The sequence below is a fragment of the Motacilla alba genome, chromosome 4 (genome assembly GCF_015832195.1).
Source record: "Motacilla alba alba isolate MOTALB_02 chromosome 4, Motacilla_alba_V1.0_pri, whole genome shotgun sequence".
Lineage (NCBI taxonomy): Eukaryota > Metazoa > Chordata > Aves > Passeriformes > Motacillidae > Motacilla > Motacilla alba.
This window is the reverse complement of record NC_052019.1, coordinates 64902886-65191243: the sequence shown is the minus strand read 5'-3', so window position 1 is coordinate 65191243 and position 288358 is coordinate 64902886. Positions and strand designations below refer to the sequence as shown.

General features: G+C 39.5%; 6 protein-coding genes across 19 annotated transcripts in view; 5 read left to right on the top strand and 1 right to left on the bottom strand.

Annotated features, from left to right (window-relative positions):
• Positions 1–157310: 157310 nt before the first annotated feature.
• Positions 157311–198456, top strand: INTU (inturned planar cell polarity protein). Of its 4 annotated transcripts, none has more exons than XM_038135880.1 (16): positions 157311–157559; positions 165707–166293; positions 175024–175109; positions 180333–180536; positions 184126–184244; positions 184543–184632; positions 185021–185098; positions 185919–186108; positions 187892–187945; positions 189084–189146; positions 190129–190350; positions 191565–191987; positions 192479–192576; positions 193176–193365; positions 195011–195165; positions 196031–198453. In XM_038135880.1, exons 1-16 carry the CDS (start codon positions 157471–157473, stop codon positions 196140–196142), a joined length of 2760 nt encoding a protein of 919 aa, XP_037991808.1. In that variant the 5' UTR covers positions 157311–157470; the 3' UTR covers positions 196143–198453. The 4 variants fall into 4 exon arrangements, 3 of the variants coding, with proteins under 3 accessions (XP_037991808.1, XP_037991809.1, XP_037991807.1); XR_005256814.1 differs by lacking the exon at positions 157311–157559 and adding an exon at positions 161740–161882 and having other exon boundaries at positions 195000–195165; positions 196031–198456; XM_038135881.1 differs by lacking the exon at positions 157311–157559 and adding an exon at positions 161740–161882 and having other exon boundaries at positions 185967–186108.
• Positions 198457–204944: 6488 nt separating this feature from the next.
• On the top strand, positions 204945–229071 carry HSPA4L (heat shock protein family A (Hsp70) member 4 like). 2 transcript variants are annotated; one of them, XM_038135062.1, is made up of 20 exons: positions 204945–205255; positions 208619–208676; positions 209290–209430; positions 210379–210501; positions 211843–211942; positions 212801–212934; positions 213550–213794; positions 213880–213956; positions 215109–215260; positions 215752–215858; positions 216221–216354; positions 217568–217770; positions 218647–218694; positions 219839–219940; positions 220735–220872; positions 221214–221339; positions 221957–222064; positions 222861–222980; positions 223332–223493; positions 223930–229071. In XM_038135062.1, the coding sequence occupies exons 1-20, from the start codon at positions 205149–205151 to the stop codon at positions 224122–224124; spliced, it is 2580 nt and encodes an 859-aa protein (XP_037990990.1). In that variant the 5' UTR covers positions 204945–205148; the 3' UTR covers positions 224125–229071. The 2 variants fall into 2 exon arrangements, with proteins under 2 accessions (XP_037990990.1, XP_037990991.1); XM_038135063.1 differs by lacking the exon at positions 218647–218694 and having other exon boundaries at positions 204946–205255.
• Positions 229072–236761: 7690 nt separating this feature from the next.
• PLK4 (polo like kinase 4) lies at positions 236762–250589 on the top strand. Of its 4 annotated transcripts, none has more exons than XM_038135058.1 (16): positions 236762–236826; positions 238298–238393; positions 238851–238946; positions 239043–239157; positions 239985–241017; positions 242546–242646; positions 243858–244249; positions 244689–244793; positions 245170–245272; positions 245724–245873; positions 246253–246383; positions 246765–246856; positions 247083–247221; positions 248025–248165; positions 249001–249107; positions 249498–250589. In XM_038135058.1, exons 2-16 carry the CDS (start codon positions 238391–238393, stop codon positions 249595–249597), a joined length of 2808 nt encoding a protein of 935 aa, XP_037990986.1. In that variant the 5' UTR covers positions 236762–236826; positions 238298–238390; the 3' UTR covers positions 249598–250589. The 4 variants fall into 4 exon arrangements, with proteins under 4 accessions (XP_037990986.1, XP_037990985.1, XP_037990983.1 ...); XM_038135057.1 differs by lacking the exon at positions 236762–236826 and adding an exon at positions 237551–237811; XM_038135055.1 differs by lacking the exon at positions 236762–236826 and adding an exon at positions 238036–238150.
• A 149-nt stretch (positions 250590–250738) lies between these two features.
• MFSD8 (major facilitator superfamily domain containing 8) lies at positions 250739–260900 on the bottom strand. 2 transcript variants are annotated; one of them, XM_038135060.1, is made up of 12 exons: positions 260717–260900; positions 259568–259653; positions 258570–258613; positions 257302–257542; positions 256870–256983; positions 256100–256244; positions 255504–255562; positions 254808–254916; positions 253663–253797; positions 253185–253288; positions 252837–253096; positions 250739–252109 (listed from the first exon to the last, which is right to left on the bottom strand). In XM_038135060.1, the coding sequence occupies exons 1-12, from the start codon at positions 260818–260820 to the stop codon at positions 251894–251896; spliced, it is 1617 nt and encodes a 538-aa protein (XP_037990988.1). In that variant the 5' UTR covers positions 260821–260900; the 3' UTR covers positions 250739–251893. The 2 variants fall into 2 exon arrangements, with proteins under 2 accessions (XP_037990988.1, XP_037990989.1); XM_038135061.1 differs by lacking the exon at positions 260717–260900 and having other exon boundaries at positions 257302–257565; positions 259568–259656.
• Positions 260901–261030: 130 nt separating this feature from the next.
• On the top strand, positions 261031–280959 carry ABHD18 (abhydrolase domain containing 18). Of its 4 annotated transcripts, none has more exons than XM_038136140.1 (15): positions 261120–261168; positions 261739–262076; positions 263210–263358; positions 264185–264293; positions 266845–266929; positions 267438–267538; positions 269161–269239; positions 269330–269414; positions 269899–269926; positions 271753–271891; positions 273656–273745; positions 274027–274128; positions 275025–275403; positions 277413–277575; positions 278233–280959. In XM_038136140.1, the coding sequence occupies exons 4-15, from the start codon at positions 264202–264204 to the stop codon at positions 278282–278284; spliced, it is 1395 nt and encodes a 464-aa protein (XP_037992068.1). In that variant the 5' UTR covers positions 261120–261168; positions 261739–262076; positions 263210–263358; positions 264185–264201; the 3' UTR covers positions 278285–280959. The 4 variants fall into 4 exon arrangements, with proteins under 4 accessions (XP_037992066.1, XP_037992068.1, XP_037992067.1 ...); XM_038136139.1 differs by lacking the exon at positions 261120–261168 and adding an exon at positions 261232–261645; XM_038136138.1 differs by lacking the exon at positions 261739–262076 and having other exon boundaries at positions 261031–261168.
• Positions 280960–283219: 2260 nt separating this feature from the next.
• Positions 283220–288358, top strand: part of LARP1B (La ribonucleoprotein 1B) — a 26199-nt gene continuing 21060 nt past the window's right edge. For all 3 annotated transcript variants that reach the window (XM_038135030.1, XM_038135031.1, XM_038135029.1), the window contains exon 1: positions 283220–283758. In XM_038135030.1, the coding sequence (XP_037990958.1) occupies positions 283536–283758 (223 nt within the window). In that variant the 5' untranslated portion in view covers positions 283220–283535. The remainder of the gene's footprint in view (positions 283759–288358) is intronic.

The window sequence follows — 288358 nt, the reverse complement described above, 5'->3', positions numbered from 1 at the left end:
GAACATTAGTCTTCAATAAAAATTTCAATTTTTAAGCTGAACCATTTTCAAAACTGAAGAACTCACTGAAGAATTTTAGATTAATTCCAGCAGGCTGCTTGGGATATGAGGTGCTTTAATTTCAGAGTATCAGTGCTAATTCAGGTATTATGCATCCACCTTCAGCTGACTTTGCCTTTTTACCTTCCCTTTTTCACTACAATGAAAAACATTCAACTTTTTGCAAATCTGCTCCTCACTGAAAGCTTTCTTAGGAAAAAGAATCCGGGAGTAAGCTGAAATTCTGAACAACACAGGCATGACACTCTTCAGAGGGGTGGGGAGGGAGTTACCTTCAGATGCTCCAACAAGAGCATCTCCAAGGTGAATGGTGGAATCAGTAAGGGACCACTAGGTGCCAAACTAACCTGTAACTTTGAAAATCAGCCCTGAAGGGATCAGCTTGAAGGGAAGAACAAGCACATATTGTGTGCATCACTACCTCTTGTTTATACTCCACTCATATTTTCCAGTCGTTTTAGACTCCCACAGAGGTTTCATCTTACTGACATATCCAGAGGTAGATCATGTGGACAAACCCTACTATTACTGAGCTCTGACATGAAATGAAGAGCATTCTCATCATTAAACCCACAATATGTATCCTTTAATATAGAATATTTTACCCTCAGCTGTTTACACATAGCTCTAACACAGGGGAAAGAAGAAAGAATGTGAAGGTTAATATAGCACGAAGTCAATTTCCAATGAAATGCACTTTCTTCACTGGAAGTGCAGAAATTTGAGAGAAGATAAAATCATCATGACCTGAAAGGTCCATTCTAAGTAGCAACAAAATTTTCCTCTCCGTGTTGTTTTACATAAGAATCCCACACCATCTTGTTGGGGACAGGTAGGAATCAATCCCAATGAAGAAATAACAGTATTTGCTAGCCTCCAAGAAGGTTTTAGCCCTGCTGTGACATCCTCAGGGTGGTTTACTCTGCCCTCCTTGCCAGGCAAAGGAGCTCAGGTTCTTCAAAAGGCACACAACATGCTTGGTTCAGAGACTCAAGAACCACAAGAGTTCCTGGAATAAGTTCCCTGTACAGAGCAGAACACCATGGTCTGCATAAAGGAGAGTTTAAAATGCAATTAGACTTAGCAAAATGAGAAACAATAAAGATAATAAACTACCAGCATAATTCATCACACTGTATTACCTAAGGTTGCTGAGAGAAAATGTAACCCAACTGCACAGAAGAGAAAAATTGTCATCCAAAGCCTGTGCTGATCTACATCTTCAACTGGCCTGTCAGCCACAGGGGATTGTGTGGGGTGGGGATCATCATAAAACCTGGCTGTCTCTGCCCACATGTTTCTTCACGAGTTGGCTTCGTCTCATCTGGAACACTTGGGATGCTGTCTGGAAAGCAAAGGCAGCAACATTTCACTTGTCAAGGCAAGAGCCATAAAGAGGAATGAATAGCAGTCAAGCACGCAAAGGCCCTAGGTACAAAGCCCCTCATCACCTTTATTTTAGCCCAATCCAGTGCACAGCTCTATCATCTGGAGAAAAACTGTGAGAATTCAGCAGTACAAACTACGTCTTTTTTTTTCATGCCTTTATGATCGCAAATTATTTCCACAAAAGTTAACTCTCTCTTCAGAGAGGGCCTTGGAGACTGGAAAGGATACGTCATTTTCCTGCCTGTGAATCTCACAATTTTATAAAGACATTATATGGACTGACTGATATATTCAGCTCCACATAAGCACCTGGGATTTAACAAATCACATTTAAACAGACAGGCTCCTAGTCTTTTTCTTCTACTCAGTCACAGTACCCAAAATCTGCAAAATTATCTCCACATACCGGTCAAATTTTTCAAATATTATCATCATCAAGTCAAATGATTCAGGAAAGTAATAATAAATAGGTATTACAAAATAAATTTCAGTTGCTTAAGAGATTTTGTGGTTACAGTTTGCTTTGCTTCTCCCAAAGTACAGCAAAATAAATCCCCTTGTTTCCAATCCACTGGATTATTTAGCAATAATCATGTGACTCAAATACCATTTCAGCAATGACCACCACACTTGATAAGAAAGTAATTTATAAATATGGACTTCAAGTTTTTTTTTGAGATTCAAGGAGTTACCTGTTTTTACTGCAAAAATTATGCTGAACAGGTCATCTGTTGAGCAGATAAGAAAAGGAAACCCAGCACAAATCCAGATACAAAAGCTACTCTCTTAATTTATCCTTTTTTCCTTGCCCCAAGTATGGTATCATTGTATAAATACCTCGGGATCAATAGATAATAATATTTTTAATTACATGTTTCAATTTTTTTTAATTAAGATAATGCTTGCAGAAACATAGGCTTCCCAGCAAGGTCTGCTACAAGTTAAATCACATCTGGTGTTTTGGTCACTCATTTCCAGCTGGCATTTACTACAACACAGCTTAGACAAACAGGTAAGAATGAAAAAATTAATCTTTTAAAACAAAGTGAAAGAAAAGACAGTAAAGGTGTCTATCTTGGCTTAATTTCCCCATGATGATTCACATTCCATCCGCTGCCCTACTCTAATATTGACTTATAAGTGGCATGATGTCTTTTATTGCACAGTGTAGATTTCATATTTTTTGCTAGCTGCAACAACTGCCTTTGCCAGTTCTTGTGGAACCACACATCCGATAGCATCAAACTGCCTTCCTAGGTTCTTGGTGCTTTTAACAACAATTGTAACGCCACTTTCTGGTCTAAAGCCCATTTACTCAAGCTAGTAACTAGCATCATCATGCAGATGGTTTCACGCCTTTAGTTCATCCCAAATCTGTGGAGCAACACAAAGAAAGGGTAGGTGAGCAATTCTCAAAATCAACGAAAGAAATACAGAGCTTGAACATGACTTGTTTAAAACCTATCCAAGTGACATCAAATCTTTAGTGGCCATTTTTTTCATACACTTGAAAAACTCTCAAAGATGCTCCTGAAGTCCAGGAGGAGAAAGGAAGCATTCTGGAAAACCAGGCTGTTAGTGCATGGAGATGTATCAAGACAAGCTGAGATTTGCCAAAATAGAAACATTTTTAAAAATGCTGTCACTGTATTTGGGTCATTAAAGACAAATAGCAAGGTGAGATCATTACTTGGAGACACATACCAGATGCCCTATGTGCTCACAGTACTGAAGGTCTAGAAAAAAAGAAATAATTTTTGCAACAATGGAAAAAAATTAATGTTTTGGTAATGCAATTTTGCATTATCTTTTTTTGATATGCATTTCTTCCAGTTATTTAGGGTGTTTTTAAAAAAAGGAGAATGGCAATGTGGCTTAGGTAGATCTGCATATTGTGATGATATAGAATCTGCACATACAGTGAGTGTTATTCCAGAATGATTTTCCATTTAGCCCTCAAATGCTGCATTCCTCCTACTGTTCATTATCTTTCTGTGAGGAGTTATACAATTTCTGACTCCAGATTTCTGCAAAATAGATTTGTGTGCCTCTCTAGAATATGGTACAAAGCCCAAAGCACCTTTGTTTTTCAACAGAAGGGGAAAAAAATGACAATTGCTTGCAAGTAGTTTAACACTTCATTTTCTCTTGCACATCTGAAACAGATCACACTTTTATTTCAGAGGCATAAACACACTTGTGCTGGTGCTCTTCCATTAGACAAGGCTGTACCTGGAATAGGTTTGATGACCCCCTGTGCTTGGAATACTGTCTTGTTCATTTACAGAGGAACCAAAAAGGTCGGTATTAAATTATAATCTGCATATGCACATGCTCCCATGCACAACCTACACAACCTATGAGATCTAGTTTAAATAATAATTTCTGTAATAAATTCAATATGCATTTGTAATAATGAAGATACTTAGCATGAAATCAAACTTTTGGGGGGGTGAAGGAAAGAGTTTATGGCTACTGGAACTTTCTTTTCAGGTTATAAGTTGCAAACTTTAACGCTTTCTTTTACCTGATTATTCCAAAGACAGAAAGCTGGAGTAACCCATACAGCAAATCAAACAGGCCTCCTGAGTCACTATTTTATGGATGATATGTAAAGAGTTTCATATTTACTGTTTGTGGGTCTTGAATCTTTTTCTCCTTCCTTGCTTCCTGAAGCTGATCTCTTTCCAAAATAATTTGCACATAAAAAAATCATTGCGGATGTCAGGTTACAAAAAACCAGCAGTAAAAAAAGACATTTGTTTGCATATATCATTCAAAACCAGACCCTTTAAGAAGGTTTAATTCTATCAAGCCTGTCCAAAACAGACTCTGAAGAAAGCAGCTCAGAATAACTCCCTACTACACAGTGCTTACTCTCCTGTGAATGAAGAGTCATTATATCTATTCTGCTCAGGGTTGCAGCAATTGCCCATGTTAGGATACCCTAATGAAGCCTGTCATTAGCATGCTGAGCCACTTCAGTAGCTTAGCACTTCTTTTTGTTTTAATTTTGTAATTTGGCATGTAATTTGCATTTCTATGAACTTCCAGGAGCTGAGCTGGGCTAGCAAACCTCAGCTCCTGGGGAAACTCCAGGGCATGCTTCAGCTCCCACTGTCACATTTCATACACTTAAAATGCTTCAGTCATTCACACTTAGGAGAAGGGATGCAAGCAAAAAGTTTATCTTTGAATTTTAGTAATTAACTGCTTTCCAAGACCAGTTTAGCAGTCTCTGATAAAACACAGTACTGGCTGACCAAAGTCCTTCATTCTGAATTCCTACAGAACATTTACCTATCTCTCAATTCGGCCCACAGACTTGATGTTCTCATTCAGGCCAAACAGATGCCAACACTGAGATCACTTCTGGAACTCACCTAAAGGAGTTGTACCTCCAGCCTATGGTCTGTGCATGGCCAAATTTATCCTCTCCCAGCTAAACAGAGCATTGTGTTCCAATGTTTGTATTTTATACCTCGGCATTACTGTGTGTGCCCTAAACTTTAGTACCTCTCCCTCCAAAAAGATAAAAATAAAGTCAAGCTATTTTATTTTTAAAATACTGTTTTCCTACAGAGGAATACAAAATCACAACTTGGAGCTTTTTGCTGACTTGAAAGAAAGCGTCTCCTTCAAATAGAATTAAACAACCAATCAGATCAGAACAGATCTAAAAATTAAAAATTCATTGCATGGCTTACTACAGAATACTGCTTAATATTTAATCTGTCATCCAGCCAGCATGGCTGTGGAAGAGGAGAAAATTTTAAGGATCAAGACCAGGCAATGTCACTGACACATTGAGATGCAATCATTTTTCTTCTGAAACCATTTGAAGGACAGCTTCAAGTTTATGTGGATTTGCACAATTACAACTGCATCTAAGAGTCAAGTCCATTTAGTCTAAGTAGAAAGAATGTCCAAACACATCCTGGGAACTGCCATCTGGGCTTGTTTAACTTGTATTTTTTTAAAAGATGCTGAACACACTGAAATGGCACTCAAAGGACACTGTGCCTTTGATGGTGGATTTAAAACCCAATAAGTGTGATCTAAGACTATGCTAAAGCAAACATGTTTATGAACTAGTTGAAAATACAAGCTAAAGATGTGCCTATGAGACAATGTATGAAATCCTGCACATGTTGACTAAAGATTAGCAGAGATGATGGAGAGAAGATGTCATATGGGGAAATTAAAGCAATTTAATTTAAAACAGATGTCTGGAAGGTCTCTCCCTACGTCTTTATTTTAAAAAAAAAAGTATCATGAGAGCAACCAGCACAACACTCAGGTAAAAACAATGGGGCCATTCAAAACAAACTAATAAAAGATGTAAAAAAAGTAAGAAAAGTAATGGGTTTTATAGGGGGCACGTCTTTTTTTAGGTGAGGGCACATATATAAGTACAAACATCACAACTATATCTACATCTTCAGACACAGAAACCTTGTGTATTATTCTGAAAGCAGTTCAAAACAACTACAAAAAGAACAACAACGTTGCCAATACCAAAGGGCTGGCATGCCATAAAAAAAAACAACTCAGAAAGCTCCATCTTCAGCTCTTCCCATATATTCTAAAATTGATTGAAATTTTCATCTTGTTTGGAACATCATTTTCTCTGTGCTAGGACAAATGACCAGGACAGACACTGAAAGTGCTCAGTCATGACATTCAAATCAGTTCTTGGGCAAAATATTTTGCTTTTCATAGATCCTGTAAAAGTAATTAATAAATCTTACACTCAGATGGTTTACACACCGTATCCCTGAAAACACCACTTATCAAAACTGCTTTTGCTGCTCTGTTGGAAAGGTACCATATTGAAAAGCTAAAGGACATGCACATGCATGCACAAAAACAAATCACATCCACAAAATTCTTGCAAGTTCCCATGGAAAACTGTGTAACTCTGTAACAACATTCATTTTTATTATGCACCTTTGACCAGCATTTTGTTTGCCCATTAATTCAGCTTTTGGGATTACTTTTAACTTTCCAACTCTTGAAGTAACACTGAACTGCAGCCATTTGGTTCTTACATCAGATTCTGAAATGATTCTTCAGTCTCCCCTCAGTTTTGGAGTTTCCATTAGGATAGCACCTGTCTGTGATCCAGAGAGGAAAAGTTGTCCTAGCCAGCATTTATTCCTTGTCAAGGTTATGTTTTATAGTTCATTATTACTTGTATGACTGTCTTTCCAGAAGCCAGCTTAGTGTCTCATTCTGCTGGATACTACATCAGTATCTTTTTTTAAAAGTTTATGAAGGAGAAGTAATTGCAGGTGAAGGAAAAATTCCAGAGGCATTGCAGGGAGGGCAGCTACTTCCAGCACTTACCCATCCATAGCCATGCTAATCACATGAGCCTCATGTTCTGCTGTGAACTGGAAGTTATTTGAAGGCTGCTTCTCAGGTGGGAAATGTAAACACTGCAACACTACCTGAGATCTTTCATAACACAGTGTGTACTCATCCAAATAGAGAAAGAATATTGCCCCAGAATCACAGCTGAAAGGGATAAGCAGTCTTGTTTTTCTGGAGTAGCTGGGAGAGGAGCCGTCTAGTTCAACTACCTCCAACAAACTTCTTGAGCACTGATTACCAGATATGAAATGATCACATGAGCAGTGAAGAGCCTTGGTGTCCACAAGAACAAGGTGTTGCTGGGCTCTGAAGGTCAGAAGAAACACAGGAACAAGTTTTATCCCACCTTGCGACATTAGGTACAAATGAGACTATCACCCTCATTATGAGGAAAACCAGAGTCACACCATCTAGTATGAATAAAATAATTCTACTTGATGCACAGGACAAAATCCATGCTATTAAAGCTTTCTGTGAACACAGATCTTTAAGTTCAATTAGAAACCCAACCACAGTACAGGGAGCTCTGGATCTTCCCAGATGATGGTCTTTCAACTGCAAGAGCACATTTCTGAATGCCTAGAGCAGTGAGAGCATGCCATGCTGGCCAAACACCATTTTCTTTAAGTGCAACTAAATTTTCAGCAAATATCTGTTCAGGAATCTTAAAATCCTGAAGAGTATCCTCACAATTGCAAGTAACCGCCTTGCCAAATGTTAAGCAGAACTTATTTTAGACCACAGAATAAAGTACAGGAAGCAAAGCCCCACTACTAATAAACTCCTTTAGGAGCAGAATGCAGACCAGAAGGGCAGCTGAATTGCAATTTTGCCACTTTCAGACAAAAAGTGATTAACAAGAAGAAAAACAGTAACATAGAAAAGCGACTCAGAAGTTCAAGACTGCATGACTTTATCCTACTCAAAACTTCCTAGAACTAAGTAGTCTGGGGAGTACTCAAGTTCAAATCTGTACTAAAATTTCAGAATCCAGTTTGATTCTATTTAATGCATATCACCTTTACTTCACCCAAAATGCTGGTCAAAAACATAGGCAACTATACAAGCAACTTGACCATCTAAATTAAATACAAGCAGAGATACATTGAAATAAAGTGAGGGCAAGAAAAGGACAGGAAAAGCTGACAATTAAAGCAGTGTAAGGAAAGTTTCCCGTTCCGGAAGAATACAGACAACACAGGCTCACAGCTCTTTTGATCTTTAAACCACTATTTCAAAGGAAATGCTGAATTACAAATGTATTAAATGTCTGCATCTCTAATTTCACATGGAAATAAGTAGTCTGTAAGGAAAGGCAAGATATTAATCAAAGTAGCTTAGAAGTTTTTGAGGGAAGAACTACAGACTGAACTGGAACTATGGATTGCTATCATCTACTGAACATTAACATTAAAAAACTATTTGTTCTAACTGGGAATTGATTTGTACCAGAGCTGTCATAAATGCCAAATTGTTCTCTACATACACAATAGGCATAAATTGGGGGTTACCAGTAAGGACAACACACCAGTTCCATGCTTAGCTTGTAAGCCTGGTTTGGTAAAACCATTTTCCTCACAAACAAACCAGGTGTTATTTAAACATTATTAAAAGCAACTCTATCCTGAAAATTATCCAGCATCACATCCTGAAAATTATCCAGCATCACTGCTAGCAGTGGAACAAGAAATTAATTTTGGGGCAGTGCAAAGCACTGCATGTATTTTGTTGACTTATGTCAGAACTGACAGAAGCAGGCATTTTGACTATTCCCATGTTTAATGCGGGCAAAAGGAGAGATCATAGCTTTTCGTAAGTCTGGCCCAAAAAAGCATAAAGCATTGTACATGAGGACTCCCACCTCCTCCCCATCCCTTGAGACAAATCATTATATATGTTGCAGGGGGAAAAAAAGGGAAGGGAAAAAAGCAAAGAAGCATCACAGGGTTACTTGCCTTCTTAGGTAGCCAAAGGCTTGGATGGATCCTGAATTTCACCCATCCCAAACACAACCAACAATATGCCATGGCATATTAAACCATGGGAGCTTATTCCTCGGCCTGAGGAAGAGAACCTGAGGTATTTCTGTGGCATCTGAAATTGTAGTCTCCCTCCTGGGGGGCTTGGGGACAATTCCAACCCCATCTAACAGGGCTATAAATGGACAATGCCACAATAGAGCTTCTAAAAATATCTGTGAATTACTGGATAAACTCTTCCACAATTTCACTGCAACTTGAAGCACACGGGCAAACTTATGGTCAGTACTGCAGGCTAGAGATTTCCATTCATGTTTAAACAGGCTTTAACATTCAAGTCAAGCAGGAGTCCAAGCAACTCCAGTGAATAGCTCCGGAGCAGAGCCAAGGTGGCCCAGAAGGTTGCATGGCAGGACAGCCCTGCTATGGAGTGCCATCAGCCAGGGCACCATCTGCCTCTTCAAATACAATGAGGGCTCTGTGAGTGCCAAGGGCTTCCACAGCACATCTCACACCTTGTTTACCTGACAGCCATAAGATGGAACTGAATAGCTACAAAACCTATGGTAAGCAGTCACTACAGCTGGACAGGCACACAATTTCCACTTGGCAGGGATCTCCAAGACTGGCAGGAAGAGAGGAAACACCAGTGCAAGCTTCAAACCAAACCTGATTGTCATTCAGTAGTTGGAGGGAGCAGAAAACCTGCACACAAAGACCTTTTGCTCTATTTCTGTAATGGAGACATAAACAAAACGTCAAACAGTAAGAGAGGAAACTGGATATTTGTGGCTCGGCTGCCAGAACAAAGCGTGAAATCTTAACTTTCAGCTTCATCTTCTCAGAGGAAGTTCCCCAAAGGATAAAAGGATAAAAGTGAGATGCTGAAGCCAGCAGCCCCCTTTCTCACTCGGGTCCTTGCAGTCACAGAAAAGCAGAGACACCCGCGCCAGCCCTTGGCATGGAGACCAAGAACGGAGTGCAAGGCAGTCGGGCTGGCTGAGAGGAGAAGTGGGAGCCTCCAAAGGCAGCAGCAGCTCCAGAGAAACAAAGCTGCTGCCAGGAGCCAGTGCCATGGAGGAAGTTGGTGTCTGTCTGCTGAGTCAAATGACAACAGCCTCATCATAAACCCCAAAAGGTAAGGATAGGGATAGCTGGGCACAAGGGCAGAGAAAACACCCCTATTAGTGCTTTCAGCAGCCCTATTAATTCTCAGAGGCACTCCTGACAAGGCATCTATTCAATTTTCACTCCATGTGTTCCATCTAATGGAAGCTGTATTACGTTTCATTCTGAAGGTAATTACCTCTTGAAATTTGTGTACAGGGGAGTAAATGCTTTAATTTTCTGCAGGTGCCTTGGACACATTCCTCACAAATGCTTTGACCTAAAATGAGGTGTGCATTCCTTTTTTACAGGGCTGCTCTCAAGTAAAGATGGTTTATATTTGCAGGCCAAGCTGAAGTCATTTATCCCGTCCTTTAAACAGAGATATATACAATACATTCTAACATCAACACAACATAAACAAGAACTGCTCCAGTGAAACGGATTTAATACCAAAACCCTTCTATTTCTAGTTACCAGAATGTTGAGAATATTAGTGGCTCAGGATTTTACAGCACAAGACCAGGAGGCTGCTTCCTCATCACTTCATACGAGGCATCCTTGTACAATTTCCTGGAAAGGCCAGCAGAAAACACTACAAGCTCCACCAGCTCCTTAACTTAGCAACTTTTACATGAATTGGAACAGCAAAACCTTAATTATTTTATCTTGTTTTTAAAAACAATAGTTTTTAAAACAACAGTTTTTTTTAAATCATATAAAAATTATCAGAATGCTGGCCTAATGAAAATACTTTTTTTCCAGCTGCATCATTTTGCTGACCAAGTCCTATTATCAGGCCACAAGTTACTAATCAAACTCTAAAAGTTTCAGTATTTCATCTAGCTGAGTTTTACTGGGCAGAAGAATCCAACATACTTTGTATGACAACTAATGTTTTCATTATTTTTTAAACGAGGACTGTTGCTAAGCTATTAAAAAAACTGTTACATTCATAGTTCTTGAATTATATCAGCCAAAGAATGACAATAAAACACAAATAAAAGCACAGTCTGGAAAAAACAAAATCAGCTCCCCATCATCAACACTTTTTCTAGATATAAAGTGAAGAAAGAGCTGTACCACAGCCTAAGCAGTGCTTCTGAACCACCCAGAAAATCAGCTTCAAAAAATGTGCATTTCCTTATGATGGAATGAACAGACCTTTCCAGTCCTACTGGAGGCTGTTACTGAGGCTGCTCCCTGAAAAAGCTTCTGATGCAGGCCACCTCTGCTCTTCCACAAGCATGCTCATCATCTCCAAGGAATTCACTATGCTGACACCAAACTTGGTTTGCTTCTGTTGGAGCTTCTCTACTTGTTATAACAATGACATATTCTTTAAAAAGAGGACTGGAATTGGAGCTTTTGTACAGTATAAATCCATGCCCAGAATGAGGCAGGAAGGAGAGGGATCTCATCTGTTTTCTTCCATATGCAATTCTTCCTTTGATTGAAACATTTCCAGTTGGACTCTGTTTTGACTCAGAAACATTTGAAAAGCTTTGGCTTTGACAATCCTTCATGTTTTGACCAAGAAAAAAAGCTACCCTATGTTTATTGCTCCCTGCACCTTTCTTAAGTAATGGATTAGTTTGCTGAAGGAGGTAACATGAGGAGCACCTCCTTCACCAAGTCATAGCTTTATTAAAGATTAGGAAAATATCCAGAAAGAATTGGAGCTTTTCTGTTCACTCTCAGTCCACAGGTGCATTTTCCAGGTTTGCCTGGATTTGGCTTATAATTTAACCAGAAATAACCCCCCTAAAACATATTCAGGCACTTTATTTTAGAGTATAAAATACTTCCTTGTAAAAGTTATTTTCCAACCTTACTGGACTTGGGTTTTCCTCCCTGCTTTCATACAAGCGATTGAACCAATCTTGCTCAAGTCTTCCAAAAATGCATGTGTGGCCACAGTCCAAGACATAGAACAATTCATCTGCAAAGCTGAATGTTTCACAAGCCATCTGCAAATAGTGCTTTATAAGAGGAACCATTTTGTTACCTTAGCCATACAGCAAGAGCAGCAGCCATAACATAACATTCAGAAGGAAGGATTACAGCTGTAAAAAATGTTCACAATGAAGTCATAAACTACACAATGTGCCCCTTTTGAATTTCTTTACAAACACAAAACTTTTCATAAAAGGTTAACTAAGATTCACACATCTTTAGGGCGAATATGGGCCAGTTTATGGGACCCACATAAACCCCTGTGAAACAGTGCTTTTTCTATTTTTTTCTTTCCCCATGAACCTGAAATTCAAAATAAAAATCATGGGGTGCAGACCCACATGGACTGAAAGCAAATTGGTGCACATGAAGCCCCCAGAACAAAACACCCCATGTTTTGCACAGCTCGTTAGGATGACATTAGTATAAGAACTGGGACCACTTAAGAGAGCTCATGGAGAAGCCAAGAACATTCTTGAGGGGGGATGGGAATATATGCTCCAGTTTGCCTGCAAGCCTAAAACAAGCTTAATTAAAAGTTTCAGAAATGTTAAATAATGGTAATTTGCTGCCCTGGCAAACTGCCTGCTACAGCTCTGCAGACTCCATAAATGAAAGTCTGTGGCACCATTACTGAAACCCCTTCCTGAGCTAGTTAGGCTATTCAAGCCCTTTGTGGTTGTGGATTTCTGACTTTCAAAAAGCCACTGAAGTAAAGCTGTAGACAGACTCCGAGCTATCTCAAGTTTGAAAGGAAGAAAGGCCCATGGATTCCTTCCTGACAGTGTTTCTGATAGAAAACTTTGTCAAGAAACAAAGCATCCTGCCTCTCTACAGCAGGATCAAATCCAGATGGCGTTTATGAAAAGTACACAAAATCCTACATGATATGGATGTCTATTCAAGAATTATTTTCAGTTTAGTACACATGACAGAACAAGGGGGCATATATGAATATTATAAGAAAAAATTTTATTTGAAGCAGATGTCAGGAAGCCCTGTTGCATGCATAATAATAAAAAAAAAAAAAATCAGGAATAGCGGTAAAAACCAAAGAAGCAGATTTCTCCAGGTACAAACACTGGACCCATTCACAAGCAATTGGATATCACATTGGGTGGACTATGGCCAAAGGGTCAAAAACTGACTGACAAGTACTTTAAATGCTTTCAGTGTAGCAGTGTAGAGTGTATTTAAGGCTATGCTGCACTCAATGTCACACCTAGGACCAGCTAGGGATAACAGCATTTCCAAAGATTTCCTTTCTTAGCGACTGTGGATACATTTTTGAGTAGAGGACAATATTACAGTTTAGAGCACCTCAGACCACTCACTAACTGAAATTTATATATAACCCTCTTCTGTCTTTTCCAGTTTCTCTTCTTAACTGCACACATGCTGCAAAAGTGCATGGAAAGAAGCCTAAGCAGCATAAAAAAATTATGTTCTACGAGAAAAGAAAAAGGAGGAAAAAATAAAAGAGAGAGGAGGGCAGGGAGGAAAAGTTATAGCAAACTGAAAATACGGACCATCCGAAACCCCAAAAGCTTTCACACTTAAAGCCTCAGCCCTCTCTACAGAAAAATTATATTTTTATTATTATTCTATAGAGAAATAGCCTTCATTCAGATCAGATTTATTCTGTTTCAGATCAAAGGGATAAGAAAGGATTTAGAAAGTTGAAAAGAACTTAGAAACAACAGGGAATACATTGAATTCTTTTCAAACTAAGAGACTCATACACATCAACATTCACAATCACAGTTTGCAAATGTAAGGATTTTTATTTCCCCTGCTCTGGCTCAGATGCCTTTTAAATCATATTGGTAGCACACTGCCCGGTATGGCAACGTTCCTTAGCAAACCTGCACAAGAACTCAGGGCCATATTCCTCATTTAATGGCCTCAGTAACTTTTCCAGGGGGATGAATGTGGCCCAAATCATCACTTCAAAGCAATGCTGCAAATGGCTGAACTGAGTGGCAGCAGTTTTTCACAGAGCTGCCATGTGTAAGGTTAGCTTCAAAGTTTCTGAGAAAGTTTATTTTTGCACACAATGCACAAAACTAACAAGGAATTCTCAAGCCCTCTATAAAAGTTAATCTTTGTTATGTATATAACTGAAATAATTTCCAGCAATTAAGATACAACTGAAAGTCAACCATGATGACACGCTTCTCATCTTGTATTAACAAATAATCTGCCATTTACACCACAAGCTACTTTCTGAATTTTTGGAATCCAAAAGATTTTATGATTTAGATATTATGAGTAATGAATTACAATTTTAGGCCCTGCAGAGATTAGCAATTGAATGCTTAAAGCCTCTTACAATTAGTACAGCAGATCACTGACATTTAACCAGATTCACCTGCTGTAGTTCATTTATAGTTTGGAAGGAAACCAGGATGTTCCCTAAATGTTCTTTGCTCATGCCAGGAAAGTGTAAATAATAGGCAGGTCAGAGGCAGACAGGCCAGAAATGCCTTTTAAGAAGAAAGTCTTTGACAGCAAGTTCAATTTTTTCTGGGAGAGAGAAGTTTTCAAATTACTGATTAGCAAGGAAAGCCTTGATGTTTACTAGACTCAGACCTCTACATTTAGTGTGCCCATATATCTTCCAAATTGAGACAAAATACAGCACATTTAATCTGCCAATAACTTGCCTCAACTTCAAGTGGCGCACCCTCTTTTCTCAGACCTGTCCTATTCCACTCATCCTAAAGCAGCTCAGAATGACAGGTATTTGGGGAGACCAAGCCATCTCACTGTCATCCATCTTCCATACAGGTCCAAGCTCTTCCCACTGCCTTGGGCAGTGATCTTTCAAGGAATTCCATCTTAGGAAAGGCTGCAAGGCAAGTCTGGCACTACACAACTGCTTAGCATCAAAGCCCAGCACAGGTGTAGCCCACACTAGAGCAACGTACATCCAAAAGCTGAATCATGGCTGTAAACAGATAAAAGTAAAGCAGCACAAAGAGAACAAATGTTTTCCTGAGAATGGTATCAGGCACCAAATCATGTTTGACACTTGGTACATGGGAAAAGAAAGCCACTGCTCTCATAGTGAATCTTCACCACTGCAGTGAACAGGACAGTCCAGTCAACGTGCCTGCCCAGCTGAAGCATTTCCCAGGTGGGGCGTGGGGGTCCTGCACCCCGGCACTTTGGGGAGGGCATCTTTTACCAAGCACTAAACTTCCATATCAATTTCTTGTCCATGGTGTTCACCCTCATATCAGTGTGGTTGCGTGTCAGCAAGAAGGGACTTGGCCAAGAAACCTAAATGGATCTACAAACTTGAAAACCACTTCCATTCTCTCTAATGCAGACATGAGTTTTGGCCACCCAGCTCTAAGAATGTTGGGGGGTGGATCTGTTTGTTTGGGATGTTATCTTTTTCCTTCATCAATAACAACACAACTTCTTTGCACCACTTCAACTAAACTAGCCCAGCCCCTGCTTTAGGGATCAAGAACTTCTTCTATTGGAACAGTCAAAAAAAAAGAAAGAAAAAATTAAAAACTTTCTTATGTCATCAGTTAAACACTGACAGGGGGGTTCACAGATGTGGGAATTTAAAAATATAGTATTTGATACCTTACTAATTATTCATGTCACTAATCTCAATTTATCTAATTATCTTTAATTTTTTTTATTCTGACATCAGCCAGCATCCCATAGGACTAAAAAAAATAAACAAAACAAAACCCATGAAATCTCTCAGAAGGAGATTGAATACTTTCCTGGGTGACTGTGAGACTAGAGAAGAAACAGTTAAGGGCCTGGAAAGCTTGAGTTTCACTCTTTCCTAACTTTTATCACATAAATGTGGAAGGACCCCTAAAGACAGTACCTGTAGATCTATCATTCACATTTTGATACACTCTCCAAAACAATGAGTTCTGACTCAAAAGAGCTAATGTACAGTATTTTTAAAGAATGCCCATGAACCTATAGGATTTTACAATGCAAACATTTGGTTTATTATCTGTTTCACTAATGAACAGCAACTAAAACAAATCTGAAGGTCAGCAAGCACATTTGAGGTGGCAAAAAGGAGACTTCAGAGAGCACTGTTCACAAAAGACCCTGATGTCTCTCCTAGTTAGCCATTTTCTATTGTTAATAAAGCATTGGAATCCCTGAGTCACATTCTTAATCAACTGTTCGCAAATATTTTGCCTAAGTAGCCTATCACTACGTAAGCAGAACACACTGTATTATTCATTCATTTATTATTCAGTCACATGAGCTTCTTTTACCTAGTATCTGATTTTACTTCAAGCACACCCATACAGAGGTGAAATAGAAATACCACTACCTGAGATTTTCTCATTTGTTACTCTGCTTTTCCACTACCTGTACTTTCCACTGTGTCTGCAGTTTAAAGCATAACTTTAGTATAACTTTGGTCAAGCAAAAAAAATTAGGTTTTATGCTATTTTAGGCCATATTCTTTATGTTCCAGTTACAAGCTAAATCCTGTGGGTAAACCAAAGAACAGTGATCCTGAGTTATGAGTTATGTGGTAAGAATCCTGTAACACCATGTTGGACTTATCGGAAATATTCCTGGTCTATTAGCCTAATAAAACTGTGCTTAAAACCATCCTTTTGTCTGTCTTCAATTACCTGTATGTCCAGACCAGTACTCTCTTGTCAAAGGCCTGCTGCTGTAATTCTCACTCTCTAACACCATGTGGTTTTAGTTTCATCCTGGATTTGTCTCCATATGCTTTTTTTCCTTTTTTTATACACATCTCTGCCTCTCCCTTAAGCTGTGCCTTCAGAAGCAAAACTGTTTCTCAAGAACACTGTGGTGCTGCTGCATGAGGCTTTAGATGTCAGTGTGATGACAGGAATTGTAGTTCTCTCTGTGCCAGAGTTTTCCCAGATAGAAAAATGTAAGCAAAGTAAACACAACAGTGCATTTTATATGATAACTAGGAAGCTCAGCCAAAATTTGAAGGCAGTGACCAGTGGACTTTCAAGTAAGGAAGAGGCTGAGTTACTGTAATGTGCAGAATCACTGAATATACTAGAACAGAAAATAGCTTTGATCAGAACTAAGTGCCATTTTCATGATTCAACAGCAATCAACTGGCTCACAGGTCCGACCCCTAATTAACAATTTGCTCTCTGTAGGAATGTTTTAAAGTTTCCATGAACTGTATATGCTGAATTCTGTTCATCTCTAATAACAGGTTCAAGTCCAGTAAAGTCCAACTTCAGATACCAGAGTATCACCCCCACATCATACTTAAAACCATCTTGACTTTTTGTTTTGTGGAAAAGAACGTTTATAAGATGACTTTAGGAGCCCCTGAGACAATATATGTCCCTGGTCTCCTGTACTTTCATGCCTTGTAAACCACTCTCACCATGAAGATTGTAGCCAGCTAATTTACACTCTTTATAGAAAGTCAGGCTATTTGCAAATTAGATTCTGTTATATAGCACATATGAAAGGTTATTGCACCAGAAAGGTCACACCTTTCTGGAGAGGGAATTCTGACAAGCCAGTTTGCCACATCTAGCACAGGTAACAAAGCCATCAGCACAAAGTGGCATTTAGGTTAGAACAATAAGCCTAAGACCTGGTTTTAACTTCTGAAGTGCAAATAAAATACAGTTTAAATTTGTTGGGTGTTTTGTGGGTTGGTTTGGGGTTTTTTTTTTAAAGATTTCTCCCAAGGTCCTACTGTGTTCTTGAACACTTAAAAAGAACTGCAAATTAATGAAAGATCTCTAAGTTCCCACACACATAAAAATAAGGTAAATGTCACAGCAAGATGCAAGCACTCAAAAAAAATTCTAGATACACAAACAAGTCCTTCTTTATAAACACAGTAACAGACATGCAGGCTCTCCCATCCACTTAGCAAAGAAACTGCTGCTGCACTAATTTCATTAGGACTTGGAAAATAACTGGATACGTCCAAATGCCAGTCAGAGCTTTAGACTGCAGCCAGTGGCACACTCTTCGCCAATTAACGCAACAGACAATGCGTCTGCGGCTCCTGGTGAACCGGCAGGGCATCCTGGCATCCCAGGGAGACTCCTACGGAAGGAGAGGAGTTGAAGGAATACAGCTGCTGTCACAGGGGAAAATGTCACTGATTAAGGCTTCAGTGCTCTTTTGTTTTCTGCTGCACTTGGGAATGGAAATGACAGAGCAAAGCATTCACTCAAAACCCACTATCAGTGCCACTTCCAAAAGCCACATGTCCTCGGAAATCCAGAGAGGTAAAATAATACTGGGTTGCACCTTTGTTCTTATCAAAAGCATCAAATCTTTCAGAGCCACAGCAGCTTATGAATGGGGGAAATCTGAATTCTATGCCAAGAGCATTTTTTAAAGATAAAAAAAACTCCCTGTTTATTTGAATTTGAAAATACAGTGTGATTAATTTTTTTTCTCTCTGTATAATGTACTAGAGCTCTGTATTCCTGTATAATGTTCAAGCCTGTTGATGAATGGAAAGAATAAGTAAACTGGAAAATAGATCAAAATTTTATTCAGATAATACTTATTTGGAATCCTGACCATCTAAAATATTCAAGGAACAGAGGGAAAACACAAAAAAAATTTAGGTCAGAAAAAATAATGGTTACTATTACTGTTCATTAGAACAAGAAAACCCATGTGCATTTCCATGGCTCAGTTTTTCCCACAAAATGGAAAAATAATTCCCTTTTAATCAAAATGAGACTTACTTTTGTATTCTATTTGCATTTCTTGTGGAGTAGTCAGACTTTCAAGAGAAATAGTTGCAAGAGATAAGCTAGCAAGAAGAAATGTGTGTGTCACCCTAACAAAAGAAACAGGGAGCACTTAGTCTCATTTCCAAGTAAACTTCCCAGTACATAACACAGCCTTTTCACAGGCAAAATTCCCCCCCTACCTATTCCTTCTGTCAAGTAGAACCTATATATTTCCATCTCAAGTAGAAGTTGCAGCCAGTGATCTTGTGGACAGCAAACCTGCAAATCTGTTCTCTGCCCTCAGCTTCTGCTCTGAAGTGCAGAACTCAACTTTCCAGACACAAAAGTCTTCATAACCTCTAAAAGTAAGGCAACAGAAAGAAAAATAGGTTTAGAAGGTCATAGCTTAAAGACAGTTAAGCAGCTTTCCAGCAGATAGACATGTTTTATGGAATCATATTCTCCCCTCTTCCGCAAAGAGTTGACAACAAGAATTTGCTTTCTTTGTATTTACAAGCTTTTGTTTTGTTGTGGTCATGAAGGATTTGTCTCCCTGAAAAGCTTCAAGTCACTGCCTTCATCTCTAACAAAACCTGGGAAAGCCTAAAGCTTTGACAGAATTTAAAATAGAGGAATTGTTATGAACCCAAACCATGACAAAGATCTCAACAGATCATCTAGAGGGAGGCTTCTCACTTCTGAGCAAAAGAAAAAGATCATGCAATGTCACATTGGATGTGCCACAAGCAAGAAACAAAATCAAGCATAGCGTGTACTGGCTTCACAAGACTCCGAAGGTGCTCCAACAAAACTTCAGGACATTTTCTGGGCTTTGTAAGTCTGAAACCTAAGGAGAAACATTCAGTGATAATTTTGCAGTGAATTACCAAAACCATTCCACTTTTTTTGGAATTTAACCACTGTGACCAAGGGAAAGTTATTTGTAGCAACTTTCTGGAGTAAAAAGTCTTTCCAAGTTATGTACATGGACTTCTCACAAGAATGCCAGAGTTTTTTCAATTTAAATATGTTCTTGGGTTTTAGGGGGGAAAGGTTGTTAGTTTAATTTGTTTCTTAGATCAATGACTGTAAAAAAAAAGGAATCATAAAAATAAATGTAATAATAATAATAATAGAAATTGTCAGAACATCCCTTCCTAGCACAACAAACAAGGAATGAGAAAGCAAAGATCCGGGCAGGTTTTCCATTACCTTCTTGAATGGAATAGCACCATTTTGTACAACGTAAGTAAAACAATGTATGAGGTACATACATTCCATTCCTAACAGTACCTACAAAGTAGAAAAAAGATAATTTCCATTAAGTAAGGCTTTTCTTGCCAAGAATGCCTCAAGAACCATCCCAGGCTCCACTGAACAAGTAACCTTTACCAAGCTTTTGGGACAGAGGCTGTGGCACAAAATTGGAGAAAACTCAGAGCTGATGGAAGATGAGGGATGCTAGGAGTGGGCCCCTGGAGACCCTGCTCTCTGGAATACATCTTTGCAGCCACTGTCATCTATTCAGCACTGCTTTGAGGAAAGATGAACCTAAGCCATAAAAGTTCTAACTTGATGCCTTAAAAAAAGAACCAAACCAAAATTTTACTCTTCAGAAAATGCCTTTCTGCCAAACTTTGGTGTCAGTTCTCAGAGTTCAAAGGTTTGAATGACTGATTTCAAAATCCTGTGTAAACCTACACTGAACTGAGAGAGTTTTCCATAAGTAGTTCCAAGATTTGAAAAGTCATTGGAAGTTTCCATAGCAACAATCAAAAAAAAAAAAAAAAAGAAACAGTCTTGACTGGACTGAAGAAATCCATTGTCTTCTTCACCACCTATTCTCATTAGTAAAACGACCTCACAGTGAATTCACAGGTGGCAGGCTGCCTTCTCTTGAGAGCAAAAGGAGTAAAATAAATACTCCCTGCCACAGAACAGACAGTGAGGCTGCCTGACTACAGCAGATGTCTCACTTGGACTAAACCACAAGGTGATCAGGTCTGGGTCTGCTGAAGTTCCCATACTTCTCTTCACAAGGCAAAGACACAAACAATAAAATCTCATCTCGTTCCAGAAGTAAAAGAAGTACACCAATGGGTGTTAATTTTCTGTTTTCTTCCTGTATCCAAGAACAAAAAAAATTTTGAAAAATACACATTTTGAAAATGGTAGAAAGAAAGTGAGCTACCCCTTAGCCCATGCCAAGGGCTGGGGAAGGACTAGGGGCTCCTTGGACCCCCATTTTTTGTCCTTATCATGAGAAGGCTGAGCTCCAGGTCCTGCGCACTAATCCCAGCTCCTTTTATCACAGAAGAGTTCTGAAGCACAGGGCTGTGGCTCTGACTGTGGTTTGAGGCTTCCCAGCTGCTCACAAAGAACACAGCCAGGGCAGCTTTGATGGCAGAGACACAACTGAGAGTATTCCCAAAGTGCCAGACATCAAGATCCCAGTACCCTCTGAGGGTGACCACTTTGTCACTTAGTTTTAGAGCCTGTCCTTCCAAGTTCATTCATTACTAACAGAAGTAAAGGGAAAGCTCAATCACAAGCACAAGTTGTTGCAGGAAAGTGTTAACCAATGTTAATTAAATCTTGGTTTTGGCATACTGTTCATCTTGAGGAAATGTGGTCATAACACATGAAAAGTCATAAAAAGAAAGAACAGAACAAAGTTCTCCAGTTGCATTGCCCACAGTGATCACACTGAATTGCTCACCTGAAATAAAAATCTGGGATGTGACTTCACATTTGAGACTTTGGCTGCTGACAAAGTCAGCAAGATTTGAAAAGTCATTGGAAGTTTCCATAGTACACCAGGTGCTTGTAAACTCAGTACCAAAATATGAGACAGGCAAAAATTATTTCTGGAAAGGTTCTTTAATGAAAACAGCAAACATTTGCTGTAGGGGCATCACTGCAAAGGCATGACAAGCATGTCCAAGGCAGGTCCCTGAAGGAGACTGGCAAGCCAGCTCCTCCAGGAAGGTAGAAGTCTCCGAGTAAAGCCTCTTCCAGAACTCCCAAGAAGCCCCTCTTTCAGCCTAAATAGCACTGAACAGGAAGTTTTGCTGGAATCAAACAAATACTCAACTGAAATTTAGTTGCAATTAGATTTGAAATAGAAGCCATACCTTGACTTCAGATCCATACCTCTCAGGAGTGGCTCACTCAGAACAACTGCTCACACTTGGGAGGTGGTACAAAGCGTGAATCTTGTACATCCTGTGGGTAAAATTATGACCAAGGCTTGACCATTAGAGTAACTGAAACAACATTCCACAAAGACAACAAACACCCATTTAAAAAATAAGCTTGCTTGTTTTCCAGAGGGGAAAAAATAAAAATGCGAAAACAATTTATGAGGAACAGTAAGGTTAATTGCAACTGCCATAAAGGTAGCGGTAACAGCCAAAGGCTTGAGTGTAGTCCACAAAGTCCTTAGTGGCTGCCAGATGTATGGCAGCAAGAAAATGGAAGAGATCATAAAAGCAATTCCACCACAACTTCTGGAAGCAAAGCCCTGAAAGCTATTTTCTTTGTAAGAAATTAGGGGCAAAAATGCAAGCTGGCTGCTGCAGAAGCAAGAAAACATAACACAGTATTATCTGTACTCATTTTTATAGCTCATCCGGTTGTGGCAGCAAGTTAATATTGTTTTCCAAGAGTCATTCACAGCTATAATATCTCTTGGGAGGAGAACAGCTTTGAATATGCCTATAACATACTAGCTACTACTTCAGCCGAGAACACAATGATCTGGTTGAAATTAGCATATTTTTCTTTGTGGCCACAGAGGCCTCTAAACATAGAAATGTTTGAATATTTCCAAACTCTGTAGCTGAGTGTTGAAAAGTCTGCTTGATTTTTCTCAAAATACTAATGAACTACATTAGCAGTATTTTTAAAATATATTAGAATCAAGGGGTTTGAGATTTGATAATTTTTAAGTTGATTTTATTGCATCTACAGACATTCCCAAAGCACACTACAGAGATGTTATCACTTGATACTGAACAGTATTTAACACGTGTTCCAGCCTGTCCTCCTTATCTGCCAAAACACTTTCTTCATCACAAGATACTTCTTGGTGTCATCTTTGAGTGCACGGATCCTGCACTGCACAGGATTGCTATCACTGTACCTAGATTGACTCAAAATTCTGCTTCAATTACTAAGAGTTACTCCAGTACATTAGGGGAGGATTGGAAAGTGTAAGCTTGGAAAAAAAAATTAAATTGGTGTACTGGAGAGGAACTCTGTGTGTAAAGTACCTTTAATACAGTTATAAATATTTCTGTCTTTCTAGTAAAATGTCTTCACCAAAGAGGAAGCCACAAAAAAAAAAATCAAAATAGAACAACTAACTTCCAAACAATATGACAAAGCAGAAAACAGGCAGCTTCCTTTCAAGATAAGTGTTAGTCCTGAAGAAGCTCAATATATTTTTATCCAAACTACACACTAACCTGTCTGATTCAATCTTCTCCCTGACTTATATTTTTCACAAGACAGCAGAAGTCTTTCTGTGAGAAGTTTTTGTTTCTTTTAAAAGTGAACAAAGAGCATTTGCTCTTTGAAATACAACCTATAAGTTTTTAGTTAGAAAATATTAGACAGATCACTCCTCCAATGCAAATTTTTTTCAATATTCCACCTTTTTTTTTACTTTTCTTTAAGATCCATCTATTTATTTCTCTAACATGCAGCTGTGGAAACATTCCTTCTACAAACATATTCTGGATGGATTTCAGAATGTGGAAAATGTCTGGCCAAGCTTCAAATTACAGGTAGTTTCAGGAGCATAGACTTGGGGATGTAAACCACTGCACTGAAAAGTTACAGTTGATTGATGAGCTTTAAATAAGGGCTGAGACCTGACTTAAGTTCTCTAAACTTCCAACCCCTTTCCATAGAAACCAGGATATGGTCAAGTAGAAACCAGAAAAGAGGAGACTGGTACATGCAACCTTCCCTTTTTCCCCTGGGAAGCTGAGGCATGACCAGCATTAACTCCAGGTCTCCCACTGACTGCCAGGACAGTAGATACAGCCTAATGCACACTCAAGAGAAAGAAAATTTTGGTAATTTTCTTTTTGGTCTAAAGCAATATTCTTGCATGCCTTTTGGTTTGTACTCTTGGTGTCAGAATCCTCCCTTTTACACCAGAGCTGCCTTCTCAAGGCACACCAGGAAGCGATTGTTACCAGCAACATCTCCGCCAGCACTGTCACAACAAGGACTGAAACCAGTGTCAGAAGTCCCTCTTCTTTATAGAACACACTGAAACTAATTTAATCTATCTGAGAGAGGTCCCTGTACAATAGACAGGCTTCATGAGGTTGTAATTGCACAAATGGTCTACAGATGATGAGAATCATCATGCTACCAATTCACTTGTGAAATGTATTTTTCTATACCATTAATTAATTTGATGTTCTACATTTCTTTGACTGGCACTTTTTTATAATTCATTTTATATTTCAATATAATATGTACATATAAAACTCATCTTCTGTTTCAAAGATGACCTAGAGGTAGTTCCAGATTTTTAGCTGTTATGATTTGGCCATCAGGTTTATGTTGTCAACTGAGGAGTTACAGCGACCATGTGTACACTTCACTTACTATAACCCCACACAAGTCATATCCTCATGCAGGTTGAGCTTTGCCTGCTTGCATTTGCATTAAAAAACAGCATAGTGAAAGCCTGGGGAAAGCAGCTATAAAATACCGGTGAAGAAGATCTCAAAAGATTCGGGCTGGGTCATCTTGGAGGTTGCCCTTTGCTCCTTCTACATGTGATGTCCTCACTTTTCCTCCACCCTATTTCTTGTAAGGACACCTTGCTCTCTCTTGATTTTAACAAGCATTCTGGGGCAGATGATTGCTGCTCTAGTACCTCTTTGTAACCTCAGAGGCCTTTGCAGATTGATCTTATACCTTAATTCATTAAGCATTTTCAAATGTAAAAGGTATTCCTAAAACGCAATATGTTACTGACAGGATTGAAAGGCATGAATGTTTGCAGTGCTCACTGATGTTTTCATTGTCTACTTACAGAGATGCAAAACTACACAGAAATGCCCCACAGAGCCCAGAAGACAAGAAAAAAAAATGCAAATTGTGAGATCCCCTTGTACAGGAAAAATGAAGACAGACAAGAGAAAAGAAGAAACTTCTGGAAAGATGGGTGCTAACCTGGCCCAGAGCCTTTTGTTCTTAACTCCTAGGGACAGAGGGTTGCAGGTGAAGAAGTCAGATGAGAAATTCAGACACAGCAATTATCTCAAACAGATAATATTCAATATTCTGCCAGAAGTTTGTTCTACTGAAAACGTCTATTAAATTCCCTACGAAAATCCCCTGTTAAAACTGGAATGCAAAGATTTGTTCATTCCAAAGTATCATTTAAAAAGAAAAAAGTTAATCTACACTTGGGAATGAACCTACCTTAAAAGGCATACTACTTCAATGACTTAAATAACTGCCTTCTGCAATTTTTATGACTTTGATCTCCAAAAAGTCTGGTTTATGTTCAATGGGGTGGAGTAGGAGACAAGTCTGTGGTACATTGCATCATGTGTATATGGGGGTAAACAATCTGAAACGGAAAAATGAACTGGTAGGAACTAAATCATAGTTTTAAAAGTCTTGTTCTATCTCCTAAGCAGCCTGTTTATTTAGAATAATTTTTCATCCAAAGACAAAACATGGTTTTCTAAGGATGTTTACTGCTGAGAGCAACTGAGAAAACACAGTGGATCTCTTTGCCATGTGTCAGTATTTCTGGACAGTGAGAGGAGACAGCTCTATTGTCGTGGGAAACATGTAAAAGTACACAGAAGGGGGAATGCAATACCACATGATAAACCCTCCTCAGCCTCATCTTCTCTAGTCTGCCCACATGGCTGCTAGGCAAGCCGCAATTACAATAACAAAGCTAGGGAGCCTCCCAAAGGGTGCTCCCCATCTATGGCTCAGCTCTCTACAGCAGGAAGACTGCAAAGTCACTGACTTTTAGATAATTAGCCACATTAGATGTGTAACCATGTGAAATTCAACGGTAACACCCTCCCTCGCTGGAGACTACCCACTCAAATTTCTTCTGTTCTTCCTGAAATGCCAACATTTTGGGCTTGATGACCAAACTTCTGATCATCAGCTCTCAAAAAAAAATCTAACCTATCTTGAGATGACTTTTCCTGCTATTGGCTTCATGTTTTGTCCAGAATACACTCAGCAATAATACTTTGATCAAGTGAACCAACTTCATACTATGGGATATATAACATTCCTCTAGAGACTCTAAGATTCTCTGAAAAGTTACCATAACTTGATAAATGTGCATTTAAATGAACATTAAATATATTGAATGTCTTTACAAAGGCACACATGGCCTGTAAATGTCTTTGAGGTCAGACCAGATTCAGACCCTAAAAATACACTTCCCACGACATGTTGAAGTGCTGTGGACATACTATTCAACTCAAAAAGAGGGCAGGAGAAGTGTTGTGGAAGTACTTATTTACAGGGTAGTCACAGCAAGAAAAACACACTCTAGTGTAGTTACTGGTGATCAAAGCCCTTTATTACATCAGTGAAGCCATGAAGAGTCACCGTACCTTACCCTACCCAAGATGTTCTTCCTCATTACCTCTCAAAAAGGAATTATTTTGATCTAATGAAGATTAGGTTTGAATTAAACTAAATTAAGAGATCTAGTAAAGGTTAAGCATGTTATAATAGGATCATGCATTAATTCTACATTAATTGTCTGTGGCTGAGCCCTCTGCTCATTTTGTTTCAGTAAAAGAGAGTGGATTGAGCAGAACCTCATGAGGACAGATGCAGCAGCATCAGCTCTCTCCCAAGCTGTTTAGGCTGAGACCATGGATCCTCCAAGGCTGTCTCAGGAGTTAGTGGTGCAGCTATGCTGTATTACCTCTTCCAGGGCAATAATGAAATGTCTGGGTTAGGCTTTGGGGTTTTGAGATGGTATTTGCTGTGGGGTTTGGGGTTTTCTTTCTTAAATCTTCATAAATCACCAAAAATCTTTAAATAGGGGTTTAAGTGAGAAATCAAGCAGTTAGTGGAGATAAGATTTATCTTACTTGTATAATCCTGGTTTAGGTTAGCAAAAAAAAAAAAACCCAAAAGCTGCCGGTGAATTTCTTTTCCCTGAGCATCTGTCACAACAGACTTAGAGATTCTTATGCCTTGCTACCTAAACTTATTCCAGGCAGAGCTATATTTATTAAAGTTTCTGCCTTGCTCTTTTTTTTTAATTTTTAGTTAGTTCTGAGGTTGGATGAATTTTTTTTTTAAACTATATACTTACATACTAAGTACCAGAAGGAGGAGCGCTCATATGTATTAGGTCATGAGGTCTGAGCAAGAGCAGCCAGTCAAAAAAATCATTTCCCCCCCAAAAGCCTGAGGTGCAGCAGTGCAGTCACACCACGTGTACCTTTTGGGCTACATTTTGTGACACTCTGGGTAAATACTGCTACATCTGATAAACAAAAACTCTTAATCAGAAATGCAGTTTTACTAAAATTCCTTTCTCCTCAGCCTACAACTACATACTTGAATCACATGTTGACCAATGCCTTCAGATATTTGTTTTGTGCTATTTTAAGGCCTGATCCTTTATGAAAACTGCTGTTAATTATATAGAAAGCCAACACAATTAAAACAGTTTAAATGGAATTTCACCAGAACTTCACAGAAGGGGATCAGGTTGTTTACTGTTAATGAGGTAATATACACAAAAATAACAAAACCCAAGAGATAACTCATTTTTAAAATGTTTTTTAAAGTGTAGCCTTTTAAAAATTTATTTATTCCTTACATACCAGATAGTGTTATGTGCTTGAATATAATGGACACAAGCTTGACTAAACTGGCTCAAGCTGAGTACTGTACCGGGGTCCTTTCCTCTACTCACCTCCTTCAGCAATTCTGTCAGTCTCAAGAGTTATTGTGGACCAAGCCAAGAAAAAAATCCTAAACAAAAGCAACTGAACAAACACGCCCCAAAATACAAACAAAGAGGAAAAAAAAGCTCCAAGGTATAACCTCTGCACCATCTAGTGCTAGCTGCAGCAAGCAATATTAATACCATGACAAGAATTCCTCCCAATCACAGTAATTCTATTCAATACAGAACATATGAATGGGCAGCACAGCCTTTCAAAATGTCTCTTTGAGAAAAGAAGATAAAAACTTACCATTTTCTAAGGTGATAATGAATAGCATCTTCCACTACTTCATTAAAGGTTATATTCAACAGAAACAAAACTATAACTTACATAACTGAATAAAACAAATGAGGTTCTGTTTGTTTAAACTAATTTCCCTAAATCTCTTGATGGAAAGCAAGAAATATTTGTGAAAGCAGCTGAAACACAGGTTACATTTGATAGGCTTGTGCTGCAATATCAAATTGCAACATTAACTCAAAGAATGGCTTTTATAATTCAATAATTCGATGAATTGTTGATTCCCTCGGAAACAAATGAATGTGCAGCTTCTCTCTGAGAGAAAAACTGTGGGCTTAGATCTTCATTGCAGTGTAAGAATAATGTTTCTACATTTCCATCTCAGGAGAGACCCAGAATCTTGAGATTAGAGGTTAGGGTTTTGTTTTTTTTTTTTTCCTGAGGTAATATATTTAAAATCTTAAAAATATTACAAGCCATAAACTTTAACCATAACCCATATCCTTTGGAACTTATTCATTGGTGGGGGTTTTTCCAGGAAAACCACAGTTTAAAATACAAAGATACTTCCAGCTTTGAGTCATTGTAGTCACTCACTTTCTAGCACATCTTTGGTATTTTGTATGACTTTGGATTTTCTAATTCTCTTTTATTGAGATTATTACTCATGAAGGATGTGAGAGTAAAAGCAGCAACTCTGATTCCTGTTTCTCCACACTACAGGCACTGGGTGATCAACAGCAATGCTCTACTCAGGTATGTGAAGCCTAGACTTGGAAGGACCTCCCTTCATTTCACAGGAACTTTCAATCCTTGAAAGTATCTCTGTTGAAAACACACATGTCAACTGGCAAGATTAACACAAGGAAAAGGCAGGCAACCAGTATCTATAAATTACTGGAATTTATCAAAGGAAGCAATGGATGAGTCCATGGACCAGCTTCACACAGTCTGGATTGCATTTAATCATGTACCAGTCCTCAGATACAAAATATAAATGTCAAGTGAAGGCTGATTGTCTGTGAATATTAATTAGTTGGATTTCATGTATCACAGTAGCCAGGGTTCAGGTGAAAACAACACTCTGCCTCTGTTCTGGGTGGTTTCCAAAGTTCCTACATGAAGGCTCATACATTCCAATATCTCTCAATTTCTTTCAGCCATTAATGTAGGGGACATGAACTACAGTAATGGAGTTCATCTGCAAAGCAGAACAGCAGGTAAAATGAGTATGGCTGTAGTGTTAAAGTGAATGTGGTGTTAAACTAGAAAAACTGACCTCAGCTGTAGTTTTGTCCTAAATGAGAATATAAACTCCAGGATCCAGAACTCCTGCTCCATTTCCTGAACTTGAGCCGAGCACCCTGTTAATTCCTCATACTTTTTCCTCAAATAAAAAAAGCATGAACAAATTTGAAGGTTGTTTCAACTTTTAAGTCTAAGTTCTGCAAAACTTATCCAAAATGTTAACAGATATCACATTGTAGATGTCAATAAAAATGGAAGGAGAGGACAAAAGGTAAATCTGTAATGAATACAGGATTAGTTACACTCTTTCAAACTGTAAGGAATGACAATTTGCAATGTTGACCAAATACAGGGTTTGTTTTCCTCATATTATAGTCTCCTGCCTTCTGAAATAGTTGTTTAAGGAAAAAACTGTATGTTCCCTTGGGCTCCAAGGAGTCAGCAATGAAATATCAGGCTTAAGACCCAATAAAGAAACACAACCTAGCCCATAAAAATCTAGTGAGAATGTTTAATTGATTTAAAACTATTAAAAACCCTCTGAATTTAGTTTACAGCTCAAAACAGAAGCATTCCTGTAGCACATAAGGAAAACACATCAGCAATAGGACTTGATACCACTAGAGGACAAGTGGCTTCAGTGCTTATTTTATGCAAATACCTTCAGCCGCAATGTGGAGGAAAAAACAAGACTATTTTTTAAAATTAGTCAGCTTTTAAGAATAAAGAACACTTAAAAAGTTTAAAGGAGGACATTTTTAAAGATTTACTTAAATGACTTGTAAACACAAGCCACAATTTCATGATGCCAGTATGTTCTTCACAACTCTTTCATTCCTCTTCATTCATTTTTAGATAATGGTAACAACAAACAAAATGAGCTGGCAGTGCTTCCAGCTGAAAGTCTGGAAAGGCAGAGGAATTTTCTCAAATTGCTTTAGAGAGGGGTCATAGCAAAACCAGGCACAAGATCCTCACAAATGCATGCCATGTCTTTTTCCACTGTATTTAGGGACAGCACCAACCAGCACAGACCCACAAAAAGCGCTTGAATTTGAGGCAAGCTCAGGGAAGTTTTGCACATCCACAGTGTTAGGGAAAGATCTCTCTGTTCTTAGATGATAGAACTAACACATCAGAGCAAACCTAGCCACATTTGTCTGATGATGGACCTTCATAATTAGGATCACATTAAGCCACCAGTTGGCCAACACATCAGCTACAACTCTGCTCTGTTTATTAACACCACATTTCAATCCTAAATCAAGTGAACTTTCAGTGAGAGCCAAACATCTGTGTGCACACATCCCTTCTGAGGAACACTCTCCCTCTGTGCTGGCAGCAATTCTCCTCTCTAAGCTTTTAGACAGATACTTCCAGCAGCATTATGAGAGCTGCAGCCCTCATCAGATCTGTCCCATCCCAAAAAAGTACCTGGGGTCACATAGGGTATCAACAACCTCATCCAACAGGACTGCAAACACCCACCTTCCCATTTTAAAGAGGGCCTGAGGACCAGGAGCTGCTGTCCGGGTGGTTGCAAACCTTATGCCAAGGCTTTCAGAAAGCAGCAAAGCAATTTCTCCAAATTACTAATTTCATAACAAAACTCCATAAACACAATCCAATATGAGATTTTCTAAATACCAACTCACTGCTTCCTCTCTACCACAATCAAAAGCCTGCAAAACATTTTCATAGTGGAACAGGCAAAACCAAAACAATGGATGAAACCAGAGTATGCAATTGCATTGTAGCGCTGACTAAACTCCCCTCTGATACATTTGCATAGATGAGTATGGTATGAGAAACACACGCAACTAAGAAGTCTTTAATCATACTGAAAGGGCTGCAGAAGAGACGGGAATAAAGAAAATGAGAGCTGAGCAGTGCCACCCCCCTGCCAGAGCAAATCCTGCCTGCCAGGAGGATCACTCACAGAACCAGAAGTGAGTTTTCTGCTGATTACCAGACATAGAAAACCCAAACATTGTTTTCTAGAGGTGAGGCCATTGCTAGTGACAGCCCCTGTGATACATACAAAAGAACTTCCTATAGATTCTATATGTGGCCAAGAAGTATTTTGTCTGTTGGCAATTTGAAGACAAAATTGTAGTCCATTTGTCTCCAGATATCCCACTAAAATTGTAAGCTGCGGAACAGCAGAATCAAAACTCCTCTAAAATTCAAGAGGTAAACTCAAAAGCTATTAAGGCATTTAAACACATTATTCATGTTGAGTTTGGGGTCAAAGGAGGAGCCACCAAGTGTGCCACTGAGCACCTGAATCACACCTAACACCCAAGTTTGTAGAATGCCTGTACAACACGTAGACTAGAGGGGAATACTGTCAGTGTTTGGGTATATTTCATCCTGATTTGACAAAAGGCAGCAGCCTAAGTTTTGGGGTTTTTTCAGGGTTTTTTTCTTAAAGGAATACAAGAAAACACCCATCGTTGTGATTCAGAGTGGCCCAACACATTGCAGCCAACTGTTGCTCAGTTTTCATAACTGGATAATCTTTACTCCTTATTGTGATAGGAAAGTTTTAATGAAGAAGTCTTCATTGTGTGTCAGGTCAGTGACTGAACTAATCTATATTATTGCCACAGCCTCAAAAACAGGGCATATGGAAACAGAACTTACCACAGCACATCTGATGCCTTTGTTATCCAAAACCACAAAATCTACACAAGTAAATTCAGTTTATTGGATTCAATCCAGAAATCCACAGGCAGACTAACTGCCCATTGATTCCACTTCTGAGGAGCTGCAGCTTTAGGTAGGACTCCTCTTGATTAGTCAGACAGATTTAAGAGTTTAATTACTTTAGATTAATCAAGCACTGCAGTCTGGCTGAGGCTAATAATCCTAATCAACAAAGATTATCTTTAAATATCTATTAAAGACTAACCTATCTTTTGGCCACAGAAGCTAATTTGTCAGTAAAAGCAGTTTTAAATAATAAGATCAGGAATTATTTGTAGGCAACATTTTTAAGAAAATCTTCTTAAAAAGTTAACTCTTTCACCTTCAATATCCACATGGTTTAACACTGTCTAAAAAAATACTTGAAGATTCTAAACAAATTACTCAATTCAGAAATGTTAAATTGTCAAACCTGCCACCAGTTTCATGAGGCTAGGTTTAACAAACCTCTGTGTATCTGTTTAAAGCTGCAATCAAAATATTTAAGAACCCACAGCAGGTGAAAAGCATCAAGGTATGTAGTTTTAATATATCATATATCCTATAAATGCATATATAACATAAATACATAGTACTGGAATATGAATTTTATATATGCATCTCTATACATGTATTCCAGTCATCAGTTATCGGCGTGAGATACTTAGCTTAGCACAAAAAACTCCAGTGTGTTTATCCCCTTATATTTTCCATGCTAACAATTAAACTGCAGAGCTTTCTTCCAGCTAGAAAAGAATGAACCTTCCTCTCTTGAAAACAGAAACATCTGTTTGCTCAAGACATCTGCTAAAGAAGTGAGAGCAGGATGTAAACTGCTTAGTCAAATAGTTTAAAGATAATGAAGAAATAATTAATTACAAGGAAAAAAAATCCAAGATTAAGATCTGCTTGTAATTAGCTGTACTCAAAATGCCAAAACACTATGCTCAGAGAAATATAATTAATGAGTTCTTGAGAGCTCCTGATGCTTCTCACTAACGCAGCGAGAAAAGGGTGCTGCAATCTGCTCCAAATGTTTACTGGGCAGGACCTGTGGAGCTGGGTTCCCTTCTAGCAGCCAGGCATATGCTGGAACAGTATGTTTTCATGCTGTGCCCAAGTCCCATTAGACTTGGCAGAGCCATAACCTATGGATTATGAGCCTTGCACGCAGCCAAAGGCAGCTTTACCAGCACAGCTTGACTTGGTCCAAGCGCAACAGCATGAAAATATATTATGCTTTGGGGCACTTGTGGAGATTTCGTTGATGAAGGATAGATTGGATCTGATCCTTCTCAAGTCAGTAATTTATTATAAGGCTATGGAAGTCAAAGAAACATGCAATTTACATTTATTTAACAAAAAAGGGGAGAGTTAATGTCCAGTTACTGTTCTTCCAGTGCTGGGTGTTCTTAAACACAAATGGACCAAACTCGGAAAAATAAGATAAAATACAAATATGTTTTTTTCTGAAAGATTTAATGGTAATCAAACTACTTCTATTCTTTCCCTTTGTATTCCCATCTGTGATGGATCCAAAAGTTTCTTTTAACCTCTTGGTTTTAAAAATTGTCTCTTCTTCCCACCTTCATTTCTTCTAACCATAGAAATAAAAGCTTTTTGCTGTCGTATTAACTTTTATCTTCGATCAGGAGAACAAAAGAGAGATTCATGCAGCACTGTTAGTAGGATTGCAAAGCTACAGGATAGCTCAGTCTTTTTGATGGTGGGGCCAGTTCCAAGGTATCTCCATGAGCTGACAGCAGAAAAGGGCATTTCCTGGCCCAGTCACACAACGGGAACAGCACAAGGCAGGACTGAACTGCCACCTGCCCAGTGTTAAACTGCCTGACTGGACACCAGGGAACACACCTCCACCCTAGGGCCAAACAACTCCTCTGAGAGGCAGAGGTTTCCCTCCCCAGCAGCACTGGCTTTTCGCATGAGTGCCACAAAGTTGTAGGGAACAGAAAATGGCACCAGGAACCATTTCCCCATCTCACACAGGAAACAGTGCCAAGACCAATGCTAGGCAGCAGCTGGTGATCTGGGTGAGCAAAAGGGAACTCAGCCTCCTTTTTCCACTCTTCCTTTTTTATTTCTTTACCTACTGCAACATACCCTTATACACCAGATGAAGTCAAGGAAGGCATTCTCTCCAGTTATCAACCCTGGCTGCTTATTCAAAAGAAATCAGCCTGCAGGCAGCACTAGGCTTGCAGCCTGCCAATTGGACCATTCAGATACAGGCTATTTTATTCCATATTTACAGGGCATTGTCAGGTGAGGTCATAAAATTCCTCAGTTTCCCTTCAATGTTTCTTTTCCATTAACTATAGTCAGAAATTCTAGAAAAATTATTTTTATTCCAATAGAAAAATGCTGATGTGTAGAAACAAATTTCTACAGGAACTGATACTGTCAAATATCTTTCAATGAAAGCCAGATCCAAGAGACTAGCCAGCCCACCCACAGGCAAGCTCCCGAGGGGGCAGTCTTCTTGGCAGACATCCTGAGCTCAGTTTTGCAAAGAAAAATTAGTTGGAAACATTAAAATTTCCACAGTATGGATGTTCCAGTTCCCACACAGCTTCCATGTTAGTTGGCTGGGTGAAAAAAAAAACCAAACAAAAAACCAGAAAGAACTAAGTACCTAAACTGTAGGCTCATCCTCTCAGGAAATCAAAACCAACAGTCAACAGCAATCTTCACCATTTATCAGGACACATTGTGCCATCAGCTAAATTAAATGCAGGAGGAAAGACTCTACCACCACAATCACAAAGAAAGGAGCAGTCCAGAAGTGCTGATTCTCCAAGAGAAGGGAGGGAAAAGGCTCATATCCACCCCTAACAGACAGGAGAGAAGCTGCATGTGGCTTATGTGGTTCTCCTTCCTTTGAGCTCAGGAGTTAAGGGGAGAAAGGTTTACACCACCAGCTTACCCACCTGAACACACAAAACCAAAACTGTTAGAATTGTCACTTAACATTGGCATAAACCCTCTAGGCATGAATTATTCTTCCTGCAATTTTCATACAGGCATTCTGAACACAACTGTTAAAATAATCTCCCTTCAGCTAGCAGTGAAAACAAATACAACCTAGATGAAAAGATCAAAGTTTACTACTATATACAAACAACAGCTGGCATAATGCAGGTATGAGCCACCCTTCTCTTTAAATTAAAAGCTGAAATGTTAATCTAATTAAACTTTGTGAGAAAATTTAGCATTTTTTTCACACTGAATAACACAGGATAGGTATTCTTCCAAACTCACAACAATTAAGCAAGTCCGCTCCTGCTAACTCACCAAACTAGGTAAGAAAATGGAATTATTTTGTAACCTTTGCCCAAAAATCTGTTTAATGAAAGACCAAGACTGAGAATGCTGCTCTCCACATTTCACTTTCTGCACTGGCAGCTACCACACATATCACATCCATATGTACATACAAGGTCTTGATGTACACATGTGCTTATCTCTCCCGGCAGCTGCAGAAGTGTTCATCTTGGCTAGGCAAGCCCCCTCCCGAGATCTGAGCACTGCTCTCCTGCCCAAAGAGATGAGATCCAAAACTAAGGCCATGCTGCTTTCAGGCAGAATAGTCATTAGGTGCTCTGACTAGCCGTGTTGAGTATATTAATGTCAACCACCCCAGGATTTCCAGCTGAAAGCCTTCGACAGGGATTCAGCCAAGAGGAAGGAGAGAAGGTTGTTCCTCCATAGGAAGCTGGCTAGACTAAAAAGAGAAGCAGGGCAGGATAAGTCAGGAAGGCAGTTCTTGGAGAGGTAACACAATAATGGGACCTGCTCATTTTTGATTCAAAGGTTAGTGACAGTTTTTGTTCTTATTGGAATGTTTTGTTTTCTGTTTATTCAAACTACCCCCCTACAATGACTTTTCTTCACCCAATCTTGAAAGCCAAGACCTCACTGCAGGCAGATTGTAGGATTTCCATCACTCCTCAGTTTAGCCACAGACAAAAATGTCTGTGCCTTCAAGATCCAGGTGAAAGCTTAAGACCTACTTAGATATACATGAAACAAGAAAAAAAGATTTCTTAAACAGCAACAACAGGAGACAAAACAGTACAATTCTTTCATTTCTATACACTTTCATATGACTAGGACCAAGTATTCTCATAGTACAGATGTCACAATATTCTGTTACTTGAAAACAAGTTTGGGCTTGACAGATTCTAAGCATACACTGCTTCTTAGGAGTTACCAAATTAAGAAATTCCAGCACTGAGGAAGAGACAGAAACCTAAGAAGTTTTCTTCTGAGATATTTAGTTATTGTAATGGTTTGATTTCTCTCTAATAATGTGGTGATCCAAAAAAGACGCATTCCACAATACATTAGATGGTTCAGGACTGCCTCATGTATCTCCAATGCATATACATTTTCAAATAGAAAATATCAGTGGAAGACAAAGTGAATATCATCTTTTGTACTGCTTACTGAGCAAAGGCCAAAAACACTTTTGTCATCATAATAGCAGGTTAAGGGTTTTCTTTTTCATTTTGTTTTTAGTTTTGAGGGTTTTGTTTTTGCTTTTGGGTTTTTTTGTTGTTGGTTGAGTGGGGTTTTTCAAGGAAAAAAACCAACTGTTTCCTCTTAGTCAAGCCTCTGCACTTCCACGCCCCTTATTAAATATTTTTAATTGAGCAACTTATGTGCTGACAGGTATAAGGCTCCAGAACAGGAACTTAATACTTTCTGATAATAACTAAATACTTTCTGAAATAAGGCTTTCTGATTATATGTGAATACAAGAGCAGAGAGAATGAGTGAGGATGGCCAAGACAAAGACCTGTCCAGAATCTGACTGGAGCGTCTTGGCTACAGCCAGCGTAATAAACAGCCACACTGCAAAACACACGTTACAGAACTTCTTGATCCCCTATGCCTCATGACACTAACCCTTGCCAGAATAATTTTACTCCTTTAGGTTCCAAAACCACTCTAAACCAATGTACTCTGCGTATTTGTAGCACCTCTGGATAATACCCCTAAACTGCTGCCTCTGATTTGGCATCCGAAGAGCTGAATTTGTCTATATATACAAACCCAGAACTATTTGTTTCAAATGCTGCTCATGCTAAAGAAAGTAAGTTACACAAAGAAAAACCCATTTTGTCAGCACTGTCACTTTCCAAAGCCATGTGACAGCGTGTTGCTATCTTCTTCAAAGTAGGGAAATATTTTTTCCGCCATCAAGTGAGTGTTATTTGATGAAAGAAAAGCTTTACTAGCTCACAGATAATGAAGCAGTTTTAGTAATGTCTCTCATCTACAGCCAAATGGAGGACAAGCAAAAGCAAATTGCTTCTTCAACTTACAAAAGAAGAAAAAGGAATCATTTATTTTCATATGTTCCACTTCTATTATCAGCCCTGGTATTTTCCATTCTCACGACAGTGTGAGCAGATATAATATTCTAACTTTCTAGCTTACCTGCCCTTACTTTCTTTCTGGAATGATTTTTGAGTATCATTTTCACTTAATATTAGTCCAAGAACCATCTGAATTTTTGGGCCCTGACAAAAGAACACATCAGTCCCTCTACACCACAACACTTCTCAAGTACTAACATCAGCGGCTTTGGTGAAATAGCTTGACAGTTCTAATACTGCTGCTTTTGATGAAAGTTGGGATGAAGTTTGCTACTAAACCCAAGACAGCAAGACTGAGCAAACATCACCTTTGAAACCGTAGCAAACTTTCCACCACTTCAAACATGAATTATATTGATCCGGCAGAGTGTGAGCTTCCTGTTCCAAACTTGTACCATACAAGCTCAGTCAAGAATTCAAGGACATTGATCTTCAGTAACAGATCAGAGAAACATTATGACCTACAGGCTTCTAAGTCTGACTTCTATATTATATTAATGGAAACTGTAATGAAGAAAAATTGGTGAAGGAACATGACATATTCTGGGATATTAAAAATGAGACCTAGACTTTTTTTTCAAGGACACTTGACTACATGTGCAAGGATTACACAGTGAATATATTTTTTCATTTCCAGAGTGGGTTTTTTTTTAAGCAAACATTACACTAAAGGCAATCAAACAAGACAGAATGTAATCTTGCAACATGATTCTTGATAAAACACTAAGGATAAACAATAGGTATTAATAGTCAGGTTTCAAAACAAGTCAATTGTGGAACTTCCTTGTGGGAACAATTGGGATTTTAATTGGTCAATATGGTAAGAATGAGGGGGAAAACGGTAAGGTTTGCACATTACAGACAAGCATATTAATAATGTAAAGTACTTTCTAGAACTAAAGCTAACTGAGAAGACAAGGAAAAAACCACAATCCTGAGCTGCATGGTAGACAAGTACAAATTAATGCACATACCCCTAATAATAGGCCCTAATTAAGCCATTCCTAACCACCAAGTAGAACCTGGAGTCACTTCGGTTACTTCCCCTAGTCCAGAAAGCACGGAAAATTGAGGCCTTGGGAATCAGAGATATGAAACGTCTTTTCCTGTCAGAGGAGAGGCTATAAAAGGTAAGGACTCAATAAGGAATACAGACATCTTTTTACTGGATCATGTCACTAGTCTGTAAAAATGGTGTAGAGAAATTCATAGGATGCAAATAACCCAATTCCTCCTTGTTAAATGAGAACTGGGGTGCATTTATGCAATTATCACATACCTGGTTCAAAGCAGAAAAAAGAAAATGCTTTTCAGACAACATAAACTGTGGAACTCACTGCTACAGGATGGGGGGAAAGCCAAATACATAAATAGACTCAAAGGGGAGACAAGAAATTCACAGAAAATTGGTCTGTTTGTAGTTATGAAATACAAAGAACCAGACAGGGTCTCTAAGTCATTAAACAGTCACTAAGCAAAAACCACTTGAAGCCAGGTGGGTGGGGACAGAAATGATTTTGTCATTTGTTAATTGCATAGAAAAGCCAGTCAGGAACAGCACAGTAGATGGGTGAAGCCCTGGTCTGACCCTGCACCATCAGTCCCAAGCTGAGAACCACCATCTGTAAATTAGCAAAGCCAAGAGAGCTGTGCTCTGTTCCCACCAATGCCACAGCTAACAGGCACTGTCTTAATTTGTGTCACTGTCTACAAGTCAGATGAAGTCCCCTATAAATTTCAACTTGCTTTTAAGTTTGCTAACAGGCTACAGGGACAAAATAGAAACTGCCGAAATACAGGTCTCACTTACTATTCCGCTTTGGAGTGGCTGGGTTGAGTCAATCTGAATGTCCCAGAATCCAGACTCTGACCCTGGGCTATTAATGGCTATATGGGGGCATTACATAAATGAGAATAGATGTAGCACGCAGGGAAGCAGAGGAACAATTTCTAGGTATATGAAAGCAGGGCTGGCTCCTAAGACTCTCTCTTTTAATAGATTTACTTCAGGATAACACTACCAGATCAGCATTAAAGCTACTAGACACAGGAGAAAAATCTATTTATAATAGACTATAGACATCCAAGAAGAGGCTACAGTCACAGCACTTTGACTAGAAGTGTTTAACATGATGTGTCTTTAACTTGGGTATACTTGGGACTGTTTGAAGTCATTGAACTTGGCCAATTACCTCCCCCTGGTCTTGCTTAAATAACATATAAGGAAAACTAAAGAACTGATACCATCAGTCAATCTCATTCAGGAGTTCAATTCTGTGTATTTTTCTTACTAGTTCATCATGACCAAAATAAAAATCTGAGGCTTACACTCATTCAGCTTCTTTTTTCCTGACCAGTGTTCAAAAAAAATAAAATCAGAAAAGGGACCTGGAATAAAATCACAGAATCACTGGATTGGAAGAAACCTTCACGATCATTGAGTCCAATCCATGCCTTAACCCCTCAGCTAAACCATGGCACCAAGTGTCACATCCAATCTTTTCCTAAATATAAAGGCATCAGCTGAGTGTACAAAGCTCATTTTGAAAAGCCTTTTATCAAAATATCCTTGGTCACTTGAGGCTATAAGCAAATTGTGTAGAAATCAGCGTCACAGCATACCAATTGTTACTACTATTTTGACATAATCAAAACACCTATCATGTTCCTCATTGACTGTTTTTCAAACCAAATATGGCCAAGGCTCCCAGTCCAAAAGCATGAGCCATATAGAAGCAGGACAACATACAAGGAGCAAGGAAACCACCCTGGCTCATCCAGCACAGGGTGGGTGACTGCTTCTGCCACCAGACAGATTCTCTCAGACAGGACAATACTTCCCATCTGCCACTAAAAGGAACTCCACCCTTGTTTCATCCGTATTGCTATTTGAAAGGGCATTCGAAGAACAATCCACAATACTGGAATTGCTATATAGCCTTTAATCAGTTTCTGCTGCAACAACCGATTTGCTCTTACACAACACCTCAGGACATTCTTCCCCATTGCTGTTTACATTTTTTTTTAATACTGGTGGTGCCCTACACCATTGCTAATTGTTTCTTTTCCCCCTCCTTCACCACAGAGTTTTCTTTGGCCAAGATAATCTTATTTTTCATGGAAGTGGGAGGCAGGAATGGCAGAGCCACAGCAATTAATGATAAACAGATTCTATTTACAGATTAGTCTGAGTATTCCACTGACAGAAGAAAACAGAGCTCAATCTCAACCTCTGTAAAATCCAGCAATATCTTTCCATCTCTTGCATGATTCCTCTGCTAGCATCTAGTGGGGAGAAGGTGTTTTGGTTTTGTTGGTTTGGGGTTGAGGTTTTTTTAAGTTTCCTTTTGCGCACAAGAAAATTGAAAATCTGTGCCTTGTTTCTCTATTCCCTGACATTAATAAAACTCTCTTTTTGCTGTAAATATCTGAGACATTTAAGGCCCTTTCTGCCTATTATAACATAGAAGAAAATAACCATTTAACCTCAAAAAGCACAGGGGAGATGAGAAAATTTCCTGCATTCTCAAGGGTTTATCTTGTGATTTGAGAAACAAAAGAAGTCAAGTCTTTTGTTTTAATTTACTTGGGCTGTACCAACAGCAGCAAGTAATCATACCCACAAGATATAAATGAGAGAAAGCAAATAGGACACTTCTTTACACCTGTGAAATACAGTGCGCAGATGAAAAGGGTATCAATTGAGAACAGCAGCATTTTACACAATTTTGAATGACAAAATTTTGAGTGCCCAGTGAACGGCAAGACGGGGCAAGGCCCACAGAGGAATCGTGGTTTGCCTGAGGTCACACATCAAGTCAGTAGCAGAAAGGAGATGAGTTCCCTGCTCCTGACCCCACACAAACTGACAGACCATGCTCCCTTGTGGATTCCCCCTTCCAGGACCTTCCTGCAGCTTTTTCCCTGCACAAATGAAAAGACAACAACAACAATAACAACAACAAAAAAAAAAAGGAATCTGCTGTAAGAAACAGATGGAAGTATTTTTGTGATCATTAGCCCAGTATCTGGAGCCTTGTTTACACTGTGACTTTTCACTCCTCAATCAAAGGAAATAAAACAAGCATTTGTGTCCTTAGAAATACCTATTCACTTCCTAGGACATAAGTTACACAGCACAGGAACTGAGAAACGCTTTTGATCATAACCTTGGGAGCTGCAAAGCGGAGAGTAGCGTAAGGTTTATGCTCCTGAGATTTGTTTCCTGACACAACAGCTACAAGAATTCAGCATGTACTCATTGGGAAGGCCATGAAGGATGCCAAGTGCCTAAGCATATGATCCCTGTAACTTTTATTCCATGCATATACAGTGTCTAGTTTTCACTTAGCAGACGGTGCAAAGTAAAGAGAAAACTCATTTTCTAAATATCTCACCGTGGCAAGGTATTATACTTACAATTCAAAGACTTCAGTTAATCTAGGATAAAAGATCAAGTTAACAAGCATAACAGCCACTCCACAGCCTAGATACAAACCTTCCTAATTTGGTTATTTGTATTCCTAAACTGCTTAAAGACACAGGCAGAAACTTGTAAGAAGGGGCTGTTCTCAGTTTATTTGTACCTCTCCTGTGCCATCTACTGCTCACAAGTTGTTACTGACACTGTAACACTTGAAAAATGCTTATTACCTGGTTTCCCTGCTCATGGCAAGATGGACAAGAGAAGATACACTCTCAAATTCGAACTTCAGTGAAGTTAGGACTAAAACCAAAGAAATAAAGAGAAATATATGAAAAATAAAATTTTAGAAAAAGTATACATCCCAGTGTGGAAATTCAGCACACGGTTGTGGAAACACAATGTTAAAAAAAAAACCCCCAACACTGTGTCCTAGCAGTCAGTGCAATTGTAATACAAGCAGCACACAAATTCCCGTCAAACGATCTCGGTAGGGAGAGAACAGGGGAGTCAATTCAAATAATTTTCTCATACATAACTCTTCACATCTACCCACTTTCTGGTCTGGCCCCTGTATGGTATCTTGTCAGAAGAGCCACTAATAACACAGCCTGCAACAGCTACTTCCCCCTTTTCCCCGCAGTTAGACTCCACATCTTCTGAGCTGAAAGCACGGACTCTACACCTGGACAAGTGCTGCCCTTTGTCAGGGCAGATGTGGCTTTAGGCTTGATGCTGCAGAAATTGATGCTGCCTGTTTTGTGGTTGAAAGGGCTGAACCCAAAAAACGGACCTACAAACCGTGTCCTACATACCAGACTTCCTGGCAAATCGAGCTCCTCTTTCTGGCAGCTCTGGCATTGTGCAAGTACACCATAAAACCAATTGTCTGCAGGGTGATGAAAGGGGTTCTTCCAAAAACTATAAAAGTGGGGAGGAAATACTTGGGAAGCTAACTGCCTCCTGAATAAAATCTAACACCTTGTTAATGTTCAAAAGCTATTGGTGAATTGTGGAAGAGAAAAGGAAGAATTCACCAGCTGGGAACAGAAACACAGGTAACATGCTGTCAAATCCTCAGTGTCTCTGTAAAAAGGGCACAGTTTGAATTCTCACTTGGGGGGGAACACTGTTTTGCCCTGGACAGGAAAACTGCAGTTGAAGGACTCCATGCCTGTATTTACTGTGGGCCCTAAACTTGAAGACAGAAATGGTGGATGCAGATTCCAAACTACAGTCCCACAAAGGCACTGAATTTATATACAAAATCAGGCAAACCAAGAAATTTTTATTGGTTCAAACTCAAGAGTTCCCTCTAATTCAAGTCTTAGTCCAAGACAAAAATATTTATTTTCCAACTATAAGTCCAGGGGGAAAATAAACCAACTACTTAATAAAAAACTTTTAACTTTAAGGAATTTTATTTTTTAACAAAGTAAACCCATCTTGTCCTTATAAATGGATTTTTGTGCAAAAGTGTGCAATTTGAAAAGTTTTAAGGACAAATATGAAAGATAAATCAGGAAAATAATTGGCTTACAGGATTGGATAAAAAATTCTGTTGTACAGAACAACACAACAGAACAGAGTGTTTGCAAGAGAAGTAACAAAAAAGGAGTGACATGTCAAGATCACCCATGCCTGATGGTGAGCGTGTCAACAACCAGCAATCATCATTGCTCCAAATTGCCCAGCTCTGTCAGACTGGGCTCAGAAACACAAAGGAGGTCAAGAAAATGGAAGGTAACAGCAGAACTACAAAAAACATTTACTAGATGATCCATTTTAGCCTATATAGGGGAGAAGGTATTTCTTTCTATATCCTACTGTCTTATTATAAGGGACTTGACACCACTATTACATAGCCAACCCAGCTTTGCCCTTCTTGGTTGTGCAGATCTTAGGAGCAACATTATCTCAATAATATGAGAAATTTTATGAACCAATCATAGTGGCAGCAGCCCATTTCCCAAAGGTGTCTCTGAGATGAGCTCCTGCTGAGCGACAAGCAAATCACAAAATGATCCAAGTCTGGAACTCTTCCACTCGGACCAAAGTTCTTCAACTCCAATTTAAACCATGGTTGTCATCTTAGCTAGAGAACACATTTTTTCACAATGGAAATGTTAGACTTCCATGGCAGAAGTAGTATTTCTAACAAAATCTGATAGGACAGTACTTCTCCAGTTTCCCAAAATGTAGAGGGTATTGGTGGAGGTCTTCCTTCAGGATACCCAAACCCAGCTCCAGACTCTTTCCCTCTGCCAACACCCTACAGAAACATGACAATCTTCCCAAGAGAAATGAGCTGGCTCACTTGGGTGAGACACTAAAATTTCCACTGTCTGAGAACTGACAGAGAGCTCTGTTTTGGGAAGTGGCATCACATTCCCCCAGCAGCTTCCAACCTATCAGGGAGGCCTAAAAAAAATACAGGGGACCAAATTCAGAAGAAACATGGCAGGATCTCTTCTGAATATACGGGGTACTGAACATATCCAGACCTAAACAACATTCAAATTGTGGAGTATTTTTCTATGCATTAGGCATGGAGAAATAGCATTGCAGACATCTTTACTGGGAGCAAGGGTTCCATGAAGAGTCTTGATCACACTACGGTTTTTCATAAAACATTGCTTAACAAACCTCGCAGCAAAAACAAGAAAACCACAATCAAAAACTAACCAGACTAAAAACTAACCAGCCTAGAATAACTTAATTTAAAACAAATACCAACTCAAACCAAGATATATATTAAAAAATATTTCTTCCTTAAAAAAAAAAAAGGAAAGAAAAATAAAAAGAAAAAGGAAGAAAACCATCAGAGTTCAGTGTTAGGAACAAATAGAATGGGCTGATACGAAATCGGCAATGCCAATGAGGTCACCACATTATTTTTTAAGTGAAGCCTGGCAAATTAAGTAAAGATGAAGTTCAAATGTTTTAGCAGCTCTCTGAAACTCTACCAAAGGGATTAAAATGAGCATTCTGGAGAGCTTAAAAAAATCAAAAAAGAAAACAAATGTAAAACTGCAAATCTTTCTTGGCAATAGCAGGAAAGCTTGGCTTTACCACAAGCAAAACACCAAGCACCTCAGATGCACCTCACTGTAATTCCCAAAACATTCAAGTAGCCCAACTAGCCTGTGTTGTCTGTTTAGCTTCAATCTATGGAGTTTTCTACATCAAGGTCAAAGTGGAATACAATGTAAAGAGATAATCTCCAGGGAGACAAGTGCAAAGCAATTTGACAAATTATATGGATTAAATTAAATAAAAATGTCACTTGCTGAGATTTGTCAATTTATCTCTCAAAGGTCTAAGGCTGTCTCTCCTTTGTTTTCCTGAAATTACAACTCTCAAGCCAAAACCAACCAGTAATATGATCCTGGTTTAAGTTTACCTTGATTCTACTTCTGAGATCATATTGTTTTCCCCAAGTGAATAGTATTTCTCCTATAACCTAAGATAGGATTAACCAAGTTGTTTTGGAAAAGACTCTGTAATTTATTTACAATACAAAATTCCCACACAAAGCGTTCTCCTTGATGCAAATGCTTCGTGAAAGCAGCCATTAACATGATTGCTATCCACACAAGTATGTCAGCAGGATTGGACTTCTTACATTACAATTAGGCCTTAAAATGGGGTTTGGCTCTTCAGCTATAGACAACAAACCTTGGAATTTGTTAAAAAAAAAAAAGTTAACTTTCATCTGAGATCATTAACTTGTATCTTTAGTGCTGAACAAAAGGCCCAATTCATTTTAATTCACTAGTTGTGCTGTTCAGAATTTCAGGCAGAAACAGAAAAAAATTGCCTCAGATTCTGGGTGAGAAGTTAAAAGCAGAAAAGATTAATCATTGCTCTGAGGATCTTACAGGAAAGGTTTAAGACAAATGACACCATGCTGGAAGGTGCATGAAGGAGTGGAAGACAACTAGATCAGCACAGCCAACATTATCTGGCAAATGTTAAGACAATGAACTGTGAAGTATCCAACGCACTGCAGAGTTACCAGAGTCCTGGGACAGCAAGAAGCTGCCAGGGTTTCAGGTAAAGTGCTGATTTGAGCCTGTTCACCAATTCACTTCCAGTTTTTTCCTTTTGCCTCCTCTTCAGTTCCTCTTTTCTTTCTACCATTCTGTTAGGACCAGCTGCACAAAGGAGCAAAGAGTTTCCAATAATTTCAAGAGAAGTATTACATTTCAATATTTTCACAGCTCTAGGTCTTCAGATCAAAATGTGAGCCGCTCATTTGGGTGATGCCATAGCAGTAACACTTCCTTGCCATTTGTAGCAGTGATACCAAGTTCCCCACCAAAAATGCTCAGTAGAGCAAACTACCACCTTCTAAAAATGTCGTTAGAAATTAAGGTTTTCACTCAAACTAGCTAAATAAACAGCATTAATTTTCAATGTAAATACTCAATCCTCAAGAGTAGGAAAGTCAGTTGGGTAAGAGCAACCCTTAGCATCATGGCTGTAGTTACAATAATAAAAGACAGCAGGGAATCTCTTTTGCAAGAATGAATCACCTAATAATTCTCTGTCCAAATCTTGAAATATATTCTGCGTGCCAGTATTACAATACATACAGCCTTAAATGTCCTATGTTCCACTTATGAGGTTTTGGTTAATTTTCTTCTGTAAGAAAAAAAAAAAAAAATCGATGCATCTTACACACCCATTTTGCAATCTTTCCAATGATCAATCTACATAAATTTGAAATTGCAATGATGATGGAAGTTTACTCTCAATACAAGAATAGGGGGAAATGGTTTACATAACCAATATTGGTAATAATTGGTAATGGCTATATATACACACACAGATCAGTAACTTTTGAACAGACATACATATGTCCTTCCGTTGCCCATAAAAAGGGATTTCCTTCCTTGTTCTGGATTTCTGAATTCACCCCTGCTAATTCAAACCAGAACACTGTAACCAGTGCTTCCTCAGCAAGTTCCTATTTCCTCCTCATTTTAAAATGAAGATTTTTTTTTTTTTTTTATAACTCTAATAGCTAAGCAGACACACAGATACAAAAGTCTGCTGAGGATATGGAGGCTGACATCTAGTTATTTGTACAACATCAGCATAATACCACATATTAGCACTGTTGTTCAAAAACATTTCAGCGACGGAAGCGTGTGACATATTATGACAACATCTGGCATTTTCCTAAAAAAAATAGAGTTCATTTTCTTATTCCCTAAGCAGACTTGATGAAATGTAGCACTTCCTGGAGTATCAGTAACACACACTTTCATAACCATAGTATCTCCAGTTTCTCCAGTACTTACTATTTCCAAACCAACGGCCACACTCTCATGTGGCTCACACCGGAAGCATCCAAAATAAAAAATCAATGGGATTCAATGGGGTGCGAGGCAAAGCAGAATTAAGCCCAAAGGTTCGGACAGGGAAAAATTATGTCAGGCTTCCAAGCCTCACAGAAGCTTATTTTTCATGGCTTGCTCCCCTTGCCCCTGTGGATGCCTATCGTATTCTTTGGCTGAAAGAAATCTGACAATCTCGGGTTCTCTTCTGTTCCATTGAAACCACAAAAGTTTGGAGAATCTCACATAAACAGATACATGAGAGCCTCTGGTAAAACTGCAGACAACATTTCTAAATTTTTGTTACATTGGAAAAATAAACTTCTCTTGTTTTCCTAACTGTTCCTTTTTCTCTTATAAACTCAGCCACCAAAGGTCTTTAAAAATAGGAGGGAGGTTAATACTTTAAAGCATGGGAATATATTTTGCCTATACAGATGCTAGAGGGGACCTCACAAACATTCACCTGATGATAGAATTTTTATCTCTGGGAAGAGAAACTCTGAAGTCACTACCTTCCAATATATTCCTCAGACTTTTTCTAGAGAGTTTAGTCAACTTAAGCTTGATGTCTAGGTAAGCTAATTACAACTTTCCCTAATGAATTCAGAAAGTGGTCTTCTGCATCACAATTACAAAAGCCAGCATCTTTCTTCTACAGGGATGTTTGCTACCAGAAGCAGCACTGTCATTTGAATCGTCATTATAACATGGCTAACATGATGATGTGCCCATGCAACAAGCACACAAAACCACAACTGAATTTATAGGGGAAAAATCACATGTATTTTGGCATAATAAGATTAAAGGATTTAGGCTTTAAGCTCAGCAAGTGTTAATCCATTTATTTTCACTCTGGTACATAGCAGCAGTCTCTGATCCTCAAATTGCAGTAAATGACAAATAGTGCTTTCGCAGACAGCATGCTTCATCCTCACATGCTACTCAGAAAAACCTCTTACTAATTCTAGCAGAAAGAAAATTTGGCTTAGGGGAAGTAAGATCAAGCCATTCATTTTATTTTAATGAACAGAAAACTCTTCAGACAAGTAAACCTGTTCTATTCTGCTCAGTTTCCTGGTGTTCTTACTTCATTTCTCCCTCTGCATATTTATTATATTTTATCTTCATTCAGTGAGATCAAAAAAACAAAACAAGCTGGAGAAAACCAGCATCCCATATGCTAAGAAACAAGCCGGATTATTTTTATTGTTTATAAAACTCTGGACACACCTAACTTACACTGTGCCTATTTCCCAATCAGCACCAGGACTTCATACTGCAACAATCAGCAAAGTATGGATGAAGTTATAAGCACACATTAATTCCTCTCCTCTCATCCCACATTCCCAGTTTTCTTCCCACCTTCAGCCAACTCCATGCCAGTGTCCATCCAGTGAGAATAACAACAATCCTATCCAGCACAATGTACATACAATAACTTTCTGGACTAAAACCTTTTAAAGAAGAGAGCATTTCCTGGTTCCTCCTACATCTCCATCCTCTTCCCACTTTATATCACTCAAAGACTGTGATCCTCAGCTTCTCCTAAGAGTATCCTAAAAACTTCCTAGAACTCTCACACCTTTTTGACGTTTCTCTATTCTTTTAGCCCTATTTTAAGGCACCATTTTTCATCTGCTTGAGCCTCTTCACTTTTCTCTGATGATGTCCTTTCGAACTCAGCCAAACAGCACCATGCACAAGAAGAAGCACAGACATGTGCAGCAGACAGGAGATCTCACTTGCAAGACCACTCAGTTATTTAGGGGGGAGATTCTTGACCTCTGCTGTGCAGCTACATGTTTGCCTTGAAATGAAGTTATTTGAGGTATAAATCTCATCAGATAAAGTGTGGTTTCTAAAAACTTACACTTTAAAGTTGAATAAATCAAAGGCGGGGGGGGAGGGGAGAAGAGTAAGTGATTCTGAGCATTTGACTGTACCTTCTATCAACATATAGCTCGGTTTTTCCATTTTTTCTGCCAACATGCTGACTGCTACTTTCTTAACTCCATTGCACAAAACTGCACTAAAATATTTCTTTATTTATCAAGACTTTTATATTCAAGAAAATACTGTTCACAATCTGACCCTATAACAGGCTTTAAATCATCTAGGTACTCTTTATCTGGCATTCCTTCCTTTCATCATCAAAGTACCTGAACATCTTCCAACAATCCTCTACACAACATGGCAAGCACCTGCTATGTTAAATTCCCTCCCTTTGATCAAAACAATCCTTTTTGTTCCTAACACACTGCCTTGTTTGTCTTAGAGCAAAGACCTAGTCTAGGAGATGGATCAGCTGGAGAACTGCACAGGTCTTGGCCCTGTCCATGGGAAAGCGCTCTCCTCTTCTTAAAAGCCTCTCAAATTGTATTGCACAAGGGCATTCGACTAAAGAAGTGGAGATGAGAACACATGTGGTATTATGGTCATTATTAATTAATTCTGGATTAAGTAACAGAGTAGACCTATCACCATAAAAAATGCATCACCCTACATAGCAAAAAATACTACAAAATTCCATACCACTCGCTGGTCATAACTGTTAATAATGGATTTCACTTATAGAGTGTAGCCTTATTCTCAGTAAACATGACCAAAACACTGCAAACAAAACAAAACTGCAAGTTAGGATTTCATTTTCAAAGTGATGGGTGGAAGACTGGGACATAAATCTATTGCATTTACCCCTGAAATTTCACAGCAGATTTTAAGATACACACCCTCTAGGTAAGTGATAAAGATTAAATAATTTAAAGTCCTTCCAGAAGTTCTGAAATATCAAATCAAACCTGAGTTTACTCAACCCCTACAAACCTTCTTTGTTAAAGTAAGTTTCGGAGACCACACATGGGAAGGAAGGGAATTTATAGAGGACAGAGCTATCTAAGATGAAAGGACACAGCACTGGAAGGAACACTCTGCTCCCTGGGAGGTGCTGCTGGATCACAGGTGGTCTCCAGGCTTGACGCTGAACAGTTTGGGCTTCCCAAACCAAAAGGCCCACAAGGCAGGCCATGAGGACTTTGGCTCCTGACAGCCTTCTGTGGAAGAATTCCAGCCCAGAGAACCTGGGGCTCTTGAGGGACAGCTTGCTGAAGACATTTTTAAAAAAACAAATCTATCCTGCATTTTATTTTATAAAGATGACTTACCAAAATCTAGCCTGGCACCATTTCACATCCTTCCCTGAAACCTTAGCCTGAAAAAACAGCAAAGCATCTTCCCCAAATGCTTCCCTTTCAGGGCAAGGGCTGCTGAAGTACAGTCCATCACTCCACATGACAGATGAATCAAACCTGATTTCTGTAGTGGGGCTTTGAGTACAATAATTATTGCATGATGCACTGTGCATTGCCAATGTCAAGCTGGCTTCAGTGCATATCTTTCTTTTGCACTGAAGGGAAGCAGCATCTCAGTTTACACAGTTCTTAGTGTACCAATCTTGTTAGTGGTGTGTGTGTCTAATGGGGGCTTTGACAGTAAAACAGTCTTGTTAATAGATGGTGATTTATTCCATTATTCACCATTTCCTTTAGGCTTTTTTATTTCAGAAAAAAATAGGTATTTTAGAGTCAAGTTGTATTTTCCTAGGCTCTCCACCAACATTACTAGACTATACCTAGCCATCTTCAGTGACAACTGAAAATGATATAAGCAGCGGAAAAATCTGATGAGCCACACATAGACCAAAATAATATTTCAGTGATGTAAGATAGACAAAATTTAAATGACAGCAAGAACAGGATAGACAAGAACAACCTAAATTTCTCAGTGAGGATGGAAGTATTTATATAGGATGGTTCTTAATACAGCCAGTTCCACTTCCAACACCCCAATTCCTCACCCCATGCCATATATATAAGACTGTTTCTATGCAGTTCGGATGTCTATTTTGTTACTTGTTCCAGAGAAGCTTATGAACCTTTCAGGGTTTTTTGGTTTGGCTTGTTTTTTCCCTTCTCTGCAATCCATTTTTCCTCTACTTCCATCCTCTTCATCCCCAAAGTCTGTTTCTTCCATTGCTCCCAAAATATCTGCCAAATCTCACCTTTCATTTCCTCTTTGTATTTTCCTTTTTTATTCCTTTCTGATTCTTTATTACTTACCCCTCCTCACACACACCCTGAACCATCAATCAAAATCTTCCCAGCTAATGTCTTCTCATCATCTTAAATTTAAAGCAATGAAGTCACTGGACCATCTTTAAAGGCATACTTTTTTACTGTAGCTCAGCTCCCATTTTATTAATGATTTTTTTTTTCTGTCTAAAGAAAATATTTTTAAACCAAAGAGAGCTGCAGAAGTTCTACAGCAAAACCACCACTCTGAACCCAATCCTTCTTCCTAGCCTCAAGTGTGGGCAGCCTGCCTGCCGTGTGGAGAGCACATTCCAGCTCCCTGGCACTGCTGGGAATTTCTAATAGCAAAAGCAGGGCTAGTCTCATATATCACTGTGTCATCCATCCACAAGATACAATGGAAATCTGAGTTTCTTCCTCCTTTTTCTTTTTTCTGCTCCAAAGATATTAACTGATTTCTAGAAAATATTTTGGAGCTTTTAATTGGGACTTGACATTTGGTGAGGCACACTGCCTGCTCCATTGCATGGAACACAATTCGGACCTATGACTTTGAGCTACTCCATTTCAATTTTGAGCTGACCTTTTCCTACGTAATGCTGGTAACAGACCTAGAAATTAAAAGCCCAGAGACTCCCATCTGCCTTTTATCCCCACACTGCAAATATCTGTTTCAGCTCCCCACTAGTGCAGCATTTTTGGGGATTTTTCTTCCTTCAAAAGGCAGTAGATGGAAGAGGCTACTGGAGCTGCTGTTACTTGACAACAGTGGTAATAATTTAATGATATTTAAAGGAACTCCTTAGAAATTATTAGAAAAAGGAAAAAAAAACTAAAATTGTTTTTATAATTAACTAGGAAAATATTCTTATATAAGCATGTCATATATTTCATTATCTCTTGTTTCAAAACATAGTAATTTAAACCTGTAAATCTTTCAATCATCTTCTATAAATCCACACAATTCAGAGCAAAATGTCAAAAACGCATGCAGGAACCACCCATCCTCAGATACAAACAGAAAAAATGGAATATCATGAGATTTACTTCAATTTTTCTTGGTGTAAATGTCTGCTTCTTGCACAGTAGAAATCCACCAAAGCAGTGGATAATTTCTGGAAAAATGCTGGAAGCTGTACAGGCAGGCAGTTGCTACTGCTCCTACACGACCCATTCAAGAAACTCAAAAGAGCCCTTGGTACTAAACCTCCCTTCCAAACCCCTCTCCATTCTCTTTTATCACCAGCTGATTAGTCCTTCTGCTCCACCCAGGTGGATTAAGGGATCTCACTTGTTGTCATCTCTCAGGTGGCTGCAACTGAGCCCAGCCTCCTTCTAATCATTCAACCCCTTCTCCTCAATGCAGGCTGCTGCTTCCACAGAACAACTTCCTCACTAAAGCCTGAAACCAAAGGGACTGAATGTTTGAGTACTCCAAACAACAGGACATTTTACAGGCCTTTTCCTTGACACCTCCGCCCCTCCCCCCCACAAATTTTGGTATTTTGCCCAGCACCAGCACAGTGATGGCAAGAGTGCAACAGTAATTGATGACAGATGCATTGACTGGCTTTGAAACAGTTAACAGAGAAGCTCTAGAAGGGTCTGATCTGAATTGCGTTTTCCTGGACATGATTGCTTCTAAACAGAGGTAATATTAAACAACTGCTCTTCTGCTTGGCAAGCTCTCAGAATGCTGCCCAGGGCTGAAATACTATAATCTCCTCCTATCCTTGTTGCACACAAAGTTAGAGGGGAATGTCATGAGCAAGGCAGGCAAAGCTGCTTTGCTAATGTGAAGAAGACATTTAACTCAATATTTGTGTTCAAATCTACATAAATACACACATATACATATCTGTCTTTCCTTAGTCCCAGAAAAACACTCAAGAACTCTGGCCTCATCTACATCCTGAGTAGAAGCACAGCTCAGAAAGCAGACTATAGTATGAGATGCCCTCTAAGCCTCTCTCTGCATTCCCAGTCTCAAATTCCCAGCTGTTTGGATGCTAGAGGAGCTCAAGCTGCAGCACAAGCATGATGTTATTCCTAGAACAAAGTGTAAACACAACCAGGTCTCTGTGGTGACTTGATTTGGTGGCTTTTTTCAGTTCCAGGGCTGAATAAGACGGGTAGGAACTGAGTAAGAACATTCCTGCCTCAATGAAAACCAAAACTTCATCAGCAATCACAGCCTGTTGCAAATGGCATTTGTGCACTTAAACTAAATGAATCAGAGTACAGAAAGTTGTGGAAAACAATAAAGCACTGGAAGTCATGACATGAAGATTACTCTTTTAAGAGGAATCATCCAAACAACAAATATTTATATGGTGAGGCCACAGCTACTTCTTTTGAAGTCAGCCTCATTAAGTACACTAGGAAATTTTTCCACATAAGGACAAACCACCATGAAGGGGCTTATTTCAGCCTTGTCATCAAGGAAACTAAATAATTGTGAGTGATACTGGTGATTTGTCTCAATGCAAGTCCTAACTCCTGCTCTGCTTTTCACCCTCACTGAATCTTTCCTGTGTACCAAAATCTTTCTTTGAATCACAGAAATTTGCATTTACCTAATTCCTTAAATGTCTGAAAATCATGGAAAATATGTTTTTCCCTCTGCTTTTCCCTCTAAATTTTTTCAGGGTTTTGGGTTTTTTCACTGTTTTCTTAAATGCATGTTAACTTGCAAACATAATTCATACACTTATTTTTTGTTTTCCTATAGTCAGGGAAGTTCCAGTGCTTTCTGGTACATGTTCTTGGAAAACAAGGTTAAAGCCTTTTCTAAGTGTTCTCTTCTGTTGGGAGCACATCCTTGTTCTAAAGTTAAAGCAGAGGAATTATATGAAGAGGGATCTGAGTAAAGAAATCAGGTTGAGTTAATCTGTCCTTTGAGATAACATTTTCTTCAAAATTATACTGTACTGGCTCAGATCTTCTCCCACAAACTAAAAGTTAACAAAGAAAAAAGCTTTCCATCCACTCTCCATAGACACTCTCATAGAGCTTCCAAGTGTGAGGAAGATGAATATTCTTTCCTTTATTTCTGAATGGAGTAAAAACACTCAACACATCACAAGAGGCCCTGGAAGCATGGATAACAGGCAAAATTCTTTGTTTTAGGAAACAGTTACCAGTAAGTTTTATATTGTACACCAAGCTCTTTAGAATTACTTATCCAAGATACAACTTGGTGGTTTTCAGATCCTTTTAATAAGCTGCAAAAGTCAAAATTGGTTGGTGTTAATACTATCACTGACAAAATTCAGACTAGAGAGACAAATGAATTTGCATTGGAATGAATGAAACTAAATTAGGACTCGGGTATCAAAGGGTTTAGGCATTACTGAATTCTTCAAGGAAAACATCTGCTCAACAGCAAAGCAGCTGTCAGAAAAATTAAAATTGACAATTAATACATAAGTTAGCATAAGGCCATGCATGTATTGTTGATTCTAGCTTTGGTCTAATTAAAACTCAAAAGTTAGGGGGTGACTGAGGGATGTGCATGTAAATAAACTTGGGAAGGTGTAAATAGAGTCTGGAGAATGATTACTGAATTTATGCAAAATACTACACAAAGAGTATTTTATAACTGAATTAACAGAAACAGCAGTTAATAAAAATATTGTGCTATCACATAATTTAAAATGGTACTTTAACACAAAAAAAGGGCCAGGTTCACAAGTTCTCAATTTACTTCACATTGCAATCAACACTGAAAGGTGTTTCAGCAAGTTTTGGGGAATATTTTTATAAAACAGTAAGAATTCATCCCTATTTACAAGAAATTCTACAGAATAAGAGCCCTAAAGAAACATCTACAGCAAATATAAAGCTATTCCTTACTGTACCCAAAACCATTTGTGCTTCAAAAAGGTTTTGCTCTCTGCTTCCATATGTGGCTTGCACCAGAACTTTAGTTTTATCTCTTAAATCACACTTCATCACTAAACCTGGGAAGTCCTAACTCTTGTACACATGAACTTGGATATAAACTCCAACAAGAAATAGCATCAAACGGCTCCTGTGGCTAATGGGGGCTACCAATGCTAAGACAGACAAACACTTAGAAAATTTTGCTTCCAAAGAACATTCCAAGATCACTTCCCACCTATTCCCAAATTCTCAGTTACTCTCCCCCACCCACACACTGAGTATTGTGCTTTTCCCCAATAAAACTACTGTTCTTTTCCTTCATAAAACCACTGTGCCATCTAAAAATTTCTTTTATGCCCAGTATTAGGAGTTTGTGACATCTTTTTTCCAGATACCGCACATAAAAACATTTGTTCCTAGGCAGCGACTGTGTACACAAAGTATCAGTGTGAAACATTGTCAGAAGTTACTCAAATAAAAGTCCTCAACAGTGGAAAAGATGAGAAAAACCAAGCTTTGTTTTGAATTTGTTACACTCCTTTGAGAAAGTAGGCTGATTTTCATTAACATGCAAGCAATTCATATGCCTCTGCTTTCCAAGATCAAGCATTTGAGAGGGGGAAAAAAAGGGAAAAAAAATAGGAAATTGCATAAGGACCTGCCCATCTTAGGTCCCAATGATTAATGAAATGGGAATGTTCATGCAGCTCAGAAGTGGCCATATCACATGGAAGTTCAGAAAATAACTATCAAGTTGTTTCCAGAAAACTGTACCCTTTAATAATCTCAAACCTCAGTTGGAACACAAGAGGCATAAGGGAAATATGTTGACTCTGATGGTATTGATTAAACCATGCTATTGAAAGTTTCACACACCAACCACAATCCATCTAGGAAAACCACCAAGAGCTGAATTCCAGTAAGGACAAAATCATTTCTAAATGGACATGTAATTTTTGCAAGGGCTGTAGCCAAGACCAGTGTAGATCAAATGAAATCACAAGCTTCTCAGCTCCTCACGCCGTATAAGATTTCTTCAACATCTGTACAATCTTTTTTGCTTGACATTCTTTGCATCTCAAGATTCCTCAGGTCTTAACAGTACCAATTCTTGTTGCTGGTAATTGTTGGGTTTGTTCTGTATAGCACAGTTCCCTTTATTACAGACTGCTGTATCAAAAGTAGGTATTATATTGATAAAATATTTAATTATGCAAACATATTAAATATATCTCCTGAGGCAATAGAAGGGTAAACTGAGATTAACAGAAATTTAGATAATTACAGTTGCAGTGGAATATAGTACAAAATCTGCTGAAGGGAAAATTGTCTCACAAACAGAAATAATATGGAATATGATAATCAGAGCTCAATTCCCCACTGACCTGCACTGGAGATAAAATGTTATTAATGGAAAAATGTAGTCTTTTATTTTTCAAAGTCATTTGCAAAGCACTGAGCAGCTCTCTGGGTATGTGTGTCAGGGCTGGAGGGAGACTGGGGGAAGAGGGCTTCTAGAGAGGCAAAGTTTGATCCAGATCCAGGATGCTTACTCCATGTGTGTTCCACCAAGAATAATTGCTTTATTCTGAAGCAACTTTAGTAAATTACTGTAAGATTGCCTGCAAGAAAGTAAATCAGAGAAACCATGTTTACATGGTTTTGTTTGCTTTGGCAGTTGTAGAAGGTTAAAGAATTTTATGACTTCATTCTGAATTTGCTATCAGAAGTTATTTTTGTAGGGCTACCTTGGAAGAGACCCTGAGGAGAAATTATTTTCCTCAGAGAGAGATTTCATAAAATCACAAAGCTTGCTACCTATCTAAAGAACATCATGTAATAAACCTAATTAATCAGCCTTCACATGCTTACTGTGGGCTGCTTTCTGAACTAATCAGAGGGTGTGCAAGCTATCCAGCTACAGGTCAATGCAAGAAAATCAAATGGAAGAGAGTGCATTCAGGAAGGATATCTATCCCCTTTGCTCCTGGGCAACACAGAGGGAGGTTCCATGGAAAAATGTATTCAAATCATATCATTAGACAGTAACAGAGCACCCAAAGATGAATATTAGGAGATTGTAGCAGACACACCATAGGATGATGGAATTATTTTCCTTGGGATTGCCTTCTCCTTCATGTTTCTTGGATGCTTTTTCATCTGCCATAATTGTAAATGAGAATCAGAGCTTTGACATTCAAAATGCAAGCCCAGGAGTCAGACACTACCACTGTCATGTACTAGTATCAACTGTGCGACCTGAATATCAGGAAGAATTTTTTTAATTGAAAACTGAGCTTAAGATGGATATTTTTAGTTTGAAATGTATATTTCTCCTCTTTCTGGCATGCCTGAAATGCACTGGTTAATTTCAATCACAATTCTAGCTATGTACAGTTCAAATCCCGAGAAATGAAAATGAAACCTTACACTTGCACAAAGCTGGATGATTAAATATTCAGCAGCAAGGATAAATTAAGGAAAGACGCTCTGTACGGAGATTCAGAAAAGTATCTACAAGATGATGAGAACTTCAGAGTCAAAACTTGAGGTGCAAAAGCAACAGCTCTGTCAAGTGGCAACAAGGCTGTGTGTGACAGTATTTTTATTTAGCTACATTTCCTTTTATTTAGAAAAAAAAAAGCACTGCATTTATCTTTTCCTTGCACAAGATAAGTATATTAATATGCCTCATTTGTGTTCTGATCTCAGCTGAGTTCCTGATTAGCTCATTTTTACTATGAGATTTCAACAAGCACAGGGAGTGCTTGTGTAAAAAAATAAGAAATGCATGACAACACTAAAAGTAACTTTGAAAGTAATGAATCAAACTAAGTTTGTGCATTTGTCATTGCACTGTGTACCCACAGTGGTGGCATTGCCACAAGCCAGAGGAACAACACAGAAGCAGGATTTGTGTGAAGAGATAACATCTTTGGTTAGACAAAACTGCAAGTAATAAGGAAGACTGACAAGTTTTCTTGTTCTGAGATTTTCTACAACTATATTACTTGATTTAACATAAGCTACTACCTTTCCCTTCGCACCCTGCACTATCAACTCCCCACTACTCCAGTCACAAACTCTGGGAGCAGACAATATTACCACTTTACCCAAGGAAAGAAACAGTAGGAATATGAGAGGTTCTGTTGCCTCTGTTTCTGGATGGGCATGTTCATAAAAACTCCACCTTTTTTCCTTACCTTTTAAAGTGTCTTCAAGTGAGAGACAAGTTGAGTGAGCTGGCATCAGTTGAATGAATCACACATTAAGTACAGCAGATGTTAAATAAAGCAAGCACGTTACTGTTTCAGATGTAAACTAGTCTGTAGCATTATCGGAGCATTATATGAACAAGCCAGACCCCTTTGGAGTTGTTCTCTCATCATGCAACACATCAAAAAACACAACACCAGTGTAATTATTCTCATAATTAAAATTCATGGATAATACAGCTAATTACTTATTGATTTGAGATGCAGGAGACTCCAGATACACACACACACAATTCTTCCCTAGGAAGGGCACAGATTTATTCTGTAAACACATGGTTGAGGGCACACCTCAAGTGTCCAGTTTGGGGCCCCTCAATTCAGGAAGAACATAGAGGTGCTGGATTGAGTCCAGAGAAGGGTAACAAGGCTGGGGAAGGGTCTGGAGCACAAGTCCTGTGAGGAGCAGCTGAGGGAGCTGGGGGTGTTCAGCCTGCAGAAGAGGAGGCTCAGGGGGGACCCCATCACTCTCTGCAGCTCCTTGAAATGAGGCTGTAGCCAGGTGGGGGCTGGTGTCTTCGCCAAAGAAAGAAGTAAGAAGAAATGGTCTTGAGGACCAGGAGAGGTTTAAATCAGGTATTGGGAGAGTTTTCTTCACTGAAAGGGTTGTCAAACATTGGAATTACTGACCAGGGAGATGGTGGAGCCACCAACATTAAAGGTACTTGAAAGACCTGCTGATGTGGCACTTAGGGACATGGTTTAGTGATACACTTGTGCTGGGTTAACTGTTGGGCTCAGCCATCTTAAAGAACTTTTCCAAGATAAATGATTCTGTGAGTTCAGAGAGGATACCAGATAGGTGAGAATGTTCTCTCTATCTGGTAATACGAATTCCTTTTCTTCCACTCTACACACTAAACAGTAAGAGAAACTATAAAGGACTAGATGAAGTTACTCTAACTAAAAAAGATCACTTTCTTAAGGTAGTAAGCTTTTTTCCAAGGTTTTGCCTTCAGGAATACTAAAGTTAGAGCTCTAATTCAAACTTGTAAACATAAATCAAAACAAATTGTTCCATGTTTTCCCCTCTTAGACTGCAAATATCCCTTCTCTTCACTAGGATTCTACTATATGGTAATAAAACCAAAAGTAACCTCATGAGGGCAACCACAAGTTAAGAACAGCCTTGTCTGCTAGGTCTGGAGAATGAAGTACCAAATACGTGCATTTAGCACTAGAATTATTTTGCACAAAGTACAAACACTTGAGGAGTCTTTTATTTGGTAGGGGACTATAACGTCCTTGGTAGATCAAATTCTCCAGGACTGAAAATGCACCAAAGTGATGCTAAGGAAATATTTAATGAGTGCAAAGGCCACCAATTTTTCTAATTTCAGAACATAAATTTGTCATTTCAGGTTCTTTCAGAAGATTACTGAGGCATCAAACAATCTCTAAAAGAAGTCAGAATAAATACTGAACCTTTAAGGCTCTGTATTATGCACTTGGTTTCATATACTGAAATTGTGTTTCATATTATTTGGCTACTCTCTTTTCATTTGTCAAATTACAATATGTTTTTCTGGAACAGAATCTGACCTAGGCATATGACAGTATAACACTTCAAGTTTTACACAGATCTTGCAATTGATCCAGACCTGCTGGAACTGAGCAATTCATCAAATGGCACCGTATGATACTGGGACCATTCAACTCAAAAACTGTGCTATTTTATCTCCTTCCTCCACCAAGAAACTGTAATATATCACCAAGAAAGGGTATGCTACCCATAAATAAACACACACTTAAGCTAGTCAGTAAAACAGAATATTCTAGGTCAGCATTAGAAGTGAGAGCTACCAGTGTTCACATGACTCTATATTCTGTTTCTGAATATGAGAATCATGGCTGTGAGATCAAACCTCTTCAGAGGTAACTCAAAAATCTTCAGCAAGTCCTCTTAAGTACCACACTGCCCTGCAGATCTGACACTAAGACCCCTTAATATTTAGCATTTTTCTCAGGGGAACTAAAAAAAAAAAAATAGGGTCTTCTGTGTAATAGTTTCTCATTCTTCAACTGACAGGTTTCCCAGGAATACTGGCTGTTGACTAGGAATTAAAAATTATTTTCCTAAAAAGAAGTATTGTGAGGCAGCATTCTCATGTCATACTGCATTGGTGAGTCTGTCAGGACAGCTGGTTTCAGGAAAATCAGCTCCCCCGTTTTTTGGTTTGTTTTTTTTTTTTTTTTTTTTTTTTTTAACTTAAACACCGTGGCTCTCAAATCACTAACACACCTAATTTGAGTTCTACTTTCCTTTGTTACTTTCCTTCTTAGCCCTGTGCATGCAGGCGGTGGGTTCACATTGTTTTCCAGCTAAGGTAGACCCTCCTCTCTGACCAATCTCTGGCACACTGTCTTGTGTTAATGAGCAGCAGGAGTTCAGATCAAGGCATCAAAGGCAAAATTATCTCAGAATATTATCCTGCAAGGTGCCTCTAAAGCAGCTTTACCTCTGGGTTTCAATGACCTCAACTAAATAACATTTCTACAGTTCAGCTTGGGACAGGAGAAACATTGACATTTTGTACAAGCCTTTCAGATAAAACCTCACACGACTCCAGACAAGGACTTTCCACAGAGCAAGAGCTCCATTCCATCACATCCAATTTCCACAATCCTATCTAGAAAGATTTAGGGGGCATCCATGGCTTGGCTGACTTAACCCTCGAGTCTGACTCAGAAGCCAAGAATTTTTCTTCCCTGTTTCCATTTCCTGCTTAATTTTGGCAGGCCAGTGTAGAGTCCCTATAGAGCAAGGCCATCATATATTATGTGCTTCCATCCTGACCACTTAAAACTTTTCCTTCAGGGGTTCTACTGCTCTCCCTTCATAGCAAACTGTGTTGAAAAACTGCATGGTTCCTGTAGGAAGGGCTGTCTGCTTTTTAAAAAAATAAAAAGCAGTTCTAGGTGAAGAGTAATTTCATACAGCTATGATCAGACACAGCTAGGAAGGCCTACAGAAAATTCTGGGATTCACAAGCTGCATGGGCTGGTTCTTAGTGGTATAACCATTCAACAGCTCACTGCTCAGGGAAAAAAAATATAGTTACTCAATCATCTCAGAACAAAGATGAAAGTTCCTCAACTTTGTGCCTTGGCTGTTATTTTAGCAATGGTGCCTAACTGCCATCCTTCTATCCCAAATTACGCCCAGAAAACAGGCATAGGAGCCTGGGATGTTTGGGATTTTTTCATGTCAGCCAGTTCCTAGCCCTATGTACAGTTTACAAAGAGTCTCAGTTTCAGGCCAGAACTACAAATAGCTCTGTTTCTAATAAAACTTATTTTGTGTTTTAATGCTGAGAACTCGAAGGGCTTTAATAACTGTTTAATACTGGGTGTTTTCTAAGTGTACAGGAAGTTTCCTAAAGTATCTGATTCTGGTTCCCATAGGAGTTATTGAGACCAAATACAATGAGGAGTTTGAGGAGTCTTGGAAGCACAGGACAAGCATCTCCCAATTCAAGAAAATACTGCTAACAGCAAAAAATTACTTCTTCGTAGTTTTGTCACTACTTCATGTGACTTCTCCATTCTTACAGCAAAGCCAGCTGATGGACTCTTGATTCAAATAGCACTGGATGAGGCCATATGCTCAAATGTGGCTCAAATCACTGAAAAAAATCACATCTAACAAAGGTCACACATACTTCAGTTAGCTATGTCTGCATCCTCCTCATTTTGCTGCCCTTCCAATGATTAAATATGCTTAGACCACTACATAACCCTTCCAAACTAGGCCTTCCCATTCTATCTCACAACATTGCCAAACATCTGCATCTTCTGCAGGCTCTTTTTCTGAGTATGAGGACCAGATGAAATTTTCTGTTTTCTGGGGGTCAAGGTGGTCACAGAGTAGTTTTTGCTTGAAGTTTTTTGCTTCAAGCCCACAGCAACACTGGCAGATCAGATCTTTATTACCAAATCTCCCACCCACTGAATGACAAGACAAATAATCAGGAATTAATAGCAAGCTGAAGAATTAAGCATTATTTATTTCATCTGCTGACTTAGGGCATGATTGTTCTCCAACAGAAGTTAATGGTAAACTCCCTTTGAATTCAACAAGAGCAAGATGAAATCCCTGGTCTCTTGTCTCCCTACAGAAGCTGACAAATCACAAAAGTTAAATGACTATTTTTTTACTTAGGAATAATGATGGAAAAAATGCACACAACAGTTATTCCATATTTCTTCTCCCATTCTTTTACCAGAAAAAAATAAACAACCAAGATACAGTAAAAGGCTGACCAATACAAAGTTTGTCTTTAGAAAGCAGACACATTTGCATTTAAGATACTTTTAAAAATCACATTAACTGAATTGCAAACCATTCACCCCTCCACTGCCACTTCCCTCACCCCCCTTTGTCACATGCACATACTGTGGGGACTGCCAAGACAGAACATCCCACTGACCTTGGCAATTGGCAGCTGTGATCAATCACTTCATAAAATCCTATGTGTCAGCTAGAAACCACTTGTGTTTCTTAAGCAAGTCAATCTGCTAAACAGCTTAAGTCAAGAAATCCATTCAAAAGACTAGGAAGACAAACTCATTTGGATGAAATGTTTCTTTACACCTGATTTTCTTTTTTTTCCTAATGGTTAATATTAGAGTAGAAATTCCTCTCTGTCACTGTGAGAAGCTGCTTGCACACTCCAGTGGAGGTGTACTGGTTAATGGAGGGGATGTTATCACTTACTGGTAAAGCTCACTACAGGTATCCCTGGCCAAGACAAAACTTCCCAACAGTTTTCAGACAATTAATCTGACCTAAATATGAAGTGAGTTATCAAACAAAAGGAAAGGAAACATCTCTCCATAGAAACAGAGGATCAGACAGATTTGTTATTACCAAACACAGCGCTAAACAAAAGAGACAGTTTTTAACCCTAGGCTGAACTTTTGTGGAATGAGATCAGCACACAAAGTCACTCTTTCCATAATTATTTTCTCTTTAAAAACAACATTTCAATGGATTTCTTTGGACAATTTGCTCATTATTGAGACTCTATATTCTGCTCTCTGCCCCTAGATAGTCCTACAAACATAAAGTAAGTAATGTGTTGTTAACTGTTTGCATACTTCATCTGTCCCACAAAAATAAGTTTTTCCACTCAACCCTCTGGATAAATCAAAATTAAATAATTTTTAAATATCCAGATCAAACATAAAACTTAAAGGAAAAAAGTAAGGGGAAGGATTAAGAAATGAAGACGGTTCACTGAAGAGACAAAGAAAGTCAACTGTGAAAAAGTGAGGATAACAAAGACATGACTCGTTGGAGTCATGAATGAGTAAAGAGGCCTGTGCAGCTAATCTACAGTTAAACTTGATCACAAAAGGAATGTCACTACCTTGACTGCATTGTGATACCTTTTAGAAGTAGAATAATAAAGTACAAGCTTGCCTCTTCAAACATCATTCACTCCTACGGCCCTCCATAAGAGCTAGCTCACTCTCCAAGAACATAACCATTACAAAGTGCAATAATAAAACATGTTTCCATTCACAACCTGAGGGAAAAGTATATGGTGTTTTGCACATTTTTACTGTAAAATGAGAACACTGTGAAAGGTACCTTCTTCAGGTACAATGACGCATTTCCTTTCTCACCTAGACCAATAAAAGCATGCAATGCAAGCAGGGTGTCACACCTCACAGGTGTCTGTCCACTTGAAAGTTACTCTGAGGCAGCATCAATTATACACATTATAATCAATTACAATTTGTCTTTACTAGACTGTGCATTCTGTTAGGCTTCTAAATTTGTCATCTAATTAGCATCTGCTCAGAGGGGGTTTTTTCTCAGATTGGGCTTTGGCAAGGAAAGGATTTTAAATGTCAGATTCATTTCCAACTTATATCTGACAGAGAAATGTTGAATTCTCCTGATATGAACAGGAGAAAAAGGAATTGGCAGCAGCTAACCATTAGTTTCAGCAGCAAGGATGGGAACATAGCTGTTTTTTCAGTGTATTCCTGAAGCAGAAGGCAACAGGTTCAGAATTGTTGTGGCTTGATGGCATTTCATCACTGTGATAGTCTTTGAGGAAAATTTCCAAGCAAAAGCTTAAAATTCATCACCACTTAAGACAGTTTCTCTTTCCCCTCATTGCACTTTTCGTTGTACTTTAGGATGGCTGCTTATCACTGATACATGAAAACTGCTTCCGGAGGGTGAAAATAACAGCTTTAAAATGCAACTGAGTCATAGATTTTCTTTATTGTTTTCATATATGAAGTAGGATATAGGAGTTGGTCTCTGGCTTGCGCAAGAAATCTGTGAAAAAGCAGAAGGTCACTTCCACAGAGCTTTAGCTTTCTCACCTGCACAAGGAAAGTAACAGCCAATACAGCCTTCTAATAACTGGATGTTGAAATCAGTTTCAAACATCATAAATTTAAAAGCCGGGGGTGGGAGGCAACTGCCTTGCTAAGAACTGCAGCTATTGCCTCCTTAAATGCTGTCACATCAGCTCAGGGCTGAAGCTCAAAGGTGAGCTCAGCTCCAGAAGACATGAACAATGTACCTGAATTCTGTTCGCAACCTGATTCCAGTCTCACATGCATCAGACTCTGAAGTCTGCTTTGGACTTCTAATTGGAACTTGCCATCAGTTAATTGGTGTACTTTGTGCTCAGGCACTGGACTACGGCAGGGGAATGAGAGGGCAAAACAAACAAAACTAAACAAAAAAAAAAGACACTGGTTTTAGCTTGAGTAGATAACAGATGAGCGAGCCATCAGCTCTAACAGGAGAGCTCCTTGGAGATTAGATAATTTACGATAATGAAAAGGTAATTCCTACCTGGGTAAGAAAGCCTGCTTTAGGCACCTAGAATTCAAAAGGTTTGCCTGTGAGGCAAAAGTACAAGACTTTAATGTATGTAAATCTGATCCTTCCAGATCACAGGCATATACAGAATCCTGGAAGTACTGAATGTGCTTAACTGGTCTACTTCAGTTAGCCTTTTACTGGATATTTCACTGCCTACTCCATTTCTGCATCTAATCATGACTCTAAAAACTGCTTCAAAACTTTATGCAACTTAATTCAGCTGAACAAGTGTGAGTCCCACAGACTTGGGGTACAGGCAACACCCATAAGGTACTGTGTAACCTGCTCAGTGAAAACTGACCACAACCATGTTCCTACCCCACGGTAAAAGCAGAGTTATTTAAAGGAGCAAATCTTTCAACTAAAACTTACACAGTTCACAGTCTAAACTTTTGTAGCTAACCAGACAGTAACTTGCTCACAGACCTATTACCTGAATTTAAACAGGATCCATCCAGCAGGTGAGATGCCAGGTAATAGTACCACAAGCACAGGCAGCATTTGTCAAGACAAAGATGCTGAACCTCCACCAGAAAATCCAGCAATCCACATACAAAGATCATACTATCCTTCTCAAACAAAAAGCACATTTTGAAACACATTTCAAAGGGTGTCTATTTTGACATTCTCCTGTGTGCAATTAACTGCTCACTGAAGTCTGTACTCCATAGCTTGAGGCCTTCTGGAAGTGAAGTATTGAGACTTCCACAGCGCACTGAATCAAACACAGCACCAATCTCACATTGTTTAAAAAAAGCTGAGGCAAGAAAGCTTCTCTGGTGCAAGGCCAAGCATAGTGAGCCACTGGCTATGTTTACTACAGAGCAGGGAGAAGCCCTCTCCACTAACAGGACACATGAAGCAACATCCAGGAAATATCTATGCAAAGTTTCACAGAACATCAAAAGGTATAGAAAATAAGTTATTTTTGTAAGTACACACATTGATGGTAGTTATATGTATCTAATAACCCACATAGCACTAGAGTGTATTATCCTAATTATATTCATCAATCAACCACTTGAAATTACTCAGGTCATTATTTATGCTGTCTGTGGGTAGTGAAATATACTTGTTCCAGAAAAGGTTTTCTCAAGATAAAAGTTAGCCCTTAAAAGTAGTTGGAAAGGTAGAATCTTAATACACTGATGCATTGTGTCATGTGGCTTTTAAAAACAAACACAAACAAGAAAACCTACACAAAGAGGATTGCCCTAGACAGAAATTGACCATCTTGTTAAAGTGAAGCCTTCCAAACAGATCCTGGATTCCCAACTCAATTGCACTGAATACACTGACAAACTCAAAACAAGGCTCACTTCAGAGAAATCAAAACAGATTTATTTGACTGGCAATCTCTGATGGTGAGTACAGCTGTGAAGTCAAAAATTCTTAAAAAGCCTATGTCCACACAAGTTTAGCATCTAAATCCAAACTAGGCTCCAGCATGTAGATTGAATTACAAATTCCAGAGAAAACAAACATCTGTGTTCTTTGCTTATCTTAGTGCAACAGAGGTTACAAACACTGTATAAAACCAAGAACACCAGAGGTCAAGTCCAAGACAGACTGAAAATCTGAAAGTATTATTCATGTCATCTTGTGAGGAATGCTTTAAAAATACCACCAACGGGCAGGAAGAATGACAAGACATGCACTCCTGGCTATCTAGACCGAGTTTGAGACTAACCAGCCACATAGACTGTAAGAACAAAATTTCCCAAAAGCATTGGAAAAACACAAATTAAACAAACAGATAAAAGCAAATAGGCTCCTTCCAAACAGACATAAGTGATTCCCAGATTTTGTCTTACTAGAGCCTAGAAGAACAGAACAATATTACAAATCCCCATGGTCGCTGGAGATAACAGTGGGGGCTGACTGTCCTCTCCATTCTCTCCTTCAAGGCTTCTAGGTCTTAATACCACAGAATGAGTAGCTCAGAACCACCTTGAAGTTCCTGTCCAATTTCTTCTCTGAAACTTCATGAAAAATTCTGGGAAACGAAGTGAACTTGCTTCAAACTCGCTTAAACTGACACAGAACAAGGGTTTTCACTTGCAAAAAACCAGAGTACCTTCTGTCTCAGAAGCCCTTCTGTGACAAAATTTACATTAGAGAACTGGCCTCTGCCTGCTTGTTTCCATGATAAAAGGCAGGGGGGGAAGCACAGTTGGGTTGGTTCTTTTCATGGGCATCAGCAACAGAGGCCTAAAGAACAAACAAATCTATAAAGGTGAAAACTCACAGTAGGTCCAAAGCAAGGCATCTAACTTGTCTTCACAATGATCTGAAGATTGCACAGCAGTCAAGGCTGCTCTGATGTCTAATTAAGCTGGTTTTTGGGGCCACAGAAACCCTCTCCTTAAAGAAACCAATCAGCAAGGCACAAGTGGCTTCATACAGCAGAGAGTTGTTTTGTATTTTTGAAGATCAATAACCTAAAATGAGCCTTGGAATGACCTAAATGACCTAAAAGGATCACCTTCCTAAAATGAGCCTTGGAAAGAAGATCTAATGGTAAAATTGTTTAGGGACTGTGTAACGAACATCAAATCTATTTAATATAGGAGAAAAAGAAATACTACAGTTACAGATTTGGAGAGGAGTTATTGCAAGGAAAATCAATTTTTTTTTCCTATTAATAAGATTTGAATGGATGACTTTCTTTTTCCACAGGATTTTCATCTTACTCCCAGAATAAAATCTCCACATTTCTCAGCAACACAAAGGAAATATATCAGTACTTTAAAGGTGTGCTGAAGTGATTGACTTCAGACTCTTGAGTTACTTAACTCTACATTAAAATCAACTGAATTTGAAAATTAGATCCCCAAACTAACTTGACAGGCTCATTTACATTAATCTTTAAAGCTGCCAAGAAGAAAGCTGCCATGAGTCCGGCTCCAGGAATGCTCATATGCCATCATCATCAATAAAACCCAACCATTGATCACATAACTCCATCTAACTTTTCCCAGGCTTCTCTTCATTGGGGAAAATCATATGATAGTGTCTTGGACTGGCAAGTACAGGTATCAGCTTGCAAAAATGCTATCAGGAATCCCTTTTGATGACTAAATCAGGGCTCTGGATCACTGAAATACACTGGCACAATGTTCTGTAAATGCCCTCTCCAGCCAGAGCTTTATTTTCTGCCATATAAAGCAATTCCCTGAACTGCTATCACACTTTTCTGTCCCGCTGCCACCAAGCCCATTGTGGAGTTTTATTCATGAAGCCAAAAGAGCTTCATCAGGAGTCATAGGCTTGAAGCATATATATATATATATATATATACACAAGATAGCAGTAATCTAGATTATTTTGTTGCTGACTAATTTGCCTTATTCCATATAAAATGAATACTACACGTGTGACTTTTTTCAAGTGCTTCTGTATACATATGTACCTCAAGTGACCATTTAAACCTCTTTCTGCTGGCACTGAGGTCCTCCCCTGATTTTCTCCCACATATGAATGAGATTATCTTTATCTCCATTTTCCTTCTGAAGCAGTTCAGAAGGAGCTCTCCCCCCTTTTTCCTGTCCCACTTCAAGTCCTACATGCATGAGACTTTTCCAGCACTCACATGCACTACTACCACTGAGATGGTAGATCATGACCAGGCTTAAAAATGTAAAAAGAGTTAAAAGTCAATAATGTCTATATTTGCCTGTAGAGAACATGGTGAACGGAAAGCAGTAACAGTAGCAATTATTAGTACAGAAAAAAAGTGTTAAGTCGCAATCCAAAAGGCAGATCCCATATCCTGTCCTAAAAAGGTAGCCCAAATGTTGTCAGGTACAAACCTCTCCTTCAAGGGTATTGCTCTCACACCCACAAAATCCTGTCTTGGCTCCAGCAGCATTTTCACCATGACAGAAATCAGCATCAACATGAAAGAAGTCCAATGGAATTCAGCCTGCTTATTTTATATTTGAAATGAGTTCTCTTCAGAAAGGCTAGGAATCACATTCTCTAGAGAGGGGTGTATATTGTACAAAACCACTTGACAAACTCTGTGAATCTGAAAAGCTTTTCAGCTGTAGATGATAAGTCTCCAACCTCACACTTGGCTGCTTTTTCTAGTTTTATCACCCCAGCTATTACCCCCTCCTGCAAACCTAATTTCTAGGTATGTTTTACACAATTGTGCATTGAGAAATAACCAGGATTACATAATTTTTTTCATGCAGCAGTCTACAGGGCACATAAAATCACTAGAGCCACAAAAGCTCACACTCTGACAAGGTTTTCTTTACAGCATTAGGCACCAGTGAGCTCAGGAAGTGGCTAAACCCAGAAGAATCACCATATCTTTTTTTTCCTTTATCAATCTCTTTAATAAAACTTAAATCTTACAGTCAATATTGTCACACATGCTTCAAGTTACATATTTCATAGAAAACAGACTGAACACAGGCAGAAAACTAAGATGCAGAATGAGGCCTAAACGGGTCAGGTGAATATACCTAAAAACAAAAAATGTGCCTTCTAGGTTTTTGGGTTTTTTTGGCAAAACAACAAAAACCTAGAAGGCACATCTTAAAAATTTGGGTGCCATAATATAACATATTGAAAACAAAAATCCCACATTTCTAGCTCACATAGAGCCCAAATCACAGGGAAAACTGGCACAGAATTTATAATGTATTTTGCACAGCTAATTTACTATATCTGCACTGTACCAACAATTTATTTGAACTGTTACAATGATGCTTTTGTTTCAAGTTTCAGCTGTTGCAGTTCAGATTCTCATCCTTGGTTTTTCTTTAAATCATCCCATGTTCTTTACCAGAGATAATTTTATTAGCTAAAAAAATAGAAGTGGAATTTGAAAGCTTTATAGAAAATGCACCATTTCCTGGAATTGAAGACATAGTTATTTTTACTTTATTTTGACATGGTTAAGCTAAATCATGGGGATTTTGCACCATGAAAACAATAGATCTGCTCTTGGCTCCTCTGTTGCTTCCTAAAAACTTGCTTGGCAAATAAGTGGTGATCAATCTGTTGAAATTAGTTGTTCCCAAAAATGCAGTGACACTAAATAGTCTACCTCACTGCTGGTGAGCACTGATGTTTAAACCTCAAATCAAATGCTACAGCAGACCTAGAAAGTTTACTGTCCCTACAAAAGGGACAATACCTTGTCCAAACACCTGCAATTAGATTATATTCACTGTCTAACAGCCAAGGGCTGCATGCAGTCCCACCACACCTTGTTTCCTTCTAATGCGGGCAGTACAGATTTGTTTACGGTTCATATATCCCAGAAACAGCCACTGAAGTAAATATGAAATCAACATTTCTCAAGAGCACTGTGATTGCTTGCAGGATTTGAACAATCCCTACACTGCCTGGAGTTCTGTGCTCAGCAAACTGGGTAAGGACTGAGATGCTGAATGAAAATCAAGGAACACAACCAGTGCCACCCTTGGTGAGCCATGGGTGCTGCTAGAGAGGGAACTTTGGGAACAGTTACAGCAAAGTTGGTAACCCATTGCAAATATTAGTGCATTATGAGCTAGCAGCCTATAAATCCCTTCCCAGTGGCATATCCCTATGGGAAAGGGCATGCAGGCTTCCATATGGTGGTGATATATCATGTGATTTTTTTAAAGGCATACTGTAACTCCGACTTATTTACTGTTCTCTCTCCTCATATCTGTAAACAAGAAAAGCTTAAAAGGTTACATTCCTTCCTACTCCTCTCTATGTTATTTAAACCAAACAGAGTTTAGACATATAAACATCTGTCATCTGAATTTAATTCTTGGTACTTTCTCTTTTTTCTTCTTCAGAAAATAAAATAGATATGTCTGACTACATAAAAGGGGAGACGAACCATCTCAATTTTCTGCATAAGTAGCAGAAATAATTATAGGTAAAAATAAGGGGAAATTAAAAAAAAAAAAAATTACACTTAAGCATGCTGAACATCAACCATATCCTGAATAGCCTCTATCTGCCTCCACACATAAAGCACAAAATAAACTCAGATACCATTTACTTGTGGTTTAATTCATAAAAGAATTCAAACCACAGCGGCCAACTGGTACAAATTGAACCTAGGAAAAGGCATCAGAACACATGGGAAGAAAGAAAATTAAAATTTTCACATTTCCTTTTTATTTTTCCCCCTACCTCTGTACTACACTCATGAAGGTTCCATTAATAAGATAATTAATAGGACATATTCAATCCCTGCTTCTTGCCACTTCCTTTTTTTCAGAGTAAACCATTTGATTTTAATTTATTATTCTCTCCTAATTTGATATGGTGAGGTAAACTTAGCAGTCTCAGATCAACAGGAGACACAAGAACCACAGGAAAATTCAGGTTGGAAGGTACCTCAGGGGTGCTGAGGTCCAACCTCCTGTTCAAAGCAGGGTCAGCTCTGAAGTTACACCAGGAAGATCCAGCCAATTTCTGAACACTCCCAAGGATGAAGGACTGCACAGCCTCTCTGAGTAACCTGTTCTGCTGCCTCCCTGCCCTCAGGATTAAAAAGCTGTTCCGTATACCCACTTCGAACCTTACATCTCTTAAGTGGTATTTTTATACATTTTAATTTGTTGTATTTCAAATTTTATTAACCAAAATGGCTACATACCTCCTTTCCTTTGCAACCAAGTTGTTCCAGAATGAACCTGGCATATATTTATGTATGTATACACAGTGCTGTTTCACTTTAATGCACCCCAAGGGATCTGTTAACCTCAGTTACCCCACCTCAGGTGTGGATTTTAACACCAGCCTGAGGCACAGGGACACGGCCAGATGGGCACAAGGCTCCTTACAGGCACTGGACAGGGAGCAATCGAGTATCCATAGCTCAGCCTAAATAATAAAAAAAAGAGGGTGATAAAATCAATGCAAGTTTGTTATATTTAATGTATCATTACTGCTATGGGGTTAATTTGGCTAAAGAGGGAAACAGGCCAGCTAAGGAGAGCTTTCATTAGGTGTCCATGCAGTGCCACCTTGGGAGAATTGTGGAACTCCAGAATGAATAGGGTTGGAAGGGACCTTAAAGACCATCTAGCTCCATCCATCTCTGACAGCTGGGAGTTGATGATAACAGGGAATATGAGGGGAAGACAGGAATGTAACAATGGTCCTTAATTAGGTGCGGATGAAGAATTTGCTTGGTTTTCATTTCCACCTCTGGAGGTACACAGCAGGAGACTTTAGCCAATGGGTTTATTTTTCCCATGCTCAGGTAGGGTGGTTTGAGGTGAGAATGGACTTTCTTAATTAGTAGTCTTGCACCATGAGATTGTGCAAGGAATGAATTTTGAAGAGGCTGTAAAATCAGTTTTTCAAAGAAAGAAAGGAAAGCCAAGGACCCTGACACTCATGCTCTGGCAGCTTATGGAGGAGAGGGAGGAGAATGCACAGTTACCTATTCTTTGACTCTGCCAGAGGCTGCAATCCCCACCACAGAAGCAGCAGAACAGGTGGTACATCTACTGCTCAGCTGAGGCAGCTCAGGCTGTCACATTAATGGAGTTGCCATCAGCTCCAGTTTACATTACTATGTGAGACTGAACTACAGCAGCAGAGAGTTCTGATTCCCATTCCCTAAGTTAAAGGGCTGAGGAGATGGCCTCCCCCACATCTCCTCAGCCAATGCAGCTTCATCTCACAGGGATCATAAATCAGAGTCTGGCAGCAGGGAATAGATTAGGAAAAAGAAGTAAGACAGGAAATAGGGAAGAAGAAAGAGTAAAGAAGTGAGTGCAAGAAAGGAAAAAGCATTAGCAGAAAGAAAAAGGGTTATTAGTATGTTGGGGGGGGGGGGGGGGGAGAAAGGATAGGAATTTGTTAGGGTGTTTCTCAAAAGCCTAAATTTAGAGGAAGTAAGGAGACAAGGCACCTCACATCTATTAATACTACAGAGTTATTGATTACCTTTGGGCTTGATCTCAAAAAGAGCCAGTAACAAGTTGTTTGAATCAATTACAACTATAGTAGTCTATAAAATATGGTCATCAAATTAAGTGAAAAAGCTTCTGTCTGGGAGTTGAATACTTCAAGCTCTAGGATGCATCAGGGAGCAGAGTTACACCTTAAAGAGTTAATAACATCAGTATGGAAAACATTTTTACCTGGCTGGGCAATTAAGAAGTGTCCTAGTGATGAACAAGAGGAATTGGCACCTAAAAAGCATAAGGCAGTAAGAAATGGCTTGTTAGGAAGAAAGGCAAAACCCTCCTTTCTTGAGTTAATGAATGATAAATTAGCAGGTCAGGTGAAAATCTTTCCACTGAAATGATTCAAAAGGTGTACAGGGACCAAACATGGAAAAGGAATCCGCCTGCTGCAGGCTCCACTCAGTGAGTGTAACCTGAAGACTTAAAGACCTAGTGAGAACAGAGGCCTCAGTTATAAATGCTGCCAGGCATTTGCCAACTTGTCAGCTGAGTCATATGGAGTAAAGGAAACCACCAAATCTGAATTAAATGCTGCTTGGAGAATATGTTGGGGTTTTCTCCATTCCCTTCTGTTCATACAAGTATGTGTGTGTGTGCCATCTGTTTAGGATTTGTAAACAAATACTTACTGACTTGTAGCCTAATTTTTTAGGAGTTATTCCAAGGAGGGTTGAGCCCCAAGGCACTTCTTTCGTTGGGAATGGCCACCCTGAAAATTTGTGCCTTAGATATTTGCAATGTGACCGCCAAGCCCTAGGTGTTCCCATACAGGCACAGCATTCTCTATCTCTGCATGTGGCAGACTCTGCTTGAGTCCTCTGGCAAAAGGAGATTACAGGGAAAATTTCTTTGGGATGAACACTGGAGGCCAGGAGAGCTCTTGGGCATCAGGCAAGGCAACAACTCTGTATTTTAAGGTTCTCATGGGACATAAAACGGCAATAAAGACAGAAACAATGTGGTTAAAAAGGAGGGAGACTCATGACATGTGCTGCAGGATAAAGTAAAAATTCTCCATGTCCTTGGTGATGCCAGAAGTTGGTCTCAAAATTAAATAGTCCAAAGAAATAGAATTAGCCTCTCTCTGTTACCACAGATGAAATTAAAGGCCAGAAACAAGAAAATGAGATGCAGCTAAAAATGAAGACAATAAAGAAGCCAAACTGGCATCACAAGAACTAGAGCACAGGAGGTGAACAAGACTGACAACCACAGTCAGTTGGCTGAGATGAAAGGACATCACTGGTAGAACAGAAGCAACCTTCCAAGTCACACGGCCTGTAATTCACACAGCACAGGCAGATCCTTCTGACAGTTTACAGTGCTGCATCCACAAAGCGGCTAAAGACTGTCAGGTATCTGCATCATGCTTCTAGCTGTCAGGACAAAACTTCATCCTATTTCAACAGTGTACACTAGGCAGTGTATCAAATTACACCCTAGTCAAACATATTTTACTAAGAAATTTTTTAATTATTCCAGCAATAGACAGCCAACAATGACAGCACTTCAAAGAGCAGAACAGTTTAAGTCTTCTATAGAAACATTTGCTACATGCCATACCTGTGCCAAGAAGAGGATTGGGATCTTATGTGGTGGGAAATGAGGCAATTATTGTTCTCATTAAATTACTTTAGGCCAAGGCATTTCAAATCCTCAGGAAACAGTTCATTTAAATGTGGGGATGATGACATGTTCACCACTAATCTCTCAGGAAGAGCAGAGGAGAAACCTCAGCATCAGCAGATGGGCAAGTGAGGGAGCAGTGAAATCAATCCCATATTCAGTCCCATCCCTGAGCTCTCCATAGGAAATACCCACAGTAGTACCTTGCAGCACTAACTCAGAGTGCAGCAAGAACATAAAATCACTGTGCCACACTTCCAGTTAGCAGAGTTAGTGCAGGACAGGCAACTGGCTGCTGTGGACTGTGTGGTATCAAGGTGTTGGGGAAATCAAAACCTGATTGTAAGAACAGATCCCCAGCTGGGAAGGTAAAGGAGGCCAGAAGGGGCAAGTAAAGAATCGATTATATTACCATGAAAAGAAAAGGAAAAGCTGAAAAGAAAGAAGCCAGAGTAACGCAATCAACAAATGTGGAACTAATACAGACTGGAGAATGGAGTCAGTGTGAGCCAGCACATGGTTCCTAGCTTAGCAGGACCTAGAAAGTGGGTCCTTGAAATATATTCCCATTTTCCCAGCAATCCTAGCATGCTCATGCTCTCACAACAGCTGCACTGGCTCTATTCAGTTGCTTCCAGGTGACCCCTGCAGCCATTGTCATTATCACTGTCCTTGAGCTAACCTGCCTGCCCCTCACTTTTGTGTCTCTGCGAGTTTCATGCAGTTTATCCACAAGATGGATTAGTCATCACCAAGCACCAGCTGCAGCAAGAACTGAGTGCTCACCTACCACCTCATGCATACATCTTCAGAGTATGAATGTTGGCAGGAAGTAGCCATTCTTTCTTCTGTTAGTTGCTGAATGGTATAATACAGTCTTGTTTCCTTTCCAGAAAGTGCCCTTTGTTCTGACAGCAAATTTATATAGACCAAGCAGTGACACTTTTGTACAGGGGAGTCTTAACATTTGGGTAGCATGGCTGGGAAAATAAAATTTCTGCTCAGCAAGCATTAGCCTTTTTCCTCTGCTTTCCTTCCTAAAATTTACAGTCGCTTCTATCCACCTTTCATCTGCTCAAAGGAAAAAACAAGGAAAGAGCCTTTTCTTATGTTCTTCACTTAAACAAAACCAGGCTTTCACATTCAATGAGATTCATACCCTACTACCAAGATAATAGGTGAGATGCAAGTCCAAAAGTAGCCCTGCTGTGTGCTGAGCATTCATGGGTGGTCGAAGCTGTAACTGAGCTGCTTCACCATGGTGCAGCAAGAATTCAGATTTATTTTATGCAACTGGCATTCCATTTATACTTGTTGGTCCAATGTATCTCAGAGCATTACAGAGCATTTAATCACAATATGCTGTACCTACAGCACAGTTCCACCAGAGTAATTTAGCACATGAAAGAGGACAAGATGGGAGGAAAAGGAAAAGAGGGGGTTGATTTTGGAAAATTAAATTCTCACCAGATTAAAAATTTCTTTAGCCTTCTGATTTTCTTCCTCCTAACTCCTGTCAAAATCTTCTCACTCACCTCTTTTCAGCAACTCAATTCATATTATCCGATAGGTAACCCTTGCTTTCTAATTTCCAAGTCATTTACCCGTGGCGTAAATTCTCCTCAAGTCTCACATTCTCATAACTGCCTAAAGGCTTCATAACAGACCTCTCAATTTTAAACTGCTGCAACCAGGCCTATCCAGTGAACAAACACACAGCCTTGGTACATAAAGACCTGTCCTCTCTTCCTTGAAAACACCAAGTTAAAGTATTTTAAAAATAGCTGCATTGGCTCCCTGTGCAATTTGTCTCCATATTTTGGTCTGTAACAAACTGCAGCTCTCCAGAGTAGGCAAAGCTTTCCTATCCATGCCTTGTAGCATGCCAAGTACGTTGCCAGTACTTGACAAATAATTGCTGCCTCCACACATTATTCTTCCTAGCTGATAGCAGAGCCCCAGGAATTCAGCCCAGCAACTCTTGAACAAAGTCCGGAAAAAGCAAATAAGCATTTTGAGGAAAGCTCATCGTTCTCTCAGCGGCTTCTGGAACCAGGGAAACAAAACACAGTTAAAGAACTTGAACCAGCCTGAAACCTTTGTTCCTCCCATTCCTCATCTTGGCACGTTAGAGATGCAGTAGCTTGGCCTCCCTACCGGTGAGATTGGCCTCACTTCCTACCCATGGGTACAGGCTCAAGGGTGAGGAAATATATAGGCTGCTAACCTATAGTGATGGTTTGTTTAGGCTGCAAGTGCCCTGATGGAAACACACTTTCTCCCTTTTTTCCTATAGTACTTTTTCATTTCATAGTAGCAAACATAATGGCAAATGACCAGCTGATCAGGCACAAAAAAAAAACCCTATTAAATCAAAGTCAAGAGAAAAAAAAAACCAAGTATGATTCACATATAAGAGATCTGAGAACAAGAAACCAAGTCCATTTTTACTAATCACTTGGTGCATGTATGCTTTTACAAGTGCAGAGAAAATTTCATTTTTATATATGCTTGTATTCCTCTTGCAGGGGAAAGATTTGTGCTTGCAGCACAAAAGAATGATGTGCTGTGTTCTTTGTTTTGTGGCCTCTTGAGATTATTTTGAAAAAATAAGGATGCTCAGCCGGCCTGCTGTTTGGCCACAACACGGGCAGCTCAAACACGTCATTAATGTAAAGAACACTACAAATGTTGTTTCTCTCTTGCCTTCTTTTCTGCTTGCCTTGCCTGCTACTTAGAGCATGCAGCAACAGAATGAAGAACCTCCTCACTGTCTATTCCTCATCACAATTTGATCACCACTATTGTTACTTGCATTACCCACAAAGGAAAAGTAGTTCAGAACTGTTTTTCTGGATACAAAGAGGTGATCTAAATTCAGAAGAACCCTGATCTGGTTACTAATGTCAAGAAGGAGATGGCTGTGGACTTAAAGTCACCAACTGGAAGTATCCCAAGTAAACTAATTTTACACCCCTCACAAGCCCTTTTGGTTTACAGAGTGAAGGGCAGTCATAATTTCATCTTGTCTATCCCAAAGAGAACATTCTATTATTTCTATCACAAAATCAGCCAATCACAGAGCATCCTCAGTTGGAAGGAACCCACAAAGGTCATCAAAGTCCAACTCCTGGCCCTGCACAGCACAATGCACTGTGCTTGTGAACATTATTCAAAAGCTTTTATCCTGCCTTAATTTCATTTTCTAATAAACAGGAACTGATACACTGGCTGCAAGCCAGGAGGAAGCAGCATGCAATATTTCACATGCAACGAAGCCTGAAAAGTTTCGTTTGGTGGACATTGTTCCATACTCTATGTGGCTAGTTTTTCCAAACAGTAACAAACAGCCAGTGAAATAAGTTTGCATTCAGATACACTTGGCTAAGCAGGCTGTGGTTTAGCCCCACAGGTAAGCTTGGATTTGACATGGGTTAAAATAAAATAGTCCTTGGCGACCTGTCACGGTAACTGAAATCTTGCTCTTGGAGGAGTGGTTAAGAGGGTCCAGATCCAATTCTTCCACAGTCACTGCAGCTGGAACAGAGCTGGTCTGTCAGTGCCCAGCTCCATTAATCCTACATGTCTGATCTGTCTGAGTTTCGCTAAGAAAACAAAGTAAGGGAGCCCTGAGACGCGCAGACAGAAATGAAAAAATACAACTGTATTTTTTCAACTTCCTTTTCCAACTGTCCACACACTCTCAGGAAAGTTGCACCTCTGCTCTATTACTCAGCATGTGGTTCCAATTGTGACAACAATGCGCGTTTGTTCAGCCGCACGCTGGCTGCGAACGGCGGCATTTAAATACCACGAGCTGGGTTTAAATCCAGCCTGGCCTGGGACTGCCTCGCAGGGTCAAGTGTCTGGCATGAGCCTGCCAGGTTCTGCTCGGTATAATCTTATAGATGGCCTGAGCAGCAGAAGCAGACTCTTTGATGTCACAAAGGCAAATTTATGCATGGTATGCATACACTGAGTATTTTTAACAAGGGCAAAAAATTTTAACAGCAGGGAAAAACCAAGCAAGAAAAACAAAATCTATGTACATCTGTCCATTTCTTCTGCATTAGAGTTGCTAAATAAAATAATGATTCTTAACCACTCTCTTAAAACAGAATTTAAGTCTTGTATTAAGTTTTGAATTCATTTTGACAAACAACAGCTCATGAAAATTGCCTTGCCCTGCAGAACTTTTTGCACTGATTTTCACTTACTATGAGCAAGGAAGTTGTTCAGAAATACTTCCTATGACCCAGTTTTAAGGGTCCTATAACCCAGTTTTAAGGGAGAAAAAGAAACCATTAACATTGGTGGTTTCCATTTTTTTTGTTCTCCTCATGGATTTAGCATATTGTCAACATTTTCACTAATACCTGCTGGTGCGTTAGAGGAGAAGTCAAGACACCTCCCTGAAAGGTGCACCCAATGTACAACTTCAGTGTAGAACTTAACAAGACAGGATGACTAGACCACAAGTCAGCCCATGTTTTCCAGGTGTGCTCTACTCCTATCTTACACCTTTCCTAAGCTAGGTAATGCTTTCTCATGAAGTTCCTTTAGATGCTTCATTGTAAACACCCACTTAATCTACACTGACTTTTGTGCAACTTGTCCTTTAAATGAAATCTCAGGGCAAGGCATTTGGCTCCAAACATCTCTCAATCTCACATTTTGGAACAGGGACCTGAAATTAAACAATAAGATGACCAACATACATGACAGCATAATTAAAAACAGCACTATAATGGTTGCTCAGCAATTAAACAAATTAAAGCTCTGCCATCTCTCAACTATGATACTTCTTAATGTTCAAATACTCAAAACCATTATGAGGTTATAATTTTATAGTGTAAAAACCACATAATTTGACAGGGAGGAAAGGGTTATTCACAAAGTAAAACACTGGTAACTAGCAGTTCAGGATATTTTTAACCCTTTCAGTCCCAAAAATAACCTCTGAATGTATCCTTGTCTGCTGCATAATGAAAAGTCAGGGTGGAAAATGTTCCTAAAGCAATTAGAACTTCAATGAATGAAGCCATTAAGAGATTTTTAGTAAGAAAGAAAACAAGAACCAAAACCCAAGCTTGTTTAAAAAAATTGTATGCTCATCTCTAGTTTAAGATATTTCATGTTGTTCTTCCTACCCGTCCGGCTTTCAAGCCTCACGTGGGTGCCAAAATTTCACCACCACAACCCTGGCCCTCCTGGTGCCAGTTAAGGAGTTACACAGAGATGGTCACACCAATGATGATATTTAGACTCAATGTTTCCAGTGAAAGCCCCAGAGAAAGATAGGTTTAAAGGTTTGTTTGCTGTTTGGTCTCTTTGTAAAAAATAAGAGGTTTGGTGGGGTTTTTTTTTTCAAAATCCTTGAATATAGAGGCCAAATAGAACACAAGGCCTTATTTTGCTAACATTTCTGTACTCTTGAGATGTAAGAGTAAAATCTTTAATCATGCTGAAGTGTAAACTGTACCAACATGAGATTTTAAAAACCCAAACAACAAAAACACACAGCAGGATTTTCTTACAGCTAGATCTCTAAGATTCACTTCATTTTTTCTTCTCTACCTCAAGCTATCTCCTAGCAAGAACCCTTTCAGTCTCAAAGATTACAGATCTCCTGAAGGGTGGAAGGGTAGGAAAGGACAGAGGGGAAAGTCCAAGATGAAAGGTCACTACTAATGCAAACATATCCACTGGGATTACACACTACATTTAAACCCTCCCAGCAAAGGACAGTTTGCACATGGATATGGCGAGTGTTGACATCTCCTCAGATACTGAGGACACTTAGGTTGCTCTTGCACTGGGCGAGGTGGCTGGTGCCAGGGTTAACACCCAGCCAGGGTGAAAAATTAATGTCTGGTGATCATATGAATCTAACTTACTGTTATTCTTATTGCTTTACCAGATGAGAAGAGTAGATATAAATTAACAGGTCTTGGCATATCCAGTAATATTGTTGCTCAGCCAAACAAAGAGTTTTAAGTAACCCAAAGCTGTGTCTGTGTTTGTTTTTTTTCTTTCTAGGTGGCTCGCTACACCAGAGCCAGGCCCTGCTGCGTCCGAGTTTAAACAGGCACCATAGCACACTCAGCATTTTTCAAAGTCAGAATTAAGCATCCAAAATAGGAATTGAAGAGCTTTAGTTTGAGACAGTGCGTTTTCTGATCCCGACTTAAAAGGAGGAGGTCAGATAAGGGCCTCAGAGACTGCGAGATTACTCCTTTGGACGGCAGAATATTTTTTAGCTTGGCATAAAAGCTGATCTTACCTTTAGAGGACTGAAGTTCAATTGGCAAAATTGAGGGAACACATACAACAGAAAGAAATGAGGTAACGGGGCAGGGACTCTGAAAGAAGCTCAATCAATTTTTAGTGGGGAGTCTCAGCATCACAGAGGAAGCCCCAGTTATGGGGACCGGCACTGATGACAAATAATGACTGATGTTGGCTAATCTCAGAGGATCAGACTGTTTGGGCCATCCAGCCAAGAGAGCTCTGATAGCACTTTGAAGTGCAGCCATGAGGACTCAGCAAGAGTCACAGCCTCTGGAAGTAGTACTAATTGCATCTTCAAGTCATGCAATCATCACAGTCCAGCCAACACGCAAAGAGATTTCAAAGACAAAGAGAAAGAAAAAAAGAGATACTGAAGGGAATAATAATAGAAATTATTAGTAATAATAGAGAGATTATTAATAATAATAATAGATTATTTCTGTAACAGAGATTAACATTACACCAGGTTAACACAAGCACATCTATGTGGGTCTAATTGTTGGCAGGGCTGCTCCAAAGTCTGTAAAACTGGCAAATGTTCCCCCACTATGAGGGTTTTATATTCTCTTACCAATCTAGCACTTGTGAAAAGCAAATATTCTAACTTGCTTATTTACTACTGTGCTGGTTTGTGGCTGCTTCTTTTCTTGTGCATATCAGTATCACTAATAAAAAATGTTTCTACAGAAAAATATTTTACTTGCAAAAGTCACCGGAAGCATCAAAGCCAGTGTGATGCAAGAGCATACACAGTGACTCAGAGAGAGAGAGGATATGCAGGACTATCAAGAGAACCTTTCACTTCTTCACTATATAGTTCAATTCCAGAAAATTTTATAGATGGATTTACCCCCTCCTATGACCTCAACAACAAATTGACACCATAACCAGCTGTGTCCATCTCAATGTAAATCCAACATAGCCTTAAGGAACAAGAAACAACTACGGCACATATTTGTCTCCAAACTATGAAACCTTATTTTACTTTTTCACTTTCTTATCTAAGCTCCTCCTGATAGAATTGGTTGATTAAACTTCAACTGGGGTTTGCTACTCAACTCGTTGAGTAATAGCTCTACATTTCATTGTCCAGGCAGTTACAGAGGCTTGCGTGGGTCTGGGTTTTGCCTTTTCACTTCCTAAGTAGTAAACGGAGAGCCGTCCTTTTCAACAGAAAGTATATGAAAATTAAATCTGTCTGCTTGTAACGAAATAAGGAATAGGAGAATGGATCCAACAGAATATTTTCTTTGCTAAAGAGCACCTATACCTAACACTGGTACCTTTACAGTAAACTGTGATTCAGTTTGAATCACCCTTCATTTCTGTTAGTGCAGTGTCTTTCTTTGGCAAGACAAAAAGAAATCTTCTCACTTTTAGGGTGCCTGTTATTCAATCACATCTATTAAAGTGTCACTGCTAATTTACAAGTCACAAACCAGCTTCATGATCTGCCTGCTTGGCATCTCCATTTCCCATCAGTAAATTAAGAGCCATACCCTCACAAGAGGATTTGCAAGACACAAATTTAATTTTTACTGTGATCTACACAGCAATATCCAACAATAGTCTTCCCTGCCCTTGGCCTGTGAGCATCTAGATTAGATCAAGAGCACCCTTGTGAGTTTAATCACATATCTAAGCTACCTCTACTCTGACTGTGGACCACGACTATCCCTATAACTCCTCACTGCTGTGACATCCATTTTATTCCATGAAGATTATCTGAATTGGCCCAGACATTTATTAATGGACTCACTAAACACAAAAAACCCAATATAACCAAAAGTTATATTTTTCATTAATGCTCACTCAAAGCACAATTGATTTTACTCCTTGAAAAATAACAAGATAACAACTTCCTCTTACTATCTGAGAAAACTACTATTTCAGAGTGTTTTAAGCTTAAAATCTACCAGATGTGTTAGTAACTAATCACAGAATATCTGAGGATCCTTCCTCTGAAAGGAAATTATGATAATTTGTTAGAGAAAAAGTATTTTCTTTGAATGAAACTTATCACAGGTAATAAAACTTAAATCATAATCTGCTATCTCAAAGAGAATGCCCAATCACATTAAATACTAACGCATGTTCAGAGATTAAATTTGTTTGGTTCCAGTCTAACAATATAAAACATCAACAAACAATGCAATTGCTTGATATTAAATTGCCGTTCTAGTAGGAGTACTGAGTATTTTCACTGACATGAGCTCAGCATTTTTTTAACTACTTTTAAGATTCACAATCTAATTCTCTAACCAGGATCAAACAATTATAGGGGAAAGAGTGACTTTGTGGCAACGCTCTAACTCTACATGTCTCTACAAAGTTAGAAAAAGTCATAGAACACCCAATCCTGCTCAGCCTTTCAGACAAATAAATAAAAGCCAGTATCACCTTATCATCAGTAGGAACAGGAAATTTTGGAGAATCACAGAATGTTCTGGGTTGGAAAGGACCATAAAGATGATCTAGTTATGCCCTCCCTGTCATGGGCAAAGACACCTTCCACAGACCAGGTTGCACAAAGCTCCATCCAACCTGGCCTTGTACACTGCCAGGGATAGGGCATCCACAGCTTCTCTGGGCAACCTGTGCCAGGGCCTCACCATCCTCACAGTAAAGACCTTCTTCCTTTAACTAATCTAAACCTACCCTCTTCCAGTTTGAAGCCATTCCCTCTTGTCCTGTCACTAAAACTTCCATGTTGCTTTATTGTGTTGTAGGTACATCACTGGAGGTTGACACTTTCCAGAGTTCCAATTCCTAAGTTTTGCATTTGTGGCATTTTTAAAAGCACCTGCACATGAAACTATCTCATCTACATGACTGAAAATCTTCTTATGCTCACAGACACAAGTTCTCAAAATAGACATGTATCCACCAGGTTTTTTTGGACAAAATAGCAGAATAGATTATAAACTTCCCAAAAAGGATGTAGTAGTGCCCAGGCAGTCTCTAGTGTGCCACAAAACACCAAGAAAGAGACAAGCTGGTTGGCTTTTGCAATATATGGAAAATATAAGGCTGACAAAACTGTTACTAGCAAAAATCTTTTTCTCCCTCAGCAGAAGTTATGGGTGGTCTTTGCAAAAATAAAAAGAAATTATTAGGAGAATCTTGGCTGCAGCTCACTCACTGGCAAATGCAAAACCAAATATCTGGCACCAGGTGTGAAAGTAGTGAGGCACCCCAACCTCACGGTCATTAGAACCTTGCAAGATTTCCAACTCAAGTAAGATTTCCCAGCTCGCACCTCCTTCATCAGCCCTCATCATCCAGGCTGAAATGATCTTGGCAGTGGGAATAATTCTTCATCAGCTACAATAAGTGTTACAGATGTATCTGAATCAAACACAGCGCCCTGCCAGATACACAGCTTGGAGAACCCCCACCGTGCCCGTTGACAACTCTGCTCTGGGGACTGGGAGCTGCACCTGGAATCAGCAAAAGCCCAGCAACAAAATCCCTTCCCCATGTTTATCTTGAGCAAGGATGCCCACTGCAGCCAAGGGAGTGACTGTCAGGTTGAATTACTTCCTGATACCACAGCGAGGTGGCTTCGTGCAAATGCTTCATTTAAACTCCTCATTTTCCTAAAAATAATCCAAACCACAGATCCATAAGGAGTGCCTCATCAGTCCCCACCCAGAAGGTATGAGCTGGTCTCCAGCTCCTATGTCAGTAACAATTTATTTGCTTGTCCAGCAGGGCTTTTTCATTCCTTCTTGTACCAAATGTCACCTCAGCCTACCCGCCAGGTCACTGTCCTTCATACAGATAGCACGTTGCTGGGAAACATTTACTTTGCCAGGTGCCATCCTGGGATGAATTGTGAAATTCCAGGCTTTCATCTGGTTATAATTTATTCATTATATCACTACTTCATGTTAAATGAAAAAAGCACCAGTGTGTAAGTACGAACAAAAACCCCCTTTTTGGCGTCTCAATAACCTGAAAATTATTCAGGTTAAAAGCTCTTGAATCCAAAAGAGCAGCATCACATTATTAGAATAATATGTTAATATTTCAGTCATGCAACCTCTGTGGGTCTTTTGAAACACCTGTGGAAATAAGTTTTAAGCTATTACAATACTAACAAAGACACTGGGCTGAGTCAGTTTAATTGCTCAAATTATCCGTATGACTAAATTTCATGAGGCAATAAAACACATCCTGAAATAAATATAATAAATACTCTGTATAACATACTACACTGAGTATACATTGAACAACTTCTTCCTATTTTCTTTGTCTCCTCTATTTTCCTGTTCCTCAGACTGCTTTCAGTACAGCTGCTACCCAGCAGACCCCTGAGCTGCTTGGGATGGGACGGAAAGTCAGAGCCCATCACCTACTGTACGACGGAGAGTCTGTCTTTAAAAACAACAGATACTGCAGAATAGATTTCAGTCTTTCCAAGGAAACCATGCAAATGACCCCAGCTCCCTCTGTCAGCACAAAGGAAGAGGCACCATTTCTGGCTATCTCCCTTTGCCTTTGTTAGGCCAGATCCATAGTCCCAAATGTCATCACACCTCAACTGCACCTACTGGCTCTCTGCTTTTACTGCCTTCTCTGAGTGTTTTGCCATTGATAACAGAGTCTGGGAAACCATTTTCCTTACCTAGCATTAAATCCATGCTTTTACATTCATAATTGTGTCATAAAAGTGCATGACAGTAAAAGTTTCATGATGTCTCAAGATGGGTCTGAGTGGCAAAACCTGCACACTGAGTGAAAATTTTCCCAACTTAGGAGGTGTAGGGTTTCAAGCTCAACACAACTCATTCTCTTTTCTAAATCATTACACATTCTACTGTTTTCTTTAAGAGAAAAGATTTGTGAATACAGGAAGGCATTTTCACTTTTAGTTTATGATCATGGTACAGAAATGTAGCCATTAGAAGTAAGAATGTTAAGATACAATGGTTTAAACATTTGGTTCAGGAACATAATAAATGCTAGAAAACAAACAGGTCATTACATCGCTGAATTCATTATGTATTTTTCATTTTTACTGAAGTAATTTTGCAAGCTGAGGGTCCACATCAGTAAAGGACAGCTAATTACCAACAAGAAGTGTATTAATTAAAAACATGCAGTACTCCTGAGGCTGAAGAATTTATTACCAAATGGGTGACTGAGTCACTCTAAATGACGACAAGTGATAAGTCATTAAAAATAATACGTAAAGACCAAGCTAATTTAATAACAAGCTCAGAAATGTTTTTAAAATACTGTGATTATCATAAATCCTAATTTCCTTCATACTCTTAAAATCAAGTTTTCATCTATATAAATCTTTGACTATTGAAGTTAAAAAGTAGAGTATATATGTGATGTATGCATCTGACAAATATTTTTATTCCATTTTATCAAAACAACCACACAGCTTCTTCAGCCTTTTGATTCTGTATATTTCAACAATTCCACATTACCAAAGCCATTCAGAAACTGCCTGCTCCCTACTATGAGGCACTGAAATAGCCAAATCACCAGCTGATTATTCTCTAAAACGTGGCACAAAGCAAAAATAGAGCATCCCAAATGAAGCTGGCCTAGGAACCTTCTTGCTCTTGCCATGAGCAGCTCCAGCTGTCTGGCCCAACCCTCCACCAGACATGACCACACCCACGGCAAAAAGAGCAGAAAGGACTATTGCCCGTCTAGAGTAGCTCACAGCCAAAAATTTGAGCTTCTAAGTGCCACGGGAAGTGGTAGTACATGACTGTGCCACTACGTCTCCCCTGGCTGCGAGGAGCAGCAGCTGACTGTTCCTGCTGCTTGCAGGTGGGCACCCTGCAGCAGAAAAATGCAGTAGACACCTGGAGATGGCTCTGGTTTAAAGCTATCAGAGGTCCCCCCTCTGAGCACTTAAAGCAGTAAAAAATGGCAACCTTCTACTGCTAACAGGAGTGCAAAATAAAATAGTCACTTGATAGGGAGCCCAAGCTACCTTCCCAGTTTCGCAGTTATAAATGCAGTATAAGACACCAAGAAAAAGCAAGACAACCAAGAGAAAAAAAAATACAACAGTCTTGATTATACGATGGTCATTAATCTGTGAAAAGCTGGCAAGCCTGTATTACAGGAAAAACATTTTCTGCTTCAAAACACAGTTCAACAACTAATATCTCTGTAGCTTTATGGTTATGCAAAAAAGTATAAAGTATGTTTCTAAACTGCAAAGTCTGCAGCTTAAACTTAGGCAGAAATTACAAGAAAAGGGATGTACTTGCTCAGTCAAAAAAAGTCACAGAATCTTACAGTAGTTGTCCTAAAAACTTGTTTTAAATTCTCACAGGAGAATTTAAAGATAATCTTAAGAGAATTTAGACCTCACTGAGAAAGAGCCATTGGCAAACGCCCCCTACAGTAGAAATTTAAAAATTCCTTCACAACTATGACCCATAGCATAATCATTAGAATGACTCATACCTCAGTAATGAAAATTCATTTGCAGCCTTCTCCTCAGAGCTTGGTGAAATGCTAAAGAAGCAAAATTTTACATTTTACAGCTGCTCAACACTCTTTCTAGGAGACTGAAGCTACAATCACTAGCAGTCGGTACCCATGCATTCCCATAAAAATACCAAAACTATTCCAAGACTGCACAACACACATAGAAGGGCTTCTACAGCAGCCACAAAAATAAATTTGCAGAAGTTTTGTACTTACAGGCCAAAGAATAATGGTGCCACAGTCTCAACAAGAATCTGCACCCAAAATAGTTGCAGTAAGGAACTGAAGCTCAAAATAAGAACACCCCAAAAAACTGAAACAATAATTCCTAAATATCACAGTTGAGACAGCTACGATACACAGAGTACCACCATACAACTTCAGAGAGCTCCAGCCCATACAGAAAAACACCATACCACTTCAGAAGGCCGCAGCCATCTATCCTTCTTGTCCTTCAGCCCAGCCTTTTATTCCCTCATGCTGATGCCCTGCACCTGTGTGCCCTCTGCTCCCTTTGGTGGTTGGTCAGTGCCCCTGGGCACTCGCTACCTTCAATGCTGCTCACCTGTCCTGCACAGCTGTGGCCAGTTAGGGCTGAGGCTCAGCTGCAGCCCCACTCCCAGTTACCACAAACTGTGTGCCCACACTAAACAAACAATTTGGAGAACCTTGGAAATCACCTAATTCCAATGAATTGGTGACCAGCATTTTTGAAGCCAGACAACTTTCACCTCTTTTAATGTGTTTTTACGATAATAAATTCTTGTGCAATTCATACCTGTGGTGACAATAGCAATAGATCTCTTGAGCTCTGAATCATTTTCCACTCCTGTTAAATCATCTTAGTCCTCCTCCTTTGTTTACCTCATAGAAACTCGTAAGGACCTATGATCAAGAAATCAATTTAATTAATAGTAATAGTAATATTATTATAATAAATAACTGGATTAAGAGAGAGATGTATAGATAAAATGGGCATATATTTCTATATACAGATGCAAATATCAAGAAACTATTTCTGAGAGCTTTGTTTGCCTGATGAGGAAACCAGGCTGCCCATACAGCAGACGCAGGAATAATGTTTATTGAAGAATGCTATAAAATGGAAGTGATCCCACTTTGAAAAAACTCCCTTCTCCTCACACCACTATAATTTCTAATTAACAATTATATTCTTTTGAGCATCTTAAAACCATAAGAAAATTCAGCCACTTCTGCAAGAGGTTTAAATATAAACATGTCATTGATTTAACAGAAATTCCTCACATCAGGCTTTAGTGTGGTGTTCTTTTTCCTGCCTTACACACACATGTTAAAATAATCATGTCAAAGGATTCTCAGACTGTGTCTTCAAGTCTTTCACAGGGTGATTCACTCTATTCATTTTCACTAGGCACAGTGCTGCTTTACTTTAACTGAACATACCTTTTATATATTTCATGTGGATCCAGACCAATCTGCAGAGACTGACTGACTCTTTGCTCACAATGTCAACAGACTGAAACAAAATACACGTGTAGGAAAGAAAGGATGGCTGAGTGGGAAGGGCTTGGCAGAAGAAAAACTTTTGGCGATTTTGTGGTATGTGAAAGAAACTGGGAAGCTTCCCGCTGGATTACATCTTTCCACCTGCCCTGTCCCCACTCATCAGTGTACTGGGCCCATACACACCTCTCTTGGGTAGATCCTTTGGAGAGCAGAAGGAAAAATGCAGTAGCTTAACCAGGACAATTGAAGGATTAGGGAGCAGCAAACTGGCTTGCCAAACTGACTCCATCTATAGAGAGGATACCTAGGATACCTATATATATACACATATGGAAGGCAGAACCTGAAGCAAGCTACCCCTAAGTATGCCATGAAGGTGCAGTGACACGGTTGACACGGTTGGTGGAGGTACAGGTGAGTTATTCAGTGCATTTAAAGCATACAAAACTGTCTTTGTCAGCTGCCAGCTCTTATTTTTATAGCCTTTTCAAACATATCATCTTCCTGTTCCATGAAAATCATCTGATTGTTGATAGCACCCCATCCTAGTATCATGACAGCTGTATCAGAGATAATATTTCTTTTCACATAAAACCAAATTGGTGTGGAGGGGGAAAGGGCAAATAAAAGCCAGACTAGTAGTGAGCCAGACAATGATGGAATTGCCTTAGATCTCTGGATGACAAACCTCACTCCCCAGGCACACACTTACTGTGGTCTGTAACCAGCCTAGCCCAGCCCTTGGCTATGGAATATAAGGAAGAGGGATTTAACAGCAGGTCCTGACCTGGAGAGTTTCTTGTCAGTAAGGGTCCACATGACATTTTGGACTAAACATCAAATTCAATGTGTAACAAAATCCTTTCTAGAAAACTCTCCTTCGAAACCAGTGCTTTTATTAAAAATCTCACATCCAGAGAAACTTAGGGATAGAAAGAGAGAAGTTTCTCTGCTAAGGGTAACTTAATATCTTTACTTCTTTTATTTTCTAACAGTGAGACTACAGGCACTATTAAAGACTATAAAACAAAATGAAGTTGCATTTGCATAGTTATCTCCCAGGTCACAGCTGAGGAATCAAGGAGAGACTGGTTTCCCTCAGAAAGATCAAAGTATTTTCCTTTAGTTTGTAGGATATACAAACTTAAACTGGAAACAGAGAGAAAAGGAGGACCTTTGCTTCTGCTAGGTATGAAGTCAGAGACATTATGGATGTGAATGTCTCAAAATGCTCACTGCTTTATTTTTGCAGGCACTCCAAAGTGTCTTGACACCTTTATTTGGGATCCAGATATTTATGTAACACTCTGGAATTGATCAAAGACCAGTCTGAAATATTGTCACATGGCAGCAAAACTGTCTCAAGATGCCTCACTAGAATTCAAACATACACACTGCACAGGAACTTCTTCTAGCAAGCTTTACAGAAGGGACCAGATAAAGCTGCCAAAGAAAATGAAATTTAACCGCCAAAAGTATGTGAAAATAACCCCTAGAATTGAGCACTTTATCTCTGCTGGGGAAACATTTTCTTTTCCTTTCCTTCCTAATTCAATTTACATTTATTTCCATTGTACTTTGGAAAGTTATTTTGCACTACATCATTATTGTTTCTATCAAGCTTTAGACAAACTTATTTTTATGTCATTAAATCATGCAGCTAAAGCACTAACTTTAATCAAGGGACCTCAACCATTTCATCTCTTGTACATGCAGCCAGTGTCTCAGCCCTTATAAAATATTCCAGCATCTCTTGGTTTGCAGTTTTCTGACACTCTTGTGATCACAAATGCTGTTAATACCATTAAGACCATGCAAGTACTAATGGGCTCACAGTATTCTTTACCTGCAAGTACTTGCCTGTACTTTTTTTTTCAAACATTTTCTATGAGCTCCTCTTGGAAGAACAAGATTGAATGAATAATTAGGGAAATCCAACAAAATGGGAAGAGGAATGCCACTGAAAGCAGAGTGTTCTTTTTATGACTTGAGAAGAAAGCATGCAGAAAAGTTTCTATGTTCCCCAGAATCTAATTAACTGTACAGGGCAAATTTGGAGACAGGTATTTATAGCTGTGGTTACTGCTGTTGCTGCTATTCAACAGTCACAATTAGGAAATCCTAAATGCTACTCCACCTTTTCTTGTCTCCTCACTGAGCCTTCACTTGCAATTACTACTGTCAGCCGCAAAGAAGAAAACAATTTCCAGACATGCATCCTCTATCCTGTCCTGCCACATTATTTTCAGTCTCGTGTAGGAGGAATCCACTCTTCCATTTCAACAAAGAACAAGTCCAGTATCTCTCTTTACCTCCTCAGATTTGCATTGTGGTGTCACAATAGTTCTTGTGGTCAATCTCAGATGACTAATAATCTTGAACTAGACTGTTCAAAGAACCTAAATATTTTCTAGGGTTAATTGTCTTCTTCTATTAGTGGTTAGGCCTCTTACTTGGAGTGGTAAATGCTTTTGTACCTTTAGAGCCTGGGGTTTTAAAGTAACCCCTTTGGCTGGTAACACTTGCAAGATAAGCATTAAAATCCCCCTCCATCTCAGTGGGGCTGTACTAACTGCCTAGAGGACTTTTCAAAATCCCTCAGCACTTCAGACAACCATCTGTGCTTGTCACTGGCACTTGGAAACATTGTCCTTGAGGAGCTTCCAGGGCCCATGACAAAAGAGTCAAGCACTGGCTTGCCAATGCACAGTCCTGACTCACCTCCTCTAATCAGTTCTCAGAGACATTATCAGCATTTACAGTGGAAATTGCTGCACCAAGTAGAGACCCAAAGCTCTCTGGTAGCATTTTCAAAAAGCCCCCCAAATGGCTACCTCTGGCTCCTGAAAATTAGCCACAGCTGTTGCTAAAAACGAGTGCAATTCCACAGGAAACCCGCAGAACTGGCAACTTTAAAACAGTAACAAGGTTCCCCAAGCAATTTTTAATCCTGAGCTCCCAAGAAGTGCAGAGCCAAAGCTGATGCATCATCCATTCTCTGAGCAAACCTCACTGTATTCTCTCTGCTGGCCTTTTCCACAGTGTCTCCCTCGCAGGTCTCTCCAGCATGCAATAGTCAAAAAAGGAGTCACCAATACTTTCCAATGTGATTTTCAAGAAAAACACATTTAATATATTTCAGGTACATGGGCCATGAACAAATGTACAGCAGCTTATACATAGTCACCACTTTCCCAGAAACTCATGGCCAAATTCTGAAGTAATTGGAACCTTATGCAACTGTTGACTCTAGTGAGAGCAAACAGGTGTTATGTCAATTATCACAGATTATCTCAGTGGAATAGCCCCAATTTGGGGTTACATTATGACAATTTTGTAAGTGCTTGACATAAAAGGTCTTACAGTCAACATAACCAGGCACAAGAGGCTCATCAGTGTTTTAGGGTGGAGTAGGGTACAATCAAAGGAAAGTAAAAGTGGCCAAAGTTTCCTTCAATCCAGAAAATCCCAATGACTCCTTATCTCCAAGGAGTATTTAACAACTTGCACAAGTTAGCACAATATAAGACTGCTCTGACATAGGCCAACTGAAGGGCTCTGTGCATAGCTATGATAAAAATTGCCTACTAAAACCTTTGTTATCCAAGATGTTCTTTTATTTTAGGAGAATTTGCTCATTCTTTGCAAAAAATATCTCATTTCTTTATGCCTACAAAAGCAAGTGAAACTACCTGCACTCTACAAAATTACAGTGTGCCTTCCCTTCAGCACTGAACAGGATTTCTGTCTAAATTCTATTCACTCACTCCATCTTCTAAAGGAAAAACTGACCTGCAACAGCTGTTGCATTGTGCTTGGCCTGAAATTAATGAAAAGAAGCTAGAATTCCTTTTTTTATTTTAATAAGTATGTACCTATCCCAGCCTTTTATCCCTTTTGTAGTCAAAAAAAAAAAAAAAAAAAAAAAAAAAAAAAAAAAAAAAAAAAAAAAAAAAAACCAAGAAAACAGCTGAATTCATGTTTCTTTGTCCTGACTGCAAAAGATACAAAAGAAGGATCAAGGAATTAAGGATTTGCTAAAATTCAAATGGCATTGCCTCTCAGTTGATTACTATTTGGGCTCTTAAAAAAAAGGTCAGGGATCATGACTGATTATATTTAAACTTAACCAGTTGCTTTGAATAAAGATGAGGGAACATAACAAGTAAACCTGTGGACAGTATAGGTAACAAATTAAATTTACATTCCTTGTGTGAGTTTAAGAGGAATTTGTACACCCTTTAGCTTTATAACGTGAATCTTCAAAGGGCAGTGGCGGTGGGAATTCATCTTGATAGCCTGTTTCCTGAGCACATATAAAGATAAGTCTGTAATATTGTTTTGCTCATTTATCAGCTTGTTGAAGACATTTTTAAAGCATTTCATTTACCCATAATTCAGAAAGAAAACCTCCCTATTTACAGCTGAAACCACCTCAAATTTGAAAACATTAAGGGAAATTTTCACAAGGGCAGCAATGAATTCTGACATCAACTAGTTCTTGTGGCCTCCAAAACCCACAGGAGCTTAGCAAATGGAAAGTTATCATAGCAGCATCTGTCCTGACATTTAACAAATTTGTAGCTAGCCATGTCACATGGATAGGTATATGGATATTTGGCAAACAATTCAGCACTGGTAGCTGCTCCATGTGCTTTTAGTCACAGCAGTATAGATGCATATGACATAATCATTGTCTGGGACAATATCTAAAACACAATTGTTATTTGTTCTTAAAACCAGATGCTATAACATACAGCTGTATTTGGAACCTTTAGATGCTGGCACACGTGCTGGATGGACTTCCTGCACACAGATGAGTGCTGGAAACCTTGCCTCATTAGGAGGAACTTTTCCCACAAGCTCTGGGACTGTTTGGAATTCCAGTGCTCCAGAGATTACCTCATTGTTAGGCATCACCTAATTTGAAACACAGTCATACCCAACAGCTTTCCATTATCACGTTAGGAAAGTTTGCCAGCTCCTTCGGGGATTAATAGACGATAAGGAGATAGATGCCTCCCAAAGCCAGAAATTTTAATCCAGGAGTAGAAATCTCTGATGACTGTTGTACAGTGCTTGAGGTACCTGTGCAAATACTCTTTCATGGATGGACAGGTGGATGTTGGAGCAAATTGGTAACTACAAGGCTTGCAATCCTAGGTTTCCTTGTCTTTAAAAACAAGTACATTTTTATCTAAAAAAAAATTATTTTTTTTCACAACTCTCTAATTCTTTAAAGGTTTCAACTCAACACAAAAAAAAAAAAACCCAGAAAATAAAGACCAAAAAACAACTCTCATGTAACTATATTAAGCAGCCTGAAGAATTAAAATAGTAGCCAATTAAGCTCATTGAGTCAGGATGGGAAGAAAAAGACAAATTTAATTAATTTGTATGTTGGGTAACTGCATTTGAAGAATCAAAATCTTTCCTTGAATCTTTTAAAGAACAGGAACAAAATCATCCTTCAAACAATTCTGATTAATGAAAAGGAATACTGCGTGAATGATATTGGTCCTCTATTTTTACTAGGAACTCCTAACTTTACAATTTATGTGGTTATGCAGTCATCCACAGAAGTTTTTGCAGGTAGCTTAAAATAAGTTGGGCTCAAATACAGCACATCAGATGTGACAATGAAGTCCGTTCCTTTGTGATTTCATCCATGAAATTCCTTCCATACAAGATGTTTATGGTGAAAAGGAGGTACAAGGGAAACAGTTACAGCAAATTGAAACACTTCTCTGTAACCTTATGCTTTGCGGAGCACCTAGACCAGGCAGGTCTTCTCCTGCTCCTTCAGTTTGACTGTGCTGCTGATGCTGGCCCATCCCCTTGACCCTTGCAGCAGTCCTGGAGAGGACATGGGGACCTTGGCTCTGCAACCCACTCTGCCCCTCTGCCCCTTCCACCAGGATCCCTGTGCTTTGCCTTGCAGGAGAAGTGCCAGAGCCTCTCCGCCCATGCAGGGCCATGCTGCTGCTGGGGATGTGGCTGCCCCGGGAAGCTGCTCCAGCTGCTGTGGCACAACCGTGCCATGCTGTGGCTGGCCTGTGCCACTGCTCTCAGCAGAGGCACAGAGCCAGGAGAGCAGCACAAGGGGCCATCTGGAAGAGGAGGACACTCCAAGTCTCCCCTCAGCGCTGACTCTCCAGCTCCAGCGCGGCACTCTGCGTGCAGAGCGTTGAGGGGGATGTGTGACCACTGCCCAGCCCGGGCACTGCAACATCCCCCATCTTAGCCATTAGTGAAACCCCCATTCTTAGTCGTAGGATTCCCTGCCACACTTTCCACAAGAAGTTCAAGTTCCCCTTAGTGTTCCAGTTCCAAAGGCTGAAGAATTTTAGGCATAAAGTTCTCAACCTGTAGTCTTCTAGTTACCCTCTAGTTGGAGATTTTGAGAGTAGTCAGGTTAATAACACTCATATTTTCTACACATTGCTGTGTTGTGTTTTTGATATTCCATCCAATGGAGCACACAGCAATTGATGAGTTTGCTTAGGAGATCCAGATCCCCCAGAATGGACGGCCTGAGTGTACCCATAGGATTTGCAGGAGTATGAAGGGCAGCTGGAAAGAAGATGGTGGGCAATATTCACCTGCCTCCACCTCCTAAGGAAGCTTGGATTCAGTCCCTGTCTGCACTGTGCCATGGGAACATCAAAGGGCTCAAGCCTTTGGATTGAGGCAGCGTCCAGCCCTCAAGCAGGGCCACCCTGAATTGTGCACCATTCCTGCCTCTGGGCCAGGACTACGCTCCAGCTCCCAAGATCCCTGCAAGCTGGGCCTCTTGGGTGCAGTCCTCTGTCAAGAATTCATTGCCAGAGCCAACAGAGACTTAAGTCCATTCTGTGAGCTTCTGTCACTTCCATGACACAGTTCCTGTCTCAGCTGACTGCCTGTACTCCTTCTCTATGCCCTTGTGCTCTGGCCATGCATCCAGTCTTAGCCTTCTGAGTGAGACAAGTTCAGTCCTTTTGGAGTTCCATTCCCCTCTGCTAGGAGGGCTATGGCACTGGAGGAGGTCTGGAGATGCCCCTGCTGCCACAGCAGCCCCAGCACAGAACTGCCTTTGGAATGCTGCTCTAACTCCATCTTAAAACTCAAGCACTGCTGATGGAAAAGCTCTTCCCAAATCCTGTACATTGAACACTTAGGACTCCTACCAGCACATAAACTGAATATAACTGGACCCTAAATTATGAGTCAGGACAATGCTCACCAAAATTTTCTCTTACATGCTAAATACTTCATCATTACTCCCAACCTGGCCCAAAAATATCAGACACAGCAGACTTCTGTTTTTTAACATCATTGCATCTGATCCATCACTCACAACTTCTGATATTCCTATCAAGAGATTAATAACAGTTCCATGTATACTTGTATCAAAGACACAGACATCTACTGAAATGCTGGTTACATAAAACCAGAATTTTTTTTTCCTTAACCTTAATGTGGCAATAAAAATCTCACATCTGAAGGAGGTTTAGAAACTGATCCACACACAGTAAAAAAAACCAAGAGTCTTTCTATTCCTCTCAGCAGTCTTTGGATCAGGCCCTGATTTATTTATCAGCATCTATTTATGAAGATCCTTAGGGTGCCAACTTATTACATTAAATATAGATCAACAAAAAATATCCTTGTGATTCTTATTTCCTCCATGTTGAGAAACAGATTATTTTGAGCAATGTAATTCATTGGTGAGTATAACTATTGATTTCAGAAGAATAACGTCTGGTTTTGAACATTTTTCTGCATCTCCTGCCAAGCTCCATGGAGATATTTTATATGAGATATTATTCAAAACCTGTAAGTCTGCTAAATTAAACAGGGGGCTCTGGGGTCTTTGAAAATTAAGTGTGGTGAAATCAGAGACTTTTACCTACACAACTTAGTGAAAATAAGCAGCTACAAAGCACACTGCACTTCATTGTTTTGAGTTCTTCAGCCCGTTACTAAATTTAAAGCCAGCGTTTGGGTTTATTACTTCTTTCCACAGATTTCACGTTTCTCATCTTATTTTCGATGCTGGTCAGAACTGGAACCTCTTTCTGTCCTTTTTTTTTTAGATGAGGGCTAAGAATAGATTTCCTTCTGGCATGTTATTAGTACTCCTGCTTTAGTCCACGATAGTCTCTATTTTTCTATGTCACTTTGAACTTAAGTCCTGTTCATTATTTTATGACAGTCACTTTATTCTTCTGCTTTCACATTGAGGAAAAAAGTATTCAAGATAATGATATTTAGGGGAATCATTTGTTCACTGTACTTGTGGGGTTTTAAAATACACACAGAGACCTCTGTGGTTGATTTGTTCAGATCATAGTTCAGTGGGGCAGTCCACTCTTCTTACTTCTGGAATAAGTTCAGCCAAGCTCTATCCTGATTGCATAGCTTAATACAGGCACACATTTCCTAGCAAGTATCTCAGTTACCCCATTCCCAACTAGATGTATATTTTATCCCAATTTTTCTTGGTAGTTTTCTCTGGCTAAACTATTACATTTACTAATAGATATACTTTACAATGGTTGTAAAAGATATCAGCAGAGGGCATCTTCATTTTGGCCTTTTCAAAGACATGGTATCCTCTGGGCATTTACAATAATTATAACACACTGCTTGCTTTGCTTTCTTTTTGTGCAGGAAATAGGAAAAAAAAGATAAAAACCTTCCCTTCATCTCTCTAGCATATTAGTTCAAGAGTCAGACAGCACTAAAACCCCACTTAAGACCTCAGGTCAGGGTAAATTTCACCTTTGAAGAACTAGACAGAAGGAACCAGCTTCTTTTGTTCCCATTTTGGATAAAGTCTGTCTGCTGTGTTGCATATCTGGATTTTTCCTCAAATGTGGACTTTAAAATACAGGTGTCCCCACATTACCTTTGGTTGAGAAGACATGGACTCAGCTACAAAAGGATGCAAAAGAAAAACCAAACCAAAAAAAAAAACCCCAACCAAACAAATTTAAGATTTATTAACTGAAGGAGAGTATTTGTTGGCACTTAGAATGTAATTCTGTGACAGATGGACTGCAAGATTACCTTTACAGCAGTGTTCTTTGGGATCATATTTATCATATCTTTTTGGTCTATCACAATTGTTACAAGCATCTGTGAGTACTAATAGTTATGGTCCAGGAAATGCTGCTTCCCTACCCCCTGTCTCACCAGAGGGATTTCCATTTCACTGTATCCATGTCTGAAAGACAAAAATGAGTGTTTTAATACTGCTCTTTCTGAAAAAAGGAACAAGATAGATTTTTTTCCAGCTCAGATTTCACATAGAGGAGGAAATTACAAACTCTGTCACTCATAGAACATTCAACCCCCTCTTTTGCTGTTTTCGTGATTACTTTTTCTACTGGATGAATGCAAATCAAAACCATTATACATTTCCTAGGAAGAAGAGGAATCAAGAAGAATAAGGTTTTGAGCTTGTCTCTAAAAAGCTAATAAAATTCTTTTATAGAGAAATTTTACAACATAAGTCATCATCTGTCCTCCAGTAATCTCCAGGGATCTTCATGTTACTCTCTGAATCTTGTCACTGGAATTGAATTGCTCAGGTAAATGAGAAAACTCAAATCTCACAACAAAGGGAAGCATTGTCATTCTTCATTTTCTTCTTACTTCAATTTTCTTCTAAATTTGCACTGAAGTGTTACCTAAATTCCTTCCTATATATCAATAATACAAGAAGTGCTCATAATTAAAAGCTACTACTACCAATACTTCTATTATATACATCAGATAAAAACCTAAGTACTCATGTTCTAATGACAGGAAAAACACCTACCAGTGTAGCATAAGCTCATCTTAAAGTAAACAGATACAATTCCATTTAGGTGGCTAGAGCCTACTAACCACCAGAAAAGGGGAGGCTAAAACATTAAGGACTGGAACACCAATTGTTTAAAAAGCAAGCATTTAGACTAATGAAAAATGTTTCCCATTATTAGACTGCCTCATAAATACTTACTGGGCAACATTAACAGCAGCAATAAAAAAGCTATGTGCAATATAACATATGCCATATATCATGCCTTTGCCTCTGCTTAGATTAAGAATGTGTATGTTATTTATGAACAGTGAAGTTGTAAGTTTAAAGAGCCATTTTGGGGAACAAAGTTAGATTAGGCACACTCAGTGTAGGCCACATTGTTTGTCACTAAGTCTCATAATTTAGAATTACAGGACAGTGACTCCTGTCCCACACAGCCACATTTCAGCACTGTTTACTGCCGTCTGTGGCCTCTCCTTGTCAAAGGTGAGCAACCTGGTACCAAATTTACACGGGCTTTCAACCAGCTTTCAGGCTCACATTTCAAAACACACGGGACTAATTCTGGAGCCAAAATCAACTTTTAAATCAAGCAACAAGAAGAAATGGATCGTTTTAAACAAGATCTTTAACCATCACAACAGGAGAAGCCATCAGACAACCCAGGTTCAGTTACTGGAGTGCAGTTTAGGTACATGGTGGCCAATAAACCCTGAAGTAACTTTAATGGTGATTAAATATGTCCTGCTTAAACATGTGCTTTATTTAACTTCACTGCCTTTTTTCACATATCCCTCCCCACACACATGCTCACCTCACTGAATTATGAGAAACAGTACCTCACAAATACCTGAGTCAAACAATCATAGAATCATGGAGTGTTTTGGGTTGAACAGGACCTCAAAGAGCCCCTCTTTTCAACCCCTCCCTGCTGTGGGCAGGGACACCTTCAGCAGACCCAATTGCTCAGGACGCACTCAGTCCCTCCTATTTATGTCATTAATGAAGATATTTAAAGCATCCTGGTTTGCACAAGGCTTACAGCAATAAAGACTCACAGGATACATATATTCAGAATGCTCAGATGTATAATACAGTTGGTATCAAAAAGCAAGCTACTAAAATCCATTTGTTAAGTACTGGAATGCTCCATTAGAGCAAACCCCCAGCTGCTTAGAACTCCTGCTCCAGAGCTACTTACCACAGATAGAACATGCTACCATAGCAAACTAAATACATTGAAAAAGGACACATGAACTGAAGCTTTTATTTTGCTCACATCTTCAAACAGGGCATGTGAGAAAAAGACATTTTAAACCTGCTTCATAGTGGCTAGGTCAGGTAGTACCACCTCAGAGCTAATTTATTCTGAGCTAGGGAGTCAACATAATCAAAAAGTAAAATAGATAACCTGTTCAAGGAATTATAAGTAAAATGTAGTCATGTTGTCAAAGCACATCACCAAAATGTGATAAATAGGAATTCTAAATATTTCTGATTTATTTATTTATCCTAAAGTAAGTTGGACAGTTTGGGGTTTTTTTGTACATGGGATGCAGCAATTTTATTAATGACATGCAGCTAACAGCAATTTCTTTATTTTTAGTTTAAACTATTAAGGATCAAAGTAAAAAATACTAAAATCAATTCTATATATCAGCATTTTAAAGAGTGTGTGTGTTAAAAAGTCAGTAAAAATAGAGAGGAAATACTGTTGTAATGGCACTTTCCTTACTGTCTCCTTTTTTTCTCCTGAAGATATTAAGGCTACACTAATTCCACCACCTCTTCCCTATTTCAGCTATAGCAATTGCTCAACAGTCAACCATCTACATATGGAAGGCAATAGAAGGATAGTTTAATGGACTGTCATCATCCAGAACCTCAGGAAAGAAAAACTTCGACAAGCAGGTGACTCCAAATAAGAAAATAGGAAAATAATTATTTAAAATGTCAGGAAGGAAAAGGACAAAAGAAACAGGAAAACTGTGCGGTTTGACCATCAGTGCAGTGATTGCCTGTAGAATTTTTCATTTTAGAATTGTGTTGATGTTAGTCTGGGTTGAAACATGCCCTCTAACATCAGGGTCCAAAGAACATTTTAAGCAGATGCACAAAGTAAAACGCAGAACCTTCATCACACTGAAGGATCATGATAAAATTTCACTCTTTCTAAATTCTGGTCTCTATAGGACAGAGCTTCTTCCATCATTCTGCACTACTGTCTAGAACTCATTAGGGATATCTCCTTTTCCAAGCTGTTCTCTGCCACAGACATGCTGCAGAAATAGCTTTCATGAGTGACAGCAGGGTTTAGTTTTATCCCAAATGCAGTTCTATCCCTACAACCTCTTACCAGAAATTAAATAAAGCCACATCTAAGCCATCCCTAGAAAAGCCAGCCACCAGCCAGTGCCTGCCTTTTGCCCCACAACATATTTTTTTCTCCTATGTGATATTGCTATTGATTACAAATCATCCTTTTCTGAAGTATTAATTTTGTAGATATTCAGTAATGAGTTTTACAGTTTATGCACATGCTTCAAGTTACTTAGTGAAGTTGCAGATAATTATTAACCATACTGGTCAGTTTTTGCACTGAAAAAATGTATTAATTATGCATTGTATCAAAAATGCCATCACTTTTTCACAGAATCATAGAATGGGTCAGGTCAGAGGGGACCACAATGGGTCATCTGATCCAACCTCCCTGCTCAAGCAGGGTCATCCTGGAGCACATGGCACAGCATTGTGTCCAGACAGTTCTGGGATATCTCCAGTGAGGGACACTCCACACCCTCTCAGGACAATCTGTTCCAGCACTCAGTCACTTGCATAGGAAAAAAGTTCTTCCTTGTGTTCAGGGTGAACTTCCTGCACATCAGTTTCTGCCCCTTGCCTCTTGTCCTATTGCCCAGCACTGCCAAGCAGAGCCTGGTCCATCCCCCTGGCACCTCCCTGCAGACATTGACAGACGTTGGTGAGTTTCCCTCTCGGTCATCTCTTCCCAAGGCTGAACAGCCCCAGCTCCCTCAGCCTTTCCTCCTAAGAGAGATGCTCCAGTCCCTTCATTATCTTCTTTGCCCTCCACTGGGCCTGCTCCAGGAGCTCAATGTCTCCCCTGTACTGGGGAGCCCAAAATTGGACACAGCATTCCAGATGTGGCCTCACCAGGACTGAGCAGAGGGGCAGGATAACCTCCCTCTGCCTGCTGACAGTGCTCTTCCCAATGCATCCCAGGAAAGGAGAAGAAATATAGGTCCACTTTACCATAAGCAGGTGAACAGCAGGTTCAAGGAAACCAAAAGTCAGAAGGATATTAAGAAACATGATGTATCTCATACATCTACTGTAACTCTGAGTTCTCAGGATACACTGAAGAAGTGACAAACTGCAAAAAATACTCCTCTCTATTAATTGATATATGCACAGGGCATTCCTGAAGTATCAGGAGGAATACATTAAGTAAGTGGGATCCTGCTTTGTGCAAACAATGCAAAATAAATTTTTTTTTTATCCTATGTATTGTTTTCATAGATAAATGTAGTGTTTATTGCAGGGAAACAGCCAAATGGCAGAGTTCTTGGGAAGAAAATCTGCATGCTCTTTAGCAATCATTTCAAGTAAATTATAATTATTTTCTTTGGCACCTTGTGAAACATGACTGACTGTATATGAGAGTTGGTGTCCTCAGGATTGGTGCTGTCATGCCCTGCTCTTATAAAAAACAGCCTCTGCCAAGACAAACAATGGTCTAGAATTTGGTGAATTTTTCTGAGCAGAGATAATGAGGTGCAGTTGACTCCCATCAAGCTCAACTGAGCAAGTGCAACTGGGTTATTCCAGAGGCAGTTTGAGAAGGGCTGGCTGGAAACCAAAACCCACTTTATTTGCAAAAGAGGGGGAAAGCTTTCTAAAAAAAGAGCCCTGAGAGATGTCGGAATGCCCTTTCCAGCTGGGAGCAAAGCAAAGAAGTCAGCAGCAACTCACAAGTTTATGAACTGTCATGGTCTTTCAGAAGTCTTCTGGATCCCACTCATCCTTCTGCAAGCTCTCAGAGCCAACCACTGTTGATGCTGACATTTCTCATCGAGCTGAGTGGTCACAGAGGAAGTCTGGCACTTAGAGATGATTTAAAAATCAATCTAATTTGATTGCCAGCCATCTTCTTTTTTTCTTTCTTCCTTCCTTCTCTAACCTGAAAACTTCTCCCTTTGCTGTTGATACCATGCTAGGTTTCTAATCCTCTTAGTGAAGACTGAAGCAAAACTTCATTAATTCTTCAACCATCTTGGTGACATCCATTTTTAGCTTTTCTTCCTCTTTGAGCAGTGGACCAGCTCTGTTCTCCTCTTAATGTGTTTGCAGAATGCCTTCTTGTTACCAATTGTGTACCTTTTTTCTATATTTTATTATCCTTTCTTATTTCTGATTGCATTCTTACATGTTCATGTGATTTCCTGCTAGAATCTTTCTGCTTTCTGCTTCCATACTAGTATTTTGACTGCCACCTCATTTCTGCTCTGTGGATAAAAGACTTTGGAGTGCCATTTGTTGATTCAGGTAACTTCTTAAGGAAATTAGATCTGATATTCTGCAAGAAGAAGAAATTTCTTGCTCTTCATTACATCTTCTTCATTCCCACAATTTACAAAATTAATACAAGGCTGTTGCTGTACCTTGATGTTTGCCTTTTATTGTAGATATCTAACATGTACAGAAATATTTCTAATATGGTCCGCAATTTAGGAAGAGAAAATTGTGGACTCAGCAATCACTATGTTACATGGACTGGAAATAAAAGCAACTGAACTTTAACTTTGAGGGCTGTGCTTAGTTCCTTGGAGGAATATGAAATGTATCTTTGCACTGATGGTATTTTGTCTGCAGTGTGTCATTTTGAATCAGCAATAACATATAATCTGTCTGTCTTCCTCCATTCAAAGTCCATATTCATTTAGCAAATGTTTTTGCAAACAAGTGAATGATGCAAGCAAAAATTATGGAAAATTATGTATGAGAAAATAACAATAATACATCGTTCTTGTGACTACATGTATTTATAAAAATATTATTCTAATTCATAATTTTGGAAAAAAAAAAATTTCAGGGCAGCTCCCTTTGTTTGGTCTGAGTCTGGAGAGATCTTTGCCAAGTATGAAAAAACAGGATTCTGAAATCTTCTAAGTTACTAGATCACAATATAGTTTAAGATGCTTTCTTTTCACCCAGGTAAAAAAATATGTCTGGGATTTTTTAAACCTCAGACTTGGCAGGTGACACTGTTTTGAATAAAAAACTAACTCATATTTAAAATCTGTTACTTGCACAATGTTGCTATTGACATTGAAACCCTAGCAGAAAGAACCAGGTCAAAATAACTGCCAAATATTACATCAAAGAAGTCATGCACTTTTTGACTTTTAAAAAAGCTTCTTTATGTAAGTGACAAGAATATTTCTTCTTCTATTCAATTGCACATACAATTGTTAAGCACTGGAATTAACATGGTAACTTAAGTATGGAACTAAAAAAATATATATTTGTACATATGAGATTGTTTGCATCACTCAGAGGTCTTGCTTTCTTTTTTCTGGGTCAATATATTTGCCTGGGATATCCATCTGGAAATTAAAAAGTACAGTTTACCTTAAGATGCAGAATACAAGCATATACATCATTTTGCTGTATTCCTCTCTAAATAATTGTTTCCATATTTTTGGCTTCCTTTGGAAGTTGTGTCAAAATGTTTTGATTATTAGCTGATGAAAATGAGGAGACTCTCTTTCCGTTACGCTGCCATGCACATCTCACCTAATTCAAATTATTTCCTTTCATATCATGACTCACAAGTGCTGTTTAGCCACTTCATTCAAGAAATATATGTTGTTTCCTTCCTTTATTCTCTAGGTTCTCAGGGTTATAAAGAGCCTCAGAACTTCCAGACATGGCGCTCAGATGTACATCCAGAATCTTGCAGGCAGAGAAGCATGAAATTGTCTCAAGAGTCGGAAACGTAAAGCAGCCGATACTCCTCAAGCTTCAAATCTTTTCAAATCTATAGCTAAGTGTCTGTTCTATTCAGGGAACAACTGTGATAGAGCACCTCCCTTCCCAGAAGCTGAGATGTCCCTCAGTTAATGTTTTGCTTTGGGTTTTGTCTAGGCAACTGGATCAAAGCTGTCACGAAGTTTTATAGTTTAATTATTATTATTTATGGGCTTTCTGGCAAGAAAATTGAGCACAACAAGCTTGCACAGTACCGGCTTGCACTATTGAATTGCACACTTTCAATTCCTCCTGACCTCAAATACTTCACATTTATTGGATTGATCTGTTGGCAAGCAAAGAGTGGACATCAGCTATGTAAGACTTGACTTCAAGAGCTGGTTTACCTGAAGAAATTATTTGAGAGGTGATGAGATACAGAAAGGGGTTTTTTCTCCATTTGGCACACCCATGTCCCAGTAAATGATTCTGAAAAGATTTTGTGTATTTGGATAGATCTGGCACAAAATTTTAAGACAAGAGTGTTTGTCCAAGACAAGTTGTGCAACTGCATACTCCTTAACTTCTAATTTTTGCAGGAAACCAGCTGAATAATTCAGAATATGAATGAAAATCCAAATGGCAAAGATTTAGAAGTATTTTAATTGCTGCTTTTAGTGAACTGTTAACTATCCAAATTTTAGAAAACTTTTCTGTGCTTGAAACCAGCATATATACGCATAATAAAGCATTTGATCCAGTTTTTCTCAGGCTCAAGTGTGAGCTGCATATACAGTGGCTTAGGTATAAAAATATCCATAGTTGACAACAGACATTTGTTGTGCCAGTGGAAAGCAATGGAGCTTGGACTGCGATTTCACTGGAGCTCAGACAGAGCCTGGCGCACAGGTACAACCTGATACTCAGCTTGGGCGATGAAACTTGAGAAGGCCTGAGTTGACAGAGGAGACTGTCTTGTTAACCAGCCCTCAAGAGTTGGAGGGAATCCCTGATTTAGACTGGTTCGACTGATAGTTGTCCAACTGGAACTTCTGCAGTGATTTCCTCCAATGTATAGATTTCTGTGGATTCTTCTACAGATGAGAAACAAATCCACATGTCAACTTGGGCAGATGAACTCGAAATCACCACCTCTAACTATTTTGGTCTCCTTCTTTAGTGGTTTTGTAATCCACAAAACACCATAATAGCTCATACAAATCATTTCAGTAGGCACATGGTTTACAGAGAGATACACAGCCAAATCGAGGAGATGTTATTTTCATTTCATTATTCATTTTTCCTTCTCACATGTCAGCTAGAGTGGTTCAGATTCTGCCTTCCATTGACGTCAACTAGAGTTACACACATAATACTCAAGAACAGGATTTATGAGCCAGCAATATTACCTCTGATTTTAAAAGGCTTTATACACTACAGTCAGGCCATGGTATGAACCAAGGAACATATGTCTAACCTGCTACTTCTAAGGTATTACATTCCATTTTCTTTATGTATTGTTCCAAGTTTATTCCTGTATCTAAGTATGAAAAACACTACCAAATTTCCACCATTCTTCAAATTTATCATCCAAAATTTTCTGCACTTAGGCGACGCCAAAGTTGCCCTTAAAACAGAAATTCCAAACTATGAGCCATGAACACAAAAGATATAGCTCTGCTTTCTCTGATCCATGCCAGTCCATGACCTAGTCCTTTGGGGATTTCAGAACATACCAAAAGAGCATCCATAGCTGACTGCCATTAAATAAAGTATAATAAAGCCTCCCAATCTAATTACAACAATGCCATCTGCTTTCATCTAGTGTCCAAAGCAGTAACAGGCCCCAGGCTTTGCCCACTATTTTTGCTTTTAGAAGATCTCTAATCTTCAGATTGGGCAACACTAAACACCAGCCAATTCTAAGGCTTTTGACAAGAGAGAGAAGCAGACCAGTTGTATTTTTCTGACTAAACATAGAAGACAGAGCTGCTATGTGAAAAACCTAACATAGGATTTTCTCTCCTGTACTGTTTTTGCTTGCAAAAAGTCATTCACAGTGCTGCCTCACTGACTGACAAATGAGATCCATCCACTCCTATTGATACTATAAACAAATTTACCAGCAGCAGAATAGTACAACTGGAGCCTATTTAGTTGCTGATGATTTCTTAGCAGCTTCTTAAATTTCTTACCTGGAAAACAGGATATTTTTGTCACCAAAATAACCCATTCACCAGACAATATGGCTACAGGAGCTCCTTCAAATACTTTGGTTGGAACAAAAATGGTAAGCACAGTTATTTCTGATTGATCTAGCCACAACAGAGAATGATTTAAGGAGTCTTGAAAGAGTAAAGGAAACATCTAAAAAGGAAGTCCAGAGAGGCTTTTTACTTTCATCTTCAATTTGGTAGCTTTTCCTCTCCCCAGTGCAACCCTTAGATCAGTTGAATCCCTTTGTATTTCCATAGGCCACAGTGGTCTGACAGGAGGAATGAGTTTTGCCTTTTCATCTCTATGTAAATGTTTATGTCTAAATAGATACACTGGCCCAAATTCTGGGCTGTGTTCCAGTGATTTCCTTCTGTAGAAATGAGATGGATGTCCCCAGAGGAAAATTAATTCCTTCATTGGGGTGGAAGCCCAGATGACAGAAGCTTAGCAGAATGGTTGTAGTCTTCCCTCAGGTTCCTCTGGGGATGGTGAGGGAAGACTTTGATGAGGGGAAGACTTTGATGAGGGCATGATGCGTTCTGTTTGATGCCACTGTCTCTTCAGTTGTCCGTAAGACCACTGCAATGGTCACTCTCCTTAAAAGTAAGTGCCCAAACAGTCATGCAGATGTCTGGAAAGGTGGACAGCACATAAAAAAATTTGACTGATGCTCAGTAAAAAGTAGTATTGGTTAAATGGCTTGGAAAATGGAGGGGTTTTATCTGTTTTCACATTTGATCCCTCTTTTTTGACACCTAAATTCTTGTCCATATCAGTGGGTTATCAAGCACTGGAACAGGCTTTCCAAGGAAGTAGTTGAGTCACCACCCCTGGAGATAGTTAAAACTGGAACTGGTAAGACAGAAACATGTGAAGAAGGACTGAAAATCTATCCCATGTGCAACTGAAGAGTTAAGACTACCACCAGTCTCTGAAAACAGGCTGCTACAAACCATAACCTATAGAGCAGGGTTATCCCACTTGCTGCTCTCTCTTCCCTCCCAGCACATGTGCTGCTTGAAGAGATCAGGGATCACAAGCATTTCTTATAAAGGACAAAGTCCTGGAAATTCACAGAAGAAGAAAAGGCTGTCTAAGGTATCACTGGCCATTTTAGGAAAACACTGCATATTCAAAATGACAAATTTCAGAAGTCCTTCAAATACACAGCAGTTCAGTAAGACTGAAGAGAGGCCTTCTTGTGGAGTCCTTAAAAATCACCAAATCCCCCACTTCAGCACAGCCAAAGCATCAGGTGTGGGACTTGCTTTCAGACCCAGAGCATCCCACCAAATAGGGGAAATTTGGAAATTTGAAGCAATAGACCATTATATGCTAAGAACTCAAAGAACTCCTTTCTAACCCATCCATGTTTTAGCAGGAAACCTGGGAAGTGTCTGTGAGCTCAGAGGTTAACTGTCAGACTTGCAGCCACTATTGAGAACAGCTTCTGTATTGTTTACATATTAAAAATGTTTTTAGGAAAAATAATGTGTTTCATATTTTCTCTTTATTGTGTTTTATAGCTTTCCCTTTTGTTTGTGTCTAGAACTGCCTTCAGTTCAGGGGAGGTAACTAAACCATGCAATTTAACCTCCACAAAGAAAGCATTGACCTGGGTTGATTTTGAAGGAAGGGGAAGAGGGAGGTTGTGCTCCATCCAGAGGCTCTAAGCCAAATAGATCTGAAATGGAGAAGTGCCCAGATTTCTTACAGCATGCATTCACTAAACCATAGTAACTCATTGTGTACTGCAATTCCCTGCAATTTATCAGATGCCTGGAAAATGGTGGTGTCAGATTTTGAAGCCCTGTAACCCCCATATTCACAGCCCTGGGCTGAAGAACAGGGGGTCAGTGTTACTATGTCTGTACAGGTCAGATGAGCTGCCCTTTGTGCAGCTCCTGATCATCTAATTTACAGATACTTTTGATATGGTTGCATCAGAAACACAAACTAAGCTCACACACATATTTGGAGTCATTCCAAAGGCCTGTCACAGGTTGCTCTGCATAAAATAAACTTTAAACTGATTAAAGAAACAGCTCTGTCATGGATCTGTTTGACTGATGAAGCTGCAAAAGTGCCCTATCACCAGTTGCAGGCAAATCAGTTGACTTTCTTACCATTCCTGTATATGAGAATTTCACCAATCATGCCGCATGTCTTTTCAAACTCTGATATTTCCTGCACTTCTGAACAGGACCTTCTGTCACTAAGCCAGCAATGAATAGATTCTCTATGGCTTGTTGCAAAATATTTGGAGGAGGAGAATCATATAGTCACACAGCATTATTCCACACTTACCCCACAACCATATGGCAGATGTTCATATGATAAGTGGGCACCAGACAAAACATATACTCTGCATGGAATAATTTAAAATCACTTCTTAATTTCAAAACTCAGATAATGTTGCCACCACACCAGAGAAGGTCTGTGATAACTCGTGTACCTGGAGTTCAACATCCAAGTCTGTGATGCACTCCACAATCTTCTGGTCTAAAAAAATCCCTTAGAGGAACATTTCCTACTCTGTAAAAAACAGTCATTTTCTTGATGGACAGAATACTACTATCTCTTTTACAAGGTCATTTCGGGAATTAATTAATCTGAAAAGTATTTTGATTGTGTGAACTAATGATACATAATAGCAATTTAACTACCAATCTTAACATTGTGGTTTTAGCTATTAATCAAATGAAGTAATGTTACCCAAGGGTTCAGTAACAGCACATTAATAAAATCTGGTGCTATAATACAAGCAATTTTTATCCAGTTGAGTATTTTAGAATCAAATCTAAAAAGAGGAATGCTAGTGTCTCTCTTCTAAATTTCCTGGCTTTGTTTCACAAATATTCTCCTCCTTGGCATTGTCTCTAGCTTGTACGTTATATTTCATCAATATTAGATGTAAATAATTAAATGATGTGCACATTAGCTATTCTCTGTTGTGGTGATGAATTAATCAATAAGAGGCAGGAAGATCATTTTTCTTGGCATTCTAAACCATGTTTGACAGCTGATCTCATAGTATGAAGATAAACTGCCATAAAAAAAACCCAAGGATACAGAAGAAACCTTTACCAAGAAAGGAGACTGTGTGATATAAAGGGAGAGAGGAGAAAAAAATCCCAAGAGAACATAGATGTTTTTCCATTGTCTGTTTTGTAAAGCATTTCAAAGTTTTAATTTAACATTTTATTTCCCTTTCAGAAACAAGTACACAAAGTCCTAAAAAAAACTTTATGCCCTACCTGTAAAACCAATAATGATTTTCCTCTTATAACTAGACATCCAAAATATTAGGTAGATTTAACATTATAATGTCTTGGTACTCTTTACATGGTGGCTCTTTCTCTCTCTCTTCTATTTCCTTACCAGACTTCAAGTTGATCAGTAGCTAAAAAAAACCAAAATCCCTGTATTTTTTGAGGGACAAAAGCATTGGAGTGCTCAGATTTTATTTATTAAATACTGTACAGATATTCCTGTGAAACTTGCAATCAAAATTTAGTGTTTTGCACATAGCCCTTGCTTCTGGAACTGAGAGTTTACATCACAGTCTTTCAGAATTTTTAAACTAGCTTTTCAGACCTTGAAAAACCTGGTAATAAAAAACACTTAGAACTTCAGAAATCAGAAAGCCTTCAACATACAAAATTACTGTTTCTATTCAGCAAATGAAATTACTCTGGAACTCTACTAATTTTTTTTTTAAGTGTTAAAGAAGGGATAAATTACATAATAACCAGTGTCAGCTCTACAGCTGCAAGAGCACAATAGGGAAGGGGAGATATGCACACATGGAGAAGAATGTAAAAAAAAAAACCCTTAAACCACAAAGAAAACAGTTAGGTGGAAAATACCAGAACCAAACTATGATTTTGAAAAGCTGTTCATGTTTTTAGGCGTTCTAGTGTCCCTATTTTTTTTTCCCATGGTTTGGATTCCCCAGACAGCTCAGATCTCTCATCACACACTGCAGCCTGGGACACTCAGAATGAATTTATGTTGAGCAACGCAGATTTCCGATGATGTTACAGTTGTACAATAGTTATACAATTTCTGTCCTGCTAATAACAAAACCTATATGAAGCAATAGTTGGAGAGGATGCATAATGTCAGGGGAACTGAGAAACAGTTACTTAAACACAACTGTTTGTGATACAGACAGCCATGGAAATGGGAGATGATCATAGCCCACTCCTTTTGAGTGTCCAAACTCCTCTTTCTGTAAGGTCTCTTCTTCAGGGCTCCCTATTTCTTGGCTCTCAAGCCTCTTTCGTTGTTCTTGTAACTGCTGCATAGACAGATTCCGCATAATATTACATTTCCATAAGGCACTGTGCTGTCATTTCTGCTCTGCACTGACTTCCCAACAACACAATTCCAGTCATATCCCACTATGCCCTGAGGTTTTCAACAGGAAAAGGAATTATTGTAGCAGATTCAGGTAAGCAACATAATGATTTAGAACTATAAACATATCTAATTTCAGACTTGAAAAAACCTGAAGGAATGTATACCAGAAACTGAAAGAGACAAGACTGTCAGGAAGCTGCAGCACTGGGCAATATTGTGGCCTCTATCAAGTAGAATTTTTCAGCAAAGTCTGGGAAGAAGAGAAGGAAACAATGATCAGGACATTTTTAAAGTATTTGTTGAGAAACCCAGCAGCTTGCAGGACAATGGGAGGAGTTTAACTCACCAGTTCAGTGAGGTTCTTAAGCTCCACTGTGATAACACTGACAGAGAAGTCTGGGAATTAGAAGTCTCAGAACATCTAAAGAAGTTTCGCTAAGCAGAGTTTTGGGAATGGGAGCCTTTCACAGGAGCTGAGGGATGAGAGGGAATTCTAGGGCATTCCTTCAGGAGTAAGAGCCACTAACCAGGCTGTGATGGTAGCGAGACAGTTTGGTCAGTGTCCCACCCAGACTAGCATGAACAGCTGATGGTCTGTGCTAAGCCAGCTTAATTTTCCACTAGCACCTCTCTTTTTCAACAGCAAGCTTAAAAATTATGAAAACTTAATATTTTGTGAAGTCATTTAATAAAAATCCTAATTTGTTAAACAGTGGCCCATTTAAAGTGTCAAAACTTGCTTTAAAGAAAAATAAGTATGAGCAGGGGTGAGAACCATGGGAGCCTTCCACTTGCTTAAGTGACTAAAATTGAAAAAAATGTAGTTCCAACAATTAAAAAGAGGTCTTATTTTTCTTAAAAGTGATTACTGCTTGGACAATAACTCAGAGACCTGAAAAGAAACTGTTCATAGACTTGGCTACTGGAAAAATTATTTTTTATAACTGACTCTCAGAACTGTTAAGCAGCTGGGAAATCAGCTACTTTTATATATTTTATTTCTAATGCCATGGAACTTTCTTTTAAAAAACATATATTTTACTTCTAAAACTAAAAAATGGTTTTGTTGGTTGAGGGGAAAATATAAATGCAAATATATAGAGGTTATATTAATCTTTTCATAAGAAAATTTCAAAGGCCACATAATATCCCTAAGCTGATGTCCGCCATTAAAGTCAAGGTGGGAAGCATCCCAGGAAGTGTCCACTAGATTAAGATTCATATACAACATCAGGCATCAGTTTGTAGCAGTATAACAAACAAAAAGTGAGAATGAAACCTGAAATATTCTTAAAGATAAATAATTTTCAGAGATTGTTATAAGTCTGAGACATCATTTTTCTATTAAGATTCAACTTAGAAAATAATTATGGGGTTCTAAAAAAAATCTTAAGATTTTTAGATCCTGGTTCTGTTTTGCTCTCATGAGAAGTCTTTTAAAAGCAATTCCTTTGCTAATGCCAGAACCAGACAAGTACTGGCTTCAGAAAACCTCCACTGTTTTTCTAATACAGGCTTCCATTTAGTAAGACATACATGTTTTTTAATTAAATTTCCTATGAAAAACAGTGGTTTAAATTGAGGGAAACTGTGCCTCACAAAAACTCAGCAATATTATTGAAACCAAGAGCTTATTTGAGAAGACAGGATTTTTCACAAAAATCCTAAACACACTCATTTCTCTATTTCTGAAGGTAAACAAACCCTTCACTAATTCCTCCTCAGGTTTACCCATTTGGGTTTTTCTGGGTGAAGAACAAACAGTGCTTGGCAGCACTGGGTCACCCTGGAGAGGTGGCAGGGCTGGTCTGCTTGTTCATATTCCCAATCCTCCATGCCTCCCCCAGCCACTCAGAGAGCCCAGGCTCATTGTACCTCCTTCCTGTCCTGGGAAGCCAGACAGGAGGTGAGGAGAAGGGGATGCAATTCCCTATCTCATTCTAATCTGGAGTGAGGATTTGAGTACCTGCAGCCAGGAACTGTGGAGTTCCCACAGACCAAGCTGGTCAAAGTTCAGGAAAAGCCAAACAGAAGAGCAGCAGAGGAAAATGCTCCCTGCTGCACAGAGAGAACCACTGCATTTTACACCACAGACAGTCTGTGCACTTTGGTAATGTCCTGCCATGAGCCCCACGACAAGCACAGGCTCCAAATCTCTAAGCATTGGCTTTGGAATTCCAGCTGTCCACAACTGTCCAGAGCAAATGTGTCTAGTGATGTCTCTGTCAGGAGAAAACAACTGCATCTACCTCCAGCTGAAAAAAATTGCTGTGTCTAACTCCTCACATTTCCTCCAGACAGCTCCCCAAGTAGCTCACACACCCACATCACAGCCCAACATTTACCTTCTTCTCACTTAAAGGAGCAAAACCTCACTCATTCACATACAAACAGCAGTTCTATTTACTGTACTTGTTTTTAATCAATAAATGCTTTTTTTTTTTTACTAACATGTTCCAAATGCATTGGATGCCATGTCTTGAATAGGCAGTGTTGTTACCAATGATGAATAGTCAATTTCCAAATTTCCTGCAGCAAAACTGGTACCTTAAATCAGCACAGTACCTCTATAATGTCTTAAACCATTTTGCTCATTTTGTTGCCTCTCAGCTCTGTACACCAAATCTTTTATTTCTTATGGAAGTATGTCATGTAGAAACACAGTAAATCTGAAGGTCTACAAAGCATTTTAAACCATCACAAATTGGACCTGACATGGAAGGCCACTTTGTCACCTCCTGCACCGCTCCATCCCTCAGGCCACCACAAGCCTTTGGGCTGCAGCAAAATTATTTGGATTAATCCCATTGTCTTCCTGTGATCCAGGTTAAACATGCACAGCTTTTTGCTGGGATAGGCTTAACCCAGATCATAATTACACCAGATCAAAGTTGGAGTAAAACTGCTGTGGTTAAAGTGAAAGTCATCTGTTGACATGAAATCCAGATGTCCTTTGGTCTCTCAGCCATCACCATCTAAAAAGCAGCACAAATATCTTGGCAAGAGAGTGGATAGGTCTTGCAGCCCTACTACCTTCTCAGGTTACCAGATCTAGTAGAGTTCCAAGTTAACTAGGCTAATATTCTTCTAAATACAGGCATTTTCCTCCCCATTTTTGGGGATATTAGTTTTTAATGTGGACTTCTGCTGCATAAGGCAAGTTTTTGTAGAGGGTTCAAAAGACGAACATCAAGTTCTGAACACTGTTAGAACTTGTTATGCAAAATGAGGGCAAGATCTGTTTGTTTTCCAATTTGCTTTCTTTAATTTACATTGACTTCTTTAAATTGTGATACCAGCTTCAGAATCCATGTTTGGAAGTGCAGGGTGGGGAAATCAAGCTTACTATGGCAGGAAAATGCTTCATGTTTCATTAGCCTCAATCCAGGAAAACCAACACAGAGCAGCAAGGCCAAACTGCCAACTCATGTTCCAGAATAGTTAATAGTAAATCATCAGATATGGGAATGGTGAGGGTGGAAAGAGAAAAGAATGGAATTGTTTACTCCCTTGTGGCTTTAATTGAATAACACACACAAACACACAAAAAAAATAATCTAGTTATAGCAAGACAAGAAAAAATCTTGGCTTATGTCTGCAGCAGCCCTGGGTTTTGGACAGAAGCAATGTTATAATGTATAATTATATAACTTGCTTGAACAGTTGCTTTCCATATGGGAAGTAACAGATTTGCCCAGTTGCATTTTGGCAAAGCCTGAATCTACCATTATTCAGGGTATAACAATTTTGCTGAAATTTGGAAGTCTTACAAAGATATCTACACGTTTCACTGATGGTCTTTGACAATACTTCTCTTCCTAAGAATAATACACGGCTTCAACCCCTTTTCCAGAGGTCCTCAGCCATATTTATCTCCAAGGATTGTCAGCATAATTGTGTTCTGACTACAGACCAACTGAGTCAGCACTCCTTTCCTCCCATGATGAAAGAAAGGATGGAGCTTCAGGATGCATGGAAAAGGTACCTTTGAAAGTTTCATTTAAACATGTGGATTTTGGAAAATCCTCTAAATACACAGATTTGGTTCAGCTGCTTTGTGATCTTCATCTCAGGTTATTTTGTGTCTTTCATATCAGTCAGGAACTGAAGCAGGGAAAAGCAATTCAGTCTTCAGGACCTTCAAAGCAGCAGCCAGCAATTGCTGTTTATTTCAGTAGCCTAGCTATAACCCCAAGGTTGATTATACTTCTTAAAATTCTGCAGAATACCAGACTTTCAATATCTATGAACCTGAACTAACAGTGGCCAGGACAATTTTTTTGTCAAGAGTCCTTCTCCAATAGTTAGAACACTAATTGATCTCACCAGGTTCTCAGCCACCCATTCTAATGTCAAGAACTGGGAGGTTTTCAAAATAACACAAAGGAAAGTAATAAGCACAGATGTTTGGCATGTATAAGCAGGATATAAGTTGTTGAGTGTGAAACTCAGCAGAGAAGCCACAAAAACTGTCACAGTTTCACAAGACGGATGCCAAAGTGACCTAGTTACCAGAACATCTGAGTTCTCAAGTGTGAGTCAAATACATATCAATTGGAACTTCCCTCACAGCCAGCCTTTCAAATGCTCAACAGGACATTACTCTTCCAAAAAAGTATTTTACAGGCTTATTTCACCTAGTGTTGGAGGAAAAAAGCAAAGGTGTCCAACTTCAAAAAAGAGAATGCAGTGTGAATTAAGAGAGCACCAAGAAGTGGTTGCACAAGTGCCACTGAAGTCTCCTAGGGAGCACAGCAGCCGTGTAGCCTGTAACATTTTCAGTATCCCAAAGGGAAATTACCTCAGATTTCCTGTGTTCTCGTTTGTCTGACACATGTTTTTGTTACAATTTATATCTTTACGTATTTTATATTCCATGAAATCACTCCAAAAAGCAATTTACCACATTATATTACTTTCTGCTATCTTTATGTATCATCAACATTTTGAGAACTAAAACTACTGTGGTTTGGAGAATCCATGGAAGGCATCTGGTACAATTAGCAGAGCTAAAAAAGAGAGTGCTTTTGTTGCCAGATGGTCCTCTGCATTTTGCACGAAACAGTTGTTGAATAATAGACAGGAACAGGCCTGGGACAAGGAAAAGAACTGAGGCACGTGGGTGAGAAGTTTGAATCCTCACAGGCAGACAAAGGAACTGCAGAAGTCTCCATACATCCTGGCCAGGTGCCACAAACCAGAAATGTACCAAGTCTCACTCCCAAAGGCAGCAGTCCTGAGTGAAGGTCTCAAGTGGGTGGGAAACCTCTGTGAACCATATGACAATTTAAATAAAGCATTCACCCTGTCTTTATCTGTCCCCCATGCCAGTGGTGGGCAGCTCTGTGCTCAGCAGCTCAGGAGCTGCTTTGGATCCCCATGTCTTGCTCAGTGCTTTGGATACCAGTTTGGATACCAGCTACTAGTTTGGCCCTGATCTTTAATTTGCAGCTGAGTTTTGAATCCAACGTTGACCACGACTGCTGGCTGCCAGTGAATACTAGACTAGAGGAGAGGAAAGTTGAGATGGAGGCACGATTTCTCCCAATTGGTAAATACAGTGAATCATCCTGTGAAATAACAATATTCCCCACAGTATGTATAAAGAGAAGCAGCTCAGGACAGACACTCTTTTATGAGGAAGAAACAGAAAGTGGGGAAATGGACCACAATTCATGCCTTAAGGAGCACCATTAAAGCAACTAAACAGCTGAACACATTGTCTTATTGAGACACAAAATACTTCCTCTACAGGAGTCCTGCAGTACAATCATTTTCTGAAGTGCAGAATTTTGCTGACTTTACATTCCAGCAAGTGATCTGGAGTAGCTTACAAATGTTGCCATATTTATGCAGAGGGAATAACTTCAAACTGCCAGCCCTCCACAGGCCATGAAAACAAACCTTCCCCTCAACCCCACAGTTCCTACTCAGTGTCTTGTGAACTTGAGGCGCTGACAATGTATTTTAACCAGTTCTTCAACAGCTGCTATTCTTTCTGCCTCTGTCAAAAATTGGGATCCTCTGTGTTTTAAAACAGTTTAAAGAATATTTTCTGTAATTTGGTCACGTCCATTCGATACATATGAAGACAGAGAGGCATACACTCCTAATCAGAAGCTTTGAAAGAAAATAAAGCAAGATGATAGAATATGCAAACTGTCCTCTGGCCAGGGATGGGTTAATGCGCTGCTCTGGGCTCTGCCCCCCTGTGCTAGTAATAGGAATCAGGCTCATAGGGAAGGATTTCTTGGTGACTGGCCAGGAAGAGAGCCTATAATCTGCAAAAGATGGGGTCTGGGGCTGAGTCAGGAACTGCCTGAGAGCCTTCTGCCTGTCAGAGCCTAAGCCTGTGTGCAGCACCCAGGAGTTCTCACCGAGCCCATCCTTCTTTGTCATGGAGGCAGTGCTGTGCTGAAAGCCAGGAACAGCCAAACAAAACGTGCAATGCCCTACAGCCCTGCGATTTTTGGGGTTGAGACTGTGGGGATTGTTATTCTAATTGCTTCTGAAGTGACGGTGGTCAAAGGCACACAAAGTGGGGACGTTTTTGTATAGTTTGGTTAACTCCAAACAATTGGCTGCCTTGGCTGAAATGACCAAGCAGCGCTGGAACCGCAAAATGGTGAAACAGAGTCAGAAGTTTTGTTGCTGGGGAGTCTGGTCAGGTGTATCTCACAGAAGGAAAGGACTTTGAGCAGAATCTCTTCAGAAGGGTCCATACCAAGCCTAAAAACAGATGAAAGAATCTGGCTGAGTGAAAAAGGCTACAAAAGGTTCATTATCACTATAACCTGTCTGCTAGGAGAAACAGTGATCAGTGTTCAGGAGTTCACTAGCTGAGTCAAAAATCACTCTTACTGACACAGAGGTAGAAAACCCCCAGCATGAACATTTTGTGTGTTCATTTCAGATCTCTCAACTAATACACTTCTTCTATTAAAATCATAATGGCCAAATACACAAAGAGGCAAATACTGTTTGCCTCTGTGTGTATTTGAACACCATTCTCTGTCAAGTCAGGCTGCTTTAAATGAATTAATCATGTGTGCTTATTGGTAAATGTCTTTAAACAAAAACAAAAAACAAGAAGAACCTCAGAAACCTGTTGTTTCTGTGTATATTACCTGGTAGAATTATCAGACTGACAGAGTCAAGAAAAAGACATAAACTGGAAAATTTATTTGTTTTCAAATCCAAAAAGTAACTGTCAGGAAAGATCCATGGTTTATCTTCCTATTTTACACATTTTACAAATGCGTTCCAAAACGGGCGCTATCATCTTTGTGTATAATTAATACGAAGATTTTTGATAATATAGAAAATATGTACCTGTTTGTAATTTCTTCTGTAAGAAATAAATCAGCATTTTTCTTCTGAAGGTTTTATTCTCTTTTGCAGTCTTCAGTAGTAAAAGTTTAATAAGGAGCACTCAAAGAGCCAGAGTGCCCTCTCGTGGTCCTGAATCATCCCTGTGGCATAATTTTAGGAGCAAAACAATACAAAAATCATTAAAAAAAAGACAGGCTGGGTTGTGACTATTCCACACAGAAAATCTTACAGCCATCAAGCCAACATTCCTAAATTTTCTCTTAACAAAGATAATTTTAAGACCTAGACAATTAAGTATTCAGATCCAGACTGCCAGATGTCAGCCATGTAAAATGAAGTCCAGAAAATAAAGCCCATGGCTTTATCTCCATCAGTTCCAGACATCAACAACAAAGTGAAAGGCAAACCACAGCTCAGATAAAGTTCTCAGTGGCTAACTTGGTTTGATAATATAAACACCACACTGGCATGGCACAGAAGCAAGGAGACGTAAGGAAAGTGAAGAGACACTTTCAAAATTAATTCTGCTGTAGACAAGACAGAGGACTAATTCCTTCCAGGAGCTCCTGCTCCTGGAGTGGTACCTGCTGGGGGCCAGGTTTGAGGCTGTGTTGTGCATAGACCTTAAGTCACATATTTTGGGCCCCTATCATGTCATCTCAGCTGCCCCACAGCTAATACTGACTGGGATGAGTCAGTTGCCAGGGTATTTTTGCCCCGTGTTGCAAGGAGAAGGAAAGGATTTAGTCCTTCAATTTGCCCATCCCTCAGCTGTTTCATGGTTCTTCATAGGCTAACTCCAGTTTTCACTCAGGAATGGCAGCTTCCCTACAGCAGCAAATGGAAAATTCAAAACTGAAAATGAGAGACTATTCCCCAGTTCAGGGGAAGAACATCCTGCAAGCAGTCAAAAGCAGATGGGTATTTTAATGCCTGGCTCTAGCAAGCTGCCAGTCATGGCTGGACCAACATCTACCTTGGAAGTGGTGCCACTGTGGGCAGAACAGAAGAATATTCTGATAAAGGATATGAGCTGAGCTGCAGAACACATGCTGTTAGGTCACCACTGGCACACTGCTGGTACAAAAAGAAAATCTAAACTTGCAGAACTAATTCAAGGATAAACAGATATCACCAACATCAAAGGCAACTAATTCAATGTCTGCTCCCAAGAACAGCGCAGCAGAAACGCTCACTGAGAATACTTCAGATCACTTTCCATGGATCTCAGACTTTTCATGCTAGAGCTCCAATAAACACTCCATTTCATTTTTCTAATGTGTCCAAAAGTAACGTAACTAACACTCATTCTTCAATGAGACTAAGAAACTAGTTGTCAAGCAAAGCAGAACTGGAATTAAGAATACATATTTTCTAAATATCAGATCTTTCTGTTCCAATACAGTTTTACCCTTGGACTATAAACCAATTATTTAATATATTACCGCCAAAGTTACCCAAAGAGAGCAAAATACCCTCTCTGGGCAATCTGTGTGCAAATGGAACAGCTTATTAATGCTTACTTAATTGAGAACAAGTAAACAAGGGTCTTAGCCACACTGAACCAATTTCTCGAGGCAAACTTCATGGTTTGAGTTTCCAGAAACGCACTGGAAAATTAGCAAAAGGGAATGTCTTTCACTGCTTTGTTTTAAGCCACAGAAAACAATGTCAGGCCACACTCACAAAAAGGTCCATTTGACTCCCTCTGGCTGTAGGAATAAACACAGCTTTCCGGGGGGGAAAAATCAGGTAAAAAAATCTCTGTTTAGCACATATTCCAAATCATTATATGTGACAGAGAGATATCAATATCATTTTGTGTCCTGAAAGTCTCATGGTGGTTTTTACATTCTTTGTTGTTGTTACTGATTATCAGCATCATAATTACCCAAAATTTTCTGTTCCTCGGCTGAAAATCATCACCTTAATGGTGATTGACTAGCACAGCTTTGGCAATTAACCTGTCCCCATTTGCCAATGTCAGCTGAAGCAAAAAACATGCATTACTAATACAAATAGACAAGAAGAAATGTGAGGTTCCTCTCTGAAAGGTGGTTTTGTAAAATAAATAAATAAGAATTACTTCTTGCTCAGTCCAAACTGCTTTCTGCTGCTGAACTTGGATCTCCTCACACTACCAACATCAACACCTTTACTGCTAGAACAGATGCTCTGATCTGGAAATTGGATGGGGTGAGGTGCAGACAAAGTAACCATATGTCAGTGCTTGCTGTTTTCAAAGTATTCATTTTGGATTGTTAGGTCAATGTAGCATTAGGTATTGTACTCACACTTATGATGCCTCAAGGAAGGACTTTTCTGATGGTACCACAAAGCCAAGTTTAGCGCACTACATCTAATTAGGCAAGCTTAAAACGAAGATTGAAAATTTAAAGGAATCATCCTTTACTCTAAAAATGCCACGTGCCAGGGAAGGGAAACCTCTCTTTAAATCTGAAGAATCACTAGAGAAAATATCAAGAGGTCATCCTGGTGGTTTATTGTAACACAAAGAGGTGTAAAACACCTTTATCTGTGACATTAATGCCTTTAAGGTCACCTAGAAATTTCACTGTACCAAATGTGTGGCTGATATACAGAGAAATGTACAAGAATGGAAGGAAATGTCTCCATCCCTGGAAAAGTCTTATGTCATGACACAAAACTATTAGCAGAAAATATTTTTTTCTGTAATTGCTAATGCTTACTCAAAAGATCTTATTTTTCAGTGGTTCAGTAACCATTCAGTAAATGGTTACTGTTGGTGAGGAGAGCAAATGGAAGATTTTAATTATCATAACATGAAAACCACAGGCATCTGAAGCAGGCTATGGGTTAATTTTCTTATCAGTAAAAATAGGGACATCAATGTGATTGATTCTGTTAGGAGAGGTACTTGGTTAAGTGGAGCTTTAAGTCTACTCTAGCTGGAGTTTTACGTCTATTCTAGCTTTTATTGCCAGCTAAAAGATCTAGCTAGATCTTTTAGTTGGCAATAAAAGATCATTTCCTGAGTAAACAAGGATGTAATTTTTTAGTTTGCTCCTTTTTTCTGCCCACACACACACACACCTCCTTTTTTCCCAAGGGTGAGCATTCTTAAAATTTCAATCTAGAACAAACATGTGAAAGTGACTGAGAAAGGTATTCTCTAGGACACAGAAGAATTTAGAAACTTATCTGCTCTAGAAGGTAGTGCTTAATCTACCAATAAATCCAACACATACATGTAAATCAAACCCAAATAACTCCTGTGTTTGGGGGTTAAAAACATGGGTATTCATTAGCACATGGCAGTGTCACAAAACTCAGTAGCAGTGAAGTTTCCTTTCCTTGCAGCAGTTCTGCTTCTAATCACAAAGGTGAATTTGGTTGGCAAAGCAACGTCACCAGTCTTCACCTACTGCAGGCAAAAGCTGAGGTATAAAATACAAACCCTTGATTTTTACATTTCAAGGACAGTAAGGTTCCTTTTCAGTTCACAATTTCTGTTGACAATTGCTGAACTATTGGAAAAATGCTCTTGTCAGCTATGATTTACAGAAGTTGTTCTAAAACGACTTCATCTTATGGGATCTTCCAGTGCAGTTTTGACTGGTTCACTAAATTTTCAAACTTGATGCATTTCTAGGCAATAGAGCTGTTCCATTCAAATGTGTGGAGCTGAACATCCTGGTGTGGCTGCACAGAACAGGAAATTCATCCCAATTATTTTCCAGACTTTTAGGTTCATGGAACAACACCTTTAGAGAAATCAGCTCTTTTGAATGCAGTGAAGAACAAGGATGGCCAGATATGCACATTATGGGGAGAAGGGGGATGACCCCCTCCTACATAAGTGAAACTTGAGCCCACACCCTTAAAAACTTTTCAGTCCTTCCATAATGTTGGGCCCAAAATAATCTGACTTCTCTTCTAAAATGAAGTCTAATTCTTTTATGTTGATTTCTAAATGCCATTTAAAGTTTGTATTTTCACCAACAGGTGGAGCATCAGTTCTGAAGTCCTTATCTGTTTGTGATCTAAAACAACCTAAATATTTACTAAACAGTAAAATAGAGTGTGCCTCACATCCCTGCTGCTGGGAAAGCAAGGAAAGCTACTCGGAGTGAAAAGGACCAACTATTGAGCAAAGACAGGAAGAGTAAATAGGGAAGTGTGCCAAATATAGTGCTTCAGTATCATCATGAAAATATAGGCTGTTCTTAGTCTGAGCTGTACTAAAAGTACTTTTCCCTTTTTAACTGATTTTCTGGAGCAAAATTTTCTACAGCCAGTAAGAGCAACTTCTAAATATAGCTAAAATATTGTGAAGTTTGAAAACAGAGAAGGTAAACAAGACAGACATGTCTCAGAAGTTTACACACACAGATCACACTGGAAGAATTTGTTTCAACAAACAACACCCCTATAATTTCTAGATTTTGGACAAATTGTTAAATTTCAGGGCTGAATTCTACTTCTGTATAAGTGCAACTTCCATCAACTTCTTAAAATAACCATTCCCCAAAAGTTACCAAAAATAACATTCCCAAGGAAATTCATATTCATCAGGCTGTTATTTTGCATCTACTTAATAACAAATTTTCTGTCTGCTGAAGTATCAAGTTAAGATTTCCATGCTAGAATACATTAAGCTCTCACATACAAATAAGCGGAAACCATTTGCTTGCTGAGGTTTTGGCTTTACTTCTGTTTATAAACTGTGTAAAGCAATAACCCTCTAGGCAACATTTGAGAGAAAAATATGAATAATTACTCCTTGCAGCACTGCATAGGTAAAAATACTATCAGATCATTTACAGTGCCTAGAGGAGCAAAAAGTTTTTTTCCCCAGTGCAAACCAAGAGGTGTAGGCACTGCAGTTTACAGCAAAAAGAGTTTTGTTGGGCAGGGAGCAAAGAAGAAAGGAGAAAGGAGACTTTTAGCAAGTGTAGGAACTTAGCTGAAAGGAGGGGGATATATCCTTAGTTTAAGTAAATCAGCATAAATTCATTGATATTCAGGTGATGTCAGAATGAAAATTTAAGAGGCACACACAGGCTGTGCTCTGGTAACCCAATGTATCAGTCAAATTTACCTTCTTCAACAAATTCCAACCTCAATAATTATGAAAAAAAATCTCTAATCCAATATTATAACTGCTTATTCCTACAATTTCGCTAGTAAAATCACAGGAACCTTTATTCATTCAAATATTTCTTAATCTTACCAACTATCCCTATTTTCTTCAACACAAACAAAGTCATGAGTGAGGACTGAAGGATAAGAACAGGGTGTTTTTTCACCCAGGAAATCTGTTGACATTAACTTTTCATAAATCACTCTGCTTGGGCCATGTGCTTTTTCCTACTCTAAAGAATCCTGTGTCTCTAGAGTCAGAGGAATTGACTGAGCTACTGATACATCCACACAGAAACAAAAAACACAGAGCCTGTACAATCTGTGTCTGAATAATACAGAAGAATTTATATATAATAATATATTTATGGAAATGTATAAGTTATTATAGTATATATTATAGAGTCATAGAATCATAGAATGGTTTGGGTTGGAGAAGAACTTAAAGATCATCTCATTCCAACTCATTTGCAATGGGCAGGGACACCTTCCACTATCCCAGGTTTCTCAGAGCTCCATCCAACCCTGCCTTGAACACTTCCAGGGCTGAGGCATCCACAGCTTCTCAGGGCACCCTGTGCCAGGGTCTCACCACCCTCACAGGGGAGAATTTCTTCTTAATATCCAATCTAAACCTACTTTCTTTCAGTTTGAAGCCATTCCCCCTTGTCCTGTCACTAAACACTTTTATGTATCTAATTATTTCTAAGAGGTTTCTAAATTTTATATATTTTTAACAACTTTCATACAAAAAAAAAAAAAAAGTCAAAAGTCTCCTTCAACTGCAAGAGATTTCAAAGAGTGACAACACCCTTCCTGCAGAGGACTGTGGTATCTTCTTATGATATTTTTTTATTTAACAAAAAATTTATTATATACTTACCTACTCTGTGAAAATAATAATAATTTTCAAAAATAAACCATTTTTTCTGGTATTGCCATGTGATGGCACAGTCATGACAGGACTGGGTAGCTCACAGTCAAAATAAGAATTTGGTTGGTACTAAGGTCACTGAGATTTTTAAAAGCACTTTGGGAGGTCAAAAAACACTCAAAATAAGAGGGAGTATGAGGATAAAGGCAGGGTACAACTCATCACATCATTTGTGTCAAAAGCAGATGAATGGAATGTTTACAAAATAAATTGAACATTAGAGGTATGTTACCAAATCTTCTTCCCAAGTAATAAAGCAAAAGCCAAATCCTTTTGATGATCTTCTATGTGACTTAAAGGATAGGGGATATTTTAACAGTTCATTTTCTTCAATCAAATTCAATCATTTTGAAAAATGGCATCCATGAGAGTTTCTTTTATTGTCTTGGGAGTTAAAAATCCCATGCTGAGAAAAAAATCCAAATACAGCATAAGCATTTTTGCAGCCAGTGACATGAGAGCAAAGGTTTTCCTGAATATGCTATTGTTGAGGTCTATGTTCTTAGCTAACAGATGCCAGAAAAAACAGAATTTAATAAATGAGCTGAGACGACAAAGTTAAATTTAAGTGAGGAAATGAATTGGCAAAACCTTTTACTGACATATGAATCTGAACATAATGTAATTTAATTTTACTTTGCTAATTACCCCAATGTATTTAACTTGCTATTTTATATGCCTCTTTTTTCATTATGTATTTCTGAAGAGAAATGTTTTTTTAAAACATATTTGAAATTAATTTATCTTGATTAGAAGCCCCATTTCAATCCAAATGATATAATACTCATTAAGTTTCAGGGGGAAAATGAATGCAAAATAAAATCTGTTGCATGATATGTGAAGAAAAGGGGAAGGAATTTCTGAAGGTCACATTTATGAAAGCTTGAGAGGAGATTAAAGTCATGCTGCTGATCTTCTGTTGGTTCTTAAACAGAACCTTCTACAAATATTTAATTACTAGTACTTTTACCATGCTGAGAGAATTCTGGATAAAGATTAGTGTGGAAAATTGTTATTTAAAACAGGACATTTGAAATCAAAGAGAAATCCAGCTATTCCCACCAGGGTTATCATGTTTGAAATTCCAGACACCATCTTCAGTGCTACACAGGCAGACCCACTTTAATTCTCCTAAATTCAACGGATAGTAAGAGCTACAATACAAATTAATGTTAATCTGATTAATTACAATGTTAATATGGTAAATATATGAATGCTATATCAATTTTCACTGTGTTACCTAAAGCAAAATGATCCGATTGTATAAATTAGAGTTCTAGTTCCAATGGGCAAATTGAATTTAAAAGCATATCCTCCGATGTATCCAGCAGCTAGGCCTTATTTTGCTGAATAATTCTCAGATTTTTACTGACAGAGATGTAATCATATTCAGTAAATACTTCTGTCTCTTGGTTTGTAGCTTCATTTTATCAGTTATGTTCATTGGCAATGTCCAGTTTCCAAAGCCATTTTCTCTGCCTTTTGAGCTGAATACTGAAAATAATCCCTCATCAAGATCTGGCAGGTCACAAGTGCTGGAGACAAATTCCTCTCATAGACCCTTGACCAAAGCAGAGCTTTTATAGGTGTGCTGTAATGTAATTTTGTCTAACTTTTAATCTTCTGATTTGCATTCTGCGGCTCACATTACCAGGAAAGAGAGGCTGTAACATAGCAGCAGTCTCCTGAGTGTTGCAGAAGTTGCAAATGGTTCCTGGAGTAGAGTTATAGCTTGTGCCACGTGTTCTGCTGCCTGATTAGAAACTGTTTTATTGCTGGATTCATGTGCTCTCTGGGATATTTGTTTCATGGCAAACATTTCACTGGCTTCTAGTTCACCAACAGAAGATTGTGACTGTCTCTGTTGACAAACAATTTTGTGTAACGCAAAAGGAACAAGAGCCTTTCAGAAGTATTTCTTCATTTTTTTTCCTTAAACTGATATGAAATATTGTGATATAAGAAAGCTACAGGAATAAACAAAAGTACTGAGTTTCAAAGGATTTGATTCAATTCATTACCTCCTGAAGATGACTGCCTTCCACATTACCAGCTTAAGAGGCAAAATACTATTTCTTAAAATTCAAGAGAATGTCTTATTGTATTCAGTCAGTTCTTTGTGTTCCTATTCATTTTGTTCAAGTCAAGTGGTCCAAAGTGCAGAAGGAGTCAAAAACTTTCAGGAAGGGACTTGTCTGGTAGATGAGAATCTTAATGAGATAAAGAGTTCCTACCACTAATTTCACAACAGTTAAAACACTTACTATAAGAGGAACAGAGACTGTTTGACTTCGGGAAAAAAATACAGCTGGAGCACAAGTGTACATAAGGATTTTTGTAATTGACAGCAACCATTTAAATCATGTTGAAAAGAGGTGGGAAGGCAAGGATAACTAGACAGAAATGAAAGGAGAGCATGCTGCTTTCCAGTGTCAGCTTAAATTATTCTTCAAAAGCAATCCAGTGCTACAGCAATTCCCTGATGCTTCACACAGCCTGGGATTTCTTTACTTCTTTCTCTAAGTAGGACACAATGATGAGCAAAAAGCAGTAGCCTACACTGACATTTACATTTCCACTTCAGCATGTTATCTATTTTTCTACAGAAATGTAATTTATTTTCTATTTCCCTCTAGAAATACTTACAGGATTTTTATGTAAAACAAATAGTCACCCTTGCCTCTCAAGCAATAGTAGTTTTAGGTTTCCTGTTCTTTCTTTTGTTGGGTGAATTTTTGAATGAATAGATACATTGATGAAAGAAACCCAGAAAAATCCCAGCTAAAAGTAAGGTCAGAAGATACTTTGAACTTTATATGCAAAACAAGGAAATATCTCTTAAAATGTGTTTCTACAACAATAAAATCAAAAATTCTTTAAGCCTTCCCAGTATTATATTTAGGATATGCACTGCATCTACATTGGGAGGTCTATCATGAAGGAGTCTCAGCACAGACCAAAAAATCCTCAACATTCTTCATATCCTAATTCTTATAAATGTATGCAAACCACTCAAACACAAACAGTTAAAGATAAGTAATTATATAATTTGCAGGTAAAAAAGCAAGCAGCAAAAGTAACCCAAATGTTATCAGCGTTAGCCTCCTAGAGCTAAATTCTTCCTACTGATGTAAATTCCATAATAATGCCAAAGCCAGGTAATCCTTCCTTTACATTGCTCTGTATTAAGGGACAAATGGGTTTCTAATTCGTGATCTCATCAATCTGCAGGTGCATGGGATGTTACTCCACTGAATTCACTGATACAAAACAACAAAGTCTCGGGTTCACCGACACACTTCAGAAAATCCATTGTTTTAATGAGCTCCTTGATTGAACCATTCCTGTAAGAACTGCATTCCACACAATAACAGTCTCTTAGGGCAAACAGGTATTTGTGCTTCTCTATTCCATAGTGCCCTACCTTTAAAAGCTTTTCCTTCTTCTGACTGAATCAAAACTAATGACAAAGATATTTTTTTGCTGCAGAAAAATGGTCCTTTGTGGCAGTATTTTTGCAGCTCTCCTGGGAAACACTGCTGAAGAAGGTGAAGGCTGCAGCCCTGTTCCTCATTTGCATCAGATCCCTAGGAAAACAGAGTTGATGCTAGGGATACCATAACATGAGGGAGCTGTTTCCTATGCGACAGCAATTACTACACTGAGGGGTAGTAGCAAGAGCTGATTTCCCCTCTTGCTCCCCTTCTTCAATTAGCAGAAGCAACAGTGGCTCTCTGGCCTTCCCTCATTCTCACAGGCATGCAAAACTCTGCAGAGGAGGAGGAATGAAGCCTAGTGGAGAAAAGGGAGTTCTGGTGATTAAAATAGATAAAAAGAGCATGGATGAAAGGGCCAGAGAAGGTGACATAATTTCATGAAGGAAGGAGAGGGGAAAAAAGCACTTACACACCTTTCTTAACCCCTTAAAACACCTCTGGTTTCCTCCCCATGCAAACTCTTACTAGTTACCCTTCTGTGCATCTCTGACTCCCCAATTCTTTTCTCTTTCCTTCTCAGCTTCCCTGTTTTCTTCAGCACTCCTCTCATTTGCACCCTCCTCATCTGCTCCAGTTTTCATTGATCCCATGCAACTGCTTTTCACCCAACAGCTTTTCACCACCTCTGCCAGAATCACATCTCCACAAAACTGAACTTTGCTTGCACTGTTGAGAAGCTCTAACCCAGTTTTGCCTTCACTGTTTTCATTCTCCCAAATTTGGAAATGTTTATCTGGTCTCCAGTTCTGCAAGGTCTAGAGCAGAATCACTCTGCTCTGTACTAAAGCATTTCTGCCCAAATAGAAGTCTAAAGCCAGGCATTAGGGGAGAAGATTCACCCTAACAGAAAGCAGGTGATGTTATAGATACCACCTGGCTCTGTAAGTCCTGCGTTCTTCTCTTCATCCTGTGTTTTTTAAATTTGTCTTTGACCCTTCTGCATTTGTTTCTCACATGGACACATAATCAGTCAAACAGCGTAGTGTTTTACTTGGTTAATTAAACAGAGATAAATCTATAGCTTTTCATCTAAACAAAATGCAGAAAGTTGACACAGCATCTCTTTTTACCAGGTTTCAGACCACATGTGAAATTATGCACCTTCGCCTCTCCTCCCACAATACTGAAGAAGAAACTTAAATTGCATTATTGTTTTCATAAATGTGTCTGTAGATATTTAGACATTGATCAAACCTAGTGCTGTTCAACAGATGTTAGGAAAAATGAAAGCCAAAACACTGAAACTGTTGCATTCCTAATGAGCAAACTGTTCCCTTTTTTATTGTCTTAGTTGCGCTGCAGTGCTGGAATCAGCCAGCCATTGTCCATGGAATGATACAGAGATAGTCAAACACTGTGCAGGTGTGCCTCATTAATGTCAGATATGGAAAGATGGCTCCTCTGAGACTGGAGATTTATAGAGCTGAATGCTTTACATACTCTATGCTGGAACAAGCTAGGTGCCACATGTCTAGGCCAAAGCAAAGCCAAAGTTCACAGCTAGACTCTACAACACAACTAGCAATCAACCATCTGAAAATGGAAAGCAGAACTTCTGCTTGCAAAGTACCATGGGACATAAACTCACATTTACTTCCAAGTTCCACTGGAGCTTGAGTCAGAAATTTTTTCTTTCTTTTTTTTTTTTTTTTTTTTGGTCAAGTTTCTCACAGGAAAGGGTAAAAATATTATTGCAAGGAGAAAAAAATCCTGTTTTGGTTTTCTTTTTTTTTTTTTTTTCTCAGACGAGAACATACCATGCAGTCCTGGGACTGAGTTGATCACCAGTTCTATGGAAGAGGGCAATGGAAGTTTTAGCCTGCTGTCAGTGCTAACTGGTGTAGCCTGCAATTCCTCATCATGTGGCACAGTCATGGCCCTGTGGCTTCCTCAGGCACAGGGTCCTGGTGTGACCCTGTGATCCTTTCCATTAAAATTGTAAAAATGAGATCAGAACAGATTGGGCTGTTAAACCCAGGTGTTATGAGTCTTCTTCCCACCACGGACTAGAATTTGCTGCTCTTATTCCTGAATTTTCCCATGTGCCCCTAATAGGATGACTCATGTAAAAAGTGATCGTGTTTTAATACAATTAATTCAAAAGCCACAGATTAGCTCAATATCTATGCCACACAATAGAGCTTTGATTTCAAAATTCTTTCACCTTTTCAAATTAAAAAATCTGGAGCCTATTCTAGTTTAAAAACCCCTCAAAACTGTTTTATTTAGCACAGGCAATTCAACTAGAGTTTTGGAATTTAAAATATTCCTGACTCATTTTTACTTCCAATTTTTCTGCTTCCTATCAAACTTTTTCTTTTCTTTTTGAACTGATAGGCTAAATGCCACTGAAAGTGGCACAGTAAGAACTTTCATGGGCTCTCAGTACATGAAAACATCAGCAGACATCTACATATTCTCCACGGAAGCAAGTGGGACACACAAGAAAGGGAACATGAGAATGTTTTTCATGCCCCCTAAAGTGCCACTAAGTGCCAAGGAACCTGTGCAAAGGTGTTGGTGTTCACCTGGAGGTACTGATTGTCTAGTAGGAGAGGGAATCTGGGATCCTTTAGCGCTTCTGTGCAATACTCCCCTTTCCCCATCATAGGATATGACTATTGACATCATCCATTGGTATGAATTGAATTATTACACCTTATGTTTAATGCAAACATCTGTAAGTACTCCTGTAAATATTAGAAATTTCACTGCACACATGTTCTAAGGTCTGACCTCTTCAAGGAGGGGGAAAGAGAGTTTAGCTTCCAAATATAGAGGTGTTCATCTTATAAATTCTTATTAGGAAAGGCTGCAGTTGTAAAAAATATGCAGTTTTTCACTTGAATGTATATGCATACATTATGGATATCTCCAGGTTCACAGCAATGTGAATCACATCTCCAGCTTCAGGAGGAGACTGCCGGACTGAAATGTTATGGGTAATACAGAAAGACTTTTCCACCTAAAAAGCAAAGTCCAGCAATTTGCTGAATTGTCTCTATATACATGACCGAAGTCAGGCTTGTCCAAAGTCAAACAATTTAGGAAAGAAGCCAGAGATTCATAGAAATCCTAATTACCTGCTTGAGAAAATAATTCCTATGACAATATTCCTGGTCTCCTCTGACTTCAGAGCAGTGACAGGTTCAAAGGAATCTGGGACAGTGGATGTGATGCTCTAGGTCCACTTTAAATGGCAGATGTTCAGTGGGGGTTACAGACTGGTACATGGATCCTTGAAAGGTGTTGAAGTGGATGGATCTGTTTTGTCCATGGTTAGTGTATGCTGTGTTACTTTGAAAGGCTGAGCAGCTGGGAGGAAAGCTCCCTGTTCCCATTGTATTGCTGCTGTTTTCTGCGCTGAGACAAGTGTCACCTCCTCGGGGCAGGTAAACTTGCTCAGCACAGAAAAGGTGCATTTTGCAGTTCAGTGCTCTTCTCATATTTGAGGGGAGAGCTTCACAACAGAGAAAAGGGATCACAAAGGCACCTTTAAATTCTGGGTGCGCTGGAGTTCTGTCCCAAATTTTTCTCCACTGCTTTGCTGTGGTTTCATGAGGTGCCAATACAGAAATAGAACCTTTGTACAAGAGTGCTGGCTCTGAGGCAACCTGAGAAATTAAAATGTGTCATTATTTTCTCTTCCCACTAAGACCAGCAACATTTCCAGAGTGTTGCCATCAGCAAATCTCTGGCCTGTCAGAAAGTATGCAGCTTTGAAGTGAGAAGAAAAAGATTTAAATGGGTATGCCATTAAAGAAAGAAAACAATAAAGGGAAATTAATTCATCTGTCAACACCCTTCGGAACAAAGAATAGCAACCAGCATCCCACAGAATAATGCAGGTCATCCCTGCTGGCACCAACTTCCAGTCAAGGATGCAAAAACCACAGGGTATTGATACATTCAGTGATGTGGATCCATAAATGAAATTAATCTGATAAATAAAATAGAATGAAACTTTCGAAAGTGTTTCTTTTATCTCAAGGCCAGATAACTCCAGTGGGATTTATGCACCTTGCGTTCAGGGCAAATAAGACAGTGAGATTTTCTGAAAGCCCCACAAATAGGGTTTAACTTGTAGCTTAATTACAGTCATGTAAACCATTCACTCACTCAAGGCAGCTGTGTGACATCAGATTAGATCAGATCCTCACAGCTTTGACTATTGCCAGCACACTGGGTTCTCTGGATAATAGACTGCATAGCAGACTGGGGATTTGGGAAGCTCTCTGATCCACCCCATTGCCAGGAGGCAGCATTAAACAGATATAAAGCATCTCTCATACATGTTTTTCTAACCTGTTCTTAAATATGTACAAGTTCTCTCTGAGACCTGCTCTATGTTTATCTGTCTTAGCTACAGAATACCAATAATTCAATATTTGATCTCATAAAAACACAGTCTCTGATTATTCCTACCTCAGTGCAGGGGGGTTTATACACTATGAGTGAATTGTACTTTTAAATACTTCCAGTGCAGTGGGGTTTATACACTATGAGTGAATTGTACTTTTAAATACTTCATAACTTTGCTGCAATTGATCAAGATACTTTAAAATTCTAAGATCTGTTAATTCTAGTATGAAATTATTAAATCTAAGATTATTTTCTCCACAGGAACTTCAATAAAATATTCTATTCCACCACTCAAGTTATTAATGAAACTATGAGCAACAATCAGCACAGGAGAGACCCCTGAAGAACTCCCCTTGGTCTATTTTTCCATTTGTTTGGAATCTTTGATGCATAGAATATTACTTTCCAGCAAAATCTGGATTCACATGGGAGTAATTTAATCTACACCAAATTGTACTCATTTGTTTAGCTGAATGCCCTCTGAGACAACCTCAAAAGCTTTTTTAAGGTGCATGTGATATGCTGTTTCTAATTTACACAAGGAATCCTGCCAGAGATGAAAATTAGACTGCTTTAATATGATTTATCTTCAAAGTTCCGTGTTTGTCCTTTCTAGTCGCTTAATTACCTGCTGGAAAACTGCAAATAGATAAGCTGATTATTTCTTTGCCTATTTTTCTGACAGTTTTAACTTGGGATGATTTGTATATCATTTTCTTTCAATAATTTCATTGTGAAGACAGGGAGGATTACCTCTGATGAATCTCACCTCTTCTTTATGAGTCCTACAATATGTTAATATTTGATTTATATTGTATTGCTAAACCAATTTTATCTTCAGAAAGAAACCTTAAGGAGCTGGGGTAGATCTACATGAATAAGGAAACACATGTCATTTCTTAGCACAAAAATGTTCTGACATTGCATATTAGAACTTTAATGAACCCCTTTAAAATGCTCATTTTTATCTTTCAGAAGATCTGTCAAGACAGGATAGCTATTTTTGTGATGAGTGTAGATGAGGCTGCACGTTTATAATCCTTAGTGTTATACAGCAAAAGTGTCATGTATAATGATGCTGCCTAGTAATATTTTACTCAAGTATTATAGAATGACTGACAAGTCAAAAGAGTTAAAAAGAGTTTTTAATCTCCCTTGCAGGCCAGACTGTAGCTATAAGCCAGGTAATGCAGCCTCTTAAGAAAATGTGGAAAACAATGTTGCGGGTGAACACCTTTCCACATCCCTTAAGTCTTACTCTATTTCTAAACCAAATTCCAAATGAAAGCACTTTAGCTCAAATTGGTGGGCTGTAGCCATTTACCAGGTTTCAACGCAGAAGGAAATTCAGGCATCCTTACCCTACAGGACACTTGCTACAGCAGTGATAAGCACCAGGTTGCCTCCTGTTTCTCCATGCCTTTCTGTATTTTGTACTACACAAACAATTTCTCTAAAATTTAATGAAATGGCTTTTCTGTCCCTTGGCTTGTAGATCAAACTCTCAATCTGAATTTGTCTCAATTTCAATTAAAAAAACAACATGATCACAAAAGTACTGCCAGTATTCTACACAAGATTATCTTTCACAGCCTTTTGTGGGAGCACAACAAAAGAGTGTGATTATCCTCTCAGTGCAATTACTTCAACCAAGAAAGTAAACAGATTCTCTTTTACTTGCAAAACCCTGTTTATTTTATAACTTATTTTTGAATAAAGGGTGGGAACATGGAAAGCGAGGCTGAGTGCTACAAAAAAACTTAGCCAGTCTCAAGATGGAAGTGTGGAAAGCCTGGCAAAGCTGCACATGCTTTTAGGTTTCACATCTAGGGAAAAGCCATTCCGTCAAAAAGCACTATCAAAGAGTTGAAATACAAGCCATTAGAGCAGCAATTTCAAACTAAACTGAAGAGCAGATTTCAGCTATTATACCACCCAAAGCCATCACAAGAAGGCATCAGGAATATGTAACAGTCTTTTTCACATGGCAATATCACAGGCATGACAGAGTTCCAGCTGGCTCCCACACAAAGGAGATGGCTCCAGAAAATGGAGACAAAAGGCAAGGGGAAATATGTGGACAATACTGCCAAAGAGGTTGAAGTGGTTGCTGAAAGAATGAATAATAAATCACTTTATCAGTTGAATAAAGTCACAGTAAGCCAGTTTACACTCTCTGGAAATGTCAATAATAAACAGAAAAAAACCTTAACACAGAGAAAAAAATTTTAAAGTCTTACTTTTCAAAGATTAACTCAGCAAGCATAACAGGACACTTCACCAATGAGATTACATTCCCCGAGCTAAACATCAAACACGTCTCATCACAAAGTGATAATTAGAATACCTACAAACAACTGAAGTTTGTAAAAGTGAAGAATGTAGGGGAATTATATGGGACCAAGAAAAACCTTTGGTATAACAGCACTTGAAATTGAGACACCTGAAGAAGTATTTCACATGACCGTGACGTAGTGTAACAGTGATTGAGGTGGATAAAGCTACGTGTATAGTCCTCTTAAGCACCTTTCTTCCTTTTTATTTCTTTTAGAGCTGAAGTCAAGCAAGAACAAGCTACAAGGACAAGCTGCATCTCATGTGTTGGACAGATTTTTTACCCTCTGTATCAACATCAAAGGAAGCATCAAATACTGTTTTTACCACTCAGCACAAACTTCACAGATTCCCCCAGCACATGGAGAGCTTCTATCACAAACCAGTACAAAACATCTTGAATTGTTATTATGTTCCAACAAAAACTATCGCCATCATTACAGTGGGGCTTGCATAGATCAACATAGACTTGAAGGAATGGTTAATCATAGAGATTGATATTAAATAACAATGTTGTTATGTTTAGTATTGCCACTGACTTTAATATTAGAAATACAGAGATATTATATAGATTTGGAAGATCTAGACTTTGTTGATGACATAGCTTTAATTACTAGCTCCATAAAAAAGCAGTCTCATACTATCCCCCCAAAAAAATTTTTCTATTATGGGCAAAAAACCAAAATGTAATTAAAACCAAAAGAAACTGCAACTCAATCACTTCATTAAAAAGACAAAGTAACTACAAGAAGAATCAGTCAATTTCCATACACTGGCACTAATGAAAAATATATGGGATTTTCAGAAGGCACGCATTAATAAATGGGCAAGGTGGCAGGTGCATTTACCAACTTAACCAAGATTTTATCAACAAAAATCCCTAACTTCAAGACTGATCTGTGAATTCATAACACACATTATTTCCGTCATACCATGGATCTGAGAGTTAGACATTGACCAGAGGTACAGATATATACATCCTATCTTTAAATATATCCATAAGAAAAGTAAAATATTCAGGACATGTTAAAAGAGTGTCAGTCAAACTGATCAAAATTACTTTTTTGTAAATCTCCTGGGAAGAAACAGTGCATGGGAACTAGGACTCTTGTCCCATTTTCATAGAATCATAAAATGGTTTAGGTTGGAAGGGACCTCAAAAATCACCTAATTCCAGCCCCCTGCCATGGGCAGGGACACCTTCCACTAGATCAGTTTGCTCAGAGCTTCATTCAGCCAGGCCTTGAATACCCCCAGTGATAGGACATTCACAATTTCTCTGGGCAACCTGTTCCAGTGCCTCGCCATCTTCACAGCAAAGAATTTCCTCCTAATATCTAATCTAAACCTACTCTCTTTCAATTTAAAAATCTTGTCCTGTCACCCCAGGCTCTTGTAAAAAGTCTCTCTCCATCTTTCTTGCAGGCTCCCTTCAGGTATTGGAAGGCACCAATTAGGTCACCTCAAAGCCTTCTCTTTTCCAGGCTGAACAATCCCAATTCTCTAAGCCTTTCCTCACAGGAGATGTGCTCTACCCCTCTGATCACCCTAATACCCCTCTGGACTCGATCCAACAGTTTGTCTTGTGCTGAGGACCCCAGAGCTGGAGGCAGCACTGCAGGTGGGCTCTCACCAGAGCAGGGTAGAGGGGCAGAATCCCCTCCCTTGACCTGCTGCCCACAGGGCTTTGAATGCAGCCCCAGGACATGATCAGAATGTGGCCCAGAGCCACTTTGAGACACAGTGGTGAAGTCCTGCTAAACCCAGACAAAACTCTGATACCACAGCAAGAATTCAGACTTCAAATAATCTATTAAAGGCATAAACCAGGTATATTTAAAAATATTTACTTGGATTACATCCTATTTATAGTTCTTGCAATTGGAATCACTTGCTGAAAATTCAATGTAACAAGAACGAAATACAACATACCTGATCATTAGCTACAAAAGAACAGGAGTCCATCTGGAAATGGTGTATCAGATATTAAAACACTATTTATAAATGGAACTTTAATTTAAAGTGTTTCTGAGATTTGATCCTTAAAAACTTTTCAGTTTATTTCAATTGGGCCAAGTCAGCTTTATGGCATGCATGAAAATATGTAGAACTGCTTCAGGTTATTGATCAGACATGCTGCCAAAGCCATACTCTGTATTCGGGATTAAACTTTCCATCATAGTAGGAAGCTCTGCTAACAGAAAAATCCTCACCTCCATCACTTTTTTACAGATACTTATTAGCCAGCAGTGCCAGCAAGAGCCTCTGGAAGAATCCACATGCTTGAAGAGTGGCAACCACTGTTATGTTGGATACCCTTGGGCATCCAGGAGTTTTGCCTGTCTGGGTCTGACAAATGGCAGAGCTGGGCTGGAAGAGCTGTCCTTCCTTATCAGCAGCTGGAAACCAGCTGGGATACACCAAAGCACCTAAAATAACACTAGATACCTACACCTTGGCTATCTGACTCATCCTCATTTTTATATTCTTGTCTGTCTTACTAAGGTACCAGAAAAGGAACCACAGGCTGATCAAAATGCTTACAGTGTGAGGTACAAGTTATAGCCATAACTTAATAACTTATGGTCTAAGACCATGCACACACATCAAACAAACAGATGGAGGGAGATAGTTTCATTTTCATGTTGCTGCTGTTAATCAGAGTATCTGAATAATATTAGTTTATTTGCACTCATGGCACATATCACTGTTTAGATAAAAATATTTCATTTGGAGGAATAGGTTTTTGAATAATTTTATCCAGATGTTGGACAGAAGCTCCCAAAATAAAAGAGTTTACAAGTACCAGATCTTATGCCCCTTATTTATTATCACAGCTGGGCAGCAGGATGTTGTCACCCAAATATCTAGTGTAGGACCACCTTGTTTGACACAGAGAGATGTGGAAGTAACTAGTCCTGTCATTGAAGAGGAACACTAAAATGGGATTTAAGGCCCAGCTCATGTTGTAGCCAAGATATTATTAGACAAAGAATGAGTATGGGCAGAGAATGACAACAAAAGCAAAGCAAACAATCACATTGCTTCCTCTGACTGCTCTGTTAATAATTACAGACAACCCGTTCATTCTTCAAGAACCTGTTACCCATCCAAAAAAGTCCAAGTTGTATTTCAGCCAAAAAGCAAAACGAACGACTTCACAAAACTACCACACAGTGCCTGACTGCCAGCTTTGAAACAAATTAAACAAGATGCCAGGAGAAAACAGTGCTAATCTCTTCCCATTTCCAGTACTGCAATGACTCTCACTGACAGTTTTGTATCAGTAGGATAATCTATTTTTAGCCCATGGAATTTCCTGTATCACTTTACTCTGTCAACAGAAAATGCTCTCAATGAATCTAAGCAATGACATCCAAGCAATGACAGAAGTTACAGAACATCACTTTTTCCCATCCAAGCCTTTTCTCTCCTGCCAAACCAAATATTTTTTATAGAACCACTGCCTTTCCAGTTTTGTGCCATTTTATCCAAAGACTTCACAAGGCTTAGCCTCGTACTGTAAAATCCACAGCAAACATTTAATTAAGGACACAAATAATTGTAACCAATTATTAAGAAAATCATAATGAGCATCCAATCAGAATCAGGTGCAGCGCATATTGCTCTTTAAACATACAGTTGCTGCTTTGGGCACACATGAACAGGACTTGAGCTGCTTTTCTATTTTCAGAAAGACTCTCTTACCATATTATATAAGGGTATAAAAACTCTCATCCATGAGGAGTATGTGCAAGAGCAAGTCAGTTCCCCAAGGCAGTACAGACTATAATGTCCCAATACAGTTTTAATAGTGGGTATTCTTTTTATCAGTTCCACTGACACAGCTTTGAAGATATTGGATAGCAAGAGCATAACCTGATACACCATTCCCAAATAAATGGAGAAAATTTAATTATTCTGCACCTTTTTACTCCTATGCCTCTTCAATTCTTCTAAGGATAGACATTCCCTAAATTTTTGAAGCCACAAAGACAGAGGCAGACTCTCTTGCTGAAGTGAATGTCTTCCTGTCCTGTCAGGTGGCAGGTGATGTTTTCTCAGAGCTTTCAGTAATTTAAAATCTGGGAGTATTTGCAGCATTATTTTCACTTGATAGAGCATGTATTTTACTTGATACACCCAAGTCACTGATGACATCACAAGAATCTTAACTGAAATATTAATTTCCACCTTCCAAATGAAAATTCTGCATCAAAACCACCTCCAGATAAAAAACCAGTGAATCTTCCCATTACTTTCATAGATTCACTGTAGGCATCACTAACAAAAACTAAAAAACCCCACATTTCCTGAAAGGCTGAAATTCAAGGAAAATAGCCTTTGTGAATGGAAAAAACGTACATAGTCTTATGAAATGGACAACTATGATATTGTTTTTTCACCTATCAAAATCTTTGGAATTCATGTTTTAGTTTAGCACTTCCTTTTACTCATTCCTATGTATGAAATAGAGCTATATTTAATTCTCACTACAAGTGTAGCTAACTCAACTTCTGTTGCAATAAAACTAGATACAGGAGAAATTAAAACTTTTTACAGGAGACTAGTTCAAAAAAAATAAGATTATGCATGATAGCAGACACATTAAACAGACAGTCATACATATAAGCATTCAATCCCCAGAAATATTTGTGCTCTGAGATTTTTTCCTTACTGTCTTAATGAGAAAACACCACCTCCCCTTCTCGATTACAAAGAGCCTCAGCAAAGTCACTGGTGTTAAAAAGGAAAGCATTTGACCCACCCTATTGACAGAAACAATTAGCTTGCTTGTTGTAAGAGCAAATGGACTAGGTTAAGGTTAGGGAAATGAGAAAGAGAAAAGATTTGGAGCCCTGGAATCAGTAGAGTGGGAGGCAGAGAGTGAGGTGAGCCAGCTGTGCTCTTACACTGGAAGAGCTGCATATGGGTTTAAAAACAACAGGTGCTCTTTGTCACCTTCAGAATCACTCCAGACACACAGCTGAGTGTGAGTTTTAAGAGGAATTATTGATATACGACAAAAATATGTATGCTAAGATGGCAAATTCAAATGGAAACTTGTTGAATATATTTTTCTAAATAATTATCTCTGTCACTTGATAATGCTTTTCCTTCAAAAAGGAGAAGTGAAGGTTGCTGTTATCATATTTAATGCATTTCAAACAAAAGTAGCATGGTTACTGACTTTTCTGTGTGTGCAAGGATGATGCAAATTGGCCTGTACATAAAGAGACTCACTTCTGCTTCACCGTTATTTTTGAAAGGAATTTCTTCAAACAATACCATTCAAAGAAAGAGGCCTGTTTTTTTTTTCCTCTGTTGCTGCAATTCAAATAGTAATAAAACCTAGTAAAGAGAATGCTTTGGAGTCTCTTATTTTGTTCTCTGAAACAGGATTGCTGATTTTTAAATAGTTGCTTTTCAGCTGCTTGTTCAGAATCCCTTATACAATTGACTATGCCAGCTTGTCTGTTATTGATGTGCCTGAGGCAGATTGCTATGTTTTCAGAACAAATATTAAAACACACATGGAATTCAGCTGAATGTTAAAAACAAGGCAGTGGAGTCTGTTTACAGCTCTCAGCAATGTTTTCATAACAATTGAGACATTTTATTTTATTAAACCAATTTAAAGCTCTGTTTATCACAGAATTTCTATTGATGTTTTCTCTCTGGATGATGTATTTAAATCATCATTAAGTGATACAATGAGGCTGGTTTAAGTTCTACTTTAGCACTCTCTTCTCCAGATTTTATCAATCTGATATTTCTGGACCATGAAGGGAGGTGTAACACCATTTGCAAGGAGAATTTTGACAGAGCAAAGCTGTGACTTCAGCGATTATATCCTGTGTATACAAATACAATCCTACCAGTCAAGAACTGTGTCATTTTGAAAACGGGAACATGTAATGTTAGGTAAATTTTTTTTCTGCCCTGCATTTATGCTCTTTCATGCTAACCATTCTCAAGTTTTACTTTATTTTTCAAAACCAGTTAAAATACTGGATTAATTAATAATAATTCTTAATACATATATATTATGCATATAATAATTTTTTGGCTGAAACTTGATGGGCTTTTTGGTGCAATAATGATTGTAGAGAAATATAGAGGTCATGTTGAAATTAGGAATGAATGGCTCTCTCTTCATTAATCAATGTTCACAACTTGCTGACACTTCCTGTGAAATTGACTATTTATCAAAAGAAACTTTTACTTGCTCAATTTGTCCAGTGCCTATTTTTGCCTCAATACCTCACCTGGAAGCGTTGTAGCGGGTAGGCAAACAAAATGAAGAAGGCTGTGGTGGCCCCTAAAACACAAGGGATCCCAGTTGCTGTTTCTGAGACATTCTAGATCTCCCTTGTCTCCCATGGAAACAGTTAACTGTCCCAAATATGTGTTAAATAATCATTGGAACAGGAACTGGTTTGCTCATAAACTAAGAGTTCTTGTCACCAAGTGAGAGAACTGTTCTTTCTCAGTCCTTCTGAGTCGGGACACACGTCAGTATCTTACAGAAAATTACACAGTTTCTGCAGCAGTATCTTTACAGGGGTACAAGACAGCCCTTCTCCAGCACAATCACGATCCTGGGAGACAGATTTTTCAGGGTCAAATATAGAAATTTCTCCCATTTTTATTTGTATACTCCATTTGCTTTATTTGTAAGCTCCCCAACCAATACACATATATGTACAATATACATATATATGTACAATATACAACACAATTCCCTGATTTGCAATACTTATGGGAATCTAAGTTGAAGGTTATGTGATTGTATCTTGAACACTGAGTGACAGCTTAAGAGAGAGGCTCTTCAGAAAATTCTCTATTCTCATCCCTTTCATTTCAAGCCCTGCCCACTGAAATGTAACCAGGTCATAGTAAACAAATGAATGTGCTGGTGCCTTTATCATTCCTCTGAAATACGCAGCTCTGCAAGGGTCAGCTGACTTGTGTGGAGCACAGTAAATGATCCCCACAATGTCAGATCAGGCCAAGCTAATTGCAGCTGAACTGTCCTTTTGCTCTCAAAGTCTGCAGGCATGTTTATGTAACACAGGAAGAAGTTAGAAGCTTGTGTTGGAAGGAAGAAGCTTTAAAAGGACTAATGAAAGCATAATTAGATCCCAAATATCCCAAATTTTGTCCCTTCTCAGCTGGTTATCCTGATCTTTAATTTTTTTTTAATTAACTGCATAACTACTGTAAGTTTGCTGTATTTACATAAATATTATTTACATAAATGTAAACAGTGCCTTAGGTTACAGGATGTAGCAAATACTACATTTGCTAACTGGTTACACATATCTTGCTCTTTCCATGTAAGAACTACCTTGTACAATCTGGGACGTGTTTTACTCCAGTCTTGCTGTATCTGAGCAGGACTTCAAAATGCATTAGTCATAAACACAACAGCCTGAAAGGGCTTGAGAAAGCTGCTGGTTCTTTGCAACAATATCAAGCGTTAGTCTGGTAATTCAAAGTTCTCAAATATCTAAGACAAGTTGCTTTGCCTTAAACTTCCTTTTTGACCTTTTCACTGGCATATCCTTTCTCCTTACACTCTTTTCCAAATAATCTCAGCTTTTTCTTGACTCCAGTCCAAAATGTTCTGTTTGAACTCTCTCAGCAACAATTCCTCTTCTACACAATTTGGTGTTATCTGCTCAGTTTTTCTTGTTTTCTTTGACATTCAGCAATCAGCAGGCCTGGCCTGTGATCAAATAAGTGCTAGAGCTGAGTCCCCCTGAGCACATGCAGTGGCTGCTGACATCACAGGGTCAACTGCAGGATACACTTTCCGGGAGCTTTTGCTATAGGGTATCAAATGGGGTGTAAATGGCTCTTGTCCTGGGACCTTATACCCATTCTTGTCCTAGTAAACTCTCATGCAATTCAGGAAAATTCTATGGGCTGAAATTGCTGGAGCAAGAAAATATTTACCAGTGGAAGAAGATTTTCCAAATATTTATTTGGAAAAAATATTTACCACTGCCAAAGATTTTCATTCACTGGTTCTTCACAGTGAAGACTTTAGTTCTGGCCTGTTGGTAGCAAACCAGACTCTAAGTAGTTTTTATGCAGTGCAGGGTCTCAATGCCTTATCCTCCACACCTGCAAACACCTGTGCATAGGATTCACCATGGAAATCTCTTGCTCACATTTCCTCTTAAGACTTTCTTGTCCCAGTCCAATTTTAAACATTCAAGAATCAGTCTGATCAGTTCCAGTTAGGAACAACTTGAATCTTTAAGTTATTTAAGGTCTTGCTCCTCTCTCTATACAAATCTACTAGCACTCTGTGGTCAGTTTAGGAATGTTCAGAAAACCATCCAACCCAAACAGTCTGAGAGCCTAAAAACTTGTGAGCTAATGTTTTTCTCATTTGTTTATCAGGAAATTAGGCTTATTTCTATAATTTAAATTCAGGCATGGTCGGCCTTTCTAGATACATAAAGAATTAGATCTGATATCCTAGTGGAGCCAAAAGAAATTACATACATTTGGGAAAATGAATACATGGCCAATAAATTTCCCAAATCATACCATAATATCTAGTTTTTTCCTTTACATACACAATAACCATACCTCTTGGAGTTGCTTCCAAGACTGTTCTATCATAAAAATTGAGCTCTTAGGAAAGATAAGATGACAAATTAGAGCAGTAAATATGAGTGTTAGAACAACAAGGAAGATGTGTCAGTAGTAAAGGACAAGAACGGAATAGAATGGAGGGAGATGAGCTGTTAAAACTTCTGCAAGGGAAGTGAGAGAAAAAATAGAATCAATACCAAGCCTGAAAGAAGAGTCTAAAGAGAAAGGAAAAAAAAAAGAAGGAAGGTGGCTTATTTTTGTTGTAGAAAGAAATATGTTCAAGGTTTGGGGAGGAAGGAATAATCAAGGATAGAAAGCTATAAAATTATGAGTTATTGCCTGGAATTTCATCTGAGGCTTTGTGACTTCAGTTTCACTGTTAATAATTTAACTTAATAGACCCACCAGCTATTCTGATAGAAAAATGGCCCCTTGGTTTATAGTGGACTGTTTATTCTATATTTAATACTCCCTGTAGGTGATGGAACACTTGAGACTGCCGACTCTCACCATAGCCATCTGACATTCAGTATTAACGAGTCAATAAATATGCCCCTTTGTTATGTGCAAAAGCCCAAGATGTTCTTCTGTCTTTGATTTTTCCTATTCATTAAAAATACACAGCCTTTCAAAGCATTCCCTGTCAAACAGAGATAATGGAGATTTCATTGGCCATTGCCTTGTACATGCTGATATATCCTCTAAACAAAAGTGTCGGAATGTTGACACAGGGGGAATCTGGCCAGCTGGAGGGCTTTAGCGAATAATAAAATATAAAATTAAAGCATTTGTAACTGTTGTGTTTAATATAAAAAATCTGCAAAAGTTAATGACTGGATGGGTAATTTAAAACAAAAGCCCCAGCAGGCAGAGAAATACAACTACAAGCTAGCAAGGGGGATTCTTGATCCAGCTCTCTGGAGAGCATAGTTGGAACATGGCATGTATTTTTGCAATGCAGAGCAATTACAGGCATCTCCCAACAATGAAAATCCATAAAATGTTCTGGTGTTCTGATTATTTGTTTTTCATTAGATAAGGTTGAGAAGTTACAGGATCCCATTTCATGCTGACAGCTCTCCACATCTGATAGGAACACTAGGAGATAAAAATGCTTAAGTAATCAAATGCTGTGCATATTTTTAAATGCACCCATTATGTTTAGTACAGCATCATGAAAATAAATATGTGAACTTGTAAAAATTAAGAGCCATATTTGTCTCTTAAAAAATCAAATTCAGCGCCTATGGACATGCTGAAACAACCCAAACTACAGCCAGTAGAAGAGGTGAAACATCACAGAATCAAATCTAGCTTGTAATAAGTCATCTAAATAGACTTTTGCAGCCTCCTGTTGATGGTGACCACTGTAGGAAAATCATTCATGTTGTCTCTGCAATCCAATGGAAATGTTCAATACTCAGAAGTAAAGGAGGTTTTCAGTAATTTGAAAACCAGGATGTCCTGCTTCCAGATTCACTCTATAGAGACAAACTAATAGCAAACATGTTTTTTTGAAGTTTCTTACCATTCCAGTTAATCAAGATGGGCTAAGCTGTTCCTAATAAGAAATTTTAAACATAAATGAAAAAATATATCGCATTCACTTAGTAAAAACTTCATGTTGCAAAGAAGAGAAAAATAAAGAAGCTTTCCTTGATTTATATTTGGCTTTGGACCACATTATAAACTGAATGGCAATATGTGTAGTTTTTTTTTTAACTTCACCTGAAAAAAATTATTCTTTCAAATGGCACATTAACTAGCTTGAAAAAATCTGTTTATATATCTCAAAGTGTGTATCCATTAGAAATATCAATTCAATAAAACTGCATCTGATAGGATTTTCCTGGTGTTAGGAATAAGTTTGCTGGTATTTTATATTTTGATCAATGATCTGGAAGTAAATTTAAAATTGCAGTAGATAAAATGTGTGGAATCCATGAAGAGTGCTAGACTGGAAGTCTGGGGGATGAGCTGGAGAAGGTAATGCCACAGACATGAAGGCACATTCTGCTCTCCTTGTATCACCTTAGAGTGAGAGAATGTACATTGATCAGCCTATTTATTTAAAAATAAAGAACCAAACCCCATCAACTGAAAAGTTGTCATCTTCACAAAAAGAAAAAAGATAAATTCTGTTTAACAAGAACAACGTGGACAATGACTGTAGCAGAAGGAAGATAAATTTAAACTGGAGATAGGGAGCAGATTTTTAACTGCATTTACCATTAAAGGAATAGATGCCTCAACTATAAAACATATTTCAAAATACTAATGAGTTTATTATTCTTCACTATATAAGGACAGGAAGGCAACAATATTGTCCCATTTTACTTCTTAGAAGTTCTTAATCTGCCTTTTTATAAGTTAAAATGCTGGCCAGCAACTAAAGAGATAGCAAAGTAGGGAAGGAAATCTTTCAAAATGCTTCTTGTTTTCCATTATACCTACAAGGTTGTCAACTACCTCTGCCCAAAGGAAGTCTCACAGACTCAGCAAACATGAGCACAACTGTGAGTCGAAAATGTCCAGGATTTTGAAAGCTCATGTTCATTAATTGTATCAGATAAGACAAAAGAGATAATGACCTATGATGCAGAAAAAGGTTATCAGGACCTTCTTACTTCTTACTGACATATGAAGTATGAAGTAATCCCAGGCAATTCTGGTCAAATAACAACATATAAAGAAATTTGCAGTCAGCTGTTTCCTGGTCTCTCTCCTCAACTCAGTATTCAAGAAAAGTTCCCATGATTTCTGGGGAAGCAGCTAGCTGGGGCTGTTTTCAGTGGTATCTGAAGATTAGGAAGAATTTGCTTCTTTAAATCCTGTACTTGAGAAAACTCTTTATTATTGAGCACAAAGTATGAGCTGGAATGTTTACGTTTATATCTGAGGAAACAAAAAAGTTTTCAAATACAGAAATATTATTTAAAGGTTATCTAAAGTATAAGTTGTTAGGTATAATGACTTAGTAACTTAAAAATAATTTCTTACAATTGATTAAATAGATACTGGTTTTAAATCTTTGCTTTAATGTATTTTAAAATTGCACAATATAATTTTTTTTCTTTAGTCTTCTGTGAAATTGTGTTGTCTGCATTTTCCAGCCTTTAATCAGTAACACCCTGCTGTTACTGTTGGCCTCTTTTGTGGAGGAGATCAAACTGGGATTCTCTCCAGAAATGTAACTCCTTAACCTTTATGGAATTTCTTAACTGGCTAGGGGGCAATTTGTCGTGTTCTCCCTTTACACAGCTGAAAGTACTACCTCTACTGCCCTGCAGAATGATGAGAGCAATCAGGCCTCATCCAACCTCAAAAGAATTCTGGAAAGTAACTTGTTAGTAACTTTATGTTCTGGTTTGGGGGTGCAAAAGAATGTCCTGGACTGGCTCTCTTAATGCATTCCTCAATATTTAGCATGAAATCAGAGAGATTCTTCTTGAAAGCTCTATCTTCTAGTCAGATGCTGAACTACCCTTTAAAAATCTGTATACACTCCAAAATTTTATTTATTGTGGAACCAATGCAATATAAATGACAAAATTTTATTTCTGTTTTCATGAAAGGCCTTAAAGCTGAGAATCCAAATCTCCAAGTTAAAGAATGTGGTTTTAGTTACTGATCAGCTGCTGTTTTCAAAGCTCTTTAACTATTCCTCTCTGTTCTGAACATCCATTTTCAGTGGCATAAAGAAGAAAACTAGATGCTTTAACCAGTAAATATCCAAAGATTTGCACAGTACTGCTACAGAGTACTTGTCAAAAAAAGGTGCCAGAGCTACTAAGATCTGTGAGATTTGAAGTGTTTGTGTATTAAATTATTTTTAAGTGTTTCTAAAATAATGTCTACATGTAATACATGCAGAAGTATTCTAAATGTTTCAAATAATACTTCAGAAAAAAAAAAAAAAGAGGAGTATTTTAGAGTTCACTATGAGATGGAAACTAGTGCATAATCTAAACAATATGATTGCACCTTGCCCTTCCAGCAATCTCCAGTAAATCCATAGCCTGACCTCATCGGTTACCAATCAGAAAACATAAAGCTAAGCTACAATGGGATTTTATGGCATACCTTGTCACTGATTTATGACAATAATGAAGGTCTGTTATGCATCTTGACATAACTGGGCATTAATAAAAGCAGAGTTGCATTAGCTCTGCCTTTATAGATGTTTCTGGAATGTATCGGTATTATTTTGGCATGCTGGTTTAAATTGAAGAGATGTGCTCTGCTGCACTGCAGTTGAATTTTTTCTTCCTATAAACCACTTGTGCTTAAGAGAGCTCCAACTAAACATAAGTGGTAGTGCTTTGTGCAGCAAGTACCAGATATTACAAGGAGTTTTAAGTTAGTCTATGTTCCAAATTAACAGAATATTTCCTTTTTCCCTGTATATATCATGGCAGTCTCCTTCAACACAGCCTGGAATTTTCATATTGCTTTCCTGATTGGCAGTACCTGATTGGCAAAGGATGATCTGGTTTCTCTTCTTAGTAATTCATCTTCCTGATGAATCCCAGTCTTCTTTCTCAATCAACTACTGAATATTAACAGGCAGTCACACAGTAGTTCTATGCACATTAAAAATGTACACCTAATTTACAGATTAAAGCACCTGAGATTCTCCCAAGAAGGAAATGAGGCTTTATCTTGCTAATTTAAAAATGAAATTACATCTGCATAAAATGCATTGTGACTTAAATGTTCAACTCAATGTACATGTTTTCCTGTTGAGGTCAAAGGTGTTGTAATCAAGTCAGACAGCAGCAACAGTCAATAAAAAGTCCTTTAATGCATTCTGGCCAAGTTCTGGTTGTGCATCTGTCTCTTCAATCTGGCTACAAACAGTTGTCCCATGTTTTACCTGGTCTGTGCCAGGAATATGCTGGAAACCCTGCCACAGTGCATGCCAGGGAGAGTAGACAGTAAAAGCTATGTTGTTTGGAACCTGAAAGCTGCAAAGCTGCAGATCAATGCATGGATTGCTGTGGCAAGTTCACCACCAAAGCAAAAATAATTTTCTGAGAAGCCATAGCTAGAAAAAAATGATTCTATGATTTGCCACTACCTGGAATGGATGATAAGTAAGCACGATGAACTGCCCAAGTTCTTAACTACAGCTGATTATAACAGAAAAAAATTTTGAGAGGTAAAGAAAACTAGATTTAAAGATAAATATAATGACAAAACTCAAGCTATTTCTGGTGCAGAAGGTGCAGATGCTGTGCTTGAGTTCCTGAAGACCTCTCATTTAGTAACTTTCATCTCATTAGAGATGAGCTTTAGCTGACCTGCCAGCACCTAAATTCCCTGTCATAACAGCTGCTACCAAACAGAACCCACGGTATCTGACACTGAACAGAAACATTTTCAAATCTTACAGTGCAATTGTTCCAGTGAAAACTAGAGCTAGTGGCCACTCCAACAGTTTTTCTTAACAAGAAAGAGAAAGCAATTCACAAAAGCCTGAACTGTCAAACATAAATCTGATGCTGCTCCGCTGAAAAACACTACAGAAATTCTGGTCCTCATTTTTTAAGCTTCCACTGCAGATTTTCTGTAATTTCCAAACATTTCTGTGTGACCTCAAGCCTCACCGATTTTTATTGACAATTTGTGAAGAATGCAATAAGATGTCTGTTATTTTTGTAAGCCCAAGGGCTTATGACAGGTAGAGAGAGCGCATTTGATGTTCTCCCTTGCTGAAAGTTGTTCTTTATTCCCATATACTATAATCTTGTCACAAGTTTTCTCAGAGCTGATCACATTTCTCTTCTTGTTTATCTTGAAATACTAGATTTTTTGAAAGCAAACTCAAAACACTAATCCAGTGATGAAAAAAATTCATTTGCCTTTCTTTTTCCCTACAAAGAATATTTTTTGAAATTGTATACAATATTGTATATTGTAGGCAAAGTACAAAATTCAGGTCCTCAAATAGTATATTTCCTATTTGCAAAAGCATGACTTTAGTCACCATTACTTTTATCTGCAAGTCATATGCTACAGTCTACACTGGATTTTGCACAAAAGCTTTAATTGAAAGAGAAGTGCTGTCTGCTTGTTTTCCTATTGCAGAACTTCCTAGGATTCCTCCCTGTGTGTCTTCATTCTCTAAAGGAAATATGTCTTTGCTGAGACTTGTCATGGGAGGCAAATTTCATTGGAGTTGGCTTTCTGATTTTCTGATATTCCTGATAATGACATCTGTGCCTGTATGAATCCTAGTTCTCCATTTCCTGTGATTTTTCCAAAATAGAAAACTCAGTTAGAAAAATGAGTAATGTCTTTGTCTTGATATGAAATCTACAATATTCCTGAGAACAGTTCAGTTGTGACAGACACTGTTAAAAAGCTACATGGGCTGGGTAAGTTACCAATATGCAAAATGACTAAGGAGAAATATCCAGGCTTTATCATTTTTGGTTAAACACTAAAGCCTGTGACAGTACACAGCTCTGTGCAGGTTTGCTAAGCTCTCAGGTATCAGGAAAGCAGGAGGAGGCTGCCTTTCCTTGCATCACTTTACATCACTCCCTTGCCTCTGACACGTGGCACCATTGGCACTTTCCAAAAAAACAAACAAGCAAGCAAAAAAACAACCAAACAAAAAACCCCACAAACAAACAAAACCACAAAAACAAAACAAACAAACATAAACCTCTTTGAAGTCTGACACATGCAGACACAAAAACAGATAAAGAGGTAAAGGAGGGTCAGCAACTTGTCTCCTCAAAGGAAGACATTCCTCTGTGCATCCCATATGAGCAATTCTGTCTCAAGAACTCTGCGTCCTTGGAATTCTTCCTCCACTGTTATTTCCGGGAAGAACAATCAGTGACATTTTATAGGGGACAAAGCTTCTGAAAAGCCTGAATTTTTGGCAGCAGGATCAAAGAACAGTCTTGCAAATCCTACTCCCATCACTGACTTCCAAACTACTCCTAAAATCCCCACCTTTTGTATATACATTCTGTCTGTACTTTTCTTCTCTCTTTATAAAAACACACACACAGTTTTGAACTCGCTTAAAACTGACCCTCATGAAATTATCAGCTTTTTTTTTTTTTTTAATTTTGAACAGAACTTGTACAATGCATATGCGGAAAAAATATTCTACTTTTCAGACCAGAGATGGCTTGGAATATATAACCCTGCCAGCTGCCAGTCACAAGTTACACAATTCTATTTGCAGAAATGGATGTCTTTAACATAGTTTTGCTTCCATTTTCAGAGAAATCCATGTGCAGTTTCACATTATATTGGTTTTGATGGTGCGTGCTGCATGTGCACGCTGACCAAAGCAAACACTGTATTTGTCATTTAAGGGCCAGAAGTTTTTTTGCGGTCTGCAAATGGTCTCCACAGCTTTTCCCATCATGTTAGCATGCTTTTATTAGTTAATCTGAGTTATTTATTAGTTAACTGAGAAGACTGCTGTTACAGAAGAGCACTGTGGAGTTTCTACACGGATGAGCACAGAACTTGCAATGCCCTCTAGTGTTTCTTGCCTGGAAATTAAAATTTAGAGTGAAATTTTGTTAGCAAGCTTGGTTAGTTGCACTTCTTAGTCCCTTAGCAGATATTGAAAACAAATCCATTATAAATACAGCAACACCATGAAACACAGATCCTTCATTAGATGGAAAGCAAACAAATAGCTGAGATTTCAGAGACCAGAAGAAATTCAAGTTGCACTGTAGTTTGATTAGAAGTGCATTATCTCAGAGACAGGGAAAGCACCCTACCCTAAACCAGCACCCCATGACTACCCTGAATTTTATGGGTGTACACACTGAGAAACGGTCCTGATGCTGGAAGACAACAGTCAAGCCAAGACATGACACAATATATTTACAAAGTTCTCTCCCAAAACGGCAGAAATCATCAAAGCTACACAAACATCAGGATTTTGTCATCTAGCTAGCAACTATCTAAGAAATAACAATTATTTTTGGAGCAGTGGCTGCTTTGATTTGACATGCAGCACAGCAGCAGCAATGTATCATTACAGCACAGTGCCCAAGTTAAACAGCTTTGATCCTGCTTTTATGTTCAAGCAACTCTCTCACAAAGTATCACCCTTGTTCTGCAAGGTTCTGGTAGCTGAGATCTCCCCACCTTCCTGCTGTGTGCGCTCAGGAAGATATGGCCCTAGCATCTCTTAGATTCCTAGTCAGCAATTTCTTAGTTCTGCTTCAATAATCTGAAGAAAATTCCATTTCTAGATGGTTTTCATACTTCAAACGCATCGAAAGAAGGTTCCAAAACAATGGTTGTGGCAAACTCCCAAACTATCCCCTACTCATTTGTGAGAGTTTTCCTAATTGTTGGTTTGTTTATTTCATTAATGTGATGATGTTTATTCCAGGAATGTGTCAGCTTTATAATTTTTTTACTTCACAAGAAATGATACACAATTCATTTTCAAAAAGTAACATAAGCAAAACAGTGACACACAAAGTGGTGTTTGTGGGACAAAGTGACCATAATGTTACATCAGTCACAGAGAAGGAATGAATAGGGAACTTTTTTCAGAAATAAATATATATTGCCTAGAAATTGATTTCTTAGGGATTCATCCTCAGGCACTTAACTGCTCATTGATTTCGACAGGTTTTAGGCAGCTGAAGTCCTTTCAGGATATAGGGATTAACCTCAATTATGCTTTTATTTCTGAGCACCACAAGGAAGCCCAGAAATTGTAAGAAACAAATAAAAAGAGTGGTGAAGTTCAATTTTATCTGGAGTTTCTCATCATCCTCAAATCTAAACCAGATGAAGAAAAGCCTAGAAATCATATCTTAATCAATAACTCCTTACACATATCCAGAATGTTTAAGATAGAATAACTCCTAGAAGTCCCTAAAAACTGGTAAATTATGGATAAAGATTTAGAGAGAAGAAATAGTGATAAGGTTATTTTTTTATCTGACCCCAAATTGATATTGTGAAAGCCACTGGTCTATCCACACAACAGTAATCTCGAACTGAGACTGAGTAAAAACTTTGATCAGCACCAGGTGGTGCTATTTTGCTTTTTCAAAATTTTCTAGCTTGGTAAAATACTAACATTTTTAAATAATAATCTCTGATGAAAACTAAATGAGTGAGAAGAGTATCTATTTTGTCATGCTGTAATTTGTGGCTGCTTTTGGTGTTATGCATTTATATATTTAAGAAGCAGAGGATTCCCAACACACCTGATAGGAAAATTTAAAAAGTCTTTAGCCTTTAAAATAATCCTAGTTTTATAAACTGCTTAATCCATAGAAATTCTACATATGCTTCTCACAGATTCTCACACAAAAAAAGAAAATTCCTGTTAATCCAAATGTGCTGTTTTGTGAGGTGGCACATACAAGGTAGGTGTCTTTGCTCGTAAATTTTTAAATTACAGACAGGCTGTTCAAAAGAAATGCACCAAAGTCTGTGCCTCCAGAAACTCAGAAAAGTCCAGAAGCTGGGCATAAGAGGGAGAGAGAGATTTAAAATCAATCCTAAAAAATAAATCTGGGGTCAAAATTCAAAGATTTTTTTTTAATTTAGCATGTTTGCCACATATACTTTGCCCAGATGTTCATATAAAACATAGGTTGCCCCTTTTTATTGTTCTGATCTATTTCTCACAAGAGCACATGGCCACAAACTGTGTTTATAGACAAGTTTACAAGAACTTTATCAGCTTCAGTTTAACAAAGTCTAATCATGTTTTATCAGTCTTTGCAATATAGCAGTCATGTAATAATTTTCAGGGTGGATTTTTCAAGTAGGTTTAGGTTTTTTGTTGGTACAAAAACTGTCTTAGAGGAAGTAATAAGAATCCAGCAAGTTGTTTTAAAGGCCATGAAGTAGCCACATGTTGCCAGCCTATCCCCACTGTTCCGCAACCTGAAGATTCTTGGCAGAAGAGAAAGATTGATATAAAATGAGTGACATCATCCTATGCTGCTCTTCAGCTTATCACTTACTCCTTGGATTAATGGTTTCCCCACAGACTATAAATTTGTATTTCCAGGGGTTCCTGTACTTCTGACTTCACCAGTTTGCCAAAAGCATTGCCTTTGCGGCTGCTTTTGACGAGAGACCAGAAATGTAGGAGATTTGTTTGACAAATAAATTGGGTTTTCTCTCTTGCTGCTGCAAGGCTGGGCTGAAGGCAGAGCCTGGAATGCACAGATTGTTTAGTGCCCCTGCAGTCTGAAAAGAAGAGATCATTAAACTCAGTGTAGCAGAGCTGCTCCTTCTGCTCTCTGCAGTGCAGTGCTAACGTAACACAAGGCAGGTAACAGGACGGCTTGGGTAACCCATCTGTCTCCACACAGACACAAAAGAAGGAGCTATTCTTTAAGTGATGCAGTAACACCAAAATCGCTCTGTATTTGGGTTTTTTTTCATGTGCCACTAGTTTCAATGAGAATAAAAGCAAATCCAGAAGTGGATGTCCACGTCTGATTGCGTCAGAGGTGAAAATCAGAGTGTTGCTTCTGCCTTTTAGAATCTTTCCAGTTCATAGACAAGAGGCACAGCCAGGAAATATTGCCTTGGAAAAATACCCTACCAATCCCACTCCTCAGTCTTTCAAACATGGCGACAGACAGGCAGCAGCAGCCTGAGGATGCATCTTCTGGTGAGGGAGAGCCTCCCCTGTTGTGCAAGAACAACAATACCCACTCCACAGAACTGCCATTGCTATCCACTGTTAATCAGCAGAAGATCAAGTCATACCAGAAATAAACCACTGTAGATGTGAGGAATGTTTCTAGACAGAATGGCAGAAGAGGAAAGTAACCTTGTACCCTAACAAACATTTGCCATGGCCCTTTGGGAATTGAATACAATGAAGTACAATGTCCCTTACTCACAGGTATGACCAAATAGGAAAAAAAAAAAAAAAAAAAAAAAAAAGGGACGTTTTCCTTCAATTGAAAGAATGAAGTCTCTCCCAAAACATTTAAACTCTCCCCATCACGTGCTAACATCTCATGACTCATTACATAAATGACACATCATACATATGAAGTAATAAGCTGATTTCCACTTTGTGTAGCCCATGAATGCTGGTTAAACTTTGATCCCTGGGCACACTAAAACTCACCAGCCAAGTCAAGGAGATTAAAAGTGTTTGCATACTGCAAAAGCAGCTTTACCACCTCTTTTAGTCTTTTCCAAAAGGGGATTATGACTCAAAAACATCTGACCCTGTCAGCATAAGAAATAGTTGCAGAATCTGTTAAAGTCTAACATCAGTTGGAGAAAAAACACATTATAATTTAGAAAGAGGAGTATGTAATAAACACAGCGTGAGAGTATTTTGCTATTTCTTTTTTCCTTTTACATCAGCAACACCAGAATTGCTCCGTAACAAAGCAGAAGGGTTTTCACAAGGCAGTTCAGCTGGCAGCAAGAGTATCACAAATAGAAGGGGAGCCCAGGTATGCTATTGTTACTTTGTAGGCAGGGTGTCTTTTAAAATCCTCTATTATTGTCATTTCTGTGTGTTTAAACTGGTTGAATTTCCTGAATTTCCTCCTTCCCCAATCCCTATTGGTTTGGTTTTCTCTGCATTGCAGGATCTTATAATCTTTCTCCAACTGCACATATTTTATTGGATTCAGAAAAATGTGCTGTAGAGCCATGTACTCACTTGTGTACAAATACAAGACCTGACAAACCTCAAATGGAATCATGACCTTCCTTTTAAGATGCCTAAAATCTTGCAGAAAATACAATGCAATTGCATTTTGTACTTTAGTGAAACTGCCGTCTACAAAACTCAATAAAGTAATTCTTGTAAATGTCAAAGGCTGGAGTATCTACACAATTACTGCTAGCTCAGACCCTTGCGCTTTTACTTTAAAAACTTATGTGCAGCTAAGGTGATGCAAATATATTCAGGAAAAAATATAGAGCTCTGAAAGTATTCACTGTATCACTTTTTACTCTCTGCTCCTCTTTCATTTTCCAGTTGTGTCACCCATAAATATTGAGTCTAGGCATACTAAATGTGGTAGAAGTTGTAATTCACACCCATAAAAACATTCTATTTGATTTTAAAATTCGTAATTTGGCCTGTTTATCAGCAGTGTGGTGCTTTGTGATCTTCCATTTCATAAGCTACACAAAACCTAAGTCATCTTCTCTCATTTTGGCACATTTTGGGGGTCTCTATACTTATATTTACACGTTCTAGTTTTGCTGAGTTGTAAGTAATTCTAAATCACAATCAATTTTAAACCCATGTAAAAGTAAAACATTAGTAGCAGATGATACTATCATTAAATTCAGCATTTACCCAATAATTGGAGAAACACCAAAAAAAAAGTCTCCCAGTGAGGAGCCCAGGTAAAAAGAAAAGCTGACAAGGATCTTGGAAAGGCTGGCCTTCTGCACACATAGGGTGATTTTGATGGTAACGTTTGGGGGTTTTGTTGTTTTCTACCATCAAATTCCAGACCCAGATGTGGGGTTGGTGTTGTCCTAAGTGAATAGGGAAAAACACATCCCTGTTGTGTACAAATGAAACATTTCTGCTCCCTCGGGGCATAAAAAAGGTAAAAAGGCTGAAATACGGATGGTGCCTAAGTGTTTTTCTAAGGCAATGGTGACACAATCACCAGGAATTTTCCATCAGCTTTCTGAAATCAAGATGTGGGTAATGCAAAAAGTTCTTTGCTCAGCGCCCACTGCGGAAGCATTATGCTGATCTTGATACTGTACATACCTAACTCCTCCAGTCACTGCTACTTAGACACACAATCCTGGTGTACATTCAGCTTCCCTGGCACCTTGGTGCCAAAGATTTTTATTTATTTTAGTCCTGCTGCTGTTGTCACCTCAACGGAGGATGGTGGTTCCGTATCTTTGATAAGAGTGGGATTCAGAGGGGATTGTCCTCTTAAAACTTCATGCTGGTATCAAAGAAAAGAAAAAAACCACCAAAATTTTAAGAAAAGGAAAAAAATGTTTCGACACCTAAATATTCGAGTCACACTACTTGGTAGAATCCCATCCACAGACTCATGGTAATTCTGCATTCACTCTCTCCAAACTGAGTTTTTGCCACAGCCTACTCAAGCCAAAGTCTCCAAAAAAGCTGAAGCTTTTGCTCCACGTGGTGGCCACCATCCCATGGAGTGTGGTGCTAAAATATTCAGTGGTTTCCAGTTTGCTATCCACTGTCTATCATGCCAGTGGTCCTCCTCTTAATGGTCTTTCTGGGAAACTACTGCATTACTGTGCTTCTGTAATTACCTCAGGCACAATGTCTCAGGGTAACCAAAGTTCATGGTTTTTTTAACAAATTGCAAGACTTTATTAGCTATTGATCTTATGTCAGCTGTTGGAGAAAACCTGGAGGAGATGACCACATCTTGAAAAATTTGAGAAAACTGTTCCCGTAAAAGGGAGCAGAGAAAATCAATTATGGCAATTCACAGGAAAGAATAAAAACTGAGAAGATACGGGTTTTATACATTCATGCCCTTCTTCATTCAATATACTGCATCAGAATTTTACAGATGAGAATCAAGTAAGGAGTCCCGTGATCATCTGAAACCACTTGTAACTAATATTTTGTGAAAGAGGGACTCAAAGACCGGATTGGATTTTGTGCGATTGGCAATTATTCATATTGTTAATTAAGGAAAGAGGATCAACCGGGCGATTTACTACTTTCACCAGCAGAAAAAATGCATGGGGAAAAACTATCTTCTCATATAGCATGAGCTGGGAACGAAGCTCTGGGTGGGGGGGGAGATGGAAATCTACGGCTGCAGCTAGGAATTGCTTTATTTACCTGAAAGTCTGATTTTCACGCTTTGCGAGTTCCTGACGGAAACACCCCGTGTCACAGCGCAGCGGAGCAGGCGCGCTCTCCCGGCAGCGCAGGGCGCGCTTCCCCCGCGCCCCGCGGCGCGGCGCCGCTGGGCCCCGGCCACTGACGGGCGGGCGGCGCGGCGGGGCCGGGCGGGCTGCGGGGCTCCAGGGCTCTCGCCACCTGCCCGCGGCCGCCGCAGTCCCGGTGCCGCGGGCCGGGCGATGCGGGGGTGGCGGCCGCCCGCCCGCCCGCGATGTTCGGGGCGGGCAGGTACAGCATCCCGCGGCCCGTCACCAGGAACCTGGAGGACCTGGACTCGGTGCAGAGCGTCCTGCTGCACAGGTCAGTGCCCGGGACGGGGAGCGGGGGGCGGCTGCCCGAGATCGCTTCCCGAGGGCAGGACCCGCCAGGCGGAGGGACGGCGGAGCCCCCGGAGCCCCGGCGAGCTCCCTTTTTGTCGTGGCGGCAGGAAGGGTGAGGAGCCGCGTGCTGCCGCCGGGAGCCGGGGCTGCCCCTCTGTGCACGGCAAGGGAAGGGAATGGAAGGGGGGGCTGCCGGCGGGGAGCCGAGGCGCTCTCGGGCTTCCCTCCCTCCTTCCTGGAGAAGAGGAGGATGTGCAGGTGAGGGACTCTTACGTGTGCAGAGAAACGTGCTGATACTCTTTAATATGGATTGATGCTGTTGCCTCCATGCCATAAGCGTTTTGAACCCTTCTCTAAGGGCAGGGGATAATGTATTCTAACTCGCACACAAATCCAAGAGGGATGGGAAAGAAATCCTTAGGTGGATGTACAGGAGGCAGCACAGTCTATGAGAAGCAGCTGCTTTTCCTCCTGCATTCACCATCCCTAACGGGCGATTTTCCACGGTACCCCCCCGACAAAGACATTTCGACAATAGGATCTCGGCCAATAGGCCCGTGCAGGACTCTGTAAGCCACCCTTAATGGCATTTTCCATGTGCTTAGCTGAGAGCCGCAGAAACTTCACAAAGAAAAACGCATCCCATTCAGCAGAATCCCAGAGAAGCTCATCTCCAGTTCTGCCAAAGTCTCGGTTTCCTGTTCCTCAGCCACGCTGGTTTATTTCCAGCTGCACAGAAAAGGCACACGGGCACTTCCAGTGCCAGCTCCAAGCAGCTCTTGCTATGGAAACTAACAAGTGGTTGTTAACTCCAGCTCCAGGCGTCAGCCGTGTGAAATCCATTCCTGCGAGCGCTGGGGATGCAAACACAGAGCACAGCAAGGAGGGCACGCTGCAATCAGCCTGCTCCGGCACGGCTCTCTGAGGCTCTTTATGCTCGATAAATGTGCTCGTGTGCAAACAGAACCCCGTGGACTTTTCAGTGACTTAACAGAAAATGTTCTATTTCAGAGGCGGATTAAAAACGTGCTGCCCCGTGGTATTGCTTATGTTCATATACTCTGAGTGGAATAAGGCTACTCATGCTTGAAACATTTGCATGTTGACTGACTACAAATAATGGTTTTCTTTCATGCCTGACGTGCCTGCTATGCATCGCAGGTGATCCTAAAAAAAAGAGCATTTAAAACATTTAAGGTGAAGTAAAAGCAGTAGGAAAAAAAAATGAAAATTGCAGCTGCTTTTCATTCTGGAGAAAACTCTTAGCTCTATGAGACTGTTTTTCAAAAGAATGAGATTAGTTGTATTGCTCTTCCCAGATTTTTCATGGCTGTCTTCCTGTTGGTTTTGTGTTCTTCTGAAATACTTTCTGTGATCAGAGCTGATACAGAAATGTTAAGAAGTCAGAATATTCTTTCTATTTCATTTATTGAGCACTAGAGTGTTTGCTCACAAAATTTCTGTTCCTTTGGTTCCAGAGATAGCTTTCATTCTCTGTGGAGTCTGTTTATATGTAAATATCCCAATTAAAATGACAGTCCAGTGTCACTCTTCAGTTCATGCCACTTTGCTGTGGATGGTCTCTACACAGTCCTGTCAGAGGAGCTGTGAACAGAAGATTCTGTACTCACAGTCTTACATGGTTTTATGGAAATCTTGTAATCAAAAAATCTTAATTATTACAGAATCCCTGTGAAATATATATTTTGTCCTTTAAGAAACACTTGGGCAGGGGAGGGGAAATTTGTGTTGTTGTCATTAATCTTTAAAAAAGAAGGAATTATTTCTGACAAATTTTGCTCATGCTGTGCCCTGGCGGAATAAAAAAACCCCAGGAATCAATAGCTGAATTATAACGTCACTCATATTTTTTGGCTAGTTTTTCTTTCAGTAAACAGGTGTTAACAAGAAACACAACTGAAAAACAAAGATGAAACTCTTTCCCTCTTAGTTTTATCTGCTTGTAATGTATCATGTTTTATCTGCAGTGTATCATTTGTGTCTGTCCGGTTGTTGGTAGAGCCTTCCTGGAAATATTAAGTGGAAAATGAAACATTAACAAGTCACTTAGGGCCTTCTTACCTCATTATCACTAATGAAGAGCTGTAATTTGAAGCATGGAATCAGTGTGTCCTATACCCTCTCTTCTTTTAACTTCAGTCTCCTTCTGAATACAGGCATGGATCAAGTCAGGTGGTTATTTTTAAAGCACAACAGCTTCTAAAACAGGTTAAGCCAAAAAAAAAAAAAAAAAAGTGACAGGAAACTCTTGCTCAGGAAATAAATTTCCACACGTGGATTTAGTTCTTTGTAGGAACAGCTAATCAGAACAACCTTCAGGCTTTAATTATCCACTCCTAAGTGCTCATTACCCACTTGTCCAGTGAGGGTGAGCAGTGCTATTGATGCCAGTGATAGCCCCTGGCAGATTTTTACCATCTGCATGTTAAAAACAGCAACTTGGCTTAGAAGGTTCATGGATTCCTTAGCGAGGAGCATCAGCCCCAGCTACTCGGATTAAGTGTGAACTGTCTGCCAGAAGACAAATTATTTCAAGTTTCATCCTAATATTTATGCCCAAGAAATGAGAGGCTTTCCTCTCAAGAGGGATTGTGTGGGAAATCTGTGTCTTCACTAAAATAAGATCCTGCTGTGTGAGATATATCCTGCAATCTTTAATTGTTCCCACAGCAGCAGAAATTCCACATTCGTTTCAGCAAAGTCTTTAGGTGGCTCCCAGCTACTCCTCTCAGAGGACCCAAAGCCTTCCATCATCCTTCCATTCACAATATGCTTATTCCTATAAAATAGCAAGTGGTAAAACCACTGCCTCCTTGAGAGAGAGAGCCTGTATTTCTCACTTAGTGAGCAAACAACTGGAACCAATTAATCAGCTCTTGAACTCACAGAAATTTAACTAACACAGCACCATCTGGCATTGACTATCACTTCTCTACAGAAACACTTCAGCGTGCTGCTCGGTGTATTAGAAGTGCTTGCAAACGTAAGCATAATTAGGGAGGGTGGGGCAGTGTATCTCACCTTCTAAATGAAACCATAGTAGCACAAGCTTTTTTCTTTAGCAAATATTTCTGTCTCCCCCCCGGATAGGTTTATAGTCTTAATAACCATGCAACAGTAATTTATCTGTGAAATCGGGTCTTGTCCAGGGACTTCAGAATGGCCCTTCAGTACTTAAGATAGGTATTTTCACTCCAGTTGAAGCCTTAATCACATGGATGTGAGTCCAAAACATTTCTGTCTGTAAATTCACTTGAAATCACACTTACAAATGTACGCTTCCCTAAAGCAATTTCAAGTACAGCAATTTCATACCAGGATTCTGTCACTCCTCTGCAGTGTTCCAGGGCTATAAAACCTCACTGCTGAAGCTGTGCAAATATCCCACAGAGCAGAGATTAAATCCAGCACATGAAACATGTTCCAACGATTACTCTCCATCCCTTTCCCCACTCACCATGTGTGTGCTGATGGGTTTACTGACACAGCTACACTGCAAGTTGTCTGCAGGGCTGCTATAGTTCTTGTTTTTCATGGATGTGAATAATTTAAGTCCTGAAAACCGAGGGGGGTGGTTTGTGTGTCTCTTGACTGTGCACGATTTTACACGTGTAGACTGCAGGGGCTGTTTTAAGGTACTTGTTTGGGTCTGTCACGTCCTTGCTTCTCCTTGCACTGCTCTCCTGACAAACCTGAGAACCTACCTGAATTTCTCACAGCTAATTAAATTGATACAGTAGCACATAAAATAAAGCACAGAGGCATCCCTTTGCTCACCAGCTGACTCCAGAACCACTTTCTACCTCGTGTTTCTCCCTCCTGATCCGTGTTTGGCTACAACGCTCTGAGCCTCACCCCAGGACTCCGGAATTTCACTACCGGTGTCTTTTATGGGACGGGTGCTGGCCCCTTGGAACCGGGCAACTAAATAAAGCCTGGTTCTCCACGGTGCGTTCCTGTTCAGCCAGGGAAAGGCGTCCGAGAGCAGGGGGAGGCCGGGCACAGGGCGATTCCCGCGGCCATGGCGGAGGGAGGGCGCCTCACGGCCAGGCGCTCGCGCGTCCCCCCGTTGCCACGGCGACCGGGGCGCCGGCCAATGGGAGGGCGCGGCGCGCGTCACGTGCCCCGCCCGGCGCGCGGCTGTCATGGCGTCCGGGGCGCCCGGCGGGAGCAGCGCTGCCGAGGGGATGGAGGCGGCCGCGGGAGAAGGCGCCGAGCCCGCGGGCACCGGCAGCGACAGCGACAGCGGCTCCGGCGGCTCCTCGCTGGCTGCCAGCTCCGAGTAAGGGCGGGGCCGGGAAGGGAGAGCCGCGGCGGCTCGGCCGGAGTCGCGCCACCCGTGCGCGGCGGGAGCGCCCCGGCCCTGCTGGGCTGAGCTGGGCTTAGCTGAGCTGGGCTTAGCTGAGCTGGACTGGCTGAAGGAGCAGAGAGCGGAGAGGGTTTTTGTCAGTGTGTCCCTGCAGAGCCCTGACGGTAACCCAGAGCCTCCTTGCGCTGAATCCTGCGTCCCCGCTGGGAAGGGAGGCGAAGGAGGGACTTGGCACACGCTTTAGCAAGAAAGGTGTAGTCTTTCGTTTTAGTGTCCTGCGTCAGAAGGCGGTTCTGTAATAAAACATATTTTAAAGTTGTAAATGTAACCTCCGGGGTTTTAGTTTATTAGTATATTTTTTAATTCGGATGAAGTTAGACTTGCAACACTGACTTGGTTCCCCGTGTTAAAACAGCCGTGCTTTACACTTCCAATGTGTATTTCACACAGCTTCTGTCTAAGTCAGAAGAAAGTTCTGTAATAATACGTATTTTAAAGTTATATAAGTGCAACCTCCGGGGTTTTAGTTTATTTGTATATATTTAATTTCTTTTAAGTATATTTTTTAGTTCTGATTAAGTTAAACTTAGAACAACAACTTGGTTGATTACAACTTGAAACATTGACTTGGTTCCCTGTGTTAAGACAGCTGCGCTTGACGCTTGGAATGTGTATTTCAGGGTCTAACCAATGGCATTTCATTCAGCGTGTTAGTTTCATCATGCTGTGCAGTGGAAGGGGAAAAAAAAAAAGGTTCAAGTGGGAGAAGTTAGAGTTGTTTTCAAGTATAGTTTGTTTTGTCGTTGCCCTGTACCACTGGCTCAGAGACAAAGCTGTTGTAGGTACACCTACCTTACTTCATTCATGTATTTATAAGCCAGAAGTCAACTGTAACATTTCAGCCTGAAGCCATGTTTTTTTAATATTCTGTATGTTTGGGTTTTTTCACCTAAAATGCTTTTTTACTGTCATTCTTTATATATGTTTAGGGGATAAAGCTGTACCACAGATTTCAGCATATAACACATGCCTACTACTTGTAATAATATGTATAGTACTTTTAATAATTTATCTATATAACAATTTATCCAGCAGAACTTGGATCCTTTCTAATTTATCTTTCTTCCATAAATGGACAGTATCAATCAGCACAGTTTTTCGGACCTTTATCCCAAAGAGGAAATACCTGTGTGGGATCAGTGAAACTACTCTTAGAGAAATGCAGGCCTTCAGGGTTTTTGGTCCCTTGACTGAAGCTTCCAGTCTTAGAGGCAAGCTGAGGTTATTGTGTAAGCGCTTCTTTTGACTCAAGAGAAAACAGATCAAAATTAGTTTTTTTTTTTTTCCTTTTTTCTTGCCTTGCTTGGCTTCGATTTATTGTGACACTACAGCATTAGGGGGAAAAACCTCTCATGCTAGGTGCAGACATCCTGTTTCAGATTTGCTTTTCCAGATGTCTGTGTGGATCTCTGTTGGGAAAGTGAGAGTTTTGTTGTTTTTTTTTTACAGTACAGTTCCTTCTTGACTTGTCTCTGGAGTGGTTCTGTTTGGGTGAACACAGAGTAAACACCAGACATGCCCACAGCATTTTTTTTGCCCATGGTCCATATTGTTCTAATCAAAACAGAGAACAAAGCTGGAGGACCTGAGTGTATGAACTCGTGTCCAGGCTGAAATTTTGACATCTACCCCAAAGAAGAAACAGCTTTTCCAAAGATCACAGTCTTTTTAAAAGAGGGAATAGAAATGCTATCATACATGACATGAGTTTTTGCTAATCCAGATGTAATTTCTTTGTAAATTTCTAGTGTTTCCCTTTTTGTTTGGGTTTTTGGAGGGGGCGGGTTGATTGGTTAGTTTGAGGATTTTGGTTTTTTTGTTTGTTTTGGTTGGGTTTTGTTGGAGGTTGCTTGTTTGTTTGGTTTTGCTTAATTTTGCTTACACATGCCAGAATGTCGGAGTACTCCTTAAAAAACAAACCAAGTTTGAAAAACTCTTCTCATGTTATTTCTTGCCTGCCACCTTCTGAGAGAAGTTGTATCAGAGAGAGTGTGCCCTTGACAGCCTTTATGTTTTGCTAACATCCTGATACTTTCTCGAATAAGAACTCGGGATTTTGAAAATCACAGACTTGGATTTATCTAGCCAAATTATCACAAGTGGTGGCTCTTATTTTAAACTATCTTTTTGGGCAAAGAAGCTAAATAATGCAGAGGAGATAGGTGATGTTTCTTCTTGTCTGCAAGATCCATAAACTTTTCTCAATAACTGGAGCTCCAGAAAGGAAGTAATGCCAATGTTTGCTGTATTGTTAGTCCAGCCAGATCCTCTTGTTGAGCCTTTAAAGGTGCTGTAAACCAATGTCCGTATAATATTCTCCGTTCAGCTAAACTTTATCATTTATCTCTGTTTTCAAATTAATGCTCTATTTGAATATTTATTGCTAGCTTTAAACCAGATTTGCAGTCTTTATTCAGTAAAAGTAGTTCTAGTGTAAAATGTAAGAATGTGTGTTAACTTTAAGCTACTATATTAATTATGATGTAAATCTCCAGTCTCGTTTTTCCTTATGTGATTTTTATGAAACAGAGAGACCTCTTTCTTATCTGATTAGGAAGAATTAACTGGTCTTGTCTGTTCCTGAAAATCTTCCATGCAGAACATCCCAGATAATTTAACCTCTGAGTACTCTTCTTACTTTGGCCATTATAGACACTGATCTATCTGGAGTAACACTCCATGGTTCTCCTCGAGGTTCATTTGGTCTGTTGCCCCTCAGCAGGCAGTTTTTGGTGTGTTGTTTTTTTTTCCCTCAGCCAAAAGAGTATGGTTTCCTTCAGTCTTCTTCCCTTGAAATGTGTTTATAGGCTACACAGCATTTGTCTCTTTGCTCTGGGTGTGTTCCAGTTATTACATCTTTCTTAAAACCTGCTGTCCAAAACTGGACATGGCTGACACATCACCGTTGCCAAATTAGGACAAAAATTTTTTTTGCACTGTGCTGATGTTGTTTCTATTATATCCTAGAGCTGCTTTGCCTTTGCTTAGCAGAAGTGTCTTGCTCTTGACTTTGGGTGATCTATGCCAGCTGCCAGATCTGTTTCTGTAGCAGTGCAGCCTCTTTGCATTTTTAGTGTGTATTTTTGCAGATGCTATTTGGAACTTGGGTTTTTAAAACTGTTACCTAGATTTCATCTTAGATTGTTTTGGGTTTTTTTTTTTTTTAATGTTAAATCTAAGTGATTTTTAAAATGTTTATCTTCTCTTTCCAAAGGGCTGGCAGTGCAATCTGTGTTCCCATAGCATTACAGAATGTCCAGAGTTAGAAGGAGCCCACAAGGATAAACAAGTCCATCTTCAGGCTCTGCACAGGACCACCTCAAAAAATCAGGCCATGATTAGATTACAAGTGCATAAAGGAAAAAATAATGGGAGAGAACAAGCAGAATGGAATTTTTTCTATTAAGAGAAAATCCCATCATGCACATGAATATAATTACTAATTAAAACCTTCATGTCAAAGAAATGTTTTTTTTCTGAAAAGAGAATACTGCTTTTTGCAATGGCTGTTTTCCTCTAAGGCATTTGAAGAAACTGTTTGACTGGTGAGAGGGTTGTCTCTCCTTGCCATATCCATCATTTATCTAAAACAAGCTCCTACCCTCATGGCAGACTTAAAGCACTTGAGCTGTCAATGTTCAGGAGACAACTGGTTTTTTCCCTGCTTTTTATTCAACCCTTGCATTCTCTCTGTCTCCTCCCTACTTAAAATAATCAGATTCTTCTTTCTTTTCCAGTGACCTTGAGCCTGAGTGGTTGGATAGTGTGCAGAAAAATGGAGAATTGTTTTATTTAGAATTAAGTGAAAGTGAAGAAGAAGTTCTGCTTCAGAACAGCTGTCCAGACATGCCAGCAGTGAATCATGTCAGGTTTCGGGAAAATGAAGCTGAAATTATTCAAGAGGGATCACGAAAGGAAAGGAAGTATGAACTGAAGAAATGGACCAAAATGCTAAAAAAGAAGAGTCTTTTACCAAAGAGTTCTGGTAAGAAAGGCAGTGGAAGCTGCAGTGAGCACCCCTCTGGTCCTACTTCCATACTGAAGCACCGGTCTGCTCAGAAAATGGGTGTCACTGTTCAGCAAAAGTACAAAGATGTGTCTGTTTATGTAAATCCCAGAAAACTCTACAGTGCTGGGGAAGAAGAGCAGCAGAGGCTGCTGGAAGCCTTAGTAGGGATTGTCCATCAGTCTTCATGGAGCAGCAGAAGAGTGGAAAAACAAGGCAGGAAGGATAAAGCCACCAGAGGAATCAGTGAAGAGAAGCTTGTGGTACATGGCTTGGTGCCAGGTAGTTCTGCAGTGAAAACAGGTCAAATCCTGATTGGTAAGTAACTGAAGGAATAGCTGACTTCTGCACTCTTTCTTTAATATGAAGATTTATGGGGTTTTTGCTGTTAGAGGCAGCTGACTTGAATATTCTTGAGACGTAAGCAATTACATCATTTCTCGAGGGGTTATTTTAAGTCAGTGTCATTGCATCTGATGGTTTGGTACCCAGCCAGTTTTACTGTGTTACTGATTTTTAAAACATGTGGCATAACCTAAAAGGTGTTAGTGCAGTAAGGCATGACCATCCATCCCTTAGTGTTCAGAGACTGAGCAGCTTGGAGCAGGAAATACCCCACCACCACCTTTAAGATTTTAGCTGAGGATTTGCTCAGTAGATAAGTGGGACTGGAGCAAACTTAATAGTCTGCCAGATACTGTATTTAAATTTCCTTGTTCTCCACAGCATCCCCCTTAGATAAAAAGCTTTACTTATATCTGCTTTAAATGGATTTTGTATCTAAAACTGCGGGGGAGGGGGGGGAATACTGAGTAAGATAGTTTGTAATGTAAGAATCTTTCTCCACAGCCTTTTTTGGTTATTTTTCTGTTTAGCAAGTCTAACAGCAGCTTCCTCAGCAGTTGTGACTTTGGGAGGCTCCACATCCATGGCAGGGCTGCAGTTTGGGGAGGCAGTGAGCCAATATAGCCTTTGTGGTGGTTTGGCAGCTCGGGCACTTCCACAAACTGATGAAATAAGCTGGCAGGAAACTAACCCAGAAGAGAAATTGGCTGTCTAGTATTTTGCTGGTGCAGTGAATTAAACTTGGGTCACAGAAGGTCTGACAGGCACCCAAACGTGAATGATGGAGGGGAATGAACTGCTGTCAGGGGTAATGAGGGAGCAGAAATACTCCCACTCCCAGCACTGAGGCCACTCAAAACTTGGAACTCGCAGGACATCAACCTCAGAGACAGTAAATGTGAGACAACCAGGCCACATCTGTAAAGGGTAAAAGCTTACTTAATTACCCTTGAAGCTGGTTGCTCACAGAGTGGGAGAGCAAAGATGTGATGTTGGTTAGAAGATCATTAAAAATCCCAATGCTATAAGTAGCACAAATCCTACAAAGTCAGCATGAGTGCTTTTGAAATTCCAGGGTTGTGTGTGTAAAAAGGCACATCGTGCTTCAACTGACTGATTGCTCCAGCACGAGTTTTTGGTAGAGATGCTAAAGAATACTCCAAAGGGGAAATTGGATAACTTTCAAATTTTACTAGCAAGAACTGATCAGTCGAAAAGTGGGAGATGAGGGGGAGGAGGGAACGAGTTTCATCTTGATCTGCTTAAGGGTGTTTCATCTAATTAGTGTAAGAGTGGGTGTTTGTAACCTGTAAGGTAATTTGGGGACACAGATTTGTATATAACATTTTTGTGAGGGCAGGTGTGAAGTCTTAACAGTGTAGGCAAGTACCAGATCCAGGAGATCAAGCTGACCTAACCAACCAGAGACAGTGTTTTATGTGCTGCACTTAATGCTTCCCAGAGCTAGTGGGGACAAAAACTGGGTTTCGGGGGTTTTTTTCTTTTTTGTTTGCTTGTTTCAAATAGAAGAACATTTAACTTCATCTGAGAAGAGTCTTGCACTTTATTATGTCCCAGGCTATCATCAACCCTTTTTTTGCACATTGGAAATGAAATAGTTTTAAGCATACTGGGATTATTCAGCTCTTAACTGGGAAAATGAGCTGTGTTCACTGCCAACAGTGGAAAATGTATAATTTTCATATAAAAATACTTTCAAATTATATATCTATAGTGAAGCTGAGCACTCTGGAATTTTTATGTGGTGTCTAGAAATAGGGATGCTTTGCATAAATTAGATGCTCAGATTTCAGTCTTGTCTGCATAAAGAATATACAGTAAAAAAAATGCTGTTCATGTCAAAAATCTGTCGGGTTTACTGCTTCTGTACTGCACATCACAGGATGGGATAGCTGTGGTGTACACCTAAAGCCTGCTTTAAAAGCAACTAGAGTTCAATAGATAGATCCTCAGGTCATCACAGGAGCTGAAGTTGGACAGAATGTTCAAGAACAATAACAGGAGGACTTTGCCTTTCAGTTGTTCTTGATCAAAGCAGGTTTTAGGAGTCATGTGGAGAACTGTGGAAACAGCCAGTAAAGGATGTTTTTGTGCTCAGTCTAAAACTGAAGAATTAGCACAAAAGTGAGTGGCTTCTTTGGTTATCAAAAAGGAGGAATACCTGATCAGCACAGCACAATGCCTGACGGCTGCTCTGCTTATAACTTTGTTTATATCCATTGACCTGTATGTGTATAAACATTAACATGTTCTTGCTTAGCTTTATAATATTTCAGTGGTCCAAACCAGCTTGGCAGTAGTCTTTTGTGAAGCAAATCCAAATTATATTTTCCTTTAAAAATACATGCTTTAAAATGACATCTGGTTGTCTTCCTGGTCACCAGTTTGCAGCACTCATTTTGACTCACAAACTGGTTTATGCTTCAGCATTTTTAGTGGAACTACTTTTTTCCATCCTTAATAATCACTTCCCTCAGGTGGCTTCCCCTATTTGTTTTGAAATGTGTATCCTTTATATCTTTGAACACTTCAAACATCTGTTTATTATTTGCACAATACACTTTAATTTTTGGTTGTAAGATTGCATATGGAAGTCGTAAGCCTTGTTGTATTAGCCAAGTGGAATGCAGGCACTGACCATATGAAGTAAACACAACAGTTTGGCAAGTTAAAAAACCCTGCTGCTTTGTAACTCTAAGAAGATGGCACTCTATCCGTGTATTGTTTATCAGTTAATTTATCTTTTTTTTACATTTAGCAGGCCAGCATCCCTCTTAAATTTTCAAAACAGCCCTCATTGATTTTTAAACTTGCTGTCACTTTGATTTTGGTTAAGATGAAATACAGTTTCTTCTATCGCGTGCTTTTTAAATGTCTTTTGTATTTTTGGCAAAACATTTTCCTTGCTTCAGGTAATTTGCAACATTATGCAAAGCTTGGTCTGCTGTGGAAAACTTTGAGCATATCTTCAAAGAGGAAAAACTTCTCAAAATACTCACATTTAGATCCTGACAAAAAAGGGTTGTGATAAGTAATGCCATTATAATTTGTTTCCCACCCCCCCTTCAAATTGAAACACGTTGGCTTCATGCCAGGGAAAAGTTCTTTTAAATGCTGATGAACATCATCTTTACTGTAGTAAAAGTAAAAAATTAATTCCAGTGACACTGAAAATACAGCAAAGCTCTTTTCACTAGTAAAGTGTCCTATTGTTATCCTCTTTTAAAGTATCTTATTGCTCTCATAACCAAATAGCTCAGCATGAATCTTCTCACTTTATCAGTATGAACAATTGTCAAAAAATTGTGACAAATCCCCACTGACAAGAAGTAATTGTGTTTGGTAGTAAAGATACAATAATCCAGTTTCGAACGTGTATGCAAAAGCTACAGCTGCTATTGCAAATTTCACTTGAAAGGTCTATATCTTTAGAGTCCTGTCAGGAAAAAAAAAAGCCCTCTAAAGTACCAAAATACTGGGAGAGTTTGTGATTTTTATCTGGAATTACCATACATGTTGTATTTGTTGGAAAGACACTCCAGAGTAGAGATGGTGGGCTCATAGGATGGGAACAGAGTTTGTGTAAACTTTGCTGTGTTCTCATTGTGGTGTTTGGGATGTGGCTTTTATTCTTTTAGCGTCCTCTTGAGGCACAGCAGCACTGGTTTGGATGAAAGCAGCCTGCTAACATATAAAACAAGTAATTGATCTGCCTTTCTTCAGTAGGAATGCATTCCACAGTTTGCCTTTTTTGGAAAGGCGTATGGGAACTTTTCTAAGTGCTCCCACCAAGTCATTACCAAGAACAGAGAAAACTAAATATCAGGATTCCATGACAAAAGCATCCTCCATCCTCTCCCATGGGAACAACCTGATTTTTAGGATATCAGAAAAGAAAACTGCCCTTCCCATCACAATATGGAAGTGGTGCTCACTTGCAGTTGCTGTCCCTGGGCTTAATGCAATGGGGATCTCCTGTTAGAAATGGTGCTTGCAGGTTTATCTCTAGGGAAGGGATGGTTAACAGAAGTCATAGTCTTGTGCCTCAAGTAGCAAAGAGATAGGCCGTTCTGAAATAAACATTCTAGGGATGTCAGCAGTGCCAAAAACTTTCCTAAACTCTGTCCTTAAAGAGGCAGGAATAATTCCAGCAGCTGTGTGCAGACTGGGTTTTTGAGATCAACACACACTGGTCTTAGTTGCTGCTGACTGGATGGGAGAAGTCTCTTCTGATAAGAACAAATAAAATAGAGTTCCTGCCTCACCTTTCTGTTTTATCACTCATGTGAAGTTCAGCTGTGCTTAACATTGTGCAGAGAACACGTATGGATGTCTTAAAGTTTCTTTGTGAACTGAGAATCTTTCCACAGTAAGTGATAGAACTCAAAAGCTTGATCATTCATTATTAGGAAATTTAAGTAAAGCTTACTTCATTCCTTAAAAAGAGTCACAGAATCATAGAACAGTTTGGCTTGGAAGAGTCCCTAAAGGTCAGCCAGTCCTTTCTCCACACCACACCCATCCAACCTGGCCTTGGACACTTCCAGGGATGGGGCAGCCACAGCTCTACTGGGCAACCTGTGCCAGGGCCTCAGCACCCTCACAGGAAAGAATCTCTTCCTAATACATAACCTAAACTACTTTCTTTCAGAAGGACTTGTCTTTTTTCTAAAGATAAATTTGTTGACTTAAGGAATGATATCCTGGAGCTGCCTGAAGAAAATTCCTTTTCTCTGTTGCAGTGGCTCACTGCATCTCTAAAAATGGAACTGAGTGATATTTTGTTCTGATGTTTTTCCCTATATCTTTAATTCAGTGATGTTTTAGATTGGGATGGTTTGATTTAACTCTGCAGACCATTGAGTGAGATCAACTTAAACAATTGCAAAAGCTATTTATTTTGTATATATTCTATATACACTTGGATTTCATTTAACCTGAATTGTTTAAGCATTAGGTAAGTGAAATTAGGTTAATACAAGTGCATTAATTTTTGACATAGTAATGTCTGAAGACGTGAATCAGTCTGTCTTTCTGTAAGTTTTTCACGCTGCTAAAGGGCAAGTAAAAATTCTCAAATAAAATGTAGATGTCAAGCTCTTGCAAAGTACATCTTGCATGTATTAACTCATTCACTGCAGTTATTTATCACACTGAGTAGATCTTGTGGTCATGTCCTGCTTTAAGACTGCTCTGGGTTCATAATTTGACACAGCTCATACTTTGCCCAGTGGTGTTATTTATTCTGGTACTTCATAGTCTCTATTCTTTGACTGCTGTTGTGTGTGGCAAAAAGAAAAGTAGCAAAAAAAGGAAGCGCCCACCCCTCACTGCCTCCACCTCCAATTCTGGAAAAGCCATACTAATCAGTAAAGATTTTTTGTTGTGTATCAAGTTGCTCTTCTTTGATGGTGCTACAGCATTTTCTGGCAGAAGGAAGGCAGCCTTACAGGGCTGCTTGGAAGCTGTTCCATGTATGGTCCATGATTACATTTTTACCAATTGGATGGAATAAATATTTACTGCTGCAATGAAAGTTTTACATGTGTACATTAGGCATTGAATAAATAAAATACTTGGAGTATGTAACATGTAAATACTGATGGCTCTTCTCCTTTCGAAGTGTCTTTGTCTATTCCACCCTGGTGGTTCCAAAACATTCCCTCAAGTGCTGAGGTGTGGATGTCTTCACAAAGTGTGTGCAGCTCCTCTGAATGGCTCTGCAAAAGAATTCCTAAGGATCCAGTCAAACAAACAGAACACAAACAACTTTTGTTTAAGCAGATGAGTTTAAGATGAGTACAAGTATGCTTTCTCTTGTAATTGTGTATTATGATCTGTAATACAGTGTTCTTAACAAAGAACATAGTAATCCTGTTTATAATTCTTGTTACATTAGAGTAGCCTGAGTGCTCTGCTTTTCATTACTAATTTTCATGTCCTGGGGCTCTGGCATGGACTTACTGAGTTCCTTTTAAAAGCTGTTTAACTTTCAGCTTTTCTGTCTTTGAATTAAAGCTGTGTTGAAGATTTGACAGGCTAAAATTTAACTGTGCTGTGCATCAAGAAACACAGAGGTTAGGGAGAGAGCTATTTCTTGAAAAAGAAAAACTTTAAGCATTTTGATATGTAGAACAAAATGTAGCCTTTTCTTGGTTTTGCATTCAGGAGGAATAGGAACAAATTTCCCTTTAATGTAAAAGAAGAGTGAGCAACTGGTTACTGCCTGGTGTATTAAGGAGGAATATTGCTTGCATTTTGGAGGTAATCAGTGTGTCTTTACTGATGGTTAAGAAGAATATTCTGTCTCTTGTTGGCCTTGATTTTGATCACTGCTGATTTTGAGCAATCAACCTTGTACCCGGGAAGAATCCCAGTTGCAATTTGAAGGTATTTAAAACCAAGGTAGAACATAGAAATCCTGGTAACTCTCGGTCTTCTTCTGAACTTGAGCATTCTGTGGCCTTGAATAGATTCTCAGGGAGTGGAGAGACCTCAGAGACTCAGGCTGTGCTTTTCCATAGTGTGCATGTCATTAGCACTGTGTCAATTTGAGCTGAGCAAGTCTCCTCCATGGAAAATTGAAATACACACTGAACCTTACAGTGCTTCAGTGCTTTATTTCTGCACTTGATGACATCTTTGCTGCCAAGTCAAGGCTTAAAATATAACTATGCTAAGCATGCACTTATGCTGCAAATCCATATCTTTTTTCTAATTCCTTTCCATGGCCTGAGTGATGAACACCATGTTAATAATCTTGGAGAGGATGTGGAGGTACTTTCTAGGGGAGTTTTTGTGCAGCTCAAGCAAAATGAAGCTTGGTTTTCAATCTCCTTGTTCAGAGGAGCTCTTTAGTTCACATTTAAGAGTTGGGTCACTTTCAGTGTTAAGTAAGAAGTTAATTTCTTTATTTCCCTATCTACAGAAGATACAAACTAGAAACTAATAGAGTTTTTCACAAGAGAAAGCAGAGACTACTGAAAGTGCCACCAAAGAAAATCAAGTAGAAAATAAGGCCTATTTTGTTCCTCTAAGGTTGAATATTTGCCTCTGTGAAGGAACTAATGAACCATCAAATCCTGGTGCCACTGGCAGTCTCTTCTTACAGTTCTTGTCATAAATTTATGTTGCCTACTCTTAGGTAGTTTGCTCTAAGTACCTTTATTGGAAAGTTTGGTAGAAATTCTCTGGTTAGGGTTTGCAGAACCTTCTGATTTCCACTCTAGCTGCTTTCTCACCTAGGCTCTGCTCACCTTGTCTTTAACTAAGAGATTCTTAATTTCCCATTGTTGCTGCAGTATTACTTCTGTCTATCTGATGTAATTTGATTTCTTTTTTCTTCAGCACAGCTGAATAGGACTGTCAGGGGTAGTCTGGATGGGATCACTCACCTACATTCCAAGGAAAGGCCAAATAATGAGTGGTCAAAAGCCCTTTTATTTTTACTTTCCAATTTCTGTTCTTTTTGACTGGTCTGTGTATTTATGTTACTTTACTTTTATGTTTTCTAGTTTCACAAGTTGGTTTTCATTTCCTCAGGTCTCATATCCCTCTTGCACACTCCATGCTTTAACATGCATCTTTTTGAGGGGGATGAGGCATAGGTTATCAATTAATTACCACTGGGATTCTTCTTGAGATTATTTTCCTTCACTTCATATAGAAATCCCAGTTTGATTTTTGTACTTTAAACTGGAATGTGGATTTTAAGTTTGTAAGCTATATTTTGGTTCTGTTTGCTTTTGTGGGTGGTGCCTTTAATTTTTCAAACTTTTTTCTCTTGCAGTTAATGACTTTGTCTTTGGGACCGTAAGGTTTTTTTTTTCTCCCCCATTTCCAGTGATGGTAAGGGTGTGAGATGTAGAAAACACAACATGCTGTTAGGCAGGAAAAACTGGCAGATAAAAACATGGAGAGGAGGACCCACAGCAGGGTGCAAGGAATGGAAGAGAAAGGACTAAGTTGAGAAATTTGCTGTTTTCTGATCAGGTAACAAGAGTGATACAAGCCTGGATGGAGGGGAGAGGCTTGGAGAGTTGTTACACAGAAGGACCCCTAAGATGATGAGAGGGATGGTCTTTCCATGAGGAAGTACTGAGAGAATTGGGATTGTTCGACCTGAAGAAGCTTCACAGTTGTGGCCTTGAAGTACCTGAAGCATACAGGAAGGATGGAGAGACACTTTGTACAAGGACATGCAGTGACAGGACAAGGGGGAATGTCTTTAAACTGACAGTAGATTTAGATTGGATATGAAAAAAGAAATGCTTGACTGTGAGGATGGTGGGACACTGGAAGGGAAGCTGTGGGTGCCCCATCCTTGGAAGTGGTCTAGGCCAGGTTGGATGGGATTTGGAGCAACCTGGTCCAGTGGATGGTGTTCCTGCCCGTGGCAAGGTTGGAACTAGATGGTCTTCAAGGTTCCTTCCAACCCAAACCACTCTGTATTTCTATGGTTTTTGTCTAATGATATGAGTGTGGCCATAAGGCCTTAGGAGCACTGAGGTAAGAGACTAAAAGTGGTAAATGTTGCATGTAGCAAACATCTACTTAAATATAACAAATTGACATTTATGACCGCTTGAATGGCATATTAATATTTTAATAAGACATTGTTTTGCTCTCAATTTTGATGCAGTAGCAACTGAATTTCTCATTTCTTGTCTGTTCCACCTCCAGGAGATGTTCTTGTTGCTGTAAATGATGTCGATGTGAATTCTGAAAACATAGAGAGGGTTTTGTCTTGCATTCCAGGTCCTATGCAGGTACAGTATACAGTACAGTTGAACATTTATTCAAAAAATCGTCTCTAAAAGTTAGTACTGCTTCTAGCCTTTTTTTCCCGAGGAAACAAAATTTAGGTGGCCTTTTTCTTAAACTTCCTCTGTTATCTTTTAATTGCATTGTTTGACTTCAGTCAGAGTACAAATTTCAGAGTTTAATTCTGATAAGAATCAGAATCAGAAAAATCCTATGAAAATGGGTAGGTGCTGATGTCTAGCTTAAAAATAAATGTGCCAGCAGAATAGTAGTGGATCTTTTTTGCAAGTTACTCTATTTAAAATGGTAATAATTGCTCTGAAATTACTTATATAGAATAATTATATCTTCATCAACATAAACAAGACTCACAAACCACAAGAGTAAAAACAAGCCTGAATTAACAAAAGGAGTGCTATTAAAAACATTTAAGAACATTTAAATGGTGAAATTTATACTGGTTTAATATTTAAATACAAAAATTAGTTCTTGAAGTTCTAAGAGATGTTAGATTGAATACTTTCAAGATCTTTCAAAACTCAACAGTGGGGAAACTGATAGAAGTTAGTAATAAAAATTGGTACCAAAAAAAATTTCAGAAAATCTGATGAGTGATGTTTTTTTTCCCCAAAACCTACTGCATATATCTTTTCTTCTTGTTGAATCATTTTGGAGCTATAATGAAGAATTAAATAAGTCATGAAGAATTAGATAGCTATTTCAGAGCTAAGCCAGGAGAATGTTACTTATCTAGGATGTTACTAGCATAAAATGGAATATTTTAACTTAGTCTGCTTAAATCCACTTCCTGATGGACAGGAAGACAAGATAAAAGTTGAAACTTAGAGGTATGAGCAGGAGCAGTTTAAAAATTAGTGTCTCTTGGTAGTTTTTCTTCAGGCAGGATGTTTGAGGTAATGATAATAATATATATATTTCACAGTCCAGAGATTTTTCAAAGTGGAAATGTTATGTTTTCTTGAACACAAAGTTCTATATGCAAGTTCCTGTGGAAATATATCTGCAGTTGCAGTGAGATTGAGTACCAGGGATGTCAGTTCAGGAAGCTTTCCAAGATACCTGACAGCTTGAAGTTTGCCTGAGCTACTGGAGTTGTGGTCAGGTACTGGCAGAGCTCCATGGCAGAAAAACCTTCTCTTGTCTGCTTTTGACCAAATACAGGGTTGCTGTGACTGTTATTAAATACAAAATGATGAAAAAGGCAGAGATGATCCAGTTTGTGTAACGGCACCCTCTCTAGATGAGGGTGTAGGTATTACTTGTTGCTCAGATGCAGTGCAGCCCTTGGCAGAGCAGTTCTGGTGATGCAGTGGCAGTATTTGCTCTGTCAGTAAATCTGTCAAGCAGGCAGCCATTACTTGAAGTGTGTAACAGTTTGTCATGGTGGCTTTCCAAATCCTTTCATTAAAGTGCAATTATTCCTTTTCCAATGTGCAGTTTGAGTCAAGCCAGACAAGTGGTGGCTAGAATAGACCTGTGGAGATGTAAATACAGACTTCTGGGTTTTTTGCAATGCAGTACACTGCAGTCATGCTGCTGAAGGAACACAGGGTTGTTGTAGCTGACATTTTTAAATACAAGCAAAATTGTTACTGTGTTCTCATTCATCTTACCTTGCAGAATATCAAAAAATAGGCAGTTTAAAGCCTTTTTACTTACATGTAAGTTATTTCTTTAAGTGAAGTCCCTGCTCTTCTGGATTCATGTTAAAAATTGCTGGAATTAATTTCAAAAACTTCACTACCTAGATTCAATTGCACTGTGACATATCTCATTATTGTATTTCCAGGGTTTTGTTTTTCTTACCTCAATTTGGGCAACTGGATCTAGGCTTGTAAGGGCTAGTTTAGTGCATTTACTGAGCAGTAGAAGTCCAAGTGCTACATTAGTCCTTTGTTTTACATTTCTGTAATCAAAATAGTTGCTGTCTCCTAGCACCACAAGACAGAGAAGACAGAATAGGAAGGGCGAGATATGCTAAAGGAATATACTCTTCTTTACTCTCATACTCAGAATTTGCACAACCATTTTACTCAAAACTTTCTAAAAATATCCAGCCTGAGGCAGACATCTAGAAGCAGAAATTTCAGCCTGGAATTTTGAGTTCCAGTTGTGCATTCCGTAAGCACATGGTAAACAGATACTGGAAACAGGAAGCAGCAGGCAGTCTTTAAAAGGCAGGCAATGCCCCCAGCTCTGTCTGTAATGAAATCCATCTTCCAAGCCATGCAGCTTTCTTGCGGATGAAATCATGCCTTTCTGGGGCAGACCAGTGGTACAACAGCTACGTTTTCTCCTTCTACACTGAGAAATGTATAATGGTATTAAGAAGCAGATTAAATACAGAGTGATCTTCCAATCATTACTTTCCAGCTTCCAGCAAGGACTTGTAAAATCAGTTAAGGGTTTCTGTGTTCTCCTTTGTTTCTTAAAATTCCTTTGACCTCCACAGCATCCTGGAGCAGTGATTTATGTGACTGATTTGTATTATGTTGATTGCCACTGGCTTTCAAATTGCCATCTAACCAAATGCATGTCATACCCCCATGTTCCTGGGTTATGAGAAGTTAACTGTTCATGCCTTACCCTGCCATGGCTGTGGAGTGCTCTGTTCTGTTCCACTTTGTCACCTTTCCTAAGCAGAAAATGATGAGCCATGTCCCTCACAGTTTGCTGTTCCTGCCACCTTCTTGCCATATGATTAAATTTTTCTTGAGAAATGTTCCAAATATTGAGAATGGGAATATTAATGCTTTTCTCATTCTTTATGTCGTTTTCTTTTCTGTTTTCTGTTGTGCATTGAACTGATTTTCTTCAGGAGAAACGGAACCAAAGCTGTGGAAGGTTTCACAATCAGTACTTATAAAAGGGGACTTGAGTAGTCATATTTAATCAGATCCTATGCACTGCTCCAGATGAAGATTAATTTCTTCTCCACCAAAAAAAAAAAATATATATATATATATATATTTAGGATACTCTGAAATGCAGTCTCTTGGTCCATTTCTATTACAGTGATGTGGGAGGCAGCACGGATGACTCCAGATTGAGAGAGAGTTCAAGTTCTGTTCAGTCCAGTTTGTTTTGAGCTCTTCCCTGGAGGATCATATGGTTGTGTCTCTTAAGACAAGACAGACTAAGTTTGTTTGTTTTTTTTTTTTAATGAGAGACTAAAAGATAGACTGCAGCAAGAATGACATCTGTGTGTCATTAGTGTAGAGACTGTAGCCAGTGTCATGATAAATGTCCAGAGACAAGATGCAGTAGAAGTAAAGAGAAGGAAACAACTATTGAGCCTTGAGGAAATCTGTGAGAAGTTAGACAGGGTATGAGGAAAATATTCTGAAATGTATGCAGATGGCGTGACAGAGAAAAAGAACCGAGTCTCAGAATGCTGGAGAAGAAAACACACACTTCTGAAACTGTCAACTATCAAGTTACTGGCTCTTAGAAAGCAGCTGCTTCTCAGCAGATTTTGATTCCTTGTCAGGAATCAAAACTGTATTGGATGAGGAGAGGGTGAGGGATGAGTTACTGTCAGAAAGGAAAGAAGTAGTACAGGACAGGAGAGCAGGACTGACTGCAGTGCTGTACCAGGGAAGAGGAGGAGAAAAAAGGCTCATAGCAGCCCAAATAGGAGAGGAGAAAATCAATGGAAAATGTTGGGAGAGGGAGTGAAGTGGAAGATGACAACCAGTGACTTAAATGTAGCTGTAAGAGCTGACGATGGCCCTGCTCTCAGAGCTAGTTTGACAAGCAGTGGGTGTTTTAAAACATGATTATTTCTTACTGGCACTCCTCTCTTGAAGTTTGTGTACACACATACACAATTACAAAAATGCTCTGTCTTTAAATGTATAAATTATCTGCTTGGGCTTCTCAAAATTTATGCAGTTGAGAAAAGAAAAATGGATTTTGTTGCATCAGTCCTCAGGCAAAACTGCCACTGATGTTAACAAAGAAGAGGATTTAGTGTGATGTGTTATGTTTAGGACTTCCCATGTTACAGTATTTCAAGGCAGACAAACAGTCTTGAGTAAAAACACATGAAAGAAGGAACTAGGAGCATGCCTACTTAATCCAAATATATCTTCTGTCACTTTGATAAAAAATAAGGTCTCATCCAAGAACATAAATTAATTTCTCCTCCTTGGAACTAGCCTTTTTTTGCTCAGTCAAGAGATAGGTGTTTCTCACACCTCCTCCTTTCAAACTTAGGATAATGTGTTCATTCACAAAAAAAGAAAAAAATCACTTACATCACTGTTGAGACACCTAACAAACATAATTTTTGTAGGTCAGGGCTTAAAAGAGTAGGTCTATACAGCAAATTTTGAAATGTGTTTCCACATTAAGTTTGGATTATAGGTTGTTTGTGTGTCAGGAAATACTAATTTATTCTAAAACTCTTGGGTTTAAACTTATTTGGGAAATAAGGGACAGTAAACATGTAATTTTTTTTGCAAAATCAGCTTGATCATCTAAACTTTAAAGGTTTTGTTTAAGAGAGGATGTTGTGGTTTTGTTCAGGTCTTTTTTATTCTGAAGATGTAGCACAATAAGGGATGTAAGCAATTTTTAGGCTACTTGGTAGTTGTGTAAATTGTTAAATACAGCAACAAAACTATTATTTTCTGATTTTACAGTTAAAAAAGGAAAGTTAACATACTGAAAAATAAAGAATTTCTACCATTATAACTGAACAGACTTTTGCAGTCCAGTGTAAATTTCCCTGTGCAGATGTGTCAGTGTACTCAAAATGGCAAAGAAATGCTCAAGAAAGAGCCTTCAGGGTATGTACTTAGGAAACTGCTGACATTTTGAAGGAAGTCAAATACTGTGTGTGTTTCAAAGGCACAGTAATGGGTTTTTGTGCTCAGACAAAGCCAGAGCAGTAAGTATATTTTTCCATTCTCAAAACCATAAGAATTAAGTATGAAAACACAGCAAACCACATGCTTATTCACATGGCTCGTAGACCATGTAATAGCTGGCTTTGTCCTTTGTAATAGATGGTTATGTAATGCTGAATGTATAATTGGTTTTCTTAAAACAGCAGGAATTTTGTTTGCTTACATCTTCCTCAGTAAAGCTGAGGCTGAGAAAACCTGACCTCTTTAAGGGCTCAAACTCCATCTGTTCCATGTGACACTGGAAAGTAATTGTAAGTACAGCCTCATTCTCACAGTAATTAATTACTTTAATAGGTTAAACTGACATTTGAAACCTCAGTATTTGAGCCTGAAGGGACTTCTGAGCAAAGGAACAAACAGACACAGTCAAGTATGAACAACCTGGTTCGGCTCCTGTGGGGAGAGGACACTTTGGACCTTCAGCAGGCTGTGCAGGATGTGCCTCACATTGTCATGTTCCTCACACTGAAACTGGACTCTGAGACATCCAAGGATGAGGTATGTGCCTGACTCAATCAACCTGAGCTCAAAGGTAGCCACTGACCTAGCAGCTTCTAGGACATTTGATGCAAAAGGATAAATAAAAAATCCTCCTAATGGTTTGGAGTTGGGAATCATCCTTAAAATACCCATTTTGGTAGAAATAAGGTGTGAAGTTCCAGCATCACTGCTGACAAGCTCCTGACTGGCCTTGAACTCAGCTGAGAGCAGGTGGGGAGCAGCCAGGTGGTGACTCCATAGCCAAGGTGCATTCTCCAGTGCCAGGCTGTCTCTGGGATGCTGACCTGGAGATTTTTAACACCAGGATCTGCCTAGTCAAAAAAATATCCCCCTGCAGGAGCTATTGGCAGTCCACATCCATAATCTGTCTGGCTCCTCCTGTTTTGAAATGCTAATGTGCCTTTTCTTAGAGGGCTCTGGCATGTCTGCTGTTAGCAGTCAGCTGCTGATTTTTGCTTGGGCAGCGTTTTTAGAGCCACTGAAATACTTTTCCTTTGTCCTGTAAAGCTTCCTTTCACTCATTTCTGATTGTGTTCTTCGGGAAAATGTTGCCAGTGTTCATGTAAGGCATTATAAGTTTGTGTAGTTGTTCAGGATGTAGCCATAGCTACAAATGTTCCTCTCCACGCAGGGACACTGAGCTGAGCTTGGCCTCTTGTCCAGTCTGGAAATGACAAGTGGACATCTTAGGAACAGACTTTTGTGAAAAGACTCTTCTGCCTTTGTGTGAATTCTCAAATTGAGTGTTGTGTCCCAGGGATCTTGTATTATCTGTGCTGAGGAGACATCAAACAAAGCACAGGTTTTTCCAGTCCCCAGGGACTAAGATGGCAGGACAATGATGGAGTGGGGAGCAGAAAGAAAACGTTTTGTTTTCTCCCCCTCAGAATTTATCCTTAGATTGAGATACCTTTTTTTTAAATACTATTTTTCATCTGGTACAAATCTGCATTCTGCTGGTGATATGCAAGAGAGAAAAAATGTTACAGCTACACAAAATAGGGTTTAATTTTATTTGTAGAAAAAGGGCTGGGAAGGAGAACCTTAGAAAATTACATGATACCATAATATGTACTAGTGCAAGACCAGTGTTTTCTTGACCACATAAACTTTATGAAATATTAAAAAAAATCATTCCAGGGCCTCTGGCTTTTCTCTTACACATGTAAATGCCTGATTGCAGTTCTGCACTTCACAGTACACTGAGTACTGGTTTCTTGCCCCATTGTTCCTTTACATTCTCACAAAAAATGGATTAATCCTGAGCATTGAGCAGAGGTAAAAGAGGGATTGTAATGCCCTTGTTGGCCCTTCACAACATGGAATAATTGTTTCCTGAGAAGTCTTGGCAATTATGCAGTCCCAGATATGCTGAGAGATGCTTTGCTGATATAATGAAGCTCTTTATAATGTTTCCTTGCAAAAGAATGCCACCTTCTTTAAAGCATTTGGCCTTAATTTTATTTTCTGAACTTCAGGCAAGTTCTGTCCTGTAAATGTACCGTCCCAGATTTAGTTTAACCAATACTTTAAATGAAGTTATAGTACACCAAAGCCATCCTGCCCAATAGAAATATAATGATCCTTTAAGAAGCTGCTTTACCCATATCCAGGGGAGGCACAGTATGCAGATCACATCCGTGTAAACTGTGGCAACTGGAACTTGTAAATAAGTATTCCACTTGGGAGCTTTTGGCACCTAAAATAGAATTAATGAGCTTTAAGACTTGTAAGCTCTTTCTGCTCAGCTCTACAGGGAAGTAGTATTGGGAATCATTTGGGATGTGTGTATGCCTGTGGGGGGCGTCCCTATGGTAACAGCTTCTCAGAGAGTATGGTCAACCCTGCCTTTTCTTGTATTTTAGTTTAAGGTGAATATTACAGTTATACATTATTTGAAGCAGTGTGCAACACTCACATCTTTGTCTTTGACCTGATTTTGGCAACAGCATGTCTTAAAAGGAATAATGTTCATGTTCCTTCTGCTATTACTAGAAGACTCTGTCCAGGTTTGGGGGTTGGCTTGAGGGAGGATTTACACTTTGAGAAATTAGCTGCTTGTATTCCATTGTCATTGGCCTGTGACCTTTGGGCTTGCTTTGGAGAGAGCTGATCTGGTGGCATGTGCTGGCCCTTGCTGAATCACTATATCCATACATGATAACAGTTCTGCCTATTTGTAACAGTTGGCTTTTCTTTCCCTGGGAATGTGTTCAGATCATTCTCAAACAAATTTTGTGTAAAGGCCCCAGTTCATAATGGGGAGGGGAGAAAAAGGCTCTTTCTAGCCCTTTGCAGTGCTGCAATTAGAAAACAGCAGGGTTTCTCCAGCTGAGGGATTGATTGCAGAAAAAAAATCCTTGTCACTAATGAGTATTTATAAATAGAGTCAATTAAATTGGATATAAATGAAGAGTTTGTCAGGTCCTTCTGTAATGAAATTTTGAATTCTTTTAGTCTTGATGAAAGAAAATTTTTAATGGGTGTTGGCACTGGCTAAATGTGATTAGTGACATAAACAGTGAAGTTAATCATGCCTGTGTTTCATTTGTTTGTGGAGAAAAATAATTTACTATAATCTTTGCAGTGGAGAAGATGCAAAAAAAAAAAAAAGGCCATCATGATTTGGCAGAAAGCAATAAATGAGGGGCAATCATGTTTGCTTATTACTGTATTTTTACAGTTGCTGAAATAATACAAAATTCCTGAAAGTGCTTGAATAAAAGAATGATTTTTTTAATGGTTAGAAAAAGAAAAATATCTCACAAGTATTTATCTCTATAGAGCTTTAGTTTCAAATGACTTGTGTATCTGGTCAGATGTTTCATGAAAAATCTTAGTGGTGTATTTTAAAATTTGAGCATATTCTTCAGTTATGTTTTATGCTATCCATGTAAAGCAGCCAGGTAGGGTTATACGGAGAGACTTGAGTTTTCATATTCTATGTTAGTTTTCAAGAGCTGTATGTCTGATGATGGTTTAAGTCAGAATTTAAACATCGAAAGAACTGTACCAATACTTGCATCAGAGAATGACAGAATTGTTTGGATGGAAGGAATTATAAAGAACATCCAACCCTATAGCCATGGGCAGGGACACCTTCCACTGGACCAGACTGTTCCAAGCCCCATCCAACCTGGCCTTGGACACTTCAGGGATGAGGCATCCACAGCTTCTCTGGGCAAGGTGTGCCAGGGCCTCAGCACCCTCACAATGAAGAATTTGTTCCTCTCTCTTGATATCAGATGTGTTAACAGTGTACTTAAAGCTGTAAGGTGCAGTGGCCACACCAATTGGCATTTTACATTTCTCCATATAATAATTAATCTAAATAAGTCATGCTTTTCTATAAAATAGAGAATTTAAAACTGTCAGAAACATTAATGTGCCTTTTAGAGCTTTCCAGTATGCCCATGCAGCATACTCTTGTTTCAATGTCATATGAAAGGATATGATAAAAGATTTCATGTTTTAAAAAAACCCCAGTTGTTACCACAATAAAAAAATCATTATCTTATTTTCTGTGGGGATTTTTGGAGGGGTTTTGGTTTTGGTTTACTTAACTAACAGCTAACTTTCTTCACAGCAAGAAATTATTTATCAGTACCCCATATCTGAAGCATCCCAAAAACTGAAAAGTGTGAGAGGGATATTTCTCACATTGTCTGACATACTGGAAAGTGTAACTGGTACCGAGATTATCAGGTAAAAGTGTTTGAAATGTAATTACTGTTTTTATTATTTTATACATACATGTACAGCAAACATGGCTCATGCATCAACTTCTAGACGAACCAGAGCAACTCAACCTGTTGAGGCAGTAACTCTTTTAACTACAACAGCATGCCTGCAGTTGGAGTACTCAGCCTGGGTGTAAATTGATTTGGGGAAGTTTTGTTGTAGTGGGTAGCAGTGACTAGGATTTTTAGTTCAGTGCAATGATTTTCAGCTCCTTTGTAACTTAATAGTGTTAACGGAAATACTTCTGGTTTCATTTTTCTAGTTCCTCCCTGTTCTTATGTGAAAAACTGGTTCAAGTTGTTTACTGGAAAGAATCTGACAAATTGCTTGTAATTGGCCTTCCTGAAGAAAAGTGAGTTTCAAAGGAAAGGTTTTGTTTTCCTTTAAATTTTGTGTCCTCAAATTTATTTTGTGTACTCTTCTAACAAAAAAGGCAAGAAAGGGCTTAAAATGTACTCTTTTTACAGTAACTAGTTTTTATGTCTGTGCTTCCACTATTTTCTTTGACTTTATTCACATCTTTCATATATCCATTTTTGTAATTTCTTTTTCATTTCCTCTGAAGAGAATGAGATGAGATCCCAGAAATATCTGTAAGTTAGAAAACAGTAATATCCTAGGATTTGGTAAACTCACGTTCTTTGCAGAGACTGCTGAATAACATCAATAATACTACATATTTACATGTTCTAGGAGGACTACTTATTCATCATAAAGATGTTTTAATTTTTATTTGTTAGTGTGCCACTTTCTCAGCTGAGGAACATGATTCAGAATGTTGTCAGGACCTTGACGTTCATGTACGGTTCTTTGGACAGGTGAGTTCTTTCAGAAGTGTTTTCTTTTCAGTCACTCATTTTTCATTGGTGCTCACTGAAAAAGACAAGTATTGGGATTAATTTTAAGGTTTCCAGGGAATTTCTTGGCATGTTCCTTTACACTTGTATAAAAACAAGAATTCTGTTGTTCTTGCCTTTTGGTTTCAGTCTTAACACTACTAAGACACTGTTTAAGCAGGCTTTGTCACTTCAGAAAGTTTTATCCTTGATCAGATTAAATCATTCCCGTAATCCAAGTCACTGTGGATGTCGGCAGCACTCTGCAAATGTTACTCTCTGTGTCTGTGAAACATACATGTGTATCAGTGTTACATTTTTCACAGAGTAAACACTCTGGACTTCTCCAGAGTGAGAGTCTGGAGTGCCAAACTGCATTTGGCAGAATGAATGTCTTTCTCTGCATTTGCAAATCACCCAGGAGACTTTCAGTCTGACTGTTACCTAAATAAAACTGCCCAGGTAGATTACTCAGATTCTTGCATTTAATTCAGGCGTAATGTGTGTATGCCACAGGAAACAAAAAAGAACAAATCTCAGTTTCCAAAAGGATGAGGCTGATATTTCACTCACCTTAAGCTGCTCTATGGTATAACCATACTGGTTTAATTTCTTCTTTGTAGGTACTGCCTGGATATCAGCCTAGTGGTTTTTTTCATGTTAAAAAAACCATTTTTTTAATGTTTAAAAAAAATTCAAATGCAGCATCATGCTGTAAAGAGGCTTGTGTATCACTGATGGTTATATAAACATGCTGCACATTTCTCAGTGTTATTCTAACTTGGAGTTCATGTTTGTCCAGTGCTTTTTGCCAGGTGGAAAATGTTTCTCGCCTGGATCATTTTTTCAGCCTGTTCTTCCAGCGTGCCCTCCATCCTGCAAGGCTCCAGCCTGGCACCAGCCCCAGTGCCCAGCTCCAGGATCCCTGCAGTGCCCTGCCCCCAGGCAGCCTCCCTGGCCTGCGCTGGCTGACGCTGCCCCAGGAAGTCAAGGTCAGGTCCTTCTCACATCTCTCCAGGAAAACCTGGCCATGACAGGCCAAAAAGTCAGTGCAGGTGTTTTCTGCTCTTCCTAAGATTTACCTAAGTGCTCTGCCCATCCCAGGTGGTCCATTTTCCTATAAAATTCAGGTTTGGAGCTGCACCACCTTTCCCACGAGACTGCTATTGTGAGTGTGGTTTGGTGACTTTAATCTAGGAAGAGTAGAGAAAGCAGCCCCTGGTATGTAGCTGTATGTTTGATTTTAACCATTGAAGTATTCTGGCAGGCAGGAAATATTATTCTAGAAGCCCATGTACTTCTCATAATTTAGGAGAGTTATAAATGGCTGTTGCAGAATCAAATAAATGCCCACATGTCATTCGTTGATGCCAGACAGGTACAGTTTTTTTGCACCATTTCACTGTGCTACATTACCTCCATGTTAGAAACTGATTTGTGCTTCAAACAGTAGTAAGACAAAAGGTAGATCACAGTAAATAACATTTAATTATAATATTAATAACATCTTAGCTGCCAGTTGTACACGTCACTTTCATTCCTTTAGTATTTGTGACTCCAGTTTAAAACATGTTAGTCTGTGCCATTGTTTCCAAACAGATTTCTCTTTGCTAGTGTGGCTTTCTCCATTTTCTCCTTCAAAGGAGAACTGTCTTCTCCTTTATCTTTACTCACAGATTGATCATTATTTAGTTCTTTCCACCTTGCACTGTAGGTTTTTTACTGCTTTTTTACAGTTTGTTGTTTAGGAGTCTTTCCATGCTTTTTTCTTATTTCTCAAGTTTCTCTAGAGAGGCTCTGTTGTGCCTTGGTCTCCAGTTTAGCATGCAGGCTGCTTTTTCTTATAAAATAGTAAGTTTTAAAAGGACATAGGAAACAGCATCATTTTTACTTACAATACAGACATCACTTTCCAGAATTCTTTGAGATCATTCCCATTTGCCAGAAAAATGTTGTTGCTGCAGAAGATGACTTTTCCAGTCAGGGTTTTGGTGAAGAGCTATTCTATTCTATAAGGAATATAAAACTAAAAATGTCAGTTCTTCAGGCAGAAAGCCATTTAAGTTTTGACTGGGGAAAAGCTGAGAGGATGATTAGTTGTTGAGTGCCAACAGGCTTGCTGACATTTCTCTGTTTGAAAACTGGCCGTATTTCAATTAGAGGCAGCCTGTTAACACAGCTCAAGAAGTTTGTGATTTAGGTTCTTTTCATTAAGTAGCACATGTATGTCATGAGTTTCAGTGCCTAGGAACAAGAAAAGTACTCATAGTTAAACTTGATTTAACCAACAGCTCTTGCAGTTACAGAAATAAGGAAGCTTAAAGTAGTTCCAGTAGAACAAAAATAATATGTGAGAGAGTTTTGGTGACTTCATAGAGACAAAAAACTTAAATCCATTGGATAAAAGATTTTTCTGAAAACTCAGTTGGATGCAGTAGTGTGCCAGGTTTGTCTCTAGATCTCATGTTTCAAAGCACTCTGAAAGTAAGAGTGACATCTCCTTTATACCAACACTGGGCACACAAGCAGAGAAATGGTACAGTTCAAAGAGCAGGGAAATAGCCAGCAATTAGAAAGGATTTTTCTTAATTCTGGTATCTCTAGGTGTTCTTGATATTTGATGTTACTAATGAAAAATAGGTGCAGTTTTTTATCCAATCACTTTGTACTTGTGAATCCCAATCTGAGATGAGCAAGATGGAGCGAGATGAGCTATTACTGGAAATTGATGTGTTGGAAATCTTTATTTGAAAAGTTTTCTTTTTACTGTTTCAGATGGAAATTGACACAGCACTGAGTGATCTGGAAGCAGCTGACTTTGCAGAGCTGGTAAGCCTTTTGGCTTTGTTTGCTTTGCACGGTATCTCCTTGCCTTGGTGTCACATTCAGTGGTTTAAACAAAGACATATTTTCAAAATCCATCAACTTCTTTTAATGAAGTGGGAGTCAAAGCAGTTTATCCTGGATTTCTCTCCATGCTTAATATTATAACATATTATAATCCTATAGGATTGGTCACTGAAAATCTGTGATTTAATATAATTTAAATCCATGGGATGTCTACAAAAATCACAGAGGTGATTGTTGTCACATTTCTTCTTTGTGTAAATAACAGTCTCCTTCCCAAGCAATTGTGAACAAACTTGGAAACATCTGTGGATCAGAATTTAATTTTCCAGTTTACAAAGAAAGCAATTTACAAATTCTACTTAGTTTTAATACTGTTAAAGAAGGTAATAATAATAATATAATTTACTTAAGTAACTCCTAGCTGTGCAAGATGTAAACACATTGACGTTTCAGCTTTACTTTGTAATGAAAGCTGTCTTGAGCTCATGTTCTAGAACAGTTACTCTAAAATTCTGTTCAAAAGAATCCCTGCACTGAACAAGCTGGGTGATTATTTACAAAAATCCAAAAATCAGTGTTTGTAAGTCACAGTTTATTGCACAGAAATTGATTCCACCCACTTAACTTAAAATACAGTACATCTATCTAAAAATAGTGCTGCTAATAGGAAAGCACTGGGCATTAAAAGATGAATGAATGGGAATATTTTGAGTAAAATGTCAAAGGCTGGAAAAAAATGCTTTGACTTGTAAGTTTACTCTAGGAGGGCCCCTGGTGTCAGTAGTTATGCTAAAGTTACTTTGCTATTAACTGTGAGAATGAACATATCCTAACAAAAATAGTTTATGAACACATAACAATTAAGTAGAAACTAGTTATTTTAAGCTGAAGTTTTTAGAGAAAATTTTAATGACATGAAATTCAATTATGGAGGCTAAAAATTTGGTATTTCCCTTAACTGCTCAGTATTAACTGCTATACTGGTAATAAGACATGGTCAAATATGAAAGTATTGACGTATTGATTACAGTTGACCAGAATTAATTCACTTGCATTTGTTAAGTGAAATAAAAATGCAGAATTAAAAATTACACCATGCTTTTTTTCCCCCCAACAGTCTGAAGATTATTATGACATGAGAAGATTATATGTGATCCTGGGCTCTTGTCTCTTTTACAAGGTACTATTAATGATTAAGACCTAAAGATTAGGAAAATGTATCCAGAAATCTGATTTAGTGTTTCAGAATCTCACAAATCTGAAGTGAATACGTGACTGATTTAAGCATGTATTTCCAGTGACAGACCTAAAGCTCAAACACCATACCAGAAAAACTCAGTGTCAGGAAATCATACATGAACAGCAAGAAGAAAAATACTTCTTTAAAACTGGAATTTCTTGGTGTACAATCCAAGGATTGCAAAGAGAGAGTAATAAGAAAGTAGTAAGAGAGACTGTAGGAGATTTTAATAGGAACTCTTGTTTATTCTCATGTTTTAATAGCACGTGCTCTATTTTCAATCTGTCTTTAAATTCAAGATTTGAGAAATTGTCTTGACAGCTTTTTTCACTTTGGCCTCATTAGTAACTTTATTTCTCTTTGGTAAATGTAGACAGTGTAATCAACAGTACAAAGAGGAAGGTAACAGCCTTTGCTTTAAGAAAACTTGCATTTTAAGTATTTTATCAGGGAGTTGGTTTTTGTGCTGGGAGTGTTATGAGAGAAGTGGAACTGCACAGTATCTACCATGACAGCACTTCAACTGTAAAGCCCGTAGTGCTGGAACCACTGTGCTATGGATTTGATTTGGAAATTTTATTAATTCCAGTGAAAGCTCACTATTTTTGGAGAGAAAATTAAATGAGAATTCGAGCACCTTAACACTGTAGCTGTTTTGCAAGCTGGGAAAGACCAGCTCACCTTCGATAACTTGCATATATGCTGATGGTCACTGTGCTTATTTTTGATGTTTTGATTATTTACAAGTGGCCCAAAAGCTCAATGTTGTACAACTGTACACCAAAAAGACAGTCTGTGGCCAGAAGCTTTAAGAGCTCAGTGCATGTGGAGCAGGGATACCTCTGTATGAAAAGTACTTGGAAGCGCTGCGTGGCGGTGTTGTATCCTCACTGAACACACTCCTTTTCTGTGTTTCATTAAGGGTTACTTGATTGGGAATCACTTGCCAACAGAAGACCTTGTTGATGTGGGTTTCTATTGCCAGCACTACTGTCTGTTAGCCCTGGCAGCAGAGCAGAGGATTGGGCAGTTAGTGATTTGGCGGGAAGTGTTCCCACAGCATCACCTCCAGCCCTGTGAGGAGTCGAGTTTCACAGGATACAGGGAACCTGAAGCAAGATACTTCTTACTGATAGTTGGCTTGGTGAGTTGATGCTGCAGCATGCCCATTCTCTGATCCTCTTTTGCTGTTGTGAGCCGTCTGTTCACTAGATCAACACTTTCCGTGCATTTCGTTGGGTGTCGCCACATTTCTCTTCACAGAGAAAAGCAAGGCACAATTCTTCCCAAGAATATTTCTGAGTTTCCCATTCTCTGAACCTCAGAGAAAGGAAAAACAAATCTTATCTCATTTGCTGTGCCTGTGTTTGTTCACAAGTGGAATGCATTGGGAAGACTGTTTACCTGAAGAGAATTGGTAATTGGATTCTGGTGTGTTTTGATTCATTGACCAGTTGAATCCAGGTGTCGGCTGACAGTCACGAGATGTTGGGCAGTTGGAGTTGAGTTGAGTGCTTGGTAGGTTCAGTTGAGATGTAATGTAACATAGAATAATGTAGTATAATAAAGTAATAATTTAGCCTTCTGGTAAGATGGAGTCCTCCTCATCATTTCCCCCTGCCATGGGGGTTGTCTTGTTCCGATAGTTGGGTAATTTTTCAAAATACTCAAATTGTAGCTCTTTAATGGGATAGAATTTCCCAGGGAGCAGCATTATTTATACATCTACAAAGCTTGCAAAGTTTAATTTAAATTCTCATTATTTTTGTGCCTTTTCACTTCAGTTGAAAATGTTTCTACCCTCATAATCTTGTCTTTTCAGACAGCTCACATCAGAAATGTCCGGTTTTGGTTTTCTAAATGCGGACTTTATTTCAAGCAAACAGCTATTGTATTTGCGTGTCCCCCAGACAAAGGAAGGAATGATGAATCTGACTCCATATTCTCAGAAGTCTAACTTATTATTTTATAATACTGTATTAAATTAAAGAATACTATACTGTACTATACTAAACTAAAGAATACAGAAAGGATACTTACAGAATGGTAAAAAGATAATAATGAAAACTCATGAATCTTTTCAGAGTCCTGACACAGCTTGGCACTGATTGGCCACTGAGTCAAAATAACTCACACCAGAATGCAGTGAAACAATCACCTGTGGGTAAACAATCTCCAAACACATTCCACATGAGCAAAACACAGGAGAAGCAAATGAGATAATTACTGTTTTCCTTTTTCTCTGAGGCTTCTCAGCTTCCCAGGAGAAAAATCCTGGGCGAAGGGATTTTTCAGAAAATGTGAATGCCACAAACAGCTGATGAGTTTGTAAGCAGTATTTTCTATTTGTATTTACAGAGACACTTTGTCCTGTGTGTCCTGCTGGAGGCAGGGGGCTGTGCATCCAGAGCTATTGGGAACCCAGGACCAGACTGTATCTATGTAGACCAGGTCAAAGCAACCATACTCCAGCTGGAAGGAATAGATGCCAGCATCGAGGAAAGGCTGGATTCTCCCTCCATCCCACCTTTAGCCTGTGCTGACTGGTTCCTTCCTGGAGCACGGGACAGACTGGAGAGTTTGAGCACCTCACCAATGCTGAGCAAGCTCCAGAGCTCCTGCAAAGCTGGGAGCACTGCAGGGAGCAAGAGGAGCCTCTTTGGGGACACTTTGCAGACCCCACGGAAGCAGAGCCCCCCGAGGAGCAGTGGGGCGGCCGAGCAGGGCAGCGAGGGGCCTGCAGAGGAGGAGAGCACCAATCCACAGCCTGTGCTGGAGCAGGTCAGAGAACACAGGCAGAGAGAACTGAACAGGTTCTGGGGGCTTGGGGAGAGGGCAGCTCATTCCAGCTCAAGGTGACTTTTATAAAAAGCACATTATAAAACACTAAGTCCCTTGAATTCCCTATAAAATGATTCTGTTGCCTCCCAAGTCAGCCTCAGAGCCATCACACTTTTTTATTTTATCATTGCTTGTAAATATTTGGGGATTTCACATGACTGAAGTGGGCACAGCTGTGTTGAAAAAAAAAGCAGATTTAATTGGAGAATATCCCCAAAATAACCTATCAAAACTAATTGCTGTACAGTTGTACAACTGCTTCTAACCAAGTTTAGTCTAAAATAGGCTATAAAATACATTTATATAAATTGATATTACTGGGCCTTATTCAAAATGCTATATTGTCCTCTTCTTTCTGTTGGTTTGGCTGGATTCTGTTGTTTCTTTAGCTGTATGTTCTCTGTTATTTCATCTATCTGCTTGTTTTTTAGGCCACTAGGAAAAAACACACCCTGCCAAACCCATTTCATTCAGGAAACCTGAAAAAGAACTCTTCAGAGAAAGATACAGAATTTCCTAATGCTATGAAGTAAGAAATTATTTTTTATTGAGTATTTAATTTTTTAGGCCATGCTTAGACTGTTTTTTAAATATACACAGATCACAGAACTCCCCTCATGATTTTATTTCAACCAAAGCTTTGCTATGCAAAGATTATCGGAAGTGAATCTGTTAAACTGAGAGCTTAATTAAACATAAAAATCTGAAATAATGCAATAAAAGACAGCTGTTTCTGAATAATATGGCAGTATTGTGCACACCTGTCCCACATCTGTGTGACCTTGGAATTTCAAGCAGAAGTTTCTGGACCACACATGCACTTACCTTGTGCCTCCATGTTATCTCTAGGTAGGTGTACAATGAACAAAGCTTTTATTTCACTTTCCTTTTTGGGGACAGTTTTTGAGAACACAAATTTATGTGGCAATGCACAGTTTTTAATTTGTTGGTTTTTTTAAATTGACTATTACAGTCTAAATCAGCAGGATTTCCTTGGTGTGGAGACAGGAACCTTTTGAATGCCTGTAACCATTTTGTACTCTACAGTAATTAGAAAAACAATTCTGCCTTAAGAAAAAATAAAGCTGCAAATTATTTTAATTAAATGCATTCTCCAATATTTTTAAGGTTGACATCTGGTCCTGACAATACCCTCTTCCACTATCTGTTTTTGGAGACAATGCAAGGAATCTTTATTACTCCAACTCACAAAGAATTAGCGCAGCTCGGTGGCTCCATCCACCCTCAGTTAATTGAGAATTTCTACCAGTGCTGCCTTTCAATCCGTTCCATTTTCCAGCAGTCCATGAGGAAAGAGGTATGGAAATTTGGATTTCTCTTTGTCCAGTCACATTCTCAATTCAGTATTTCAAGATTCTTTTCACTTCATTATTTCAGTGGTTCACGAGCAGCTGTATTTGCACGTCTGCAGACTCTAAACCATTAAAGTGGAACACTGTCAGTTGTACTTTTTAGATCCTGAAGTGACAATTCAAGTGAGTTAAGTGAGAAAAGGGGAAGTTTGCAAACAGCAGTAATTTCTGACTAGACCCATGTGCCTTGTAAATCTAGGAATTTTTAAGTGTTAAAAATAGTGTTAATTTGGTGGATTGGTCACATGACACTGGGGTTTGGCTGAGTAGGACTTTGGCAATGAGCCATGTGTTTTGGGCATTTCTGATGGGAGATGCAGAAACCCAAAAGCAAGCAGAGAGAATAAATCAGTATTTCTTAGTATCAAATTGCCTTTGGCTACAGCCATTAAATAGACATTTTATAGTTCACGCCATAAAAACTGGGAATCAGAAATAACTGATGGACACATTTCTTTCAGTGAAATTTGCTGTAGTCTTTTGCAGATTGGCTCCAGCAATTAATGCTGAAATTGGCAGGCTGTATTATGGCACAAGGAGAATGTTAAGCAATAAATAGAAATTTGCCTTGTTCATAGTACATGATAAAATCAAATGCAGAAATGTACTATTATACTGTGTATTCTTTGTCATCTGCTAAATATTGTTATGGTTTAGGATCCAGAGAGCTGCACCAGTAATGCGAAGTTACTGTAAACTGATCAATAATTAATTTTTCTTCAATTTTTGAGAACTGAAAATTCACAATTTAACTTAAAATGTGTATAGGAATCTTGAATAAATCTTAAATTGAGCAAAAATAAGCTCAGTAGTCTTAAACCCAAAAATAGGATGTTTTGACCATGTTTTCTAGATCTTCAGTCCCTATATTTTCAGTACTGTAGGCAGATTGAACAATGTGGTTTCTGCATCTGCATATGACAGACAGAAGTTCCTTGAGTTGTTTTCTGAAAAAACCTTTTCTTTCACCTTTGAAGCAACTGTTTCACTGGCAGATCCAGAGATGAACTGAAACTTTTGTAAGGTTTATTCAAAAGCTCTGCTCAAAACACAGCTTTAACAGCTCGAGAAAACACAAAAATGTCTTTATTTTTTATGCTTTTACGCCCTCATACTGGGTAAGAGTCAGAAAATGCTCTGAGCAAAGTGCTTCAGCTGTTTATTTATAAAAAGAAATTCCTGCCTGGCCAGGTTTTTTTAATAGACTTTTACTATCATGGCTCTTAATTAGAGAGGCACACAGAAAAAGAAAGATGAGAGCTTTAGCTGTTGCAACACACTTTTTAAAGTGCTGTACTAACTCAGATGTCTTATTTGAAAAACAGTGTTTAGCTTGAAGGAAAAAAAGTCAAAAAAGGGAGCATGTGTCTAATTCCAACTTGTGTAACAATGGAAAAGCCTTTTGATGCCAAAGTAACAAAACTGTGGAGAAAAGAATCATGTAAGCAAGTCAGTTATATCTTCTAAGCCTGGCTTTTTGACAGCAGAGTCAGCCATCAGAGAGTCCTGAACAAATCACATGGCTGTATTTGCTCGCGTTTATGTCAAAATGTCTCATTCTCTACTAACATTTCACCAGCTGTTTTACAGAAAAAGAAGAAGGCAGGCAGTGGGATTTCAGAATTCAGTAAGGCAGCTGAGGACCCAGGTCTGGTAAGAGAACACGGACTGCTGTTTGAGTGCTCTCCTGAAAACTGGACTGACCAGAAGAAACCACCACCAACAATGAACTACTGGGTTGTGGGGTAGGTTTAAAGACAAATTTCACCTCCAGTTTTTCGTTTTGACTATGCCATTGTGTTCTTTAAAAATAAATTTAACTGTAGCACATCACAGAAATACTTGAGCTGACTGACTGTTGTAGCTTTAATTTAAGGGCACTGGGAAGTTGCATTGATGTGAATTTCCACCTTTAATAGCTGCTGAGTCAATGACATAAATAAGGTGACAGTTATAATTACTGTTATATTATAAAAGAGGCTGTTTCATTGGGAAGAAAAACGTTTAAAGAGAAAGAATTATTTTTCTTCTTTCCCAGCATGAATGTATGTAACTGCTGTTTGTGTGGAAAAATTAAAATCTTTAATTAAAGCACTGAAAAATTGTTTATACTACTGTTGATACCTTTAAAAAAATAATTATAATGCACAGGTATTAAGAGCTTCTCTATTTTAGCTCTTTCCCTAGAAGAGCTCATTGGATTAATATGTGGAAATGTAACTACCCAGATGTTATTACCTTTAAAAATCAGTAAATACGTGAATCCTGGGGCTTGCTCCTAAGGACCTTGATTGCAGCTTGTAGCCCACAAACTCAGATTGCTGCAAACAGACCAGTAACACAGAAGATCCTGAAAACCTGAAGATTTTTTTTCTCTACACAGCCTTAAAAAAACTGAGTAGAGAATAACTTGATTTTAAAATACGATGTATTGAAAGAGGTAAAGTGTAATGCAGGACAGACAACAAAATTTGCCAACTGTCTTACACAGCAGCTTGTTTTAACTTCCTACTGAAACTCTGCAGTACAACCAGAATCAACCATTTGGGGAGAAAAAGAATAACACCTGTGATGATTTTCTTCTTTTTTTTCTTTCTTTTTTCTTCCCAGGAGACTCATTCTCCATCCCAAACCTCAGGAGTGTTATGTGTGTTTCCATGACTCGGTGACAGAAGCTGCTGTGGAGCTGGCCTTTAAACTGTCCTTTGGCTTAGCTGCATAGATGAGCTTCCTGCACACTCGGGCATCCTGCATGGTGCTGTTCATTCTTTAAAATATCCCGTATAAAGGGACATGAACTCAATTTGGGAGCCACCCATGGGGCATCTTTGAAATGCTTTCAAAAGATCAAATACCTTGTGGTATGACACAGTTTCACTTTCAGTGGTGCTTCTGATGAGCTCATCAATTGAATACTTATTTTCAGAGAACCAAAGTTCTTATTTTTATATACTGTCAATTTTTTTTATCCTGGCGATAACTTTATTATATGAAAACACCACATAATTTGTATGTTCACTGCTCTTCAGTGTACAATATGGACCATAAAATGGTTAGCTGATCCTCAAAGTACTCTATGAACATGGAAATTGGTGATGGAGAAAAAAAAATTTCTCCAGTTACTTAAAATTTTGCACCTCTGAGGGCCTGAAAAATACTGAATGTTTTCAGTAGCATTGTGTTAATCAAAGCAGAGAGAAATCTTTTAGACCATTCCTGGCACTTAGCCTCACAAAACTAATGGTTTACCATTTTTGCTCTCCTGCACACTCAAGGATTATAGTGTGGTTGATGTTTTACTTGACTCCGTGAGTTTTAACTATAAATAATACTTATGTTTGTAAAAATGCAATTTTGGAGGCACAAAGAAAGAAGAGGGGCAAGCAGGGTGGTTTTAAGATATGCATGGACTTGGCTTATTTTATATTCTTAATTTCATAATAAAAATTATATTTGTTAAAGAACAGTAAAGCATTAATTTTTTTATTCTTTTTTTTACTTAATGTAGTTTGTCTTTTGTTTTATTGTTTTATTCTACTTGTTTTTCATGAGTGCTTTTCATAGAATGCATAACCAGAATTCCATTTTAAACAACAGGATCAAAAAGTTTTAAGTGTTCAGGAAAGCAAATTCTGTTTCATGGGTTCTCATGGCCAAATCTTTAGATCTTGTTCTCACTAGTGAATGACACAGTTTGGGGTAGTCCTAAAACAGTCAGTCAAATGCTTGCAGTGCTCACAGGGTGATTCATAGCTTGTCTTCATCACTCAACAGTTGCTTTAGTTCCAAGCAGTCTTGGGCCTGAAGTGCATGCTGTGATTGAAGACTTTGCTAATCAGCTTTCTCCAGGATTTATGGTTCCTAGCAGATGAGCAGCAGTATTTCAGTCTGAGGCCTACAAATCACAGCAGCAGTGTGTTAGCGCTGTTCCCCGTGTATAAATCAAGTGATGTCAGAGTTACTCTGCTACACCTCTCAAAAGTCTAAAATACCTGAGGTTTGGGCATTAGATTTCCTGGAAGAAGGAACGTGGAGCAAAGCGAGCAGTCTTTGCTGCAGTGCTTTTAGCTGTTTATCTTCGTGTACAGGAGAACGCTTTCTTTAATTTAGAAGAATAATGTAATTCTAACAGTGCCACCAAGTTTCTGATACCTGTATCAGCTGTCAGGCATTGCTCTGAGATGAAGTGTGAGCACCCTCTCTGTCAGCCAAAATGCTCAGGGAGGCTGCTTCAGGAGAGCAGTGTCTGCACAGCCCTGTAAATGCTCTGCTCTCCTGCACTTTCCACTGGTATCCCTAGTCCTAGAAATGGGCAAAGTAAGGAAATTGAAAATCTAAGCTATTTCTCATATTACTGATGGTTCACTCATAGTTTGAGATTTTCTAGTGTTAACACCAAATTCATATGCTGTTGTTAAGTTTCAAAATAAATCCAGATTTCCAAAAGCAAGTCCTTGAAAAGGAAAGGACCTGGAAAGGAAGATTTTTGGCCTTTGTTGCAACTCATACCAAGTAGAAGAGATATTGTACAATATCCTTGGTGTACTGTAAACTTTAGAAACTTTAAAATCTCTTTAAATAACTTTTAAAAAGTTATTTTAAAAAATCCATTTCTTTCTCTGTAGAACTTCTGGCACTGGTGGTTTGGTAAATGTTACACAGTATTTCCCAACACAGGCTCTAAAGGTTGCTTTTAAGGACGAATGCAAACATATTTTTATGTCCAAAGGGGCTAAAGGAAAACAGGTAAAAATAATCTTATGCATATTAACTTTAATAAACAAAATAGATCTGGTCAAGAGCTGTGAACTTCTTTCCCTCAGCATGGCTGGTAATTAGTGGTGGTAGAAAGAGGCAGGTTTCCTGTGTAGCCTGTTGTTACAGCAATAAAATTTGGGGTTTGATCTTAAATGATTAATGACTTTGTGAGGTGCCTGCAAAAGTCCCTCCATTCAGATGGATTCTTGAAAGGCACACAGGCCAACACCCATGGAATTAATGACAAGAAATCATGGTCTTGGAATATGAAATGTTGATACTGGCATTTGGCAAATTGCATAAAATTCATTCACATCAGCAGAATGGAAAATAAATTCTTTATATCTGGTTTGTTTAAAGTGAAAATAGATGGAAAATCTGCCTCATTTGTCTCTGTCTTAAGTTATCTCTTTCAGGATTTCTTTGATTAGGTTTTGATAATGTAAACAAAAATACGGTGTTCTGTGCCTTCTCTTGTTGACAGTTCTTTACTACAGTGCCAGAAAATTTCCTTGCCACAGGCTTTTCTGGTAGTGCTGACCAGGAGGAATTCTGTCAGTCACTAAAGTTTGATTAATCTCCTGATTTCGCATGCAAATTCTTTAGCAGTCCTTTTTCAATTACAGTCATTTTGTATATAAAGAGTTTAAGGTTGTTTTCTTTCTTTACTTACAGTGGAAAAAAGTGAAACAGGCATTGTGTAAATAACACTGTTTATAGTTCTTAAAATCTCCCTTCCATCTCCTGGAAGTGCTTCCAGATGGCTCACATGTGTATGAGCTCGTGACTCAAATTTTAGAAACATTCCATGAATAACACTCAAGATTAATTTCCTTAGAAGTACAATATTTAGCCAAGTGGCATATCCACTGTTGAAGCTCAGGGTCTTTGGACGCTGTCTTACATGTTCTGTTCAGGACAGGAAATGGGATACAACAGCTGCAGAGTTGTTCCCAAACAGGCAAATAAAAAGGGATTTTGGGTACAACCACATGGTCTGCATTTATTGCACAAGATGTACCCCTGATGCAGTTAAAGGCAGCACAGCTATGTCAGAGCTGTAAAAAGTTATGTAAAATGTTTCTCCTACTGTGATCAGCTTTTACCAGTGAAAAGATAAAGAAACCTCAGTGTAGGAATTGCTCTGAGACTGCCATGTCTCCTGATTTGTAAATACAGTGTTTTGGATAGATCGTGTTCTTGGTGCTCTGAAGTTTTATTCAGTACAACGGTCAGTATTCTACATTGTAATGCTGTGTTTTCATAGCTGAATGCAGCAATCTTTGTGTTTCAGTTTTGGAAGGGCATTTTGACAAACCTGGCTGCTGGCAGAGCAGCAGGAGCAGATCCACTGAGATCAGCTCAGCTGGTCAGAGTGTGGTGCTCCTACTGGGGAAGGCAGTGGAATCTCTGCAGTGGCAGTGCCAGCTTTACCTGATGTGCCTCAGGTGTTACATTTACTTCAGTCTAGAGGCAGACCAATGCACAATAATAACAGAATCCTTCCTATTAGTTAAAATTTTTCCAATGTGCAATTACGAGCATAAAAATGGTAAGAAATGCCCAATCTTTAAAGAAGAGAATGAAGTAGAGTGGAACAGAATTCTCTGGAAATAGTGCTGTAGCTCTGTTTTGCATTTTATGATTCTGTAGAGAAAAGTTTTAACTGAATTTTGCCAACTTTGTGTGCAGAAACCAGAGGAGTTTAGTTTTTCCTGACTTAAGGTGTTACGGGGTGTCATTTGAAGAATTAATGACCACCCTTGTTCTGTGTCAAGAATATCAACTGAAGATTTTCTCAACTGGAGATGATTTCTGGGTAGTTTATGTCTCTAGATACATTTCATTCAAACAGGTAATATTATTTCCTGAAAAGCATGTCTGGAAGGTTTGGCAGTACAGAGAGAAATCTCTGCTGTCTCTGGGGCTGTTGGCTTTCCTGGTTTGCCTGCAATGGACAGCTGAACTCTGGTTCTTGTCTGTGCAAGGTTATCCCAGGAATCGGCTGCTTTGCTCCACCTGTTGCTCCCTGTGTCTTGTACTTGGGCTGAATTAATAATTTTGTGATGCTTTTGGTATAAGAAGGTGCACAGTTTGTAGTTCTTCCTTCAAAGGTTGGTTTATTGCCTGCCATGTTTTCACCTCTAGATAATCCCAAGAGCTGGAAAACAGATTTAAATCCACACATATAATTTTAACTTTTTTAACTTTGTCACACAGATTTTTCAATTTTTGCTCCACTATAGGGAAAAGCTGAAACAAATAACGCTCCTCATAGATCTGAGCAAGAATGTGTGGGGAGGAAGTGAAAGCTTGGTATTCCGTAGAAAAAGTTCTTTCCAGAGAAAGAGGAAGAGAATTTGATCCATAAGGATTCTGCTGACTGACAGTAGCACCGGAATGGTAGTTATCTGAGCTGGGAAGTGTTTCTGCAAATGGAAGTCACTACCTGTTTGAATCCTCTGTCCTCACCCCTCTAGGTCTCTATGCTTTGTTAGAAATGAGAAAAAGCAGTGATCTCCTCTGTTTAAATGCTGCAGCTCTGCAGGCAGTCTGTGCTGAGAAGCAGGGTGTCTGCATGCATAACAATTCTCTTCTATTAGGTGCTGCTGAGCAACAGTTCCAGGAGCTGGAGACTGGATTTTTACAATTACCAGTACAGATGGGCTTCCTGGCCTGTACAGGGATTGGGCAGTTCAGTACAGGGAATTGTTGTGCACCAGGCCTTCAGTTTTGGATGTTATGGGAACCACTAAGGTAGCTTTTACACACAGAAATGAACACCTTTTAAATCTTAATCATCAATTTATTAAGAATTCATGAGGGTATTAGCAACAGCTTTTCCATTTACAGTTATTTGTGCCTGACAGACTATTACTGAAGAGCCAAGCCTTTCCACAGTAGAATTAACAGAACATAAATTGATCAAAATTTTGTTTCTTATCTACTGGGTTTGATGTGCATTTTACAGAACTTGTACAGACTTCCTCTTTTGTTTTGTAGAATTATATTCAGTTCACAGCTTGGTGAAAGCTTTTAGGAGAAAACTAGGATTGGTTTTCCTTTTCCTACCCAAAGCCAGGTATTTGGAGTAGGGCAGGTTTGTGGGTAGAATAATTTTACTAGGCTCTATTAGTAATAATGCTAATTCTTGCTGTGAAGATTATCTTCAAATAAATAATTATTTAAGAAATCATGAAAATGCTCTTGAGAAAGCAGGATTTCGTTTCTGCATCCCTGAGGAAGTTCTGCCACCTGATAACAGGAAGGAGTTGTTAGTTCCGAAGTGTTTTGTTTCAAGATCTCGTCCCTTGGTATTCCAGGAAGTCAAAATAAAATCTGAATAAATGCTGGCACAGGAATTGCTTAGGTCATTTCAGAAAATACCAGGGATACTTAAATTCTTACATAATGCCCTGCATACCTCTGGTAATCTGTCCTAAATATCACAAACATTGAAGCTTACCCCATTAGCACTACTGATATCTTCCTTTCAGACTAAAGGTGATTTCACTGTTTTATGCTTTATCTGAGCAGCAGGCCTGCAGTTCATGCTGGTTTTATTTCACAGTGCTGTGCCTCTTGAGGCTTTGCCAAAGAATTGCCTCTGCTTCTGGTCATTAACTTACCACTAGGATAGAGTATCAAGATTACTAAAAACACAAATTATAATAATTTAGAGTAAGGTAATGGGTTTACTAGCACAAAATATGAGAATGAGAGGATTTATATGTGTTGTGGGTGTACAAATGTATTTTGTGAGTGATTCTTGTTTCATTCATGTTGTTCTGAAGGTACAAAGAAGCTGATTAGTATGACTTTAACAACTTGCTGTCATGCTGCTTATTCTGATCCAAGTGGAGGCCTTGAATTAAATATATCACCTTTATTTCTCCAGTTAAGACTGTGTTTTCCAGATGGGATAACTTTCCGAAACAACAACCCTACTACAGTTGCTGCTTTCAGCAAAACTGGTGTCTGTCAGCTAAGCAGCAACAATCATTATCAAATAGTCTCTCGTTTGCATATATTCATGGTGATCCAAAACAAAATAGGCTAAGTGCTTTTACCTAGGTTATGGCAGTTATTTATATTGATGAACATAAATATTATATTTACTGTGAACATATATTTCATATGTGTTTATCAGTGGCCTGAATTAGACAAGATTGTCTTTTTGCCATTATGGAGGACCTAGAACCTTACCCCAACATTGCAAGTAGGTTTGATTTCAGATGTAGCTGGGTTAAATCTTGAATTTTTTTTTTAAAGTGTCTTCTCTCCAATATAATTTGACATAATGAGAGGGATTTGGATTTGTCTCTCCCAAAAAAAAGTGTGCATGTTTTTTGCAAGTGAAGACAAAAAAAGTGCTGGTTCCTAATACAGCTCTTAAAATGTTTTAGAGGACTCTACTGATCACTGATGAACTGCAATCTACTTCGTATAAAACTATTTCACTATACTAAAGAAGGAAAAAAATTGAGCCGTGCAAGTTTTAACAGCATTGAAAGAATTCAGAACACCCTTAGGACGGGAGTGACCTCATTTAATTCCTAAGCCTTCTACTTGCCCAGTAGAGCTTAAAAAAAGCATCAGAAGAAGGATCACAGCTTTTCTAAATTTAGCCATTGGTACCAGCTCACAGAGCGTGACACCAGGTAAATATTTAATAGTCAAAAGATCCTCCTTTGGAGTGATCCATTAGGAGAAAAGTTCCTTAGTGTTCTTTACTACGGAAAGACCAAGGAATCCAAGAAAATACTTATTTGCCTCCTGTTTGAAATTTTCACTGTTTCCATTTTGTTCATACTAAAACAACATTGAATAGGTTTTTACCTGTCTGGCAGCATTTAAAGCCAAAACACAGCCCAAAAATATAAAGAGCCAAGCGTACAGAGGCCTAGAACATTGAGTACAGTATTTCTTGAGAAAATTTTTAACGGCTGAGAATCCTTCTTATTAAGGATAAATGTTAGCATGTACATAAATGATGAAACTCTTATTTCTGAGGTAGTAATTTTCAAGAGGGAAAGACCAAACCTTGCAGAGTATTGATAACATAGGATCCAAAAAAAGCATTTAGGAGGCATTTAAATGTCTGGTTTCAAAGAAATTAAGCCCAGCAGTGTTCCTAAGATTTCACCCCAGCCATTAAGTTTGAAACCCTTGGCTCATGGAATTTGTACAAATGGATTTTTCTGAGCTGCTAAAATACCAGATGTGATCCAGAGGCCAAGAACTGGAAAGACTGGGGCAGCCTCAGTCCCCGGATTGCTACAGTGGCAGTCCCTGATGAGAAGGGGGCTGTGCTCAGGTAAGTGTGTGGCTTATCTGGCTGCACTGAGTTTTGTTCACACTCACAGACTGGGCCATCAGCATGACACTGAAGCACACAGATGACTTTTTTCGGAAATGCCTCCAAGAGTTTGGCTTAGCCTGCTTGTACTCTCATCCCCAACTCTGCACAAAGCAAATAAAAAGTCCATTGGCACTTTTTGGTGGCTGTCAGGAATGTTTGCACAAGTCTGCTCCCCAGAGCAGCTTCAAACCAGCTGGCTGGGCTTGCACAACCACACAGGAACATTTGCATTTAATCTCTTTGCCCCCGAGGTTTCTATTCAGTCAGAGTCAGCCTCAAGTGGTGCTGCCATACCTCGAACCACTTTTCCTAACAGGGATGGAAAGAGCAGAGCAGGAATTGGAGCTGGGGATCTGCCTGCCTGGCTACTGTAGATGGGACTGGACCTGGTTTGCCTTTCTGATCCTCATCCTAACAAGTAAATATGAGATAATCAAGGCAGGTGGAGTTCTTGTGTTATGAATAATTCTGTGTACCAGTGGTTTCTCTTGCCTCTGGAGGTTTTAGAGGAAAAGAACATGTTTTCATTAGGAAAATTCTGGTTGTTTCGTAGACCATTGAGACCGTGACAAATGGGAGAGATAATCAAGCCTCTTGACAGGCATGTTAAACTAGTTTAGTCGTTTTGTGCTTATTTTTAATCTCTCCAGTGGAACAAAACCGTGCAGTGGTGTCACATGCTGTGTCACAAAGACGTCACATTGCTGTGTGAAACACTGTCATTTTTAGAAGCAAATAAATATTTGGGGAACTTTTCCAGCCTCTAGGTTTATTTTGTGGAGTTTCAAGACATCAATACCAGATAACCATAAAACGTGGGGTAAGCAGAGACACTTGGGGTTCGAGTTGACATTTTTCGCCAGGGGAAAAAAAAAAAAAAACAGACGGGTCTGTTTTTGGAAATGCACAGGGCCCAAGCCCAGCCGGGGATGTTTCCTCCATAGGTGTTGGCAATGGGCGGAATGAAGGACCAGAGGGCCCAAATTCTGCCTGTCCCTGGCAGCAGGAGGCACCAAGGGCCATGCCCCCCTCTGTGGCGGGCACAGCGGCCGGGACGCAGCTGGCCTCCAGCGCAGGGCTCACCCTGCGCCTCGGCCCTCAGGGGCTCTCCAGGAGCTGCCCCCTCCTCAGGGAAGCTCCTCAGGGAAGCTTCCCCCCTCCTCACGGCAGGCTCACTGCAAGCACGGCCGTGCCACTGGCCCCGCTGGCCGCTGTGCACTAATTGCAGCGGATTGTTATAATCTCATTAACTCGGCCCGTGAGGCGCCGCCAGAGCCGCGGGCCAGCCGCGCTCCCCGGACCCTTTAAGGCGGCCGGGGCGGGCCGTGCGCAGCGCTGACGCTCAGTCGCTCTGGGCGGCGCCGCTCCCGCCCCGCTCCCGCCCCGCTCGCCCGCATCCCTCCCGTTCCAGATCCTTCTGGAAGGGCAGCGCCGCCCGAGCGCTGCCGGAAAGAGCCGAGGCGGCGCCGGGGCCGGGCGGGCTTCCCGCCGGCCGCGCCTGCGCACGGCGGGCCCGCTGCCGGTTGGTGCCGGCGCTCCGCAGTGGGGGAGCGGCGGGCGCGGAGCCCCAGTGCCGGTCCCAGCGCCAGAGGAGCACCGGGCGCAGCCATGTCCGTGGTGGGCATCGACCTCGGCTTCCTCAACTGCTACATCGGCGTGGCGCGCAGCGGCGGCATCGAGACCATCGCCAACGAGTACAGCGACCGCTGCACCCCGTGAGTACCGGCGCGCCCGGGCCCCGCCCGCCGGGGGCTGCCCCGCGCGTCCCCCCGCGGGATCCCCTGCGCCGGCCGAGCCGGGAGGCGGCAGAGGGCCCCTTGCCGGGGCTGCGTGTGCCGGCAAGCAGCGGTGTGCGCGGTGTGCGTGCCGGCTCCCGGCGGTGCCGGCGTGCCCTTGAAATCCCGCGCTGTGCTGCGCGGGCTCGGGGCGGTGCGCTCCTCGCAAGGCTCCGCTCTCGGCTAGCCAGAGATACGCCGGGAGTGCGGGTGTTTGACCAGCTCCGGAACGGCTGCCAGGGCTGGGAGCGTTCCCATTAACAATTACACGAGTGGTGGCGAGACTGACGAGGAGGAGGAGGAGGAGGAGGTTGATTCAGCAGGGAAGCGGCGCGATGAGTTCTCTTTCTTTAAACCTGTTCGTGCTTGCAGCGCGTCTGCTGGCCCTGGAATACCGAGGTCTGGCGGGGAAGGCGGGGGGGGGGCACTGGGCAACGTCCGTGATGATGGGAGACGCAAGAGTAGGTGGAGATACTGCTCCTCTGTTTCTACGGGATACGTCTAGGATTTTGAGAGCTCCATCTGTGCATAATTTTGAAGGAGGATTCAGGAATTCGTGTAATACTCATAAAAATCGGGGGTTGGATGGTGCTTCTCTTTTCACAAAGGGGCTTGTAGCCAACAGAGAAAGCTGTTTCTGCTGTGCGAGACTGTAGTAAGTTCAGCTCTGCTGCCCTGGTCTCGGAGAAATGTAGGTTTGTTTTCTGAAAAGTTGATTTTTAAAAGTACAAAGAAGTTGACTGCCGAAGAGCATGCCGTCTGTTTTAGTGGGAGTGCTCTTGAAAATTCGTTTTACTATCTAGAAAAATATGCTTCTCCTGTTAACTCTCAGGAAGTAATTATCGTTCTGTACCAGATACGCAGTGAGAACTGAAATTCTCTGGCCTCTCAAATGCCAAGTGTCCCTTGAAATTGTTGCCCAGCGAATCCTCAGGCAGCTGCAGTTTCCTTCTCCCTTGTGATGAAGAGCGCTTCCAATTTTTAGCTATTTTTGGAGCGTGTTCTGTGCAGGTAGGCTTACCTGCATTTGATATTTTTCACACTAGTGTCTGATTAACTGTACTTTCAAGATACTTGCAAAGTGATTATGAAAGAGGTTCAAGATAGCAATTACAGCATCTGGAGTGCACGTACACTTAAACACAGTACCTATCACACTTTAAGTGGCATTTTCATTGACCTTTTCTGTTTCAAAATGTGGTAATGCAGGAGACCGTGAGGAACATTTTTTCTAGTGTTACTGGCTTGAGAGAAATCAAACAAAGGTAAATAGAAATGTAACAGGTTATTACTGTTATGTAAGTTTCTCATAGTACCTAGATCTTTACTTCAAGTGGGATTTGACTGATACAGACAGCTCTAATTCTTCAGTCATCAGAACTTTCCTTATTGCACATAGCAACACAGTAAATGAACTTATTTGAATGTGGATTTACTTAAATGAACTTATTCCTATGGAGGTGCTCACATCCTGCAGGTACCTGAGTTAGCTATTAATGAATTACATTCTCTAGTCCAGTGTCAGTACAACCATGTATTATCCTGGAAGCTTTAGCACAAGCACTTAAAAAAAAAGAAAAAAAGGGAAAAAGATCCTGCCAATTAGCCATACATTCAGTAGAACTTGGATATTTCCTGGCTTTTGGCCCTGTATCTCTTTGAAAACTGACACTTGACTTTCTCCTGATCTGGGAACTTCAGCAGGGCTGTTGAACACATTTCCAGTGCTTCTGGCACGTTGAACTCATGGCAAATGGCCCTTTCAGGTGCTATGCCTCACCACTGTGGTTTTGTTGGAAAACAAGACCGTTGCTGATAGCTCATAACTTACTTCACACCAGGTGTGATTAATGCCATCACATGCTGTAATTAAGATGATGTAATAAGGAATCTTGGAAACGACTGGATTTTTTGAAGCCAAGGAGGGCACATTTATTTTGTTGGCATCTCTGCTTCCCAGCAGCAAGAAGGAGAAACCGTCCATCCTCCTGTGCTGGAAATAACCCATGGCAGGAGCTGTGCTGGCTCTGAGCTGCTTCTGCATGGGGTAATGTGCAGGTTGTGCTGGCTGTGAGCAGAGGCAGATTCCTGCACTGAGAAGGTGTGGTGCAATAGCATTCGTTTGTAAATCATTTGCTTGCCGTGGAAATTGCTCGTTTATCTGACTTCCCCTAATTATCACAAAGCAAAATTGGGGAACTGTAGCGTTGTGACGTCAGAAATTGTAAAAGTTGTTTGTGAAAGCTGAACTGCCTGTTTGAAAATGTAGGGAAATGCCTCATGTGTTGGCAGCAGTTAAATCTGGAGAAGGTTTTGGATGTCACAGAGAGGAGGTTGCTAGAAAATACTGCCAAATTGCAATGCCCTCAGTGATGGAGGGGAAGCAGGAAGCAGCGTGCTGGAATCACCTTCATGCATGCATTAAACAATTAACATTTGAGCTGTGTGAAATCTGGGTTTCTCTGTTACTCCTGAATGGTCATGGCCAGCTCGGTTGCCTTTTGGGGCAGAGTTGTATTTCAGGTCTGTGATGCGAAGGTGCGGTGTTAGTAACTTCCAGAATAGAAAAGAACATTTCCAAAGGCACTGCTGAGAGACCAGATGGTGGCTGGGCTCTGAGGCAGCCTTTGTTGATCCGGGGGGGGGTGTTCTTGGAAGCCAGGAAGCTGCAGGGAGCTGTGGATTACACAGCTTCCCCAGCCCTGCGTGCCTGGGAGCTGTCCCCAGGTCTCTCCCTCGGTGCCTGTCGGCAGTAGGGACCTGGTAGTGCTCAGCTGTGGAAGCACTTCACAGCTCGTTCAGCTTTGTGGGTATTTTAATTGTTGTCTTAGGATTGTTGCTGAGGGCTCTTAGAGTGTGAATGTGGCCCTGTGCGACTCAAGGGTTGCTGAGTCAAGAGAGCCTGGCCGGTAAATTTCAGGGGTTTGAAGGAAATCTCACAGGCTTCTTAGGTTTTAACCTGTGATCCAAAAGTAACTATCAGTGCCTTTCTTTTGTGATACGATCTGTGGAACATTTCAGCTTTTATAGAATTCCTTACATGCAGTTAAAATGGCAACAGTTGCAGTTGCTTGCTGTTTCTAAGCTAAGAAATTTCAAAAGAACAAAAAAACCGAGAACAAAGAACGAAATAACTAGAATTCCACTTCAGGTTCTGGTGCTTCATGCAGTAATGTTTTAATTTAACACATCCATCTCCTGCTGTTTGAATTTTTGTGGGTGTTCTAAAGTACCGCAGAAATATTTTGTGTTTTCTTTTAAAGCTGATTTTTTTTCATTTCTTTTTTTTTTTTTTTTACTTAGAGCATGTATATCTTTAGGATCCAAGACCCGAGCCATCGGGAATGCAGCGAAGAGCCAGGTAAATGGATCAAAAACTTTTTTGACTGGTAAACAAGTTCATCTTGGAGAAGATTGTCCTGTAGTAGTTTATGTTGATAGTTTAAATATTGTGTTCACTGGATTTGTTTGTTTTGGTTCTTTCTTGGTTAAAAGCCTATCCTGAAAATGACTAGATTAAAACGCTGATGAGAGAATAGGTGTGGGGAGGCTTTACATCCAGATAGGATCTGAATTAGAGGAGAACTTGAAGGGAAATGTGTTAATTTGTTGAAGGTTCGTTTAAGGTTAATGTAGGTAATAACTTCATTACTTCCTGTAGGCAGCCACTGCAGCAGTATAGGATCTTAAATATTTCATGCTTTATCAGAAAGCTCCTCTGAAATAAAAAGTACAGTGAAACTGATGGCAGCAAGGTAATGGATATTACAGAGACAAGTACATATGAATTTTTCTAATTGGGGCCATAGATTAAAAAGTAGGTGATTTTTTCACTCTCCTCACACTTGGCTTCTCAGTGAATGTGTGGGGCTTGACACAGGTCAGTGTGTGCATTAAGCCCAACATGAAAAACTCCTTTCTGTACAGTCCTCTTTGTCAGGATGTCATGGGTAATGAAAATATCTTTGCCACAGATCGTCACAAATGTAAAAAATGCAGTACATGGCTTCAAAAAACTGCATGGAAGAGCATTTGAAGATCCTTACATCCAAGCTGAGAGGGCCAAACTTCCCTATGAACTTCAGAAGATGCCAAATGGCTCCGTAGGAGTAAAGGTGAGTGAGAGCTGTGCGTGGAATCTCTCTGATGGTAGAGATGAGCACTTTGGGCCCTTGTTGCTTAACTTCCTCTGTGGTCACCTGCATTTTCCTTTAGAAAACTGAATACATTCTTGTGTCTCTAAAGAAGTCTGTGCTTTCTCCAAGATGTCCATTGAGGCTTCTCATCAATCATACTAGCTTTCCACAGTCACATTAGCTTTTCACTTGGCCTTACCAGATTTATCTTCCAATCTGTATAATTACAGTGTGAGATTATTAGTTCCCATCAGACATGCAGAGGCCAAGTGTCAGGAAAACAACATAATGCTCTGAATATGAAATCTGAACAAGTTATCTTTAATTTGCTCTCAAACTAAATGGCAGGAGTGCTTGGGATTGCTGGAGAGATGATAGCTTGTTAGGAATTCAGGACACAGAACCTCCCATGGAGGCTGTGGATTCATCCACGTTTCCTGAGCAGGACAGGACTGTTGGAATTGCCTGGTTTACACCTTCCCTTCCTCCTGTGCTTGAGTGACTGTTGCAGGAAGCAAATGTTCCTTGGGCTTCCTCCAAAACTTTTATTTTTAGCCCCTGTTATAGCACAATGTGATCCTACTTATATTATGCTCTTTTTTTGCTGCCTTTTTTTTTTTAATTCAAAATACACAAGCAGCAGAAATACTGTATCATTGTGAATAGTCCCTTGAGATAACTGAGGTGTTAAACTTCCCACAAAAAATAAAAAGAAAAAAAAAACAAAACCCAAACTGAACTGTTGAAGGTTTGTTGTAGGGAGCACAGATCAATTGACAGGGAGTTACTTGTGTCTAGATCCTGGTGTTCAGTGGGTCTCAATGCTCAACATCATGAATTAATAATTAATAATAATTATTATGAAGTTGCACATCTTGAGAGCAAAGTTGGGATGATTGATCACAGAATCATAATTCTCTGTTCCAGGTGAGGTACCTGGATGAAGAGAGACTGTTTGCAGTGGAACAGATCACAGGAATGCTGCTGGCCAAGCTGAAGGAGACTTCGGAGAGTGCTTTGAAGAAACCAGTGGCTGACTGTGTGATTTCAGTAAGTTGTGTATATTTAGTGCAACCCATAGGCAGCTTAATGCAAGTTAGGACCATTTATACCATGGTAGGAGGTTCAAGTAGCAGATAGAAATCATATCCCCAAAAATGGGCCCTTGTGGCAGGTTTTCCCAAACGAGAATACTTCTTGAAGCATGTGTGAGGAGATGAAAAGGTTGTTAAATCAAGAGTGTATTTTCAGAAAGGACACAGTGCTTAAGCTGATGCAGTCTGTCTGTCTCCAAGGGCTACAGACAGTATTTCTGATTACTGTAGTTCTTGTTACAAATGGGAGCTGTCCTGGGTGTAAGTATATCCTCCTTGCTTCCAAAGAACCTTCCTAAATTCTTGCTAAATTTCTTTCTTGTTGCATGGGTGAACACTGTTGTAATGCAGTTGAGAGTTGCCTGCATTTAGGGATCTGAGGGTCATGCTGATAATGTGACACACCCAAGCCACTTGGCTTTGTTTGAAAAAATCGTTTTATTTTTTTGGATACAAAGTCCTGTGTCTGCTTTTCACGTGGTCCTTGTTTACTGGCCCTGGTGGGAAGTTTGGGCATGAAGGATTGCAGTTATCCCTTCTCTGTCAGGCAGAGCCATGGGAACTGGAAAGCTGTGTACTTCAGCTGTTAAAAACCTGCTTTGATCTTTTTCCTTGCTTCCTTAAGCTGGGAGAATACCTCCCACACACTCGGGGATCCTTGGCAATGCCCCACAGTGGTATCCAACAAAACACAACAAAATGGAGCTCTACTGAAGAGTCTGCTGAAAAGGTGCCAGCTGATTGCAGCCAGATCCTAAATGGGCTCTGATGGTGCTGTGGCTATTTTTGGTGGCACTGAACCTTGTAGCACACTGTAAGCTGGCACTGTGGTGGCAGTGATAGCTGAGAAAGGGATACGGGTTCAAGCTGGATTCCAGCATCGCTGCAGTGCTTCTGCCAGTGACTTACTGTGGGGCTGTGTGTGAATATTTCTTGGGTTGGCTTTGTCCTGCACAAGTGTTTCCAGAAACTGGTGATGATTTTAAGATGAAAGACTCATTCAGACAATCTAAGAAAACATTTTCAGGTTGCTTTTTTTTTGCATGTTAAAATCTGCTATATTTAAAACAACCTGGACGCAACTTCATTTTTGTCATATTTTGGATTATTAATTAAAGTATGCACTAAAATGAATTAGCTAGCTGTTTTATTCAGACAGCCTTATTAATTTGAGGTTAGCTTGTAACAGTTTCTTGTGGTAATGACATTTATAGGATAGCTTGATGGGCAAGTCTGATTACTCTAAATTAAAAAATCCATATCCTATAATATCCAATGTCATTATTTTTGGAAACAGGTCCCCAGTTTCTTCACTGATGCTGAAAGAAGGTCTGTAATGGCAGCTGCACAGATTGCAGGATTAAATTGTCTGAAGCTGATGAATGAAACTACAGCAGGTAAAGGGCTGGGACTTCTTTGTGTCCTTTGAGGCTGTTGAATGTGAGGGTGATGACAACCTACTGTTACACAATTGGGAGAGCTTGGGAGAGAGCTGTCCAGGCTAGTACTGCCCATTCCAGTTTGGCAACTGGAAACACAGCAGTGGGGTGGTGTGCAGCACTCGGGAGGCACCATGAGAGCTGAGGTTTGCTAACCTGAGCACAGTCACACTTGGGAATGGCTTTGGAAATAAACCTGTGGGATCTGTGCTTAAAGTTGTGGCAGTGCTTTCTGCTGAAGCAATGGCACAACTGTTTCTATAAACTAATTTACTCCCCTTTTCTGGTGTTGGTGAATTCAAAGGTAGAGCATAGAAATACGTAACACTTCATGGGTACTAAAATTGAAGCTGCTTAAATCAGTAATTTTTACTTTTCTTGATTCTCTTTGCTTTTAGAAAGTCTGAAAAAGCTTTCCAAATGAGTGCTGGTTGTGAAAGCTTAGATTTGTGTAAATGAATCTTCCAAAACATTTCCTTTATCTCTTGGGCATGCTTGAATTTTTCAAAGCTAAGGCATTTCAAGGGAGAGGTGTAGGCATGAGTCTTAATCAGTGCAGTTTCACAAATTGCAGTGCTAATTTGGCTACAAGCAGAATTGAAACACGGGGAGTTTTTATTAGTGCTAAACCTTCACTTGACATCTTTCTCTCTTGTCAATGAAAAATGTGTTTTCAACATGATTTTGAGTTTTTAATAAGAGTTATGAAGGTCTTTAGAAAGGGTAAACATGGCCAGTGTCTGTCTCTTGGTTGTGCTTTAATGCATGGTCTGCAGCTGTGTGTGCCCTTACCTTCCACGGGTTGATGTTTTCCAGTTGCATTAGCCTATGGAATATACAAGCAAGATCTGCCAGCCTTGGAAGAGAAGCCAAGAAATGTGGTCTTTGTAGATATGGGGCATTCTGCATATCAGGTTTCCATCTGTGCTTTTAACAAGGGAAAACTGAAGGTAATCTTTTAAGTTGTACATTAAAAGCCTGAAGTATTTAAGACCCAAAATGCTGCTCTGTGGAAAGATTAGTTTTTTAAAAAATAATTGTCTATAGAAAATATTTTTTAAATGTGGACTACAAAACCTTTCTGTTACGTTTTGGCTATTTCATCACGTCAGTTTCTGTAAAATGCAGAAGTGTAGGTGTGTTTTGGAAAGTGCTTGGTGATTAAGGACACTGCACAGTTTTTGTGTCACATCCCTGAAATATTTGCATATTCAGGAAGCTTCTTAAGTGTTGTAGTTGTGCAACTGACTCACTTATGGGAGACTCTTGAACTGTCTTGAGTTGCTCCAAGATGTTGGGGTTTTTTTCTGTGCCATCCCTGACAGTTCAAAGTCTAAATCCAGTGGGATGTGAAGCAAAGCTGAACAGTCTTTGCCTCCTGGTTTGGAGACTTTTTTGTCTGTGACCTACTAAAGGCTGAGTGCTTTTGTGGGCCTTTCTCTGGTAGCCAAATGCCATCTGAAACTGTGTGGAAGGCAATGATGGCACTTTCTGCTGCGCTGAGTAAATGACACAGCACAAACCTTGTCCAGTAACTTCTGATCTCGTTCTTTGACTTCTGCCAGGTCTTGGCCACTACCTTTGACCCTTTCGTAGGTGGCAGGAATTTTGATGAGGCTTTGGTAGATTACTTCTCTGAAGAATTTAGGACAAAATACAAACTGAATGTAAAAGAGAATCCCCGAGCCCTGCTGCGATTGTATCAGGAATGTGAGAAGCTCAAAAAGCTGATGAGCGCGAACGCATCTGACCTTCCCCTCAACATCGAGTGCTTCATGAACGACCTGGATGTCTCCAGTAAGATGAACAGGTACTGGATGTTGTTCCCACTGAGGGGCAGGGGGTTGTGGTCTCTGAGCAGCCTGGTAACACCAAGCACTCTCCCTGCCCTGCAGAGCTCAGTTCGAGCAGCTGTGTGCTGCCCTTCTGGCCAGAGTGGAGCCTCCTCTAAGAGCAGCCATGGATCAAGCCAGTAAGTAGAAGTTACTTGAGGTGCTGCTAGTAATCCAGTCATTCCTGATCTCTTTAATGATTATCTTTTTAATGTATTTTTGTATTTATTAGAATTGCAAAGCTAAATACTGAAAAGTTAAATGTAAGTTCCATTCATATGCTTGCCATGAATGCATGATCCCATTCCCGCCTCATTTAGTGCACATGCTGCTCTGCAACCTTGGTTATTGACCCTCATTCACCCTGTGTCATGGAAAAGGTTGGCACTCTGAATTTATTAAAAAAACCACCAAACGACCAAACCAAAATGATTATGGTAAAACATACTCTTCTTAGCTGCAACCTTCTGGCCAGCCTGTTCCATGGTTGTACTTACATGCCCTCACTGACCTAGTAATTTGGCAGTATATTCTTAAATTGAATTACCTGAAGCATGTGCCAATAACAAAAGTAATTATTTTTTTTTTTGCCTAATGTCGTGTAAAGGAGAGAAGTAGACTTTTAACAGGAAAGGTTTTACCCCCAGTTCCAGCACCTTCAACTAAAAGGGAAGAATTCTGCTGATCTTGTGACTTGGCTCGATAGCAAATACAGGAATTAAAAACCTGAGTAACTACTGAGCAGAGCTGTTCAAGGACTGACAGTTGTTTGAGATGACTATTATATACATATCCTGATTCCAGAATCAAAAAGTTAACCTTCAAGCACAGTGTGCTGTTTTTTAGATATATTGGCCTGAAAGGTTTTCTTTTCTCTTTTGGCAAGCAAAATTCAGCCAAACATAAAATGAGATCTATTTGGGTTTCATTTTGTTGGATTTTTGGGGAGAGGTGAGATACTGTCCAGTAGTGCAGAAGACCCAATTTCACCTTTCTGAGTTCATGCAGAGCAGAAAGGGGATGCACATGGACAACACACTTTAAAGAACAGCTGTTCTCATTGATGCTTGGCTTCTGCATTTCCCAGGTTTGTGCAACTAGACAACTTCATAGCCTACAGGAGGGACAAAGAGTTTTCAAGATCTTTTCAGCATTGAAATACATTCAGTGCTTGTCACAGTGTTTAGATAATAAGAGAACTTTCATCTTTTTTTTCTCTTCTTTTTTTTTTGTCCAAAGATAGCTTTCTGATACTTTGATGATAATTTAAGGGCATGCACTCTCTTTTCTAGAGCTTCAGCGTGAAGATATCTACAGTATAGAAATAGTAGGTGGGGCTACTAGAATTCCAGCAGTGAAGGAACAGATCTCTAACTTTTTCTGTAAAGAGATAAGCACCACGCTAAATGCTGATGAAGCTGTTGCAAGAGGCTGTGCCTTGCAGGTATAGTTCCTGAAATAAAACTTTAGTATTGCTTCTTTAACAAAATGTACTAATGAAATACAGCTAACCACAAGCAAAAGGTACTGCAGCTGAGACAAGGTGCAGTCTTACTTGTTCTTGCACTAATTGGTGACAGTGACCATATTAGAAATTATTCTTTCACATTCAATAATTTGCTGTGTCATGTTAGAAGGATGGGCTAGTTAAAAAGACCTGTTAAAATTGAGAACCCAAATTCTGCTGTTTCCCTTCTGTGTTGTCACTTGGAACCTTTGCTGGGTATTGTTACTGAAAATCACTGAGGAAATAACATCTATTACTTTAGTTAAGTCTTTCAGTTCAATTAACTCTGGGAAGTTTCTGTTTAAAAAAAAAGTCTGTGATAAGCAGGACCTCCATATGATCTGTATGATAAGTATTAATTCTTGTACTTGCTATTTATTTGACTGCATGGATATAATAAATTTTTGGTCTCTTTTTTTCTTTCCTAGTGTGCAATTCTTTCTCCAGCTTTTAAAGTGCGTGAGTTTTCCATCACAGATGTTGTTCCTTACTCTGTCACATTGAGATGGAAATCATCTTACGAAGAAGGAACAGGGTAAGTTGTACAGTGCCTACGAAACAGTGTGTGTTTGGATAGAAAGAAAATGTTGAAATTCTAATTTTCTTTTTTAGCATTTTACCTTTTGGGTTCCAGTTACTACTTAACAATTGGAAATACAGTTAATTGAAATGTTGGAGTGAAGTTGCCTAATCTTTAATAAATGTGACATAAAATGCAGAGTCCATCTTTGAGACCTAGAGGCCTTCAGCCTGGTCCAACTCTTGTTAAAAACTGACTTAAACTAAATCACTCAGTTGCTTGGTCAGCAGGGCTTCTGATTGCTAACATACCTTGACTTTGATTATCCATGAAGTTATGCTTAGAGGTTTAATGTTACCTAATGTTTATTGCTGTAGGGAGTGTGAAGTCTTCAGTAAGAACCACGCTGCTCCATTCTCAAAAGTAATTACTTTCCACAAGAAAGAGCCTTTTGACTTGGAAGCTTATTATACCCATCCACATGAAGTGCCTTATCCTGATTCCAGAATAGGTAAGGACATGGGAATAAAACCCCCATCCCTAACCTTTTGATACAGGAAGAAGTGGTTGTCCTTTCTTGTAAGATATGTTACTTACATATTTTCCAGCTTACAGAAAAGCTTAGGTTCTTTAGAAAGGCTCAGCACAGGCTTCTTGATTTAAGTGTAGTGAGCAGATCATATTGACATCTCTGTTTGACATGCCTAAAAATAATTCTGCATTCGTCCTTCCATCTACTTGTACAGTTTCTGAATGCTTCAAAAGAAGTAGGCACAGAGAGTTTAGTGCTCTATTGTCTGGTTCTTTTAGTCTCTATAAAATTGATTGGAACTTATGTGCCTGCCAGCCTGTATTTTTCAAAGAAATTGAATCAAAGGAGCTGTTGCCTGTCTGGACAGACAACTTGTCTCATGCTATCTGTCATGTCTCTTTCTGTTAATCTGAGAATATAAAATACAGGTGTTTCCTCCATTTAAGCATCTGTAGTAGAGTCTAAAGAATTAGATGGCATAAATAAGTTTCTTGTTAGCTAATGCTACTTTTTTGCAGTTATTAGTACACTCCTTAAGGTCTTTAATTCACTGTTTATTCACTGATTCATGAATCAGGTACAAATTTTCTGCTGTCTGTTTGGCTGTCTATGCAAGAAGTCTGTGGTCCTGAGGAAGTCTTTACCTATACACATGATCTACACTCTAAATTTTCAGCAAGTTGCAAAAATAAAGTATCAACCCCACTGCTTTCAGAAACCTTGCTAAGCACTATTCGTTTTCCAGAAAGTGTAGTGCAGCCACGTTATCAAATCCAAGCAGAATATTTTATCTCTGTTAACGTTTTATTTTTCAGTGTGAAGTTTGAGTTACGTGGACAAAAGAAACCATTTGAGATGAAATCAGAGTAGTTTCTCTAGTGTGGTGGTTACAGAAGGCAACAGAGAAGTAGAACACCTAGTAAAGTACTGTCTTTTTTTTATGAAATACAGATAAAGCAAAACCATCTTACTAATTATCACTGAACTGATAATAATTGGGGAGCCAGCTTTTAGTTTATCTACCTGCAGCTTACATTGTAGGATTGTCAGCTAAGTAGAAAGTTTCCAAATAGTTTCAGCTGAACTTGCTGTATAAATTAACACCCTTAAAGGAATGTGTTTGGGGTTTTTTTCCCCCCCTCTTTTTCTGCGAGTTGAGACAAAAGTTAAAGCCACCTCTGTTGTTCCCAAGGGCGTTTCACTATTCAGAACGTGGCTCCCCAGCACGACGGCGACAATTCCAAGGTGAAGGTGAAAGTGCGCGTCAACATCCACGGGCTCTTCAGCGTGGCCAGCGCGTCCATCATCGAGAAGCAGAGCGTCGAGGGGGAGCACAACGACACCCCCATGGACACCGAGTCAGCAAGTAAGAACCAAGGCAGAGATGAGGAGCTGGTATGTAAAGCTTGTAAACGTCTTCGCTGTCATTGTGGCAACAGAGCCCATAATTGCAGGGTAAATGGCTGTGCTTGGCTTCTGACAGTTACTGCTTCTCCACCCTTCAATGACTTCTTTGGTTACGTAACACTTTCTTCATGTTTATTGCTTAAGTGTGGCAATAAGAACAAAGAGTGGAAAAAGGGATTCTAAAAAAATAATAGTTTTTTCATTGTTTTTATCATCTCTCTACTAGGCTTAGTGTTATCTAGTGTTGCTAGCAAAAGGCAGAGTATCTCATGAGATCTGTTGACAAATAAATTCTAAAGGTTTTTCCTACAAAGTATGAGTAAAAACTATATAGTATTTCTTTATACATGGAAAACTGCACTGCCTCCTGAAAGTAGGTCCCAGTGAGGTGCAACTGTGCTCCCTTGCAGTGCAGAGTTCAGGCCTGGGTGCCAGGGCACACTTTGGAGCTGGAAACAGCAACATCAGCACTGGCCCGGACAGCCTTTCTCCTAGGATTTGGCCTTAGCTTCTCCCACCTTACTTGGATATTCTACAGGAATTAGCAAATGGTTACACAACTAGCATTTCATAATTGGTATAAGCAACTTCTTAAAACGCTGTGCTGCTTTCCAGGAATGTGGGCATATTTGAAATGCTGAGCAGGGTGCAGTTCCTTGTGGCCAAGTGCTCCATACATGATGTTCGTAATCACGTGAGCCAAGGTTGGAAGTGCTGGAGCTGGCATTTAGTGTAAGAGGCTTGTGGAGCTTACTGGGTGTGTGCTGAATTCGGGATGAGAATAGCTGCTTCCATGCTCAGGCCTTCCATTTGTAGCACTTCATTAACCTAACACATCTTCTGTTTTACGGTGGTGCTTGTCAGCAATTACCTTTCAGTATTGAGGATGATCCCCTCGACTCTGAGGAGGAGGTTTGTCTCGTCTGTGTGTCCTGTTATCCCCTCTCTAGCTATTTCCTGTAGGCAAAGCAGTTCCTCTCAGTTGTTGGCTTTTCTGTGTGAACAGTAAGAACAGCAAGTGAGGATTTAGATATTACTTTTTTCCTACTCTCAGGTGACAAAACTTTAAATTTGGTCACAGTGGCCATCTTGTTTTCCACTTTAAACTGCAACATGGACACCTGTGCTAGAGTTTGAAATCCTTAGACAACTTTTTTTATTATTTTGCAGTAAATCATTCTATATGCATCTGTAGTTTGTGAATCCAGAAATATTAATTCCTTGTAATGGAGGCAATCTTGGACCTTTCAGACCTTAGCTACAGCTTGTTGGTTATTAATGCTCTGGATCTCTGAGAACTAGAATCATGCTGAAAACATCAGGCTTACCCATTACTGTGCCATTAAAAGTGTTTTTGAGTGATGACATGGATCTGTATTACTTAAACCAACTAGTTAAACTGGTTATTACTTAAACCACAGTAGTGATCTGCACTAGTAATTTACCAATCAGATTGTTAAATTTAGAATAAGGCATAAGTGATAAAACTTACTGAAAAATTTAAGTGAGGCTCTATATTTTGGGTGGCAAGGAGGGAAGATAGTTGCTCATGTACTCCAAGAGGCTTCCACTACAGAAGCTAATTTCTGTTGATTTCACCGCCTTGTGAGGCAGATGCAGGTAATAATTGCAGTGAGTAAATGACTTCTGCTTTGGGCTGCAAGCTTTAACGTTTAAGTCAAGAATGACAAGAGGTCAAAGTTCTGGCTGTTCCATAGAGAATCCGTTGTTGTTTCCTGTGTTGGTGGTGTGTTGCTAGAATGTTCTTTGATTTCATTTTATATGTATTTGTTTCTAATTTAAAGTGAGTATTCGCAGGGCTTAGTGTAATTATGTAATGGGGACAGACAGCAACATCAAGCAGCAGAGTAGAGTTTTCACTTAATTTGAAAGATATAAATACAAGTAGTACATCAAAATGCCTGTTTAAACGTGGTGAAGCATAATTTTTTAAGATTGATTGTGAAGTTCATATGTTGTCTGGGATTTACTGTAATCAATATCAGTCCTCAATCTTACAGCAAACCTTTGCATTCAGTTATGTAACTCTCTGCAGGATAAAATGCAGGTTGATCAAGAAGAAGGTGTGCAGAAAAGTCAAGCTGAACAACAGAACCAGGCAGATGAGGAAACTGAAAATGCTGGAACTGAAACAAAGGTTTGTGTTCAGTATTGATAGGACATTTTTAGCCCAGTATTCTCACACTTCACTGATTTTGCTAGTTGGAAAACATGAGACTGTGTTTAGAGGACAGCTGTATTGAAATGGATAAGTAAGGAATCCTACCATAGGACTTCAATTTTCAGCATAGCATGACTGTCGTAATACGACACGAAAAGACGACACGGACACTGCTGCTCTCCAGGTGAACAAAAGAGAGAGTCCTTTATTTTCTGACTCCAACATTTATAGTTTTCCAAAAATGACAGTGGATTGGAGGGTGACAGTGCCACCTCTCCAATGACACTGGACAGACCAAGAGTCCATCAATTCTCTCCTCCTCCATGAAAGAATGCAAAACATAAGTTGTTTACAGAACTGTGTGTGAGAAAGTTCGTTACAAGAATGCAAACATCAGAAGGCTTAGCAAAGTCTTAGAAAATCAGGGTGACACATGACTAAGACTTTGAAGTAGGTTTCTAATGTTTAACCTGGTTTTATAATGAAGATGAAATTTAGGGAGATTAGGAAACATTGTGAAGAGCAATATGCAGTGCTTTAAGCTTTTGAACAAGTTTACTTAACAGTTCTTTAAAGAAATTAATTTCACCTGTTTGGTTCCAAACTAAGGTAATAGGGAGTTTGAATACAGAGAAATAATTAGGTGCTTAATTTAGATAAGATTAATTTGTAGCTGTCTTAACTAGTTTCATTTGTCTCTCTTTTTTGAGCATAAATATTGTAATACTTCGATTCCTGGAGGTTTCTTAGTAGTGTCACTCTTTTCATAGGCTGCTTCTGGAGAAAAGCAAGATCACCCCTCCCAGCCAAAGGCTAAAACAAAAGTTAAGAGTATTGACCTCCCTATACAAGCAAGCCTCTGTAGGCAGCTGGGACAAGATCTGATCAATTCCTATATAGAAAATGAGGTAAGCTGCATAAAGAGGTGACTACTCAAATTAATGTCTCTTAATGTAAATAAGTCTGTAAAAATATTTGCAATCATTGACTTAGCTAATTTAGAATTCTTCAAGAAGTTGCCCATAATTGCAGCAGGTTTTGGTTGTGGTTTGGGTTTTTGGTGAAATGACTCAATTTCTCTGGACTTAGCCCATTCTGGTAGTGATGACTTACACAGAGGTGGACATGTTTATCAGTAATTGTGAATTACCAGGCCTCTGCTGGCTTCTCTGGTACAGTTTGAAGAGTAGTCACTAAGCTTAACACTTAAAAATGCTTTCAGTTTTCAGTGTGCTTTTCTCCACCCTAGGGGAAGATGATGATGCAAGACAAGCTTGAGAAGGAACGAAACGATGCTAAGAATGCCGTTGAAGAATATGTGTATGAATTCAGAGACAAGCTCTGTGGAGCCTTTGAGAAATTCATCACTGAAGAAGTAAGACCTGCTTATACATTTCAACTATTGGGAAAAGTTCCTTGGTGTTTATAAATTTTATAATTTATAAGCCTGTGGAGGCTGCAGGGGTTTCTTGGACTAATTTTGGAATAGGAGATGGCTTGACTTTCCGGCAGTGAAGCTCAGGTTAATGCTTACACCTGGCGTTTGACTTGCAGAGTTCTTTTCTGCCTGAGAAGCTCCTCAGTGGCAAGGAAGGGTCGGGGATGCAGGCAGAAAGTAAAAACCCTATGGTCAGCACCGGAAAGTAGGACGGATCACCACGAGCCTCTGAATGGCATGAGTGGGTAGGAGTAAAAAGGAAATGAGCAGATAATATGGAACACTCTTCAGAGGCGCATGGACTGTCTTGAATAGCCTCAGGACTGATTTTATAATTCTGGTAAACTTCACCTGCAAATCACATGAGTAGGGTTGTCCTGCCTCTCTCATCACTGCTTTGAAGTCTGTTAATTACTGTTTTCCTTCACTATCACTTGGAATGTTTTAAGCTGATGAAGCAGCCCTTTTTTGAGTAGGGTGGGTTTGTGCCAGGGAGAGAAGTCTCATTCGATATGTTCCTTTCTGACTTGGAGTGTCCATAATTTGCTTTGTAGGACTCAAACAAGCTGACCTTGATGTTGGAGGACACAGAAAACTGGCTTTATGAAGATGGAGAGGACCAGCCAAAACAAGTATACATGGATAAGCTTCAGGAATTAAAGGTAAGGTTTTAAGTTGTTTTCTAGAAAACTCACTCATATTTAGAACTAGAAGTACAGTTTAATGTGAGTTGTGTTCCTAATTTGAAGATGGTTGAAATGAAGCAGATTGTCATGAATGATAAGAGATTTAATTGCTCTGGGAATTTTCTGTCAGACTTCTTATAGTCTGGAAGAGGCTTTTGAGTAGTTTGACTGCACTCCTGGGTAATGAGAATTACGTTCCAGAGTATATATTCTGTTTTCCCTGTTCTCAATGATCTTCTGTAGCTGTATAGTAAGACCAGTTTTTGGGTCTAATATCCAACAATAAAGGCTCTGGAGTGCTTTAGCAGTAGCTTCCAGTGTTTCATTTGATTATTGATGACAAACACCCCCTAAATGCCTCAGACTTTAAGGATCTAATGGGGAAAATATGAGTTCTGATGAATAATTACCAACTTCGTTGCAAGTTGATGTATGTGTCTAGCCCTTGGGTTCCAGCTGTTTACTCTCCAGTCACATTTCCTCAAGGAGAGGAATAACTAATGGAAACAGCAGTGTAGATCCAGGCATCTGCTTGGATATACCAGTATTCAAGAGAAGGAAAAAGCAAACAGTGGATAGAATTAGAAGTTTTCAGATTAACTACTTGAAAATTAAAGCATCTGTTGGACTAAAGCAATATGCAAAGACTTGGCTCTTTGAAGGGGTGAGAAAAGGAGTTAAAGGCAGCCTTCCTTCCCATGCTGCATTGTATTCTCAGAGCAGCCTAAAGGAAATACGTGTTTTATAAAGATCTTTGTGCTTATGATTCCAGAAATTTGGACAGCCTATCCAGGAAAGATGCATGGAACATGAAGAGAGACCAAAAGTTCTAAATGAACTGGGGAAGAAGATTCAGCTCCTTATGAAAGCAGTAGAAGCCTACAAAAATAAGGTGAAGCCAAATGCTTTAGCTGTTCAATGATTGTAGGTGTTTTGAGTTTGGCTCTAGAGTCTTTTGTGTTCAAACAAATCCTGTAAAGTTATCTCTTACACTGCTTCAGAAGGGCTGTTGTACTTCTGCTCCTGAGAGCTTAGAACTTGTTCAGCATTGCTAGCAGAAAGAGCTCCCTCATGAGAAGATAAATCATAGATTTATGTGATTTTATGGTGGCTGGTACCACCTGAAGTGGATCTCTGAACTTACAGCTGTTACCCATGTTTCTGTAGCTTCAAAGATTAACTTAATTGGGTGAGCAGCATATTTTAATTGGTGATACAAATACCTCTCTCTCTTCCTCCTTAGGATGAAAAATATGACCACCTAGATCCTGCTGAGATGGAGAAAGCTGAAAAATACATTAATGAGGCTATGAATTGGTTGAACAGCAAAATGAATGCCCAGAACAAACTCAGTCTAACTCAGGATCCAGTTGTCAAAGTGGCAGAAATACTAGCAAAATCTAAGGTAAAAAAAAAACAATTGTACTTGTTGCATTCTAATCAGTTTTTCCTGAACCAGATTTTAGCCTAGATCTGGGTGAGAATTATACATCTGCAGAGATTTTAAAGCTATTAAAAGATCTATACAGAGGGGGCAGCAGTTACAGCACTCTCCAGTGCTGGCTCTTGATTTACTCTCTGCACAAGCCTTTTTAAAATACCCTGAGTTACAGCACCAGGTTTCTGCAGAATGAATTGTCATACAGGTTTGTAACAAATCAGAATCTCCTCAGGTAGTGAAAGGCATTTTTTGAAGTTTCTAGACTTGACAGAATAGCAAAGTCTGGTCCTTGACAATGACATTCCAGGCCATTAGGGGCCGTACAAATTAGAGGCATTGTAGTTGAGTGCAGTTGCTGTGCCACCAAATGACCTTGCTGTCTCACTTGTGTCACAACTAGGAATTGGATAGCTTCTGTAATCCCATTCTGTCCAAGCCCAAGCCGAAGATAGAACCTCCCAGTGACGGGCAGGCCAAAGCTAACGGGGAGCACAACGGGCCAGTGAACGGACAGAGCGCTGCTGAAACAAAGCCCGAACCAGCCAAGGACAACCCTCAGCAGACCAAACCCCCCGGAGAAATGGAAGTGGACTAAACCTTGCATTTCTTTTACTTCATTAAAATAGTGCAAGTAACCACAGGGTCCATTCTTTTTGTCTGGTACACACCTCAGATGTTCAGTTATTCTTAGCCAAACTTCTGTCATTTGTTGCTGAGTAGTTTTGAAAGTGTTTTATATTAAGTACACCTCTGATGTTCATTTCCACTGATGCTGCTTATGTGGAGCTTTAGCCAAATGTAGATTGTATAAGTCAGTTGAAGCTTTCCCAATATATTTTATATCAGACATACAGAATTGATATATAAATGGCAACAATCTACCTTATTTAAAGCTTTTCTTGTGGATAAACCTCAGCTCCTTTATTCAGGAAAGGATACTGTATTGCACTACTGATGCTCAAGTGTAGATCTAATCGCATCTTTATTTTGGAAAAATATTGGAATCGAAGTGGCAAAAACCTGTCACTTGAAGCACTGACCTTTTCTAGTTATTGTACTGTTATAATTTAAATATTAAAATAGAGGTTAGTTGGCATACCAGTCCATCTCGTTGATGTACCATGAGAATTGTACGGTCTTTTTCATAGGAACTGAATAATCCGAGCTTAAGCGTTTTTTTGGGTTCCCATACCACTACCAGTCTTTATTGCAGACTGCTCCAGCACCGTGGCTCTGCTGTGTGCTGGAATCCCTGGTCTCTGCACATTGCTGTACATACCCTGCTGTGATTAGGACAGGGTGATGCTGGTGAGAACAGGATGAAAGGGGAGAACATTCAAGGCCTGCTGCATAGCTTTCCCTTGAAAATGTCTTATTGCACATGGGACTATTAACACGCCTCTTGTTTTGAATTCAGTTTGCATCTGATTGTATCTCATCCTGGGGAGGAGAAACAACAGAAACAGTGCTGTGCAAACTGGGTATCACCACCCTGATTTTGAGGTGGTTTAAATGCTGTTTGGTGCAAACTTGAAAGAAGTGCTGAGAGCTTATTTAAGCCTTGATGCTCAGCGTGCAAATTTTTTGGTCAAGGACCAAAACAAAAGAGCTTAAAAACTGGATATTATTATCCCAAAGGTGGAATCTACCTGATGAACTTGCATCACTTACAACTTAGCTTTGGTCATTTAGCTCTCTAATGAAAGTGTCTACAATGTATTACACAGTAGAATCACTGTTTTCTTTGATACGTCTTAAACGTTGTCAAGATCCAGTGTATGTCCCAAATATATTCCAAATGCTTCTGTCAGCCACTGAGGTGCTGCAGCACTTGCTGAAGCCAGTCACTATTGACTTCAAAACTCTTCTGTTACCAGAGTGGCAATGGGCTAGTCTAACTATGAAAAGTAGTTTCTTTACCTGGCATAAGAAACTAAACTAAGTTGCAGTGTAATGCTTCAGTGACTTGAACTCTGTCCCAGAAACAAATTCAGATGTTAACCAGGCACTCCTACAGCAGTTCTCCCATAGGAGGTGTTGCTGTTGTAAACAAGTGAAGAACCCCAATCTTGTTTCTGGCTTTGGCAGCCATTTTATCTTCAGCCGTGCCCTTCATCTTCTACCATTGTTCATGCTATGAAAAGTAACTCATGACCCCTGTGAGAGCTGAATTCAGCTCTCCCATATCTTCACAGAAAGAGGAAGCAACATTCATGATTGTACATAAATCTGTCTGCCAGACTAGTTCAAGTGCTGGAATTGTATCGTCGTGACTGACATCAAGTGACTGAGATGCATGTACTTTGCTCTCTTCCTCTTCCATGCAATCAGTGTGGATGATCTGGCACTGTAAGTTTACATGTTTAATGTCCTTGAACAAAAACTGAGTGACTTTGAGGAGAGCTGTTCTGCAGCTCTTCTGCAACCTCAGTCTTGAGTTCTGCCACGGTAGTCACACCTCTGGTGCTGAGGGGTGACTGTACTGCAGCATCAGCTGTCCTTTCAGTCAGCCTGGGCTGGCTTTGGTCTTGTAGGCTTTAACACCATTTATATCCTAATGGCTTTTGCCACAGCAGTGTAATGAGCAGCCTTCTCAAGTTCTGGCTTCCTGAAATCTAGCTACACAGTAATTTGTCTGGGTAGACTTCTTGGTACCTGTGGTAGAAGAGCACAAAACTGCAGAAATCTCCAGTGTCAGCTCTCCAGTAGCTAAAGGGTCATGTGCAAGAACAGTGTCCTCTGCTTATGGCCATCAGATGCTTAATACCACATTACAGATGTTCGATGAAGTGCTTAGGATAAAGGCTAGAATAATTCTGCACGCTTAAAAGCAGATACGGTTCAGACAAACAGTTGTAGTCAAGTTTTCTTACTAGGATAGGAGGTTTTTCTGCTGTGCATCTGGTCTGTCTCTAGATCCCTGCTGAAGAGGAATGCTGCCCACAGAAGCTGGCTCTGAGGTCCATGTCAGGAATCCCATTTGGGATGGCAGAGTTGATCTTTCCACAGTGAGGTTCACATTAATATATGACTTGCTCATATGTAATCTGTTTTGTGTTACAAAGAGGAGATTTTACTAGGACATATTTAAGTACTTACACACAAGGCACAATTTGAGGTTTTGTGTGTCAGACTCAACAAGCAAGGTCCCTCTGCCTTCCCTGACAGCACCAGAGTGAGTGTCTTTGCAACATAATGTTTTGGTAAGGAACCAGCAGCAGTCTGCTGCTCTGCATCTTCTATATTATAACAGCAGGTATTTGTTGATAATATCTTACTTGAAACTTTCTGCTGAGGGCAAGATACATTTCTAATAGTTGAAAATGTTCCCTCAATGTCCCACAGAAAGAAAAAAAGGAAGCAACACTATCTTTGTAAAGGCAGTAGAGTTTGTTTAAAAAACAAAAGTTTTATCAGGTTCTGAAGTGTCATGTAAAGATCTAATTACAAACCAGCATAGATACATTGGTTCATTTTACCAGTAAGAGCTTCCTTCTTTCCTTTAAGGAGGACTCATTCTCTCCCGTGTGGAGCATTAATGGATTTGCTCAAGAAAGGACTTAAAAAATTAATTTTCTTCACTAAACTAAGTTTAGTCTAGAACTGATTCATGAGTTCCTTTCCACTTTATTTTTATTATGGTACGTTAGGCCCCAAGGAGTTTCTTTGAACTTCAGATGTAACGTAAACAGATTTGTAACACTCAGGTTAGGGTTCTTTCTTCTTTCTTGAAGCTGCTGCTTCATGACAAAATACCCCTTGATTTTGAGTGAAGGATTTGATTTTGTATGTCTGAATTTGCGCGAAGACTCCTCTCCCTTGCTGGCTTCTGGCAGTGTCCTTGCACTGCTTAAATACTGCCTTTGGGGCATGCTGGCAGAGCAGTGAGCAGCTGGTCTCGACTGCTCGGAAGCAGTTGGGAAACACCCAACCTGTCTTCCACAAACTGTATTCCCGGGGGGAAGAACGAGGGGGAAGGTGCCCTGTCCCTGGCACAGCAGCACAGGAGGGGCAGTGCAGTGTCTGCAGTGAAGCTCCAGCGTTCTGGATACTTTGTGGTGTGAGGGATGGAGGTTTTGCGTCTTCCACTTAAAGTGGAAGCTGTTAAGGTAAAGCATCCAATTTGTGTGTTGATGAGATTTCTTTGTATCTTCAACATTTGAAATTCCTTAATATTTTGCAACATCTCTGTGAACTCCAGTCTCCTACAGATTGCTAATAACAGTTCTCAAATACTCCATATTTAAGTGAGGGTTTTCCTGTAAGGATTGTGTAAATGTAATTTCAGGAAACAAGCAAGGAGCTGGCAGAAGGGTTTTCTTCCCAATTATTTTTTGACACCAGTGTGAAAAATTAACAGCCTTAACAAAACTTGGAATCTACACTTGTCAGAGCTCTGGTTTCCCATGCCTGTCAGTTAACCAATGCTAGCATCCAAAACACAAAGCCGTGTTGCAAACAATGCATTTGCTGGTTCAAAGCACCTGCCCAGCTGCTGTAGGAAAAGAAGCTAATTTCAATTCCCATAGATCAGTGCCATCATGAAGCTCATTCCTCAACATAGGACTTCTCATTGCTGTGTAATCACACTGTAATTCTTCCACACTTCTGGGAGCCCTTCTCAAGTGAAGCTCAGATGCCCAAACTTGAGTTGTGGGCTGGTATAAGGTCTGCCTGCTCTAAGGATGCTTATATTAATTGCCACTAGCTGTGAGTTTACTAACTAGATGGAGGAATATTTTGTTGCCTCTTACATTTCTGCTACTCTTAGGTTTTCTCATCTTTCAGGCACCAGGAGACAGAAACTCGCAGAAGACGTGGTAAAAAACACGTTGCTTAACAAAAGGCGTTAATGCCTCATAATTTCAGCTCCCAAGATAGCAGCTGGAGTATAAACACAAGCTCTTAGTAGCGACAGAATGTGTGGTGGCTGACTCCTACCTGAATTCTTCATTTTCTGCAGTTGAAATTTGAAGACTTCAACCACTTACTACACATGTAAATAACAGTGAAAACAACTAAATGTGACTGTTGGCGCTGCAGAATACTAAACCAGGAATGTGCTTGATGTGACTTACTTGATGCAGCTGCTAAACTTTGGTTTCCTTCTTTCCTGGTCAGAAGGAAATGCATCAAACAATGAAAACCAGAAATCATTGCAATGAAATCCATCAAGAATAATTTTAAACAAAAAATGCAATTAAGAGCTATACCCACCAGCCATCTCTACCAAGTGTTGAAATAGTTTAATTAAGTTGATCAAAAAGGGGATAGGCCCTGAATGTTGCAGTAGTTGGAAAAGTTTCTTTCCATAGTCGATAATCATAGCTCCAGGGGATAAGGGGGGAGGAGATGGGAGCATCAGAATTTAAAGCAGTGTTTTAAGTATGGAAAATGTTTACCATGTATGTAAATGGGATCCTTGGTAGTGACAGATCATGTGCAAATTGACAAGACTTGGATTTATTTTTGAATGGCAATAGAGGTTGTCAAGGTTGTGTATAATTATAATAAATATATAAACCGCTACTTGAACCAGAAACGACCACCCAAGACCTCATTCTTGCATCTGTGTTCTTAAAAGCAGCTTTGTCTGCTTTTTTGTCTCATGTCATGGGTCGATACGATTTGAGTTTGTCCAAAAGGCCACAGGTAAGATAAAGGCATTTTTGGTGCCTCACCTGTCCTGCTGTGGTTTCTCTCACCCTTCTCTGGCCCAGGCTGCTGCAGCTCAAACAGCACTGCTTTGCCTCTGGGGAACTGCAGTTATTTTCACAGCTGCCATCACATCTCTGCGTTAGGATGAACACAAATTCCCAAGTTCCCAGTAATTCATCTTTCATGAACGACATATACTGCAACATACAAGTTGCAGGTAGTTTTCCTGTGCCTTGAACTGCTGGGGGAAATTGATGGCTTTGGGCACAGTTGATTCTCTGAGCAGATGCAGAGCAGCAACCTGTGGCATTCCTCCAGAAATTTTCCCTGTGTCCTCCACCAGGATGCAATGACTGTAGAATTCTGCATAACCAACACAAAAGCACCAAAACAACATGATTCAATCTTTTTATATCCATCTTCCTTGGTACACTTTAAAAGCTCCTCGAAGTCTGCATTTCATCCAGGCTTTGCATTGCTAGATCTCAATAAATAATAAAATATCTCAGCTGTATTAATTTCACAGGAAAGGTTTGGAATTTTGGGGTAGGGAGAGGTCCTTCCTGTTGAAAGAACTGTATGTATTTACATGTATATACATGCACATATATAGTGCAAATGTAAAAATGTACACTAGAAATCAACGTCCCCTTATCAGTACAGGGGAAAATACTGCCCTTAACCTACTCTGCTGTCTGAGCATCTCAGAGCACTCAATCAGCTCCTTCACACTCCAATATTTACCGGCTGTGCAAAGATGTTCACCACCAGGAAAAGTATCCCACTGTCACACAGCAAAAGGATTGTTACAGCAAAATAAGGTGAATGTTGAAAGAATCACAGAATATCCTGAGTTGAAAGGGACCCACAAGGATCATCCAAGTCCAACTCCTGGCCCTGAAGAGGACACCCCAGCATTCCCACCTAGAGCATAGTCCAAATGCTTCTCGAACTCTGTCAGGCTTGGTGCTGTGGCCACTTCCATGGGGAGCTTGTTCAACATCCAGACACCCTCTGGGTGAAGAACCTTTTCCTATTATCCTACCTAACCCTCCCCTGACGCAGCTTCAAGCCATTCCCTTGGGTCCTGTCAGCTGAAAGTAGCCAGCTAAAACTCTGGAGGAATTAAAAACACAGCCATGATGTAAGGCTAATAGTATTTCCATCAAAATGCTTAAGTACATTGTGAGGCCCTAGATTTCAAATTTTGCCTGAAAACAAGCTTCTTTGAACTGTAATATCCTAACGCTGCCTCAAGGGGCTGGCTGGGTGCAGGATAAAAACAATTTATTCACAGGGACTGTGTTTGTCACTGAGCTTCTGAAACAAGAGTGTCCCCGTGATCATTACCATGGCTGCAACTAAATATTATCCCTTACTTTCTCAGCTTAAGTCTGTCCTACATTCTTCATTCTCCCTGCAAATACCAGTGTGCTCTTCCTTTTATAAGGTTAATTAGATTTTCAGTGGTGCTGAAGCATTTACATTTACAAAGAAGAAAATGACACCTTCCACAGCAAGCGCAACGTTTAAAGACTGCTGGTCAAGAGCATTTTACTTGCACTTTTTTTCAGAAAAGACCTCCTCCTCACATGAGAGAACACTCCAGGAATAAAACTGAGCTTTTTCTAAGCATTGAACAGACAGAAGTAAATGTGGGTTACTAATTATGCCTCTGAAGGGCAGTGAAATTAAGTGATCCATTCAAGTCACAAAATATCTACTGCAAGGGAAAAACATGAACATTCCCAGAAAAGGAGCCAACACCACCAGGAAGGCAACACACCAGCACAAAAATCTTAGCCAGAGCTTTGACATCCTCCTGTGGAGCATGGCAGCAACCAGCAGAACTACTCCTGGAAAATAAAATTACAAAACAAAACAGGAAACATTTGTCTTGACAATACTACAGGAAGATGTGGCCCCAAAAGTTTCCTTTCTCAGCCAAAAATAACCTTTCCCATTTTACTTGTTTCACATATTTCAAATGCTCCTGTTGCAATAAATATTCCCCACCTACTCCATCATCTACCTGCACTGCCTTGTCTACAATATCATGGCAGGACAAAATATTCTTATATGGTGATTTTTTTTATAGAGGGTGGAGATGGAAAATGTGCAGACTGTGTGATGGATTAAATGATAATTCCAGACCAAGCTAGGTCTTCTTAATAAACAGATCAAATACTGAGACCACCCTTTTCCAAGGAATTTATTTTGACTTGCAAAAATTTTCTCTGTTAGAAACTATCACTTAGTGCTCACAAGTGCAGTACAATCAAAAGGATCACAGAAAAGGCATCTGGAAAAACCTGCAGAGTGGTTCATGTCCTTGCTCAGGAACAGGGCACAATCTGGGGCTGTGTTCCATACAGCAACAAATACAGACACCTAAAACAGAGGCAGCAGCCAAATTAGCAAATCATTCCAACGACCTCATTGTTTCCATAACACAAGCATGATGTCAGCCTGGCTCTGGTGCTGAATCACTGACTAAGCTCACCCCTGGTATCCACAGAGACAGGCTCGACTGTACCACACAGTCACCAATTCTCTAACTTCACTAAGCTGGACAGAAGATCTGAGGGGGAGAAAGCTTATGCTGGCATAAATGGTAAAGTACCACTGGGCTACTAAATGCTGCCAGTATAGTCCAACACAATCAGTAAAAACAAAACACCCGCCTGTCTCTGACAGCATTAACACAAGCAACACAATATTCCTGTAGCAAAGGCTTAAGGCCAGTAACTTCACAGGAGGGTTCAAAGCTGGAATGTCCATAAAACTGTGTTAGTCAGTGCAACAAAGCTTTCTGCCACACCAAGGATTTTACTCAAAACAGATTATGTTTAATAACCAGCTTCTCAGAATCATTCTTTCAACTAACTATTTTTTTCCTTCTCTTATATTACAAATTACTTCCCTTCAGCCAAGGATGAAACATGTTGTCACTTTTACAGATGAGTAAACTAAATCACATGGCTAACAAGTTTGACTTGTTTCTTAAAGATACAGATTTAAATAAAAAATTCCTTCTCTGAAATAAACTGAATTTCACTACCAAAGAAGTAGGGGAGGTGAGGAACCAATTTTTTCTACATCTTTTTTTCTTGATCAGCACAGCAGTGGCACAGTCAGTTCCAGGATAAAGGAGTTTTCAGTTATTTTTTTCTGTCTGGAACATGTCCCCTCTGGAGAACTCGCCATCATAGACAGATGAGAGCTGCAGCCCTTTCCTGCGTGAGGCAAAGCATCAAAAGTGATCCAGGTCTCAAGATACTTGTTCAGCTCCCAGCCTGTCTCAACACAAAGATTCTGCCATCTGAATTCACGTTTCCTCTGAGCATGCTGAAGAGAGAAATGTCATTCTCTTGAGCAGCCACATAAGGAATCTGCAGTGGAGAAAGTTTAAAAAAAAAACCAAACAACCAAAACCTGGGCTATTGAAAGTGAAAACAGAGACTGTACTGCATTGTAGCTATGCTACTGTCAGTCAGACTTAAGCAATAAACATGTCATGGAAAGGTCTCAAGGAAACCAGTCCGGTCTCCCTGGTAGGAGAGAATATCAGGGAGGAGAACTAAGAGCTCAATAATTAAAGCTGAGCACAGGCTTTTGGTTAAGAAAGGAGTTTCAAAGCTAAGCTTTGAACGCACGGCATCACGTACCTCCAAACTTCAGGCACATTGCAAATATACCCCTGGTAGTTTGCAACCACCTTGTTTTGAGTCCTGGTGCAGCACAGAGCAGCACTAAGCTCAGCACAGGCTACTTAATCCTCAAACACAGGCCCAGCCTCTGGCTCCAGTAAAACCAGGCACGTATGGTTGAAAGAGAAGTGACACAGATGTGAAGCAATTAACTTAAAAGTACCTCTGAGAATGGAGCATGCAGGGAAAAAAAAAACCAACAACCAAACAAACAACAAAAAAAACCACACAACAAAAAAAACCCCAAACAAACCAAATGTGCATTTCACTGGGGGAAAAAAACCCCATTATTCTGATTTTCCTTCCAATTCAATATGAGCAAGGCTGTTCAGTATTGTGGTGCTAATGTCACAGAATAAATATAACATCCCTGCTTTTGAAAAATTTAGATCCCAACCTAGGAATCAAATTGCACCTTTGTACAAAGCTATACAACTTCTCTAATTTCAATGGAACTACAGCTGCTTATTTTAAGATCTGAAAATAGTCCACTACAGTTTCTGTCCTTGGAAAATGCTGTCCTATGATTGCTTCAGAGGAGTTGCATGGTCTAAGCAGGCACTTCAAATTTATTTTCAGCCAAGATGATGGGAAATAACCACATTCATTTAGTTATTGCTAAAACTGACAGAAATCTTATCCTCTTTTCCTAAGCTCCTCTCATCTTAGAGGAAAAGGAAGCTGAGGTTGTTATAGCCCAGCAGCTATGTGAATGTCACAGGTTGTCTGGGATCCCAGGAATACAGCAGTGGTCATTTCAGCTTGTTCACTAACACAACAAAGCTTCTATGTTTCATGTGACACAAGGTAATGCCTGATGGCTGAGTGAATAATCCTATATATTCACAGCACAAACAAATACAGCTCATACTGTGCTGCATATCACAGGTACGATTCCTCCTTTGCTGCTTGTGTGAAGCACAGAGTAAATCCATGCATCCTCTTCTGACAGAAGAAGGAATAAACAGTTCTACCAAGGCAGATTAACTCAATCTTTTTACCCAGGGTGTCCTAAAAAGAAGATCTGTAGTCAGTAAGATGTGGGCTTTTTAACTCTCAAAGACTGTTGAGATATGAATGCTCAATTTAGTTATTATAAAAACTGTTTCTTACTGTATCTTCCTGCATTGAGGCAATACAGTGCCATTCAAAATCCAGTTCTTTTTTATTCAGAGGTCTTTTTGCATTCTGTGGAAACAGACAAAACTTCAGGTGCTCACAGTAAACTCAGTGTCCAGGTTAGTGCTAATCCCTGCATTCTGAAAACGAATCGAAGAACAAATGCTAATTAGAAACAGGATTAAAATATAAAACAGTAATTGCTCTCATGACTGTTGCATAGTTTGATATGGCTCGGAAACACCATTAACAAAGGAATTGTGCCTAAGGGAGCAGTCCACCTTTGCAAGTAAGACTAGCTGTCAACACTGGCAGCTACACCCACTGCTGGCAATTGAATATTCATCAAGAGAGACCAAGGAAAACTCCAGCCAACACCTAAATGAGCTCTTAGGAAGGTGGAAACAATGCTGGCATTGGGCAAGGATAAAAACAGCAGCCCAGCAAATCCTCAGACACCAAACCACGCTGAGCGCGCACTTCACCCAATGCCTATCTGCAGGGCTGCATTTCCAGTGACCGTGGCTCTCAGCTGCCAAGACAAAGGACAAAGAAACACAGCGGAAAAGGTTTACGGAGCAGGAGACAAACAGGTAAAATTCCACCTGAGGACAAACTGGAGACCAGCGTCACCTCTGGATATTGTGATGCTCAAGATGAAAGAGAGAGAAATAGTAGATTGAAGCCTTAACATGAATAAAATGCACTGGCAATAAATTGATGCTGCAGTCTTCTCATATTTCCAGGCTGAATTCAGCTCAGATTAAGTCTGAGGTGGAACATGCCTTGCATAAGCCAAAACCAGCATTTTTTTGGTTTCGTTTTTTTCCCATGTTATCTTCTGAGTCATAGAACAACACTAAATTATTTGGCTAGATTGCCACTTAGAGCACAAAATAAATTTACAGACAGTGAAGGTGTGGATAATACTCATAAGGAATAGGCCATATACTCCTAATGGAGCACAGTCAGAGCCACTCATTTTACAGAGTTTTACTCCAAGCTTCAGCATAATCAAGACAGAGAGGTTTTGTTCTCAAAAATCTTGGCCCAGTGCCTTTTAAGATAAAGTATGTGAGTGGAAACCCCTTTTTCTGCTCATCTGTAAGATGTACTTGTTGCAATAATGACATTACTACCTTTAACTTAAGAAGCAGGGTATGAAGACTGTAGACCACTGTAAACAGTGAACATCCAGCAAGTGTGTTCCAAAATTTCTGATCTAACTGCTGAAATACCAGACTGAAACAAGTGCCTGGAAATGAATTGTTACTGACAGAAATTTTGCTTTTCACCGCTCAAGTTTTAATCAGACAGGTGATTCCAAATGACAAGAGCAGGGTTTCTCATCTCTGAAAGCAAAGCTGAAAGGTGAGCTCCAAGAGCATTTGTGTGGGTGAGCACAAAATCAAAGCAAGTTCTCATTTGATAAAATTTTCTATTCTTTGTAGAAACACAGGATTCAATTCAGCGAAAAAGAGACAGAAGCAGCCAAGTCTCCATGATCACGTATTTGCCCTTGAATAACGTAAATTAACAAGAAATACACAATAAACCTACCACAAAAATAACCTGGATTTTGGTTTGGATAAATCACTCCTTCCCTAAGTTTTCTAGCATTACCATCCAGAATGAAGAATATGGAAGAAAACAATCTTTAAGAGCACCTGGAACGGGATCCTCTTTCACAGGACGATCATGATAAATAGGAAAACAAAACATGCATTTCAGTGGTGCTAGGCGTGAAAACACCCCACTGAAGTTTTACGACTGTATAACTACAAAGCTCAGTTTTAAAAAATAAATTGCTCTTGACAGGAGGAGCTGGCAACAATTGCACTGAGTCTCTCACGTTGCTGACACACCCCAGCAGGCTCCGAGGACTGCTGGGTCCTTGTTCTGCTGCGCTGCCCCACCTGCAGTGCCACTGAAACACGTGCCCTGTCACAGCCATCTCTTGAGCAGATGCTGGGGAAGGCAAAGCACCATTTATTTGAATATTTAGAATACAAGGTTAACATATCAAAGCAAATATTTTTGATGTATTAACTGGGTTTTTTTAAGTCCTAGTGGTCAAACAGAAGCCAGGACTGATGGATCATTACAGGCTCACAACTCATCATCTACCCAGGACACACCAGCAATGTTTTCAACAAGATTCAACGTCTGTTGTCTAGACTGGCACTACCAGATACATCTGAGAAAGCTGCCCTGTGTCTGTGAAAAGCAGCAATAAGAAAGAAATATACCTATGGGAAATATGTGAAACCACCAGTGTCATGAACCTTGTGGCCAAGACTCAAGTAAAGCTGCAGAGTAACCAACGATGACGTTATTATGATTTGTAAAATGTAACTTTATGCTGCCTTATGTTTTTTATCATCCTTCCTACTCGGTTCCTTTTTACTTTTGTTGCTAATCAGACTTTTCCACTTGATGATGTCCTAAATCTTTACATTTTGGTCATGCAATAAAGTTGAAGGAAGGCCTGCATGCCCTATTTTAAGGGAGTCCCATTAACTCTCTTAAATCTCTTTAAAGAAGATTTTATGATAGCATTTCTTTCAAAGCTTAAGCCCTGAGAACAAGATTTGTGCTCTCTGGGGAAAAGAGTTAGCAAAGGATTTGTTACATGGTTGGTTTGTCTCACAAGCTCTGCTCACAGCAGATGCTGACCCCTGCAGTCATAAATGCAACCCAACAACACAAGAGTGATTCCAGTTCCTTTTTACCGAGACAGAGGAAAGCATCATTTCACTGCATGTTGCAGGCTGGACAGCCAGGGGAGATGCACCTTCATCACTCTTCAGGTAAATAATCAAGCCTTGAAATTAAATTTAAAGTCTATTTTTTACTAATCTTCCACCCTAGTTACTCAAGCCAGTGATGACTGTTAATTCACACAGCTCCTGGTTTATCTGTAAGGACTCTGTGATTGAGAAAACATTTATCCACATCCCATTTTACACCCATTAAGGAGCGCATGAAGGAGAAAGTGCAGCTTGATCACAAGCCACCACTGTATTTTATTTCGACAATGAAATTTGGCAGCTCATGGGGGAACTGCTTGAGTTTACAGCCATAAGCTGGGTAACACTAAATGACTCCACCTCGTCCTTGCATCCTGGATGCCTGCCTCCTGTAGCGAAAATAACTTCGGGAGCATTCCCCTGCTACAGAAGGAGCCCGCGAGATGTTTATGAGGTGGGATAATTCAGAGGGCAGGGTAAACAAATAGAAAACAATAAAAATAAAAATTATGTCCCCAGCCCAAAGCAACTCCAATAACTTGATCTCTGGGGTGTGTCCCTGCCCCTGGCAGCGGGGGTTAGGACCAGAGGATCGCCAGAATAAGCCCCCAATATTCCAGGACTCGCCCACGGCGGGACACCCCGGGGCTGAGGCGCCACGCGCGCCCCTCACGGCGCACGCGCCCTAACGGCTCTGCGGGCACGCCCCGCCCCGCGCACGCGCGGAGAGGCGCCTCCTCCTCCTCTCAGCCCGGCCGCGGGGCCCGCGCGCGAGCGCCGCTGCGTGACGCGCTTGCGTCAGACGCAGCCTCGTCCCGGGTCGGGGCGGGGCCGGGGTGGTAACGGCGCGACTTTTCAAAATGTCGGCGGGGGGGGGCGCGGAGCCGCCGCCCCCGGGCCCGGGAGCGAGCGGGGCTGCGCCGGGGCGGGCGGCCCGGGGCGCCCTAATGGGTTAACCGCGCCCCAGGCTCTCGGCACGACCGGTAGCGGGACCCGAGGGAGAACGGCCGGCGCCATGGCGACCTGCATCGGCGAGAGGATAGAGGTGCGGCGCATAGCCCCTGCCGCCGCGGGGCGCGGAGGGGCCCGGCGCGGGCTCGTCCCGCTCCCGGCGGGGCTTCGTGGGAGCGCGATTCCCCCCGCGCCTTCGCCCCGTCCCCACGTGTTCGCGGGGAGCGGCGGCTCCGCGGCCGCTGCCATGGCAGCCGGGGGCGGGTGTATCCCGCGTCCCGGGAGCCGCGGCGGGAGAGGCGGCGGGAAGGCGGCCCGGCCGCGCCGCCCCGGGCAGCGCCGGCGGCAGTGCGGTGCCGGCAGGAGGATGCGGCGGGGGTGGCTGTGCGGCCCCGCCGGGCCCCGCCGCCGGGCCCCGGAGAGCTCCCTCCAGGTACCCCCGGGCCGCCTCGGGGTTTGGCCGGATCTCGGGGGTGCGTGGGCTCCGCACCGCTGGTGGGAGGGTCCGCATCGGGAGAGGCGCTGCGAAGGCTGAGTGACAAAGGCCCGGGCTAACGAGGCCGGTTTGTTGGTCTTGCAGGATTTCAAGGTGGGGAACCTCCTGGGGAAGGGCTCCTTCGCGGGGGTCTACAGAGCAGTATCCCTGAAAACCGGCCTGGAAGTGGCCATCAAAATGGTAAGGCGGCCGGCCAAGAAAGTGTCCGTCTCCCTAGAGACCAAATGCAATGTTGCAACAGGCTGGGGTTCTGCAGTTGGGCACTGATGTTTGGGTTAAATGTTTGTAAATAATGGACATGAAGATTGCATCTTGATCCTGAAAGATGCACCACAACCAAACAGACGTAGTAATTAATAGAAATGCTTTTTACTGTTGACAGTATTTAGCCTATCTGTGTAGCAAAATGACATTTAGGTTCCTCTGCTTAAGTATTTCAGAAAAAATATTAATAAGTGTTAATATTGATAGTGTTAATGCTTGACTGCTTTCAGTTGTAGTGTTCCTCCAATTATCTGTTACACTTATTCATTAAAAGAGTATTTTAAGGTAAACTGTGTGAAAACTTGCTTGTATTTAAAAAATTGTCAGGCAAACATGCAGTGAACATCTAAGTTATGCTGTGATCCACTTACAGATAGACAAAAAAGCCATGCACAAAGTTGGAATGGTTCAGAGGGTTCAGAATGAGGTGAAAATACATTGTCAGCTAAAGCATCCATCTATACTCGAGGTAAGAACCATGGGGTTTGTAGAGAGGGCTGTATATGTGACTTGCTGCATGGTCTACAAAATGAAATTTCATTTTTTCCTTGTTTTTTTTTTCCAGCTTTATAACTATTTTGAAGATAGCAACTACGTGTACTTGATACTTGAGATATGTCACAATGGCGAAATGAGCAGATACATAAAGAACAGAAAGAAACCCTTTTCCGAAGATGAAGGTGAGATTTTTTTTTTTTTTTTGGTCTATGGAGCCCTCTGCATTTATGTTTTATGGCTCCCTCAATAAACATTGAATTCTAGAGAGTATTTAAAACTTCTCTTGCAGTTTCTATACTTTAAAATCTTGTGGTAAGTGATTATCTAGAGATTGATTATTATTGTGCACTTATTATTATTCACTCGCATTTATATATACATTTGTTTCTGTTTGTGCTATTTGGAGTATAAAAAGATGGTCAGCTTAGAAGGCAGAGACTGATAGAAAGCAGAGCTTGCCATTTTACTTAAAAATCTGTTGAAATGTGGGTAAAGACTGGGAAGAGGAAAGAAGAAGAACAGGAAAATTGGCAACTTCTGCTTTACTGCTTCCAGACTTACCTCACTGCTCACCTCTCGCTCAGTTCTTCCAGCTTACCTGCTTCTCTGTCAGTTTCTAATGTAATTCCATGATACTGCCATAGATAGGGATTTTTTGGGACCCAGGCCACAGGACTGGATGAATGGGGTATTGCTATGAAGGTATCATTAAGTTAACTTGTATCTGTTTCCAAAAATGATGAGCAACTTTAGCTTTAATTCTTAAGAACCTAATTTGAGAAAGTTTGGGCCAATTCAAAATATTCCCAGTCCTGTTTCCTGTGTTAGATAATGAACAAAGTTGTGTCGTTTTGCTTAAAGTAGAAATCATGAAGTTAATTCCAGTTTCACTAGTCTGACACCTACACAGCCTTGTAAGAAAGAAGCAAGACAAATAGCAGACTTTAAGCCGAGTTATCTTCAGAGCTATGATTTCAAATATAAGACTGCAACGTTTTTGTTTTGACAGCGCGACACTTCTTGCACCAGATTATCACAGGTATGCTGTACCTCCATTCCCATGGAATATTGCACCGGGACCTCACCCTCTCCAATATCCTACTCACCAGCAACATGAACGTAAAGATTGCTGATTTTGGGTTGGCCACTCAGCTGAAGATGCCTCATGAGAAGCATTACACCATGTGTGGAACTCCCAATTACATTTCTCCGGAGATAGCCACGAGGAGCCCACACGGGCTGGAGTCCGACGTGTGGTCTCTGGGCTGTATGTTTTACACTCTGCTCATTGGCAAGCCGCCTTTTGACACGAACACGGTCAGGAACACGCTGCACAAAGTGGTGCTGGCAGATTATGAAATGCCAGCCTTCCTGTCGAGAGAGGCGCAGGACCTCATTCACAGGTTACTGCGCAAAAACCCCGCCGATCGCTTGAGCCTTTCCTCAGTCTTGGATCATCCTTTCATGGCCAGGGGTAGCTCTGCACGGAGCAGAGACCTGGGAACCTCAGAAGATTCCATGGACAGTGGAAATGCCACCATCTCTACGACCTTCACGGGCTCTTCCAGCATCAGTACCAGTGGTAGCTTGAAGGAAAAGAAGAAGCTGTTAGTTGGACAGCCGCTCCCAAATAAAATTACTTTTTTTCCTACAAACAAGAATTCCAGTAATAATTCATCAGGAGATGGAAGTGGTTCTTTCCAACAGTGGGGAATTCAGGGAAAGGAAATTGGAGTAAGTGGCAGGGGAAGAACCATGCAGCCCGCTGAGGAGAGGCCACATTCCCGCTACCTCCGAAGAGCCCACTCCTCAGACAGGTCTGGTACATCCCACAGCCACACTCAAGGCGTATCCAACATCATGGAGCGGTGTCACTCTTTGGAAGTGCTTTCCAAGCCTAAAATAGGAACAAGGGAAAACACAGAATACTTTTCACCTGCCAGCAGCTATACTGATATAGGAGAAATATTTAAGGAGAAGACTTCTAGTACTTCTGGTTCTTTTGAAGAGCAGGTATCTCCACCTGTAAAAGATCAACCACAGTAAGAATCAGTTTTTTATTCGGATGAAATTTAGAGCTCCTTTATTGTCTTCTTTCCACTTGCAGCAAGTTGATTCTTTCTTTCCCCACAGTAATTGTAGTAGAGAGCCTTGCTAATTGTTCTTTGTAGAAGAGACAGATGAGGGGAGAAGGCATTCAAAGTGCAATTATCAACATTTTTACTTGCTGATCTCTTGAGGTGATTTTTTCTTATGCTTGGAGAGGATAAAACAAAAATTCAGTAAAGATTAGGCTATAGATTATAAAGATGTGTACCAGAAGGAAAGTGTCAATCATAGATAATTATCTGAAATTAAGTCCTGTACTTTTTTGTAACTTCCTGTAAAATCCTGGCTCCTTTTCTATACACTTTCCATGAGCAGAATGTCAAAAGAAAAATTTTCTGTTTTAATATAAGGACTTCCATATCTGAGTTCCTGCATTTCTCACCACATTAAGAACTGGCATCATTTCCTATATTTTCTCTTTGCAAATCAGTTCAAGGAAAAGACAAACACGAACTTTTCCCTGTAAAAAAAGTAAATGGAGTAAGAAATTTTCTTGACTATTCTCAGGTGTTTGACATAAGCAAAGTTCATTGGGCATGTGCATTCTTTCTAGTTTGAGAAATGTTTGATAAATCAAAAATTTATACAAATGTTACTGTAATGCTTGCTTACTTTTGTTCCCCATGACTTCACAAAGCCATGCTAAATGTAAAAAGAGAGAATATTAATGTGAGTGTGGGATTAACTTAATGGTTACACCTTTTTTTTTTTTTAATATAATTGATAATAGGAAAGCCTCTTACACCTGTAATTAGCTTGCACGGCAATCTTAAATGCAAGTCCTAAGACTTCAGTTAGATGGTTTATATTCTGTGGTTTTGGTGATAAGTGAGCCCTTGCCAATGGTGAAGTAGTCATCATGACTCGAGAAAGTGCAGACAGGTTGAGGCTGTGGAGATAAAAAAACCTCACAGGAGCTTAGTGTGAATTCACAACAGATCAGCGACTCTGCAGTAACTGGTTTCGTGTGTATTCTTTATTCTTCAACACATGGATTCTATCACCTGTGGCTACATATATGTGATCATCTAAAAAACTGGTAAAAAAATCATGATAATTTTTGGGATTGACTGTATTTTATACAAATTCAAATTATTTTGGGTGGTAGGACTGGCATCTTTCAGCTGCATGTTTGTTATGCTGAGTGAGATACAGGGGGGCTCAAGGGTGTCATGTCATCACTGGGTCTTCTCCAAGGCTGCGAATTAAGAGCTAGATGTAAGAACAGCTACTGCTGGCAGCATTATCATCACTTTTCTTTCCATTTGGAAACTATTTTCTTTTCCTATTCTTTACCCCATGAAAAAGAAGCACCTTCTATGCTGCTTAGAGCTTCAAAATGCCACCTGCATTTTCTAAATGATCTAAGTGTTGTGCTTTCTGCAGCTGTAGCATTTTAACTTTTGTTGTGCAAGTGTCTTTGATGCAATCTTGATAACATGCGTGACTTTTATTTTGTAGCTCAAATTATCTGTGCCCAGTGAAGCCCCAGATTGGTTTGTTAGAGCAGAAGTCCCAGGCTGAGACGATGCAGCAGTGGCTTGGAAGCATGCAAACAAATGGTGTGTTACTCATCACTTGTGTATTTTTGCAGTCAAGTTAGAGACTTGTAATAGTTTCAGGGGGATTTTCTATTCTTCTTTTATTTCTTTGAACATTGAATTTGAACATACAGTTTCCTAAAACAAGCTTGTTATTTTCTACTACTATTTTAGCAAAAAAAAAACCAAACAAAGAGGAAACCAGAATTTTAGACCCTGACATAATTACTCACCCACTTGTGTAAATATGTGAGAACAAATATATGACAAAATATTAGCAAGTGACTTGAAAGCCATGTTAATTTAGTTGTGCAATTACAACTAAGTAAGAGAAGATGGGACCTCAATGAATGAGAAAGATAATAAGGCTGCAGAAGGATGGGTGGAGGAAAGGACAAAGACACAGAAGGGAAGGAGGTGTTCTTTGTTGTGCATCATATTACATCATTTGCAAATAAAGTAATTTAATCATAAGAATAAACCATAACTCCATTCTGACCTTTTTTGGTTTGATATTACTGGACTCCTTCCCATCCTGTCTGCAGGGATTTGGAATCAGAGAACATATGGTCTGAGTAATCCTATTTAATTTTTGGTCCCTTCTCAACTGATCAGCCACGCAGCAGAAGGAGCACAATAGTGATGTGGGTGAGGTGAAAGTTGATCAAGGGCTTAAATATCAAAACTAGGGAAGGAGTTATAGGAAGGTTAAATATAAAAACAGGTGTTTAAAAGAAATAAATACAAGTATTTTAAAAATAAAACAAGGGATTTATGGTATGCATTTAACATTTTGAGTACTAAAACCTCTGGTAGATGGTAAAACACTAGTTAGATCAACTGCAAGATATATGGAATTTGCTACTAGTGGTTATCCGAATGGCAAATAAGCTGTTTTTCAACAGATTAAACTAATTCTTGTGTAAGAACCTATTTGAAATCCTAGTATTTTGTTTCTAAATTATTCTTAAAGATTATTTGATGTATAAAAACTGAAGACCATCATAACTGCAATGTAGGAACACCTTAAAGTAGCACTGGAATTTTGCTAGCATTGGTGTTGATGGTACTAAAAGGCCTGATGATTTGGACTGAGAATGAAAGAAATCCCATTCTTCCCTTCAATAAGCCTTCTAAGCCAATCCCTTGAAAGGCTTTTAAAGCTATACTAGAATTTTTTTCTTCTGGCTGTGACTTTTTGAATCTGCAATGTCCCTTTTTGATGCTTTCAGATCCTCTGGGACCACCTGCAGACCTGCCTGGCAAGAGTAACGCACAGGGAGGTTTTCGGTACCATCTGGATGTGCAGCAGGATGCACCAAGGAATGCATGGAACACCTTAAAAGATATAAGGAATCATGGAGCATCTGGTGACTGTCCACATTCTTCGAACCAGAGAAATCCAAAGCAATGCATCCCTGGAGTTGTCTGCAAAAATGAGAAAATTCAGCCTGGCCTCTGGCTGAATTCCAGAATGACATGTGGCCTTTGGTCAACTCCAGAGCAAAACCAAACTTGTGGCCAAGAACCATCAGCACACCAGAAACCTACACTGCGAAGTGTTGTGTCACCTCTCACCGCTCACAGGCTGAAACCCATCAGGCAGAAAACCAAAAATGCAGTGGTAAGTATCAGTTCTGAAAATGGGAAGAACAATTGAAGTGCTTAATATGGTGTGACTGCCTCTTTTACAAATCACTTGGTAAAATAGAAATAGATCTTTTTAGGAAACTGAATCTAGAATAATTTAATTTAAAATCATAGTAATAAGATGCATCTTAGCTTTTGTATAGAGAATACTTAAAGCATAATAGAGCAGACCTGTCTGTGTTTTGTCACTTAAGAAGCTTCACCCTTAGTTACCAGGCTGATACACTTCAGTCATCTTGAAGTGCTCTGCTTTTAAAAAAACAGCACTAATAATAAAAGTTACTGTAAGAAGCATTTATCTGTTTGAAGTGCATTTAAGGAAAAAGCAAAGCATTTATTAAAGTATTTTTGGGGAAAAAAAAAGTGGTATCTTACCTTTTGCAGAAAGTAAATTTATGTTTAATGTATTTTAGGTGAGCATTCTAGACACCGGGGAAGTGTGTATGGAGTTTCTGAAAGAACACCGCTCGCAGGAACTTGTGAAAGAAGTTCTCAGAATATCTTGTGATGGAAATGTGGTGAGTACATTTTTGATTTCTTCACTGTTTTATGAAGTGCTTGGAGTTCATTCAGAGCTGTTTTTTTCTTTTTAAGTGATTATTTTTTTGAAATCCACTGTTTATATATGCACAGCTGTAAACTCTGCCCCTCCATAAAAAAAGCCATGTAAATATAGGGAGCAAGCAATTATTTCAGAGAAAAAATTGGACTTGATTTTGGAATAGGTGAAGTGTTGGTGAAAAAGTGCTGCTGTTAAATAATTATTTAGAGGAATAGAGTTTTCATGGTAAATCATAGTAATTAACTAAAATGTGAGTTATTTCCATACCTGTTAAAAGTGCAGAGTGCTGTAGTAAGTTGCAACTACACAAAATTTTTATTCCCTTTTTGTAGATTGCAGTTTATCATCCAAATGAAGGAAGAGGTTTCCTTCTTGATGACAGACCTCCTCCTCCTCCTGAAGGCATCTGCAGATATAATTTTGACAACTTGCCAGGTAACCTGAAATTTACTTTAAAATTGTAATGATTAATGTGATATTTTAAGTGAATCTTGCAACTTTATAGCTTTTATCTATTACTTTTCAGATAACTCTGAAGTAAAACTCCTTTCAGAATTAGATTCAAACTACAGTTTAACTGGAAAATGTTTTGAAACTTCACAAGGAAGTGTAACCCATGGGTTTTGATTCCTTTTATATGGGAGCTTTAAGGAGTCTCCCCTTTACAATGTAGTATACTAAAATTAAAACTCTTGTAATCTTTTCCTCATTCGTACCGGGAGCTGTTGGTGTAAATAAGTCAGTTTCTCTAAACATGTCTGTCAAGTACTTAAACACTATTCACAACCTTGGGCTATCAAATACATCATTTAAATTACTTCTCTTCAAGCGGGTGCACAGTGTTTAATCTGCTAAATTCTAATTTTTTTAAAATTTTATTTTTCAGAAAAGTACTGGAAAAAATACCAGTATGCAGCTAAGTTTGTGCAGTTGGTGAGAACAAAAACCCCCAAAGTGACGTTTTATACAAGATATGCCAAGTGCATGTTGATGGAAAATTCACCCCCTGCAGATGTTGAAATTTGTTTTTATGATGGTATGTATTCATTTTTGCAGTTATGCAAATAGCTAAATCATGATTTTAGGGCTCCACTAAAATATTGCCTAACACTAAACAACCACCACTCCAGTTTGAAGAAAATAAGGCACTATAAGCAGTTTTTTGGACACCCTGCCTTTATTTTAGCACTTGTAGATTAGTTGATTCTTTAATTCTTTACTGATATTTTCTTCAGGAAGTACATGTTGCAGAAATGTTTTTTGAATTTAATTTTGGTTTTATTCATGAGCTCTTCTTCACATCTACCTTTAGTAGTTAACCTGCTTAGTAAGAGGCATGTCCCTCCTCCAAGCCTTCCATGGTTGAACTGTTATTTTATACAGCTCACACTAAAAGTGTTCACATTTTCTTGCAGGAGCAAAGATCCATAAGACAGCTGGTATAACTCGTGTGATTGAAAAGTCAGGGAAATCCTTCACTTTGAAAGGAGAAAGCCAAGCAGGGTTGAAGAAGGAAATCCAAGCTTATATGGATCATGCAAATGAGGTAAAATGTTTAAAACAGACCTTTTCCAAGCAATTTCCTGAAAATTCAGCTTCCCTTTCACAAATGTGCTTCCTGTGTTGCTTTCCATGTTTTTTATTACACTATTAAGGAGGGAGGGTGATATTTCTGGAAAATCAGAAGCAGAGGTCACGGTTACAATTTCTCACAAGTGAGACTGAGGGGAAATTCTTACTAGTGTGTAAAGCAGGTTTGCCTGTCTGATGAAAGGATTAAACACAATGAATGAAGCTGCTTTATACAACTTGAAAAATTCAAAATTGCCGTCGAAATTGCCTTGTGTGGCCTCACTTGCCACACGAAATGTGTATGAAATAGTTATACAAGTCTCAATTTAAAACTTGAATAAACTCCTCATTTCAGGGACATCGTATATGCCTTGCACTGGAATGTGCTGTTTTGGAAGAAGAGAAGAGGAGTGGAAGTGCTCCATTTTTTCCAATAATTGTTGGAAGGTAATATCTTTCAGTTCAAAATACTGATGTAGTTGAATATTTATGTATTTATTGAACATTTATTGCATACTTATGTATTTGAACTGAAAAACAGTTCTACAGAAGACTCCTGCCATCAGATGCTTTGGACAGTCCATGGTGAAATGAAGGAAGAGCTGTCTCCTCACTTGTTTCTTTAATCCCTTTTGGACAGACCTTTTCCCCGTTTTTGTCATTATTTTTCCAGGAAACCTGGTAATACTGAATCACCACAGGCTGTAGCACCTCCACTGTTGGACAAGACAGACTATTCAAAAGAAGTTGTGGCATTGGATAGAAATCAAGCTGCCAGTTGTACTCCAGTTCAGACTCCAGACTGTGCTCCTGTAAGTACAGAAGGATGTACCATGAAGACCAGTCTCCCATATAGCTGTTTTACTTGAATTAATGGAATTACGTTTGTATGGCCAGAGCTTTTATTAGCCATTTGTGAGCATACTGACTAGAAATGTTAGCTTTGATTTCAACTAACTTTTGATATCTGGATTGAAGAGCATCTGAAAAATCAGAACACTCCAAAACTTTACCACAAATGCCTCCTGGGAACAGAATTTGAAAATTGCTTACTTGTGTTATACAGCACAGTCTTTAGTTTGAAAGCTTTGATGTACCCTCAGTGCTGTGTAACAAATAGTGTCACGAAGGGTATTGGCACTTGATGTTGTTGTTGTTTTGAAAGAATCAAGTGTTAGTGTGTGCATATAAGAAAAGGGTTAAGTGAGACTATATGTGTAGCCAATAAGGCTTTGTGAGCAATTTCATTTGATTTGTTTAAAAGACCCACCAAGCTTTGGTTCCTGATAAAACTTCCTGCGTTATACTGGGGTCTTGGCACGCTGGGTTTGTATTGTGAGCTCTGTTGAATATACATCAATCTACATTTGTAGGATGTGCATGTGTTTGATTGTGTAGTTTGTGTCCCTAGTACAGAATCTGACCATTTCCACCTGACTGGAGTGAACTGAATACAAAAAGTTGTGTCCCTGTGAGGTTTTTATACTGGAATGCTGTGAAATGAAGCATAGAGGCTAAATCTGTCTGTACACATGAACAGGTGGCAACTGACCACTACAGCTCATTAGAAGGATTAATGCCAAGGCTGTTAATTCTGTGCATCTCTGGGTTTTAGGTGGTGCCCTGTGAAAAGCCTACGTTTCTGAGTAACACTGTTGAAAAGACGTGCTCCTCTGTTCATCAAACGGAATGCAGTCCAAATTCAGCCCAACTTGTCAAATCTGTTTTTGTGAAAAATGTTGGTTGGGCTTCTCAGGTGAGAAATTAATAAAGGAGGCATGTCTATTCTTCTTCCTACTAATTTGAGATATCTATTTTTAAGTCATTAACTTTAAACTTGATTTGTGAGGAATCATTCAGTTGTGCACTACAGCTTAAGTCTAAAATTTGTATGCATAAGCAAAATAATAGTTCAGTCTCTCAGTTACCACAATTTTCCTGTGGTTATTACTGCCTGTTTCAGTGTCCTTTGTCATTTAAATTTGACTCTGGTCAAAAACTGAAACTGTTTAACTTCTCTGTTCACTAATACAGATGCAAAGGTGTCATGACAAAGTTTTTAATAGCTATGGACCAGATCTGTACAAGAGAAATGTATCTTCTCTACAGCAGGAAAAGCTGTTTCCTTGCAAAGCCATGTTCCCTCTGCTTTTCTGTTGGATAAGCTTTACGTTTAAAACATTGTTCTTGGCTATCCAGCTCAAGTAAGCTTCCTGTCCTAACAGAACAAATTCTCTTGCTGTATATCAAGTTTAAATTGTGTACACCTGTGAACTCTCACAAATGGGCCTCTTTTTAGACTTTGGCCCTTCATAAAATGTCTCTAGGAGTGGTAAAGCTAACGGTAATTCCTTATTTATCTGACATTGACAAGGATAACTAAAGCCAAGCATTTGAAAACTGAGGAAGTCAGCATGAGACTACTTCCTCCAAAGTAATATCCATGCAATCTTTATCTTTAAAAGACTGACCAAAATACCTAAGTCCCTTTAGCAATTTTGAAAAGCTTCCAGCTTCCATTATAAGAAGAGTTCTAGGTTTGTGATTTTGTATTTCCTATGCTCAAGCCACAATGTAACTTCTCTCATCAGCTGACCAGTGGAGCTGTATGGGTTCAGTTCAATGATGGATCCCAGCTGGTAGCCCAAGCAGGTGTCTCTTCCATCACTTACACTTCTCCTGATGGCCAGACAACCAGGTGAGTCTGTTCCTGCCATAAAAACATCCAGGTAACTCAGTACAAGGCTGTTGTACATCAGGTGACTTCACAGCTGCTACTGACTTTGGTTTGTAAATTTTAAACCTTAGCATTGCCATCACTTCACGGTTGGTTAGCTTATGTAAGCTTATTAAATAAAGAGAAGCACCCACAGCCAACTGATAACAAATAAATATTCATTTGTTATCTGCATAACAAATGACTAAAACAAACTGGGAATGCATTACTTGGTTTCCAGAGTACAGCCACTATTCATGCGCAGTATTAAAAACAGGGAGGTTGAGGAAAGTAATGTTTAGAAGTAACTATATTGTCATGAAATAAATTATTTAAGCATCTCACTTTCTCTATGCTGCTTTGCCACTCTAGGTACGGAGAAGATGATAAGTTGCCAGAATACATCAAAGAGAAGCTGCACTGTCTGTCTTCTATTCTTGTAATGTTTACCAATCCAGCTGGTCCTCACTGATTCAAGGAAACCGGGTGTCCTGGCACACGAGCTTAATAAACTCACTCACTGACTTCCCAGTAAAGTGACTGATCTTACTCAGCTTATACAGAGATTCTTCCAAAATCTAGTAAAAATCTAGGAAGGGGAGGGTTACTCTCTCTTTATGTCTAGCTAATTGTGTGTGAAGTCTCATACAAAACATACTTTGCATTAAAGTGATGGATAAACTCCCTCAAGCCAAGCTTTGAGAAACTTCATTCTTGACTGTGTTAAGTCTTTGGAAATAATCTGAATCTGTTGTATTTTTTTCTTACTCCACTGCTTACTCAGTGCCAACAATCAAGGAAAATGCATCTGTGCTGTTCAAGTATTTGTATTTGTAAATAACTTATATTTTTATGTCTTACAAGTAATATATGTAAATATGTATATGTTTTATAAGTCTGTTTTTATTTTTTTGTAGCAGCAGCTTAAAACTTCCCTGCACAAGCATGTTATACAAAAAAAAAAAGAATAAATGCAGTGGTAATTGCCTGGATCTATTCATTTGTTTCATGATCAAGTAATGGTTAAAGGAGAAGAGTTAATAACTTGAGGTAGTTTTACCTTGTTTTACACATTGAGTAATACTTACAGCAATGCAAGTGGCATTAACAGTAGCTTTTCTCCTAAGCGTTTGGCTTCAAGTGTGCTAACACTCCTGATGGTGCTTCTATCTCTACTTAAATACTCTTATGACCTCCTTATCAAGCAGGAAAACATCTTAAATGGAGTGGGATCCAAAATTATGTTGGAAGGGGGAGGTTGAAGAGTTTCAGAGGAGCTGGTGCTGGCTGTGTGCAAGCACAACTCAGCTGAACTGATTCTCCTTGTTCAGCTGCTTGCTGTTTAAAAGACAGAACTTTGGTTGCTTTGTCATGTCCAAATCAAGGAAATAGCTTGCAAATAAAGAATTTAGCACTAGGAATATCAAGAACAATATACAAGTAGCACTTACTATGGAATTAGCTTATAAAAGTGAAGTCCTTCTTCACAACATTTTGTGATTCTGTAGCAGGAAAGCCCATGAGAATAAAACTTCTATATCCCCTTCAGACAGTATTGAAAAAATCATCTTTTAATTCAGTAGTCTCTTAGTGTTTGAACAACTGAGTACATAGGAATAATAATTACATTTATTAAATTCAAATATTAGAGACATTAGACAGCAGCCACAACTCTCATATTGGAGTTACTCCGGAGGTGGTTTTCCTCAGCATTAAAACAGCTAAACAAACCCATAGAGATGAGCTTAGGCCCCATTATGAAGGAAAATTAGAGTCTCACTTTTTAAAATAAAGCCTGAATGACTAAAACAGTGTAAATTCCTGTTTCTTGTACCCTAATATCAGAAGAAATAGAAGTCTGCAGATAATAGTGAACACCCAGGAGCCAGTTTTCTCCTTCCACTTAATTAACCACCACTGCTCAGCACAGTGCATTCATTCTCACCAAGCACAAAAGTGTAAACTATTGTGCTTAGACTTTTTTCCTTGTAGTTAAGAAAAGCTGTGCATATTTCAAAACTGCAGGTTATCCTTCTTGCTACAAAAAGGCAGTCAGCAAAACAGTAGAGGAAAAATTGCACATTTGGTTCACTGTAGTTCAAGTAACCGCTGCTGAAATGGATTTTCAATGGCTCTTGGTCAACTTAAAGACCCAAATCCCACCTCAACTACCTGTGTGGTGGGCACCTTCCTTCCTCTATATTTCTGTCACCTGTCATTTTGAATCCTGGAGGAGAGGTAAGAGGTTCCAGAACCAGGTGGTCTGTATGAACCAGTGCTTACAAGCCAACAAACCCAACATCAGGAAGCTTGCTCAAGTAGTAGCGTCTCCATACAAAGTGCATGCAGCTCAACTAATCTTGTAGTTACAAAAGAGTTACTAATCCTGATTCACAGAATCAAGATAATATTTCTTTTACTTCTTTCTGGAAAGGATGCACATAACCTGTGACCTTCACAGCTGCACTCAGTGCGCAAGTACATCATACAAATTGTACACACTTTAAATGTGCCATGGTATCGCTCTGCCCCTCACATTCCTTCCTGTGCTGCTAGAAAAGCAGGACACAGAAGCCAACTGCAGCAGGGGTAACCAGGTATTGGGGTAGGATCAAGTTAAATGTTCTGTCAACATGGAAGTACAGGTGTACCATTGTTAGCACACATCCAACAAGGTCAGTGGTTAGGTACTCCTCATTCAAAAGCAGTAATAAACTAAGTATTACTTCTGCTTGGTTTTACTGTTTGGGTTTTTTTAAAATATGCTTTTAACAATTCTCTTCCTGCATCCTCCCATATCTGACAGAAAATGCAATTAGTCTCTTGTATACTATCTCCAAGAGTAAGAGAGAGACTACAACTACTCCACAGATCAAGCTGAATGCCCAGCGTGGCCCCAAGTGAGTGTAGATTTGGCTCACAAAAACAGGCCCAAGGATCCGTGCTCCACTTCCAGAGGCAGTCAACCATCCCATGTAGACACCCTACAGCAGATCAAAAGCTTATGTAAGTGATACAGGCATTGTTTAGCTTGCCATTAATTCCAACCCATTAGCCTAACTAGAAAATTTAGAAGTATTTAAACAACCACTTATCTTTCTTAACTCATTAAGACACTGATTACTTTGTTTCCAAGAGTAGTGCTCAGCCTCTCCAAGCTTTAATTCCAAGGCTCCACTCATAGGTACTCTACTTCTTTCTAACAAAACGTGTTCTGGCTCAGAGCGTGAAGTCTCTTTCACCAAAATATAAAAGGAAAAAATGTGCAAAAGGGGAATAAAATTTTTTTGTTAAGCAATAATGTAAGTTTGCTGTAGTGTTTCACTACTAAAAAATGCCCATACTGGGGGTCTAGTAGTAGTCTTTGTAGTAGTCTATTTGTAGTCTTTATATAACAAACAGTAAGAGACATTATTCCATGTGGTATTCCAAATATGGAACTGGTAGTTAGGAAAAAGACTCTGCCAGAACAGTCATGAAATTTTCACGTTGTAAGATTTGCATAAGTAGCACAAGCCTTGCTTTCTAATTCCCCTAGAGACTTGCCTTGGATTTTGAAAAAGATTAAAGCTCCTGCAAAGTTCGGCCCTGCTTAAAACACAGTATTATTTGGCTGATGACAAAAGGAATTTTACTAGACCCCTCATTCTAATATAGAGAGTGTGAGTCTTGCACAGCAAATGAAATAAACCATTTAGGCATGGTGCTTACCTGAGGCTTTGGTCCTAGGACTTTTGAGTATAAAGTGTAGGACATGACATTACAAACAGGATAGCCCAAGCCTATGAGCACATCAGAGCTGATGTACTGGGCCAGGTAGATCATGGGTGTGTTCAGGCACCAGGACTGCGTGACAGGGCAGCCCACAGGTTCTGCTGTGTGGTTGGATGGAAGCTGCAGCTCTGGCAAACTCCAGAAAGGTGCTAACATTTCACTGGGAGCTGTTCCGGGAATGGAGTTGTTCTTTATTTCTGTAAAAATAAGTTATTCATATCATTAAGAACAAAACTGCAATGAGAGGCTTTCAAAAGAAGGTGGTCTAGTAAGATTGAACTATACCTTGCCACTGGATATTTGGTAGTTTCTTCCCCCAAGGCAGTAAGATAAAGAATCCAACCAAGACAATCAGTAAGCCTGCATGGAGTATGGCACGCTCACCAGTCCTACCAAACAATGAAATTGCAGTAAAATGTATCATTTAATTAATGTAAAATTTAGGTAGCTGCTAATGACATAGCCCATAAGTTTGTGGAAATGATATCCGACCCAAGCACTGTCAAGAAAAGTTACAAAATCACAGTAACTTAAAATCAGCTTTTCTTGTGATTCAAGGGTAAAAGACAGTCAAATAAGAAGGGGTTATGTTGACAGAATAAAGAACAACCACAACATCAAGGCTGTGCCAAAATTGGAAGTATTTCATTGTCATAGTAAACCCAGACTCATTACCAAGTAAAAGACTTGAGTAAGAGATCTGGCCCTGCCATAAAGCTTTTCACATTTAGCCAACACAAGGAACAAAATCCCAACAACTTACTTTTTTGATAGTATTTTAACCACCATGAAAACAATAACTGATTCAATGCCAATCACGCTAAGGATTATTCCATTATAAAAAACAGCTTCTTTCCTGGTCCAGGAATACATATCCATTGTCAGTGGAGTAGCTATACTGGAATGACAGAACAAAAACAGTAATCATAAAAAGCTTCTTCCATACATTAGTGTCCATACATGTATCATCCCAAACATCAATGCACTACACCAGCCATACTCTGAAGCATAATTAATCTATTTCTGATAGTTCATGAAATGATGATGGAGTGAAAACCAAGCCAGGGTAATAAAAACACAAAAAAATCCAAGAGAACAGAAATAATAAACTTTTGATAATGTTTAAATTTTAGCAACCAACCAGTCTCTAAAACCTCAAGTTTTCTAAAAATAATGCAACTCACAACAGAGCCATATTGTAAAACAAATTTTAACTACATTAGAGCTCAAAAAACATGCAGAATAAATCATATATCTTCAAAGTATTTCCTAAGTTAGAAAAATGCAGTACACTTGAGCCTGAGATAATGATGCTATGTTTTACTTTTTTTTTTTTTTTTGCAGACAGAAAATTTGGGACTAAATACCATACCTCTTTAAGCTAAAAAATCCCCAGTCATATAAAAAGTGTATTTCAGAATACAACTGTATCAACTCTATCAAATAATTGTTTTAATCATTACTGAAACAAAAGATGCACTGAAGCTTTTGGAGATAATCAGAATTATACTAAAAAATCACACAAAACTAAAACAAAAAAATAAAGAACAAGGTACTCAACTGAAAACATGTTTTCTCTGAAGATTTTAGGCAGCCCAAGTTAAGCTTTTTTTTTTGAATACTTAAAAAGTTGAGGATATGGGTTTGCCTCCATTCAAAAGCTTTTACATTAATGTTTTCTATACCACAAACTGTACATATCTTTAGTTATTGCTGACCTTTAATTCATTCCTTTAGTTATTACTGACCTTTGATACACTGTCAGTACACATCAGCTTGATTGCCTGTGGTTTTGGACTTCTACTTAGGAAGTTAGGAAGATGAGTGGAACAGAAAAGCCTTTACATGCACCCCCATTCTAATTACTCTACATGTCGGAATATTTTGAGAGAAAACAGACAAACTTACGTTTCAAAGACAGCAAACACAAACAGGATGACAAAGAAGAGAATGTTGAGTGCCACCACAGCAACATGGTCAATGCTTCCTTCTGTGTTTTGATCCAGAACATCACTTCCTGCAGCAACAGAAAAGAATTACCTGAACTGCACACTGAGCTTTTTCTTATCCCATCACGAATTACAAACAGCAATGATTCCTTTGCTCTTCCAAGTATTTAGCATGCAAGTTGGTGGGCAGCTAGGCAGTTATACTTTGAAACTCAAATTATAAAGTTTTTACACCAAATTGGAGTTGTTGAAATTTCAATTCCGCTGTCAATTAGAGAAAATTATTTCCAAACTGCTTACACAGTCTATTTTCCCAATGAGTCCTGAGTGACAACAAAATAAGCAAACTTCTTGAAATATCTGAACAATGGAAACCAAAACATTCTCTTCAAAGCTCACAATTACACAGCAGGATTCTCAGGGTGAGAATATGAAAGGATCCATACTTTTTTTTCCTTCTTTGCTACCAGACAGCACTATGGGCACAACACGACAGATGAAGCAATTTCTGGACCAGCTAGGGAGACCTGTAGCCTATTTTCCACATCAACTTCCCAGAGCATCAAACTTTAGAATACTTCTAAATGCTTCTATGTAATAAAAGAGTACTTAAAAATTATAATCACTGAATAAGTTTTCAAGGAAATAGTGATACCTTCTCCATCAGAATTGATACTTTTGTACTGCCGTCCCATGTCATCCACTCGATGCTCCCTAGAAATGCAGGACTTTTTTCATTAATACACATATTTACTTGATCTACTATTGAGTCAAGTTTCTATTAAAATAATTGTAAATGGTATAATCTATAGGATACTTATTTGCAGCTCCATTAAACATCATCTACAAAGACACCTGACTGCAGTGAACGCTAGTCAAGAAAGGAAATATTCTAGTATAATCTTAAAGGAAAGACACAGACTGTGAGATCCCTACACACAAGCAAACCTTATTATTTAGAGAAAAAAACATGGGCAGCAACTACCAACATTAAACTATATCAAGTCTAATAGTCTAATATCTTTAACTTTTTAAATCAGTTTACATTCTAAGCATAACATCACCAAGCTTCATTTGGGAGCATCAGAAAAAGATAGGTATTAAAGAGGGCAGAAACACTGAAAAAATTAATAACAACATATAGTTTTAGCAGGTTTATTACTCCTCCTGCTGAGCAGTATATTATTTGCTACAAGTCACCCACAAAAACAAGGTAAGGTATTTATAAGGGTATTTTTTTTACTTGATTACCTGAATATGGCAAAGATGAGAATAATATTAATAACTCCTAAGAGAGCTCCAAATAAAACTGGTGCTGTGTACATGTTCAGCTGAAGACAAAGGAATTTCCACGTTACTCCTTCTTCTCCAATAAGTGTAAAACATGTCTGAAAAACTTAAAAACATCAATGTACTGTGAAAATCTTGAGAATCATTAAGAAAACATTAGAACACATATGAAAAGTTGTTCTAACTGCCAAGTAAAATTTAAGTATTATAGCTGTCAAACCTTTTACACTTAGAGAATTCTACTCTAAATAAACAAAATGGATACCAGTGGGATCTCAGCTAGCCAGGGAAGTACTCGATTACATAAAATAAACAGTATAAACAGCATCATGACACTTAATAGAACTGAATTCTGAGTGTACCAATAGTTAATTTTCTTGGCAGACAGACAATTTACTCTTTTTTCCTCTTGCTCCTAATGGAAAACCTTGGTCCTGGGACTGGATTATCCCTCGTGCTAAGGGCAAACTATAGAGAAAAGATGCAGTAGGGGGGGTTTAAATTAAATTTTAAATTGATGCAGAGCAATTGGATAAGAATTTTTCATTTTTATTGGCTTACAGAAGTATAGATTAGTGGACCCCATTTATTCAGTTGTGATATCACTGACAAACTATGACTTAAAATCCCCTGCATATACCTGCTGAGGATTCCTACTTCCTCCCATTGATTCCTACTTCCAATGCCCAATTCTTTTGTAAGAAAAGTGAGGAAAGAAGATTTTGCTTTACCTGGGCCTAATATGAAGCCAACTGCTTGGCAGGCACTGGTATTGGCCATGGCACTCGTTCTCTCCGTCAGAGAAGTGGCACCCGCAATATACGATCGAACTACAGCCACATTTCCTTCAAAAAAACCCAAAACCAAGCAAGTATTCATGTAAATATCAAGTTGATATTGTTAAACTGTTGAGTGACATTTATTTTATGGGTTTATTTCTTATTTTGCAAGATAATAAAAGCCAGCACTCCCTCCAGTATTTTTACACAACAGCACCATTACACAATTTTGTTACAAACCACTACGGGCCAAGCCTTTGCTTTGTTAAATATTAAGTTCTCATTCACATAATGGTAAATCTGGAATTAAAACTTAACATTAACCATCTTGCACGAGACACAGAATGTAATCGTTTCCAGAAATGTAAATCCTGCTGTGTTTACCTGCTCCAAACCCCACGAGAGCGCGGGCAGTCAGCATGTAGTACTTGTTGTGGGCATGGGGCACGTGGACGTAGGCATAGAGACAATTAGCAGCTACTGAAATAGCAGTGGAAATGACCAGAGGCTCTCTCCTGGGCCTGTAGTTGGACCACAGGCCAAAGAGGGGAGAGGCAACCATTTGGCCAATGCTGTAGGAAGCTATAATCCAGCCCAAGAAACTGGCATCCGCTGTTGGATCGATCTGCAGGAACACAGGAGTCACATCTGTGGGGAAAGCACTGGAGTGTTTGATATTACCAGCAATACCCTTCTAGAATTAGTACCTGGGACACCAAGGACTCTGTACTGTCATGCTTTCTCTGGGCTAATAAACCATGGCTCGCTCTCTCCAGCAATGCACCCAACCAATAAAATCTGCTTTGCTTCCAAGCCTGGGAACGGCTCACTTGCAGCAAACTCCAGGAGTTTTTGTACAGCACGGCTGATGTTCTGGGCTAGAGGCAGAACTTGAGCAGCATGGCAGGCACCCTCCGTGCCAGGAGCAAGGAGTCATTTCCATTGTCTCTGCACATGCCTGAATCTGTCTCGATTTACAAGGCTGGCAATGCATTTTCTTCTCTTCTGCAAGAGTTCAGCATCAGCCTCACCCTCAATGACACCTCTAGGTCCCTGCCCAGGTTATGATCTTCCAAATTTGCATTTGAAAACTGCCTTCTACAGTTCCAGGGGCACTAAAATCCTAGCACAGATTAAACTGAGGCTTTAGGGACTTTTGTGCTGCTTTTAAGACCTAAGAGGTGAATACCCCAATTAACCTAAAATCACAGGAACAATGGCTATCCCATTAGGAATACTAAAATACTAAGATCTATGTGCAACAATGTGATACCTCCACAGCAACTTCTAGCTTCAATTTCCTCTTTTTTTTTTTTTTTTTTAAACACAGACAAGTCTTGTCTACTATGTTTTAATAGCAAGGCTTCTATTGATCTGCTGTCCAGGAAATGATGATATTGGAAAACCAAACATTTCTGGATTATGATGTAGCTTTATCAATTCAGGAAAAAAACTTGACAGATTTTGCAAGAAATAATAAAAGCTGTCTAAGTGGATGGCAGAATAAAAGTCTCTTAAAGCCACACACCTCCCTCTACTTTTTCTTTTCCTAAATAAAATGTCAGGTTTTGTATTACTGCAAATACTTTCTACTTTCTGAATAGGCATTTTTTGTTCTCAATTCTTTTAAAACACACCCCGTATTTACAAACCTTTTGGAGATATGGCCACACAGACATAATTACAATTGAGAAACCTGTAACACAGTAAAAACTGAAGTTATTTTATTTGCCATTTTCATTAGTAATTTTCTTTTCTGAAACAGTAATTACAAGTCCATTTTTCTGCCTCTAAATATATTATAGTATAAACCTATGCATTTCCTGTTTTTTTTTTTTTAAGGAGTGCTAATTCCTCCTATAAGGAGGAACTGTCTTCAAAAGATCATTTTATAGGTGCATACACACTAAACAAAAAACCTCCTTTGTTGTCCTCCCAGTGGAAAGACAACAAGGTCCCCAAAGTGAGAAGAATTTCTTGATATACTCACATATCTTTATTCATTAGTCACAGAGATTTTAATTAGTAATAATAAAAAAAAAAAAGAGCTACTGAAGTATCCTATCAAATTCAAGACAATTTCTAGGCTCACAGAAAATCATCAAAGGTCGAAAATCAACCTTGTTGACTGGTCAAAAATCAATTCTTGTTTCTGGGGGGAATTTAGAAATAAAATTTCAATTTGTCCTGCAATGGAGATGCAAAGTCCAGTAGGAGGAAACAAGTTTTGATGCACGTTTTGAAATAGACAGCATACATTCCCATAAAGATCTTACCTCTTAAGAATTATTTCTGTTTTCATTCCCCAGAAGTTTCACTCTGGATGATAAAAGTGCAACCTTTGTTTTGTTGGGTTCTGAGCAAAACCCTTACCTTGCCACCACCAAACTATTAGGGAGTCATAAGCCACAGACTTATGCAATCCATCGCTTTGTGTAAAACCAGTTTTATTACTTATCAGATGTAACTTTCTGTTTGATTTGCTAAGATTCATACATTCTCTTTGAAGAATCAAAGAATGCACCTTTTTTGAGGTTAGAACAGGAGCACTTAAGAAGCTCTGTGGCTGGAATTTAGGAAGCCCTGTCATTTTCAAACCAAAGTGTATTAATTAAACAAGCAGCATCAAATTCCACAAGTATTTACTCACCTACACTACTGAGAAACATTGTCAGGTACATGATCCAGATGGATCGCCACCTGCTCTTATAATGCTCCTGTGATTCCACAACATCCCTGGTTTTCAAACAAAAAGCAAGAGGGAGAAAGAAATCTTTATCAGATCCTCTTCTAGTGGCTCCCACATGACACTGAAAACATTTTTCACCAACCTCTCAATGCAATTGTGTAATTTGTTAAGCAGGAGTGGATTTCCGCTCAGCAAAGACTATAAAGAATTTATTTTTTGCTGGAAAAATACTAGATTGACAAATCAAACAATGTAACAGAAACACTATCACACACCAAATGTCACGCAGAGAGATCTTGATCTAGGCAGGTCTTCAATTCTGCAAACTCTTCGTATAGACACTTTGGAGCATCACAGATCATATAAAACCTTTAAAAAGTGGGTGTTAAACCCCTCACAGCTATAACCTTAGTAGAAGCACAAACCTGAACAACTCTTGATTTGACTAAAAGCTACAGCCAATCTGTTTTTATGATGAGAAAATAGAAACGTACAATGTAAAAGTTGTGTGTAAAAGATACTGCTGTTGATAGCAAGGGCTGAAAAAAAATTAAAATAGACGTTACAAACTAAGTTACAAAGTAATGTCTATTCAGATGGTGTAAACTCGGGTTATAGATATACAGACGCCTAAACACAGTTTACAAACGCTGTTTATGCAAGCCGTACCTAGACTTGGGCACATCTGCGATTTCAAGTTGAAGACACTTGTTTTGCTGTCAGAAGGGGGGGGGGAAACCCAAGCGACGAACAGCTGCCCACAATGAAGGCTGCTATTAAACACCCCGACTTCTGCCGCACATTAACCCTGTTCGGCGTTTCGTAGGAACTTCCCAAGCGAGTGGCTTTGTGTTCTCCCCCAGAGGGAAGCAGCCCCCGGCCCGCTCCCGCAGCGGGGCCCGGGACTGTCCGAGACACGGCTTCCGAGCTCCGGAGCGCTGGGGACGGCGGCTGGGGCGGGACCCCCGGCCGGGCAGCGCCCCCAGGCCCGGCTTCCCCGTGAGGGGCGGGCAAGGACCCGGCACCCACGGGCGGCTCCTCGGCTCACTCCCGCCGCCGGCGGCGGCGCCCCACCTCCTGGCGCCGTCTCGCAGCGGAACCAGCCCCTACCTGCTCTCCTCCTCCTCGTCCTCATCCGCCGCGGTCCCCGCGGACCCCAGCAGGGGCTCCCGCCCTTCGGGACGCGCCTCCGGAGCGGAGCCCGCGGCCGCCATGGCCCCGCAGCGCCGGGCCCCGCCCGCGCCCGCCGAGCGCGCGCGCTTCCGCCTGCCCGCCGCTGGGGGGCGCTGCGAGCCGCGGAGGGGCGGGGCGGGGGCGGGGGCGGGGCCGGCCGCCTCCCGCGCTCGCTCGCGCGCGCTCCCCCACGCCCTGGGCGCCCCGCGCGCGCACGCGCGCTCGCCGAGCACGCGCGCGCGAGCCGCGTGAGCCGCGTCCCCTCGGTCCCGTCCCGCCCTTCGCCCTTCCCTCCCCCTCCTCCTCCTCCTCTTCTTCTTCTTCTTCTTCTTCCTCCGCTTCCCGCTCCCGCCCTCCCATGTGGTGCCTCAGCACCGGCGGCGCTTCGGGTGAGCAGCGGGTGACCTTCGCGGGCCGGGCCGGGCCGGGGCAGCGGCGGGGGTGGTGCCAGAGCGGGTCCCGCGGAGGGCGGGCAGGAGCTGCCCGAGCGGCTCCCCCTCACGGCATCGCCCGGCCCCGGGGGGAACTGAGGCGGGCGGGCGGGCGGGCGGAGGGGTCGCGGTGGCCGTGTCCTGCCTCCCGCCGCCCCTTCCCGCGGGGCAGCGCCGGGTCCCGCCCGGGCGGGCTTGGAGCGGGGGATGGCAAAGGTTTGGGATCGGGGTGGCACCTGTCCCCGTGGAGTGCTCGGGTCAGGCTGGCAGGGAGCTGCTCGCAAGGCTGCTTTAGGCCCCGTTGTTTATCCTCCGGCTCCTGTGTGCCCGAGCCGTGTTGTGGAGTTGTTGTGTCTGCTTTGGCGTGATTTCCGTGTGATTTCTTTCATTCCTAAGCAGTCGTTTCTTCTATCAGAAAAGGACCTGGCGTTAATTGTAAGAGTGGGTTTTTTTTTTTTTAAATGGAGAGGGAGGGTAGGGAAGTCGACAACTCCGCCTTCTCATACAGAGCCTCCGTGGTTTTTTCAGGTTGGCTGCTGGGTGGGAGCTTTTGCACATCCATGTATAGAATAGAAACTACACCGTGGCCTTGAGTCAAGTCCTCGTGTACTTTCCAGAGGTGTTTTTCTTTTAACTGAAGCTGTTTGCGCGGATAAAAAGCCAAGAGCTGACCTCTTACGTGTTGGATTTTGGATGAGTTTATGCGTCTGTTTCGATGTTTCTTCTTGGCATGCTTTTGTACCTGCTGCAGTTTCCATTTGCAGAACACCTCATGTGAAGCTGTCTGTGTCAACAATATATTCATTCAAGATTCATAACACAGATCCTGTCTCTTGGGCCACACAGCTCCGCAGCATCGTTATCAGGTCACTGCTTCCAGCTGACCTGTCTCTCAGTGGGATCGGGATGTGGCATGTGTGCTGTCAAGTGGAGGAATTCAAGTTTAATTCTGAAACAGCCTTTCCTGATTCTCTCATTCATTTCAAATCCTCACCGCTGAAATACTCCTGCTAATGTGAAATTATAAAACTTCAGCCTCCAGCGGCTGGATTTGCCTTTCCTAGCACTAAAAGTGTTTGTAATTGTCTTGCCATGAAGGCACGGATGGGCAGTGCCATGAGCACGTCCTGCCCTTTTGTTGCAGAGATACGGTAGGGGCCACCCTCCCAAATTTTTTATCTCCCTGATATTTCTGAGGAGTTATATGCAGCGTACTTCACATACTAGGAATATTTTAAAATTTGATTTAGTGTTTCCTGTACTCTTTCCAGTAGTGCTTTTATCTTGACTCCGATTAATTGAAATATCTCGAGTTACTTCAGAGTCTCCATTCCATCAATGAAGCAGAAGAGAGGATGAGACAGTGCTTTTGTCTCAATCAATATTGCAGTTAAATATAATGTACTTGCCTAGAAAGTTGTTTTGGCACTCCCTTGGTGCAGCAGAGAGCTTGTCAGGCCACACTTCGGACTCAAAGCAGAATCTACAACTTCATATTTTTAAAACAAAGCATCCCCACTATGACTTTCTGCTCATTTAACGTATTTATTTTTAACCCTGGCGTGATTGAACCATCCTAGAGCCACCGTGGCTTTCTAGCATGCTGTGCTAAAATTAAAATGCCTATAATTTCTCTTTTGATAGGAGTTTATTCTGGGTTTTCTCTAGAAAGAGAGTTCTCCTCTTCATTCTGTGTATTGATTTTTAAATGTTGGCTATCCGGAAGTGCAGAGGAATGGTTTTGTTAATCTGACCACAATTTTGACTTGTTATAGTCAAACAAGTTTATTTTTTTTAATGGCCATATTGGAGTGTGGCAGAATAAGTGGTTTTTGGATGAAAATAAAATTTCAAATAGCCCATAAATTAAATTACAGTATTTTGGAGTGTGATGAGATTATTGAGTACATTTAGTATGGAGGGATCTGGAAATACTAGAAAATGCTTGAAGTGAACTCACTAACCAAGTGTTTGATTTTTAAATCTGTTGTTTTCTTAGGTGTACACAGATCCTGGACTTTAATTGAGTAACCTGTATCCTGCTGACCAAGAAACCAGATTTGAATTCTTCTTTTTAGTAGTGTTTGGGTTGTTTTTTTTTTCCCTTCCTCCTTGGAAGAGCTCAGCAGTGGCTGCCTGTTCATTTCAGTAAGTACTGCTTTGAAAATAATGCTCAGCTTGCCTAAAATCTTGTTAGATTTAGCTCTGTTTGAGCTGGTGTATTTGTTGAAAGAGAAATAGTCCTGGCAAGGATTTGGAGGGTGTGATTTCTTCCCAGAAAGGAGTGGGAGGAGGATCACTTTGAAAACCATAAGAAAAGTCAAAATTGGAAAGGAACAGATAAAATAAGGATTAGGATATATGTTTACCACACCAAGGAGGGCAAGATTACAAAAATGAGCTTTCTCTGCAGCAGACTGGAATTACATTCTTCACCTCCTTCTCTCCCTCCCTCCTTCCTCTTTCTCTCCTTCTCTCCATTAAGAAGATGAAGTCTTCCAGTGGCTTAAACCCAACCATTGTTTCAAGCTCCCATTCTGAGATGTGTTTATGACAGCCCACGTTGGCTGAAGAGTTTTGCCATCATAGCTCTGCTGAGAGGACCGAGATCAGTGCTACTCTTGGTTTCATCCGTTCAAGTACAGCACAGTTAGGACTGGTTGAAGATGTAGTTTTAAGATGTAGTTTTGATGTAGTCCAGATGTGCCTCTTCAGCTGGCTTGTCATCAGTGGTGTAATGAATATCTGGTTTTACTTAGCATTTAAATTCCTACATGTTGTATCAACTGCCTTTCTATTTTGTTGAAAATAAAAAGAGTTGACCTGAATATCGATGTTAACTTTCTTGGAATACCTAAGATGGTTTTTCCTTGATGCAGAAACCAGAATAAGAAACCATTTTGTGTTACTATCAATGAATTTGCCACTCATGTAGACTTTAACTGCCTTGTTTTTGCCTCTGCTTTTTCCCTAGATGACAGTGTGCTGCTAATGGGTGTAAGTAAACTAGATGTCTTGTACCGAAAGCTTCTCCTTACTAAACTTTTCATCAGAGGATGGGGAAAGCCAGAGGATCTGAAAAGGTGACTTGTTAAAAAGTAACAGCATAAATTATATGTTACATTGAAGAAAATAACCCAACCCTTGAAGTAGCTACAGTAATTGCTCTCCTGTATATAAAATACCAAAAGTGTTTAAGTTGGTTCTGTTCCAGAAATCACGTGTTTTTATACCAAGGGAGTAACTGGATGTAAAAGAAGGCTTAAAAGGATTTGCAATTTTTTTCCTGTTTAAAGAGGCTCTTCTTGAGAGAATGTCTGTGTGTACAACTGTGTTTTTACTTGTGTTCATCTGATGACATACTTGAAACAGCATCTCTGGAAGTGTTTTCCAAAAACAAAACTTGATTAATTTCTGCAGAGGAATTGTTTCTGTTTAACATTAAAGTGGTTCTTGCTATCTTTTTGGAACTTCCTAATTAGTTTTAAAAGTGTAAGATTTAATCAGAAGTTTCTCTTGCAGCCCAAAGTAGTAAAGTCTTTCTTTTTAGTTGTCTTGAAAATAAGGAAAAAATGGAAGTACCTCTTAATTTTTAAGCATGAGATTATTTTTATTAATTACTATTGCGATTAACACTTTGAAGTTGAGCACTTGTATTTCTTAAGTATAAAAATGAAGTGACAGTATATATATTCTGCATTGTGCAGTATTTAAATAGGGAATGATAAACCTGCATTTAATAAGCTCACTCTTATGTATATGAAAATCAATAAAGAAACCTTTGAAAGCTACTGAAATAAAATTTTGTGCACTGGATAGCAGTGGAGTTTTATGGGAGCTTGTTTGTTTGGTTTTTTTTAAGTCCACGTGCAAGATCTGGTGTGGAAATGGCACTTGGATTGCTTTGTGTGTCTGTCTTCAGTTGATATTTCTCTTAAGTAGCAGACTTTCCTACCAAAAGGGAATGTTTGCTTTGGTTGGAATAACCAAAAACATTGGGGTTTGTTTTGATTGCAGCATTTCTATTCCATGTGTGTATCCAAAATGGCATGCTTTAATGTTATCAAAACCCTGTCTTTTAAAGACCTTTGGGTTCTTGGTGAGACACAGGGAAGTTTCAGTGCCCCGTCTCCCTCCAGTCCAAGTGGTGTCTCTATAGAGGGAGCCTCTGACTGATGCTGCTGCTCCCCAGTTTAAGGCTTGCCTGGGCTCTGGAGGGTGATCACACCCACACCAAACAGCAACAGGGGAGTGTTGCTGGTGGTAACAGTGATATCAGTTACAGTTCCTCCTTCATTCAGGGGAAAATCCCTCTCCCACCACATCAAAAGTGGGAGGGGAAGCAGGAGGCAAACTTGCTGGTCTGCTGAGAGGAACAAAGTTTTGTTCTATGTGTTGCCCCTGACTGGGATGAAGATGAGCTCTTCCCCAGCAGCCTGGCTTGACCTGGATGAAGAAGGAAGAATGCTGCCTCCTCCTGACTCCTCACGCTGCCTTGTGGGAGGAGGGGTTTTATTTTGACTTGTTAACTCGTCACTGTGATGATGAGTGATCATTATTCAGTCTTATCTAAGATTGAATGACAGGCTACTCTGCCTAATCTGAAATTTTGGTGCACACCCCTGATGTGATGAGTGGTAATACCCTAACTGTCCTCAACTCATGAGCAAGGGTTGAAATTCCTCAGTAGTGGCAAGATTTAGCCTTCAGTATGCACCTAACTCTAGAAAAAAAGACATAAATGCAGTATTTTTAGAAGTTTTATTGTCAAACAAAACATCTCTTTGTTTAGCTTACCCTCGAAACTCACGTCTCACATCCTTACCCTTTGCATTCTCAGAAATACTTAATGCACTTGCTGTTTTCTATGAGAAAAGCAAAGGTTAAAAAGTAGAGCTATTTTTTGTATGGTGAAAAACTGGATTTTCTTTCCATTCTTTGGGTTTTCTGTGGTGTTGGAGAGGTGAACAGGTCATTCTTCTGTACTTCTCTCTCAAAACTGTTCTAGCTTGTCAGATGAAGTGTGTATTTATGAGCATAGGAATAAGCAAGTTATGGAGTATTTAAGGTTGAAGGGGCTGATGTGAGGGCATCAAGTCAAAATCCCTGTTCCAAACAAAGCTGACTTCTTTGTTTCTTCACTTCATTCACTTGACAGGCACTTCATCCCTTGAGGATGAAGACCATTTATAGTTTCCCTGGGCTATTTTTTCATGTGCTTAACTGTGAAAGCAATCTTTCACTTTGCTCCAGGGGGGATTTCTTGCACTGCAGCACGAGACCATTGCCTCTTCAGTGTTCATGTCCTTCAGTAAGGAAGGACATGTATACCTCTGAGAAGAGTTTAGTTTCATTTACTCTGTGTGGCTCTGCAGCCCATTTAAGTAGCAGAAGAAAGCAACCAGATTTGCCTCTTAGTTTCCCAGCAAGGTACCTGAGACTTTTTTTTAACTTAAAAGCGTCCTATGGTAGCCACCTACCCTATGGTGGCCTGATAAATCCATAAATGCAATGCTGGCTTCATAACTTTTATTTGTTTGTGGCCTACTTTAGCTCCTGAAATTTTATATAAATATGTCTCTTCTTTTTTTTAGATTAAAAGTTGAATCTTCTCTACTTGTTTCCTTTCAACAGAATATTTGAATTCAGAAAGATTATTGGAAACAGGGAAAAATGCCAGAAGCTGGTTTCGAAAGATTACCCAGTGTTCATTGACAAGGTATCTAAAAGCAAGAGATTATGTGATTTAACTGCATTTATTTTCCTAAGGATGTATAAAGGTGAAATAACTTGGTACTTAACACCAGGCTACTTTTATAGACTACTAGAAGAGAATGGAAGGAAATAGAGAATAAAGCAGTGCCTGTACAGATGCTTTTTTTTCTTTTTTTTTCCCCAGTAGTATAATAGTTGGGCACTGAGATGTCAAATGTTAAAATTCAAAAAGTGTTCAAAACTTAGTTTGTGTTATTGAATGTATTTAAAATGGGACAGCATTACACCTTTCTTTGATTTCTCTAAAAGGTTATTTAATAAAAGTAAAGTTGAAAACAAGTGTTTTGACCCTGTTGATAACATGTATCCCTATTTTCAGGAGTAGGCCTCAGCTTCGGGGTTTTTTAAGCAAGTTTTTTATGCTATAACAAATTCTACTGTATGAGATTTGCTTTCAGAGCAACTTAAAGGCTGACATAATATTTATTGCTATTGTCCCATTCTTTCTGCAGGTTGAGGGGCAATCAGACTGTAAAATCCTTGAGGGGCACTTCATTTCCCCCTTGGCTCATTGTGTCCCTGGTATCCTGCCAGTCGAATCTCTTGTAGCAAGGTAAGAGAAACCAAGAGGTATTTCTGAAATTAGTGCTGCAGAGAAATAATGGTCTGTAAGTAGTTTTATTGTGCAACTAATTGATTGCAATGCAAACAATCTGTAAAATCTTATTCATGTGATCGTTCAGTCTATGTATTTTTTAAAAAAATCTACTAGCAAAGTATTACTTTTTTGGTTTGGTGGTTTGTTTTTCATTTTTTGTGGTTTTTTTTTTTTTTTAGTGTAGAAATCATATTGCACAAAGCTGTGGAATACCCTGAGCTTTTTGAATTACTGGTTTGGTTTTTTGCAAATGAGAGGGATGCTAGAACTGAAGAACAGTGGTTATTGTTTTATATGTAGCAGGAGAAGCTGTTTATATCAAAGCATATTATGTTGTATTTGAAAGAGCCATTCCAGCTTTCCATTTAATACAAAAATTTTGTAAGTGTGATAAAGTAGCAAGCTTATTTTATTGTAGCCAGAGAATCTGGTTCCTTTCTTACTTGGCAAACAAGCAAAAAAAAGATTATAAAAAAGCATTTTTACAGGAAGCTGGAGGCTCCCTGACATTGCTGGTTTCACACTAACACTTCAGATGAGGAGTGGGTTTGCAAATGGAGCATAATTTCTGTTTGCTTTTAGTTTGGAGCTGAAGTGTCGGGATAAATCTTTTTTCCCAGACTTTGTTTGTTTAATAACATAAACATAAAATTTGAGTTTAAACATAAACATCAAGCTGATACTGATGTTGTAAATTTGGTCAGTAATTCTGGCTGGTGTTTTCATGTAATTTTAAGGAATGTGAGAAAAAGGTTGATTCAAGAAATCAGTTCTGTTCTACGTCTACTGGTTAGAGAAAGAAACTATGTGTTAATATTATCAAACTAATTAGTGCCACACTGGGCAATACAATATGCTCATCGTTTCCTTATCTCTGTTCTCTTGTGCTTTGTAGCCAAGTTATGATAATTGTTACCTTGGCCAGTATTGTGACAGTTTGGAAAGCCGTACAAATTTCCCTCAAGATGGTATGAATGTATTTCCCGAAGTGTAACACTCCTGTAGGTAACAGTGCTCCATCTTGTGGGGAAAACAGTGGTGGCTCAGAAAGGACTTTTTTTTTCAGTAGTTTAAACTGTAAATAAGTAGCAGCAGAAGACATTAATTGATTGATGTTGAGTGTATAGAATAATTTCATGGTTTGTATGCTGGGGTTTTGATATTTTTTTTATTTGTTACTCATCTTAATCTTCAATTTCAGCTGTTGTGCCTTCAGGAGAAAAATAGCAATGATGCCTAGGAGAGCTGGACATGCTTGTTTAGGCTGCTCTTTATCTGAAGTTGCATTTCTCCACTCTGCAAAGTTTAAATTATGATGATGAGGTAGTAGTCTTTTTTAGGAACATGATCTTTCATCTTGGCTCCTTTTCTTGTTTGGCCTTTCTTCTGTCCTACTTTCAGATTCCTTTGTTTGCTGAATGTGTTCATGAGAAATGATGTAGCTGAATTGCTGGCAGTTTGCCTGCATGGGTTACAAATACTTTTGTTGTTTTGGTTTTGCTTTTTAATTAATTTCTCTCGATGCAGCTTGTTAATAGATATTCTTACTCTGCTGAAATAGATGTTTTTTCTCACAGATTTCAGTTCATCATACCCAGAAGATGGAATGGCAAGCACAGACCTGTGTGCATTCATTTAGCAGGCACAGGAGACCATGTGAGTGTGTGAAATGTAAAATTGATTGTTAATGAGAAATTCAGTCATAAATTTTCCCTTATCTATGTTGTTTGTACATCTTGTCTTTAGCACTTCTGGAGGAGACGCACATTAATGGCACGGCCAATGATTAAAGAAGCCTCTATGGCTTCCCTGCTGCTAGAAAATCCTTACTATATCCTTTTGTGGAAAACACAGTAGTTACTCCTAATGTCCTCTCTGGAAGCTAGAAGAGTTACCACACTCATAAAATACCAACTTTTGGTAGCCAGTGGGTAGAAGCAAAGAAAGCATGGCCATTATGTGAAGCACAATTCTATGGTACCTCAGAGTAACTTCTGAGAAACTTGCTGTTACCACTTCAGATTTGGGTGGGTTTGTTTAAAAACAGTGAAGTTTTGTTCTGTCATCTTGTATAACAGTATTATTCTGTTTCATTAAATTACGCTTTTTTTCTACCCATATATCTGACAACAGTAAAAGGTTGCAAACTGCATCATTGAAATAGATTAAATTTAATTTAGTGACAGTTAAACACTGGGAGTTTAAATTCCAAATTTCAATTAATTCATGCTATTTATGCATATTATTTATCTATTTTTTTGAAATGACCAGTTTTGATAAAACCTTTTTTACTTTCTTTAACTGGAATATTTTACATGGCTGTAGAAAACCTAAGGATCAATTGTAAGTATTCCTATTACATTTATGGATACCATGTTTGTAAAATACTGCTTTTCTTTTCTTCTCTTTTGAGCCAAAAGTTGTTTAAACTTTGATAGCTTATTGAGAAAAAATATTTCAAAAACCACTTGTAACCTGCCAATGTGAAAGTATTTGCTCTTTGCTAAACTGCTTTGGGTGTTGTGTTAGGAGATCTCAGGGATCAGGAAAGTTTGCACAAGATGAACTTGCAGTATGAGTGAGATGCAAACATCTTGTGTGAGTACAAGTCAGGGCCATTTTATTTTCCTGACTCACAACTGCAGTATAAGTGCTGCTGTTATATTTCTGTCAGCTCTGAATAATCTTTGCTCAGATAGCATATTTCCATTATAATTTATATAATAAATTATAATTGCTAGGTTTTTGCTTTTCCAAGATCTTTTAGTGGTTTACAGGCATATGAATAAATCTGGCGTTGATTGGTTGTTAGTCAGGACCCTATGCAATATTGAGTATTTTACAGGATTTATTTTTTCAGTCAGTTTCTTAAATTGGAATTGGCAGTCTTGGTTTTTTAGTTTTTACACTTTCCACACCACAGACGTATTAACAGACTTCAACAGGATATGTGTTCGAGGCAAAGCTTTGTCTCCCTATATTTCTGAAAGTCCAAATGTGAGTTGGTATTTTAATCCTTTTTAATCCTAACTCAGACATTTAACATGACTAGAAGACACAGAAAGGTGTTTTTTGTAAGATTATAGGAAAATGACAAGAGAAAGCATGTGCTGGAATGCATCCATTGGTAGGTTAATTTCCAGTTATGGGGAATCTGATGCAGAAGAATCAATTAAATAACTCTGTTCTCAGTTGTCCAGTATGTCAGGATTGTTTCAAGGGGGGTGTTCTAATGCCCCAATAGGTGATTGTCACTCTCCAATACAGGATTGCACAGCACCAGTGTAGCAGGTGACAGTGTTCAATAGATACAGCAGCTGCAGAGGGCTGAGGAATCTCACTAAGCTGTAGGAGAGCATTGCATTAGGCTGTAAATGCTGCTCTGCAGCAGCTGTGTTCATTTCTGTGTGACTTCACAGTGAGCTTTGTCCTTGTGCTTCAGAGTGTCGCAAATGTGACGCTGGCATGCTGGCAGGAGAGGCCAGGAGCCCTTTGTAACCTGGCTGTGGTACTGAAAATACTCAGCCCCACTCCCCAAGTTAGAGGTCTATTATTTTTAAAGTCCCTCTGATGGCTCAGTCAGATAGATTTCTACTTGTTTTATGTCTTCGGTGTTTTAGTGCTTTGCAGTACACTGCCTGAATTTCTCAATACCGTGACAAACTTCCCACTTTACAGTTTCAGTCTTACAGTGACACTGATGAGTGCTTCCAAAGCTGACATACTGATTGCTCTTCAAATGTTGTGTGCAATTTTTCAATGATGTAAAACAGGTAAATAAGAAAAAAAAATACTTGTTTCTGCAAACAAGCTAGTGTATGCCTAGGACTGTATCACTTTGATTCTATTTCTCAAATATCTGTTACAAGTTCACAGGACAGAATATTGCTGCTAATGTTGGTAATTGTTTCCAAAAGACCAAGCTGTCAGTGATATTACATTAAAAGCATAGGCAGGTGTCTATTTCTAGTCCTCATTTGGACAAAAAATTGCAAGTGCTGGAAAACCTGAGCTTGCTTTTTCCTCCTGTTGAATCAGCAGGAGTTCAGCTCCAAAATTCTTTGGGATTGTGCTGAAGCTGTGTATAAAAGTATGTATAGAATGATAAGAACTGTCAGAGTCTAATCTTAGAAAATAAACCCTCTATTTTCCTTTTCTGGGGAGAAAAGACGGTCATGTTTAAAAAATGTCTCGGACCTGTTTGTCATGGGAGGAGCTCTAATTCTAGAATCGGCAGCTCTTTTGCACTGGCTAGAGAGAGAAGGCTATGGACCACTAGGGATGACTGGAATATCCATGGGAGGACATGTAAGCTTTTATATCTCCTCTTCAGTAATTTTTGTTTTAACTTCTCATTTGATCATGTAGCATATGGAAATAATTTGTTTTACAGTGTTGGTCTCAGAAGTGCTTTAAAATAAACACCTAGAGTCATGCGAAACAAATTGTTGGCAATTCTCCTGTTCTGTGGTGCTGAATTAGTATAATCCTTAATATGTACTGACAAATCATAGAGCCCTTTGTCAGCCATCTCCCAGCAGGCTTAATAAGAACATAAACTTCTCACATAATTGTTTTTTTTTTTTCCACAAGGGTGGGGGGCAGAAATGTTTGCTGAAAGTCTGCACTGATTGATTGCTAATTCTCCCTCTTTTTCCTCATTTCTTCTTGCTTAAACCTCTGTGTTTAAATGCATTGTGTGAAATACCCCCTCTTTGTAGGCATGTTGTAATTGAGGTGACTTTTGGTGTCAGTGATCATTGGTACTGATCAGAGATTTCTGTGGTGAGGTGGAGAACATTTTCTGTGTGACACTGTGCATGCTCAAACTAAACCAGCAGTGTATCACTAAGGAAAGACTAATACATAGTTAAAATGTTACTGCTTGTAACATCTGTCTCTGCAGATTATCACAGCTCTGTGAGACACAGGTGCAAAGCTGATTAAAACAACATACCTTTTTTTTTTTAGGATCTCAGTAAATAATGTTGGTAATGATAGTGTTTTCCAAAAGGAAAATATTCCCCTAAAGCACAGTTTTATAACTGTAAATGTCATAAATGTACAGAGCACCTTTGGTTTACATCAACATCACCCTGCTGAATCAGAAACTTCTGTGAAATATTTGATGTTGATCCTCTATAAAATGTGTTTACAATGGAAGGTTGTAAGCATTTTTTCAGGTCTACTAAAGGGGAGAGACCTTTACTGCTGGAGGGAATCAGAACATAGATGTGTGGTGTTCTTGTAACTTTTTATTAATAAAAAAAAATTAGAAAATAATTATAGTTCAGTTGCATAAATCCACTTATTGGAACATCTAGAACAGACACGAGGTGTTTTGTATTAATAAAATAAAATTTGTCAAGAACGTATCATATGGGGAACCTCTGTACATTGAACTTGTACATTGAACTTACTTGCTCTGGCTTTTTCTGGGATAAACAGAATAGTCACAAAAATATGTTCTGAGAACTAGTGCAAAAGTAAGTAATAATTAAAAAAGTAATAATTCAAACTTAAAGGACAGAAAGAGTGCTCTTAACATGTTGAATTACTCGTCCCTCAAATTTTGTTTCCTGTATACAAATTTTGAAAGTATACTATTTTAAATAGTCCTTCTCATAGATTGCCTTTGTTTTGCCTTGAAATAAACTTGCAAGAGATTTGTGGAAAGCTTTATAGAAGTTTTTTATGGTTTTAAACAGCTAATAGTTTGGATTACTTTTTATAATTATAATGATAATTAATGGTTACAAATATAATTAATTGAATTTTAATTGTAATAAATGGAATATTTAGTAAATATTCTATTGGGAATTGTTATAACCAAATCACATTCAGCCTTGAAATGAATCCTTTCTAGAGCAATGTTTATTTTTTAAATATCATTGGAGACTAGATAGTAACTTCTAAAGAGGTGAAAGTACATCCAGCTGCCACAGTCTTTAACTCTTTGGCACCACATGTTTCATAAATACCATGTAAACAAATAAATTGAAGACGAGAGAGTTCTTTTTACCACATTGTGAATTCAATATTAAAATGTGTAATAAGTGCCTTTGATTCTAGATGGCTTCACTGGCAGTAACAAACTGGCCTAAACCATTGCCATTGATTCCATGTCTTTCCTGGTCAACAGCCTCTGCAGTCTTCACTACGGTAATTAACAAATAATAAAATGCATTTTTTGTTAATGTATTAAATTATAATCAGAAGTGTAAAATAAAATATTTGGGCTGGCCACAGGGGAGGTGGGATTCCATGTCCTATGTTAAAAAATGTGCTTGTGCTTTGATTGCAATAATTCTGAGGGCTATCTGGGAACAGAATTCCACTGAAAAAATCAGGAGAGGAACAGGTCAATTTCCTGCGTGTATCATTATTTTAGAATGACCTCTGGGTTTTACTTGTGTACTGAATGCTTTTGTTTGTCATTTCAGGGTGTGCTGAGTAAGGCAGTGAACTGGAGAGAGCTGGAGAAACAGTATTTCACACAAACGGTGTATGAAGAAGAAATCATTCAAATGCTTGAATATTGTGGAGTGAGTATGTTTATTTTACCCACCTGCTAATATTTACACGTGCAAATCTAGCAAAAAATGCAACTTCTTTTTCCTTCCACTCAAAGTAGACAATTCTTAGCTAGAACATACTGGCACATTGTTTCTTTATGCTTTGATGAATTTAGTCTTTGAAGGAAAAACCTGAGAAACAAAACTAATATTTTGGTTTTATAACGAAGTTAAAGTGTAGCTCTTGCTACAAGTTTTTCCTTTGATCACACTTAGTGTAGATTTTATGTTGTAGATTACACTATAAAAATTCTGATAAATGCCTTTTTTTCCCCATAAGATTCTTTCTTTTGTCATAATTCTTTTCCTAATACCTCACAGTAGGATAAAAGGAGCTGGGGTGCAGATAGTTGTTACTTGGGCAACTAAGTCAAATACACTCCAGCAACACTGATGGAGAAGACAAAAGGAAAACAAGAAACATTTTTCAAGACGTTCAGCTTGTCTCACCTTAGTATTTAGAGACTGTCTTTTTTACAGTCTTAAACATAACATTAGACCTGATTGCATATGTTAATTTTTCTATAATTATTATTATTATTAGGTCATTTAAGCTTAAATGACTGTAATTACAAATTCAGAGTTTAATACAGATGGAAAAATAATTGTTTATATCACAAGCTTCTGTATATGTAAGTACCTCCTGCATTTTTTTTAAACTAACAGAAATGTAGAATGAAATTATCAAGAGGTTATGATATTCAGGATTTAATTGAATGACCTGCGAGCTGAAAATAGAAGTGAGGAGTGCTGGTAGTGTCTTTTTAAAATTAAAAAAAAAAAAAAATTAAATTATGAGTTCCTCTTAAAAATAAAATTAACCAACTGGTTTAAGGGAGAAACCCTTAATTGTTGTCTTTGTTTAGACGGATTCTTTCAAGATGGGACAAGACTTTGTGAAGAACTTCCCTGACAGTGTGGACAGTCTGGCAGACATGGACATGACTTCTAGAATATTCAGCTTTGAGTCCTTGAATGACTCTGTATCTAAGGAATCTGTTCACAGCTTTGCCACAAATAGAAGTGCTCTAAGTGCCTCTTCAGAAGGACTCTTAATGCAAGATGCTCCTAAAATGCAGTGCATAAATCAAACCTTTTCCACCAGTAGCAGTAGCAATAAAAACTTAACCAGCCCACAAGGACACAGGATAAATACAAGGAGAAGGAGTGACACTTTGCAGAGAGAATCCTTAATGTTCATGAAGGGAGTAATGGATGAATGTACCCACGTAGCTAACTTCCCAGGTACGTATCTCTTTGTTTCAATGTGGAAAGCTTAATAAAATACAGCGGGGAGAAAGGTGTTTTCTTCAAGTGTAAACCTGCTGGCACCTTTGCTGGCATATGGAAATATTGTGAGCATTATTGTGTAGTGTCTATTTACTACTCCATTTCCTAATTGTTTTTCTGTTCCTTCTTGATGGCCAACTAATGAGAAATTAATTAAAAATTTGCCTCTCAGTATCTTTATACATTTTTCTCCTCTGCCTTGCAGTGGCTTTTTTTCAGATATGAGTTAGTGCAAATTTGTATTATCTAAAGGAAGAAAACACCTGTGTGATGTGAGTAGTACCTAGGTGTAATTAATCTTAATTAATCTGCTAATAAGGTTTTTCAAGCAGAAATCTCATCCTGACTTCAGATAGAAAGTAGCCTGCATAGCTGAATGAGCCCGAGCTTGAATGATACTGCCAGTAAAAACATTGTGGGGGTCCTTCTGCAGGCTGGTGAATACTGTTTCCCAGAACAGGCATAGCATACAGGGGGAGCTGTAGTCCAGCATTCCTTGGCGTTCAGGACAAACCCTTTGCAGCAATGCAAACAAGTGATTGCTTCCTAGAGCCGCCTTAAAAGGTTCTGCTGGAGCGGGGGCTCGGAATTCCTTTCGTGGCAGTTCGTGGTTTGGCTGTGCATGAACCTGATGCTGAAGGCATCTCCTACAACGTGCTTTGTCTTCAGACACAGTTATCTTTTAGTGTCAAAGCTTTCTTGATACTGAGCCCCTGTGCCACCTCATTTCTTAATCCTAGCGTTCTGTACTCCACTGTACAAGTATTTAGATTTAAATAAATGTTAAAAATAAAGAAAAGGAAAGCACAACATGAAGAACCTACACTAGTGTAGATTCTTTCACTGCTAAACAGAGATGTTTTGTGATGAATACCAGTGAAGTGCTTTCCTTAAAGCTTTAAAAGTAATTTCAGTAGACAGAAAAAGCCCTGGAAGTTTTATTCCATGTGCAGACCTTCTTGTTTATCTAGACTTACCCAGGTATCACTTAGCTAAGCACTGACCTTTCTTGGAACTTTAAAGGATCTGTGGCCCTGATACACTTGTCAAAGTGATGGAGTCCATTGTGTCAATAGTCTCCCAGGTTTTGTCATTATCTGGGAGACTTTGCATTCCCTGCCAGGGTATCCTTGGAGTGAGGCCAGAGAGGAGCTTCAGAAAATCTGACTAATGCTCAGATTTCATGGAAAATTGAATGGAAGATTTGAATTTATCTTAGCGGTGCATATTCTCTATGTATGATTTAGTATGAAAGAAGGAAAGGTTTAAATTATTTGTGACACCCCCCTGCCAGACATCTTGGCTGGTCACCCTTTAACTTATCACATATTTTCTTTCTGAAGGGAGAAATGTTCTGTGTTCAACATAATTTTGGTGTTATTTTTCTCAACATCATATTGGTGTTATTCCTGCTAGTAATCTGATTGGTGCAGTTCTGCTTATGAGTAATAAATATGTATAACAATATGTTGGGGTTTTTATGTTGCAAGTAAACCATGTAGGAAAGAGAAAAGAAAGTGAACATAGGCTATGCTTTCTGACCTCTTGTATGAAAAGTTGTCTTTTTTCCTCCTTGAGGGGAAAAATTATGTGAAATTTCTACTCTGTTGAATTTCATAGTTCTTTTTGCCAATAAAAAGGGTTCTCAAAGAACTGAGGTGAATGCTATAGAGTTTTGTTAATAAGAGGAAAGAGAATTTTCCTGTCAACTTTACAAGTCTTTGAGGAATTTCTGCTCCAGGGGTTGGAAGGGTAAGGGCTAGTTTGTTTTTCCACCGATGGCCTCACCACTGCAATATCTAAAACCAGATAAATTCTGCTGGAGACTTTAGAACATGTGATTTTATTAAAGCTTCGAATAATTTAATATTTTGTGAAAATACTATTTTGACAACAGAAATCTCAGCTGTTGTCTTTCCATTTCTTAGCACAGATGAATTCAGTTGTGCTTTGTTTTCCTTTAGTTCCAGTTGACCCAAGCTTAATCATAGTAGTACAAGCCAAGGAGGATGCGTACATTCCTCGCACTGGCGTGCGCAGCCTCCAGGAGATCTGGCCGGGCTGTGAAATCAGGTATCTGGATGGAGGTCATGTCAGTGCCTACCTCTTTAAACAAGGACTCTTCAGGTAAGGTGAACAGAAAGGTTTAAAATTAAATTTTACATTTCATCACAAATAAGTAGTACTTGCATGAATTCATGCCTTAGCAATATCAGGCATTGATTTTCTAAAGACAGTTATGTAAATCAGTTTCATGAGTGCAGTTCTGTAGTTTTCAAAAAGTTAAATACTTGTGCTGGTAATTTTAAAATACAAGGAATTAGGAAGACTATTTAGGAAGTCTAATAATAATTAGACACATAATTTAGGAAGTCTAAGCAACAACAGAAAAGAGTAGCACTATATCGGGTCAATGTATGCTAACCAGTAATTCATTGTTATTTAAAATTTCAGCCTCACTTTTATGATAGTTGCTCAAAATTTTCAAGCTATGCATGTCTCTCACGTGTTTGAGTAGAAAACTCCTAATTCATCTATATTTCCACTTGCATTGAAGTTGGAAAATAGTCCCACTCATTCCTGAAACACGAATATATTACTAGATTGAGAGATCCCAGAAATAAAGGAAGGAGAAAATACCACCTGATACCACATTTTTATTGAACACTGTTTTGAAATTGTGATGATAGCTTTGTAGATATATTTGTAAACATATGGAAAAATGCCACTTATATCTGCCTTTTCCCAGATTATACAAATTCTCTTCTCCTTTCCTTGTTTCAGACAAGCGATTTACGACGCGTTTGACCGCTTCCTCCAGAAATACACCATGTGATCTTTCTAATGCATTCAAACTGATCTCATTTGTAATTCAGCTTACGGGAACTCATGTTTGGAAAACAAGCCTCTTGTAGTGTTGAGCAGATGGTCACTGACTGTTGTAGGTAACAATTACCAGAAGTGGTAAAGTACCAGCATTGCTTTCATTTCAACCCAGTGCCATTCTGACACAGCTGCTTCAGCATTACCTGTGAAAAACAACAGCAGCTTTTGTCAGTGCATGAATGGTTCATGTACTTCATGTCTAATCAGATGGTGTGTTCCTTCAATTCTGAATAAATTCTGAATCGTGTGTCAGTAGAAAACAGACCAATCAAGTGTTGGAAGAATGTAAAATGTGCTGTGGGGCTAAGCTGCTCTCTTGTGTTTGGTGTAGTTTTGGTTTGTTCCAGATACCTCAGTTACCTCTCGCTTCCTCATGGCCTTGCTGTTCCTATTGTGTTGTACCGTGGCTTTGCCAGCACTCAGCCTCTTGTGTTTGTCACTGCTTTTCTCTTCAATTATGAATTGAAAATGAGCCTCAGCAGAAGGCTCAGCACCACATCTTGCAAAGAGAGACTTTGACAATCCAAGGAAAAGTGAGAGAGAGATGTTTTCATTCAATACGTCCGTGACGTTTTCCTGCCACTGAATTAAACCGTGCCATTACAGAAGGATCATGTAGCAATTCATCAACCAGCTTCACAAAACTGGAATAAGTGAAAATCAAGTGTCTGGTAATTAATTGTTTACATTAATTCAGTTGGATAACATAAGCTTCCAGGTTTATTTTCTTTTTTTGGATTGATAGATGAAATAGAAATATCATTTTACTTTCTAAGCACTGGCTGATTCTAAGCAGTTTAATTGATGGCAGATTATATGGTGCTATAAAGACCTGTTGGAAATACTTCAACAGATGTCCTTTCCAAACTGCACTCAGCGCTGATATGCAAAATACACTTGCACTGTATAATTTAAAAGATATGTGAGACTAAAGGTTATTGAAACAGTTAGGTTTGCTCCTTATTTTTCAACACTTGTCTTTTTTAATTGGATGGAAAATAAAGAAATTTGGATTTTGAACACATTTAAGAAAATCCAAAGTCTGTTGTTTCCTGTTTTGGGATCAAAAATGCCAACAAATTACAGCAGAATAAAAGGTTGTCGTGTACCAACTGTGTGGGTATCTCTCCACATCTTTTATGTTTGTGGAAATCTCCTATAACAATCTTTTAAAACCAATCTGCAGAGAAGTTGAAAACTGAAACACTTCAGTATTTAGTACAGTCACAACCAGGATTATTCTGAAACAAACAGAAAAATCCAGCGATTTCTCAGGATGTGTGTGACTTCTGCACCTTTCCAATCAAGCACTTTTCATCTCCGTGGTAACTGTAAAGGTTTTTAGGAGGCAGAGTATGGAGCAAACAAAGCTCAGTTTATACATTCTCTTGGATTTTAGTCAGGTACACAGGACTAGTGACTGTGAAGAAATCATTGTTCATTTGAAAATCAGGTGTGTTCACATCGAACTGAAGAGAAACAATTTTGAATAACCCAAATGATGTAACATACAAATTTTCTGAAAATGTAGAAGAGGTTCTAGTCTGTTGGAAGTTAAATTGCTTCTTTCAAATGGTTTTTCATCATTTCTTTGGAGAGTGTTGGTTTTATATGTGGGAAGCAAGTGTGAAGTGACTAGCGCATTGAAACACCAAATATTTGCAGGGTTTGAAATTAAATATTAGTAAGCTTACAAATTTAAAATTGAGGTCTTGACTAGTGTACTAAAAGATTCACAGGGTTTACAAGCATTTTCATCAACTAAGAGTGCTTTACCAGAGCACTGCTCAGCAGCTTTTGTAGCTCTCACATATTAAATGTAATTGTGTGCTTTGTGTCCTGCTTCTGTTGCAGCTGTGAGAAAGGGAGATAACTGGTGGCAAGGGAAAGGGCTTGAATAAATGCAAGAGAGAAAAGACAGATTTTGCAAAGGCCAGGAGTAAGCACAAAAAAAATCAACTCTGCTACAAAGTATAACATGCCAAAGTAAATATTTTCAAAGCGCACAATACTGGGAATTACACAACTGATGGGAACTCTGCATCCTGAGGTTAGTGTCCCAATGGTATTACTAACAAGGTTTAACTTACCAAAAGGGCACAGAAGGAGGTTTAGGCTAATACCACTCCTGCTGTGAGAGTGTCTTTTGGGACAAATGCTACTCCTGGTTTGGAGAGTGTCTTTTGGGACAAGCAGTGAAACACTGGTTTCTGACAAGAATAAGGAATTGCACTTTGTTCTGTAACTGAAGTCGTGTTGCCAAATATGAAAGCCCAGTAAGCATTATTTAAGAAATTTCTCAGGTTAGAATAACAAAAAAAGGAAAAATGAGCTCAGTGGTCTATTTCTGCCAGTTATCAGACACCTGGAGATGGTCTGGGAATCTTGCTGTGTACATGTTTTTAACCCTTGGAAAATCGACTTTTTAAATCATATTTTAAGGTTAAATCCTAAGAAAGTATAAATAATCCATTTTGATGTTAAATGAGAATGTGGTTTTAATCCAGGAGTTGCATGAGAGAAATATTGTAATAAGGTTTCTTCTGTGTATGTCTTAAATTTATTGTAAAACTGGCCTTGGTAATTTTTTGGTTTTAAATTTTTTCAATAAAAGTCCTAAAAACATTTAGGTGTGAGGGGGTTTTTGTTCTCTCTTGTTAACAGGTGTTCAAAATGCATCCCACTGTCATCCTGTAATCCTTTCTGCTCCTACTGGAGCTGTAGCACGAGGAGAGCAGGTAATCTACAGGGCACGATAAAAGCGTCTCACAACAAACACTGGCGCTGCTTTGATGTTTTTCTACATGCCTAGAAACCTAGTAAAGAAAATAAGCTTGTATCAGCTAATTAAGATACCATTGTGGTTCTAGTTTTACACTTGCCAGTGCAGGATGCATCTAATAATTGTCAGATGGAGCGTTTCCTAATTTTTTCCCCAAGGCAAATAAACCCCCCCCCCCCCCAAACAACTCAAAAGGAACCACTCAGGAGTTTTTTTTTTTTCTTTTCTTTTCTTTTTTTTTAGCAAGGATAGATCACTTGTGTTTTATTACTCCAGAAAGGAAACACTATATGAAGGAATGGAGTCTGGCTTCTTTTTCGTACTTCTTACTGGAATGTCAAATGCCTGTAATTGAGATACTTTCTAAACAGTACAAAAGTGAAAATCCTTGGATCCTCAGAATACTAGTTCTGCTTGGTAGCTGCTGACACTTTGAGGCAGGTTTTTTTTTTTTTTATTTATTTTTTTATTTTTTTATTTATCTTAATTGTTTCTGCCTTGTGTTGGGTTTTTTTTAAAATGTTGATCTGAACTGCCATTGGCTGGGCAGAGAAGTTTCTTTATCTCAGACTGTCAGGTTCTCTGCCAGCTTGGCAGTAATGATAAGCTACATGGCATGGAAAGGAGCTTTGGGGTGGTCTGTAACCCTGTAATTCTTCCTGAGTTTTTTACCCTATGCAAGTAAAATGCTGCTATTCCATGCAGTCCTGGAATTTGCAGTGTTCCTTGGTAGGCTTGGACGCTTCCACACAAGATAAAACACGAGCATTAAAACATAAACAAGAATTGTTATTCTCCTGGTTTCATTTGGTGTAAATCAGCCCCTTTTCCAAACAGGAGCGTTTTAAGCGCTGTGTTCCCCAAGGAAAGCGAGTTTTGCCAGAGAAGTCTGACTCGCGCTGCTAGAAAGTGACAAGGAGTATGATACAAGTGGAGAAAATGTGAAGGATCAGTCCTAGCAACTGTAACAGCTTTTTATATCCTCTTCAGCCCCAGTGCATCCAACAAAGTGTGCAGGAGGCTCCATCCTACGGAGTTAGCAAAGCAGGTATGCACAAAACCTTCTCAAGTACCATGTAACTGCTCAACTTTAGCGCTTTTTTTTTTGCCCCCCCCCTCCCCCCCAAAGTAATTAGCCCATGATTAGTTTTCTGCTTTTTTCCTGCTCTGTTTAGGTTCCTGAGCTGTAGAATTCCCAAAGTCCCAGCCGGGCTGGGACTGATCTGCTACTACTGGACACACAGTTCTGGAATAATCCTAGAAATGTTTCAGTGCCTGAAGTGTCAGCTGTGGTGGGAATTGGTTGAGTTTTTGGTTGATTTGTGGTGGATTTTTTTTTTTTTTCTGATGGAGGGGTAAAACTCAACACAATCTCATCAGAGCATTACCCCAAACAGAACATATTTTAGTGCTGCAAAACCCAGGAAATTTGTTTATTTGTGACGCTACCTCAAAAATATTTGACTAGCTTTATAGGAACCCGTTTGGGAATTTGCTTAGTCCACTAAAGAAGTGTTGGAAGTGAAAGTGCCATTTTTTGGAAGATGTTTTGTAAGAAAGGGAGTAAAACACGGCTGAGAGATCAATGAAAGAAATGGGAGAGGAGCAGGTGTCTTAAGGTGTAATCGAGGAGAATTGTGGGAGCACTAGGGCCTGGCAAAGAGGGAAAGGAGTGATTAATGTCGTGCTGTGGTGGCTTTCCCCATCCTGTGACCGGAGTATGGGCATAACCAGTGAGTGTGGAATGAGTGCGCGTGCTACTGTGAGATGATTTTCAGGGGGATTTTTGGCAGAAAGCAGAAAGGCAGAGGAGCGATGGTGCGATGGCTGAGGCACCTGTCTGTTGGAATGCTTAAATGATACGGGATTCCCTCGCTGCTGGGACCTCAAGTACGTTCTCCTGCGCCTGCTGAGCGCGTTCTCGAGGCTGTGCCCCGGGGAGCCCCAACGAGACGCGCTCATCCTCCCGCCCGCGCTGTCCAGACCCTCCTCGCGCCGTGCAGGTGCGGGCGAGGCCTGCGGAGCCGAAATGTCCGAAAGGGCCTGGAAAGCCTCCCGGCCGCGTGAGGTCACGGCGCACGGGAGAGCCCCGGGTCCCTCCCCCGCGCGGGCGGGGCCGGGGCCGGGGCGGCCGAGGCAGCGCGCCCGGAGCGCCGCCCGTCCCTCCGCAGGCGGCGGCGGCGGCCCCGGCGGGTCGCGGTCGCTGTCGCTGTTCCCCGCTCGGCGCATCGCCCCCCGCGGCAGCGAGCGGCCGCAGGGCAGCAGCAGGGAGCCGGCGGCGCTCGGCCCGGCCGGGGGGCGCTGGCAGCGGCTCCGGGGCGGGGCGGCGAGGAGAGGAGGCGGGTTCCCCTTCCCCCGCCGCGGGCTCCTCGCCTCGGCCGGCCCGGCTGCGGCCCCTCCGGCGGGCGCACGGCCGGGCATGTCCGCGGCGCAGGTGTCGGAGCGGCGGGGCTGGGGGGCGGCCCAGGAGCCCCGGCAGCCCGAGCCCGGCTCGCCCCGCGGGGAGGAGGTGGCGGAGGAGGGCGGCCGGAGCAGGGAAGCCCCGGCGCCCAAGGAGAACGCGTGGACGCGGCGCAGAGCCCGGCGGGACAGCCCTTCCCCGCCCGCGGGGCCGGACGGGCGGCTCGGACCGCAGGAACCAGGTGCGGGGCCGGGAGCTTGTGCGCGGCGCCTCGATGGCAGCGGGGCGGTTTTGGTTTTGGTTTTTGGTGTTTCTAGGAAGGAAAAGCGCGTGTTTGCCGGCGGCCGCGGAGCCGGGCCCGTGCGCGGCGCGGCGCGGCCGGAGCCGGGCCGGGCGCGCTGGGTTTGACATACATGGGCACGGCAGGCAGCGCTCGGGGCGGGGGACGCGGCCGGCGACAGCAGCGCCCGGCTGGCCGCAGCTCCCGCGGCTTGCGAGCGGCCGCCCCGGGCCGGCGGTGACCTCCGGCCGGCCCCTGCCGTTCGCAGAGAGGGCTGCTCGCCCGCTCGTCTCGTTTAGCCTCCTTTAGAAATGCCGCTTTGGCGCGGCTCTTTTTTGGCTAGTTGCGTGGCAAGGCCCTGGGAGCGATCCGTTAGTCGGGTTTGGTTTCCAGAATGGGGTTGCGGAGGCTCTAAGCACTGACCGAAGCAGACGGTTCGCTCGCTGTTGGGATTTGGTGTGTTTACACAGGGAGAGTAGCCATGGGATAATTTCCTGGCCTTAAATCACTACATGGAAGATAAAGCTGCTTTATGGGCACCACGCTGAACTGAACGGGCATATGGCTTTACAGAGCTAGTCGTCAAGGTCCTAACTTGAAATTGCCAGGCTTTATGCTTAGGCTAGCAAAGAGTTCCTAGAAGTTTGTAGCTTCTTGGAGCATTGTTCTTGGCTGCAAGTAAACTGCTGACCTCAAAATAAATACTTCAACCAGTGCTTCCCGAGAATTTCAATCTCAGCACTTGCTCCCGAGGGCACCTGACAAACTTTTTTTGTGATCTCACAGTCGCTTTTATCCTTGAATTAAACACGTACTTCCTTGACAAAGAGAAATATATGATTTACAGTTTCAAGTATACAGGTCATACAAACGGAGACCACATTCCAGACCACAAAATCTCGACCTGGCTGAAGAGCAGAACTTTTGGCAACATATGTATATAGCCATCTTTATTATCTGGACTGTTTTGTTTAGGTGTACTGACGCGCTCCTAAGCATCTGTTTGTGCCCAGCTTCCAAAATCCAGCTGGCTGGCCAGAAGCTTGTGGTCTGCTTCATGCATGAAAGGGGACTTGTCACTCGTTTGCCTTGCTGTGGCAGCAATAGCAACAGTGCTGCATCAGAAGCAGTGGGAAAGCTGCTTTTGTTGTGTTAGCACCTTGAGCGCTTCACCTCTGTAAAGTTTGCTTTCCCAGCAAAGATAAAACACACAAATAGCTGCTGAAGGAAGGAGGAGGCAGGAAGCGATGCGTTCACGCACCCTGCGCGTTGTCTGCTTCATTTTGTGATTTTGGAGAGCCTTATTTTGTTTTTCTCCTGCAAGAAGTTGTGCCTCCCATTTATGGAATTAATAATTAAGCTGAAGAGTTGTACTAGAACACGATTTTCAGTGGCCAGGTGTGTAACTGAGCAAATAAGGGAGTCAGCGTTACTGGCAGTGGCACTGGTGAAGAACACACACCAGGGTGTATGTTTTGGTTTGGCCACCACCAGAAGCACTGTGAGGAAGCCACCATTCTTACCTTTGTAAAAGGCAAAGCAGCTGATCCTTCCTGGCTGTTTGAAGGAAGAAATTGCCATGTGCCTCCACCCGCAACAAGGGATGTATTTTGAAGAAACTAATTGCACGTTGGCAAAGCAAAATCTGTCACACTAGGCCCTTATGAATGTTGTAGTGTGGAAATTAGTCATGTGAAATAATAAGTGGATGAGCAGAAATACTACTGGGATGGAATGTAGAACTATCCGTAAAGAGGATAATAAAATGTAAAAGGATCTCACATCAAAGCAGTGACTGGATCCTGCTAGACTTGTTGATCCTGGAGTAATTTGTTAAAAGTTTCCTGAGACGTGCACCTATGGTATGTTCAGTGATAGTTACAGACTTGAGAAAATTGGCTCCAGCCTGTCATCTTTGGACTTTCAATTTAGCATGGGATTGGTTTGTGATAGAGGCAAACCTGGCTCTTGTTGTGAAACAAACTGTTAATGTCACCTGATACTACCAGGAAAATGTAAAATTTTGGCTGAAGAATACGGTCCTAGTGTTGTAACTAGAACTGATTATATTTTTGTCTCAGATACCTTAGTGGGTTTTAGTCATTGCAGTAAACCAAACACCCAATGCAAACACACCTGAACTTTTCGTGGCGTGTTTGTTACCATAGTTCAGTGTTTCTGACCAAGAGTTTCGTTAAACTTCGCTTTTAAGCAGAATAACTTCAGAAGCTGCTTTTACATCCTCATCTGCTTCTAACTTGTGGGGAAAGACTCCTGTCAGGTATAAAATTGCTCAGGAAATTAATAGGCTTCTCTCTTGTTCAGGAAGAATTGTTTCCCTGAGAGAGTGGTTAAGGTTTGAAACACACTGCCCAGGGAGGTGCGGAGTGTCAGTCCCTGGAGGGGTTCAAGGAATCACTCAGTGCCAGGGTTTAGTTGGTAAGGCAGTGTTTGGTCAAAGGTTGGACTTGGTGATCTTGGAGGTCTTTTCCAACCTTGGTGATTCCATGATTCTAATCCTGGTGGTCGTGGTTGGATGGAGTGAGCATTAACAGAGGCTGCCAAGCGATGAAAGGTGCCTCTGAGATGTGCCTCCCTCCCCTTGTAGTGCCAAGCCAATGTATTGCAGTAAGTCCTCACTTCTTTAGGTTGAAACTGTGAATTTCCCATCCTCCACATTAAAAAAAAAAATCACCCAGGATCGAGTGGCTGAAATAATTTTATTTCAAAAGTTCTCCCACCTCTTCATCTGATGAAACCTTCAGCACTGCCCTTTTTGTGAGGTTGCAAAAAGGGAATCTAAATGACAAGTTCTCAAGTCTTCCTGTGATTTGTATAGCTGATGTGGGTCTCTAGTGACTTATTAGATGATTATTCAGAAGTTGTTCATGAAATTCATGAAAATATTCAGTGAGGCAAAATACTTGTGCTGCTGAAGTGGTTGAAGTGGGTTGCCTGTTAGCGTGTGCTTGAATGATGTAGTTAATTAAAATAAGCACACACTTCATTCTTTATTTTGCACTTATTGTGTTTATTTCTGGGCATCAAAGAGTACATTTTATCTCTTTGATATTTTGGTAGCAGAACCATTTCACTGTAGTGCTATTGTGTAAATCAGTTTGCTTTAGCCTGATAGCAGAACAGGTTGTAAAGGTACAGTTTAGTGAAGATACACTGTGTTACTGTCAACAGCAAACCTTAGATGAGTACATTCATAAATTATCTGATTATTGAATCTTTTGGGTGTGTTTAAGTCAGGTGTTCTCATTAGTTCTTATGAATTCATGGAGTGTTTTAGTAGCAGTGTCTGAAATTATTCAAAGCATTATCAGAGGTTTCAGCTTCGGCAATTTTTCAACTCTAAAGGGATTAAAAATCCATACAAAGCTGCTGCCTGTATCTTAGTTGTACATAGCAGCACGTGTAATTTGGTGTGGCTGTTTTTGTCTGGGGTTTTTGTTTCTAAACTGGAGACCTCTCCTGAAACTGAAACCCACCTCCCTGTGCTATGGCATGTGCTACATTTAACCATGAAAACTTTGGTAGAAGTTGAGTGACAGGTTGCAGTTTTCTATGAAGAAGCTAAGAAAAAAAGGAAGTGAGAAATTAAATCTAAAGAAAATAAATAGCATTGTGGTGAATCAATCATGTATTGTGGATTTTTTTTCCCCTCCTATTGCTTCCTATATTGAAAAATTGATGGGTTTTGAACATAAATAGGTGGAAGGTTGCAGGTGTCATAACTTGCTGCCTTGGTTATTTGTTCAAATATTGTGGAGGTTGACAATGTAATGTAGTTTTTGCTATAAAATTCTAGACCTCCTGTAGGGCAGAATGTTAGGATAGTAATTAGGACTTTTATTTATTGTTTTGCAGAATCTCTACTCTAATCCATGCTCTGGATTTTAATTAATTACAGTCTCCAAGGGATAATTTTTGTTACATTTGCAATAATTAATCTGTTAAAACAAGAGATATAAGCATAGCTTACCTTGTTTAAAAATAGAATATACTGTCTAGTTTCAAACCGAGCATTGAAAGAAAAATATTGTACAAGTTCAACACACAGGCTCCAATTAAGTTTATTGAAGAGCTGGGTGATTTTATCTGCTCCCTGAAGCACTTCTGGTATTTATGTGGTGCTATTCACAGAAGGGAGCACACGTGCAGTCCATGTAAAAATAAAACCCGAGTATTGTCTAGAAAACCTCACGGCATAAACAGTGATTTGTATCAAAAACTAGAATGCATTCCACCTATTAATAGACTTTGCTTTTAGAAGAAATTGGCAATATCATCTTCTCTTTCCATCAGAAAAAAAAAAATTACTTGCTGGCTATTTATTTGCAGAGCTTCAAACCATCCTTTCTGAAGTCCTATTACTTGTGATCCTGTTGTCTTGTGACCCTATTGTGGCTGTGATCAGGGGTGGTTTGGTGAGAGATCTTACACACAAACTTTGCTCCTCAGCCATCCAGTCTGCTTTTCCTTCTCTGTAGCTGTTGTCCCAGAGGATTGCTGCAGTTTTGGTGGTTCCAAAATTCATCTTTCATTTTTCAGA

Excerpts from the sequence above, each read along its gene's own strand:
- INTU (XM_038135879.1), top strand. The coding sequence starts at position 161,746 with ATGGCGTCCGGGGCGCCCGGCGGGAGCAGCGCTGCCGAGGGGATGGAG. Across the intron at positions 185,099-185,918 it reads ATGTACGGTTCTTTGGACAG|TGCTTTTTGCCAGGTGGAAA; the intron begins GTGAGTTCTTTC and ends ATGTTTGTCCAG. Across the intron at positions 195,166-196,030 it reads ATGAACTACTGGGTTGTGGG|GAGACTCATTCTCCATCCCA; the intron begins GTAGGTTTAAAG and ends TTTTCTTCCCAG.
- HSPA4L (XM_038135062.1), top strand. The coding sequence starts at position 205,149 with ATGTCCGTGGTGGGCATCGACCTCGGCTTCCTCAACTGCTACATCGGC. Across the intron at positions 215,261-215,751 it reads CAAGAGGCTGTGCCTTGCAG|TGTGCAATTCTTTCTCCAGC; the intron begins GTATAGTTCCTG and ends TTTCTTTCCTAG. Across the intron at positions 222,065-222,860 it reads ATAAGCTTCAGGAATTAAAG|AAATTTGGACAGCCTATCCA; the intron begins GTAAGGTTTTAA and ends TTATGATTCCAG.
- PLK4 (XM_038135055.1), top strand. The coding sequence starts at position 238,085 with ATGCGGCGGGGGTGGCTGTGCGGCCCCGCCGGGCCCCGCCGCCGGGCC. Across the intron at positions 242,647-243,857 it reads TGGAAGCATGCAAACAAATG|ATCCTCTGGGACCACCTGCA; the intron begins GTGTGTTACTCA and ends TGATGCTTTCAG. Across the intron at positions 244,250-244,688 it reads AGAAAACCAAAAATGCAGTG|GTGAGCATTCTAGACACCGG; the intron begins GTAAGTATCAGT and ends AATGTATTTTAG.
- MFSD8 (XM_038135060.1), bottom strand. The coding sequence starts at position 260,820 with ATGGCGGCCGCGGGCTCCGCTCCGGAGGCGCGTCCCGAAGGGCGGGAG. Across the intron at positions 256,984-257,301 it reads TCTCGTGGGGTTTGGAGCAG|GAAATGTGGCTGTAGTTCGA; the intron begins GTAAACACAGCA and ends GTTTTTTTGAAG. Across the intron at positions 256,245-256,869 it reads TGGCTTCATATTAGGCCCAG|TTTTTCAGACATGTTTTACA; the intron begins GTAAAGCAAAAT and ends GATGTTTTTAAG.
- ABHD18 (XM_038136138.1), top strand. The coding sequence starts at position 264,202 with ATGGGTGTAAGTAAACTAGATGTCTTGTACCGAAAGCTTCTCCTTACT. Across the intron at positions 269,240-269,329 it reads TAGCAGGCACAGGAGACCAT|CACTTCTGGAGGAGACGCAC; the intron begins GTGAGTGTGTGA and ends TCTTGTCTTTAG. Across the intron at positions 273,746-274,026 it reads CCTCTGCAGTCTTCACTACG|GGTGTGCTGAGTAAGGCAGT; the intron begins GTAATTAACAAA and ends TTGTCATTTCAG.